This window comes from Oncorhynchus masou, chromosome 22, assembly GCF_036934945.1.
Source record: "Oncorhynchus masou masou isolate Uvic2021 chromosome 22, UVic_Omas_1.1, whole genome shotgun sequence".
Classification (NCBI taxonomy): Eukaryota; Metazoa; Chordata; class Actinopteri; order Salmoniformes; family Salmonidae; genus Oncorhynchus; species Oncorhynchus masou.
Genome location: NC_088233.1, coordinates 6,745,508 through 7,033,865, shown reverse-complemented (window position 1 = coordinate 7,033,865; position 288,358 = coordinate 6,745,508). Strand labels below are relative to the sequence as shown.

At 44.2% G+C, this 288,358-nt stretch overlaps 10 protein-coding genes and 1 long non-coding RNA gene across 24 annotated transcripts; 2 read left to right on the top strand and 9 right to left on the bottom strand.

The window, feature by feature from the left end:
* Positions 1–4,249: 4,249 nt before the first annotated feature.
* Positions 4,250–47,351, bottom strand: LOC135509785 (potassium/sodium hyperpolarization-activated cyclic nucleotide-gated channel 1-like). Its single transcript, XM_064930685.1, has 9 exons — positions 46,645–47,351; positions 32,831–33,254; positions 31,648–31,809; positions 27,777–27,995; positions 22,732–22,878; positions 15,571–15,811; positions 8,346–8,510; positions 4,888–5,898; positions 4,250–4,839 (listed from the first exon to the last, which is right to left on the bottom strand). The coding sequence occupies exons 1-9, from the start codon at positions 47,349–47,351 to the stop codon at positions 4,250–4,252; spliced, it is 3,666 nt and encodes a 1,221-aa protein (XP_064786757.1).
* Positions 47,352–50,219: 2,868 nt separating this feature from the next.
* Positions 50,220–130,706, bottom strand: LOC135509784 (neuroplastin-like). The gene is made up of 11 exons (XM_064930684.1): positions 130,454–130,706; positions 82,669–83,016; positions 75,300–75,324; positions 72,786–72,832; positions 70,323–70,360; positions 68,338–68,473; positions 62,997–63,130; positions 61,846–62,119; positions 54,972–54,993; positions 54,094–54,162; positions 50,220–51,755 (listed from the first exon to the last, which is right to left on the bottom strand). Exons 1-10 carry the CDS (start codon positions 130,542–130,544, stop codon positions 54,102–54,104), a joined length of 1,176 nt encoding a protein of 391 aa, XP_064786756.1. The 5' UTR covers positions 130,545–130,706; the 3' UTR covers positions 50,220–51,755; positions 54,094–54,101.
* Positions 130,707–150,669: 19,963 nt separating this feature from the next.
* LOC135508947 (UDP-glucuronosyltransferase 2A1-like) lies at positions 150,670–163,216 on the bottom strand. Its single transcript, XM_064929183.1, has 3 exons — positions 163,163–163,216; positions 151,577–152,612; positions 150,670–151,350 (listed from the first exon to the last, which is right to left on the bottom strand). Exons 2-3 carry the CDS (start codon positions 152,602–152,604, stop codon positions 150,777–150,779), a joined length of 1,602 nt encoding a protein of 533 aa, XP_064785255.1. The 5' UTR covers positions 152,605–152,612; positions 163,163–163,216; the 3' UTR covers positions 150,670–150,776.
* On the bottom strand, positions 157,893–163,273 carry LOC135508946 (UDP-glucuronosyltransferase 2C1-like). The gene is made up of 3 exons (XM_064929182.1): positions 163,163–163,273; positions 158,752–159,787; positions 157,893–158,573 (listed from the first exon to the last, which is right to left on the bottom strand). Exons 2-3 carry the CDS (start codon positions 159,777–159,779, stop codon positions 158,000–158,002), a joined length of 1,602 nt encoding a protein of 533 aa, XP_064785254.1. The 5' UTR covers positions 159,780–159,787; positions 163,163–163,273; the 3' UTR covers positions 157,893–157,999.
* A 6,657-nt stretch (positions 163,274–169,930) lies between these two features.
* LOC135508944 (ubiquitin-conjugating enzyme E2 Q2-like) lies at positions 169,931–188,692 on the bottom strand. Of its 5 annotated transcripts, XR_010450872.1 has the most exons (15): positions 188,509–188,692; positions 187,653–187,757; positions 186,461–186,583; positions 186,032–186,088; positions 182,648–182,734; positions 180,380–180,451; positions 180,182–180,266; positions 178,545–178,605; positions 178,340–178,430; positions 178,175–178,233; positions 177,290–177,338; positions 176,994–177,089; positions 176,819–176,885; positions 176,350–176,687; positions 169,931–176,211 (listed from the first exon to the last, which is right to left on the bottom strand). XR_010450872.1 is itself a non-coding variant. In XM_064929178.1 (14 exons), exons 1-14 carry the CDS (start codon positions 188,665–188,667, stop codon positions 176,656–176,658), a joined length of 1,143 nt encoding a protein of 380 aa, XP_064785250.1. In that variant the 5' UTR covers positions 188,668–188,692; the 3' UTR covers positions 169,931–176,655. The 5 variants fall into 5 exon arrangements, 4 of the variants coding, with proteins under 4 accessions (XP_064785250.1, XP_064785252.1, XP_064785251.1 ...); XM_064929178.1 differs by having other exon boundaries at positions 169,931–176,687; XM_064929180.1 differs by having other exon boundaries at positions 169,931–176,687; positions 180,395–180,451.
* A 10,259-nt stretch (positions 188,693–198,951) lies between these two features.
* On the bottom strand, positions 198,952–227,899 carry LOC135508942 (secretory carrier-associated membrane protein 5). Of its 5 annotated transcripts, XM_064929174.1 has the most exons (8): positions 211,697–211,912; positions 206,259–206,344; positions 205,993–206,068; positions 205,545–205,664; positions 203,336–203,492; positions 202,843–202,944; positions 201,239–201,356; positions 198,952–199,167 (listed from the first exon to the last, which is right to left on the bottom strand). In XM_064929174.1, exons 3-8 carry the CDS (start codon positions 205,997–205,999, stop codon positions 198,970–198,972), a joined length of 702 nt encoding a protein of 233 aa, XP_064785246.1. In that variant the 5' UTR covers positions 206,000–206,068; positions 206,259–206,344; positions 211,697–211,912; the 3' UTR covers positions 198,952–198,969. The 5 variants fall into 5 exon arrangements, with proteins under 5 accessions (XP_064785246.1, XP_064785248.1, XP_064785247.1 ...); XM_064929176.1 differs by lacking the exons at positions 206,259–206,344; positions 211,697–211,912 and adding an exon at positions 226,613–227,899; XM_064929175.1 differs by lacking the exon at positions 206,259–206,344 and having other exon boundaries at positions 211,690–211,912.
* On the top strand, positions 211,890–214,362 carry LOC135508943 (uncharacterized). Of its 2 annotated transcripts, XR_010450871.1 has the most exons (3): positions 211,890–212,035; positions 212,846–213,017; positions 213,299–214,362. It is a non-coding gene; the product is annotated as an uncharacterized LOC135508943 (long non-coding RNA). The 2 variants fall into 2 exon arrangements; XR_010450870.1 differs by having other exon boundaries at positions 212,846–214,362.
* Positions 217,529–223,676, top strand: LOC135508939 (protein mono-ADP-ribosyltransferase PARP16-like). Of its 3 annotated transcripts, XR_010450869.1 has the most exons (9): positions 217,534–217,632; positions 218,181–218,214; positions 218,334–218,533; positions 218,875–219,012; positions 219,111–219,317; positions 219,574–219,745; positions 219,968–220,112; positions 220,773–222,671; positions 222,717–223,676. XR_010450869.1 is itself a non-coding variant. In XM_064929168.1 (8 exons), the coding sequence occupies exons 2-8, from the start codon at positions 218,202–218,204 to the stop codon at positions 220,906–220,908; spliced, it is 1,011 nt and encodes a 336-aa protein (XP_064785240.1). In that variant the 5' UTR covers positions 217,534–217,632; positions 218,181–218,201; the 3' UTR covers positions 220,909–223,676. The 3 variants fall into 3 exon arrangements, 2 of the variants coding, with proteins under 2 accessions (XP_064785241.1, XP_064785240.1); XM_064929168.1 differs by having other exon boundaries at positions 220,773–223,676; XM_064929169.1 differs by lacking the exon at positions 218,181–218,214 and having other exon boundaries at positions 217,529–217,632; positions 220,773–223,676.
* Positions 227,900–228,741: 842 nt separating the features above from the next.
* Positions 228,742–235,891, bottom strand: LOC135508941 (eukaryotic translation initiation factor 3 subunit J-A-like). Of its 2 annotated transcripts, none has more exons than XM_064929170.1 (8): positions 235,820–235,891; positions 235,601–235,698; positions 233,787–233,841; positions 233,586–233,680; positions 233,050–233,161; positions 230,929–231,090; positions 230,732–230,805; positions 228,742–230,433 (listed from the first exon to the last, which is right to left on the bottom strand). In XM_064929170.1, the coding sequence occupies exons 1-8, from the start codon at positions 235,839–235,841 to the stop codon at positions 230,299–230,301; spliced, it is 753 nt and encodes a 250-aa protein (XP_064785242.1). In that variant the 5' UTR covers positions 235,842–235,891; the 3' UTR covers positions 228,742–230,298. The 2 variants fall into 2 exon arrangements, with proteins under 2 accessions (XP_064785242.1, XP_064785243.1); XM_064929171.1 differs by having other exon boundaries at positions 228,742–230,430.
* A 5,377-nt stretch (positions 235,892–241,268) lies between these two features.
* Positions 241,269–263,123, bottom strand: LOC135508938 (CTD small phosphatase-like protein 2-A). 2 transcript variants are annotated; one of them, XM_064929166.1, is made up of 13 exons: positions 262,856–263,123; positions 256,244–256,458; positions 251,993–252,125; positions 251,526–251,672; positions 250,919–251,161; positions 250,554–250,647; positions 250,119–250,230; positions 248,683–248,769; positions 247,249–247,311; positions 246,080–246,159; positions 245,124–245,250; positions 243,305–243,400; positions 241,269–243,024 (listed from the first exon to the last, which is right to left on the bottom strand). In XM_064929166.1, exons 2-13 carry the CDS (start codon positions 256,436–256,438, stop codon positions 242,959–242,961), a joined length of 1,443 nt encoding a protein of 480 aa, XP_064785238.1. In that variant the 5' UTR covers positions 256,439–256,458; positions 262,856–263,123; the 3' UTR covers positions 241,269–242,958. The 2 variants fall into 2 exon arrangements, with proteins under 2 accessions (XP_064785238.1, XP_064785239.1); XM_064929167.1 differs by having other exon boundaries at positions 256,244–256,439.
* Positions 263,124–264,933: 1,810 nt separating this feature from the next.
* Positions 264,934–276,091, bottom strand: LOC135508625 (sulfide:quinone oxidoreductase, mitochondrial-like). Its single transcript, XM_064928866.1, has 10 exons — positions 276,002–276,091; positions 272,945–273,187; positions 270,944–271,114; positions 270,595–270,648; positions 270,007–270,207; positions 269,343–269,552; positions 268,791–268,974; positions 266,353–266,420; positions 266,052–266,230; positions 264,934–265,787 (listed from the first exon to the last, which is right to left on the bottom strand). Exons 2-10 carry the CDS (start codon positions 273,167–273,169, stop codon positions 265,730–265,732), a joined length of 1,350 nt encoding a protein of 449 aa, XP_064784938.1. The 5' UTR covers positions 273,170–273,187; positions 276,002–276,091; the 3' UTR covers positions 264,934–265,729.
* Positions 276,092–288,358: the final 12,267 nt, after the last annotated feature.

The following is a 288,358-nucleotide window of genomic DNA, read 5'->3' as shown; positions in this document are numbered from 1 at the left end:
ATATTATTTTGTTTATCATTGGTCGTCAGGGAAACACACGGGACGGGGAAGTCAAAAGGAACAAAATAAAATACATATTTATGAAATAAAACACACATCAACACCTCCATCTTAAAGGTACAATCTGGGATCAGGATGGGAATCGTCTACGTTGGAATATAATATAATGAATTCCAGATTGCAGCTTTACTAACTAGGCTGAGGAGAGGGGTAGGATAGAGGAGAGGAGAGGAGAGGGGGAGGAGAGGAGTGGAGAGGGGTAGGACGGAGGAGAGGAGTGGAGAGGGGTAGGACGGAGGAGAGGAGTGGAGAGAGGTAGGATAGAGGAGAGGAGTGGAGAGGGGGAGGAGAGGAGTGGAGAGGGGTAGGACGGAGGAGAGGAGTGGAGAGGGGTAGGATAGAGGAGAGGAGAGGAGAGGGGGAGGAGAGGAGTGGAGAGGGGTAGGACGGAGGAGAGGAGTGGAGAGGGGTAGGACGGAGGAGAGGAGTGGAGAGGGGTAGGATAGAGGAGAGGAGAGGAGAGGGGGAGGAGAGGAGTGGAGAGGGGTAGGACGGAGGAGAGGAGTGGAGAGGGGTAGGATAGAGGAGAGGAGAGGAGAGGGGGAGGAGAGGTGGAGAGGGGAAAGGACGGAGGAGAGGAGTGGAGAGGGGAGGGACGGAGGAGAGGAGTGGAGAGGGGTAGGATAGAGGAGAGGGAGGGGGGAGGGGGAGGAGAGGAGGGAGAGGGGTAGGACGGAGGAGAGGAGTGGAGAGGGGGTAGGATAGAGGAGAGGAGAGGAGAGGGGGAGGAGAGGAGTGGAGAGGGGAGGACGGAGGAGAGGAGTGGAGAGGGGTAGGATAGAGAGGAGGAGAGGAGAGGGGGAGGAGAGGAGTGGAGAGGGGTAGGACGGAGGAGAGGAGTGGAGAGGGGTAGGATAGAGGAGAGGAGAGGAGAGGGAGGGGGAGGAGAGGAGGAGGGAGAGGGGGTAGGACGGAGGAGAGGAGTGGAAAGGGGTAGGATAGAGGAGAGGAATGAGAGGAAAGGGGTAGGATAGAGGAGAGGAATGAGAGGAAAGGGGTAGGATAGAGGAGAGGAGTGGACAGGGGTAGGATAGAGGAGTGGAGTGGACAGGGGTAGGATAGAGGAGAGGAGTGGAGAGAGGTAGGACGGAGGAGAGGAGTGGAGAGGGGTAGGACGGAGGAGAGGAGTGGAGAGGGGTAGGACGGAGGAGAGGAGTGGAGAGGGGTAGGATGGAGGAGAGGAGTGGAGAGGGGTAGGATAGAGGAGAGGAGTGGAGAGGGGTAGGATAGAGGAGAGGAGTGGAGAGGGGTAGGATGGAGGAGAGGAGTGGAGAGGGGTAGGACGGAGGAGAGGAATGAGAGGAATAGTAATGTAAGTTTGATCCACCACCAGTAGCAGGCCCAGTGACTGAGGAGTGACTGAGTAGTGACTGATGTGATTTATATCCCTGCCTATAGGGTCAGTCAGAGAGTCTCTACAGGACTGTGTGTGTACACCTGCCCTCACCTGCCAGCTCAGGCCCCAGGGACCCCCAGGGACCCCCAGGGACCCCCAGGGACCCCCAGTAACCAGGCAACTGAGGCGTTTGGACTGGATTCTCAAGGGCATGACCTTGCGATCAGTTTAATATTCGCCCAAGTCAGAGATCAGATAACAGGGTCAGAGGTCAGATAAATAAAATAGTCAAACATAAACACATGTTATTATATACACAAATAGCAGGATATATATATGGAGATACTGGGTGAAATCTAGAGGCCTTTGGTTTGAAGACCTTTTCAGAATAAAAGTAACCTTTTCAAAATAAGAGTTAGTCATTGATCAATCATGATCAATTCAATTCCTATGTCTGTGGACAACGTGATTTAGGTAACGTCGTCAAGGCGACCAGAACAATCATTTATATAACTGTACAAGGGGATAGTAAACCTTGTATAAGATAATAATAGTGACTAGATAATCTTAAATTATAAAACAACGAAAAACAAAAGGAAAATATACAGAAAAATGACACCCAGGAGTTTATTATCTTTGTTCTCAAAGTAACAACTTCTGACCCTTTTGATTTGGTGCAATATAAACACCATCGTTGTCTCTCAGACATTAAACTGTTCAGTGGTGACACCATTCACAGACCTTGGGCTCCATTCAATCCGTCAATTTTTTTATTCATTTTAAATTCAGCGTTACAGCTGTGATTGAATTTTAGATGTTCCCGCGTTAGCTGAGACTGCAAGGTAAACGCTGCATATATCGGCGCAATCGGAAAATGAACATTACATTTCTACCAGCAAAACAGACTCAATATAGAGCCCCTTGTGTATCCAAACCTGAGTCTTGTTCATTAGGCCACACAATGGAACATTAAAAAAGGAAAACATTTTTGCAACAGAAAACAAAAATGAGCCTTTCTTATTGGACAAGTCCAGATAGTCCCTCCCTGTTTCAGTCGGTTCTCTTCTGTCTGGTGCCTGAACGTCTCTGTTGCCCATCTGTCCACTGTTGTTATGGACAAAGAGCCGTAATTCAATTCACTGTTCCTCTGACTGTACTGTCTGTAAAGCCACACAAACACAAAGATTACTGTGTCGAGTCACTCCAACCAGTCCACACACAGACCTCACATGTACCTCTGTAAAATCTCTGTATCTTTATCGTCCCATAGGGGAAACAAGGTCATCATTCAGTGGCTAATGTTCAGACTACAATGGCAGAAGTGTGTGTGTGTGTGTGTGTGTGTGTGTGTGTGTGTGTGTAGTGTAGTGTAGTGTAGTGTAGTGTAGTGTAGTGTAGTGTAGTGTAGTGTAGTGTAGTGTAGTGTGGTGTGGTGTGGTGCGGTGCGGTGCGGTGCGGTGCGGTGCGGTGCGGTGCGGTGCAGTGCAGTGCAGTGCAGTGCAGTGCAGTGCAGTGTAGTGTAGTGTAGGCAGAGGAGTTACCTTGCAGGAAATATGACAGAAAGGCAATGGCCAAAGCTGAATTACTATAATTTTCTAAATGCAACTTTTTTCCTCACTGTATTCTCACTAGGCTTACTGTATTCTGACAAGGATTACTGTATTTTGACAAGGATTACTGTATTCTCACAATGCTTACTGTATTTCTTTCATCCAAAACCCAATGATTAAGTTCCAAACGGTTTACTTTAAAATCCACAGTCACTTGTCAAAAACATATATTCATGTCTTTTGATGAGATATCTAGTTAAAAATGTATACAGAATGTAGACATATATTCTTAGAAAACATACACAAGGATCCATCCAATATGGCTGAAACAAGATATTGATAGACATACCATCTACATTTTTTTTCAGTTAATCTCTGAAAATTACCAAAGTGCAGTTCAGTCATAGTCCTTTACATTGGGTGGTCTCCACACTTCCACAACAGGAAGTGAAAAGGGAACCACAATACACTGAGAAAATATCATATTATTAAAAAAGGTCAATATTTTTTGTTGTTATAATCTCTATAAGGGTCAAAGGTTAGATAAATATGCATGTTTAACAAATACTTTAAAACAGAAAAAAATTACAACGTGAGGATATAGGCTAGAATGTATATTTTATGTGATTTATGTGAAATTGGTCAATATATTTTCTTGTGGTTTTCATATTATCCACCAATCCATATTGGTATTGGTATACATATTTTATTCCACTGCAAATCTACCATTCCAGTGTTTTACTTGTTATATTGTATTTACTTTGCCACCATGGCCTTTTTTTGCCTTTACCTCCCTTATCTCACCTCACCTGCTCACATCGTATATAGACTTGTTTCTACTGTATTATTGACTGTATGTCTGTTTTACTCCATGTGTAATTCTGTGTTGTTGTTTGTGTCGAACTGCTTTGCTTTATCTTGGTTCAGGTCGCAATTGTAAATAAAGGTGAAATAAAAAATCAAAAAATTGGTACAGTACCTCCACATTCAACATAGTACAGTAGTAGTAGCATTGTACTGTAGAAAAATACTTAACCCAGTGGGCAAAGATGGCTGAAATGACATCATTACCAATTGTTTACAACCAGAACTGGTTTTGCCTGCTGGGAACTCACTCTGTTCATTCACTCTGCATAAAAAATACATCTTTCTCCTAAGTCTTTTTCCTGCAATATAGATACGTACTCCCCTCACACCCTCCTTGAATAATATAAAACCTACACTAGCAATTAAAAAAACACAATGCCAATAGCGAAGGCAGTTTCCCCATAGTTCAAGCATCGCAGGAGGGTGTTTTTAAACCTCACAAGTTGGAAGGGAGGTTGGAGACTGTGTACTCTGCCCCGGATGTAACAGGACGACTGCGGTTGGGATGCGAAGAGTTCGGTGCTTCTTGGCTCACGGCAGTTGGAGGTTCAGATCCCATGGGAGTGTAGTGACTCAGAGGAGTGGCGTGCCCTGGGCTGGGGCTGTACCATTTATTACTGCTACCACCCACCATGGGAAGAGAGGAACCAAGCCCCCCTGAAGATATGGAGAGAGGCGGTATGGAGAGAGCCCCTTCCAGGGGTAGATAGGTGTGTGAGTCCGACATAGTCCTGACATCCTGCATGGAGACAGACTCTGCCCTCTGCCCTCTGCCCTCTACCCTCTGCCCTCTGCCCTCTACCTGGGGAGGGCACGATGTCTGTGGGGTGAGGGAGCTGTGAGAGTCATTGGCGCTGTGGAGCTGAAGCACCGTCCTGCCTGTCAGCGGGCTCTGGATGGTGGGGCTGCGTGTTACCGGTGGGGTACAGGCCGGGGAGCCATCCCCTGACCCGTACTGGGACAGCGAGGCCAGGGCTAAGTGGGAAGAATGAGCAGAGTGCTCTGGGAGAACCTGAGGGAGGAGACTGGGGTGGAGGCCGGGGTGGAGGCCTGCCAGACTGTGATGCACCAGGGAGGATGGGACTCCAACACCTCCAACACCTCCAACGCTGGCCTGTTCTGGGATAGATATAGATAGAAACCCACTGGAGCTGTGGTGCTGGGTGGGGTTGCTAGGGCTTGTGGTCGTGTAGGGACAGTGGGGGAGGAGGAGGTGGCCTGCTCTCTCCTGATGACCAGGTCCCATCTTGACATGCTGCTGCTGAGCGCTGGTAGTGTGAGAGTTCTGTAGCTGGCTCAGGATGGGGCTGACAGGGCTACAGACGAGAGGGCTGGTGGAACCCGAGGGGGCTGAGTATCTCGGCGTGCCCATGGTGGGCCTCCCTGATGCCTCCTGCTGGTGGGTCCCTGGTGGGCCGTAGGGGTGGTGGTGCTGGAGCTGGGCCATGGAGGTGGAGGATGAGGAGGGTGGATACTCCCGGATGGAGGCCTGGCCCAGGGGGAAGGGAGAGGCTCTGCTGGGCTGAGCCTGGGAGTCGGTGGAGGTGATGGAGGAGGTGGGCTGGTACATGGAGGTCAGAGGTGACAGAGGATACATGGAGGAGGCTGTGGAGACTAAATGCTGCGCCCGGAGCGAGGCTAATATCGGAGTGTCCACTCCAGAACGGAACATCACAGAACCGTCCGGAGATGCAGCCTCGGAGCCACAGCCACTGGACACGCCCACAAACATGCCCCTCTGCAGACGGTGGCCTCTAGGATCCTTGAATGACTCGGAGACAGAGAGCGGACGGTGAAAGAGGATCGGAGGGAGCTGGGCGTGGAGATGGGAGTGGGAGAAGGCCAGAGCCAGAGAGGTGGTGGCTGCAGCGGTCTGGAGGGGGCCCTGGACCAAGGGAGCCCAGATGACCCCCGGGGTGGAGGTGGGAGATGGGGCGTTGGGATCCAGGGACAGGGGAGAGATGTTGCTCTGGATGGCCATGTCCCGGTCTTGCTGTACGATCCTCTGGATGATCGCGTTCTCCAGGAGGTTCACAGCTCCTGAGTTCTGGGTGACTTTGTGTTGGAGCACAGAGTTCCTCTTTCCTGTAGAGAAGAAAGTCAAAGAGAGAAAGATTAGTATGTGTATCTGTTGCAGTCATCTTTGGGTGTGGCTGTCATATTTGATTCATCATTAGAGAGAACCAGAATTAGAGTGAACCAGAATGAGAGAGAACCAGAATGAGAGAGAACCAGAATTGGAGAGAAACAGAATTGGAGAGAACCAGAATTGGAGAGAACCAGAATGAGAGGGAACCAGAATGAGAGGGAACCAGAATGAGAGAGAACCAGAATGAGAGAGAACCAGAATGAGAGAGAAACAGAATTGGAGAGAAACAGAATTGGAGAGAAACAGAATTAGAGAGAACCAGAATTAGAGAGAACCAGAATTGGAGAGAACCAGAATTGGAGAGAACCAGAATTAGAGAGAACCAGAATTAGAGAGAACCAGAATTGGAGAGAACCAGAATTGGAGAGAACCAGAATTGGAGAGAACCAGAATGAGAGGGACCCAGAATGAGAGAGAACCAGAATTGGAGAGAAACAAAATTGGAGAGAAACAGTATTGTAGAGAAACAGAATTGGAGAGAAACAATATTGTAGAGAAACAGAATTGTAACGAAACACAATTAGAGAGAAAGAGAATGAGAGAGAACCAGAATTAGAGATAAACAGAATTAGAGAGAAAAAGAATGAGAGAGAACCAGAATGAGAGAGAACCAGAATGAGAGAGAACCAGATGAGAGAGAACCAGAATGAGAGAGAAACATAATTAGGGGGAACCAGAATGAGAGAGAAACAGAATTAGAGGGAACCAGAATGAGAGAGAAACAGAATTGTAGCTAAACAGAATTAGAGAGAAACAGTATTGTAGAGAAACAGTATTGTAGAGAAACAGTATTGTAGAGAAACAGAATTAGAGAGAACCAGAATGCGAGAGAAACAGAATTGTAGCTAAACAGAATTAGAGAGAAACAGAATTGTAGCTAAACAGTATTGTAGAGAAACATAATTAGAGAGAAACAGAATGAGAGAGAAACAGTATTGTAGAGAAACAATATTGTAGAGAAACAGAATTGTAACGAAACAGAATTAGAGAGAAACAGAATGAGAGAGAACCATAATTAGAGAGAACGAGAATTAGAGAGAACGAGAATTAGAGAGAGGCCTTGGTTCTGCACACCAGAGTAGGGCTTATCAAACCCTGCCTGTCATCCATTAAACCACAGCTAAATGAGGGCCTTTTTTACACAATGCTTTCACCTCAGGGCAATGAGATATCTCTCCCCTTCTGAATTAAAACAGTCACATGTGCTGACATAAGAGACCCCCATCGGCTCGCCTGAATTTAATTCTCACACTTTCTTTTCACATATTCAGACAGTTCAAATCCTTCCAGGTTATAATTAAAATGCATTAAGAACAGTACAGAGATAACCTATAGTGCAGTAGAGCTGCTCTAGGACTGGCACAGTGACTGGCACAGTGACGGGCACAGTGACTGGCACAGTGACAGGCACAGTGAGTGGCACAGTGACAGGCACAGTGACTGGCACAGTGAGTGGCACAGTGAGTGGCACAGTGAGTGGCACAGTGACTGGCACAGTGAGTGGCACAGTGAGTGGCACAGTGAGTGGCACAGTGAGTGGCACAGTGAGTGGCACAGTGACTGGCACAGTGAGTGGCACAGTGACAGGCACAGTGACAGGCACAGTGACAGGCACAGTGAGTGGCACAGTGACTGGCACAGTGACTGGCACAGTGAGTGGCACAGTGACTGGCACAGTGACTGGCACAGTGAGTGGCACAGTGAGTGGCACAGTGACTGGCACAGTGAGTGGCACAGTGAGTGGCACAGTGACTGGCACAGTGAGTGGCACAGTGAGTGGCACAGTGAGTGGCACAGTAAGTGGCACAGTAAGTGGCACAGTGACAGGCACAGTGAGTGGCACAGTGACCGGCACAGTGACCGGCACAGTGACCGGCACAGTGAGTGGCACAGTGAGTGGCACAGTGAGTGGCACAGTGAGTGGCACAGTGAGTGGCACAGTGACAGGCACAGTGACAGGCACAGTGAGTGGCACAGTGACAGGCACAGTGACAGGCACAGTGAGTGGCACAGTGACCGGCACAGTGACAGGCACAGTGAGTGGCACAGTGAGTGGCACAGTGACTGGCACAGTGTGTGGCACAGTGTGTGGCACAGTGACAGGCACAGTGACAGGCACAGTGAGTGGCACAGTGACCGGCACAGTGAGTGGCACAGTGAGTGGCACAGTGACCGGCACAGTGAGTGGCACAGTGACAGGCACAGTGACTGGCACAGCATGTTATTTCTCTCGCTGGCACAAACTCACACTTTGGTAGAACAACAATATGCCTCATTTTTTTTACAAATTGTGTTTAGGTTGTTGAGAGGAATATCATACTACTGGAGCTACGAAGGCTCTGGTAAACCAATCCTAGGTTGATGGCCCTCTGTAAGTTGTCACCTATGCGGTCCAGCCGGTCCAGAGCCACGGTCTCGAAGGCCCGTCTCATCATGGGATACTCCTCCAGGACCTGGTTGAAGTTGTCCACAGACAGAGAGTAGAGCCGGCAGTATGTCTCAGCGCGAACGCTGGCCGTTCGCCTGCCTCGAGTCAGCAGGCAGATCTCTGCAGGGAATGGAACAATGATTCAGTTCGAGACGTCAACCGGCATTTGTTTTGTCCGCACATGGAACATGAAATATTAAACCTATTTCAGAGAATTATATGTTTTGATATTGAGGAGAGGAGCACTGCCCTATTTCTATGTAAAACACACTATTACAGTATGAATATTTGATTTCCAAAATAAACCGTTACAAAACGGCTGATATTCTCATTATGAAACAGAGCTGTTTGTGTTGGGCTCCATGTACTGTACTGTTACGCACCAGGGGACAGGGAGTCAGGATAAATGATCATATCATCAATATGAGTCGATAAAACACACAAACACGAGCAGTGTTTTCTGGACTAATTCCACCGATGGAGGACTGACTGACTGACTGACTGACTGACTGTCTCCCTCCCTCCCTCCCTCCCTCCCTCCCTCCCTCCCTCCCTCCCTCCCTCCCTCCCTCCCTCCCTCCCTCCCTGTCTGTCTGTCTGTCTGTCTGTACGTGACCTCGTCTGGTCCTTCTATTGTCAGATCAGCAAAATAAAAACAATGTAGGAATATTATCAAGGGAAGCTGTCTGTCTGTCTGTCTCCCTCCCTGTCTCCCTCCCTGTCTCCCTCCCTGTCTCCCTCCCTGACCGTCTGTCTGTCTGTCTGTCTGTCTGTCTGTCTGTCTGTCTGTCCGTCTGTCTGCCTCCCTCCCTGTCTCCCTCCCTCCCTGTCTGTCTGTCTGTCTGTCTCCCTCCCCGTCTCCCTCCCTGTCTGTCTGTACGTGACCTCGTCTGGTCCTTCTATTGTCAGATCAGCAAAATAAAAACAATGTAGGAATATTATCATGGGAAGCTGTCTGTCTGTCTCCCTGCCTGTCTGTCTGTCTGTCTGTCTGTCTGTCTGTCTGTCTGTCTGTCTGTACATGACCCTGTCTGTCTGTCTGTCTGTCTGTCTGTACATGACCCTGTCTGTCTGTCTGTCTGTCTGTCTGTCTGTCTGTCTGTCTGTCTGTCTGTCCGTCTGTCCGTCTGTCTGCCTCCCTCCCTGTCTCCCTCCCTCCCTGTCTGTCTGTCTGTCTGTCTCCCTCCCCGTCTCCCTCCCTGTCTGTCTGTACGTGACCTCGTCTGGTCCTTCTATTGTCAGATCAGCAAAATAAAAACAATGTAGGAATATTATCATGGGAAGCTGTCTGTCTGTCTCCCTGCCTGTCTGTCTGTCTGTCTGTCTGTCTGTCTGTCTGTCTGTCTGTACATGACCCTGTCTGTCTGTCTGTCTGTCTGTCTGTACATGACCCTGTCTGTCTGTCTGTCTGTCTGTCTGTCTGTCTGTCTGTCTGTCTGTCCGTCTGTCCGTCTGTCTGCCTCCCTCCCTGTCTCCCTCCCTCCCTGTCTGTCTGTCTGTCTGTCTCCCTCCCCGTCTCCCTCCCTGTCTGTCTGTACGTGACCTCGTCTGGTCCTTCTATTGTCAGATCAGCAAAATAAAAACAATGTAGGAATATTATCATGGGAAGCTGTCTGTCTGTCTCCCTGCCTGTCTGTCTGTCTGTCTGTCTGTCTGTCTGTACATGACCCTGTCTGTCTGTCTGTCTGTCTGTACATGACCCTGTCTGTCTGTCTGTCTGTACGTGAACCTGCCTGCCTGCCTAGCTGCCTTCCTGTCTGTGTGTCTCTCTCTTTATGGCCTCCTTTAGTTCTATTTAGTTTTTTAATCTATTTATTTATTAGATTTCTCAAATCTTTTGCTCATCATGAATGCATGTTCAATACAGTACACAGGCATAACACACATCTCGGGTTTGTGTTAATCTTCGTGTTGAATGGATTATACTCTCATGTTACAGTTTAATAGACACAGTGGAAACAACGGGAAAACTCCATCACAAAGCTCAACCTCAACTAAATCCAAAGCCCTTGTGAGATGATTGGTATAAATTATTGTCTTGTCTGTAACACAGAGTCATGTAAATTAATCTAATGAATCATTGGATTATGTTTGGAGAAGAACATCCCTGGGAATCTCCCCTGGAACCTCCAGCGCCCATGTGAGGTCCCCCGGGGTTACGTTTCGACAACATTCTATTTCCACTCCTCATCCCCAGGGACTATGGTCCAATTGTAGCTAAATCTGCCTATGTGGCTAACGCTGGTACATTAACATTGATATTAAGTGAACACTGAAGTATTTATTAATGGCAAATGTCTCCATAAATAAATCAAACGAATATCCCGGAACAATGTGGGGTCCCCCAGGGGTATTGACACGATGTGGGGTCCCCCAGGGGTATTGACATGATGTGGGGTCCCCCAGGGGTATTGACATGATGTGGGGTCCCCCAGGGGTATTGACATGATGTGGGGTCCCCCAGGGGTATTGACATGATGTGGGGTCCCCCAGGGGTATTGACATGATGTGGGGTCCCCCAGGGGTATTGACATGATGTGGGGTCCCCCAGGGGCGGGTGTTGACACGCCCTGTGGGGTCCCCCAGGGGTATTGACACGATGTGGGGTCCCCCAGGGGTGGGTGTTGACACGATGTGGGGTCCCCCAATGGTATTGACATGATGTGGGGTCCCCCAGGGGCGGGTGTTGACACGATGTGGGGTCCCCCAGGGGTATTGACACGATGTGGGGTCCCCCAGGGGTGGGTGTTGACACGATGTGGGGTCCCCCAAGGGTATTGACATGATGTGGGGTCCCCCAGGGGTATTGACATGATGTGGGGTCCCCAGGGGTATTGACATGATGTGGGGTCCCCCAGGGGTATTGACATGATGTGGGGTCCCCCAGGGGTGGGTGTTGACACGATGTGGGGTCCCCCAAGGGTATTGACACGATGTGGGGTCCCCCAGGGGTGGGTGTTGACACGATGTGGGGTCCCCCAAGGGTATTGGCATGATGTGGGGTCCCCCAGGGGTATTGACATGATGTGGGGTCCCCCAGGGGTATTGACATGATGTGGGGTCCCCCAGGGGTGGGTGTTGACACGATGTGGGGTCCCCCAAGGGTATTGACATGATGTGGGGTCCCCCAGGGGCGGGTGTTGACACGATGTGGGGTCCCCCAGGGGTATTGACACGATGTGGGGTCCCCCAGGGGTGGGTGTTGACACGATGTGGGGTCCCCCAAGGGTATTGACATGATGTGGGGTCCCCCAGGGGTATTGACATGATGTGGGGTCCCCAGGGGTATTGACATGATGTGGGTCCCCCAGGGGTATTGACATGATGTGGGGTCCCCAGGGGTGGGTGTTGACACGATGTGGGGTCCCCCAAGGGTATTGACACGATGTGGGGTCCCCAGGGGTGGGTGTTGACACGATGTGGGGTCCCCAAGGGTATTGGCATGATGTGGGTCCCCCAGGGGTATTGACATGATGTGGGTCCCCCAGGGGTATTGACATGATGTGGGGTCCCCCAGGGGTGGGTGTTGACACGATGTGGGGTCCCCAAGGGTATTGACATGATGTGGGGTCCCCCAGGGGCGGGTGTTGACACGATGTTGGGTCCCCCTGTGGTATGGACACTATGTGGGGACCCCCAGGGGTGGGTGTTGACACGATGTGGGGTCCCCCAAGGGTATTGACATGATGTGGGGTCCCCCAAGGGCGGGTGTTGACATGATGTGGGGTCCCCCAGGGGTATTGACACGATGTGGGGTCCCCCAGGGGTATTGACATGATGTGGGGTCCCCCAGGGGTATTGACATGATGTGGGGTCCCCCAGGGGTATTGACACGATGTGGGGTCCCCCAGGGGTATTGACACGATGTGGGGTCCCCCAGGGGTATTGACACGATGTGGGGTCCCCCAGGGGTATTGACACGATGTGGGGTCCCCCAGGGGTATTGACACGATGTGGGGTCCAACAGGGGTATTGATACGATGTGGGGTCCCCCAGGGGTGGGTGTTGACACGATGTGGGGTCCCCCAAGGGTATTGACATGATGTGGGGTCCCCCAAGGGCGGGTGTTGATATGATGTGGGGTCCCCCAGGGGTATTGACACGATGTGGGGTCCCCCAGGGGTATTGACATGATGTGGGGTCCCCCAAGGGCGGGTATTGACACGATGTGGGGTCCCCCAGGGGTATTGACATGATGTGGGGTCCCCAGGGGTATTGACACGATGTGGGGTCCCCCAGGGGTATTGACACGATGTGGGGTCCCCAGGGGTATTGACACGATGTGGGGTCCCCCAGGGGTATTGACACGATGTGGAGTCCCCCAGGGGTATTGACACGATGTGGGGTCCAACAGGGGTATTGACACGATGTGGGGTCCCCCAGGGGTATTGACACGATGTGGGGTCCAACAGGGGTATTGACACGATGTGGGGTCCAACAGGGGTATTGAAACAATGTGGGGTCCCCCAGGGGTATTGACACGATGTGGGGTCCCCCAGGGGTATTGACACGATGTGGGGTCCCCCAGGGGTATTGACATGATGTGGAATCCCCCTGGGTTGGGTATTGACATGAAGTGGGGTCCCCCAGGGGTATTGACATGATCTGGGGTCCCCCAGGGGTATTGACATTATGAGGGGTCCCCCAGGGGTATTGACATGATGTGGGGTCCCCCAGGGGTATTGACACGATGTGGGGTCCCCCAGGGGTATTGACATGATGTGGGGTCCCCCAGGGGTATTGACACGATGTGGGGTCCCCCAGGGGTATTGACACGATGTGGGGTCCCCCAGGGGTATTGACACGATGTGGGGTCCCCCAGGGGTATTGACACGATGTGGGGTCCCCCAGGGGTATTGACACGATGTGGGGTCCCCCAGGGGTATTGACATGATGTGTGGTCCCCCAGGGGTATTGACATGATGTGTGGTCCCCCAGGGGTATTGACATGATGTGGGGTCCCCCAGGGGTATTGACACGATGTGGGGTCCCCCAGGGGTATTGACACGATGTGGGGTCCCCCAGGGGTGGGTGTTGACACGATGTGGGGTCCCCCAAGGGTATTGACATGATGTGGGGTCCCCCAGGGGTATTGACATGATGTGGGGTCCCCCAGGGGTATTGACATGATGTGGGGTCCCCCAGGGGTATTGACATGATGTGGGGTCCCCCAGGGGTATTGACATGATGTGGGGTCCCCCAGGGGTGGGTGTTGACACGATGTGGGGTCCCCCAAGGGTATTGACATGATGTGGGGTCCCCCAGGGGCGGGTGTTGACACGATGTGGGGTCCCCCAGGGGTATTGACACGATGTGGGGTCCCCCAGGGGTGGGTGTTGACACGATGTGGGGTCCCCCAAGGGTATTGACATGATGTGGGGTCCCCCAAGGGCGGGTGTTGACATGATGTGGGGTCCCCCAGGGGTATTGACACGATGTGGGGTCCCCCAGGGGTATTGACATGATGTGGGGTCCCCCAAGGGCGGGTATTGACACGATGTGGGGTCCCCCAGGGGTATTGACATGATGTGGGGTCCCCAGGGGTATTGACACGATGTGGGGTCCCCAGGGGTATTGACACGATGTGGGGTCCCCCAGGGGTATTGACACGATGTGGGGTCCCCCAGGGGTATTGACACGATGTGGGGTCCCCCAGGGGTATTGACACGATGTGGGGTCCAACAGGGGTATTGACACGATGTGGGGTCCCCAGGGGTGGGTGTTGACACGATGTGGGGTCCCCCAAGGGTATTGACATGATGTGGGGTCCCCCAAGGGCGGGTGTTGACATGATGTGGGGTCCCCCAGGGGTATTGACACGATGTGGGGTCCCCCAGGGGTATTGACATGATGTGGGGTCCCCCAAGGGCGGGTATTGACACGATGTGGGGTCCCCCAGGGGTATTGACATGATGTGGGGTCCCCCAGGGGTATTGACACGATGTGGGGTCCCCCAGGGGTATTGACACGATGTGGGGTCCCCCAGGGGTATTGACACGATGTGGGGTCCCCCAGGGGTATTGACACGATGTGGGGTCCCCAGGGGTATTGACACGATGTGGGGTCCAACAGGGGTATTGACACGATGTGGGGTCCCCCAGGGGTATTGACACGATGTGGGGTCCAACAGGGGTATTGACACGATGTGGGGTCCCCCAGGGGTATTGACACGATGTGGGGTCCCCCAGGGGTATTGACACGATGTGGGGTCCCCCAGGGGTATTGACATGATGTGGAATCCCCCAGGGTTGGGTATTGACATGAAGTGGGGTCCCCCAGGGGTATTGACATGATCTGGGGTCCCCCAGGGGTATTGACATTATGAGGGGTCCCCCAGGGGTATTTACATGATGTGGGGTCCCCCAGGGGTATTGACATGATGTGGGGTCCCCCAGGGGTATTGACACGATGTGGGGTCCCCCAGGGGTATTGACATGATGTGGGGTCCCCCAGGGGTATTGACACGATGTGGGGTCCCCCAGGGTATTGACACGATGTGGGGTCCCCAGGGGTATTGACACGATGTGGGGTCCCCCAGGGGTATTGCCATGATGTGTGGTCCCCCAGGGGTATTGACATGATGTGTGGTCCCCCAGGGTATTGACATGATGTGGGGTCCCCCAGGGGTATTGACACGATGTGGGGTCCCCCAGGGGTATTGACATGATGTGGGGTCCCCCAGGGTCGGGTATTGACATGATGTGGGGTCCCCCAGGGGTATTGACATGATGTGGGGTCCCCCAGGGGTATTGACACGATGTGGGGTCCCCCAGGGGTATTGACACGATGTTGGGTCCCCCAGGGGTATTGACACGATGTGGGGTCCCCCAAGGGCAGGTATTGACACCGTCCACATTCAAACTTTTCTATTTTTTTTGCTGTTTATTTGTGTTTTTAGTTGTGTTTTAATTGTGTTTTATTGTGATTTTATCATGTTTATTTGTGTTTTTAGTTGTGTTTTATTGTGTTTTATTGTGTTTTTAATTGTGTTTTATTGTGTTTTTAATTGTGTTTTAATTGTTTTAATTGTGTTTTATTGCATTTTCTTGTGTTTTTATCATGTTTTATTGTGTTTTCAGACCCTGGTTCGATTCCAGGCTGTATCGCACAATAAGGCCCAGCGTCGTCCGCGTTTGGCCGGTGTGTGTGGATATTGTAACAGAGGCTCTGTGACATCTACCTCCAAAGTAGGACCCGTCAGACAGCTTGGTCTCTTTGTTGCCCTTGGCGATGACGCAGACCACTCCGTGTTGGATGAAGTACATCTTTCTGCCGACGGTCCCTTCCATAACCACGCTATCCATGGGCTGGAACACCTCAAAACGCAGCTTGGTCAGCATCGACGTCACAAATTTGGGGTCGGCGTTGGCGAACAGAGGCATCGAAGCCACCAGCTTACGACAGTTGAAGTTGACGATCTCCTGCAAAGACAGAAATCATGAAATAGAAGAAAACTATATTTTAAGTACACAAAAAAAAATGTGTTCCGTAAGGAGAATAAGATTCAGGGCACGAGCGAGGTGGTATCGTGATAAACATTTTGACACTTCTAAGAGACGTATGAACAGAGATCTATTGGTATATATCATATGTATAGGTTGTCAGATTTATTTTTTTAATTTTTTTAATTTTACCTTTATTTAACCAGGCAAGTCAGTTAAGAACAAATTCTTATTTTCAATGACGGCCTGGGAACAGTGGGTTAACTGCCTGTTCAGGGGCAGAACGACAGATTTGTACCTTGTCAGCTCGGGGGTTTGAGCTTGCAACCTTCCTTACTAGTCCAACGCTCTAACCACTAGGCTACCCTGCCACCCCGATCTACATTATACAATTCAATCATTGTTTACACAAGTGGTATCATGATAAACATTTTGTAGGCAGGTAGCCTAGTGGTTAGAGTGGAGGGGCGGCAGGTAGCCTAGTGGTTAGAGTGGAGGGGCGGCAGGTAGCCTAGTGGTTAGAGTGGAGGGGCGGCAGGTAGCCTAGTGGTTAGAGTGGAGGGGTGGTAGGTAGTCTAGTGGTTAGAGTGGAGGGGCGGTAGGTAGCCTAGTGGTTAGAGTGGAGGGGGAAGGTAGCCTAGTGGTTAGAGTGGAGAGGCGGTAGGTAGCCTAGTGGTTAGAGTGGAGGGGTGGCAGGTAGCCTAGTGGTTAGAGTGGAGGGGCGGTAGGTAGCCTAGTGGTTAGAGTGGAGGGGCGGCAGGTAGCCTAGTGGTTAGAGTGGAGGGGCGGCAGGTAGCCTAGTGGTTAGAGTGGAGGGGTGGCAGGTAGCCTAGTGGTTAGAGTGGAGGGGTGGGGTGGCAGGTAGCCTAGTGGTTAGAGTGGAGGGGCGGCAGGTAGCCTAGTGGTTAGAGTGAAGGGGTGGCAGGTAGCCTAGTGGTTAGAGTGGAGGGGCGGCAGGTAGCCTAGTGGTTAGAGTGGAGGGGCGGCAGGTAGCCTAGTGGTTAGAGTGGAGGGGCGGTAGGTAGCCTAGTGGTTAGAGTGGAGGGGCGGCAGGTAGCCTAGTGGTTAGAGTGGAGGGGTGGCAGGTAGCCTAGTGGTTAGAGTGGAGGGGTGGGGTGGCAGGTAGCCTAGTGGTTAGAGTGGAGGGGCGGCAGGTAGCCTAGTGGTTAGAGTGAAGGGGTGGCAGGTAGCCTAGTGGTTAGAGTGGAGGGGCGGCAGGTAGCCTAGTGGTTAGAGTGGAGGGGCGGCAGGTAGCCTAGTGGTTAGAGTGGAGGGGCAGCAGGTAGCCTAGTGGTTAGAGTGGAAGGGCGGTAGGTAGCCTAGTGGTTAGAGTGGAGGGGTGGCAGGTAGTCTAGTGGTTAGAGTGGAGGGGTGGCAGGTAGCCTAGTGGTTAGAGTGGTGGGGTGGCAGGTAGCCTAGTGGTTAGAGTGGAGGGGCGGCAGGTAGCCTAGTGGTTAGAGTGTAGGGACGGCAGGTAGCCTAGTGGTTAGAGTGGAGGGGTGGCAGGTAGCCTAGTGGTTAGAGTGGAGGGGCGGCAGGTAGTCTAGTGGTTAGAGTGGAGGGGTGGCAGGTAGCCTAGTGGTTAGAGTGGAGGGGTGGCAGGTAGCCTAGTGGTTAGAGTGTAGAGGAGGCAGGTAGCCTAGTGGTTAGAGTGTAGGGGTGGCAGGTAGCCTAGTGGTTAGAGTGTAGGGACGGCAGGTAGCCTAGTGGTTAGAGTGGAGGGTTGGGAGGGTAGCCTAGTGGTTAGAGTGGAGGGGCGGCAGGTAGACTAGTGGTTAGAGTGGAGGGGCGGCAGGTAGCCTAGTGGTTAGAGTGGAGGGGCGGCAGGGTAGCCTAGTGGTTAGAATGGAGAGGCGGCAGGTAGCCTAGTGGTTAGAGTGGAGGGGCGGCAGGTAGCCCAGTGGTTAGAGTGGAGGGTTGACAGGTAGCCTAGTGGTTAGAGTGGATGGGCGGCAGGGAGCCCTAGTGGTTAGAGTGGAGGGTTGACAGGTAGCCTAGTGGTTAGAGTGGAGGGTTGACAGGTAGCCTAGTGGTTAGAGTGGAGGGTGGTGGCAGGGTAGCCTAGTGGTTCGGGTGGAGGGGCGGCAGGTAGCCTAGTGGTTAGAGTGGAGGGTGGTGGCAGGGTAGCCTAGTGGTTCGGGTGGAGGGGTGGCAGGTAGCCTAGTGGTTAGAGTGGAGGGGCGGCAGGGTAGCCTAGTGGTTAGAATGGAGAGGCGGCAGGTAGCCTAGTGGTTAGAGTGGAGGGGCGGCAGGTAGCCTAGTGGTTAGAGTGGAGGGGGGGCAGGTAGCCCAGTGGTTAGAGTGGAGGGGCGGCAGGTAGCCTAGTGGTTAGAGTGGAGGGGCGGCAGGTAGCCTAGTGGTTAGAGTGGATGGACGGAAGGTAGCCCAGTGGTTAGAGCGGAGGGGCGGCAGGGTAGCCTAGTGGTTAGAGTGGAGGGGCGGCAGGTAGCCTAGTGGTTAGAGTGGAGGGACGGCAGGTAGCCTAGTGGTTAGAGTGGAGGGGCGGCAGGTAGCCTAGTGGTTAGAGTGGAGGGGCGGCAGGTAGCCTAGTGGTTAGAGTGGAGGGGCGGCAGGTAGACTAGTGGTTAGAGTGGAGGGGCGGCAGGTAGACTAGTGGTTAGAGTGGAGGGGCGGCAGGTAGCCTAGTGGTTAGAGTGGAGGGGTGGCAGGTAGCCTAGTGGTTAGAGTGGAGGGCGGCAGGTAGTCTAGTGGTTAGGGTGGAGGGGCGGCAGGTAGCCTAGTGGTTAGAGTGGAGGGGCGGCAGGTAGCCTAGTGGTTAGAGTGGAGGGGCGGCAGGGTAGCATAGTGGTTAGAGTGGAGGGGCGGCAGGTAGCCTAGTGGTTAGAGTGGAGGGGCGGCAGGTAGCCTAGTGGTTAGAGTGGAGGGGCGGCAGGTAGCCTAGTGGTTAGAGTGGAGGGGTGGTAGGTAGTCTAGTGGTTAGAGTGGAGGGGCGGTAGGTAGCCTAGTGGTTAGAGTGGAGGGGGGAAGGTAGCCTAGTGGTTAGAGTGGAGAGGCGGTAGGTAGCCTAGTGGTTAGAGTGGAGGGGTGGCAGGTAGCCTAGTGGTTAGAGTGGAGGGGCGGTAGGTAGCCTAGTGGTTAGAGTGGAGGGGCGGCAGGTAGCCTAGTGGTTAGAGTGGAGGGGCGGCAGGTAGCCTAGTGGTTAGAGTGGAGGGGTGGCAGGTAGCCTAGTGGTTAGAGTGGAGGGGTGGGGTGGCAGGTAGCCTAGTGGTTAGAGTGGAGGGGCGGCAGGTAGCCTAGTGGTTAGAGTGAAGGGGTGGCAGGTAGCCTAGTGGTTAGAGTGGAGGGGCGGCAGGTAGCCTAGTGGTTAGAGTGGAGGGGCGGCAGGTAGCCTAGTGGTTAGAGTGGAGGGGCGGTAGGTAGCCTAGTGGTTAGAGTGGAGGGGCGGCAGGTAGCCTAGTGGTTAGAGTGGAGGGGTGGCAGGTAGCCTAGTGGTTAGAGTGGAGGGGGTGGGGTGGCAGGTAGCCTAGTGGTTAGAGTGGAGGGGCGGCAGGTAGCCTAGTGGTTAGAGTGAAGGGGTGGCAGGTAGCCTAGTGGTTAGAGTGGAGGGGCGGCAGGTAGCCTAGTGGTTAGAGTGGAGGGGCGGCAGGTAGCCTAGTGGTTAGAGTGGAGGGGCAGCAGGTAGCCTAGTGGTTAGAGTGGAAGGGCGGTAGGTAGCCTAGTGGTTAGAGTGGAGGGGTGGCAGGTAGTCTAGTGGTTAGAGTGGAGGGGTGGCAGGTAGCCTAGTGGTTAGAGTGGTGGGGTGGCAGGTAGCCTAGTGGTTAGAGTGGAGGGGCGGCAGGTAGCCTAGTGGTTAGAGTGTAGGGACGGCAGGTAGCCTAGTGGTTAGAGTGGAGGGGTGGCAGGTAGCCTAGTGGTTAGAGTGGAGGGGCGGCAGGTAGTCTAGTGGTTAGAGTGGAGGGGGGTGGCAGGTAGCCTAGTGGTTAGAGTGGAGGGGTGGCAGGTAGCCTAGTGGTTAGAGTGTAGAGGAGGCAGGTAGCCTAGTGGTTAGAGTGTAGGGGTGGCAGGTAGCCTAGTGGTTAGAGTGTAGGGACGGCAGGTAGCCTAGTGGTTAGAGTGGAGGGTTGGGAGGGTAGCCTAGTGGTTAGAGTGGAGGGGCGGCAGGTAGACTAGTGGTTAGAGTGGAGGGGCGGCAGGTAGCCTAGTGGTTAGAGTGGAGGGGCGGCAGGGTAGCCTAGTGGTTAGAATGGAGAGGCGGCAGGTAGCCTAGTGGTTAGAGTGGAGGGGCGGCAGGTAGCCCAGTGGTTAGAGTGGAGGGTTGACAGGTAGCCTAGTGGTTAGAGTGGATGGGCGGCAGGGTAGCCTAGTGGTTAGAGTGGAGGGTTGACAGGTAGCCTAGTGGTTAGAGTGGAGGGTTGACAGGTAGCCTAGTGGTTAGAGTGGAGGGTGGTGGCAGGGTAGCCTAGTGGTTCGGGTGGAGGGGCGGCAGGTAGCCTAGTGGTTAGAGTGGAGGGTGGTGGCAGGGTAGCCTAGTGGTTCGGGTGGAGGGGTGGCAGGTAGCCTAGTGGTTAGAGTGGAGGGGCGGCAGGGTAGCCTAGTGGTTAGAATGGAGAGGCGGCAGGTAGCCTAGTGGTTAGAGTGGAGGGGCGGCAGGTAGCCTAGTGGTTAGAGTGGAGGGGGCAGGTAGCCCAGTGGTTAGAGTGGAGGGGCGGCAGGTAGCCTAGTGGTTAGAGTGGAGGGGCGGCAGGTAGCCTAGTGGTTAGAGTGGATGGACGGAAGGTAGCCCAGTGGTTAGAGTGGAGGGGCGGCAGGGTAGCCTAGTGGTTAGAGTGGAGGGGCGGCAGGTAGCCTAGTGGTTAGAGTGGAGGGACGGCAGGTAGCCTAGTGGTTAGAGTGGAGGGGCGGCAGGTAGCCTAGTGGTTAGAGTGGAGGGGCGGCAGGTAGCCTAGTGGTTAGAGTGGAGGGGCGGCAGGTAGACTAGTGGTTAGAGTGGAGGGGCGGCAGGTAGACTAGTGGTTAGAGTGGAGGGGCGGCAGGTAGCCTAGTGGTTAGAGTGGAGGGGTGGCAGGTAGCCTAGTGGTTAGAGTGGAGGGGCGGCAGGTAGTCTAGTGGTTAGGGTGGAGGGGCGGCAGGTAGCCTAGTGGTTAGAGTGGAGGGGCGGCAGGTAGCCTAGTGGTTAGAGTGGAGGGGCGGCAGGGTAGCATAGTGGTTAGAGTGGAGGGGCGGCAGGTAGCCTAGTGGTTAGAGTGGAGGGGCGGCAGGTAGCCTAGTGGTTAGAGTGGAGGGGCGGCAGGTAGCCTAGTGGTTAGAGTGGAGGGGCGGCAGGGTAGCATAGTGGTTAGAGTGGAGGGGCGGCAGGTAGCCTAGTGGTTAGAGTGGAGGGGCGGCAGGTAGCCTAGTGGTTAGAGTGGAGGGGCGGCAGGTAGCCCAGTGGTTAGAGTGGAGTGGAGGGGCGGCAGGTAGCCCAGTGGTTAGAGTGGAGGGGCGGCAGGTAGCCTAGTGGTTAGAGTGGAGGGGCGGCAGGTAGCCCAGTGGTTAGAGTGGAGTGGAGGGGCGGCAGGTAGCCTAGTGGTTAGAGTGGAGGGGCGGCAGGTAGCCTAGTGGTTAGAGTGGAGGGGCGGCAGGTAGCCCAGTGGTTAGAGTGGAGTGGAGGGGCGGCAGGTAGCCCAGTGGTTAGAGTGGAGGGGCGGCAGGTAGCCCAGTGGTTAGAGTGGAGGGGCGGCAGGTAGCCTAGTGGTTAGAGTGGAGGGGCGGCAGGTAGCCTAGTGGTTAGAGTGGAGGGGCGGCAGGTAGCCTAGTGGTTAGAGTGGAGGGGCGGCAGGTAGCCTAGTGGTTAGAGTGGAGGGGCGGCAGGTAGCCTAGTGGTTAGAGTGGAGTGGCGGTACAAATCTGTCATTCTGCCCCTGCACAGGCAGATAACCCACTGTTCCCCTGAACAGGCAGTTAACCCACTGTTCCCCTGAACAGGCAGTTAACCCACTGTTCCCCTGAACAGGCAGATAACCCACTGTTCCCCTGAACAGGCAGATAACCCACTGTTCCCCTGAACAAGGCAGTTAACCCACTGTTCCCCTGAACAGGCAGTTAACCCACTGTTCCTAGACCAGTTAACCCACTGTTCCCCTGAGCAAGGCAGTTAACCCACTGTTCCCCTGAACAAGGCAGTTAACCCACTGTTCCCCTGAACAAGGCAGTTAACCCACTGTTCCCCTGAACAGGCTGTTAACCCACTGTTCCTAGGCCGTCATTGTAAATAAGAATTTGTTCTTAACTGACTTGCCTGGTTAAATAAAGGTAAAATACACTATGTCCCTTATTTTCAGCAAACATAAACCCTGTCCCAAATGACTCCCTACGTAGTGCACTACTTTTTGACCAGAGCCTAATGGTCCCTGATCAAAAGTAGGGCACTAAATAGGGAATAGGGTGCTACACAGAATATTGAAAGGATACGTACCTCAACAAAGTCAGAATGTGTCCTATCTACTAGCCAATGAGATGTCGGCATCACGCCCTGCCATCATTAGGGTGATAAATAACTGCAGTCATAGGGATTGAGTCCCAAATGGAACCCTATCCTCTACCCTGGGGCGGCAGGGTAGCCTAGTGGTTAGAGTGTTGGACTAGTAACTGAAAGGTTGCAAGTTCAAATCCCCAAGCTGACAAGGTACAAATCTGTCGTTCTGCCCCTGAACAGGCAGTTAACCCACTGTTCCTAGGCCGTCATTGAAAATAAGAATTTGTTCTTAACTGACTTGCCTAGTAAAATAAAGGTTAAAAAAAAACATACTGTAGTGCACTACATGCCAGAGCCCTGTGGGCTCGAAAGGGAATAGTGTGACATCTGGGACTCCGTCATTGAGATTAAGGCGTGATTGAGGCAGAACCAGCGAAGGTTATTATTATCATGGTAATGTGTCTGACGTCTCTCACACACACACCTCTCTGAGTGGTTCGTTCAGCTCCCCCAGAATGCTCTCCTCGTCAAACATCTTGCCCTGGAAGCGATGTTCGTAGTAGTCATGGACCCGTTGTCGCATGCCGGCAGGAAGCTTGTGGAAGGACATGTACTGCTCCACCTGTTTATACTGTAGACACAAAGATAATTGATTAGTTGATTCATTGATTGATTAATTAAAAAGGCATGTACTGCTCCAACTGTTTATACTGTAGACAAAGATAATTGATTAGTTGATTAATTGATTGATTAATTAAAAAGGCATGTACTGCTCCACCTGTTTATACTGTCATAACGTTGGCCTGGGGGTAGGTTTATGACATTCATAAATACCTCTCCCCCCCTTGTCCTCTCTCTACCCTAGAGATTCTGGGAACATCAGAGGGTGGGGGGCAAATGAACTATATTCTGGTAATCCGACCAATTGAACATATGCAGTGGTACTTAATAACCTCTTGATGCTATGGGGGCGCTATTTCATTTTTGGATAAAAAGACGTGCCCGTTTTAAGTGCAATATTTTGTCACAAAAAGATGCTCGACTATGCATATAATTGATAGCTTTGGAAAGAAAACACTCTGACGTTTCCAGAACTGCAAAGATATTCTCTGTGGGTGCCCTAGAACGGGAGCTACAGGCAAAACCAAGATGAAACGGCATCCAGGAAACCAGCAGGATTTTTGAGGCTCCGTTTTCCATTGTCTCCTTATATGGCTGTGAATGCGAGAGGAATGAGCCTGCCCTTTCTGTCGTTTCCCCAAGGTGTCTGCAGCATTGTGACGTATTTGTAGGCATATCATTGGAAGATTGAAGAGACTACATTTTCCAGGTGTCCGCCCGGTGTCCTGAACAGAAATTGGTGCGTCTTTTTCAGCTGCTGGTATTTTTCCATACGATTCTGAGGGGAAAGCAGGCTTCCACGAACTGCATATCAATGAAGAGATATGTGAAAAAACACCTTGAGGATTGATTCAAAACAACGATTTTGCCATGTTTTCGATATTATGGAGTTAATCGGAAAAGTTTGACGTTTTGGTGACTGAATTTTCGGTTCGTTTCGGTAGCCAAATGTGATGTACAAAACGGAGCGATTTCTCCTACACAAAGATTCTTTCAGGAAAAACTGAACATTTGCTATGCAACTGAGAGTCTCCTCATTGAAAACATCTGAAGCTCTTCAAAGGTAAATGATTTTATTTATTTGGTTATCTGGTTTAGGTGAAAATGTTACTGCTCCAAATGTTTATACTCAAAATGCTAAGCTAGCTTAGCATACTCTTACACAAATTAGTGATTTGCTATGGTTCAAAAGAATATTTTGAAAATCTGAGATGACAGTGTTGTTAAGAAAAGGCTAAGCTTGAGAGCAGGTGCATTATTTTCATTTTATTTGCGATTTTCAGAAATCGTTAACGTTGCGTTATGCAAATGAGCCTGAGGCTTTATTCACGATCCCGGATCCGGGGTGGGGAGTATCAAGAGGTTAATGAATATGATGTCAGTTTGGTTGTCATCTGAGACATTCTCATCAATGATAAGATTACATAAACTCTACAGTGGAAAGTCTGCACATTGTAGTTATCGGATTCACATAGAATTTTTGTTCAATTTAAATGTTTGAATATACAATTATTGGTGAAGAGATTAAATGTAATTTTAGCTTCCAAATGAGAGATTTGGGTTTTCATAAGGTTAGGGCTCTGCTCAATCAGTGGGCCGCCCCTGTGAAGAGACATGGGTTATAAAACTTTTCAGACACACCCTTCTCGCTCCACTATATAAAGCCTTGACGAAAATTTAACCTCCTGTTCCAAGTACGTGAGGTCTGCAGCCTCTGCGTTAAAAGGGCAAATAACTTGCTGTTCCGAGGATGTGAGGACGACGGTCCGATGTCAGAATGGTTTAGATAATAACTACAGAACGAAGCCAACATCAGCGTGAGCTTTTGTTTGCAAATGGTATGAACGTTGAACTCTTATTCACTACAGAAGTGATACCTACTAGCCGTTGAGTTAGCAACAGCAGCTGCAAATGTGGGCTAGGAAAGAACAGACAGAGTATTCCGTCTACCACACAACGACGTTACTACAACGTATCCGATTTACCACCAGAGACATTCTTCAAAGGACTCGGTTGGGCAACACGGCCTTCCATCTATCACCAACCTACCGATGCGCAGCTCAGTGTAAGTATTTATTGCATTTTCCTTTTCCAAATGGGCGGTAATTTAGAATGCATAAGATACTTTATTTACGATAGCCCAGCTTCTTCCCTTTGTTCCTCAGTCTTCCCCCTCTGTCACTCAAACCCAGCCCCTTTTCTTTTGTGTAGCCAGCTGTCATATCTGTTCCGCCCACTAGGGACTGTTTTCCTTTATGACATCATTTGTAATAAATGTATGATTCATTCTGTGTATATGTAATTCTGTGTGATTAGTTAGGTATTTAGTAAATAAATAATTAAACCCAATTTTGTATTGCTGATTCAACTTGTTAGCCAGGGTTCGTGAAGAAGAATTTACAACTTTCAGATGAGACTGAAATAAGGTGACGATTAATAATTGACTGCTATTGATGTAAAATATTACGAGATCTTTAACAGTTTATTCGGAAGATAACAGCTCTATAAATATTATTTTTTGTGACTTTCTAGTTAATTACATTTACATGATTAGCTCAATCAGGTAATATTAATTACAGAGAAAGGATTTTATAGAATAGCATGTCATATCACTTAATCCGGGATAGACAAAGACACGACAATTCTCAAATCAAATCAAATGGTATTTGTCACATGATTCGTTAACAGGTGTAGACTAACAGGTGTAGACTAACAGGTAGACTAACAGTGAAATGCTGACTGACGGGCCCTTCCAAACAATGCAGAGAGAAAAATATTGAAAAATAATAGAGCAGGGAATAAACACACAATGAGAAACGATAACTTGGCTTTATACACGGGGTACCAGTACTGAGTCAATGTGTAGGGTACCAGTACTGAGTCAATGTGCAGGGTACCAGTACTGAGTCAATGTGCAGGGTACCAGTACTGAGTCAATGTGCAGGGTACCAGTACTGAGTCAATGTGCAGGGTACCAGTACTGAGTCAATGTGAGGGGTACCAGTATTGAGTCAATGTGAGGGGTACCAGTACTGAGTCAATGTGAGGGGTACCAGTACTGAGTCAATGTGAGGGGTACCAGTATTGAGTCAATGTGAGGGGTACCAGTATTGAGTCAATGTGAGGGGTACCAGTACTGAGTCAATGTGAGGGGTACCAGTACTGAGTCAATGTGCAGGGTACCAGTATTGAGTCAATGTACAGGGTACCAGTATTGAGTCAATGTGAGGGGTACCAGTATTGAGTCAATGTGAGGGGTACCAGTATTGAGTCAATGTGAGGGGTACCAGTACTGAGTCAATGTGAGGGGTACCAGTACTGAGTCAATGTGCAGGGTACCAGTATTGAGTCAATGTGCAGGGTACCAGTACTGAGTCAATGTGCAGGGTACCAGTACTGAGTCAATGTGCAAGCTACCAGTATTGAGTCAATGTGCAGGGTACCAGTACTGAGTCAATGTGCAAGCTACCAGTATTGAGTCAATGTGCAGGGTACCAGTACTGAGTCAATGTGCAAGCTACCAGTATTGAGTCAATGTGCAGGGTGCCAGTATTGAGTCAATGTGCAGGGTACCAGTATTGAGTCAATGTGCAGGGTACCAGTACTGAGTCAATGTGCAGGGTACCAGTACTGAGTCAATGTGCATGGTACCAGTACTGAGTCAATGTGCACGGTACCAGTACTGAGTCAATGTGCAGGGTACCAGTATTGAGTCAATGTGCAAGCTACCAGTATTGAGTCAATGTGCAGGGTGCCAGTATTGAGTCAATGTGCAGGGTACCAGTATTGAGTCAATGACAGGGACCAGTACTGAGTCAATGTTACCAGTATTGAGTTGTGAGGGTACCAGTACTGAGTCAATGTGCAGGGTACCAGTACTGAGTCAATGTGCAGGGTACCAGTTTGAGTCAATGTGCAGGGTACCAGTATTGAGTCAATGTGCAGGGTACCAGTACTGAGTCAATGTGCAGGGTACCAGTACTGAGTCAATTGCAGGGTACCAGTATTTTTGCATCCAGTATTAAGGGCAGGGTACCAGTACTGAGTCAATGGGCATTACCGTGGAGTCAATGTGCAGGGTACCAGTACTGAGTCAATGTGCAGGCTACCAGTACTGAGTCAATGTGCACGGTACCAGGAGTCAATGTGCAGGGTAATACATAATTGAGGTATTGGGACAGTGACCAATGTTTTGTTGTTTTGACTCAGTACTCCAGCGCTTTGGATTTTGAAATGACAATGATTTGGACAGTGCAGACTGACAGCTTTAATTTGAGGTTATTTTCATCCATATTGGGAGAGTGGGGGCATTACGTGGAGAGTGGGGGTATTTCGTGGAGAGTGAGGGTATTACGTGGAGAGTGAGGGTATTACGTAGAGAGTGAGGGTATTACGTGGAGAGTGAGGGTATTTCGTGGAGAGTGAGGGTATTACGTGGAGAGTGAGGGTATTACGTAGAGAGTGAGGGTATTACGTGGAGAGTGAGGGTATTACGTAGAGAGTGAGGGTATTACGTAGAGAGTGAGGGTATTACGTGGAGAGTGAGGGTATTACGTGGAGAGTGAGGGTATGTCCACTAGTTGCAGATAATTCAACACACCATTCATTTCCTATGGAGAGTAGAAGTGGACGATGGAAGATTTGTCTTATTCCGCCTTTCCCATCCACCTCATCTCCCTCCCTCTCCCTCCCTCCCTCCCTCCCTCCCTCCCTCCCTCATCCCTCCCTCCCTCCCTCCCTCTCTCTCTTCTTCCCTCCCTCCCTCCCTCTCTGCCTCCCTCTCTGCCCTCCCTCCCTCCCTCTCTCCCTCTCTCCCTCTCTCCCTCCCTCCCTCCCTCCCTCTCTCAGGCCCTCACTACTGAGAAGGCAAGGCCAGACCATTGGACTCGGAGTCCTGCAGTCACTCACCTTCTCCTGGTACTGACGTCGGGACGAGTCCAGTGACTGGATCAGAGCGGTAGCATGGCCTACGAACATGGCATAGCAGGTGGCTCCCACGATCATACTGAGGATGGTGAGCCAAACGTCTACCAGGCCCACAGGAGGGTACATACCGTACCCGATACACAGCATGTGACTCATAGCCTTGAAAAGGGCATAGGAATACTGCTGGCCCCATGTGTCATTCTGTAGGAGGGATGGAGAGAAGAGAAGAGAAGAGAAGGAGAGATTAAAAGAAGAGTGAGAGAAAAGAAAAGGAATGAGAGATGAGAAGACACTGGGGGGTAGACTGAACACTAGGGATAGACTGGGCACTAGAGGTAGACTGGACACTAGGGGTAGACTGGGCACTAGGGGTAGACTGGACACTAGGGGTAGACTGGACACTAGGGGTAGACTGGACACTAGGGTAGACTGGACACTAGGGTAGACTAGACACTAGGGGTAGACTGGACACTAGGGGTAGACTGGACACTAGGGGTAGACTGGACACTAGGGTAGACTGGACACTAGGGTAGACTAGACACTAGGGGTAGACTGGACACTAGGGGTAGACTGGACACTAGGGGTAGACTGGACACTAGGGGTAGACTGGACACTAGGGTAGACTGGACACTAGGGTAGACTAGACACTAGGGGTAGACTGGACACTAGGGGTAGATGGACACTAGGGGTAGATGGACACTAGGGGTAGACTGGACACTAGGGATAGACTGGACACTAGGGGTAGACTGGACACTAGGGGTAGACTGGACACTAAGGGTAGACTGGACACTAGGGGTAGACTGAACACTAGTGGTAGACTGGACACTAAGGGTAGACTGGACACTAGGGATAGACTGGACACTAGGGGTAGATGGACACATTTACATTTACATTTAACTAAGGGTAGACTGGACACTAGGGGTAGATGGACACTAGGGGTAGATGGACACTAGGGGTAGACTGGACACTAGGGATAGACTGGACACTATGGGTAGACTGGGCACTAGGGGTAGACTGGACACTAGGGATAGACTGGACACTAGGGGTAGACTGGACACTAGGGGTAGACTGGACACTAGGGATAGACTGGACACTAGGGGTAGACTGGACACTAGGGATAGACTGGACACTAGGGGTAGACTGGACACTAGGGGTAGATGGACACTAGAGGTAGACTGGACACTAGAGGTAGACTGGACACTAGAGGTAGACTGGACACTAGGGGTAGACTGGACACTAGGGGTAGACTGGGGTAGACTGGACACTAGAGGTAGACTGGACACTAGAGGTAGACTGGACACTAGAGGTAGACTGGACACTAGGGGTAGACTGGACACTAGGGGTAGACTGGGGTAGACTGGACACTAGGGGTAGACTGGGGTAGACTGGACACTAGGGGTAGACTGGACACTAGGGGTAGACTGGGGTAGACTGGACACTAGAGGTAGACTGGACACTAGGGGTAGACTGGACACTAGGGGTAGACTGGACACTAGGGGTAGACTGGACACTAGGGGTAGACTGGACACTAGAGGTAGACTGGACACTAGAGGTAGACTGGACACTAGGGGTAGACTGGACACTAGAGGTAGACTGGACACTAGGGGTAGACTGGACACTAGGGGTAGACTGGACACTAGGGGTAGACTGGACACTAGAGGTAGACTGAACACTAGGGATAGACTGGACACTAGGGGTAGACTGGACACTAGGGATAGACTGGACACTAGGGGTAGACTGGACACTAGGGTAGACTGGACACTAGGGGTAGACTGGACACTAAGGGTAGACTGGACACTAGGGGTAGACTGGACACTAGGGGTAGACTGGACACTAAGGGTAGACTGGACACTAGGGGTAGAATGGACACCAGGGATAGACTGGACACTAGGGGTAGACTGGACACTAGAGGTAGACTGAACACTAGGGATAGACTGGACACTAGGGGTAGACTGGACACTAGGAATAGACTGGACACTAGGGGTAGACTGGACACTAGGGGTAGACTGGACACTAGGGGTAGACTGGACACTAGGGATAGACTGGACACTAGAGGTAGACTGGACACTAGGGGTAGACTGGACACTAGGGGTAGACTGGACACTAGGGGTAGACTGGACACTAGGGGTAGACTGGACACTAGAGGTAGACTAGACACTAGGGGTAGACTGAACACTAGGGATAGACTGGACACAAGAGGTAGACTGGACACTAGGGGTAGACTGGACACTAGAGGTAGACTGGACACTAGGGGTAGACCAGACACTAGAGGTAGACTGGACACTATGGGTAGACTGGACACTAGGGATAGACTGGACACTAGGGGTAGACTGGGCACTAGGGGTAGACCAGACACTAGGGGTAGACCGGGCACTAGGGGTAGACTGGACACTAGGGATAGACTGAACACTAGGGGTAGACTGGACACTAGGGGTAGACTGGACACTAGGGGTAGACTGGACACTAGGGGTAGACTGGGCACTAGGGGTAGACTGGACACTAGGGGTAGACTGGACACTAGAGGTAGACTGGACACTAGAGGTAGACTGGACACTAGGGGTAGATGGACACTAGGGGTAGACTGGACACTAGAGGTAGACTGGACACTAGGGGTAGATGGACACTAGGGGTAGACTGGGCACTAGGGGTAGACTGGACACTAGGGGTAGACTGGACACTAGGGGTAGACTGGACACCAGGGATAGACTGGACACTAGAGGTAGACTGGACACTAGAGGTAGACTGGACACTAGGGGTAGATGGACACTAGGGGTAGACTGGACACTAGGGGTAGACTGGACACTAGAGGTAGACTGGACACTAGGGGTAGACTGGGCACTAGGGGTAGACTGGACACTAGGGGTAGACTGAACACTAGGGGTAGACTGGACACTAGGGGTAGACTGGACACTAGGGGTAGACTGGACACTAGGGGTAGACTGGACACTAGAGGTAGACTGGACACTAGGGGAGATGGACACTAGAGACTAGAGGTAGACTGGACACTAGGGGTAGACTGGACACTAGGGGTAGACTGGATACTAGGGGTAGACTGGACACTAGGGGTAGACTGGACACTAGGGGTAGACTGGATACTAGGGGTAGACTGGACACTAGGGGTAGACTGGACACTAGGGGAAGACCAGACACTAGGGGTAGACTGGACACTAGGGGTAGACCAGACACTAGGGGTAGACTGGACACTAGGGGTAGACTGGACACTAGGGTAGACTGGACACTAGAGGTAGACTGGACACTAGGGGAAGACTGGACACTAGGGGTAGACTGGACACTAGGGGAAGACCAGACACTAGGGGTAGACTGGACACTAGGGGTAGACTGGACACTAGGGGAAGACCAGACACTAGGGGTAGACTGGACACTAGGGGTAGACTGGACACTAAGGGTAGACTGGACACTAGGGTAGACTGGACACTAGGGGAAGGACACTAGGGGTAGATGGAAATGATGGAAAGACGGAGCAGATTGCCTAATGCTCCAGGATGAGTAAAAGGCCTGAGGGTGTAAGAATGTGACCTTTGGAACACTGGACTTTTGGAATGCTTACCACCATCTTGTTTCGGCAGTGTAGCCTAGTGGTTAGAGCGTTGGACTAGTAACCGGAAGGTTGCAAGTTCAAACCCCCGAGCTGACAAGGTACAAATCTGTTGTTCTGCCCCTGAACAGGCAGTTAACCCACTGTTCCCAGGCCGTCATTGAAAATAAGAATTTGTTCTTAACTGACTTGCCTGGTTAAATAAAGGTAAAATAAAAAATAAAAAAAATAAAAAATAACCCAACATTCAGAAGGGGAAGTCCTTGTGTGCGCGTGAGTGTGTGTGTGTCTACTCACCACCATCTTGTTTCTGGTGACCCAGCAGTCAGAGGGGAACTCTTGCAGCATGGGAACCAGGAATTGCAGACATCCATCCCAGTGACACAACAGCAGCATCATAGCTATCAGGTTCACGATCCTCACCATGGCACTGGCCAGGTCATAGGTCATATGGAAAACCTAGGAGATTAGAATTAGAATCAGAAACACTTTATTGTCCACCACGCAAGGGGGATTAACTAACATTACTGAACCTGCAGCTAGCTAAGCAACTAGACATTCTATTCTAATTTGCCAGTAGTGTAAACACCACTAAATACTAATAAATACTACTACATACTACTAAAAACCATTAAATACTACTACATACTACTAAACACCACTAAACACCACTGAATACTACTACATACTACTAAACACCACTAAATACCACTAAATAGTACTACATACTACTAAACACCACTAAACACCCCTAAACACCACTAAATACTACTAAATACTAGTACATACTACTAAACACCACTAAATACTACTACATACTACTAAACACCACTAAACACCACTAAATACTACTACATACTACTAAACACCACTAAACACCACTAAATACTACTACATACTACTAAACACCACTACATACTACTAAACACCACTAAACACCACTAAATACTACTACATACTACTAAACACCACTAAACACCACTAAATACTACTACATACCACTAAACACCACTACATACTACTAAACACCACTAAACACCACTAAATACTACTACATACTACTAAACACCACTACATACTACTAAACACCACTAAACACCACTAAATACTACTACATACTACTAAACACCACTACATACTACTAAACACCACTAAACACCACTAAATACTACTACATACTACTAAACACCACTAAACACCACTAAATACTACTACATACTACTAAACACCACTAAACACCACTAAACACCACTAAATACTACTACATACTACTAAACACCACTAAATACTACTACATACTACTAAACACCACTAAACACCACTAAATACTACTACATACTACTAAACACCACTAAATACTACTACATACTACTAAACACCACTAAACACCACTACATACTACCTCCCAGGCTCCTCCTACCTCCCTAACTCCCTAACTCCTACCTCCTCCTATCTCCCACCTACTCCACCTCCTCCTCACCTCCTCCCACTGGTGTATATATCTAATGAGTCTGGACAGCCTCAGGAGCCTCAACAAACTCAAGATCTTCGTAAACCGCACAATCCTCAGCGCCCGGGCCGTCTTGTAGAAGTCTGAGTCGATCCTGGTCTCCACGATGAGGAAGATGTAATCTACTGGTATGGACGAGATGAAGTCCACCATGAACCAGCTCTTCAGATACTTGATCTTGATGGTCTGTGGGTCCAGGATGATCTCGGTGTTGTCCTCCTTGACGATGCCCGTCCGGAAGTTGAGAACGAGGTCGATGAGGAACAAGGTGTCTGAGATGACGTTGAAGACGATCCAGGGGGGAGTGTGCTCGTCCTTGAAGAACGTGATGCCCACAGGGATGATGATGAGGTTCCCCACCATGAGGAACAGCATTATCAGATCCCAGTAGAACCTAGAGAGAACAAACAGCTTTAACAAAATAACCTAGAAAGAGGAACAGGGAGGAACCAAACAGATCTTAAAACCTAGAGAGAACAGGGAAGAACCAAACAGATCTTAGAACCTAGAGAGAACAGGGAGGAACCAAACAGATCTTAGAACCTAGAGAGAACTTGGAGGAACCAAACAGATCTTAAAACCTAGAGAGAACAGGGAGGAACCAAACAGATCTTAAAACCTAGAGAGAACAGGGAGGAACCAAACAGATCTTAGAACCTAGTAGGAACAGGGAGGAACCAAACAGATCTTAGAACCTAGTAGGGACAGGGAGGAACCAAACAGATCTTAGAACCTAGTAGGAACAGTGGGGAAACAAACAGATCTTAGAACCTAGGAGGGACAGGGAGGAACCAAACAGATCTTAGAACCTAATAGGAAGAGTGGGAAACCAAATAGATCTTAGAACCTAGTAGGAATAGGGAGGAACCAAATAGATCTTAGAACCTAGTAGGAATAGGGAGGAACATGATGAATCAGAGAAAGAGTCTATACAATCTCTACTTCCCAACAAAATATCTGTTGTCAGAAATGGGTAATACTATATAATATATAATTATAATATAGTAAGTTAAATGCTATTCTATTGTTTTGTTATATTTGATTATATTCTACCCCTAAAGGAGTCATTAGAGTTACTCGGTTTATTAGAGAACATCTCCTTTAAAATGTATGGATTCAGGTTAGAAGTCGAGGTCGACCGATTACGATTTTTTTCACGCCGATACCGATACTGATTATTGGAGGACCAAACAATAAGGCCGATACCGATTAATCAGACAATTTTTATTTTTATTTGTAATAATGACAAATTACAACAATACTGAATGAACAATTATTTTAACTTAATATAATACATCAATAAAATCAATTTAGCCTCAAATAAATAATGAAACATGTTCAATTTGGTTTAAATAATGCAAAAACAAAGTGTTGGAGAAGAAAGTAAAAGTGCAATATGTGCTATGTAAGAAAGCTAACGTTTCAGTTCCTTGCTCAGAACATGAGAACATATGAAAGCTGGTGGTTCCTTTTAACATGAGTCTTCAATATTCCCAGGTAAGAGGTTTTAGGTTGTAGTTATTATAGGAATGATAGGACTATTTCTCTATACCATTTGTATTTCATTAACCTTTGATGATTGGATGTTCTTATAGGCACTTTAGTATTGCCAGTGTAACAGTATAGCTTCCGTCCATCTCCTCGCTCCTCCCTGGGCTCGAACCAGGAGCACATCGACAACAGCCACCATCGAAGCAGTGTTACCAATGCAGAGCAAGGAGAACAACCACTCCGAGTCTCAGAGCGAATGACGTTTGAAACGCTATTAGCGCGCATCCCGCTAACTAGCTAGCCATTTCAAATTGGTTACACCAGCCTAATCTCGGGAGTTGATAGGCTTGATGTCATAAACAACGCAATGCTTGAAGCACAACGAAGAGCTCCTGGCAAAACGCACAAAAGTGCTGTTTGAATGAATGCTTACGAGCCTGCTGCTGCCTACCACTGCTCAGACTGTTCTATCAAATCATAGACTTAATTAATAATATATATAATATAATATAATAAACACACAGAAATACGAGCCTTAGGTCATTAATATTGTAGAATCCGGAAACTATCATCTCGAAAACAAGACGTTTATTCTTTCAGTGAAATACGGAACCGTTCCGTATTTTATCTAACGGGTGGCATCCCTAAGTCTAAATATCGGCTGTTACATTGCACAACCTTCAATGTTATGTCATAATTATGTAAAATTCTGGCAAATGAGTTTGCAATGAGCCAGGCAGCCCAAACTGTTGCATATACACCGACTCTGCGTGCAATGAATGCAAGAGAAGTGACACAATTTCACCTGGTTAATATTGCCTGCTAACCTGGATTTATTTTAGCTAAATATGCAGGTTTAAAAATATCTGTCTATTGATTTTAAGAAAGGCATTGATGTTTATAGTTAGGTTACACATTGGAGCAACGATACGCACCGCATCGATTATATGCAGCACAGGACATGCTAGATAAACTAGTAATATCATCAACCATGTTAGTTAAAAGTGATTATGTTAAGATGGATGTCAGAAGTTTAATTCAGCAATTTGTTACTGCATCTGGATAACAGGCAGTCTGCTAAATGACTTAAATGTAATGTAAATGGACTAGTTAACAAGTGATTATGTTAAGATTGATTGTTTTTTATAAGATACGTTTAATGCTAGCTGAACAAGGCAGTTAACCCACCATTCCCCTGAACGAGGCAGTTAACCCACTATTCCCTGAACAAGGCAGTTAACCCACAGTTGTGAGGCAGTAAACCCACTGTTCCCCTGAGAGAGGCAGTTAACCCACTGTTCCGTTGAACAAGGCAGTTAAGTTTGCAAGCAGTTAAACCACTGAACAACAGGCAGTTAACCCACTGTTCCCCTGAACGAGGCAGTTAACCCACTGTTCCCCTGAACAAGGCAGTTAACCCACTGTTCCCCTGAACGAGGCAGTTAACCCACTGTTCCCTGAACAAGGCAGTTAACCCACAGTTCCCCTGACCGAGGCAGTTAACCCACTGTTCCGCTGAACGAGGCAGTTAACCCACTGTTCCCCTGAACGAGGCAGTTAACCCACTGTTCCCCTGAACGAGGCAGTTAACCCACTGTTCCCCTGTACGAGGCAGTTAACCCACTGTTCCTAGGCCGTCATTGTAAAATAAGAATTTGTTCTTAACTGACTTGCCTAGATAAATAAAGGTAAAACAAATAAAATAAAGGTAGAATAAAAGGTGTAAAAAAAATAATAGTAATCAAAAACTTGGCAAAATCGTTGTCTAAAAATACCGATTTCAAATTGTTACGAAAACTTGAAATCAGCCCCAATTAATCAGCCATTCTGATTAATCGGTCGACCTCCTTTAACCTCCCTCCCTACCACCTTCTCCTTCCCTACCTCCTACCTCCCAACCTGCTCCTACCTCTCTACCTCCTTTCTCCCTACATCATACCTACATGTGTAACTGAAGATAGCAGAACAAAACACAGAGGTATGCACCAAGTGATGTGTTTGCTGTGTGTGTCTGGGTGTGCGTGCACATGTGTGTTTGTTGTGTATTCCAGTCCATTCTTGTGTTGTAATTATTTTACATTAAAATGTTTTTATCCCTTTTCTTCCCAATGTCCCGTAGGGCCTCGGGAGAGGCGAAGGTCGAGAGCCATGCGTCCTCCGAAACACAACCCAACCAAGCCGCACTGCTTCTTGACACAATGCCCGCTTAACCCGGAAGCCAGCCGCACCAATGTTTCGGAGGAAACACTATACACCTGGCGACCGTGTCAGCGTGCACTGCGCCACGCCCGCCACAAGAGTCGCTAGTGCGCCCTTCTTGTGCTGTAATTCACCTAAAATCAATGTAGCTGGAAGACGATACACCCTCACCACTAGTATGGATCAGAGAGAGAGAGATTGACTTCAGAGAGAGAGAGAGATTAAATTGAGAGAAAGAGAGATTGAATTGAGAGAAAGAGAGATTGAATTGAGAGAAAGATAGATTGAATTGAGACAGAGAGAGAGAGCGAGAGAGAGAGAGAGCGAGAGAGAGATTGAATTGAGAGAAAGAGAGATTGAATTGAGAGAGAGATTGAATTGAGACAGAGAGAGATAGATTGAATTGAGAGAAAGAGAGATTGAATTGAGAGAGAGATTGAATTGAGAGACAGAGACAGAGAGACAGAGAGAGATTGAATTGAGAGAGAGAGAGAGAGAGAGAGAGAGATTGAATTGAGAGAGAGAGATTGAATTGAGAGAAAGAGATTGAATTGAGAGAGAGAGATTGAATTGATTGAATTGAGAGAGAGATTGAATTGAGAGACAGAGAGAGACAGAGAGAGAGAGAGAGATTTAATTGAGAGAGATTGAATTGAGAGAGAGAGAGATTGAATTGAGAGACAGAGAGAGATAGAGAGAGATTGAATTGAGAGACAGAGAAAGAGACAGAGAGATTGAATTGAGAGAAAGAGAGATTGAATTGAGAGAGAGATTGAATTGAGAGACAGAGAGAGATAGAGAGAGATTGAATTGAGAGACAGAGAAAGAGGAACAAACACCATTGTAAATACAACCCATATCTATGCTTATTTATTTTATCTTGTGTCCTTTCAAATTTGTACCTTGTAAAAACACTGTATATATATATATAATATGACATTTGTAATGTCTTTATTGTTTTGAAACTTCTGTATGTGTGATGTCTACTGTTAATTTTTATTGTTTACCTTACTTGCTTTGGCAATGTTAACACATGTTTCCCATGCCAATAAAGCCCCTTGAATTGAATTGAATTGAAAGAGACAGAGAGATTGAATTGAGAGTAAGAGAGATTGAATTGAGAGAGAGATTGAATTGAGAGACAGAGAGAGATAGAGAGAGATTGAATTGAGAGAAAGATTGAATTGAGAGACAGAGAGAGAGAGATATTCTGAACCTGACCTATGAGGATGCATGTATTAACCCACATTCAGCTTCCACCTCCTATTGGTTAAACCCCAGCGTACGAGCAGAATATATCGTCTAAATAGGATCTACCCTTCAAATGCTGATGACCACTGGTCATGAAAACATGATTAATGTATGCATTCATTCATTCATAATAATCGACGTGGCTAAAATAGACTACATTTTAATAGTGGTGATTGGAAAGTCAACACTACTGATGTGGACAGTGACGGAATCAGAATACCAAACTTCAGCACCACATGACGGTGGACAGTGACCGCCAGAATCGTTGTGTCACACCGTCGCTTTCCATTCCAATGGTGCTGAATCCCTACAGATAAACACAGCTAGTATGCAGGGGTGCAACTTTGCACATAGCCTTTATGCTAGACTGTTCAGCCATATAAATGTTTTCAACTCAAACTTTAGAATTGTAAATAATTTGGAGTAAATCTGCAAATAATTGAAATAGAAACATCTTTCTACAGTCACCACCAGTCTAAATCCCCAGTCTCTGATCATCTTTCTAGTCACCACCAGTCTAAATCCCCAGTCTCTGATCATCTTTCTACAGTCACCACCAGTCTAAATCCCCCGTCTCTGATCATCTTTCTACAGTCACCACCAGTCTAAATCCCCAGTCTCTGATCGGATGAATGTATGTGTTACATAGTGAAAGAGAAGAAGACAGTGAGGAGACTGGTGAGGAGGAGAAGGAGAATGTAATTGATTCTATAGTAATATATTGACAGTACCACAGACAGTATACAGCTCACTGAGTCTCTTTCTCTCTCTGCCCCTCTCTCTCTCTATCCCTCTCTCTCTCTCTGCCCTCTCTCTCTGCCCTCTCTCTCTCTGTGTCCCTCTATCTCTCTGTCCCCCTCTCTCTCTCTGTCCCTCTCTCTCTGCCCTCTCTCTCTGTCCCTCTCTCTCTGTCCCTCTCTCTCTGCCCTCTCTCTCTCTGTCCCTCTCTCTCTCTGTCCCTCTCTCTCTCTGTCCCTCTCTCTCTCTGCCCTCTCTCTGTCCCTCTCTCTCGCTCTCTGTCCCTCTATCTCTCTGTCCCTCTCTCTCTCTGTTTCTCCTTCTGTCTCTGCGTCTCTCTTTCTCTCTCTGTTCCCTTTTCTCACTGTCTATCTCTTTCTCTTCCTCTTTCTCTGCCTCACCCTCACTCTCTGTCCCTCTCTCTCTCTCCCTGCCTCTCCCTCTGTTTCTTTCTCTCTCTCTGCCCATCTCTTTCTCTCTTTCTGCCTTTTCCCACTCTACCCCTCTCTATTCCACTCTCTCTATCTGTCCCTCTGCTCTTTTGCCTGTCTCTCTTTCTCCCTCTCCCTCTGTCTATAACATCTCTCTCTCTCTCTCCCTCTCTTTCTGTTCCTAACTTTTGTTTCTTTATGTTCTCCCTCTCTTTCTGTTCCTACCCCCCCCTCTCTCTCTCTGTCCCTAACACTCTCTCTCTCCCGCTCTCTCTGTTCCTAACCCCACCCCTCTCTCTCTCTCTCTCTGTCCCTAACACTCTCTCTCCCGCTCTCTGTCCCTAACCACCCCACCCCCACCCTCTCTCTCCCCCACTCCTCTCTCTCTGTCCCTAACCCCCCTCTCTCTATCTCTCTGTCCCTAACCCCCCTCCCCCCTCTCTATCTCTGTTTCTCTTTCTTTCTCTCTATCTCTCTCTGCCTTCTCTCTCTCTCTGCAGTGCTGTGACACACTGATCCTAATTGCTCTTCCCTCCTCTGGTGGATAAATCCCTGCGTTATCTCTTGGGAATCCATGTCCTCTCCAGGAGCCCGCCCTCACCAGCCAGATGTTTGAGCAATTAGCATTAAAGGGAAAATCTGGGATTTGAAAAACAACAGAGGGGTCAACCTGACCCCGGCATTTGCCAACTGTAAAGTTTTGTAGAGGAGGAATAATGGTCTGGGGTTGTTTTTCATGGTTCATTCTAGGCCCCTTACAGATAGTCTGGGTGAATGGAAATCTTAATGCTACAGCATTAATGCTACAGCATACAATGACATTCTAGATGATTCCTTGCTTCCAACTTTGTGGCAAATTTGGGGAAGGTCCTTTCCTGTTTCGGCACCACAATGCCCCGGTGCACGAAGTGGTTTGTTGAGATCGGTGTGGAAGAACTGGCCTGCACAGAGCCCTGACCTCAACCCCATCGAACACCTTTGGAATGAATAGCCAGGCCTTATCGACCAGAATCTCTGCCCGACCTCACCAATGCTCTTGTGGCTAAATGGAAGCAAGTCCCTGCAGCAATGTTCCAACATCTAGTGGAAAGCCTTCCCAGAAGAGTGGAGGCTGTTATAGCAGCAATGTTCCAACATCTAGTGCCTTCCCAGAAAGCTGTTTCCCAGTTCCAACATCTAGTGGAGGCTGTTATAGCAGCATTGTTCCAACATCTAGTGGAAAGCCTTCCCAGAATAGTGGAGGCTGTTATAGCAGCATTGTTCCAACATCTAGTGGAAAGCCTTCCCAGAATAGTGGAGGCTGTTATAGCAGCATTGTTCCAACATCTAGTGGAAAGCCTTCCCAGAAGAGTGGAGGCTGTTATAGCAGCAAATGGAATGAGATGTTCGACGAGCAGGTGTCCACATACTTTTGGTCATGTAGTGTATGTTGAATGCACCGAGCTGTATGTTTAAACTACTAGCACACAGCTAAGACACCCATGCATACCCCACAAGACATGTCACCAGAGGTCTCTTCACAGTCCCCAAGTCTAGAACAGACTACGGGAGGTGCCCAGTACTACATAGAGACATGACTACATGGAACGATTTCATATCAAGTAACTCATGCAGGCAGTAGAATCAGATTTAAAAATCTACACTTTATGGAACAATGCAGACTGTGAAGAGACAAACACACACACACAGGTACATTGTAATATTGTTGTATGGTGGTACTCAGTGGTGGAAAAAGTACCCAATTGTCATACTTGAGTAAAAGTAAAGATACCTTAATAGAAAATTGGCAGGAACTAATGGGGATCCATAAAAATCCCAGGTAGAGTAGCTGCTGCCTTGACAGGAACTAATGGGGATCCATAAAAAACCCAAGGAAGAGTAGCTGCTGTCTTGACAGGAACTAATGGGGATCCATAAAAAACCCCAGGAAGAGTAGCTGCTGCCTTGACAGGAACTAATGGGGATCCATAAAAACCCCCAGGAAGAGTAGCTGCTGCCTTGGCAGGAACTAATGGGGATCCATAAAAAAACCCAAGGAAGAGTAGCTGCTGCCTTGGCAGGAACTAATGGGGATCCATAAAAAACCCCAGGAAGAGTAGCTGCTGCCTTGGCAGGAACTAATGGGGATCCATAAAAAACCCCAGGAAGAGTAGCTGCTGCCTTGACAGGAACTAATGGGGATCATAAAAATAATAGCTGCCCTAGGAAGAGTAGCTGCTGCCATAATAAACCCTAGGAAGAGTAGCTGCTGCCTTGGCAGGAACTAATGGGGATCCATAATAAACCCCAGGAAGAGTAGCTGCTGCCTTGGCAGGAACTAATGGGGAGTCATAATAAACCCTAGGAAGAGTAGCTGCTGCCTTGGCAGGAACTAATGGGGATCCATAATAAACCCCAGGAAGAGTAGCTGCTGCCTTGACAGGAACTAATGGGGATCCTTAATAAACCCCAGGAAGAGTAGCTGCTGCCTTGACAGGAACTAATGGGGATCCTTAATAAACCCCAGGAAGAGTAGCTGCTGCCTTGGCAGGAACTAATGGGGATCCATAATAAACCCCAGGAAGAGTGGCTGCTGCCTTGGCAGGAACTAATGGGGATCCATAATAAACCCCAGGAAGAGTAGCTGCTGCCTCGGCAGGGACTAATGGGGATCCATAATAAACCCCAGGAAGAGTAGCTGCTGCCTTGGCAGGAAGTAACGAGGATCCCTAATAAACCCCAGGAAGAGTAGCTGCTGCCTTGGCAGGAACTAATGGGGATCCATAATAAACCCCAGGAAGAGTAGCTGCTGCCTTGACAGGAACTAATGGGGATCCATAATAAACCCCAGGAAGAGTAGCTGCTGCCTTGGCAGGAAGTAACGGGGATCCCTAATAAACCCCAGGAAGAGTAGCTGCTGCCTTGGCAGGAAGTAACGGGGATCCATAATAAACCCCAGGAAGAGGAGCTGCTGCCTTGGCAGGAACTAATGGGGATCCATAATAAAGCCCAGGAAGAGTAGCTGCTGCCTTAGCAGGAACTAATAGGGATCCATAATAAACCCCAGGAAGAGTAGCTGCTGCCTCGGCAGGAACTAATGGTGATCCATAATAAACCCCAGGAAGAGTAGCTGCTGCCTCGGCAGAAACTAATGGGGATCCATAATAAACCCCAGGAAGAGTAGCTGCTGCCTCGGCAGGAACTAATCTCTTTCTCTCTCTCTCTCTGTCTCTCTCTCTGTCTCTCTCTCTCCTCTCTCTCTCTCTCTATCTCTCTCTCTCTCTCTCGGAGGACCTGAGCCCTAGGACCATGCCTCAGGACTACCTGGCATGATGACTCCTTGCTGTCCCCTGTCCACCTGACTGTGCTGCTGCTCCAGTTTCAACTGTTCTGCCCGCAGCTATGGAACCCTGACCTGTTCACTGTGATTGCTATTATTTGACCATCTAATTGCTAACATTTGAACATCTTGGCCATGTTCTGTTCTAACCTCCTGTTGGCCATCTATGAACATTTGAACATCTTGGCCATGTTCTGTTCTAACCTCCTGTTGGCCATCTATGAACATTTGAACATCTCGGTCATGTTCTGTTCTAATCTCCTGTTGGCCATCTATGAACATTTGAACATCTTGGCCATGTTCTTGTCGTGGGTTCGTTTCCCAACACCCATGTTGGCCATCTACAAAACATTAAATGAACATCTTATTATTATTCTGTTATAATCTCCACCCGGCACAGCCAGAAGAGGACTGGCCACCCCCTCATAGCCTGGTTCCTCTCTAGGTTTCTTCCTAGGTTTTTGGCCTTTCTAGGGAGTTTCTCCTAGCCACCGTGCTTCTACACCTGCATTGCTTGCTGTTTGGGGTTATAGGCTGGGTTTCTGTACAGCACTTTGAGATATAAGATATTTTTTAATACGACACAAATTAGTAGCCTAGTAAAAACGACTTTGTCTTGAATGCAACAGTGAAGCCATGAAGGGGAGACAGAAATTGTACAATATGACGTCCATCTAGCCTGGGCGAGGAAATTACCCCCCCCCCCCCCAAAGTAAAACATATTCCAGAGGTACTGATCCAATGATAAAGAGGTACTGATCCAATGATAAAGACAGTGGATACGGGTGTACTGACCGGGGCTATGGCCACTGGTACAAACGTACGGTTACTGTTCCTTCCACTTGGTAGGTGAGAAATGTGAGAACCGATTAGAGTAACACACACACACACACACACACACACACACACACACACACATACACAGAAGTCAGCTCAGACTGATCCAGCTCAGACAGGCCCAGCTCATGAGCTCTATCAGCTGCAGATTTTTAATTTAGAAAATGTACGTGTTTATGTAACGAATGTTAGTGCATCGAACCGAATCGACAACATCGATTCGTTTTCAGATGAAAACGTATCGTTGATGCATGGTTTGGGAGCCCATGTATCTAGATACGTATTGAATCATCTTGAAAGGGAAAAATGCACATCTCCAGTGACATTAAAACCTCTTAGGGCTAGGGGGCAGTGTTCAGAAGTTCGGATGAATGACATGCCCAAAGTAAATTGCCTGTTACTCAGGCCCAGAAGCTAGGATATGCATATCATTTGGTAGCATTGGATAGAAAACACCCTGAAGTTTTTACAACTGTTAAAATGATGTCTGTGAGTATAACAGAACTGATATGGCAGGCAAAAACCCGAAGGAAAATCGGAAAATGTTTTTTTGAGGTCACAGTCCATTTCAATGCTTGTCCATGGGATATTCAAAGGAATTCCTCCCAGATTACAGATCCTATGGCTTCCAGATAACAAGAGTCTTTAGAAATGGTTTCAGGCTTGTTTTTTGAAAAAATGACCGAGTATTTGTAGTTTTTCCAAGATGTCTCTCATTAGAAAAGTAGTCTTGTTGGCGCGTGAATGAGGTGCGCCCTCTTCGTTATTTATCTTCCCTGTTGAACATACTATTCTCCATCTTAAATTGTATCGTTTATTTCGATATTAGAGTGCCTGGCGATTAATTAGAAACATCATTTGACTTGTTTGGACAAACTTTAATGGTAACTTTTTGGATTAGTTTGTATGCATGTTGAAAGAGTGGATTACTGAATCAAGCGTGCCAAATAAACAGACATTTTTGGGATATAAAGAAGGACTTTATCGAACAAAATAACCATTTGTTGTGTAGCTGGGACCTTTGGGATTGCAAACAGAGGAAGATCTTCAAAGGTAAGTGATTTATTTTATCACTATTTGGGATTTTGTGACACCTGTGCTGGGTTGGAAAAGTATTTTGGTGTGGGGCACTGTCCTTAGATAATCACATGGTATGCTTTCGCCGTAAAGCCTTTTTGAAATATGACAATGCGGTTGGATTAACAAGAAGTTAAGCTTTTAAACGATGTAAGACACTCGTATTTGCATGAATGTTTAGTATTACGATTTTGTCATTTGAATTTGGCATCGCTCCAGCTTCACCGGATGTTGTCGATTTTGATCCCGGTAACGGGATCCGTGCGCTTCCCTAGTAACATTAAGACAGTTCCCTAGTAACATTAAGACAGTTTCCTAGTAACATTAAGACAGTTTCCTAGTAACATTAAGACAGTTCTCTAGTAACATTAAGACAGTTCCCTAGTAACATTAAGACAGTTCCCTAGTAACATTAAGACAGTTTCCTAGTAACATTAAGACAGTTCCAAAAATCAGTATTTCAAAACGTTTTTTTAGATTATCGTCACAGTGTAGTTACAGAAACAACTTGTGCTCATATACATGTAACTTCATCACCACTGTTACTAACTACTCTTCCACATGAGAAAACACTGGTAACCTCCCTCTGTCCTCCCCTCCTCCTCTCTCTCCCCACCTTCCTCTGTCCTCCCCTCCTCCTCTCTCCCCCCACCTTCCTCTGTCCTCCCCTCCTCCTCTCTCCTCCCACCTTTTCTCTGTCCTCCCCTCCTCCTCTCTCCCCCACCTTCCCCCTACCTCCCCCCTCCTCTCTCCCCCCACCTTCCCCTGACCTCCCCTCCTCTCTCCCCCACCTTCCTCTGTCCTCCCCTCCTCCTCTCTCTCCCTACCTCCCCCCACCTTCCTCTGTCCTCCCCTCCTCCTCTCTCCCCCCCTTCCCCCTCCCCTCCTCCTCTCTCCCCCTACCTCCCCCTCCTCATCTTTCCTCCCCTTCCTCCCCCTCTCTCTCCCCCCTTCCTCTGTCCTCTCCCCTCCTCCTCTCTCCCCCCACCTTCCTCTGTCCTCCTCTCTCCCCACCTTTTCTCTGTCCTCCCCTCCTCCTCTCTCCCCCTCCCCCCACCTCCCCCCACCTTCCCCTGTCCCCCACCTTCCTCTGTCCTCCCCTCCCCTCTCTCCTCCTCCCCCCACCTTCCTCTGTCCTCCCCCCTCCTCTCTCCCCCTACCTCCCCCCCATCTTCCCCTTCCTCCCCTGTCCTCATCTTTCCCCTTCCCCCCCCTGTCCCCCTCCCCTTCTCTCTCCCCCTACCTTCCCCCCCCTGTCCTAACCCCATCCCTTCCTCATCTCCCCCCTCTCCCCCCTACCTTCCCCTGTCCTCCCCCATCCCCTCCTCCTCTTTCCCCTTCCTTCCCCTGTCCTCCCTCCTCCCCCCCTCCTCCCACACACCCTCCCATTAACCTAATTGTGAGGTCATAATCCTGCCTGATGTGTGCTTCTAATATCTTGAATGGTCATGTTACCCTATTTTAATTACCCCATTTCAAAAAGCCCTGACCTAGCTCATAGCGGTCTGGCCTGCTGCACACACTCTCTCTCTCTCTCTCTGTAATCCCATGGCCTCACTAAATGTAATTCAGATGAGTGTGTGTGTGTGTGGACACACACACACACACACACACACACACTGTAACACATCAGGATTGGAGGATAAGTCCCAACATGCCAGGACGGTGGACATATCCTGTTGATGACAGCAGAGAGAGAACTCAAGGTTAAAATGATACGTAAAAAAAACAAACATTTTATGTGCGTGGTGATGAACAGATGGCATGGTGGAATGAATGCCCTTGTTTGTGTTGGTGGTATGAAATGAATAGTTGTGGGACAGGATCTCTCTCTCTGAGCACACATGTGTACACACACACAGACATATCCATATTGAGTCAAAACAAACTGAGCCTAAAAGATCAGTACCAGCAGTATTAGTTGGATATGAATATGTCTGGAACTGCAAAATGAATAGGCATGCCAGTCAAATCTAAAAACGGTATTTAAATTGAACTGGCATCTCTGTTTGAGCTTTACTTCAGACAAGACCCAACAGCATTGAGTTCAAATTAAAAAACAGAAAGAGCCTTGACTCATATTGGTTTCATGTTGTTGATGTGTGCAGAGGGTCCCTGGTTTGCGCCCGGGTATGGGCGAGGGGACGGTCTGAAATTATACTGCTACACTGACACCATCTCAAACAGCCTAGCTTTGGACACTGTACCCTGTGAAGATAACTCCAAGGGTGACCACAAACTTTTCTTCATATGCTACTGGGAAAGCTGAACTTGGTGAGCTAGTATACTATGCTTGGCTATTATCACAACAATGAATCGGGGAGAGGGTGTGAAAACTATGAGAGGCCTTTAACTTGTCTAATCAGACACTTGTCTGGTTTCAGTCAAACTATTCAGTAACCTAATGAATTACTGCTAAAGATCCTCTGAACAATAATTACCTAAAATCACTGTATGGGTGAATGATCCAAAATCCTGCAGACTTGACGCGTTCCCTTTCGTGTTCCACTGCCCTCTCGCTCCCCAACATTCTCAGAGAGAACTTGTTGACTCCTGGTTGAAGCATCGCCCCGAACTGCCGGTGCATGAAGCCCGCCCGGTACAACTGCTCTGCTTCGTCTGACATGATCGGTTCGGTTCCTTCTAACTTGATGAAAGTGGACTGATCGAAGACAGACGATCGGCGATGTACACTAGCACTGCGACCGCCGGCATCCTGCTCTCCCAGCTCGCCCCCTCCGGGGTAACTCTCTTCGTTAGCACCGGTGTCTGCCTCGGAGATCAGCCTCCGCTGCTCAGCTGGATCTGACCCAAGAGTGTGTCGGCCAGTGATGGAGGAAAGGCGACCTCTGACCAGACGACAGTCCCCATTCAAGTTGTTCTTGATGGCAACGTCCGTTTCCAAGTCTCCGGCGGGTCCGCTCTTGGGGTCCCGGTCCCCGTTGCTCTTCCAACTGCTGGTGGGGGATGAAGGTCCAGGAGGAGGGAGAGACTTCAGCCTGATACCGGTACTTTTCTTCTTGGTGTCCTTGTCGCCACCACCGTAATCTCCTCCGTCGTCAACCATCACAGATACAGAGCCTTTTTGACCAATGTTTTGCGGCAAGCTGTACAGCCTTTTGCGCATGGATGAATGAAACTTATCCATTATGATGGTATTTAGGAACAGATGCGACAGACACGCACTAGTCTGGGCTCTAAGAAAAACGCGTTGGACAAAGAAACAAAAATATACAAGCTATGATGATTATAAAACATGTATTTCTTAAACTCAAAAGGCGCAGGGTTCCGAAAAGAGTGACGGCGCATCTGCAGCAGAACAGGGACAGTTCGAATCTTACTTGACACTTGAAATGTGTTTCTGTCTGCTCCGGGTTGCAACAGTTCGTACCGCTTTGGCGCGATGGTCATATTACGGTAGGCCTACATGCCCGGGAACTCAATGAATGACATCCAGCTATCAAGTTATTCCTAAATCAGAGTGTAGTAGCCTAGATGACGACAACACATCAGTGGTACTGATGCTGCCTGCATGCTGTCTGCGCTAATTATCGGACGTGCCAGTCGGGAGGCAGAGTGAGGAAGGATGCTGGCTGGCTTGTGTCTCTGTGGTACTTCATGACAAAGCATGATCTCCTCTCTCTCCTGATTCTCCTCCCCAAATATTAAAGCCCTGGCTAGCTGGCTGTCAATAGCAAATTACGACATGCAGCCTTCCACGGAGTCAGTCAGTCCTCACTAGCTTGCGTTCAAATACCGCTGGCTGCTGTGTGTGCTGATATCACTGATCAGGTTGCCATAGGAACGCTATTCTCAGCATCTCAGTCCAGTAGTTCTCTAATAAACTGGATATTAATGGGGCTAATCTACTAATAAACTGGATATTAATGGGGCTAATCTACCGGGTTGCCATAGGAACGCTATTCTCAGCATCCCAGTCCAGCAGGCCTCAGGCTGGATGATAAGAGGGTGTGATTTAAAAACTCCCTGACAGTCTTGATGATATACTTTGTTGTAAATGATAAACTATAGGCTGCTACACACACACACACACACACACACGAAGACACACTGGTTCACACCTGAACTTGTTATTTAGCTGGGTTAATTGATGGGTCAATGACATTCACAAATAACATTTCCGTTTTACTTCCTAAATTGAAATTAAATGTATCCAACTGTGCTGGTCATACAGAGAGTGTCACACCCTGACCATAGTTTGCTTTGTATGTTTCTATGTTTTGTTTTGTTCAGGGTGTGATCTGAGTGGGCATTCTATGTTGGATGTCTAGTTTGTCTGTTTCTGTGTTTGGGCCTGATATGGTTCTCAATCAGAGGCAGGTGTTAGTCATTGTCTCTGATTGGGAACCATATTTAGGTAGCCTGTTTTGTGTTGGGTTTTGTGGGTGATTGTCTATGTTGATTGCTTGTGTCAGCACAGTTCTCATTAGCTTCACTTTCATTTACTGGTTTTGTATAGTGTTTCAATGTTTGCTTTATTAAATATCAAGATGAACACCTACCACGCCGCATATTGGTCCTCTGATCCTTCTCGCCTCTCCTCTTCAGATGAAGAGGAGGAAGACCGTGACAGAAAGACAATGACCTCCTCCCAAATGGTTCCCTATTCCCTAATATAGATTATCGCTCCCAAATGGTTCCCTACTCCCTAATATAGATTATGGTTCCCTACTCCCTAATATAGATTACTATAAACCGAGAACACTGAAGAGACTGGTAGTGTTATCCCTGATGATCTCATTGCAGACAAAGTGACAGTCCCAAATCGCACCCTATTCCCTATATAGTGCACTACTTTAGACCAGGGCCCTACTATAGAACTCTATTTCCTATATAGTGCACTACTTTTGACCAGAGCACTATGGACCCTAGTGCACTATATAGGGACTAGGATACCATTATTTAGGGTCTAAATGGCTTTGTCTAATTGTCTTAAGGGGCAGAGAGAGAAGGGAAATTAGCTTTCCAACAACTGCTTCTGTTATTATGGTATCTCACAGTCTGATAGAGTCATTGTATTGGTGCTGTGCATGTGTCTGTGTGCGTGTGTCTGTATGTGTGGGGGGGGAGGGGGTGCATCTGTCAAATAAATGTTTATTTATTTTCTGAAAACACTAAAGTCAGTCAGTCAGTCAGTCAGTCTGTGTCTGTCTGTGTTCCGCCCGCTGTGTGACAACCTCAGTCCAGATGTTGTGCCTCATTGTATTAAATGGTTCTGTCAGATAGCTGACTCTCTATATGGGATACATGGTTCTGCCAGATAGCTGACTCTCTATATGGGATACATGGTTCTGCCAGATAGCTGACTCTCTATATGGGATACATGGTTCTGCCAGATAGCTGACTCTCTATATGGGATACATGGTTCTGCCAGATAGCTGACTCTCTATATGGGATACATGGTTCAATAGTGGTTCATTGAGACAATAGTGCCCCCTTCAGTTGTGCTTCTGCCGTTCGGGTCTGGATGGAAGAGTTCTGAACTTAAAAACAGAGAGAGAATTATGAGCCCGATGATGGAGAAATTAAAGATGCACACACACACACACACACACACACACACACACACACATTGTACACACAGCGTACACACCCCGTACACACACTATACACACAGCGTACACACCCCGTAAACAAATCTCACCTTTCTTGGGAGGTTTTAGCTTTATTTAGTTGGTAGTCTTTTCCCTGCATCAACCAGTAACTAACTACCTGTAGCTTTTCTACTCACACAGCGTTGTTGGTTCCTCATGTGACCACTAGGTGGTGCTGTTTTCACATTTAACACTAAAGAAGCCAGCACAATGTTTACAGCCCATGCCTGTGCTGGTTGTGAAGAGGTGTTTGCGTGTGTGTGTGTATGTGTGTGTGTGTATATGTGTGTGTATATATATATATATATGTGTGTGTGTGTGCGCGCGTGCATGCATGCATTAGTGTGTGTGTGCAAGCTCGGAAATGGATGAAAATCAAGTCATCAAACTGAAACAAACCATTTATTTTTAAAGTTTTTATTCTTAAAAATGACTTGTGATTGACTTTGGGATTGCTTTACAAGTGGCAATCTTGACATACATAACATAGTTCCTGTTGCCTCCTACCTAGCTCCAACTTCTAGATATACTGTATAACATTATCAACTATAGAGATCAACAAGCTGTCTGGTACGCTATCTATCAATGCTCTAAAGATCATTCTAGATCAACATAGAGAATCTAAAAGCTGCTAAGAGGGATTTGTATATATTAATATCAATATGGATTATTATTGCATAGGATAATAGCCATGCTATACACAATACACACTTTTATTTCAGTTAAACACAGCAGTCAGAATAATTAGGAGGAGTTGTTACAATTACATACTAAATTAACTTTATAGAGACCTTTTTTTATTTCCATGATTTTTCCAAAATGTAAGTGCATCTCATGAATGAATATCCTTCATATTACTACATGTATTGTTATATAAGGTGGTTGGATACATACAGTACATGTTAAATATAGGAATTTTCAATCAAATTCAAAAAGACAGGGACATTGCAAAGCCCTTACTAAAATGCGAAACCAGATGTGATCTGATAACATATGAATAAATAAGTAATCGAGCTATAAAATGGTATGCAGCAGAATGATAAACTGTACCGATCTACTGTCATACCAGATTAGAAGTGGTGGCGGGCAGGTGGGGGGGGTTCCTCCCTTTTTACATTGCAAAGTCTTTAGCTCCTCATAGTCAACACAAATAGTGATTCTCTATTATCTAAGTAAACAAAAAAAAACAAGTCTGAGTCCCAAGTGACACCCTATTCCATATCATTCCATTCACATTCAAATCTGGACTTTGAAACCATTTCCACTCCTTTGTCTTTAATCCGGGGGCCTGGTTTAGACCTGGAACACCAGGTAGGACAGATGCATTAACAGGTAGAAAAACCGAAGAAGAAAAAAAGCATCAGTTCAACAGAGGTTGTATGATGAGATTTGAATACTCCTGCCCTATAGAGTGCAGTACTTTTGACCAGAGACCTTTGGGGGGCGGGGGGACTATATAGGGAAAAAGAGTGTCATTTGGGACACAAACCCAAAAAGCCATGTCATGTCTGGACCAAACAGAAAGTTAGAGTACCTTGCATGCATGACTTCAGAATTGAGTAAAAATCGGGAAAAATGATAAGAATTTGATCAGAATAAATAATCAAATCAAAACAATCAATAAACAGCGACAATCAATAACTGCATGCAGCAAACAATGGTTATAATGCTTCCATAGACACTTCGTAAATCATTCATAATGTTATGGGATCACGTTCATTGATCACATTCTTCACCCTTGTCACACGATAGCTAGATAATCAAAATCAGAAGGCATGCCTCGTCATACAATACAGACATTTACAGTAGCTCCTCCCTCCTCTTCTTCTTCTACGTCGTTGTATTCGGTAGATAAATTCTTATTAACACATTTCTATAAATCCCTTTTCCTGGTTACCTTCATATGGTCGATACATACATGTATAATATGTTATTATCTGTGGAAGGAAAACCAGGAAGTCAGTCATTAGCGTGTTAGTTAAATTGCTTAGGTTGTAATGACACCATGATTGGGGATAATTCCATTTGAATTCAGTCCATTAAGTTCACTTCCTGGATTTATTGAAATGGAATTGACCCCACAACCCTGGCTGTTGCATTCCACTTTCAGGGGTCATTTCATGCATAATATAGAACTATCTGTCAGTGTATAATATAGAACTATCTGTCAGTGTATAATATAGAACTATCTGTCAGTGTATAATATAGAACTATCTGTCAGTGTATAATATAGAACTATCTGTCAGTGTATAATATAGAACTATCTGTCAGTCTATAATATAGAACTATCTGTCAGTGTATAATATAGAACTATCTGTCAGTGTATAATATAGAACTATCTGTCAGTGTATAATATAGAACTATCTGTCAGTGTACAATATAGAACTATCTGTCAGTGTACAATATAGAACTATCTGTCAGTGTACAATATAGAACTATCTGTCAGTGTACAATATAGAACTATCTGTCAGTGTATAATATAGAACTATCTGTCAGTGTATAATATAGAACTATCTGTCAGTGTATAATATAGAACTATCTGTCAGTGTATAATATAGAACTATCTGTCAGTGTATAATATAGAACTATCTGTCAGTCTATAATATAGAACTATCTGTCAGTGTATAATATAGAACTATCTGTCAGTCTATAATATAGAACTATCTGTCAGTGTATAATATAGAACTATCTGTCAGTGTATAATATAGAACTATCTGTCAGTGTATAATATAGAACTATCTGTCAGTGTACAATATAGAACTATCTGTCAGTGTATAATATAGAACTATCTGTCAGTTTATAATATATAACTAAGAACAGGCTCGATTTGTCGGGGCATGGACTCGACAAAGCGTTCCACACAGGGACGCTGGCCCGTGTTGACCAATACTTCTCACAGTTGTGTCAAGTTGGTTGAATGTCCTTTGGGTGGCGGACCATTCTTGATACACACAGGAAACTGTTGAGTGTGAAAAACCCAGCAGGCTTCCAGTTCTTGACTCACTCAAACCGGTGCGCCTGGAACCTACTACCATACCCCGTTTAAAGGCACTTGAATCTTTTGTCTTGCCCATTCACCCTTTGAATGGAACACAGACACAATCCATGTCTCAGTTGTCCCAAGGCTCAACAATCCTTCTTTAACCCCGTCTCCTCCCCTTCATCTACACTGATTTCATGGGATTTAACAGGTGACATCAATAAGGGATTATAGCTTTCACCTGGATTCACCTGGTCAGTCTGTTGTGGACAGAGAAGGCGTTCTTATTGTTTAGTCCACTCAGTGTTCATCTATCGGTCAGTGGTATTGATGAGATTACATCTATCTGTCAGTGGTATTGATGAGATTACATCTATCGGTCAGTGGTATTGATGAGATTACATCTATCTGTCAGTGGTATTGATGAGATTACATCTATCGGTCAGTGGTATTGATGAGATTACATCTATCGGTCAGTGGTATTGATGAGATTACATCTATCGGTCAGTGGTATTGATGAGATTACATCTATCGGTCAGTGGTATTGATGAGATTACATCTATCTGTCAGTGGTATTGATGAGATTACATCTATCTGTCAGTGGTATTGATGAGATTACATCTATCGGTCAGTGGTATTGATGAGATTACATCTATCTGTCGGTGGTATTGGTGAGATTACATCTATCTGTCAGTGGTATTGATGAGATTACATCTATCTGTCGGTGGTATTGGTGAGATTACATCTATCGGTCAGTGGTATTGGTGAGATTACATCTATCTGTCAGTGGTATTGATGAGATTACATCTATCTGTCGGTGGTATTGGTGAGATTACATCTATCGGTCAGTGGTATTGATGAGATTACATCTATCGGTCAGTGGTATTGATGAGATTACATCTATCGGTCAGTGGTATTGGTGAGATTACATCTATCTATCAGTGATATTGATGAGATGCAATGTGGTCACAGGTTTATTGATAAAGTAGACTAGCTTTGTTTTTCAATATTGATCTCCTGTACAACATGTGGCTATCTGTGGTGATTAACAGGTTATTCATAACATACTGTAGCTACATGATGCAGTAAACAACAACAACATACAACTGGGTAAACAGATCATATGTATCAAGCTTCTCAGATTAGGAGTGCTGAACTAGGATCAGCCCCCCCTCCCCCTCCCTCCATGTGTGTGATCCTATTAATTGTGTTCTGTAAGCAAAAACGATCCTGAATCAGATGCTTGATGCTTTAATTTCTTATCTTGGAATTACCAATAAAAAAATCAAACTTACCAGTGTTCTCAGTTTGTGTTCCTCTGACGAAGGTTCTTGTCTTTGTGATTGTTGGTGGAGTTAGTTTTCCTTCAATAGGATAAACACACGTTAGACTGGGATACCATCAAAATAATTCTACTGTAATGCACCTTATTGCTGATCACAAATATTACATCTACTGATCATTCAATGGGGTAGAACCCTACAACTACTGATCATTCAAAAGGGGTTAGAACCCTACATCTACTGATAATTCAAAATGGTTAGAACCCTACATCTACTGATCATTCAAAATGGTTCGAACCCTACATCTACTGATCATTCAAAATGGTTAGAACCCTACATCTACTGATCATTCAAAAGGGTTAGAACCCTACATCTACTGATCAGTCAAAAGGGTTAGAACATTACATCTACTGATCATTAAAAGGGGTTAGAACCCTACATCTATTGATCATTCAAAAGGGTTAGAACCCTACATCTACTGATCATTCAAAATTGTTAGAACCCTACATCTACTGATCATTAAAAAGGGTTAGAACCCTACATCTACTGATCATTCAAAATTGTTAGAACCCTACATCTACTGATCATTAAAAAGGGTTAGAACCCTACATCTACTGATCATTAAAAAGGGTTAGAACCTTACAACTACTGATCAGTCAAAAGTTGTTTTTCAAGCATGCCGTATGGATGACTCAGAGGCATTGTTGCTGTCAATTAGGAACATTGGAATTTGAAGATCAATTTCAGTTTACTTTCTGAATTCAAATAGAATTGAGCCTAACCCTGATTTACAGTAGTGTACAGAAACAGGTACATCACGGAAATACTAGAGTAAAACACCATACATAGACTTCTAACTAAATAAATGATTGTAACATAGATGTACTTACATTGGTCCAGCTGGTTCGTCATCTGATGCACAAAGGGAAAACATAGAGAATTGAAGACAAATTAAGAAAATGGTGCACGCTGATGGTGAAATGGCAATTTGTTATGGTAGAAAGTATGTCTAAAAATAAGCAATGTGTTTCGGTGGTAATATGACTGTAACATCTTGCCTGGTTGGAGGCTTGGTCGAACGATGTTCAAAGACAGTTCTGCGTGTTCCATAGTTCCATCATTTTGGAATTGAACTTAGTTCCATAGGTGGAATTAAAAGGGCAATTTCACATATTCACAATCTGCAGCACCACTCCAACATTAACATACAGTGTGTGAAAATGGAGCGTTTTTACGTTTTGTAGTAGTAAAAAAGAAACCTCTCCTCTCTGACTCAGAGGGGTTGGGTTAAATGCAGAAGACACATTTCAGTTGACTAGGTATCCCCCTGTCCCTTTCCCTCTCTCATTTTAGCTACAAAACATAGAAACACGCCATTTTCACATATGTTGATGTTGGGGGTGGTGCTGGAGATGATGAATATGAAGTTGAAACATTTTCTATATGTCCCTTTAAATTCCATATGTGGAATTCAGTTCAATTCCATAAGTGAATGAACTAAACTGAACCTCGTAACCATGCTGATGGAATGGAAGCTCAGATAAAGAAATTAAATAGAGAATAGAACCTATGCTGAATGGAAGCCATCTTAAAACTTAGCGTTAGGACGGACAAATCACGGTAGCAATTAACACCAAATGCAGTCAAAAAGAGCAATAAAACCAACAAGAACCATGGGATGACAAAGTGATTATGAAATTCAAGCAGAGCAGATGCAAGTTTAAAATTCACTTTTTGTTACAAACATACCGTAATCATGCATAGGCAGACAGACTACGCACAAAAGTCTATTCACGAACTGCCATTGAAATTGACCAGCACAGAGAAAACAATTGTTGTTCTGTGAGGCTAAATCGGCAGTGCATGGTGCTTGCAAAGCCAAGGAGTGTGGGTTCGATTCCTGCTGGGGCTACCAATACGAAAAAATGTACATACACATGACTGTAAGTCACTTTTTATTAAACCGTCTGCTACATGGCATGTAATTATATTATATTAACTGACTCTTTACAAAAGGTATATATGCTTCTAGCATAAACTAGAGAATACAAAACATTCAAAACTGAAGGTGACCTTGAAGGTGACCTTGGCACAATACACCATTTGGTTTGTTTATGTAAGCTCAGTCTTTGACTGAGAAACGCCATAGAGAAGTAGCCTAAGCAGCAAGTTAAGATGCATTACACTCTTAAGGTTCTAAAGAAAACCCAGTGACCAAAACGAGCGATATGACCAGATGACAACCAAAATATGACGTCTTGATGACATCTTGATGCCGTCAATAAAAAAATAACATATTTACAGAGACTGTTTAGTTGTAAACTGGTAATATGACAACCTTTCCAAAAACAAAAATCAGTTTACAACCAGAAAATTACGTCTGTTTGACATCTTGTGCCAAATTTTGCCCACTGTGGACAGATGCATGTAGATAATGTTGTGTGAATATGTCCTGGGGTCAGATTTGCTGTCTTGGCCAATATCCTATGGTACAACAACCCATAGGAGTTAGCTGAACAACACAAACAGCTCTTGGGCCAGGCATAGTATGTTATAGATGCTGATTGAAACTCAAGAGGCATGCAGGAGTCTCTCACTTACCAAACATAGGTTGGGTTATGCAATTTGGGAAAGAGGCGGGGAAAATATTACACAGTAATACCCTACTTGTATACTCTAAACTTGTCTTAGCAATGCTAATATATATTAACTAAGGATGTGTGTGTGTGTGTGTGTGTGTGTTAGGCCAGCTGGGACGATGTTAGGACAGCTGGGATGATGTTAGGACAACTGGAACGATGGTAGGCCAGCTGGGACGATGTTAGACTAGCTGGGACGATGGTAGGACAGCTGGGACGATGTTAGGCCAACTGGAACGATGGTAGGCCAACTGGGACGATGTTAGGCCAGCTGGGACGATGTTAGGCCAGCTGGGACGATGTTAGGCCAGCTGGGACGATATTAGGCCAGCTGGGACGATGTTAGGCCAGCTGGGACAATGTTAGGCCAGCTGGGACAATGTTAGGCCAGCTGGGACAATGTTAGGCCAGCTGGGACGATGTTAGACTAGCTGGGACGATGGAAAACCAGTTGGGACGATGTTAGACTAGCTGGGACGATGTATAACCAGCTGGGACGATGTTAGACTAGCTGGGACGATGTAAAACCAGCTGGGACGATGTTAGGCCAGCTGGGACGATGGTAGACTAGCTGGGACGATGTTAGGCCAGCTGGGACGATGTTAGGCCAGCTGGGACAATGTATAACCAGCTGGGACGATGTTAGGCCAGCTGGGACGATGTAAAATATGCTGGGACGATGTTAGATCACCTGGGACGATGTAAAACAAGATGAGGCAAAGGTAGGCCAGCTGGGACGATGGTAGGCCAGCTGGAACGATGGTAGGCCAGCTGGAACGATGGTAGGCCAACTGGGACGATGGTAGGCCAGCTGGGACGATGTTATGCCAGCTGGGACGATGTTAGGCAGGCTGGGACGATGTAAAATATGCTGGGATTATGTTAGATCACCTGGGACAATGTAAAACAAGATGGGACAATGTTAGGCCAGCTGGGACGATGTTATGCCAGCTGGGACGATGTTAGGCAAACTGGGACGATGTAAAACAAGCTGGGACAATGTTAGGCCAACTGGGACGATGTTATGCCAGCTGGGACGATGTTAGGCCAGCTGGGACGATGTTAGGCCAGCTGGGACGATGTTAGGCCAACTGGGACGATGTTAGGCCAACTGGGACGATGTTAGGCCAACTGGGACGATGTTAGGCCAACTGGGCCAGCTGGCCAACTGATGATTAGGCCACCTGGGACGATGTTAGGCCAGCTGGGACGATGTTAGGCCAGCTGGGACGATGTTAGGCCAGCTGGGACGATGTTAGGCCAGCTGGGACGATGTTAGGCCAGCTGGGGCGATGTTAGGCCAGCTGGGGCGATGTTAGGCCAGCTGGGGCGATGTTAGGCCAGCTGGGGTGATGTTAGGCCAGCTGGGGCGATGTTCGGCCAGCTGGGACGATGTTCGGCCAGCTGGGACGATGTTAGGCCAGCTGGGACGATGTTAGGCCAGCTGGGACGATGTTAGCAAGGTAGTAGTGGTAACAATGTGGAACACATGTCCCTGCTCACTGTGGGTTAATAGGAGGGTAAACACCTGGTCACTGTGGCTTAATAGGAGGGTAAACCCTGGACACTGTGGGTTAATAGGAGGGTAAACACCTGGTCACTGTGGCTTAATAGGAGGGTAAACCCTGGACACTGTGGCTTAATAGGAGGGTAAACCCTGGACACTGTGGGTTAATAGGAGGGTAAACACCTGGTCACTGTGGCTTAATAGGAGGGTAAACCCTGGACACTGTGGGTTAATAGGAGGGTAAACACCTGGTCACTGTGGGTTAATAGGAGGGTAAACCCTGGACACTGTGGGTTAATAGGAGGGTAAACCCTGGACACTGTGGGTTAATAGGAGGGTAAACCCTGGACACCGTGGGTTAATAGGAGGGTAAACCCTGGACACTGTGGGTTAATAGGAGGGTAAACCCTGGACACCGTGGGTTAATAGGAGGGTAAACCCTGGTGGGTTAATAGGAGGGTAAACCCTGGACACCGTGGGTTAATAGGAGGGTAAACCCTGGACACCGTGGGTTAATAGGAGGTAAACCCTAAACCCTGGACACCGTGGGTTAATAGGAGGGTAAACCCTGGACACTGTGGGTTAATAGGAGGGTAAACCCTGAACACTGTGGGTTAATAGGAGGGTAAACCCTGAACACCGTGGGTTAATAGGAGGGTAAACCCTAAACCCTGAACCTGCTGTGGGTTTATAGGAGGGTAAACCCTGGACACCGTGGGTTAATAGGAGGGTGAACCCTGAACACCGTGGGTTAATAGGAGGGTAAACCCTGAACACCGTGGGTTAATAGGAGGGTAAACCCTGAACACTGTGGGTTAATAGGAGGGTGAACCCTGGACACCGTGGGTTAATAGGAGGGTAAACCCTGGTCACCGTGGGTTAATGGGAGGGTGAACCCTGGACACCGTGGGTTAATAGGAGGGTAAACCCTGGACAAACCCTGGACACCGTGGGTTAATAGGAGGGTAAACCCTGGACACTGTGGGTTAATAGGAGGGTAAACCCTGGACACCGTGGGTTAATAGGAGGGTAAACCCTGGACACGTGGGTTAATAGGAGGGTAAACCCTGGAACACTGTGGGTTAATAGGAGGGTGAACCCTGGACACTGTGGGTTAATAGGAGGGGTAAACCCTGGACCGTGGGTTAATAGGAGGGTAAACCCTGGTCACTGTGGGTTAATAGGAGAGTAAACCCTGGTCACTGTGGGTTAATAGGAGGGTAAACCCTGGACACTGTGGGTTAATGTAAACCCTGGACACTGTGGGTTAATAGGAGGGTAAACCCTGGTCACTGTGGGTTAATAGGAGGGTAAACCCTGGTCACTGTGGGTTAATAGGAGGGTAAACCCTGGACACTGTGGGTTAATAGGAGGGTAAACCCTGGACACTGTGGGTTAATAGTGGTAAACCCTGAACACTGTGGGTTAATAACCCTGGACACTGTGGGTTAATAAACCCTGGACACTGTGGGTTAATAAACCCTGGACACTGTGGGTTAATAGGAGGGTAAACCCTGGACACCGTGGGTTAACTGTGGGTTAGTAACCCTGGAGGGTAAACCCTGGACACTGTGGGTTAATAGGTCAGGGTAAACCCTGGACACCGTGGGTTAATAGGAGGGTAAACCCTGAACACTGTGGGTTAATAGGAGGGTAAACCCTGGACACCGTGGGTTAATCACTGTGGGTTAATAGAACCCTGGACACCGTGGGTTAATAGGAGAGTAAACCCTGAACACTGTGGGTTAATAGGAGGGTAAACCCTGGACACCGTGGGTTAATAGGAGGGTAAACCCTGGACACATGGGTTAATAGGAGGGTAAACCCTGGACACCGTGGGTTAATAGGAGGGTAAACCCTGAACACCGTGGGTTAATAGGAGGGTAAACCCTGGACACCGTGGGTTAATAGGAGGGTAAACCCTGGACACTGTGGGTTAATAGGAGGGTAAACCCTGAACACCGTGGGTTAATAGGAGGGTAAACCCTGGACACCGTGGGTTAATAGTAGGGTAAACCCTAAACCCTGAACCTGCTGTGGGTTAATAGGAGGGTAAACCCTGGACACCGTGGGTTAATAGGAGGGTAAACCCTGGACACCGTGGGTTAATAGGAGGGTAAACCCTGGACACCGTGGGTTAATAGGAGGGTGAACCCTGGACACCGTGGGTTAATAGGAGGGTGAACCCTGGACACCGTGGGTTAATAGGAGGGTAAACCCTGAACACCGTGGGTTAATAGGAGGGTAAACCCTGGACACCGTGGGTTAATAGGAGGGTAAACCCTGGACACCGTGGGTTAATAGGAGGGTAAACCCTGGACACCGTGGGTTAATAGGAGGGTAAACCCTGGACCCACCGTGGGTTAATAGTAGGGTAAACCCTAAACCCTAGGAGGTAAACCCTGGACACTGTGGGAACCTGGACACTGTGGGTTAATAGGAGGGTAAACCCTGGACACCGTGGGTTAATAGGAGGGGGAACCCTGGACACCGTGGGTTAATAGGAGGGTAAACCCTGGACACTGTGGGTTAATAGGAGGGTAAACCCTGGACACCGTGGGTTAATAGGAGGGTGAACCCTGGACACCGTGGGTTAATAGGAGGGTAAACCCTGGACACCGTGGGTTAATAGGAGGGTAAACCCTGAACACCTGTGGGTTAATAGGAGGGTAAACCCTGGACACCGTGGGTTAATAGGAGGGTGAACCCTGGACACCGTGGGTTAATAGGAGGGTAAACCCTGGACACCGTGGGTTAATAGGAGGGTAAACCCTGGACACTGTGGGTTAATAGGAGGGTAAACCCTGGACACTGTGGGTTAATAGGAGGGTAAACCCTGAACACCTGTGGGTTAATAGGAGGGTAAACCCTGGACACCGTGGGTTAATAGGAGGGTAAACCCTGAACACCGTGGGTTAATAGGAGGGTAAACCCTGGACACCGTGGGTTAATAGGAGGGTAAACCCTGGACACCGTGGGTTAATAGGAGGGTAAACCCTGAACACCGTGGGTTAATAGGAGGGTAAACCCTGGACACCGTGGGTTAATAGGAGGGTAAACCCTGAACACCGTGGGTTAATAGGAGGGTAAACCCTGAACACCGTGGGTTAATAGGAGGGTAAACCCTGGACACTGTGGGTTAATAGGAGGGTAAACCCTGGACACCGTGGGTTAATAGGAGGGTAAACCCTGGACACTGTGGGTTAATAGGAGGGTAAACCCTGGACACCGTGGGTTAATAGGAGGGTAAACCCTGAACACCGTGGGTTAATAGGAGGGTAAACCCTGGACACCGTGGGTTAATAGCAGGGTAAACCCTGAGCCTGCTGTGGGTAAACTAAAATGACTTGGGTTAGCCCTCCACTACATCACTGGTTGTTAGGTCAACAGCTGGTTGGCAAAGATTCACATATACAGAGAGAACTACAGTATGTTTTCAAAATGTAGCATTGAAGAACGGCGACTATTGTTTTTCTCCACTTTGAAAACAATGAACTACTTGAAATGGCTATCTGCAAACTATACTTGACCACAAAAACAATAAAAACATCAAAATGAGAACAAACCACAAATCAAAATGGTCGCCATGACTGATATGGTCTCAGACTCCTCACTCACCGTCTTGTATGTCGTCTGGCTTCTTGCGTTTTTCATAGACCACGATGATGATGACCAGGATAATGACCTCGGCCAGGACGCCCAGCAGAGGCCAAAGCCAGGCCAGGTAGCTCCGGACCCGCAGTACAGACACCACGGACGAGGTGCCGATCATGTTGGTGGCGTTACACTGGTACTCCCCCGGGTCGGAGCCGATGTCCAGGTTGATGATGCTCAGCTCAGTGTAGTTGTCTTTGTTGTTAATGAAGAAACGGCCGGAGGAGTTTTCAATGTCCTGGGGGGCGAGGGGGGAGGGGGAGAAGAGAAAGACAAGGGTGGGAGGGCAGAGAGAAAAATAGAGAAGTGATTATGGTATGTGTGTGTGTGTGTGTGTGTGTGTGTGTGTGTGTGTGTGTGTGTGTGTGTGTGTGTGTGTGTGTGTGTGTGTGTGTGTGTGTGTGTGTGTGTGTGTGTGTGTGTGTGTGTGTGTGTGTGTGTGTGTGTGTGTGCGCGCAAGTGTGCCAATGTCTGGGGGAAGAAAAACCACAACAACACCACCACAACAACCACCACAACCACCACAACAACCACCACAACAACCACAACAACCACCACAACAACCACCACCACAACCACAACAACCACAACAACCACCACCACAACCACAACCACCACCACAACAACCACAACAACCATCACAACAACCACAACCACCACAACAACCACCACAACAACCACCACATCAACAACCACAACCACCACAACAACCACCACCACAACCACAACAACCACCACCACCACAACCACAACAACCACCACCACAACAACCACAACAACCATCACAACAACCACAACCACCACAACAACCACCACAACAACCACCACATCAACAACCACAACCACCACAACAACCACAACAACCACAACAACAACCACCACAACAACAGCCACAACCACCACCACCACCACAACAATCACCACAACAACTACCACCACTACCACAACTACCACAACTACCACCACCACAACCACAACCACAACAACCTCAACAACATCAACCACCACAACAAAAACTACAACAACCATCACCACAACAACAGACTCAACAACCACCACAAAAACATAAAAACAACCACCACAACAACCACCACCACCACCACCACAAGACGTACCGCGTAGAACCCATTGTCCAGTTTGTGCCAGGTCCAGATAGGGTAGGGGTAGCCAGTGGCCTTACAGTAGAGGAGGGCCTTCTGGCCCTCGTTCTTATTGTCACTACGCTTGTGGCCTGTGATGTCAGGAACAGCTGGAATGAGGGCACAACCAAATTAAAACAAAGTCAATCAAAAACAAGGAATTCAATGATAACTTTTACTAATAATACAATGTTATCACATAAAAAAGTCTCAGGGCTAGTGTTCCAAATGGTGTATTTATTTTGAAAAGGGCCCACCGGGCTCTCTGGTCAAATGTAGTGCAATATATAGGGAATAGGGTTCTATAGGGCTCTGGTCTAAAGTAGTGCACTATATAGGGAATAGGGTTCTATAGGGTCTAAAGTAGTATATAGGGAATAGGGTTCTATAGGGCTCTGGTCTAAAGTAGTGCACTATATAGGGAATAGGGTTCTATAGGGCTCTGGTCAAAAGTAGTGCACTATATAGGGAATAGGGTGCCACTGGGGAGGCATAGTGCACTATATAGGCTTTTCATTTTGAATTCTGTCAATACAGGAAGTAAACTGAAACTATGGAGTGCCCTATTAGATATATACATTCACAGGACAGATTATTAGGTACACCAGCCTGTTCACGAAAATCGATTCGCTCCTACAGACAGTGAGTCGCGTGGCCGTTGCTTGCTATATAAAGCAGGCAGACAGGCATCCAGGCATTCAGTTACTGTTTGATTGAACATCAGAATGGACAAAACGAGTGACCTAAGTGACGTTGAGCAGTTCCAGGCGCACCGGTTCAAGTATCTCAGAAACGGACGATCCCTCCTGGGCTTTTCACACACGACAGTGTCTAACGGTTTACTGAGAACGGTGAGACAAACAACAAACATCCAGTCGGCGGCTGTCCCGTAGCTGAAAACAGCTTGTTGATGAGAGGTCGAAGGAGAACGGCAAGAATGGTGCACGCTAACAGGCCCGCCTACAAACAGACCAATAACAGTGCAGTACAACAGTGGCGTGAAGAACGGCATCTCCTGAATGCTCAACTCGTCGGGATGGGTTGTTGCAGCAGACGACCACACCGGGTTCCACTCCTATCAGCATAAAAACAACAAGAAGTGGCTTCAGTGGGCACGAGACCACCAACACAGGGCAACTGAGGAGTGGGAAAACATTGTCTGGTCTGACGAATCATGGTTCCTGTTGCATCATGCTGATGGCAGAGTCAGGATTTGGCGTAAACAGCAAGAATCCATGGACCCATCATGCCTGGTGTCAATGGTACATACAGGCTGGTGGTGGTGGTGTACTGGTGTGGGGAACGATACCAATTGAGCTACGAATGTTTACGACACCATGTAGAATCAATGCCCCAAATAATTCAGGTTGTTCTGGAGCATCCCATTACTACGCCTACATTATTTCCTGGGTTAGTTGCCCAGATCTGATGACACAACCTTAAAATTGGTACATTCCGATTTTTACATCAACAAATAAAAACTAAGAGAAACAATGAAACTCAATAAAATTATCTTTCACAAAAATGTTGGTATAATTGTCCCATACAATAATCTGTCAATTTAATTTTCTGTTGCCAAATGTTTTTTTGCTTTGTTATATACACAATGTGATTTTCTGGATTTTTTTCCCCTCATTTTGTCTGTCATAGTTGAAGTGTACCTATGATGAAAATTACAGGCCTCTCTCATCTTTTTAAGTGGGAGAACTTGCACAATTGGTGGCTGACTAAATACTTTTTTTGCCCCACATATATATATATATATATATAAAATTTGCTGACCCCACTGCAATTCCCCCGTGACCCCACTAGGGGTTGCAACCCGACTGTGAATACCACTGCCTTTGTGTAATGATCAGCCTTTGCTCGATCTTGCAGACGTACACTCTCTGCTATCACTTTGTGTTGTATACAGACTACAGTTATTGTATACAGACTACAGTTATTGTATACAGACTATAGTTATTATATACAGACTACAGTTATTGTATACAGACTACAGTTATTGTATACAGACTACAGTTATTGTATACAGACTACAGTTATTGTATACAGACTACAGTTATTGTATACAGACTACAGTTATTGTATACAGACTACAGTTATTGTCAACAGAATACAGCTATTGTATACGACAACAGTGAGATTACAGTTATTGTATACAGACTATAGCTACACGACAACTGTTATTGTATACAGACTATAGTTATTATATAAAGAATAGTTATTATCAACAGAATATAGCTATTGTCAACAGAATACAGCTATTGTATACGACAACAGTGATTGTATAAGACTACAGTTATTGTATACAGACTACAGTGATTGTATATAGACTACAGTGATTGTATATAGACTACAGTGATTGTATATAGACTACAGTTATTGTATACAGACTACAGTGATTGTATATAGACTACAGTTATTGTATATAGACTACAGTTATTGTATATAGACTACAGTTATTGTATATACAGACTACAGTTATTGTATGCGGTCTACAGTTCAGTTTCAGTGAGAGTTAACCACCTTGATACTAGTAACATTTGTAAAGGAATTACTTCTCATCTCTGAAATCTCTGTGTGAATAAATACATACAGTGGGGAGAACAAGTATTTGATACACTGCCAGTTTGCAGGTTTTCCTACTTACAAAGCATGTAGAGGTCTGTAATTTTTTATCATAGACACATCTCAAGGTCCTGGAGTGGCCCAGCCAGTCTCCAGACCTGAACCCAATAGAACATCTTTGGAGGGAGCTGAAAGTCCGTATTGCCCAGCGACAGCCCCGAAACCTGAAGGATCTGGAGGAGGTCTGTATGGAGGAGTGGGCCAAAAGCCAAAAGCCCTGCTGCAGTGTGTGCAAACCTGGTCAAGAACTACAGGAAATGTATGATCTCTGTAATTGCAAACAAAGGTTTCTGTACCATATATTAAGTTCTGCTTTTCTGATGTATCAAATACTTATGTCATGCAATAAAATGCTAATTAATTACATTAAAAAATCATACAATGTGATTTTCTGGATTTTTGTTTTAGATTCCGTCTCTCACAGTTGAAGTGTACCTACGATAAGAAATTACAGACCTCTCCATGCTTTGTAAGTTGGAAAACCTGCAAAATCAGCAGTGTATCAAATACTTGTTCTCCCCACTGTATTGTGGCATCCATTTACCAGTTACATCGTTTTTACATTTTTGTCATTGAGCAGACACTTATCCAAAGAGACTTACGGGAGCAATTATGGTTAAGTGGCTTGCTCAAGGGCACATCGACAGATTTATCACATAGTTGGCTCGGGGATTCAAACCAATTACCTTTTGGTTACTGCCAGTGAAACAAGCTAGGGCTTCTCTGATTCTGATGCAGAGTGGATGGATAGAGCTTTACAGTAATCCTCCAATCAGACAGACCAGCCACCATCTGCTACCTCTGAGCTGTCCCTCTACTGGTTAGATAGAACCTGTAGATAGGCTGCCATTTGGAACGCAGCGACAATTCAGATCACTACAAGGCCTTCACATGACAGACCAGAGAGGTCAAAGGCTTATGTGGTAGATAGGTTAACGTGTCAACTCAAAACAACAAGTAGATATTCAACGCTGGTTGGGAGTCGTAGCCTGCTGTCGTCTACATTTAAACTTGATGGAGTCTTTGGCAGAAGGAGGTCATATCAAAAGGGCCTCTACTGTGTCATATCGAAGGGCCTCTACTGTGCCGCATCGAAGGGCCTCTACTGTGTGCCGCATCGAAGGGCCTCTACTGTGTCGCACCGAAGGGCCTCTATCGCATCGAAGGGCCTCTACTGTGTCATATCGAAGGGCCTCTACTGTGCCGCACCGAAGGGCCTCTACTGTGCCGCACCGAAGGGCCTCTACTGTGCCGCACCGAAGGGCCTCTACTGTGCCGCACCGAAGGGCCTCCACTGTGTCGCATCGAAGGGCCTCCACTGTGTCGCATCGAAGGGCCTCCACTGTGTCGCATCGAAGGGCCTCCACTGTGTCGCATCGAAGGGCCTCCACTGTGTCGCACCGAAGGGCCTCCACTGTGTCGCACCGAAGGGCCTCTACTGTGTCGCACCGAAGGGCCTCCACTGTGTCGCACCGAAGGGCCTCTACTGTGTCGCATCGAAGGGCCTCTACTGTGTCGCATCGAAGGGCCTCTACTGTGTCGCATCGAAGGGCCTCTACTGTGTCGCATCGAAGGGCCTCTACTGTGTCGCATCGAAGGGCCTCTACTGTGTCGCATCGAAGGGCCTCTACTGTGTCGCCGAAGGGCCTCTACTGTGCACCGCCTCTACTGTGTGCATCGAAGGGCACCGAAGGGCCTCTACTGTGTCGCACCGAAGGGCCTCTACTGTGTCGCACCGAAGGGCCTCTACTGTGTCGCACCCGAAGGGCCTCTACTGTGTCGCACCGAAGGGCCTCCACTGTGTCGCATCGAAGGGCCTCAACTGTGCCTCCACTGTGTCGCATTGAAGGGCCTCTACTGTGTCGCACCGAAGGGCCTCTACTGTGTCGCACCGAAGGGCCTCTACTGTGTCGCACCGAAGGGCCTCTACTGTGTCGCACCGAAGGGCCTCTACTGTGTCGCACCGAAGGGCCTCTACTGTGTCGCACCGAAGGGCCTCTACTTAGACGCACCGAAGGGCCTCTACTGTGCCGCACCGAAGGGCCTCTACTGTGTCGCACCGAAGGGCCTCTACTGTGTCGCACCGAAGGGCCTCTACTGTGTCGCACCGAAGGGCCTCTACTGTGTCGCACCGAAGGGCCTCTACTGTGTCGCACCGAAGGGCCTCTACTGTGTCGCACCGAAGGGCCTCTACTGTGTCGCACCGAAGGGCCTCTACTGTGTCGCACCGAAGGGCCTCTACTGTGTCGCACCGAAGGGCCTCTACTGTGTCGCACCGAAGGGCCTCTACTGTGTCGCATCGAAGGGCCTCTACTGTGTCGCATAGAAGGGCCTCCACTGTGTCGCACCGAAGGGCCTCTACTGTGTCGCATCGAAGGGCCTCCACTGTGTCATATCGAAGGGCCTCTACTGTAATGGAAGTCCGGATATGATACTGCTCTTTGATATGACTTTTCATCTCAGTGGTGGTGTTGGCAGGGGGGGGGGTCCTATCGAAGGTGTCATTTCTAGGATGATATGACAGTGCTGTTTAAAGATGACACATAAATGTGGCCATGGGCAGTCTATTAGGTCATCATAGCATCCTTGAACAGTTCATGTGAATGATTCATGTGAATGATTCATCAGTCTCGGATCAATCATAGTCATTGCTATTCAACACTGGTGGGTGGGAGTCGTACTGTACCTTTAATCTCGATGGTGGCGTTAGCAGGAGGAGCCATTTTAAAGGTGTAGACACACATGTACTCCCCTGCATCCTCTCCTCTGGGCTTCTTCAAGCTATATTTACACAAAACAAACACCACAAAACAATCAATCCTCTAGTTTAAACAGTGTTTAGTTTAACAGTGTTCAGTTCTACTGTGTTCTGTTCTGCTGTACAGTATTTAGTTCTACTGTGTTCTGTTCTACGGTGTTCTGTTCTATGGTGTTCTGTTCTACGGTGTTCTGTTCTACGGTATTTAGTTCTACTGTGTTCTGTTCTACGGTATTTAGTTCTACTGTGTTCTGTTCTACGGTGTTCTGTTCTACGGTGTTCTGTTCTACGGTGTTCTGTTCTACGGTGTTCTGTTCTACTGTGTTCTGTTCTACGGTGTTTTGTTCTACTGTGTTAGGTTCTACAGTATTTAGTTCTACTGTGTTCGGTTCTACAGTATTTAGTTCTACTGTGTTCGGTTCTACAGTATTTAGTTCTACTGTGTTCGGTTCTACAGTATTTAGTTCTACTGTGTTCGGTTCTACAGTATTTAGTTCTACTGTGTTCGGTTCTACAGTATTTAGTTCTACTGTGTTCGGTTCTACAGTATTTAGTTCTACAGTGTTCAGACCTACAGTATTTCGTTCTACTGTGTTGAGATATACAGTATTCAGTTCTACTGTGTTCAGATCTACAGTATTTAGTTCTACTGTGTTCGGTTCTACAGTATTTAGTTCTACTGTGTTCGGTTCTACAGTATTTAGTTCTACTGTGTTCGGTTCTACAGTATTTAGTTCTACTGTGTTCGGTTCTACAGTATTTAGTTCTACTATGTTCAGATGTACAGTATTTAGTTCTACTGTGTTCAGATCTACAGTATTTAGTTCTACTGTGTTCAGACCTAGAGTATTTAGTTCTACTGTGTTCAGACATACAGTATTTAGTTCTACTGTGTTCAGACCTAGAGTATTTAGTTCTACTGTGTTCAGACCTAGAGTATTTAGTTCTACTGTGTTCAGACCTAGAGTATTTAGTTCTACTGTGTTCAGACCTAGAGTATTTAGTTCTACTGTGTTCAGACCTACAGTATTTAGTTCTACTGTGTTCAGACCTAGAGTATTTAGTTCTACTGTGTTCAGACCTACAGTATTTAGTTCTAACTATGAAAGGCACTCTGATGTCAGAGGCATTACCTGCGTCCAATAATCGCTCGTTTTTTGGGAAATAATTATTGTCGCTGTCTGATGAAAACCTCTTATCTCCAAAACAGATCATCCATGTTTTCACATTAATGAACATACAATTATGAAACTTCAGAAGTTATTCTGAATAAATATTATTGGTCCAAGTGCCATGAAATGTACAACGTAGAGTGGAGTTACTGCTTTCAATACATGTAAACAATTAGCAGAACTCCCATTAGATCCTATTAGATCTCCCAATTTAGCCCAACACATATACAATCCAATGCTTGTATATGTGTAGGGGGCAGATTGTATATGTGTAGGGGGCAGATTGTATATGTGTAGGGGGCAGATTGTATATGTGTAGGGGGCAGATTGTATATTTGTAGGGGGCAGATTGTATATGTGTAGGGGGCAGATTGTACTGTGTTCTGTCTACGGGTTCAGATTGTATATGTGTAGGGGGCAGATTGTATATGTGTAAGGGGGCAGATTGTATATGTGTAGGGGGCAGATTGTATATGTGTAGGGGGCAGATTGTATATGTGTAGGGGGCAGATTGTATATGTGTAGGGGACAGATTGTATATGTGTAGGGGGCAGATTGTATATGTGTAGGGGGCAGAGATTGTAGGGGACAGATATATGTGTAGGGGGCAGATTGTATATGTGTAGGGGGCAGGGGCAGATTGTATATGTGTAGGGGGCAGACTGTATATGTGTAGGGGGCAGACTGTACATTGTATATGTGTAGGGGGCAGACTGTACATGTGTAGGGGGCAGACTGTACATGTGTAGGGGGCAGACTGTACATGTGTAGGGGGCAGACTGTACATGTGTAGGGGGCAGATATGTACATGTGTAGGGGGCAGACTGTATATGTGTAGGGGGCAGATTGTATATGTGTAGGGGGCAGATTGTATATGTGTAGGGGGCAGATTGTATATGTGTAGGGGGCAGATTGTATATGTGTAGGGGGCAGATTGTATATGTGTATGTGGGGGCAGATTGTATATGTGTAGGGGGCAGAATGTATATGTGTATGTGTAGGGGCAGATTGTATATAGGGGGCAGATTGAATATGTGGGGGCAGATTGTATATGTGTTGGGGGCAGATTGTATATGTGTAGGGGGCAGATTGTATATGTGTAGGGGGCAGATTGTATATGTGTAGGGGGCAGATTGTATATGTGTAGGGGGCAGATTGTATATGTGTAGGGGGCAGATTGTATATGTGTATATGATTGTAGGGGGCAGATTGTATATGTGTAGGGGGCAGATTGTATATGTGTAGGGGGCAGATTGTATATGTGTAGGGGGCAGTATATGTGTTGTATATGTGTAGGGGGCAGATTGTATATGTGTAGTGGGGCAAATTGTATATGTGTAGGGGGCAGATTGTATATGTGTAGGGGGCAGATTGTATATGTGTAGGGGGCAGATTGTATATGTGTAGGGGCAGATTGTATATGTATATGTGGGGGCAGATTGTATATGTGTAGGGGCAGATTGTATATGTGTAGGGGGCAGATTGTATATGTGTAGGGGGCAGATTGTATATGTGGGGGGCAGATTGTATATGTGTAGGGGGCAGATTGTATATGTGTAGGGGGCAGATTGTATATGTGTAGGGGGCAGATTGTATATGTGTAGGGGGCAGATTGTATATGTATATGTGTATGTGGGGGCAGATTGTATATGTGTAGGGGCAGATTGTATATGTGTAGGGGGCAGATTGTATATGTGTAGGGGGCAGATTGTATATGTGTAGGGGGCAGATTGTATATGTGTAGGGGGCAGATTGTATATGTGTAGGGGGCAGATTGTATATGTGTAGGGGGCAGATTGTATATGTGTAGGGGGCAGATTGTATATGTGTAGGGGGCAGATTGTATATGTGTAGGGGGCAGATTGTATATGTGTAGGGGGCAGATTGATTGTATATGTGTAGGGGGCAGATTGTATATGTGTAGGGGGCAGATTGTATATGTGTTGTATATGTGTAGGGGGCAGAATGTATATGTGTAGGGGCAGATTGTATATGTGTATATGTGGGGCAGATTGTATATGTGTAGGGGGCAGATTGTATATGTGTAGGGGGCAGATTGTATATGTGTAGGGGGCAGATTGTATATGTGGGGGCAGATTGTATATGTGTTGGGGCAGATTGTATATGTGTAGGGGGCAGAATGTATATGTGTAGGGGGCAGATTGTATATGTGTAGGGGGCAGATTGTATATGTGTAGGGGCAGATTGTATATGTGTAGGGGGCAGATTGTATATGTGTAGGGGGCAGATTGTATATGTGTAGGGGGCAGATTGTATATGTGTAGGGGGCAGATTGTATATGTGTAGGGGGCAGATTGTATATGTGTAGGGGCAGATACAGATCCAGCAGGTGTATCTCACTGATCATCCCTAAAGCCAACACCTCATTTGGCCGCCTTTCGTTCCAGTACTCTGCTGCCTGTGACTGGAACGAATTGCAAAAATCGCTGAAGTTGGAGACTTTTATCTCCCTCACCAACTTCAAACATCTGCTATCTGAGCAGCTAACCGATCGCTGCAGCTGTTCATAGTCTATCGGTAAATAGCCCACCCAATTTACCTACCTCATCCCCATACTGTTTATATTTATGTACTTTTCTGCTCTTTTGCACACCAATATCTCTACCTGTACATGACCATCTGATAATTTATCACTCCAGTGTTAATCTGCAAAATTTTAATTATTCGCCTCCCTCCTCATGCCTTTTCCACACAATGTATATAGACTCTTTTTTCTACTGTGTTATTGACTTGTTAATTGTTCACTCCATGTGTAACTCTGTGTTGTCTGTTCACACTGCTTTGCTTAATCTTGGCCAGGTCGCAGTTGTAAATGAGAACTTGTTCTCAACTTGCCTACCTGGTTAAATAAAGATGAAATAAAATAAAATAAAAAATACTTCAGGAGAAAGGAAGACACGGAGTGTAGACGAGGTTCGGGTTGATGGGATTGGTTAAGGTTAGGGCCAGGGTTCGGGTTGATGGGATTGGTTAAGGTTAGGGCCAGGGTTCGGGTTGATGGGATTGGTTAAGGTTAGGGCCAGGGTTCTGGGTGTTAGATGGGGTTCTGGGTGTTAGATGGGGTTAAGGTTAGGGCCAGGGTTCTGGGTGTTAGATGGGGACATGGGTGTTAGTATGGGGTTGGTGAGGGCCTTTGGGTCCTCCCCATTCTTCATAGAAATGGGGTTGTGGGCTGTTAGTTGCACTGCAGTGTTAGGGCAGGGCTGTAGTGATTAGATGGGGTGATATGGGTGTTGATTGGGGTTGAAACACCAACAAGACACTTCCAATAGTCAATTCCATTTCAATACAGTCAATTCCTTGAAAAATGAGGAGAATTTGAATTAGAATTTCAGTGGATGGAAGGTTCTGAAAGACCAATAAGACACCAGGGTTAGGGTCAGTTCCATTTCAAATCAGTTGGGGTCAATTCCACTTCAAATTGTTTCCTCATTTTTCTCCTTTTTGTTTCATTTAAATGGGTTTAAGGTTAGGGCCAGGGTCCTGGGTGTTAGATGGGGTTCATTTAAAATTACTTGAAAAGCAATGAGGACAATTTAATTGTGATTTCAGTGTACTTCCTGAATTGACTGAATTGAAATGGAATTGACCCCAACCCTGATAGAGACATCACACAGGCTTGTGTTGTGACAGTTGGGTGGTGATCTCTCTCAGTATTCTAACCTGTGTTGTGACAGCTGGGCCAGGGTCCTGGGTCTCAGATTCTAACCTGTGTTGTGACCGATGGGTGGTGTTAGGGCCAGTATTCTAACCTGTGTTGTGACAGCTGGGTGGGTTCTGGGTGTGACAGATGGGGTATTCTAACCTGTGTTGTGACAGCTGGGTGGGTTCTAGATGAGTATTCTAACCTGTGTTGTGACAGCTGGGTTGATGTTCTCTCCAGGGTTCTAACCTGTGTGTTAGCTGGGTGGTGTTCTCAGTATTCTAACCTGTGTTGTGACAGCTGGTTGGTGTTCTCTCTCAGTATTCTAACCTGTGTTGTGACAGCTGGGTGGTGTTCTCTGATGGGATTATTCTAACCTGTGTTGTGACAGCTGGGTGGTGTTCTGTTCAGTATTCTAACCTGTGTTGATGACATTGGGTAAGTTCTCTTCAGTATTCTAACCTGTGTTGTGACAGCTGGGTGGTGGCCAGTATTCTAACCTGTGTTGTGACAGCTGGGTGGTGTTCTCTGATAGTATTCTAACCTGTGTTGTGACAGCTGGGTGGTGTCTTAGTATTCTAACCTGTGTTGTGACATTGGTTGGTGTTCTCTCTCAGGGTTCTAACCTGTGTTGTGACAGCTGGGTGGTGCCAGTATTTCTGGGTGTTAGATGGGTGTTCGGGTTGATTCTAACCTGTGTTGTGACAGCTGGGTGGTGCCAGTATTCTGGGTGTTAGACAGCTGGGTGGTGTTGATCAGTATTCTAACCTGTGTTGTGACAGCTGGGTGGTGGGGTTCGGTATTTGATGGGATTGTGACAGCTGGGTGGGCTCAGGGTTCTGGGTGTTGTGACAGCTGGGTGGTGTTGATCAGTATTCTAACCTGTGTTGTGACAGCTGGGTGGGTTCTCAGTATTCTAGACCTGTGTTGTGGCTTGATGGGATTGGTCTCAGTATTCTAGGGCCAGGGTTCTCAGTATTCTAACCTGGTGTTAGATGGGGTTCGGGTTGATGGGATTGGTGACAGTTGGTGCCAGTATTCTCTGGGTGACAGCTGGGTGGTGTTCGGGTTGATAGGATTCTAACCTGTGTTGTGACAGCTGGGTTCTGGGTGTTAGTATTCTAACCTGTGTTGTGACAGCTGGGTGGTGAGGGCCAGTATTTCTGTGGTGACAGCTGGGTGGTGTTCTCTTGTATTCTAACCTGTGTTGTGACAGCTGGGTGGTGGTTCTCAGTATTTAGACCTGGGTTGTGACAGCTGAGTGGTGTTTCTTCAGTTATTTCTGTGTTGTGACAGCTGGGTGGTGTTCTCTCTCAGTATTTCTGGGTGACAGATGTGGTGTTCTCTTGTATTCTAACCTGTGTTGTGACAGCTGGGTGGGTTCTGGGTGTTAGATGGGGTAACCTGTGTTGTGACAGCTGGGATTGGTTGGTTAGGGCCAGTATTCTGGGTGTTGTGATGCTGGGTTGGTGTTGATGGTATTCTAAGTGTTGGGCCAGGGTGGGTTCTGGGTGTTAGATTCTACCCGGGTTGATGGGATTGGTTGGTTAGGGCTCAGTATTCTAACCTGTGTTGTGACAGCTGGGTGATGGGATTGGTCTCAGTATTCTAACCTGTGTTCTGACAGCTGGATGGTGTTCATACTAGTATTCTAACCTGTGTTGTGACTCGCTGGGTGGGTCTCTTTAGTATTCTAACCTGTGTTGTGACCCCATTCTTCATCTCAGTATTCTAACCTGTGTTGTGACAGCTGAGTGGTGCTCAGTATTCTACCCTGTGTTGTGACAGCTGGGTGGTGTTCTCTCAGTATTCTAACCTGTGTTGTGACAGCTGGGTGGTGTTCTCTCTCAGTATTCTAACCTGTGTTGTGACAGCTGGGTGGTGTTCCATCTCAGTATTCTAACCTTGTTTGAAGCTGGGTGGTTTGAATTAGTATTCTAACCTGTGTTGTGATGGAAGGTTCTCAGTATTCTAACCTGTGTTGTGACAGCTGGGTGGTGTTCTCCAGTATTCTAACCTGTGTTGTGACAGCTGGGTGGTGTTCTCTTCAGTATTCCTCTTTGTTTGACAGCTTTTCTCCTTTTATGTATTCTAACCTGTGTTGTGACAGCTGGGTTGTGATTTCTGTACTTCCTGTATTCTAACCTGTGTTGTGACAGCTGGGTGGTGAGATTCTAACCTGTGTTGTGACAGCTGGGTGGTGTTCTCTCTCAGTATTCTAACCTGTGTTGTGACAGCTGGGTGGTGTTCTCTCTCTTAGTATTCTAACCTGTGTTGTGACAGCTGGGTGGTGTTCTCTCTCTCAGTATTCTAACCTGTGTTGTGACAGCTGGGTGGTGTTCTCTCTCAGTATTCTAACCTGTGTTGTGTGTGGTGTTCTCTCTCTCAGTATTCTAACCTGTGTTGTGGCTGGGTGTTCTCTCTCAGTATTCTAACCTGTGTTGTGACAGCTGGGTGGTGTTCTCTCTCAGTATTCTAACCTGTGTTGTGACAGCTGGGTGGTGTTCTCTCTCAGTATTCTAACCTGTGTTGTGACAGCTGGGTGGTGTTCTCTCTCAGTATTCTAACCTGTGTTGTGACAGCTGGGTGGTGTTCTCTCTCTTAGTATTCTAACCTGTGTTGTGACAGCTGGGTGGTGTTCTCTCTCAGTATTCTAACCTGTGTTGTGACAGCTGGGTGGTGTTCTCTCTCAGTATTCTAACCTGTGTTGTGACAGCTGGGTGGTGTTCTCTCTCAGTATTCTAACCTGTGTTGTGACAGCTGGGTGGTGTTCTCTCTCAGTATTCTAACCTGTGTTGTGACAGCTGGGTGGTGTTCTCTCTCAGTATTCTAACCGGTGTGGGTTTGAGGTGGTGCATCGGGACGATATGAACAAAGACTTCATTTATTGTCATACAACGCTGATTAGAAAGAACATAGATAAGCATGGGAAATGTTACAACTGTGTGATGAGACATCTGCTGAGCTTTTCTGTATCAATATTCTTACGATTGAATACAAATGTTAGTTTTCAAACAATTATCAGTACATTATGCATGTACTGTAGCACCTACATACTTACCTCATACTACTAAATGACCCTGTAGTTCACGCTGGACACGTATAATGAGTAGGCTATAGACAGATGTAGGATCTTAATTTGAGCCAGTTTGCCACAGCAGGAAAATAATCCTGCAGCAACAGGAAATGTGAATTATTATGTGGATAATAATTATTGGACATTTTTGTAGTGGGTTAATACATTTTTTTCCGAAAGGGAAAATAAAGTTTAAAAAAAAATGTCACAATGGAAATGACAAACTGCAGAAGCCTTTTTTAAAACTCAAAAACACTACAAGTTTTAAATGTCCTGCAGTTCCGGAAAGTTCTCCTGCAACAGGGTGATCAAATTCAGATCCTAAATCTTTATTAGTACTTTCCCATAACAGATCAGTACATACACACATACACTCTGGGTGTCTATAACTGGTGCAGGCCTATACCTCCAATGATTGCAATAGGCATTCAGTAATTCAGCTTAGAAGCTTGTAGAGTTAACATTCTCAAGTAGGGGTTCGAGGTTAGCGGTCAGGGGTCTGGGTAGTGATTTAAAGCCGGGGTTTGATAGGTTTCTAACAGGAAGTAAATATACAGGACATGCCTCTCTCTCTCTACATATGTATATCTCTGTCCAAACCCATGTAGAGCGTAGTTCACTACAGCTCATACTGAAAGCTGGTGACGAATTAAAATTTAACTCAATTCAAAAGAAATCTGAAAGACAACAAAAAAAGGGAATTCAACAAGAAATACATGTGAGATGATGGGTAGATTAAAATAACTTAAAAAGTTTTAGACAAAGTAGAAAATTGAGGAAGTTAAAGATCTCTGGGTTAGTTTGAATCTACAAGAGGTGCCGGGTTCTGTGGACATGGCAGGAGGGGTCTCTGCAGAACACTGTGGGCTTATGGCACAGATTAGATTAAGGGGATGCTTTATTTCTTAATTTCCATGACTTCTGGAAGCTTCTGTGAGGAAACTGGTGGTCCTAAGGGTTTCTGGGAAGGTAACTGGGCACACAGAATACACAGGGAGAGCTAGTTCAGCTGCCTAGGGACTGAGGTACACAGAATACACAGGGAGAGCTAGTTCAGCTGCCTAGGGACTGAGGTACACAGAATACACAGGGAGAGCTAGCTGAGCTGCCTAGGGACTGAGGTACACAGAATACACAGGGAGAGCTAGTTCAGCTACCTGGGGACTGAGGTACACAGAATACACAGGGAGAGCTAGGTCAGCTGCCTAGGGACTGAGGTACACAGAATACACAGAGAGAGCTAGCTGAGCTGCCAAGGGACTGAGGTACACAGAATACACAGGGAGAGCTAGTTCAGCTACCTGGGGACTGAGGTACACAGAATACACAGGGAGAGCTAGCTGAGCTGCCTAGGGACTGAGGTACACAGAATACACAGGGAGAGCTAGCTCAGCTACCTGGGGACTGAGGTACACAGAATACAAAGGGAGAGCTCGCTGAGCGACCTAGGGACTGAGGTACACAGAATACACAGAGAGAGCTAGCTGAGCTGCCTAGGGACTGAGGTACACAGAATACACAGAGAGAGCTAGCTGAGCTGCCTAGGGACTGAGGTACACAGAATACACAGGGAGAGCTAGCTGAGCTGCCTAGGGACTGAGGTACACAGAATACACAGAGAGAGCTAGCTGAGCTGCCTAGGGACTGAGGTACACAGAATACACAGGGAGAGCTAGTTCAGCTGCCTAGGGACTGAGGTAGAGCTAGCTGAGCTGCAGGGAATACAGAATACACAGGGAGAGCTAGTTCAGCTGCCTAGGGACTGAGGTACACAGAATACACAGGGAGAGCTAGCTGGGCTGCCTAGGGACTGAGGTACACAGAATACACAGGGAGAGCTAGCTGGGCTGCCTAGGGACTGAGGTACACAGAATACACAGGGAGAGCTAGTTCAGATGCCTAGGGACTGAGGTACACAGAATACACAGGGAGAGCTAGCTGGGCTGCCTAGGGACTGAGGTACACAGAATACACAGAGAGAGCTAGTTCAGCTGCCTAGGGAGTGGGGTACACAGAATACACAGGGAGAGCTAGTTCAGATGCCTAGGGACTGAGGTACACAGAATACACAGAGAGATCTAGTTCAGCTGCCTAGGGACTGAGGTACACAGAATACACAGACAGAGCTAGTTCAGCTGCCTAGGGACTGAGGTACACAGAATACACAGAGAGAGCTAGGTCAGATGCCTAGGGACTGAGGTACACAGAATACACAGAGAGAGCTAGTTCAGCTGCCTAGGGACTGAGGTACACAGAATACACAGGGAGAGCTAGTTCAGCTGCCTAGGGAGTGGGGTACACAGAATATACAGGGAGAGCTAGTTCAGCTGCCTAGGGACTGAGGTACACAGAATACACAAAGAGAGATAGTTTAGCTACCTAGGGACTGAGGTACACAGAATAGACAGAGAGAGCTCGCTGAGCTGCCTAGGGACTGAGGTACACAGAATACACAGAGAGAGATAGTTTAGCTACCTAGGGACTGAGGTACACAGAATACACAGAGAGAGCTCGCTGAGCTGCAGAGGGACTGAGGTACACAGAATACAGAGAGAGAGAGAGCTGAGCTGCAGAGGGACTGAGGTACACAGAATACACAGAGAGAGCTAGCTGAGCTGCCTAGGGACTGAGGTACACAGAATACACAGGGAGAGCTAGTTGAGCTGCCTAGGGACTGAGGTACACAGAATACACAGGGAGAGCTAGTTCAGCTGCCTAGGGACTGAGGTACACAGAATACACAGAGAGAGCTAGCTGAGCTGCCTAGGGACTGAGGTACACAGAATACACAGGGAGAGCTAGTTCAGCTGCCTAGGGACTGAGGCACACAGAATACACAGGGAGAGCCAGCTGAGCTGCCTAGGGACTGAGGCACACAGAATACACAGGGAGAGCTAGTTCAGCTGCCTAGGGACTGAGGTACACAGAATACACAGGGAGAGCTAGTTCAGCTACCTAGGGACTGAGGTACACAGAATACACAAAGAGAGATAGTTTAGCTACCTAGGGACTGAGGTACACAGAATAGACAGAGAGAGCTAGTTCAGCTGCCTAGGGACTGAGGTACACAGAATACACAGAGAGAGATAGTTTAGCTGCCTAGGGACTGAGGTACACAGAATACACAGGGAGATCTAGTTCAGCTGCCTAGGGACTGAGGTACACAGAATACACAGGGAGAGCTAGTTCAGCTACCTGGGGACTGAGGTACACAGAATACACAGAGAGCTAGCTGAGCTGCCTAGGGACTGAGGTACACAGAATACACAGAGAGCTAGCTGAGCTGCCTAGGGACTGAGGTACACATAATACACAGAGAGAGCTAGTTCAGCTGCCTAGGGACTGAGGTACACAGAATACACAGGGAGAGCTAGCTGAGCTGCCTAGGGACTGAGGTACACAGAATACACAGGGAGAGCTAGTTGAGCTGCCTGGGGACTGAGGCACACAGAATACACAGGGAGAGCCAGCTGAGCTGCCTAGGGACTGAGGTACACAGAATACACAGGGAGAGCTAGTTCAGCTGCCTAGGGACTGAGGTACACAGAATACACAGGGAGAGCTAGTTCAGCTACCTAGGGACTGAGGTAGAGCTAGCTGAGCTGCAGAGGGACTGAGGTACACAGAATACACAGGGAGAGCTAGTTCAGCTGCCTAGGGACTGAGGTACACAGAATACACAGGGAGAGCTAGTTCAGCTGCCTGGGGACTGAGGTACACAGAATACACAGGGAGAGCTAGTTCAGCTGCCTAGGGACTGAGGCACACAGAATACACAGGGAGAGCTAGTTCAGCTGCCTAGGGACTGAGGTACACAGAATACACAGAGAGATCAAAGAAGTGTTAGTTATTCATTTTCATGACGGATGGTAGGTGATGGCTTCTACGAGGGAACTGGTGGCCCTGGAGATCTCGGAAGGGGACTGAGGTACACAGGATACACATGGACACTTAGTTGAGCTGCCTAGGAACTGAGGTACACATGGATACTTAGTTGAGCTGCCTAGGGACTGAGGTAGAGGTAGTTGAGCTGTCTAGGGACTGGAGGTAGAGGTAGTTGAGCTGTCTAGGGACTGAGGTAGAGGTAGTTGAGCTGTCTAGGGACTGAGGTAGAGGTAGTTGAGCTGTCTAGGGACTGAGGTAGAGGTAGATGAGCTGTCTAGGGACTGAGGTAGAGGTAGATGAGCTGTCTAGGGACTGAGGTAGAGGTAGTTGAGCTGTCTAGGGACTGAGGTAGAGGTAGTTGAGCTGTCTAGGGACTGAGGTAGAGGTAGTTGAGCTGTCTAGGGACTGAGGCAGAGGTAGATGAGCTGTCTAGGGACTGAGGTAGAGGTCGTTGAGCTGTCTAGGGACTGAGGTAGAGGTCGTTGAGCTGCCTAGGGACTGAAGTAGAGGTAGAGGTAGTTGAGCTGTCTAGGGACTGAGGTAGAGGTAGATGAGCTGTCTAGGGACTGAGGTAGAGGTAGAGGTAGTTGAGCTGTCTAGGGACTGGAGGTAGAGGTAGTTGAGCTGTCTAGGGACTGAGGTAGAGGTAGTTGAGCTGTCTAGGGACTGAGGTAGAGGTAGTTGAGCTGCCTAGGGACTGAAGTAGAGGTAGAGGTCGTTGAGCTGCCTAGGGACTGAAGTAGAGGTAGAGGTAGTTGAGCTGTCTAGGGACTGAGGTAGAGGTAGTTGAGCTGTCTAGGGACTGAGGTAGAGGTAGTTGAGCTGTCTAGGGACTGGAGGTAGAGGTAGATGAGCTGTCTAGGGACTGAGGTAGAGGTAGATGAGCTGTCTAGGGACTGAGGTAGAGGTAGATGAGCTGTCTAGGGACTGAGGTAGAGGTAGATGAGCTGTCTAGGGACTGGAGGTAGAGGTAGTTGAGCTGTCTAGGGACTGAGGTAGAGGTAGTTGAGCTGTCTAGGGACTGAGGTAGAGGTAGATGAGCTGTCTAGGGACTGAGGTAGAGGTAGATGAGCTGTCTAGGGACTGAGGTAGAGGTCGTTGAGCTGTCTAGGGACTGAGGTAGAGGTAGATGAGCTGTCTAGGGACTGAGGTAGAGGTAGTTGAGCTGTCTAGGGACTGAGGTAGAGGTAGTTGAGCTGTCTAGGGACTGAGGTAGAGGTAGTTGAGCTGTCTAGGGACTGAGGTAGAGGTAGATGAGCTGTCTAGGGACTGAGGTAGAGGTCGTTGAGCTGCCTAGGGACTGAAGTAGAGGTAGAGGTAGTTGAGCTGTCTAGGGACTGGAGGTAGAGGTAGTTGAGCTGTCTAGGGACTGAGGTAGAGGTAGTTGAGCTGTCTAGGGACTGAGGTAGAGGTAGTTGAGCTGTCTAGGGACTGAGGTAGAGGTAGATGAGCTGTCTAGGGACTGGAGGTAGAGGTAGTTGAGCTGTCTAGGGACTGGAGGTAGAGGTAGTTGAGCTGTCTAGGGACTGAGGTAGAGGTAGTTGAGCTGTCTAGGGACTGGAGGTAGAGGTAGTTGAGCTGTCTAGGGACTGAGGTAGAGGTAGTTGAGCTGTCTAGGGACTGAGGTAGAGGTAGAGGTAGTTGAGCTGTCTAGGGACTGAGGTAGAGGTAGTTGAGCTGTCTAGGGACTGAGGTAGAGGTAGTTGAGCTGTCTAGGGACTGAGGTAGAGGTAGTTGAGCTGTCTAGGGACTGAGGTAGAGGTAGTTGAGCTGTCTAGGGACTGGAGGTAGAGGTAGTTGAGCTGTCTAGGGACTGAGGTAGAGGTAGTTGAGCTGTCTAGGGACTGAGGTAGAGGTAGTTGAGCTGCCTAGGGACTGAAGTAGAGGTAGAGGTAGATGAGCTGTCTAGGGACTGAGGTAGAGGTAGAGGTAGTTGAGCTGTCTAGGGACTGAGGTAGAGGTAGTTGAGCTGTCTAGGGACTGAGGTAGAGGTAGAGGTAGTTGAGCTGTCTAGGGACTGAGGTAGAGGTAGTTGAGCTGTCTAGGGACTGAGGTAGAGGTAGAGGTAGTTGAGCTGTCTAGGGACTGAGGTAGAGGTAGAGGTCGTTGAGCTGTCTAGGGACTGAGGTAGAGGTAGTTGAGCTGTCTAGGGACTGAGGTAGAGGTAGTTGAGCTGTCTAGGGACTGAGGTAGAGGTAGTTGAGCTGTCTAGGGACTGGAGGTAGAGGTAGTTGAGCTGTCTAGGGACTGAGGTAGAGGTAGTTGAGCTGTCTAGGGACTGCGGTAGAGGGTTCTTAATTTTCAGGATGTATGGTAGGTAATGGCTTCTATGAATGAGCTGCCAATGCTGGGGATTGGACAGGGAATGTAGTCTCGTGGTCTGGGGTACACACAGAGAGCTAGTACAGCCACTGCCTCTCCTCCTAAGGGGTCAGGGGTCATCTACTACTCTGACCACTCACTCTGCAACACAGTAACGGTGGCCTGTGCTCTGATCCAGGTGGTGGCAGGGTTTTGGTGCAGGTCATTCCTCCTTGGATCATTACTGGCCCGGCACTCGTACGTCCCAGCATCCTCCAGGCCGAGACGAGTCACGCCCAAAACGCTCACGCCGTTGGTGCCATACGCCGTGTTGATGGAGACGCGGTGTTTACGGGCGCCGTCCCAGAGCTGGCGGAAAGAGTCGGCCCGGTTGATCTCGGAGTACCACCACTGAACCTCTGGGGTCGGGCTACCGACCACGTCACAGTACAACTCAAAGGTGTCACCTGTTAGTTTGGTCTCAGACAGGGGAGACTTCACAAAGCCAGCTGTAGAGGTGGAGTGGTGGAGTAGGATTAGCAGTGGAGTCATCCACAGGAGAGGAGGAGAGGAGTGTTTCCGGTATGGAGCGGTGTAGCGTGACCACGTTGGCAGGTGGAGAAGGGAAAACAGGGTGAGGGTGTAGAATGGATGAACAGGCAAGAGAATGAAAGGATGAATTAAAAGGAATCCGTTTGGAAAAAGAAAAAGAAAAGATTAGACGAATCATATTAAGAACAGAAGTTGACAGAGCAAATAATAAGATGGTGGAAAACAATGGTCAACAGAGTTCAATAAAAATAAGAGATTAGATGGAGAAAAGAACTCAACTGAATAACTGTATCTGTTACATGGTCCGTTAGTATAGGTCGAGGCCAAAGGTTTGAGAACAACACAAATATTAATTTCCACAAAGTTTGCTACTTCAGTGTCTTTATATATTTTTGTCAGATGTTTCTATGGAATACTGAAGTATAATTACAAGCATTTCATAAGTGTCAAAGGCTTTTATTGACAATTACATGAAGTTGATGCAAAGAGGTCAATATTTGCAGTGTTGACCCTTCTGGTTCAAGACCTCTACAATCCACCCTGGCATGCTGTCAATTAACTTCTGGGCCACATCCTGACTGATGGCAGCCCATTGTTGCATAATCAATGGTTGGAGTTTGTCAGAATTTGTGTGTTTTTGTTTGTTCACCCACCTCTTGAGGATTGACCACAAGTTCTCAATGGGATTAAGGTCTGGGGAGTTTCCTGGCCATGGACCAAAAATATTGATGTTTTGTTCCCCGAGCCACTTAGTTAACACTTTTGCCTTATGGCAAGGTGCTCCATCATGCTGGAAAAGGCATTGTTCGTCAAACAAACTGTTCCTGGATGGTTGGAAGAAGTTGCTCTCGGAGGATGTGTTGGTACCATTCTTTATTCATGGCTGTGTTCTTAGGCAAAATTGTGAGTGAGCCCACTCCCTTGGCTGAGAAGCAGACCCACACATGAATGGTCTCAGGATGCTTTACTGTTGGCATGACACAGGACTGATGGTAGTGCTCACCTTGTCTTCTCCGGACAAGCTTTTTTCCGGATGCCCCAAACAATCGGAAGGGGATTCATCTGAGACAATGACTTTACCCCAGTCCTCAGCAGTCCAATCCCTGTACCTCTTGCAGAATATCAGTCTGTCCCTGATGTTTTTCCTGGAGAGAAGTGGCTTCTTTACTGCCCTTCTTGACACCAGTCCATCCTCCAAAAGTCTTCACCTCACTGTGTGTGCAGATGCACTCACACCTGCCTGCTGCCATTCCGGAGTAAGCTCTTTACTGGTGGTGCCCCGATCCTGGAGCTTGCTGGACTTTCTTGGGCGCCCTGAATCCTTCTTCACAACAATTGAACCACTCTCCTTGAAGTTCTTGATGATCCGATAAATGGTTGATTTAGGTGCAATCTAAATTGCTGGGAGAAATATCCTTGCCTGTGAAGCCCTTTTTGTGCAAAGCAATGATGGCACGTGTTTCCTTGCAGGTAACCATGGTTGACAGAGGAAGATCAATGACTCCAAGCACCACCCTCCTTTTGAAGCTTCCAGTCTGTTATTCGAACTCAATCAGCATGACAGAGTGATCTCCAGCCTTGTCCTCGTCAACACTCACACCTGTGTTAACGAGAGAATCACTGACATGATTTCAGCTGGTCCTGTTGTGGCAGGGCTAAAACGCAGCGGAAATGTTTTTGGGGATTCAGTTCATTTGCATGGCAAAGACGGACTTTGCAATTAATTGCAATTCATCTGATCACTCTTCATAACATTCTGGAGTATATGCAAATTGCCATCATACAAACTGAGGCAGCAGACTTTGTGAAAATTAATATTTGAGTCATTCTCAAAACCTTTGGCCACGACTGTAAATGTTCAGAAGGTGGAAATATCGTCTCTGGGTTAGATTGCTGTGCAAATCTAAATCCTCTATAGTCTATTAATATTAGATTAGAGAACTTTGATGTCCTCAATGAGGCAATTCATTTCACAGCATACACACCATGTTGCATACACAGTATTTCACAGCATACACAACATTCTTAAAGCACCCAGAGGCTTCCCAGGCATATTGTATTGTGAATAGGTTCTTATTATGGCGTTTTCTATTTGTAAAGCCCTTTATAAATCCCATAGAGCAATAGCATTGGCGGCAGGTAGCCTGTCAGTTAAGAGCGTTGAGCCGACTAATAACACGAAAGGTCGCTGATTCGATTCCCCCGAGCCGACGAGGTGACAAATGTGCCCAGGTGCCATTGAGCAAGGCACTTAACCCTAATTTGTCCTGTAAGGCGTCTGCTAAAATGTAAACACTGTAGTATTAGTGAAGAACCAGAGACTCCCCCAGGCATATTGTGTAACTGCAAACATTCACTGGATGTCTATCACTTGGCACTGACCTTAGGACAATCTCTAGTTTCCATTCCTGCTATTTCTGGTAAATTGTAATCCAATATGTCCGGCAATCAATATCCTCATCCCCTGACACTGAGGATGCCTCTGCTAGAATGAGTGCGTCCCAAATAGTGCACTACTTCTTGGGAACATTACTAATATATATATATATATATATCCCTGTACCTATATATATATATATATATATTTCTCCCTCCCTCCCTCCCTCCCTCTCTCTCTCTCTCTCTCCCTCTCCCTCTCCCTCTCCCTGTGTGTGTGTGTGTGTGTGTAAGACTGTAAAATGGAACCCAATACATCTCTAATTGGCACTCAACAGGAGTGCCAAGGAGATAGATTGTGGGTAAGCGTCCTATCCAGAGGATGTACTTGTACATGAAGCTTCCTAACACTACAAGGAGACTATGAGCCGTTGTAGCTTGTGCAACGCTACTTACTTACTTACGTTTGGAAGATCGCATTGTGATACCTATAGAATTGGAATATGTTTCGGCACCTAAGTACGGAGATAATATCTTATCGTGAGGTCCCTAGGGGACAGCGTGTCATCCAGAATGTAGCCGTTGTCCTGTATGGTCACCTACGATGCTGCTCACATTTACAATACAGCAACAGAGTAATACTATTATCTAATAGTAATTAGGCGATTACAACGTGTATACAACATCAGAGACCATCTCCGCTGGCCTTATACACAAAAGCTCAATGATTTTCATAGCAAATGCCTCTTTTCTGGCCTTTGCTCATGAAAGAGAATCGGTAGTGTCATAGCGACTATAGATTTGAACTGGTGAACTTGGTCATCTTGCATTGAATCTCCTTTGGAAACTGTTTCTACATCCACAAATGACACTCTATTCCCTTTATGTCATACACTAGGTGTCATTTAGGAACGCAGTATTTGTCCTCTAATGACGTTTCTGGGCTTGTGTCTGGATCGTAATGCTGCTCACATCTACAATGCAGCCAGCCAGACAGCAATACCATTACCTAATAATAGTAATACTTTTCTCCTACTAAAGGATCTATAACATTATACACCATCTCTGGTACCTTAGTACCTAAAGGATCTATAACATTATACACCATCTCTGGTACCTTAGTACCTAAAGGATCTATAACATTATACACCATCTCTGGTAGCCTCGTACATAAAGGATCTATAACATTATACACCCTCTCTGGTACCTTAGTACCTAAAGGATCTATAACATTATACACCATCTCTGGTAGCCTCGTACATAAAGGATCTATAACATTATACACCATCTCTGGTAGCCTCGTACATAAAGGATCTATAACATTATACACCATCTCTGGTAGCCTCGTACATAAAGGATCTATAACATTATACACCATCTCTGGTAGCCTCGTACATAAAGGATCTATAACATTATACACCATCTCTGGTACCTTAGTACATAAAGGATCTATAACATTATACACCATCTCTGGTAGCCTCGTACATAAAGGATCTTTAACATTATACACCATCTCTGGTACCTTAGTACATAAAGGATCTATAACATTATACACCATCTCTGGTAGCCTCGTACATAAAGGATCTATAACATTATACACCATCTCTGGTACCTTAGTACATAAAGGATCTATAACATTATACACAATCTCTGGTAGCCTCGTACATAAAGGATCTATAACATTATACACCATCTCTGGTACCTTAGTACCTAAAGGATCTATAACATTATACACCATCTCTGGTAGCCTCGTACCTAAAGGATCTATAACATTATACACCATCTCTGGTAGCCTCGTACATAAAGGATCTATAACATTATACACCATCTCTGGTAGCCTAGTACACAAAGGATCTATCATTTACATAACAAAGGCATCTCTTTTTTTCTCTTTTTTTTTTGCTGGTGAGAGAGATTCATAGCCGACTCATTTTAACCAGTGACATTGTCATCCTACATATCTTCTCATGGATATCACCAAAACTCCTATACCTAAAATACTGCTTTAGCAAATTCACTCACCATACACCTTAGGGAAACAAAGGTGCTATCTAAAACCTTAAAGGGTTCTCCTATGGGGACAGCCCAGAAAAAGCATATGCGAGCAAGGAGGCCTACAAACCTGACTCAGTCACACCAGCTCTGTCAGGAGGAATAAAAGCTGAAATAAATCATTCTCTATTATTCTGACATTTCACATTCTTAAAATAAAGTGGTGATCCTAACAGACCTAAGACAGGGACTTTTTACTAGGAATAAATGTCAAGAATTGTAAAAACTGAGGTTAAACGTATCTGGCTAAGGTTTTTATTTTATTTCTGACTTCAACTGTATATGAAGATGTTGTGAGTTCTGGGAGAACAGTGGAGAGACGGAGAGAGAGAGACAGAGAGAGAGAGAGAGAGACAGACAGACACAGACAGAGAGAGAGAAAGAGATGTTTCCCATGCCAATACAGCCCTTAAATTGAAATTGATTTGAATTGAGAGATGGAGAAAGAGCGAGACAAAGACAGAGAGAATGAGAGCGAGACAGTAAGAGAGAATTTGTGTAAGAGATGGAGGGGAGAGAGAGAGAGAGAGAGACATACAGAGAGAGAGAGAGATGTTTCCCATGCCAATACAGCCCTTAAATTGAAATTGATTTGAATTGAGAGATGGAGAAAGAACGAGACAAAGACAGCTGCAGCTCAGTGTTCTGTGCCTCTGGGGAGAGTGTGGGCACATGGTGATAGATTCCCTCTGTTGCCATAGAAGCAACACCACGGCAACCAAGCAAGTTGCCTCTGGCATAAACAGGACAACCAATGGCCTGCAGGTAGAAGGCTTCACTACTCGTTATAATACTCGTTATATTATAATATGTCATGTATTTTATGTAAAGGAAATGTACTCTTGCTGGCTCTTATTTAGTCAAGGATCATTAGGAGATCATTATAAAACATTATAAGGGGCTCATACATGCTTATGATAAGTCTTATAATGCATTATAATCACATGATAATACAGAGGCATGTGTTACTGGGACCACTAGGGTGGAAGGGAGGATAGTGGAGGCTGGGTGGGGACTGGGACCACTAGGGTGGAAGGGAGGGTAGTGGGGGCTGGGACCACTAGGGTGGAAGGGAGGATAGTGGGGGCTGGGTGGGGACTGGGACCACTAGGGTGGGAGGGAGGGTAGTGGGGGCTGGGTGGGGACTGGGACCACTAGGGTGGAAGGGAGGGTAGTGGGGGCTGGGACCACTAGGGTGGAAGAGGGTAGTGGGGGCTGGGTGGGGACTGGGACCACGAGGGTGGAAGGGAGGGTAGTGGGGGCTGGGACCACTAGGGTGGAAGGGAGGATAGTGGGGGCTGGGTGGGGACTGGGACCACTAGGGTGGAAGGGAGGGTAGTGGGGCTGGATGGGGACTGGGACCACTAGGGTGGAAGGGAGGGTAGTGCGGCTGGGTGAGAAGTTTTTTTTTTTTGGGGGGGGGGGTTATAAGTAGTGCTGTTGTGTCTGCAAAATGTCAATAAAACATTAATCACAAAAAGGAAAATATTTCGAAAAGATAAATACGGATAGAATGCTGTTAATAAAGTCATTACAGGAAGAAGAACGACGCAAACACAATAACTTAGAGAAAAACAAAAATGCTTCGCTTCTCCAAAACATGTAGTGTATTTTTGTAAGTTTTCTCTTCTTTTTTTTGTTCCGTAACCTTATCCGGTTTAATGTTCCGGTTCCGGGTTGGAGCGAGCGGTCGCATCTACACTTCGGTCCGCAGGTAGTATAACTTTTCATTACATTTTCATTACATTTCATTATAGTACAACGGTTTGATTTGTCTAATCTTAGCAATTTCTTCTTAGCTAGCTACATAGCTGTCTTTGTATCAAAGATAATTGCGTAATTATCGTATTTCGTCGTCCTAACGTAGTCTACACTGCTATCTGCCCAGCAGCTAGCTGCTTAGCTAGCTGCTGGGCAGATAGCAGTGTAGACTACGGTAGGACGACGAAATACGATAATTACGCAATTATCTTTAACTTCAACTACCCGGTCAACATTCCGCTTCGCTCCACAGGTAGTATCACATTTTCATTTCACTTCATTACAGTACAACGGTTTGATTTGTTTGATCGTAGCTAGCTAGCTACATAGCCGTCTTTGTATCTAAGACAATTGTGTAGTCTAGAGCGATTTTTTAAGTTAGCTAGCCAGCTATTGTCGTTCTTTTAACGTAACGTAACGCAATCAACACTGCTAGCTAGCCAGCTAGCCCCCGAATAGCAGCACTGTAGAAACTATTACACTCGACGGAACGACTTGATTAGTGTAGTGTCAACAACGCAGCCACTGCCAGCTAGCCTACAAAGTCAACAACGCAGCCACTGCCAGCTAGCCTACTCCAGCAGTACTGTATCATTTCAATCATTTTAGTCAATAAGATTCTTGCTACGTAAGCTTAACTTTCTGAACATTCGAGACGTGTAGTCCACTTGTCATTCCAATCTCCTTTGCATTAGCGTAGCCTCTTCTGTAGCCTGTCAACTATGTGTCTATCTATCCCTGTTCTCTCCTCTCTGCACAGACCATACAAACGCTCCACACCGCGTGGCCGCGGCCACCCTAATCTGGTGGTCCCAGCGCGCACGACCCACGTGGAGTTCCAGGTCTCCGGTAGCCTCTGGAACTGCCGATCTGCGGCCAACAAGGCAGAGTTCATCTCAGCCTATGCCTCCCTCCAGTCCCTCGACTTCTTGGCACTGACGGAAACATGGATCACCACAGATAACACTGCTACTCCTACTGCTCTCTCTTCGTCCGCCCACGTGTTCTCGCACACCCCGAGAGCTTCTGGTCAGCGGGGTGGTGGCACCGGGATCCTCATCTCTCCCAAGTGGTCATTCTCTCTTTCTCCCCTTACCCATCTGTCTATCGCCTCCTTTGAATTCCATGCTGTCACAGTTACCAGCCCTTTCAAGCTTAACATCCTTATCATTTATCGCCCTCCAGGTTCCCTCGGAGAGTTCATCAATGAGCTTGATGCCTTGATAAGCTCCTTTCCTGAGGACGGCTCACCTCTCACAGTCCTGGGCGACTTTAACCTCCCCACGTCTACCTTTGACTCATTCCTCTCTGCCTCCTTCTTTCCACTCCTCTCCTCTTTTGACCTCACCCTCTCACCTTCCCCCTACTCACAAGGCAGGCAATACGCTCGACCTCATCTTTACTAGATGCTGTTCTCCCACTAACCTCATTGCAACTCCCCTCCAAGTCTCCGACCACTACCTTGTATCCTTTTCCCTCTCGCTCTCATCCAACACTTCCACACTGCCCCTACTCGGATGGTATCGCGCCGTCCCAACCTTCGCTCTCTCTCCCCGCTACTCTCTCCTCTTCCATCCTATCATCTCTTCCCTCTGCTCATACCTTCTCCAACCTATCTCCTGATTCTGCCTCCTCAACCCTCCTCTCTTCCCTTTCTGCATCCTTTGACTCTCTATGTCCCCTATCCTCCAGGCCGGCTCGGTCCTCCCCTCCCGCTCCGTGGCTCGACGACTCATTGCGAGCTCACAGAACAGGGCTCCGGGCAGCCGAGCGGAAATGGAGGAAAACTCGCCTCCCTGCGGACCTGGCATCCTTTCACTCCCTCCTCTCTACATTTTCCTCCTCTGTCTCTGCTGCTAAAGCCACTTTCTACCACTCTAAATTCCAAGCATCTGCCTCTAACCCTAGGAAGCTCTTTGCCACCTTCTCCTCCCTCCTGAATCCTCCTCCCCCTCCCCCCCTCCTCCCTCTCTGCAGATGACTTCGTCAACCATTTTGAAAAGAAGGTCGACGACATCCGATCCTCGTTTGCTAAGTCAAACGACACCGCTGGTTCTGCTCACACTGCCCTACCCTGTGCTCTGACCTCTTTCTCCCCTCTCTCTCCAGATGAAATCTCGCTTCTTGTGACGGCCGGCCGCCCAACAACCTGCCCGCTTGACCCTATCCCCTCCTCTCTTCTCCAGACCATTTCCGGAGACCTTCTCCCTTACCTCACCTCGATCATCAACTCATCCCTGACCGCTGGCTACGTCCCTTCCGTCGTCAAGAGAGCGAGAGTTGCACCCCTTCTGAAAAAACCTACACTCGATCTCTCCGATGTCAACAACTACAGACCAGTATCCCTTCTTTCTTTTCTCTCCAAAACTCTTGAACGTGCCGTCCTTGGCCAGCTCTCCAGAGTGACCTATCTCTCTCAGAATGACCTTCTTGATCCAAATCAGTCAGGTTTCAAGACTAGTCATTCAACTGAGACTGCTCTTCTCTGTATCACGGAGGCGCTCCGCACTGCTAAAGCTAACTCTCTCTCCTCTGCTCTCATCCTTCTAGACCTATCGGCTGCATTCGATACTGTGAACCATCAGATCCTCCTCTCCACCCTCTCCGAGTTGGGCATCTCCGGCGCGGCCCACGCTTGGATTGCGTCCTACCTGACAGGTCGCTCCTACCAGAATCTGTCTCCTCGCCACGCGCTCTCACCACTGGTGTCCCCCAGGGCTCTGTTCTAGGCCCTCTCCTATTCTCGCTATACACCAAGTCACTTGGCTCTGTCATAACCTCACATGGTCTCTCCTATCATTGCTATGCAGACGACACACAATTAATCTTCTCCTTTCCCCCTTCTGATGACCAGCTGGCGAATCGCATCTCTGCATGTCTGGCAGACATATCAGTGTGGATGACGGATCACCACCTCAAGCTGAACCTCGGCAAGACGGAGCTGCTCTTCCTCCCGGGGAAGGACTGCCCGTTCCATGATCTCGCCATCACGGTTGACAACTCCATTGTGTCCTCCTCCCAGAGCGCTAAGAACCTTGGCGTGATCCTGGACAACACCCTGTCGTTCTCAACTAACATCATGGCGGTGGCCCGTTCCTGTAGGTTCATGCTCTACAACATCCGCAGAGTACGACCCTGCCTCACACAGGAAGCGGCGCAGGTCCTAATCCAGGCACTTGTCATCTCCCGTCTGGATTACTGCAACTCGCTGTTGGCTGGGCTCCCTGCCTGTGCCATTAAACCCCTACAACTCATCCAGAACGCCGCAGCCCGTCTGGTGTTCAACCTTCCCAAGTTCTCTCACGTCACCCCGCTCCTCCGCTCTCTCCACTGGCTTCCAGTTGAAGCTCGCATCCGCTACAAGACCATGGTGCTTGCCTATGGAGCTGTGAGGGGAACGGCACCGCAGTACCTCCAGGCTCTGATCAGGCCCTACACCCAAACAAGGGCACTGCGTTCATCCACTTCTGGCCTGCTCGCCTCCCTACCACTGAGGAAGTACAGTTCCCGCTCAGCCCAGTCAAAACTGTTCGCTGCTCTGGCCCCCCAATGGTGGAACAAACTCCCTCACGACGCCAGGACAGCGGAGTCAATCACCACCTTCCGGAGACACCTGAAACCCCACCTCTTCAAGGAATACCTAGGATAGGATAAGTAATCCTTCTCACCCCCCTTAAATGATTTAGATGCACTATTGTAAAGTGGCTGTTCCACTGGATGTCAGAAGGTGAATTCACCAATTTGTAAGTCGCTCTGGATAAGAGCGTCTGCTAAATGACTTAAATGTAAATGTAATGTAATCTTATCAGGGTTTAATGTTCCGTAACCTTATCAGGGTTTAATGCTCCGTAACCTTATCAGGGTTTAATGCTCCGTAACCTTATCAGGGTTTAATGTTCCGTAACCTTATCAGGGTTTAATGTTCCGTAACCTTATCAGGGTTTAATGCTCCGTAACCTTATCAGGGTTTAATGTTCCGTAACCTTATCAGGGTTTAATGTTCCGTAACCATATCAGGGTTTAATGTTCCGTAACCATATCCGGGTTTAATGTTCCGTAACCTTATCAGGGTTTAATGTTCCGTAACCATATCCGGGTTTAATGTTCCGTAACCTTATCAGGGTTTAATGTTCCGTAACCATATCCGGGTTTAATGTTCCGTAACCTTATCAGGGTTTAATGTTCCGTAACCATATCCAGTTTAATGTTCCGTAACCTTATCAGGGTTTAATGTTCCGTAACCTTATCAGGGTTTAATGTTCCGTAACCTTATCAGGGTTTAATGTTCCGTAACCTTATCAGGGTTTAATGTTCCGTAACCTTATCAGGGTTTAATGTTCCGTAACCTTATCAGGGTTTAATGTTCCGTAACCTTATCAGGGTTTAATGTTAACCTTATCAGGGTTTAAACCTTATCAGGGTTTAATGTTCCGTAACCTTATCAGGGTTTAATGTTCCGTAACCTTATCAGGGTTTAATGTTCCGTAACCTTATCAGGGTTTAATGTTCCGTAACCTTATCAGGGTTTAATGCTCTGTAACCTTATCCGGTTTAATGTTCCGTAACCTTATCAGGGTTTAAGGTTCCGTAACCTTATCCGGGTTTAATGTTCCGTCACCTTATCAGGGTTTAATGTTCCGTAACCTTATCAGGGTTTAATGCTCCGTAACCTTATCAGGGTTTAATGTTCCGTAACCTTATCAGGGTTTAATGTTCCGTAACCTTATCAGGGTTTAATGCTCCGTAACCTTATCAGGGTTTAATGCTCCGTAACCTTATCAGGGTTTATGTAACCTTATCAGGGTTTAATGTTCCGTAACCTTATCAGGGTTTAATGTTCCGTAACCTTATCAGGGTTTAATGTTCCGTAACCTTATCAGGGTTTAATGTTCCGTAACCTTATCAGGGTTTAATGTTCCGTAACCTTATCAGGGTTTAATGCACCGTAACCATATCCAGTTTAATGTTCCGTAACCTTATCAGGGTTTAATGTTCCGTAACCTTATCAGGGTTTAATGGTTTCAGGGTTTAATGTTCCGTAACCTTATCAGGGTTTAATGTTTAATGTTCCATTAACCTTATCAGGGTTTAATGTTTAATGTTCCGTAACCTTATCAGGGTTTAATGTTCCGTAACCTTATCAGGGTTTAATGTTCCGTAACCTTATCAGGGTTTAATGTTCCGTAACCTTATCAGGGTTTAATGTTCCGTAACCTTATCAGGGTTTAATGTTTAATGTTTAATGCTCTTAACCTTATCAGGGTTTAATGTTCCGTAACCTTATCAGGGTTTTTAATGTTTAATTCCGTAACCTTATCAGGGTTTAATGCTCCGTAACCTTATCAGGGTTTAATGCTCCGTAACCTTATCAGGGTTTAATGCTCCGTAACCTTATCAGGGTTTAATGTTCCGTAACCTTATCAGGGTTTAATGTATCCGTAACCTTATCAGGGTTTAATGGGTTTAATGTTCCGTAACCTTATCAGGGTTTCCGTAACCTTATCAGGGTTTAATGTTCCGTAACCTTATCAGGGTTTAATGTTCCGTAACCTTATCAGGGTTTAATGTTCCGTAACCTTATCAGGGTTTAATGTTCCGTAACCTTATCAGGGTTTAATGTTCCGTAACCTTATCAGGGTTTAATGCACCGTAACCATATCCAGTTTAATGTTCCGTAACCTTATCAGGGTTTAATGTTCCGTAACCTTATCAGGGTTTAATGCTCCGTAACCATATCAGGGTTTAATGTTCCGTAACCTTATCAGGGTTTAATGTTGTAACCTTATCAGGGTTTAACCTTATCAGGGTTTAATGCTAACCTTATCAGGGTTTAATGTTCCGTAACCTTATCAGGGTTTAATGCTCCGTAACCATATCAGGGTTTAATGTTCCGTAACCTTATCAGGGTTTAATGTTCCGTAACCTTATCAGGGTTTAATGTTCCGTAACCATATCCAGTTTAATGTTCCGTAACCATATCCAGTTTAATGTTCCGTAACCATATCCAGTTTAATGTTCCGTAACCTTATCAGGGTTTAATGTTCCGTAACCTTATCAGGGTTTAATGTTCCGTAACCTTATCAGGGTTTAATGCTCCGTAACCTTATCAGGGTTTAATGTTCCGTAACCTTATCAGGGTTTAATGCCCGTAACCTTATCAGGGTTTAATGCTCCGTAACCTTATCAGGGTTTAATGCTCCGTAACCTTATCAGGGTTTAATGCTCCGTAACCTTATCAGGGTTTCATGTTCCGTAACCTTAATCGGTTTCATGTTCCGTAACCTTATCAGGGTTTAATGCACCGTAACCATATCCAGTTTAATGTTCCGTAACCTTATCAGGGTTTAATGTTCCGTGACCTTATCAGGGTTTAATGTTCCGTAACCTTATCAGGGTTTAATGTTCCGTAACCTTATCAGGGTTAAATGTTCCGTAACCTTATCAGGGTTTAATGCCCCGTAACCTTATCAGGGTTTAATGTTCCGTAACCTTATCAGGGTTTAATGCTCCGTAACCTTATCAGGGTTTAATGTTCCGTAACCATATCAGGGTTTAATGCTCTATAATAGAGGTTGACCGATTATGATTTTTCAACGCCGATACCGATTATTGGAGGACCAAAAAAAGCCGATACCAATTAAATCGGACGATTTTTATTTATTTATTTGTAATAATGACAATTACAACAATACTGAATGAACACTTATTTTAAATTAATATAATGCATCAATAAAATCAATTTAGCCTCAAATAAATAATGAAACATTTTCAATTTGGTTTAAATAATGCAAAAACAAAGTGTTTGAGAAGAAAGTAATATGTGCCAATATGCAATATATGTGCCATGTAAAAATATGTGCCATGTAAAAAAGCTAACGTTTAAGTTCCTTGCTCAGGACATGAGAACATATGAAAGTTGGTGGTTCCTTTTAACATGAGTCTTCAATATTCCCAGGTAAGAGGTTTTAGGTTGTAGTTAATATAGTATTTATAGGACTATTTCTCTCTACCATTTGTATTTCATATACATTTGACTATTGGGTGTTCTTATAGGCACTATAGTATTGCCAGTGTAACAGTATAGTTTCCGTCCCCCTCCTCGCCCCTACCTGGGCTCGAAGCAGGAACACAACGACAACATCCACACTCGAAGCATCGTTACCCATCGCTCCACAAAGCCGCGGCCCTTGCAGCGCAAGGGGAATAACTACTCCAAATCTAAAAGCGAGTGACGTTTGAAACAGTATTAGCGCACACCCAGCTAACTAGCTAGCCATTTCACATTGGTTACACCAGCCATTAGGCTGATAGGCTTGAAGTCATAAACAGCGCTGTGCTTGTGAAGAGCTGCTGGCAAAACGCACAAAAGTGCTATTTGAATGAATGCTTACGAGCCTGCTGCTGCCAACCATCACTCAGTCAGACTGCTCTATCAAATCATAGACTTAATTATAACATAACACACAGAAATACGAGCCTTAAATTATTAATATGGTCGAATCCGGAAACTATAATTTCGAAAACAAAACGTTTATTATTTCAATGAAATACGGAACCGTTCGGTATTTTATCTAACGGGTGGCATCCCTAAATCTAAATATTCCTGTTACATTGCACAACCTTCAATGTTATTGTCACGCCCTGGTCTATATTTATTATGTTATCTTCATTGATTGAGTCAGGCCAGGGTGTGACATGGGTTTATTTGTAGTGTGTTTCGTCTTGGGGTTGTGTGGGGTGTATAGATTAGTCCATGGCTGCCTGAGGCGGTTCTCAATCAGAGTCAGGTGATTATCGTTGTCTCTGATTGGGAACCATATTTAGGTAGCCTGGGTTTCACTGTGTGTTTGTGGGTGATTGTTCCTGTCTCTGTGTTTGTTGCACCAGTCAGGGCTGTTTCGGTTTTCGACGTTTGTTGTTTTGTATTGTTCGTGTTTCGTCATAATTAAAGATGTATCGAACGAACCATGTGTCATTTTGGTCCGATCCTTATTCCACCTCTTCGTCAGAGAAGGAGGTAGAAGAAAGCCGTTACAGAATCACCCACCACAAACGGACCAAGCAAACGTGTCAACGGGCAGGAGCCACAGGAGAAGCAACAAAGGCAGCAACAGCGATCACAGGACTTCCGGAATTGGGAGGAGAAATTGTTCGGAGAAGGACCCTGGAATCAGCCTGGAGAATATCGCCGCCCCAAAGAAGAACTGGAGGCGGCGAGAGCTGAGAGGCGCTGGTATGAGGAGGCAGAGCGGCGACGTGGATGGAAGCCCGAGAGTCAGCCCCAAAAATTTCTTGGGGGTTGGCTCAGGGAGAGTGTGGCAGAGTCAGGAGTCAGACCTGAGCTCACTCTCCCTGTTTATCGTGAGGAGCCAAGGAGGAGACCAGAACCGGTGTTGGAGGTGAGCGAAGCAGAGACTGTGAAGGAGTTAATGGGGAAATTGGAGGAGAAAGAAATGAGGGAGTTGCTGTGTTGGTGCTTTTTGCATGGAATTCGCCCGACGGAGCGTGTCGGGGATTTGATGGCACCTGGGTCAGCGCTCCATACTCATCCTGAGGTGCGTGTTAGTCGGCTGGTGAAGTTGGTGCCAGCCTCACGCACCAGGCCTCCTGTGCACATCCCTAGCCTTGCACGTCTTGTGCCAACACTGCTCTCAAGATCTCCAGTACGCCTTCACGGTCTAGCCCATCCTGTGCCACCTCCACACACCAGCCCTCCGGTGGCAGCTCCCCGCACCTGGCTTCCTGTGCGTGTCCTCGGCCCAGTACCATCAGTGCCAGCACCACGCATCAGGCCTACAGTGCGCCTCGCCTCTCCTGCGCTGCCGGAGCCTCCCGCCTGTTCAGCGCTGTTGGAGCCTTCCTCCTCTCCTGCGCTGCCGGAGTCTCCCGCCTGTTTAGCGCTGCCAGAGCCTTCCGCCTCTACAACGTTGCCGGAGTCTCCTGCCCGTTTAGCGCTGCCAGAGCTGCCAGTCTGCATGGAGCAGCCAGAGCTGCCAGTCTGAATGGAGCAGCCAGAGCTGCCAGTCTGCATGGAGCAGCCAGAGCTGCCAGTCTGCATGGAGCAGCCAGAGCTGTCAGTCTGCATGGAGCAGCCAGAGCTGTCAGTCTGCTTGGAGCAGCCAGAGCTGCCAGTCTGCTTGGAGCTGCCAGTCTGCATGGAGCTGCCAGTCTGCATGGAGCTGCCAGTCTGCAAGGAGCTGCCAGTCTGCAAGGAGCTGCCAGTCTGCAAGGAGCTGCCAGTCTGCAAGGAGCTGCCAGTCTGCAGGGAGCTGCCAGTCTGCAGGGAGCTGCCAGTCTGCAGGGAGCTGCCAGTCTGCAGGGAGCTGCCAGTCTGCAGGGAGCTGCCAGTCTGCAAGGAGCTGCCAGTCTGCAGGGAGCTGCCAGAGCTGTTAGTCTGCATGGAGCAGCCAGAGCTGTCAGTCTGCAAGAAGCCGCCAGAGCTGTCAATCTGCATGGAGCAGCCAGAGCCGTCAGTCTGCCAGGATCCGCCAGTCAGCCAGACTCTTCCAGATCTGCCAGTCAGCCAGACTCTTCCAGATCTACCAGTCAGACAGACTCTTCCAGACATTTACATTTAAGTCATTTAGCAGACGCTCTTATCCAGAGCGACTTACAAATTGGTGAATTCACCTTCTGACATCCAGTGGAACAGCCACTTTACAATAGTGCATCTAAATCATTTAAGGGGGGGTGAGAAGGATTACTTTATCCTATCCTAGGTATTCCTTGAAGAGGTGGGGTTTCAGGTGTCTCCGGAAGGTGGTGATTGACTCCGCTGTCCTGGCGTCGTGAGGGAGTTTGTTCCACCATTGGGGGGCCAGAGCAGCGAACAGTTTTGACTGGGCTGAGCGGGAACTGTACTTCCTCAGTGGTAGGGAGGCGAGCAGGCCAGAGGTGGATGAACGCAGTGCCCTTGTTTGGGTGTAGGGCCTGATCAGAGCCTGGAGGTACTGCGGTGCCGTTCCCCTCACAGCTCCGTAGGCAAGCACCATGGTCTTGTAGCGGATGCGAGCTTCAACTGGAAGCCAGTGGAGAGAGCGGAGGAGCGGGGTGACGTGAGAGAACTTGGGAAGGTTGAACACCAGACGGGCTGCGGCGTTCTGGATGAGTTGTAGGGGTTTAATGGCACAGGCAGGGAGCCCAGCCAACAGCGAGTTGCAGTAATCCAGACGGGAGATGACAAGTGCCTGGATTAGGACCTGCGCCGCTTCCTGTGTGAGGCAGGGTCGTACTCTGCGGATGTTGTAGAGCATGAACCTACAGGAACGGGCCACCGCCTTGATGTTAGTTGAGAACGACAGGGTGTTGTCCAGGCTCACGCCAAGGTTCTTAGCGCTCTGGGAGGAGGACACAATGGAGTTGTCAACCGTGATGGCGAGATCATGGAACGGGCAGTCCTTCCCCGGGAGGAAGAGCAGCTCCGTCTTGCCGAGGTTCAGCTTGAGGTGGTGATCCGTCATCCACACTGATATGTCTGCCAGACATGCAGAGATGCGATTCGCCACCTGGTCATCAGAAGGGGGAAAGGAGAAGATTAATTGTGTGTCGTCTGCATAGCAATGATAGGAGAGACCATGTGAGGTTATGACAGAGCCAAGTGACTTGGTGTATAGCGAGAATAGGAGAGGGCCTAGAACAGAGCCCTGGGGGACACCAGTGGTGAGAGCGCGTGCGAGGAGACAGACTCTTCCAGATCTGCCAGTCAGACAGACTCTTCCAGATCTGCCAGTCAGACAGACTCTTCCAGATCTGCCAGTCAGACAGACTCTTCCAGATCTGCCAGTCAGACAGACTCTTCCAGATCTGCCAGTCAGCCAGACTCTTCCAGATCTGCCAGTCAGCCAGACTCTTCCAGATCTGCCAGTCAGCCAGACTCTTCCAGATCTGCCAGTCAGCCAGACTCTTCCAGATCTGCCAGTCAGCCAGACTCTTCCAGATCTGCCAGTCAGCCAGACTCTTCCAGATCCGCTAGTCAACCAGACTCTTCCAGATCCGCTAGTCAACCAGACTCTTCCAGATCCGCTAGTCAACCAGACACTTCTAGATCCGCCAGTCAGCAAGGATCTGCCAGAACTGCCAGCCAGCCAGGATCTGCTGGATTCAACTGCCTGGATGGGCTTCCTCTCAGTGCTGGGCTTCCTCTCAGTGCTGGGCTTCCTCTCTGTCCCGAGCTGCCCCTCTGTCCCGAGCTGCCCCTCTGTCCCGAGCTGCCCCTCAGTCCAGTGGGGTTCTGGGTGAGGACTACTAGGCCATGGTCGGCGGAGAGGGTGGACAATCCTAGGACGCGAGGAGGGGGGACTAAGACATTCATAGAGTGGGTTCCACGTCCCGAGCCGGAGCCGCCGCCATGGACAGGTGCCCACCCGGACCCTCCCTATTGTTTTGATGTGCGTCCGGGAGTCCGCACCTTAGGGGGGTTCTGTCACGCCCTGGTCTATATTTATTATGTTATCTTCATTTATTGAGTCAGGCCAGGGTGTGACATGGGTTTATTTGTAGTGTGTTTCGTCTTGGGGTTGTGTGGGGTGTATAGATTAGTCCATGGCTGCCTGAGGCAGTTCTCAATCAGAGTCAGGTGATTATTGTTGTCTCTGATTGGGAACCATATTTAGGTAGCCTGGGTTTCACTGTGTGTTTGTGGGTGATTGTTCCTGTCTCTGTGTTTGTTGCACCAGTCAGGGCTGTTTCGGTTTTCGACGTTTGTTGTTTTGTATTGTTCGTGTTTCGTCATAATTAAAGATGTATCGAACGAACCACGTTGCATTTTGGTCCGATCCTTATTCCACCTCTTCGTCAGAGAAGGAGGTAGAAGAAAGCCGTTACAGTTATGTCATAATGACGTAAAATTCTGGCAAATTAGTTCACAATCAGCCAGGCGGCCCAAACTCTTGCATATACCCTGACTCTGCATGCAATTAACGCAAGAGAAATGACACAATTTCACCTGGTTAATATTGCCTGCTAACCTGGATTAGTAGTTATAACTAGTGATTATGATAAATTGTTTTTTATAAGATAAATTTAATGCAAGCTAGCAATTTACCTTGGCTTCTACTGCATTCGCGTAACAGGCAGGCTCCTCGTGGAGTGCAATGGTTAGAGCGTTGGACTAGTTAACTGTACTGTAAATCTGTCGTTCTGCCCCTGAACAAGGCATTTAACCCACCGTTCCTAGGCCGTCATTGACAATAGGAATGTGTTCTTGGCACTGACTTGCCTAGTTAAATAAAGGTAACCAAAATAAAAAATAATTACATTTTTTTTTAAATCGGAAATAAGCGCCCAAAAATACCGATTTCCGATTGTTATGAAAATTTGAAATCGGCCCTAATTACTCGGCCATTCAGATTAATCGGTTGACCTCTACTCTGTTGAATGTTCCGTAACCACATAACACTGTAGTGTCCCGTCCCCTTATTAATACAAGTGACTAGGCTGATCTTTTCAATGCTCTCATTTACCTAATTATGTCTAATCCCCCATACCTACTCTATTATATCTAATCGCCCATACCTACTCTATTACATCTAATCCCCCATACCTACTATATGACATCTAATCCCCCATACCTACTCTATGACATCTAATCCCCCATATCTGCTCTATTTCATCTAATCCCCCATACCTGCTCTATTTCATCTAATCCCCCATACCTACTCTATTACACCTAATCCCCCATACCTACTCTATTACACCTAATCCCACACAAATACTCTATTACACCTAATCCCCCATACCTACTCTATTATACCTAATCCCCCATACCTACTCTATTACACCTAATCCCCCATACCTACTCTATTACACCTAATCCCCCATATCTACTCTATTACATCTAATCCCCATACCTACTGTATTATATCTAATCCCCCATACCTACTCTATTACACCTAATCCCCATACCTACTCTATTACAGCTAATTCCCCATACATACTATATTATATCTAATCCCCCATACCTACTCTATTACACCTAATCCCCCATACCTACTCTATTACATCCAATCCCCCATATCTACTCTATTACATCTAATCCCCCATACCTACTCTATTACATCTCATCCCCCATACCTATTACATGATGTCTAATCCCCCATACCTACTCTAAAATATATAATCCCCCATACCTACTCTATTCCATCTAATCCCCCATATCTACTCTATTACATCTAATCTCCCATACCTACTACAATATGTCTAATCCCCCATACCTACTCTATTACATCTAATCCCCCATACCTACTCTATTACGTCTAATCCCCATACCTACTCTATTACATCTAATCCCCCATACCTACTCTATTACATCTAATCCCCCATATCTACTCTATTACATCTAATCTCCCATACCTACCACAATATGTCTAATCCCCCATACCTACTCTATTACAGTTTATCCCCCATACCTACTCTATTATATCTAATCCCCCATAACCAATCTATTACACCTAATCCCCCATACCTACTCTATTATATCTAATCCCCCATACCTACTCTATTACACCTAATCCCCCATACCTACTCTATTACACCTAATCCCCCATACCTACTCTATTACACCTAATCCCCTATACCTACTCTATTAAACCTAATCCCCCATATCTACTCTATTACACCTAATCCCCCATACCTGCTCTATTACATCTAATCCCCCATACCTATTACATGATGTCTAATCCCCCATATCTACTCTATTACACCTAATCCCCCATACCTACTCTATTACACCTAATCCCCCATACCTACTCTATTACACCTAATCCCCCATACCCACTCTATTACATCTAATCCCCCATACCTACTCTATTACATCTAATCCCCCATACCTATTACATGATGTCTAATCCCCCATATCTACTCTATTACACCTAATCCCCCATACCTACTCTATTACACCTAATCCCCCATACCTACTCTATTACACCTAATCCCCCATACCCACTCTATTACCTACATCTAATCATATCTACTCTACCTACATCTAATCCCCCATACCCACTCTATTACAGCTAATCCCCCATACCTACTCTATTACACCTAATCCCCCATACCTACTCTATTACACCTAATCCCCCATACCTACTCTATTACACCTAATCCCCCATACATACTCTATTACACCTAATCCCCCATATCTACTCTATTACATCTAATCCCCCATAGCTACTCTATTATGTCTAATCCCCCATACCCACTCTATTACAGCTAATCCCCCATACCTACTCTATTACACCTAATCCCCCATACCTACTCTATTACACCTAATCCCCCATACCTACTCTATTACACCTAATCCCCCATACCTACTCTATTACACCTAATCCCCCATACCTACTCTATTACACCTAATCCCCCATACCTACTCTATTACACCTAATCCCCCATACCTACTCTATTACACCTAATCCCCCATATCTACTCTATTACATCTAATCCCCCATACCTACTGTATTATATCTAATCCCCCATACCTACTGTATTATATCTAGTCCCCCATACCTACTCTATTACATATAATCCTCCATACCTACTCTATTACATATAATCCTCCATATCTGCTCTATTACATCTAATCCTCCATATCTACTCTATTACAGCTAATCCCCCATACCTACTCTATTACACCTAATCCCCCATACCTACTCTATTACACCTAATCCCCCATACCTACTCTATTACACCTAATCCCCCATACATACTCTATTACACCTAATCCCCCATATCTACTCTATTACATCTAATCCCCCATAGCTACTCTATTATGTCTAATCCCCCATACCCACTCTATTACAGCTAATCCCCCATACCTACTCTATTACACCTAATCCCCCATACCTACTCTATTACACCTAATCCCCCATACCTACTCTATTACACCTAATCCCCCATACCTACTCTATTACACCTAATCCCCCATACCTACTCTATTACACCTAATCCCCCATACCTACTCTATTACACCTAATCCCCCATACCTACTCTATTACACCTAATCCCCCATATCTACTCTATTACATCTAATCCCCCATACCTACTGTATTATATCTAATCCCCCATACCTACTGTATTATATCTAGTCCCCCATACCTACTCTATTACATATAATCCTCCATACCTACTCTATTACATATAATCCTCCATATCTGCTCTATTACATCTAATCCTCCATATCTACTCTATTACATCTAATCCCCCATATCTACTCTATTACATCTAATCCCCCATACCTACTCTATTACATCGTATCCCCCATACCTACTCTATTATATCTAATCCCCCATACCTACTCTATTACATCTAATCCCCCAAACGACTCTATTACATCTAATTCCCCATACCTACTCTATTACACCTAATCCCACATACATACTCTATTACACCTAATCCCCCATATCTACTCTATTACATCTAATCCCCAATACCTACTGTATTATATCTAATCCCCCATACCTACTGTATTATATCTAATCCCCCACACCTACTCTATTACACATAATCCCCATACCTACTCTATTACATCCAATCCCCCATATCTACTCTATTACGTCTAATCCCCCAAACCTACTCTATTACACCTAATCCCCCATACCTACTCTATTATACCTAATCCCCCATACCTACTCTATTACACCTAATCCCCCATACCTACTCTATTACACCTAATCCCCCATACCTACTCTATTACACCTAATCCCCATACCTACTCTATTACAGCTAATTCCCCATACATACTATATTATATCTAATCCCCATACCTACTCTATTACACCTAATCCCCCATACCTACTCTATTACATCCAATCCCCCATATCTACTCTATTACATCTAATCCCCCATACCTACTCTATTACATCTCTATCCCCCATACCTACTCTATTACATCCCCCATATTACATGATCTAATCCCCCATACCTACTCTAAAATATATAATCCCCCATACCTACTCTATTCCATCTAATCCCCCATATCTACTCTATTACATCTAATCTCCCATACCTACTACAATATGTCTAATCCCCCATACCTACTCTATTACATCTAATCCCCCATACCTACTCTATTACGTCTAATCCCCATACCTACTCTATTACATCTAATCCCCCATACCTACTCTATTACATCTAATCCCCCATATCTACTCTATTACATCTAATCTCCCATACCTACCACAATATGTCTAATCCCCCATACCTACTCTATTACAGTTTATCTATTACTCTATTATATCTAATCCCCCCCCATACCTACATCTATTATTCACCTAATCCCCCATACCTACTCTATTACACCTAATCCCCCATACCTACTCTATTACACCTAATCCCCCATACCTACTCTATTACACCTAATCCCCCATACCTACTCTATTACACCTAATCCCCCATACCTACTCTATTACACCTAATCCCCCATACCTACTCTATTACACCTAATCCCCCATATCTACTCTATTACATCTAATCCCCCATACCTACTGTATTATATCTAATCCCCCATACCTACTGTATTATATCTAATCCCCCATACCTACTGTATTATATCTAATCCCCCATAGCTACTCTATTACATATAATCCTCCATATCTACTCTATTACATCTAATCCCCCATATCTACTCTATTACATCTAATCCCCCATATCTACTCTATTACACCTAATCCCCCATATCTACTCTATTACACCTATTAATCCCCCATATCTACTCTATTACACCTAATCCCCCATATCTACTCTATTACACCTAACCCCATATACTACTCTATTACACCTAATCCCCATACCTACTCTATTACATCTAATCCCCCATACCTACTCTATTACATCTAATCCCCCATACCTACTCTATTATATCTAATCCCCCATACCTACTCTATTACATCTAATCCCCCAACCTACTCTATTACATCTAATCCCCATACCTACTCTATTACATCTAATCCCCATACCCATCTAATCAAACCCCATTCATCTACTATTATGTCTAATCCCCCATACCTACTCTATTACATCTAATCCCCATACATACTCTATTACATCTAATCCCCATACCTACTCTATTACATCTAATCCCCATTCATATACATATGTCTAATCCCCCATACCTACTCTATTAATCCCCCATACCTACTCTATTACATCTAATCCCCATACCTACTCTATTATATCTAATCCCCCATACCTACTCTATTTTGTCTAATCCCCCTAATACCATACTATTTTGTCTAATCCCCCATACCTACTCTATTACATCTAATCCCCCATACCTACTCTATGATGTCTCATCCCCATATATCAACTAATTACAGCTAATCCCCATACCTACTCTATTATATCTAATCCCCCATTACATATTACATGATGTCTAATCCCCCATACCTACTCTATTACATCTAATCCCCCATATCTACTCTATTACATCTAATCTCCCATACCTACTACAATATGTCTAATCCCCCATACCTACTCTATTACATCTAATCCCCCATACCTACTCTATTACGTCTAATCCCCATACCTACTCTATTACATCTAATCCCCCATACCTACTCTATTACATCTAATCCCCCATATCTACTCTATTACATCTAATCTCCCATACCTACTACAATATGTCTAATCCCCCATACCTACTCTATTACAGTTTATCCCCCATACCTACTCTATTATATCTAATCCCCCATACCTACTCTATTACATCCTAATCCCCCATACCTACTCTATTACACCTAATCCCCCATACCTACTCTATTACACCTAATCCCCCATACCTACTCTATTACACCTAATCCCCCATACCTACTCTATTACACCTAATCCCCCATACCTACTCTATTACACCTAATCCCCCATACCTAATTACACCTAATCCCCCATATACTCTACTCTATTACATATATTCCTCCATATCTACTCTATTACATCTAATCCCCCATATCTACTCTATTACATCTACTCTATTACACCTAATCCCCCATATCTACTCTATTACACCTAATCCCCCATATCTACTCTATTACACCTAATCCCCCATATCTACTCTATTACACCTAATCCCCCATATCTACTCTATTACACCTAATCCCCCATACCTACTCTATTACATCTAATCCCCCATACCTACTCTATTACATCGTATCCCCCATACCTACTCTATTATATCTAATCCCCCATACCTACTCTATTACATCTAATCCCCCAAATGACTCTATTACATCTAATCCCCATACCTACTCTATTACATCTAATCCCCATACCTACTCTATTATATCTAATCCCCCATTCATATTACATGATGTCTAATCCCCCATACCTACTCTATTACATCTAATCCCCATACATACTCTATTACATCTAATCCCCATACCTACTCTATTATATCTAATCCCCATTCATATTACATGATGTCTAATCCCCCATACCTACTCTATTACATCTAATCCCCATACCTACTCTATTACATCTAATCCCCATACCTACTCTATTATATCTAATCCCCCATACCTACTCTATTTTGTCTAATCCCCCATACCTACTCTATTACGTCTAATCCCCCATACCTATTACATGATGTCTAATCCCCCATACCTACTCTATTACATCTAATCCCCATACCTACTCTATTACATCTAATCCCCATACCTACTCTATTATATCTAATCCCCCATACCTACTCTATTTTGTCTAATCCCCCATACCTACTCTATTACACCTAATCCCCCATACCTACTCTATTACACCTAATCCCCCATATCTACTCTATTACATCTAATCCCCCATACCTACTGTATTATATCTAATCCCCCATACCTACTGTATTATATCTAATCCCCCATACCTACTGTATTATATCTAATCCCCCATAGCTACTCTATTACATATATTCCTCCATATCTACTCTATTACATCTAATCCCCCATATCTACTCTATTACATCTAATCCCCCATATCTACTCTATTACACCTAATCCCCCATATCTACTCTATTACACCTAATCCCCCATATCTACTCTATTACACCTAATCCCCCATATCTACTCTATTACACCTAATCCCCCATATCTACTCTATTACACCTAATCCCCCATACCTACTCTATTACATCTAATCCCCCATACCTACTCTATTACATCGTATCCCCCATACCTACTCTATTATATCTAATCCCCCATACCTACTCTATTACATCTAATCCCCCAAATGACTCTATTACATCTAATCCCCATACCTACTCTATTACATCTAATCCCCATACCTACTCTATTATATCTAATCCCCCATTCATATTACATGATGTCTAATCCCCCATACCTACTCTATTACATCTAATCCCCATACATACTCTATTACATCTAATCCCCATACCTACTCTATTATATCTAATCCCCCATTCATATTACATGATGTCTAATCCCCCATACCTACTCTATTACATCTAATCCCCATACCTACTCTATTACATCTAATCCCCATACCTACTCTATTATATCTAATCCCCCATACCTACTCTATTTTGTCTAATCCCCCATACCTACTCTATTTTGTCTAATCCCCCATACCTACTCTATTACGTCTAATCCCCCATACCTATTACATGATGTCTCATCCCCCATATCAACTCAATTACAGCTAATCCCCATACCTACTCTATTATATCTAATCCCCCATTCATATTACATGATGTCTAATCCCCCATACCTACTCTATTACATCTAATCCCCCATATCTACTCTATTACATCTAATCTCCCATACCTACTACAATATGTCTAATCCCCCATACCTACTCTATTACATCTAATCCCCCATACCTACTCTATTACATCTAATCCCCATACCTACTCTATTACATCTAATCCCCCATACCTACTCTATTACATCTAATCCCCCATATCTACTCTATTACATCTAATCTCCCATACCTACTACAATATGTCTAATCCCCCATACCTACTCTATTACAGTTTATCCCCCATACCTACTCTATTATATCTAATCCCCCATACCTACTCTATTACATCTAATCCCCCATACCTACTCTATTACACCTAATCCCCCATACCTACTCTATTACACCTAATCCCCCATACCTACTCTATTACACCTAATCCCCCATACCTACTCTATTACACCTAATCCCCCATACCTACTCTATTACACCTAATCCCCCATACCTACTCTATTACACCTAATCCCCCATATCTACTCTATTACATATATTCCTCCATATCTACTCTATTACATCTAATCCCCCATATCTACTCTATTACATCTAATCCCCCATATCTACTCTATTACACCTAATCCCCCATATCTACTCTATTACACCTAATCCCCCATATCTACTCTATTACACCTAATCCCCCATATCTACTCTATTACACCTAATCCCCCATATCTACTCTATTACACCTAATCCCCCATACCTACTCTATTACATCTAATCCCCCATACCTACTCTATTACATCGTATCCCCCATACCTACTCTATTATATCTAATCCCCCATACCTACTCTATTACATCTAATCCCCCAAATGACTCTATTACATCTAATCCCCATACCTACTCTATTACATCTAATCCCCATACCTACTCTATTATATCTAATCCCCCATTCATATTACATGATGTCTAATCCCCCATACCTACTCTATTACATCTAATCCCCATACATACTCTATTACATCTAATCCCCATACCTACTCTATTATATCTAATCCCCCATTCATATTACATGATGTCTAATCCCCCATACCTACTCTATTACATCTAATCCCCATACCTACTCTATTACATCTAATCCCCATACCTACTCTATTATATCTAATCCCCCATACCTACTCTATTTTGTCTAATCCCCCATACCTACTCTATTACGTCTAATCCCCCATACCTATTACATGATGTCTCATCCCCCATATCAACTCAATTACAGCTAATCCCCATACCTACTCTATTATATCTAATCCCCCATTCATATTACATGATGTCTAATCCCCCATACCTACTCTATTACATCTAATCCCCCATACCTACTCTATTACATCTAATCCCCCATACCTACTCTATTATATCTAATCCCCCATACCCACTCTCTTACATCTAATCCCCCATACCTACTCTATTACACCTAATCCCCCATACCTACTCTATTACACCTAATCCCACATACATACTCTATTACACCTAATCCCCCATATCTACTCTATTACATCTAATCCCCAATACCTACTGTATTATATCTAATCCCCCATACCTACTGTATTATATCTAATCCCCCACACCTACTCTATTACACATAATCCCCATACCTACTCTATTACATCCAATCCCCCATATCTACTCTATTACGTCTAATCCCCCAAACCTACTCTATTACACCTAATCCCCCATACCTACTCTATTACACCTAATCCCCATACCTACTCTATTACATCGTATCCCCCATACCTACTCTATTACAGCTAATTCCCCATACATACTCTATTACACCTAATCCCCCATACCTACTCTATTATACCTAATCCCCCATACCTACTCTATTACACCTAATCCCCCATACCTACTCTATTACACCTAATCCCCCATATCTACTCTATTACACCTAATCCCCCATATCTACTCTATTACATCTAATCCCCCACACCTACTCTATTACAGCTAATTCCCCATACATACTATATTATATCTAATCCACCATACCTAATCTATTACACCTAATCCCCCATACCTACTCTATTACATCCAATCCCCCATATCTACTCTATTACATCTAATCCCCCATACCTACTATATTATGTCTAATCCCCCAAACCTACTCTATTATGTCTAATCCCCCATACCTACTCTATTACATCTCATCCCCCATACCTATTACATGATGTCTAATGCCCCATACCTACTCTAAAATATATAATCCCCCATACCTACTCTATTCCATCTAATCCCCCATATCTACTCTATTACATCTAATCTCCCATACCTACTACAATATGTCTAATCCCCCATACCTACTCTATTACATCTAATCCCCCATATCTACTCTATTACATCTAATCTCCCATACTACTACAATATGTCTAATCCCCCATACCTACTCTATTACATCTAATCCCCATACCTACTCTATTACATCTAATCCCCATACCTACTCTATTACATCTAATCCCCCATACCTACTCTATTACATCTAATCCCCCATATCTACTCTATTACATCTAATCCCCCATATCTACTCTATTACATCTAATCCCCATACCTACTACAATATGTCTAATCCCCATACCTACTCTATTACATCTAATCCCCCATACCTACTCTATTACATCTAATCCCCATACCTACTCTATTACATCTAATCCCCCATACCTACTCTATTACATCTAATCCCCCATATCTACTCTATTACATCTAATCTCCCATACCTACTACAATATGTCTAATCCCCCATACCTACTCTATTACAGTTTATCCCCATACCTACTCTATTATATCTAATCCCCCATACCTACTCTATTACATCTAATCCCCCATACCTACTCTATTACACCTAATCCCCCATACCTACTCTATTACACCTAATCCCCCATATACTCTATTACACCACTCTAATCCCCCATAATCCCCCATACCTACTCTATTACACCTAATACCCTCCACCTAATCCCCCATACCTACTCTATTACACCTAATCCCCCATACCTACTCTATTACACCTAATCCCCCATATATCTACTCTAATTACATCCCCATACCTACTGTATTATATCTAATCCCCCATACCTACTGTATTATATCTAATCCCCCATACCTACTGTATTATATCTAATCCCCCATAGCTACTCTATTACATATATTCCTCCATATCTACTCTATTACATCTAATCCCCCATATCTACTCTATTACATCTAATCCCCCATATCTACTCTATTACACCTAATCCCCCATATCTACTCTATTACACCTAATCCCCCATATCTACTCTATTACACCTAATCCCCCATATCTACTCTATTACACCTAATCCCCCATATCTACTCTATTACATCTAATCCCCCACACCTACTCTATTACAGCTAATTCCCCATACATACTATATTATATCTAATCCACCATACCTAATCTATTACACCTAATCCCCCATACCTACTCTATTACATCCAATCCCCCATATCTACTCTATTACATCTAATCCCCCATACCTACTATATTATGTCTAATCCCCCAAACCTACTCTATTATGTCTAATCCCCCATACCTACTCTATTACATCTCATCCCCCATACCTATTACATGATGTCTAATGCCCCATACCTACTCTAAAATATATAATCCCCCATACCTACTCTATTCCATCTAATCCCCCATATCTACTCTATTACATCTAATCTCCCATACCTACTACAATATGTCTAATCCCCCATACCTACTCTATTACATCTAATCCCCCATATCTACTCTATTACATCTAATCTCCCATACCTACTACAATATGTCTAATCCCCCATACCTACTCTATTACATCTAATCCCCCATACCTACTCTATTACGTCTAATCCCCATACCTACTCTATTACATCTAATCCCCCATACCTACTCTATTACATCTAATCCCCCATATCTACTCTATTACATCTAATCCCCCATATCTACTCTATTACATCTAATCTCCCATACCTACTACAATATGTCTAATCCCCCATACCTACTCTATTACATCTAATCCCCCATACCTACTCTATTACGTCTAATCCCCATACCTACTCTATTACATCTAATCCCCCATACCTACTCTATTACATCTAATCCCCCATATCTACTCTATTACATCTAATCTCCCATACCTACTACAATATGTCTAATCCCCCATACCTACTCTATTACAGTTTATCCCCCATACCTACTCTATTATATCTAATCCCCCATACCTACTCTATTACATCGTATCCCCCATACCTACTCTATTACACCTAATCCCCCATACCTACTCTATTACACCTAATCCCCCATACCTACTCTATTACACCTAATCCCCCATACCTACTCTATTACACCTAATCCCCCATACCTACTCTATTACACCTAATCCCCCATACCTACTCTATTACACCTAATCCCCCATATCTACTCTATTACATCTAATTACTATCTAATCTAATCCCCCATACCTACTGTATTATATCTAATCCCCCATACCTACTGTATTATATCTAATCCCCATACCTACTCTATTACATCTAATCCCATAGCTACTCTATTACATATATTCCCCATATCTACTCTATTACATCTAATCCCCCATATCTACTCTATTACATCTAATCCCCCATATCTACTCTATTACACCTAATCCCCCATATCTACTCTATTACACCTAATCCCCCATATCTACTCTATTACACCTAATCCCCCATATCTACTCTATTACACCTAATCCCCCATACCTACTCTATTACACCTAATCCCCCATACCTACTCTATTACATCTAATCCCCCATACCTACTCTATTACATCGTATCCCCCATACCTACTCTATTATATCTAATCCCCCATACCTACTCTATTACATCTAATCCCCCAAATGACTCTATTACATCTAATCCCCATACCTACTCTATTACATCTAATCCCCATACCTACTCTATTATATCTAATCCCCCATTCATATTACATGATGTCTAATCCCCCATACCTACTCTATTACATCTAATCCCCATACCTACTCTATTACATCTAATCCCCATACCTACTCTATTATATCTAATCCCCCATACCTACTCTATTTTGTCTAATCCCCCATACCTACTCTATTACATCTAATCCCCCATATCTACTCTATTACATCTAATCCCCCATATCTACTCTATTACACCTAATCCCTCATACCTACTCTATTACACCTAATCCCCCATACCTACACTATTACACCTAATCCCCCATACCCACTCTATTACATCTAATCCCCCATACCTACTCTATTACATCTAATCCCCCATACCTACTATATTACATATAATCCTCCATATCTACTCTATTACATCTAATCCCCCATACCTACTCTATTACATCTAATCCCCCATACCTACTCTATTATATCTAATCCCCCATACCCACTCTCTTACATCTAATCCCCCATACCTACTCTATTACACCTAATCCCCCATACCTACTCTATTACACCTAATCCCACATACATACTCTATTACACCTAATCCCCCATATCTACTCTATTACATCTAATCCCCAATACCTACTGTATTATATCTAATCCCCCATACCTACTGTATTATATCTAATCCCCCACACCTACTCTATTACACATAATCCCCATACCTACTCTATTACATCCAATCCCCCATATCTACTCTATTACGTCTAATCCCCCAAACCTACTCTATTACACCTAATCCCCCATACCTACTCTATTACACCTAATCCCCATACCTACTCTATTACATCGTATCCCCCATACCTACTCTATTACAGCTAATTCCCCATACATACTCTATTACACCTAATCCCCCATACCTACTCTATTATACCTAATCCCCCATACCTACTCTATTACACCTAATCCCCCATACCTACTCTATTACACCTAATCCCCCATATCTACTCTATTACACCTAATCCCCCATATCTACTCTATTACATCTAATCCCCCACACCTACTCTATTACAGCTAATTCCCCATACATACTATATTATATCTAATCCACCATACCTAATCTATTACACCTAATCCCCCATACCTACTCTATTACATCCAATCCCCCATATCTACTCTATTACATCTAATCCCCCATACCTACTATATTATGTCTAATCCCCCAAACCTACTCTATTATGTCTAATCCCCCATACCTACTCTATTACATCTCATCCCCCATACCTATTACATGATGTCTAATGCCCCATACCTACTCTAAAATATATAATCCCCCATACCTACTCTATTCCATCTAATCCCCCATATCTACTCTATTACATCTAATCTCCCATACCTACTACAATATGTCTAATCCCCCATACCTACTCTATTACATCTAATCCCCCATATCTACTCTATTACATCTAATCTCCCATACCTACTACAATATGTCTAATCCCCCATACCTACTCTATTACATCTAATCCCCCATACCTACTCTATTACGTCTAATCCCCATACCTACTCTATTACATCTAATCCCCCATACCTACTCTATTACATCTAATCCCCCATATCTACTCTATTACATCTAATCTCCCATACCTACTACAATATGTCTAATCCCCCATACCTACTCTATTACAGTTTATCCCCCATACCTACTCTATTATATCTAATCCCCCATACCTACTCTATTACATCGTATCCCCCATACCTACTCTATTACACCTAATCCCCCATACCTACTCTATTACACCTAATCCCCCATACCTACTCTATTACACCTAATCCCCCATACCTACTCTATTACACCTAATCCCCCATACCTACTCTATTACACCTAATCCCCCATACCTACTCTATTACACCTAATCCCCCATATCTACTCTATTACATCTAATCCCCTATACCTACTGTATTATATCTAATCCCCCATACCTACTGTATTATATCTAATCCCCCATACCTACTGTATTATATCTAATCCCCCATAGCTACTCTATTACATATATTCCTCCATATCTACTCTATTACATCTAATCCCCCATATCTACTCTATTACATCTAATCCCCCATATCTACTCTATTACACCTAATCCCCCATATCTACTCTATTACACCTAATCCCCCATATCTACTCTATTACACCTAATCCCCCATATCTACTCTATTACACCTAATCCCCCATATCTACTCTATTACACCTAATCCCCCATACCTACTCTATTACATCTAATCCCCCATACCTACTCTATTACATCGTATCCCCCATACCTACTCTATTATATCTAATCCCCCATACCTACTCTATTACATCTAATCCCCCAAATGACTCTATTACATCTAATCCCCATACCTACTCTATTACATCTAATCCCCATACCTACTCTATTATATCTAATCCCCCATTCATATTACATGATGTCTAATCCCCCATACCTACTCTATTACATCTAATCCCCATACATACTCTATTACATCTAATCCCCATACCTACTCTATTATATCTAATCCCCCATTCATATTACATGATGTCTAATCCCCCATACCTACTCTATTACATCTAATCCCCATACCTACTCTATTATATCTAATCCCCCATACCTACTCTATTTTGTCTAATCCCCCATACCTACTCTATTACGTCTAATCCCCCATACCTATTACATGATGTCTCATCCCCCATATCAACTCAATTACAGCTAATCCCCATACCTACTCTATTATATCTAATCCCCCATTCATATTACATGATGTCTAATCCCCCATACCTACTCTATTACATCTAATCCCCATACCTACTCTATTATATCTAATCCCCCAATCATATTACATGATGTCTAATCCCCCATACCTACTCTATTACATCTAAATCTCCCATACCTACTACAATATGTCTAATCCCCCATACCTACTCTATTACGTCTAATCCCCCATACCTACTCTATTACATCTAATCCCCCAAGCCTACTCTATTACATCTAATCCCCCATACCTACTCTATTACAGCTAATCCCCCATACCTACCACAATATGTCTAATCCCCCATACCTACTACATGATGTCTAATCTCCCATACCTACTCTATTATGTCTAATCCCCCATACCTACTCTATTACGTCTAATTCCCCATACCTATTACATGTCTCACCCCCCATATCAACTCAATTACAGCTAATACCCATACCTAATCTATTACAGCTAATCCCCCATACCTACTGTATTATATCTAATCCCCCATACCTACTCTATTACATCTAATCCCCCATATCTACTCTATTACATCTAATCCCCCATACCTACTCTAGTATGTCTAATCCCCCATACCTACTCTAGTATGTCTAATCCCCCATACCTACTCTATTACATCTCATCCCCCATACCTATTACATGATGTCTCACCCCCCATATCAACTCAATTACAGCTAATCCCCATACCTAATCTATTACAGCTAATCCCCCATACCTACTGTATTATATCTAATCCCCCATACCTACTCTATTACATCTAATCCCCCATACCTACTCTATTATGTCTAATCCCCCATACCTACTCTATTACATCTAATCCCCATACCTACTCTATTACATCTAATCCCCATACCTACTCTATTATATCTAATCCCGCATACCTACTCTATTTTGTCTAATCCCCCATACCTACTCTATTACGTCTAATCCCCCATACCTATTACATGATGTCTCATCCCCCATATCAACTCAATTACAGCTAATCCCCATACCTACTCTATTATATCTAATCCCCCATTCATATTACATGATGTCTAATCCCCCATACCTACTCTATTACATCTAATCCCCATACCTACTCTATTACATCTAATCCCCATGCCTACTCTATTACACCTAATCCCCCATACCTACTCTATTACACCTAATCCCCCATACCTACTCTATTATATCTAATCCCCCATACCAACCACAATATGTCTAATCCCCCATACCTACTCTATTACACCTAATCCCCCATACCTACTCTATTACACCTAATCCCCCATACCTACTCTATTACACCTAATCCCCCATACCTACTCTATTACACCTAATCCCCCATACCTATTACATGATGTCTAATCCCCCATATCTACTCTATTACACCTAATCCCCCATACCTACTCTATTACACCTAATCCCCCATACCTACTCTATTACACCTAATCCCCCATACCTACTCTATTACACCTAATCCCCCATACCTACTCTATTACACCTAATCCCCCATACCTACACTATTACACCTAATCCCCTATACCTATTACATGATGTCTAATCCCCCATATCTACTCTATTACATCTAATCCCCCATACCTACTCTATTACATATAATCCCCCATACCTACTATATTACATATAATCCTCCATACCTACTCTATTACATATAATCCTCCATATCTACTCTATTACATCTAATCCCCCATATCTACTCTATTACATCTAATCCCCCATAGCTACTCTATTATGTCTAATCCCCCATACCCACTCTATTACAGCTAATCCCCCATACCTACTCTATTACAGTTTATCCCCCATACCTACTCTATTATTTAATCCCCCATACCTACTCTATTACACCTAATCCCCCATACCTACTCTATTACATCTAATCCCCCATACCTACTCTATTACATCGTATCCCCCATACCTACTCTATTATATCTAATCCCCCATACCTACTCTATTACATCTAATCCCCCAAAGGACTCTATTACATCTAATCCCCCATACCTACTCTATTACACCTAATCCCCCATACCTACTCTATTACACCTAATCCCCCATACCTACTCTATTACACCTAATCCCACATACATACTCTATTACACCTAATCCCCCATACCTACTCTATTACACCTAATCCCCCATACCTACTCTATTACACCTAATCCCCCATACCTACTCTCTAACACCTAATCCCCCATACTCTATTACATCTAATTACACTCTACATCCCCCATACCTACTCTATTACATCTAATCCCCATACCTACTCTATTATATCTAATCCCCCATTCCAATTACATGATGTCTAATCCCCCATACCTACTCTATTACAGCTAATCCCCCATACCTACTCTATTACATCTAATCCCCATACCTACTACATGATGTCTAATCTCCCATACCTACTCTATTATGTCTAATCCCCCATACCTACTCTATTACGTCTAATTCCCCATACCTATTACATGATGTCTCACCCCCCATATCAACTCAATTACAGCTAATCCCCATACCTACTCTATTACATCTAATCCCCCATATCTACTCTATTACATCTAATCCCCCATATCTACTCTATTACATCTAATCCCCCATACCTACTATATTACATATAATCCTCCATACCTACTCTATTACATATAATCCTCCATATCTACTCTATTACATCTAATCCTCCATATCTACTCTATTACATCTAATCCCCCATATCTACTCTATTACATCTAATCCCCCATAGCTACTCTATTATGTCTAATCCCCCATACCCACTCTATTACAGCTAATCCCCCATACCTACTCTATTACAGTTTATCCCCCATACCTACTCTATTATATCTAATCCCCCATACCTACTCTATTACACCTAATCCCCCATACCTACTCTATTACATCTAATCCCCCATACCTACTCTATTACATCGTATCCCCCATACCTACTCTATTATATCTAATCCCCCATACCTACTCTATTACATCTAATCCCCCAAAGGACTCTATTACATCTAATCCCCCATACCTACTCTATTACACCTAATCCCCCATACCTACTCTATTACACCTAATCCCCCATACCTACTCTATTACACCTAATCCCACATACATACTCTATTACACCTAATCCCCCATACCTACTCTATTACACCTAATCCCCCATACCTACTCTATTACACATAATCCCCCATACCTACTCTCTAACACCTAATCCCCCATATCTACTCTATTACATCTAATCCCCCATACCTACTCTATTACATCTAATCCCCATACCTACTCTATTATATCTAATCCCCCATTCCAATTACATGATGTCTAATCCCCCATACCTACTCTATTACAGCTAATCCCCCATACCTACTCTATTACATCTAATCCCCATACCTACTACATGATGTCTAATCTCCCATACCTACTCTATTATGTCTAATCCCCCATACCTACTCTATTACGTCTAATTCCCCATACCTATTACATGATGTCTCACCCCCCATATCAACTCAATTACAGCTAATCCCCATACCTAATCTATTACAGCTAATCCCCCATACCTACTCTATTACATCTAATCCCCCATATCTACTCTATTACATCTAATCCCCCATATCTACTCTATTACACCTAATCCCTCATACCTACTCTATTACACCTAATCCCCCATACCTACACTATTACACCTAATCCCCCATACCCACTCTATTACATCTAATCCCCCATACCTACTCTATTACATCTAATCCCCCATACCTACTATATTACATATAATCCTCCATATCTACTCTATTACATCTAATCCCCCATACCTACTCTATTACATCTAATCCCCCATACCTACTCTATTATATCTAATCCCCCATACCCACTCTCTTACATCTAATCCCCCATACCTACTCTATTACACCTAATCCCCCATACCTACTCTATTACACCTAATCCCCCATAACTACTCTATTACACCTAATCCCCCATATCTACTCTATTACATCTAATCCCCCATACCTACTGTATTATATCTAATCCCCCATGCCTACTCTATTACATCTAATCCCCATACCTACTCTATTACATCTAATCCCCCATTCCAATTACATGATGTCTAATCCCCCATACCCACTCTATTACAGCTAATCCCCCATACCTACTCTAGTATGTCTAATCCCCCATACCTACTCTATTACATCTCATCCCCCATACCTATTACATGATGTCTCACCCCCCATATCAACTCAATTACACCTAATCCCCCATACCTACCCATACCATACCTACTCTATTACACCTAATCCCCCATACCTACTCTATTACACCTAATCCCCCATACCTACTCTATTACACCTAATCCCCCATACCTACTCTATTACACCTAATCCCCCATACCTACGCTATTACACCTAATCCCCCATACCTACTCTATTACATCTAATCCCCCATACCTATTACATGATGTCTAATCCCCCATATCTACTCTATTACACCTAATCCCCCATACCTACTCTATTACACCTAATCCCCCATACCTACTCTATTACATCTAATCCCCCATACCTACTATATTACATATAATCCTCCATATCTACTCTATTACATCTAATCCCCCATACCTACTCTATTACATCTAATCCCCCATACCTACTCTATTATATCTAATCCCCCATACCCACTCTCTTACATCTAATCCCCCATAACCACTCTCTTACATCTAATCCCCCATACCTACTCTATTACACCAAATCCCCCATACCTACTCTATTACACCTAATCCCCCATACCTACTCTATTACACCTAATCCCCATACCTACTACATGATGTCTAATCTCCCATACCTACTCTATTACGTCTAATTCCCCATACCTATTACATGATGTCTCACCCCATATCAACTCAATTACAGCTAATACCCATACCTAATCTATTACAGCTAATACCCATACCTACTGTATTATATCTAATCCCCCATACCTACTCTATTACATCTAATCCCCCATATCTACTCTATTACGTCTAATCCCCCATATCTACTCTATTACGTCTAATCCCCCATACCTACTCTAGTATGTCTAATCCCCCATACCTACTCTATTATGTCTAATCCCCCATACCTACTCTATTATGTCTAATCCCCCATACCTACTCTATTACGTCTAATCCCCCATACTTACTCTATTATGTCTAATCCCCCATACCTACTCTATTATGTCTAATACCCCATACCTACTGTATTATGTCTAATCCCCCATACCTACTGTATTATATCTAATCCCCCATACCTACTCTATTACATCTAAACCCCCATATCTACTCTATTACATCTAATCTCCCATACCTACTACAATATGTCTAATCCCCCATACCTACTCTATTACATCTAATCCCCCATACCTACTCTATTACATCTAATCCCCCATACCTACTCTATTACATCTAATCCCCCATATCTACTCTATTACATCTAATCCCCCATATCTACTCTATTACATCTAATCCCCCATATCTACTCTATTACATCTAATCCTCCATCTAATATCTACTCTATTACATCTAATCCCCCATATCTACTCTAATATTACATCTAATCCCCCATACCTACTCTCTAATCCCCCATAATATGTCTAATACATGATGTCCCCATACCTACTCTATTACGTCTAATCCCCCATACCTACTCTATTACATCTAATCCCCATACCTACTCTATTATATCTAATCCCCCAATCATATTACATGATGTCTAATCCCCCATACCTACTCTATTACATCTAAATCTCCCATACCTACTACAATGTCTAATCCCCCATACCTACTCTATTACATCTAATCCCCCAATCATATTACATGATGTCTAATCCCCCATACCTACTCTATTACATCTAAATCTCCCATACCTACTCTACATCTAATCCCCCATACCTACTCTATTACATCTAATCCCCCATGCCTACTCTATTACATCTAATCCCCCATACCTACTCTATTACAGCTAATCCCCCATACCTACTCTATTACAGCTAATCCCCCATACCTACCACAATATGTCTAATCCCCCATACCTACTCTATTACATCTAATCCCCATACCTACTCTATTACATCTAATCCTTCATATCTACTCTATTACATCTAATCCCCCACATCTACTCTATTACATCTAATCCCCCATACCTACTCTATTTCATCTAATCCCCCATACCTACTCTATTACACCTAATCCCCCATACCTACTCTATTACATCTAATCCCCATACCTACTCTATTTCATCTAATCCCCCATACCTACTGAATTCCATCTAATACGCCATACATACTCTATTATATCTCATCCCCCATACCTACATGATGTCTAATCCACAATATCTACTCTGTTACATCTAATCCCCCATATCTACTCTATTACATCTCATCCCCCATATCTACTCTATTATATCTAATCCCCCATACCTACTAGATGTACTGTAGGTGACTTTGCTTTGTTATTTTCAAATCATATGTTATTCTCTCACCAGTGGGAAATTAATTGAAACAGTCCTGTCCTGTTGTATTAATCTATTAAAAGACAACCTGTCTCACTGACTGAAACCATCATACATTAGCGGCATTGAGGCCAAGTGAAAACACACACACACACACACAGGCAAACACACGCACAGTGGGGAGTCTTTATCTCAGCAGTAGGTTAAATCTGGCGAGGCTTCAAATATGAATAGCCATTAGTTGATATAAATGGTGTCTCCCCTGTGGTCTGTAGTTGCTCTGTTCTGCTCTGTTCTGCTCTGCACTACTATGCTCTGTTCTGCTCTACTATGCTCTGCTCTGCTCTGCTCTACTATGCTCTGCTCTACTATGCTATGCTCTGCTCTCAGGCCTTTTCTTCCCATGTGTTTTGAGACAGTTGAAGAAAAGACATCTATAAACATAGCCTTTATAGGCCTACACTATTCACTTAGAAACTTTGGAGTCCCATATGTTACTTCACAACCATACCTTACACCTACCTAAACCACTGAGGAGAGGTGACACACAGTGAATGTTCCTGAGCGTCCAAGATGCAGTTTTGACTTAAATCTGCTTGAAAATCTATGGCAAGACCTGAAAATTATGGCTGTCTAGCAATGATCAACAACCAATTTTGACAGAGCTTGAAGAATTGTAAAAAGAATAAATGGACAAATGATGCACAATCCAGGTGTGGAAAGCTCTTAGAGGTTTACCCAGAAACACTCACCTCTGTTACCGCTGCCAAAGATGATTCTAACATATATTGACTCAAGGGGTTGAATACTGATCTAATCAAGATATACAGTGCCTTGCAAAAGTATTCATCTCCCTGGGTATTTTTCCTATTCTGTTGCATTACAACCTGTAATTTAAATTGATTTTTATTTGGATTTCATGTAATGGACATACACAAAATAGTCCAAATTGGTGAAGTGAAATGAAAAAAATAACTTGTTTCAAAAAATTCTAAAAAGTAAAATATGGAAAACCTGCCAAGAGATGGCTGCCCACCAATACTCACAAACCAGGCAAGGAGGGCAACAAAGAGACCAAAGCTCCCCAGCGGAGATTGGAATATCTGTCCATAGGACCACTTTAAGCCGTACACTCTACAGAGCTGGGCTTTACGGAAGAGTTGCCAGACAAAAAACATTTTTTAGAGAAGAAAATAAGCAAACACACTTGGTGTTCGCCAAAAGGCATGTAGGAGACACCCCAAATATAATGGAAGAAGGTACTCTGGTCAGATGAGACTAAAATTGAGCTTTTTGGCAATCAAGAAAAACACTGTCTGGCGCAAACCCAACACCTCTCATCACTCCGAGAACACCATCCCCACAGTGAAGCATGGTGGTGGCAGCATCATGCTGTGGGGATGTTTTTCCATCGGCAGGGACTGGGAAACTGGTCAGAATTGAAGGAATGATGGATGGTGATAAATTCAGGGACATTCTTGAAGGAAACCTGTTTCAGTCTTCCAGAGATTATAGACTGGGATGGAGGTACTCCTTCCAGCAGGACAATGACCCTGAGGATACTGCTGAATCAACACTCAAGTGGTTTAAGGGGAAACATTTAAATGTCTTGGAATGGCGTACTCAAAGCCCAGACCTCAATCCAATTGAGAATCTGTGATATGAATTAAAGATCGCTATACACCAGCGGAATCCATCCAACTTGAAGGAGCTGGAGCAGTTTTGCCTTGAAGAATGGGCAAAAAAAAAAAAATCGCAGTGGCTAGATGTGCCAAGCTTATCGAGACATACCCCAAAAGACTTGCAGCTGTAACTTCTGATTCCATATGTGTTATTTCATAGTTGTGATGTCTTCACTATTATTATTCTACAATGTAGAAAATAGTTTAAAAACCCTTGAATGAGTAGGTGTTCTAAAAACTTTTGGCTGGCACTATATATATTTTTATTCATATATTTTGTGTAGATTTGTTGACAAAAAAAATACAATTAAATCAAATCAATTTTAATCCCCAAAAAAGACAATTAAATCCATTTTAATCCCAGTTTGTAACACAACATAATATGGGGGAAAATCAAGGCGAGTGAATGCTTTCTGAAGACAAAGTTTGTCTCCACTGTGTATTTAAAGTACCTGTCCAGTGAAAATCTCACTTATTTTTTTATTTTATCTTTATTTAACTAGGCATGTCAGTTAAGAACAAATTCTTATTTTCAATGACAGCCTAGGAACAGTGGCTTAACTGCCTAGTTCAGGAGCAGAAGGACAGATTTGTACCTTGTCAGCTCGGGGATTTGAACTTGCAACCTCCCGGTTACTAGTCCAACACTCTAACCATTAGGCCACCCTGCCACCCTGCTGCACTTACAAAAGTTCATATTCTGTTAACTCATAGCCAAATACTGTTGTTGACTCAACCTATTGTCTTATTTGTGGCCAAAGCATAAATTTAAATTTAAAAAAACGCCTTAAACTTGTATCTCAAACAGACCAATTTAAAAAATGCTTGCTATTTCCTCATAGAGTATGATGTCATACTCCTGAGGTGGATGAGCTGGCCAATCAGCGGTCAACTCGCATTAATATTTGTAACGACCGGTATAAACCCACACCCTTCTGTTATTGGGATACGCCCACACCATTATTTTGTTGGGGGTACAGCCACAGCATTCTAACACTGAAAAGCTGCTTTTTAACACCTGTTAAACTCTACCGCCCCCTTGTGGCATTTTCAAAACTTCACATAATATTGTATACTACCCTCATAAAGTACATTTTGGTTTCAAAACTATAAGTCCTACAAACACATGCTTAGTACTGCTAGAAAGGTGTGAACTACATGTGATATGAATTAAATTTATGCTGTGAACCATCAGATCCTCCTCTCCACCCTCTCCGAGTTGGGCATCTCCGGTGCGGCCCACGCTTGGATTGCGTCCTACCTGACAGGTCGCTCCTACCAGGTGGCGTGGCGAGAATCTGTCTCCTCGCCACGGCTCTCACCACTGGTGTCCCCCAGGGCTCTGTTCTAGGCCCTCTCCTATTCTCGCTATACACCAAGTCACTTGGCTCTGTCATAACTTCACATGGTCTCTCCTATCATTGCTATGCAGACGACACACAATTAATCTTCTCCTTTCCCCCTTCTGATGACCAGGTGGCAAATCGCATCTCTGCATGTCTGGCAGACATATCAGTGTGGATGACGGATCACCACCTCAAGCTGAACCTCGGCAAGACGGAGCTGCTCTTCCTCCCGGGGAAGGACTGCCCGTTCCATGATCTCGCCATCACGGTTGACAACTCCATTGTTTCCTCCTCCCAGAGCGCTAAGAACCTTGGCGTGATCCTGGACAACACCCTGTCGTTCTCAACTAACATCAAGGCGGTGGCCCGTTCCTGTAGGTTCATGCTCTACAACATCCGCAGAGTACGCCCCTGCCTCGCACAGGAAGCGGCGCAGGTCCTAATCCAGGCACTTGTCATCTCCCGTCTGGATTACTGCAACTCGCTGTTGGCTGGGCTCCCTGCCTGTGCCATTAAACCCCTACAACTCATCCAGAACGCCGCAGCCCGTCTGGTGTTCAACCTTCCCAAGTTCTCTCACGTCACCCCGCTTCTCCGCTCTCTCCACTGGCTTCCAGTTGAAGCTCGCATCCGCTACAAGACCATGGTGCTTGCCTACGGAGCTGTGAGGGGAACGGCACCGCAGTACCTCCAGGCTCTGATCAGGCCCTACACCCAAACAAGGGCACTGCGTTCATCCACCTCTGGCCTGCTCGCCTCCCTACCACTGAGGAAGTACAGTTCCCGCTCAGCCCAGTCAAAACTGTTCGCTGCTCTGGCCCCCCAATGGTGGAACAAACTCCCTCACGACGCCAGGACAGCGGAGTCAATCACCACCTTCCGGAGACACCTGAAACCCCACCTCTTCAAGGAATACCTAGGATAGGATAAAGCAATCCTTCTCACCCCCCCTTAAATGATTTAGATGCACTATTGTAAAGTGGCTGTTCCACTGATGTCAGAAGGTGAATTCACCAATTTGTAAGTCGCTCTGGATAAGAGCGTCTGCTAAATGACTTAAATGTAAATGTAAATGTACATAATTCAGATAAAGGTCTCAGAAACTACTATAGATGTTTTTTTTTTCTCGGGGGTGAGGGGGGGTAAGAGATTTAAAAGTCTTGATTGGTGACATATTTTATCTCCAATTACTGTTCTAAAATTATATTTTTGTGCAACATTTTGTTGTTTACATTTTTCCTTACCTAATGGTGGTGCTCTAAACATGCATAAATTCCCATAGGAACACAATTTTAGAAGCACAGGGCTTGTGAAAAGTTTTTTGTTTTTGTCTTACAGGAATGATAAACACAGAGTGGACAAAACATTAAGAACACCTTCCTAATATTGAGTTGCATTCTTATGACATTGCCAGCAGTAAGATTTCAGTTTGATTTCCAAAAAGACTAGGCCTGTCGTTTTCAAATGATCTGTCACTTTCTATTTAAAAAATAATAATAATTATGTGTGGGTGGGAGGGATCGGGGGGTATCCCCCCTAAACTCAAATCAACCACTCAGAGTTTAACAGAATTTATAAACATACTTAATTACCATACCATTTTTTTGGAAGGAAAACTATTTCATTGATATTGTAAGTAATTATAGGTCACACACACTGGACAGTTACTTTACATCAATAGCATTCCACAGTGCCTTGTCCTGCATCTCTCTCTGTGAAGAGTTACCCGATCCATTCTTCTCTTCCAGGAGAGGACATGAAAGGCATAGTGGTGTGTGTGTTCCAGGAGAGGACATTAAAGGCATAGTGGTGTGTGTGTTCCAGGAGGGGACATTAAAGGCATAGTGGTGTGTGTGTTCCAGGAGAGGACATTAAAGGCATAGTGATGTGTGTGTTCCAGGAGAGGACATTAAAGGCATAGTGGTGTGTGTGTTCCAGGAGAGGACATTGAAGGCATAGTGGTGTGTGTGTTCCAGGAGAGGACATTAAAGGCATAGTGGTGTGTGTGTTCCAGGAGAGGACATTAAAGGCATAGTGGTGTGTGTGTTCCAGGAGAGGACATTACATATCAAAGCTAAGGTTCCCAGTGCTGAGTGATCTACAGTCTAAAAATAGCAACATGCAGCAGAATGGACTGGTGGAGCTATTTACAGTCAGTCAGTGCCTGCCTGCTTCTCTGCCTGCCCGCCTTTCTGCCTGCTTCTCTGCACTGTTGGAGCTAGGAACACAAGCATTTCGCAACACCCGTAATAACATCTGCATGTGACCAATAAAATGTGATTAGATTTGACTGCCTGCCTGCCTCTCTGACTGCCTGCCTCGCTGACTGCCTGCCTCACTGGCTCTCTGGACTGCCTGCCTCTCTGACTGCCTGCCTCGCTGACTGCCTGCCTCGCTGGCACTCTGGACTGCCTGCCTCGCTGGCTCTCTGCCTCGCTGACTCTCTGGACTGCCTGCCTCTCTGGACTGCCTGCCTCTCTGGACTGCCTGCCTCTCTGGACTGCCTGCCTCTCTGGACTGCCTGCCTCTCTGGACTGCCTGCCTCGCTGACTCTCTGGACTGCCTGCCTCTCTGGACTGCCTGCCTCTCTGGACTGCTTGCCTCTCTGACTGCTTGCCTCTCTGACTGCTTGCCTCTCTGCTTCTCTGGACTGCCTGCCTCTCTGACTGCCTGCCTCTCTGACTGCCTGCCTCTCTGACTGCCTGCCTCTCTGGACTGCCTGCCTGCCTGCTTCTCTGGACTGCCTGCCTGCCTCTCTGACTGCCTGCCTCGCTGCCTCTCTGGACTGCCTGCTTCTCTGGACTGCCTGCCTGCCTCTCTGACTGCCTGCCTCTCTGGACTGCCTGCTTCTCTGGACTGCCTGCCTCTCTGACTGCCTGCCTGCCTCTCTGGACTGCCTGCTTCTCTGGACTGCCTGCCTCTCTGACTACCTGCCTCGCTGCCTCTCTGGACTGCCTGCATCTGCCTGCCTGCATCTGCCTGCCCGCCTTTCTGCCTGCTTCTCTGCAATGTTGGAGCTAGGAACACAAGCATTTCGCAACACCTGTAATAACATCTGCATGTGACCAATAAAATGTGATTAGATTTGACTGCCTGCCTGCCTCTCTGACTGCCTGCCTCGCTGGCTCTCTGGACTGCCTGCCTCACTGGCTCTCTGGACTGCCTGCCTCTCTGACTGCCTGCCTCGCTGGCACTCTGGACTGCCTGCCTCACTGGCTCTCTGGACTGCCTGCCTCTCTGACTGCCTGCATCTGCCTCTCTGCCTGCCTCTCTGCCTGCCTGCCTCTCTGACTGCCTGCCTGCCTCTCTGACTGCCTCTCTGACTGCCTGCCTGCCCGCCTCTCTGACTGTCTGCCTCTCTGACTGCCTGCCTCTCTGACTGCCTGCCTCTCTGCTTCTCTGACTAGCTGCATATACCAATCATCAAGCATCTTACAATTACATCTGGACACACAACATGACTGAATAGCGTTCTGTTCTCAACGTCTGTCTGTGAGGTGTTTCTCGTTCATTTCAACCTGTAGGAGTTGAAATGATGCTTTGATGTATCCACGACCAGACCAGGTCAATGCCTGAGTCATGTAGGGTTATTTGAGAGAGGACAAGGAGGGAGTACTAAAGGGTTGTTGTTGTTTGTTACATTTGAGCGGGGCCATGATTGGGTAGGACATAGACTATGTGACGATATCACAACTTACTGTACACATATAACAAGTCCTTGTTAATCAAGGAACGGCTCCTCATGGTCAAGTCCCCTTTACATTCTAATGAAGATGTAATGTCATTAGGAAATAAAAAATGGACATAGACAAACATAGATAAATATATAGGCCTAGGCTAGTTTAAAGGAATGTATAAATTCATCGTAGGTCTGTATTAATAACGAGAAACCATCCATCCAATTGACAGTGACGACCATACATGGTTTATTGGCACTTTGTAACAAATGACTCGCATGGGTGCTAATATACTAATATTCGATAATAATTCAATTAAATTCATAGCCTTAATTCTGAAATTCTATTCACCGCATTGCTTGGGTATGAACATAATTAATACAATAAAATAAATATAAGAGGGTCGAAATATGTCCTTGTAATTTGCTGCCATTTTCTACTACATCCACTGAAAATCATGTGGATAGCCTATAAATCAATATTCACCGCAAGGATTTTGACGCACAAAATGTAAATCCAGGGCCCCGATATTATGACAGAATTTGAAGCAAGATCATTGAGCGTCCAGTCAAAAACCCGCAAGGAGACATGATGTCCCGGTATTTCTACCGAGCGGCAGGGCAACCGTGCACTTCACATTCTTACCGTTCTGCGAGGAGACCGAATGCAGCATCAGTACTCCAATGAACGCCACCGAAACGGACATAATTTCGGCACTTCGTTTTCCAGGTAGCATCGACTCGGGTGGTAGATGCCGGTAATAGGGATAGTGGTGGTGTGGAGTGGGGAGAACAGGTTACCGTGTAGATACCAATCTGACAGAAGGAAGCTTCCTCTAATACTCCAATCGGGTCACGCAAAAACCGCGGCGCGCTCGCTCAACCGACGAGTGCATGACGCCACGCCACCTGTGCAGTGGCGGTGCGTGGTGATGAAATCACTCGATGGAACCACCTTTCTCGTCGGTTAGTGCTATCTGGGATCCCTGGTACGTTCATACCCCAAATCCTAACCGTAAAACCCTTACCTTAACCACAATCCCTACCAAACACTAACCATTTTACTTTTCAACTTCAATTGAGAAGGGACCCTTTCTCATCTGCGGTGGCAAATCCCGCGAGATTACATTTTGTAGGCTGCAAGGATAGAACAATATATGTTAGTTGCTGTGTACACTACAGTGTAGAATAATTATCATTTAATACATCCCTATAGGGCTTTTTCATAGAATCTGAAAGCCAGAGGACAGTTCAGATGGGAATATCATGCCTTGCAAGTTATTTAGAAGCCACCCTTATCATTATGGTCGTTCAATAAACAAATAGTAGATTTAGAATAGAATAGAATAGATTAGAAGCATATAGCCTAGAATAGAATACAATAGGTCATGTGACATGAGGTATTGGTAGGTAAGTCGCTTTGGATAGAAGCATCTGCTAAATGGCATATATGTTCAGCAGCCAGCTACCTGGTTCAATGCTACCTGGTTCAATGATACCTTGTTCAATTCTACCTGGTTCATTTCTACCTGGTTCATTTCTACCTGGTTCAATGCTACCTGGTTCAATGCCACCTGGTTCAATGCTACCTTGTTCAAATCTACCTGGTTCAATTCTACCTGGTTCAATGCTACCTGGTTCAATTATACCTGGTTCAATGCTACCTGGTTCATTACTACCTGGTTAAATGCTACCTGGTTCAATGCTACCTGGTTCAATACTTCTTGGTTCAATGTTACCTGGTTCAATGCTACCTGGTTCAATGCTACCTGGTTAAATTCTACCTGGTTCAATGCTCCCTGGTTCAATGCTACTTGGTTCAATGCTACCTGGTTCATTTCTACCTGGTTCATTGCTACCTGGTTCATTTCTACCTGGTTCAATGCTACCTGGTTCATTTCTACTTGGTTCAATGCTACCTGGTTCAATGCTACCTGGTTCAATTCTACCTGGTACAATGCTACCTGGTTCATTTCTATCTGGTTCATTGCTACCTGGTTCAATGCTACCTGGTTCATTTCTACCTGGTTCAATCTACTTGGTTCAAATCTACCTGGTTCAATGCTACCTGGTTCATTGCTACCTGGTTCAATGCTACCTGGTTCATTTCTACTTGGTTCAATTCTACCTGGTTCAATGCTACTTGGTTCAACCTACCTGTTTCAATGCTACCTGGTCCAAATCTACCTGGTTCAATTCTACCTGGTTCAATTCTACCTGGTTCATTGCTACCTGGTTCAATGCTACCTGGTTCAATTCTACCTTGTTCAATGCTACCTGGTTAAATTCTACCTGGTTCAATACTACCTGGTTCAATTCTACCTGGTTCAATGCTACTTGATTCAATTCTACCTGGTTCAAATCTACCTGGTTCAATGCTACCTGGTTCATTGCTACCTGGTTCAAATCTACCTTGTTCAATTCTACCTGGTTCAATGTTACTTGGTTCAATTCTACCTGGTTAAATGCTACCTGGTTCAATGCTACCTGGTTCAATTCTACCTGGTTCAATGCTACCTGGTTCATTTCTGCTTGGTTCATTGCTACCTGGTTCATTTCTACCTGGTTCAATGCTACCTGGTTCAATTCTACCTGGTTCAATGCTACCTGGTTCAATTCTACCTGGTTCATTGCTACCTGGTTCAATTCTCCCTGGTTCATTTCTACCTGGTTCAATGCTACCTGGTTCAATTCTACCTGGTTCAATTCTACCTGGTTCAATGCTACTTGGTTCAAATCTACCTGGTTCAATTCTACCTGGTTCAATGCTACCTGGCTATTTGCTACCTGGTTCAATGCTACCTGGTTCAATGCTACCTGGTTCATTGCTACCTGGTTCATTGCTACCTGGTTCAAATCTACCTGGTTCAATGCTACTTGGTTCAACCTACCTGGTTCAATGCTACCTGGTTCAAATCTACCTGGTTCATTTCTACCTGGTTCAATGCTACTTGGTTCAATTCTACCTGGTTCAAATCTACCTGGTTCAATGCTACCTGGTTCATTGCTACCTGGTTCAAATCTACCTGGTTCAATTCTACCTGGTTCAATGCTACCTGGTTCATTGCTACCTGGTTCAAATCTACCTGGTTTAATTCTACCTGGTTCAAATGTACCTGGTTCAATGCTACCTGGTTCAATGCTACTTGGTTCAAATGTACCTGGTTCAATTCTGCCTGGTTCAATGCTACCTGGTTCATTTCTACCTGGTTCATTGCTACCTGGTTCATTTCTACCTGGTTCAATGCTACCTGGTTCATTTCTACCTGGTTCAATTCTACCTGGTTCAATGTTACTTGGTTCAATTCTACCTGGTTCAATTCTACCTGGTTCAATTCTACCTGGTTCATTGCTACCTGGTTCAATTCTCCCTGGTTCATTGCTACCTGGTTCAATGCTACCTGGTTCAATTCTACCTGGTTCAATGCTATCTGGTTCAAATCTACTTGGTTCAATTCTACCTGGTTCAATTCTACCTGGTTCAATGCTACCTGGTTCATTGCTACCTGGTTCAATGCTACATGGTTCAATGCTACCTGGTTCATTGCTACCTGGTTCATTTCTACCTGGTTCAATTCTACCTGGTTCAATGCTACTTGGTTCAACCTACCTGGTTCAACGCTACCTGGTTCAAATCTGCCTGGTTCAATGCTACCTGGTTCAATGCTACCTTGTTCAATGCTACCTGGTTCAAATCTACCTGGTTCAATCTACCTGGTTCAAATCTACTTGGTTCAAATCTACCTGGTTCAATGCTACCTGGTTCATTGCTACCTGGTTCAATGCTACCTGGTTCATTTCTATCTGGTTCAATTCTACCTGGTTCAATGCTACTTGGTTTAACCTACCTGGTTCAATGCTACCTGGTCCAATCTACCTGGTTCAATTCTACCTGGTTCAATTCTACCTGGTTCATTGCTACCTGGTTCAATGCTACCTGGTTCAATGCTACTTGGTTCAAATGTACCTGGTTCAATGCTACCTGGTTTAATGCTACCTGGTTCATTGCTACCTGGTTCAATGCTACCTGGTTCAAATCTACCTGGTTCATTGCTACCTTGTTCAATGGGTCAAGCTGACCCCACCCCACCGACAGACACACAGACACCTGGCTAAGCCCTGACCTCAGTCTGCAGCCAGCAGCCAGGCTTTATTGGGACTTTTAATCCTATTTCACTGTCAACTCCCTCATACTACAGCAGTAGGACAGGTGGCAGTCAGACAGGCAACGCTTGCCAAGTTATCGTGTGTCTGAATGAGGCACAAAATGATCTCCCCTCCAAGGCTAAAGGATAAACCCTAATATATACTGTTGGCCTGTTTCACTGTGAACTCAAACAGCAGGAGAACATGGCAGCCTGGCAATGGAAGAACACCGACAATGAGCCACAAACTGATCTGTCCTACACTTCATGATAAACACTATTCCTACATATAAACCCTTGATGATAAACACTAGTAGGTCTACTGTAAACCCTTCATGATAAACACTAGGCCTAATGTAAACCCTTCATGATAAACACTAGGCCTACTGTAAACCCTCCATAATAAACACTAGGCCTACTGTAAACCCTCCATAATAAACACTAGGCCTACTGTACACCCTTTATGATAAACACTAGGCCTACTGTACACCCTTTCATGATAAACACTATTTCTACTGTAAACATTTAATGATAAACACTAGGCCTACTGTAAACCTTTCATGATAAACACTAGGCCTACTGTAAACCCTTCATGATAAACACCAGTAGGCCTACTGTAAACCCTCCATAATAAACACTAGGCCTACTGTAAACCTTTCATGATAAACACTAGGCCTACTGTAAACCCTTCATGATAAACACCAGTAGGCCTACTGTAAACCCTTCATGATAAACACCTTGTTATCTGGAAATTGTACTCCTAATTCTTTCAGGGAAGGTTAAAAAGCATTACAAGGTGTCATTTAATGAAAACATGTAGTGTTTACTGTAAGCCCTAGCATGATAATCATGAAGACTACTTAAACCCTTCATGATAAACACTAGTAGGCCTACTGTAAACCCTCCATGATAAACACTAGTAGGCCTACTGTAAACCCTTCATGATAAACACTAGGCCTACTGTAAACCCTTCATGATAAACACTAGTAGGCCTACTGTATACCCTCCATGATAAACACCAGGCCTACTGTAAACCATCCACTAGTAGGCCTACTGTAAACCCTTCATGATAAATGCTAGGCCTACTGTAAACCATCCACTAGTAGGCCTACTGTAAACCCTTCATGATAAATGCTAGGGCTACTGTAAACACTACATGTTTTCCTTACACGACACCTTGTAATGCTTTTTAACCTTCCCTGAAAGAATTAGGAGTACAATTTCCAGATAACAAGGTCAAGTTGAAAACGTAGGTTGAAAGGCATGCCAGAAAGCTTTCAGCACAAACGTGGCCATCTGTCAAGCATAAATCTATGCATTGCTGCCATAATTCAGGTAATCCAGCTATAAAAAAAATTAACACATTTGAAGTCTGCCTGAATGGTGTCAGATCGTTCCTCTGCTGCCCCCTACAGTACAGATACAGTAGATGACCCTGAGCATTCCTCTGCTGCCCCCTACAGTACAGATACAGTAGATGACCTGGAGCATTCCTCTGCTGCCCCATACAGTACAGATACAGTAGATGACCTGGAGCATTCCTCTGCTGCCCCCTACAGTACAGATACAGTAGATGACCTGGACATTTGAAGTCTGCCCCCTACAGTACAATACAGTAGTTGAGAGCGTTCCTCTGCTGCCCCCTACAGTACAGATACAGTAGTTGACCCTGAGCATTCCTCTGCTGCCCCCTACAGTACAGATACAGTAGATGACCTGGAGCATTCCTCTGCTGCCCCCTACAGTACAGATACAGTAGATGACCGGAGCATTCCTCGGCTGCCCCCTACAGTACAGATACAGTAGATGACCCGGAGCGTTCCTCTGCTGCCCCCTACAGTAGAGATACAGTAGATGACCCGGAGCGTTCCTCTGCTGCCCCCTACAGTAGAGATACAGTAGATGACCCGGAGCGTTCCTCTGCTGCCCCCTACAGTACAGATACAGTAGATGACCCGGAGCGTTCCTCGGCTGCCCCCTACAGTACAGATACAGTAGATGACCTGGAGCATTCCTCTGCTGCCCCCTACAGTACAGATACAGTAGATGACCCTGAGCATTCCTCTGCTGCCCCCTACAGTACAGATACAGTAGTTGACCCTGAGCATACCTCTGCTGCCCCCTACAGTACAGATACAGTAGATGACCTGAAGAATTCCTCTGCTGCCCCCTACAGTATAGATACAGTAGTTGACCCAGAGCATTCCTCTGCTGCCCCCTACAGTACAAATACAGTAGTTGACCCTGAGCGTTCCTCTGCTGCCCCCTACAGTACAGATACAGTAGATGACCTGGAGCATTCCTCTGCTGCCCCCTACAGTAGAGATACAGTAGATGACCCTGAGCGTTCCTCTGCTGCCCCCTACAGTACAGATACAGTAGATGACCCGGAGCATTCCTCTGCTGCCCCCTACAGTACAGATACAGTAGATAACCTGGAGCAATCCTCTGCTGCCCCCTAGAGTACAGATACAGTAGATGACCTGGAGCATTCCTCTGCTGCCCCCTACAGTAGAGATACAGTAGATGACCTGGAGCATTCCTCTGCTGCCCCCTACAGTACAGATACAGTAGATGACCTGGAGCATTCCTCTGCTGCCCCCTACAGTACAGATACAGTAGATGACCTGGAGCATTCCTCTGCTGCCCCCTACAGTACAGATACAGTAGATGACCTGGACACTGAGACAGTGTCATTGCATATTGGTACACCAGAATTAAATGTATTTCCAATGAAAACGCTGCATTTGCCTTGCAGCATTGCATTGCAGAGGTAGTTGCAGTGCGTTCTGGGTAGTGCATAAGTTGGATTTATCGAAAGCACGCGTCAAACTGTACGCGTAGACGGCTTGACAGAAATGGTAGCAGAAGGTGAATGTGGAACTTTTGTTGCACACATATCAAATCAAATCAAATCAAATCCAGATGACGCTGCGTACTGTTTTGCGCAATGACTCTGTCGTAGTGTTCGAAGCGTCAATATTATACGTGAAGGGGTCTAGCTGGAAGGTGACATGTTTCCATCTTATACAGGTTCAGAGATGAGATTTTCTGTGTTTTTGAATGGAACTAAAATATACTCGTTTTAATGTTATTGTAATTACTAATGTATACACATTGTAAAATATGTATTACTCAATACACGTCTATATGACAGTTATTTGGTCTACACATGTGTTTTTTTCCCACAATCCTATTTAGCCTTTCTGTAACATTAAAATACTATTTTCAGTTAGCATTACTTGAAAAATGTGTTGGATCAACAAGATACATATTTATAGCAAATCAAAGTTTACTTGTCACCTTACAGTGAAATGCTGAATACAAAATCAAATCACATCAAATTTATTTATATAGCCCTTCGTACATCAGCTGATATCTTAAAGTGCTGTACAGAAACCCAGCCTAAAACCCCAAACAGCAAGCAATGCAGGTGTAGAAGCACGGTGGCTAGGAAAAACTCCCTAGAAAGGCCAAAACCTAGGAAGAAACCTAGAGAGGAACCAGGCTATGTGGGGTGGCCAGTCCTCTTCTGGCTGTGCCGGGTGGAGTTATAACAGAACATGGCCAAGATGTTCAAATGTTCATAAATGACCAGCATGGTCGAATAATAATAAGGCAGAACAGTTGAAACTGGAGTAGCAGCACGGTCAGGTGGACTGGGGACAGCAAGGAGTCATCATGTCAGGTAGTCCTGGGGCATGGTCCTAGGGCTCAGGTCCTCCGAGAGAGAGAGAAAGAAAGAGAGAATTAGAGAGAGCATATGTGGGGTGGCCAGTCCTCTTCTGGCCACCCCACATAGTTGAACAGTTGAAACTGGAGCAGCAGGTGTAGTAGACCTTACAGTGAAATGCTGAATACAACAGGTGTAGTAGACCTCACAGTGAAATGCTGAATACAAGAGGTGTAGTAGACCTTACAGAGAAATGCTGAATACAACAGGTGTAGTAGACCTCACAGTGAAATGTTGAATACAACAGGTGTAGTAGACCTTACAGTGAAATGCTGAATACAACAGGTGTAGTAGACCTTACAGTGACATGCTGAATACAACAGGTGTAGTAGACCTTACAGTGAAATGCTGAATACAACAGGTGTAGTAGACCTTACAGTGAAATGCTGAATACAACAGGTGTAGTAGACCTTATAGTGAAATGCTGAATACAACAGGTGTAGTAGACCTTACAGTGAAATGCTGAATACAACAGGTGTAGGTAGACCTTACAGTGACATGCTGAATACAACAGGTGTAGTAGACCTTACAGTGAAATGCTGAATACAACAGGTGTAGTAGACCTTACAGTGAAATGCTGAATACAACAGGTGTAGTAGACCTCACAGTGAAATGCTGAATACAACAGGTGTAGACGTTACAGTGAAATACTTACTTACAGGCTCTAACCAATAGTGTGAAAAAGGTATTAGGTGAACAATAGGTAAGTAAAGAAATAGAAACAACAGTAAAAAGACAGGCTATATACAGTAGAGAGGCTATAGACAGTAGAGAGGCTATATACAGTAGAGAGGCTATATACAGTAGAGAGGCTACATACAGTAGAGAGGATATATACAGTAGAGAGGCTATATACAGTAGAGAGACTATATACAGTAGAGAGGCTATATACAGTAGAGAGGCTGTATACAGTAGAGAGGCTATATACAGTAGAGAGGCTATGTACAGTAGAGGGGCTATGTACAGTAGAGGGGCTATATACAGTAGAGAGGCTATATACAGTAGAGAAGCTGTATACAGTAGAGAGGCTATATACAGTAGAGAGGCTATATACAGTAGAGAGGCTATATACAGTAGAGAGGCTGTATACAGTAGAGAGGCTATATACAGTAGAGAGGCTATATACAGTAGAGAGGCTATATACAGTAGAGAGGCTATATACAGCAGAGAGGCTGTATACAGTAGAGAGGCTAGATACAGTAGAGAGGCTATATACAGTAGAGAGGCTATACACAGTAGTGAGGCTGTATACAGTAGAGAGACTATATACAGTAGAGAGGCTATATACAGTAGAGAGGCTATATACAGTAGTGAGGCTTTATACAATAGAGGCTATATACAGTAGAGAGGCTATACACAGTAGAGAGGCTATATACAGTAGAGAGGCTATATACAGTGGAGAGGCTATATACAGTAGAGGCTATATACAGTAGAGAGGCTATACACAGTAGTGAGGCTATATACAGTAGAGAGGCTATATACAGTAGCGGGTCTATAAAAGTAGCGAGGCTACATACAGACACTGGTTAGTCAGGCTGATTGAGGTAGTATGTACATGTAGATATGGTTAAAATGACAATGCATATATGATGAACAGAGAGTAGCAGTAGCGTAAAAGAGGGGTTGGTGGGTGGGACACAATGCAGATAGCCCGGTAAGCCAATGTGCGGGAGCACTGGTTGGTCAGCCCAACTGAGGTAGTATGTAAATTAATGTACAGTTAAAGTGACTATGCATATATGATAAACAGAGAGTAGCAGCAGCGTAAAAGAGGGGTTTGGGGGGGCACACAATGCAAATAGTCCAGGTAGCCATTTCATTACCTGTTCAGGAGTCTTATGGCTTGGGGGTAAAAACTGTTGAGAAGCCTTTTTGTCCTAGACTTGGCACTCCGGTACCGCTTGCCGGAGTAGAGAGAACAGTCTATGACTAGGGTGGCTGGGGTCTTTGAAACTTTTTAGGGCCTTCCTCTGACACCGCCTGGTGTAGAGGACCTGGATGGCAGGCAGCTTTGCCCCATTGATAAACTGAGCCGTACGCACTACCCTCTGTACTGCCTTGCGGCCGGAGGCCGTGCAATTGCCGTACCAGTCAGGATGCTCTCGATGTTGCAGCTGTAGAACCTTTTGAGGATAGTTGAGTTCAACCAAGGGCATAGCAGGATTGCTTGTAAGCTTCCGGGTTCGAGTCCCGCACCTTGAAAGCGGCAGCTCTACCCTTTAGCTCTGTCACGACTTCCACTGAAGGTGACTCCTCTCCCTGTTCAGGCGGCGCTCGGCAGTCATCGTCGCCGGTCTACTAGCTGCCACCGATCCCTATTCTTTTTTTCGTTCGGTTCTGTCTGTCTTATTGTTCACCTGTGTCTAGTTTAGGTTATTAGTGGGGTATTTAATCTCTCCCTACCCTTTTGGTTTTGTGCGGGTTTGTTCGCGTAGCTGTCATTTTGTTTGGGTTGCGTTTTGGTTGTTCTGTTGAACAGGTGTTTTTTTTTCAGTTTTGTGGCTACTGTTGTGGTCCTGTTCCTGTTCTTTGGACTTGTAAATAAACACCCTTTCTTGCATTCACTCTCTCCTGGGCCTGACTCCACACCCACCTCTCCTAGGGAGAACCTGACAAGCTCAGTGCGAATGTTGCCTGTAATCCATGGCTTCTGGTTGGGATATGTACGTACAGTCACTGTGTACAGTCACTCCACACCCCCCTCTTACTGCTGTTCTATCTTGCCGTATATTCCGCCAGCTAAAAATCCATGTCATCATTCAGCCACGATTCCGAGAAAGATAGGATATAGCCGTTTATGATGTCCCATTGGTAGGATATTCGTCTAGTTTATTGTCCAATGATTGCACGTTGGCGAGTAGTATTGACGGTAAAGGCAGCTTTCCCACTCGCCTTCTCCGGGTCCTCACGAGGCATCCGGCTCTTTGTCCTCTGTACCTGCTTCGCTTCCTTTTGCAATCTTTTTATTTATTTTACCTTTATTTAACCAGGCAAGTCAGTTAAGAACATATTCTTATTTTCAATGACGGCCTGGGAACAATGGGTTAACTACCTGTTCAGGGGCAGAACGACAGATTTGTACCTTGTCAGCTCGGGGGTTTGAACTCGCAACCTTCCGGTTACTAGTCCAACGCTCTAACCACTAGGCTACCCTGCCTAAATAACGGGGATGTCGGCCCTGTTGGGTGTTTGGACAATGTCCTGTGCGTCCTGCTTGTTGTAGAAAAAAGTCTTTGTCTAATCCGAGGTGAGTGATCGCTTGATTTCCAGAAGCTCTATTATGCCGTAAGATACGTTTGCAAAAACATTATGTACAAAATAAGTTACAAATAACGCGAAAAACCCTCACATGATAGTACAGTTGGTTGGGCGCCCGTCAAACTGCTGCCATTTCTTCATGCGACATTTTAAATGATATGTTTTGGGACTTATGTTTCCCTCCAGTTTCCCTATAGCACCCTTCCTCTCTCAGGGTCTCAGGGAGGGTTCATCTCCCTGGATAATAAAAATAAAAGAGAGCCGCACACTCTTGGAGCTCAGATGCAAAAATTTAATACCAACGTTTCGACAGCCAAGCTGTCTTCATCAGGGTATAACTAGCCAGCACCTCGTCTTTATAGGTGTGCGTTTCTTTTTCTTCTAGACCGATTCATCTCCCTGGATACCATGGACAACATGTCTGTCAGCCCCACAGGGTCAATAGGTCATATAGACCCAGACATAGCAGCTACACCTTCCTTTGATGTCAACTAATTAGCGTTCTCTGTGCCTTGAGGGGAAAAGCCTTCCCACAAAACCAGTGTGAACCATGCATCACTGGAACATCTGCATGTTCAAAAGTGTTCAAATACTCCTCTCTCCGACTTCTTAGTCTCTGTTCACACTTTATGCGATGTCATCTAGTATGGGAAGGAGCCATCGATGGCTCTCCTGACTGAAGAGTGAAATTGGTCTCCAATGTGGCTTTCAGCTTCGTCCTGATAGGCTTGAAGAAGCGAGAGATCGAGTGTCCCTGCGACCCCAAAATGGATTGGACTGTTTTCCTTCTTCGTGATTCCTGCCATCATGGTCTTTATGCTGATGCTAGTCATCCAGGACTGCAGGTAAGACCTGGGCGGTGGAACAAGGACGGTGTCCATCTCCAGGCTGGTTCCCCTCCATCGTCTGACTGATCCGGCTCTTCCTGGATGGACAGTACTTGACTGACTGGAGCGGCAGGTTTGTGATTGTTGACAAAGCAGCTCCTCAGAAGTGGGTTGAGCCTCTGCCATGACGACAGCATGCTGCAAGAAGAGGAGCTGCCAGCAGGAAGAGGAGCTGCCACAGGAAGACCAACTGCCAGCAAGAAGAGGAACTGCCAGCAGGAAGAGGAGCTGCCAGCAGGAAGAGGAGCTGCCAGCAGGAAGAGTAACTGCCAGCAGGAAGAGGAGCTGCCAGCAGGAAGAGGAGCTGCCAGCAGGAAGAGGAGCTGCCAGCAGGAAGAGGAGCTGCCACAGGAAGAGGAGCTGCCAGCAGGAAGAGGAGCTGCCAGCAAGAAGAGGAACTGCCAGCAGGAAGAGGACCTGCAAGCAGGAAGAGGAACTGCCAGCAGGAAGAGGAACTGCCAGCAGGAAGAGGAACTGCCAGCAGGAAGAGGAGCTGCCAGCAGGAAGAGTAACTGCCAGCAGGAAGAGGCCAGCAGGAAGAGGAACTGCCAGCAGGAAGAGGAACTGCCAGCAGGAAGACCAACTGCCAGCAGGAAGACCAACTGCCAGCAGGAAGACCAACTTCCAGCAGGAAGAGGCCAGCAGGAAGACCAACTGCCAGCAGGACGACCAACTGCCAGCAGGAAGAGGCCAGCAGGAAGACCAACTGCCAGCAGGAAGAGGCCAGCAGGAAGACCAACTGCCAGCAGGAAGAGGCCAGCAGGAAGAGGAACTGCAGGAAGTCAACAACACTTTATGAGATGCATGAGATGACATCACTTCAACAACGTCATACCTTTAACACCTGTGTGTGTATTAGGTAGTTGTTGTGAAATTGTTAGATTGCTTGTTAGATATTACTGCACGGTTGGAACTAGAAGCACAAGCATTTCGCTACACTCGCATTAACATCTGCTAACCATGTACATGTGACCAATAACATCTGCTAACCATGTACATGTGACCAATTAAATTAGATTTGATCATTATGCCAACACCTGTCTTGTGAAGCTATGTAGAGAAATTATGCATAATGTGTCCTCTCCAAGGAGTCAGTACATTGTATAATGCTATAATGATAGCCAATGAGCCAACAGCCAACTCTCCTCACAACCGGGAAAAATGGCGGACGGAAGAAAGGGTGGTGCAGCAGGTGCCGCTTCTCATTCGAATGCTGTAATTTTATCTAAACCATCAGGTGTACGCCGATCCCAGCTAAGTAACTCATGCAAAGAGTTAAAGCGCAATTATGTGTTTTATCTCCAGTACTCTGCCATGATTGTCAGTTATGTAGCTGTTCTACTGATAATCTCAGTGCGTCCTTGCTGGGATGACACAATCAGTCTACTACCGGAGAATATCAACACCAAACACATTGGTTCACCATTCCACGGGAGCGGACAGTACACAGCATACCATAATGTTCTGAATAATGGCCAAGTCTACCTCGCTCCTTATTCTACTGAACCGCTTAGGCGTAACAAACAAGTCCAACATTTATCGGAAACTGTTAAACTACCTGTTCACTACCCTCCTGCTCTCCGGGGATGTACAACTCAATCCTGGGCCCAATATCACCGAAGTGGAGAGCGGTGGATGGCCTCGTCCACTGGTCGTCGCCCCCGACTCCAGGATAGATTTTGACTCTTCAAACATACCAGAGTCGCTATATGCGATCCCTGACTCTGCTTCTGGTACGCAAGCTATTTTAATTAGTTCCCCGCATCCAGTGCAGGCGGGAGGGATTGTTAATTGCGCTACCGAACTGCCCCTAATCAAAACTAAACAAAACGGCCTAAACCCAGCCGTCAGCAACACAGAAAATTTAACTTTTTTCAGTGTGTCAATCACTCTCGAGTCATCTGGGACCCACGAGCTAAGCCCAAGGGACTACTAGGGGGGCACTTGAACATTCGTAGTGTCATTCCAAAAAGTGATCAAATTCAACATCTACTCACAGACTCCAACCTTGACTTTCTCTGCCTCTCAGAGACATGGCTCCATAAACACTCTCCATATGCTGCTTTGATTGTGCCTGGCTACAATGTTTTCAGGAGAGACAGGATTGAAGGAAGAGGAGGGGGTGTGATGATTTACATTAAAGAACATATCCGATGTAAACAAATTGAGTGGTCATGTGATAATGAACTAGAATGTATCGGCCTGAAAGTTACACTGTCTCCCCAAATGTCTTTTACCCTCATTGGAATGTATAGGCCACCTTCCACCAAAAGTGTGTTTTTTGATCAGTTTAATACCATGCTTGGGGAATGTGATTTTGGGAAAGAGGTCATCTTAATGGGAGATTTTAACATTAATTATGAAGACAAGTGTTGTAGGAAAACCCTCAAACGTATCACTAATACCTTTGACCTTACACAGCTAGTTAAAGGGCCAACCAGGGTGACTTGTTGCTCTAAAACACAGATTGATTTGGTGTTCAATAATAAACCAGAGAGAGTGACTAAATCATTCAATATGGTTACTGGGCTGTCTGATCATAATCTGACACTTATAGCCAGAAAGCTGTCTAAGAGCAGGTTTAACCTCTCTACTGTTAGAAAGCCGGATCAACTCAGAATACCTAAGAGTGAATTAAACTATTTTGAAAAAGCAATTAAGGGAATAAACTGGAATGATCTCTTGTCCTATACAGACGTGGAAGCTGATTTTTCTACCCACAATCCAGACTACAATAAATGGCTTCCAAAATCAAATCCAAACCTGGCCAAAATATCACTCTTCCTTGGCTAAATGGAGAAATCTGGAAATTGATGAAAGAACGAGATTATGCTCTAAAAATAGCCCTAAAATCTAAATTAGAGCATGACAGACGTAGGTTTACCATGTTGAGAAATAAGGTGATGAAAGAAATCAGACAGGCCAAGGCAAACTTTTTTATTAACATAATTGGGGAAGCAAAGGAAAATTCTAAATTGATATGGGAGAATCTAAAAAAGTTAACAGGGAAAGACCATAGTAACACTGCAAAAAGACTAGAAATCATGGTGAATAACAATCTAACACAGGATGCAGTCGAAATAGCAATAGCCTTCAATTCCTACTTTATTGACTCTGTCAGGGCACTGACACAGAACCCCTCCACCGGTTTCTTGGGCTCAGTGCTAGTGAATGACACTCAACCTGTCTTCATCATAAGGGAGGTTTCTGAGTCAAAGGTGAACAAGGTGATTAGCTCACTAAAGAACTCTAAAGCCAAAGATGTGTTTGGGATGGACTCTACCTTTCTTAAAAACTACAAAGAGTCACTCATTGGCCCCATTACTAAGGTCACCAACACATCTATTGGTCTCGGTGTGTTTCCAAGGGTATGGAAGTCGGCCATAATAACGGCCATCTTTAAATCAGCGACCCTGCTGACGTGAGTAACTACAGGCCCATTAGTATACTATCTGTGGTGTCAAAGGTTGTTGAAAAGTGTGTAGCAGAACAACTGATTGCCCACCTCAACAACAGCCCCTTCACATTACACTCCATGCAGTTTGGCTTCAGAGCGAAACACTCCACAGAAACGGCCAACTGCTTTCTTCTGGAAAATGTGAAGTCCAAGATGGACAAAGGGGGTGCTGTTGGGGCTGTGTTTCTGGACCTAAGGAAGGCTTTTGATACTGTTAACCATGAGATTCTCATCACAAAATTGTCAAAGTTCAACTTTTCCCCTGAGGCCTCAGTGTGTCAGAGTGAGCAATGAGCTGTCGCCCTATTGTAGCTATGATGTGGGCGTGCCCCAAGGGTCAATACTGGGGCCCCTCCTGTTCAGCCTGTACATTAATGATATGCCTTCTGTCTGTACTGGGTCTGAAGTTCAAATGTATGCAGATGATACAGTGATATATGTGCATGCAAAGAGCAAACAACAAGCTGCACAAGAACTCACCACTGTAATGGTCCAGATTACAAAGTGGCTCAGTGACTCGTGTTTGCATCTCAATGTGAAAAAAACTGTTTGCATGTTCTTCACAAAGAGGGCAACAGATGCTACTGAGCCAGATGTCTATGTGTCAGGGGAGAAGCTCCAGGTGGTATCCGATTTTAAGTACCTTGGCATCATACTTGATTCCAACCTCTCTTTTAAAAAGCATGTGAAAAAGGTAATTCAAATAACTAAATTCAACCTAGCTAATTTCCGATTTATACGAAATTGTTTGACTACAGAGGTAGCAAAACTGTACTTCAACTCTATGATACTCCCCCACTTAACATACTGCTTGACTAGTTGGGCCCAAGCTTGCTGTACAACATTAAAACCTATTCAGTCTGTCTACAAACAGGCTCTCAAAGTGCTTGATAGGAAGCCCAATAGCCATCATCATTGTCACATCCTTAGAAAGCATGAGCTCTTGAGTTGGGAAAATCTTGTGCAATACACCGACGCATGTCTTGTATTCAAGATCCTTAATGGCCTGGCTCCCCCTCCACTCAATATTTTTGTTAAACAGAAAACCCAGACATATGGCAGCAGATCCACAAGGTCTGCCATGAGAGGTGACTGTATAGTTCCCCTAAGGAAAAGCACCTTTAGTAAATCTGCATTCTCTGTGAGAGCTTCCCATGTCTGGAATACACTGCCATCAGACACACATAACTGCACCACATATCACACTTTCACAAAATGCTTGAAGACATGGCTAAAGGTCAATCAGATTTGTGAACATGGTCCCTAGCTGTGTGTTGCCGCTTTCCATGTTGTCTGTTGTCTGTAGCTTGTGAGGTGTGGAAACACTTTGTTGCTTTTATGAATTTTGTCTTGCTGCTTTTTGCTCTATGTTGCTCTGTCTGTATGCTACGTCTTGCTTGTCCTATGTTGCTATGTCTTGCTTGTTCTATGTTGCTATTGTCTATATTGTAATTGTTTTTAATAACCTGCCCAGGGACTGCTGTTGAAAATTAGCCGGCTGGCTAAAACCGGCACTTTTACTGAAACGTTGATTAATGTGCACTGTCCCTGTAAAAATAAACTCAAACTCAAACTAATGTGTCCTCTCCAAGGAGACAGGACATTGTATAATGTGTCCTCTCCAAGGAGACAGGACATTGTATAATGTTTCCTCTCCAAGGAGACAGGACATTGTATAATGTTTCCTCTCCAAGGAGACAGGACATTGTATAATGTGTCCTCTCCAAGGAGAAGTACATTGTATAATGTTTCCTCTCCAAGGAGACAGGACATTGTATAATGTGTCCTCTCCAAGGAGACAGGACATTGTATAATGTGTCCTCTCCAAGGAGACAGGACATTGTATAATGTTTCCTCTCCAAGGAGACAGGGCATTGTATAATGTGTCCTCTCCAAGGAGACAGGACATTGTATAATGTGTCCTCTCCAAGGAGACAGGACATTGTATAATGTGTCCTCTCCAAGGAGACAGGACATTGTATAATGTGTCCTCTCCAAGGAGACAGGACATTGTATAATGTGTCCTCTCCAAGGAGACAGGACATTGTATAATGTGTCCTCTCCAAGGAGACAGGACATTGTATAATGTGTCCTCTCCAAGGAGACGGTACATTGTATAATGTTCCCTCTCCAAGGAGACAGGACATTGTATAATGTTTCCTCTCCAAGGAGACAGTACATTGTATAATGTTTCCTCTCCAAGGAGACAGGACATTGTATAATGTTCCCTCTCCAAGGAGACAGTACATTGTATAATGTTTCCTCTCCAAGGAGACAGGACATTGTATAATGTTCCCTCTCCAAGGAGACAGGACATTGTATAATGTTTCCTCTCCAAGGAGACAGTACATTGTATAATGTGTCCTCTCCAAGGAGACAGGACATTGTATAATGTTTCCTCTCCAAGGAGACAGTACATTGTATAATGTTTCCTCTCCAAGGAGACAGTACATTGTATAGTGTTTTCTCTCCAAATCCCTCAAGACTGCAAATCTCTTTCCATTGACATTTGAAAAGTACAACAGCTGCGGCGACCTCCCTCTCCAACCAAGGTGTATGAACAGAGGTGCGCACTTACAAATGTACTCTTGTCACTGTCAAAATGTTACATCAAGTTTGTATGTAGTGTATAGCAACCAATAAAACAAACGCTTTGTTTGATCAGATCAGGCTTTATTGACTTCTTTAGCATAGCTATCATTTATAAATAGGAACGTTTACAAACATTGGTACAAATGATGTGTTGATTCCAATAAGTGATGCCTTGCCATGTACCTCTCTTTGCCAAACAGCAGATGGCCTCACACACCGTCTGCCCTGGTACACCTACTGAGACCCAGCAGGGGCTGCGGACAAAGACGGGATAGCAGACAGAAAATATCAGTTGTTGACCCTAAGCATTTGTGAACTTCTTATGCAGTGCTTATGTGCTACTTATAACGCGTGTTATGAAACCCTTAAAAAAGTTGCGATCTGAGATTCAGCAAACCAAAAGACTGAGGGTTGCCAGGCCTGCGTAATGATGGGTTGCCAGGCCTGCGTAATGATGGGTTGCCAGGTGTGGGTAATGATGGGTTGCCAGGTGTGGGTAATGATGGGTTGCCAGGTGTGCGTAATGATGGGTTGCCATGTGTGCGTAATGATGGGTTGCCAGGTGTGCGTAATGATGGGTTGCCAGGTATGTGTAATGATTGTTGCCAGGTGTGGGTAATGATTGTTTCCAGGTCTGCATAATGATGGGTTGCCAGGTGTGGGTACTGATGGGTTGCCAGGTGTGTGTACTGATGGGTTGCCAGGTGTGTATAATGATGGTTGCCAGGTGTGGGTACTGATGGGTTGCCAGGTGTGTATAATGATGGTTGCCAGGTGTGTGTAATGATGGTTGCCAGGTGTGGGTAATGATGGGTTGCCAGGTGTGCACAATGATGGGTTGCCAGGTGTGTAATGATGGTTGCCAGGTGTGGGTAATGATGGGTTGCCAGGTGTGGGTAATGATGGGTTGCCAGGTGTGGGTAATGATGGGTTGCCAGGTGTGGGTAATGATGGGTTGCCAGGTGTGTGTAATGATGGGTTGCCAGGTGTGTGTAATGATGTGTTGCCAGGTGTGCGTAATGATGGGTTGCCATGTGTGGCAAAGGGACAGCAAGTGGAAAGTTTTAAGTTCCTCGGCATACACATCACAGACAAAGTGAAATGGTCCACCCACATAGACAGTGTGGTGAAGAAGGCACAACAGCGCCTCTTCAACCTCTGGAGGCTGAAAAAATCTGACTTGTCACCCAAAACCCTGACAAACTTTTACAGATGCATAATCGAGAGCATCCTGTCAGGCTGTATCACTAAACCGCAAGGCTCTCCAGAGGGTGATGAGGTCTGCACAACGTATCAACAACGGGGGCAAACTACCTGCCCTCCATGACACCTACAGCACCCGATGTCACAGGAAGGCCTAAAAGATCATCAAGGACAACAACGCGAGCCACTGCCTGTTCACACCCCTCCAATCCAGAAGGCGAGGTCAGTACAGCTGCATCAAAGCTGGGACTGAGAAGAACAGCTTCTATCTCAAGGCCATCAAACTGCTAAACAGCAATCATTAACTCAAGGGAGGCTGCTGCCTACACTGAGACCCAATCACTGGCCACATTAACATATAGATGACTAGTCACTTTATACAATGGCACTTTAAATAAGGCCACTTTAATGTTGTTTAAATATCTTACATTACTCATATATGTATATATTGTATTTTATACCATCTATTGCACCTTGCCTATGCCGCTCGGACCTCGCTCATCCATATATTTACATGTACATATTCTCATTCAACCCTTTTAGATTTGTGTGTATTAGGTAGTTGTTGGGGAGTTGTTGTTAGATTACTTGTTGGTTATTACTGCACTGTCTGAACTAGAAGCACAAGCATTTCGCTACACTTGCATTAACATCTGCTAACCATGTGTTTGTGACCATTAAAATTGGATTAGATTCGATTTTTACAGGACCGACCCAACCCTGGTTAATGATTAGGATCAAAACCATAGATAGCCGGGACCCAGATCTGTTTGTCATGCCAAACAATAGCTGTAGCAGTTCTGAATGCAATTCAAAGCCAACACTGTGGTTATTAACAAAATAACTTACGAAGGACGATTGCTTTGAGGACCAAGCTTTCATCCCTCTGTGAAAATGAGCGAGGTCTTCTTCTTCTTCAAAAAAGATCTGATCATCCAAAAAATGACAACACTTACCCAGCAAGCTTTGCATGTTTCATATACACTCTGTCATGCGATCATGAAGAGAAAGAGAAGGTGAAGTATTTGATTTTTAAATAACATTAACCACTTTCAAATGACTGGAGAAATGACAACAGTTAAAAGTTGCTCTGTGATAAACCAATCACAGAGATAGAGTCAACACCGTGGCGTCTTTCATCACAATAACCGTCCCATCCATATTTCTAGGTACATATTCTAATTCATTCCTTTACGCTTGTGTGTATAAGGTCGTTGTTGTGAAATTGTTCGATTACTTGTTAGATATTACTGCGCGGTCGAAACTAGAAACACAAGCATTTCGCTACACTCGCATTAACATCTGCTAACCATGTGTATGTGACAAAATAAATGTTGATTTATTGTATTACTGATTCTACAATGTTGGGTAAAAAAAAATAATGGATTGTCCATTACCTCTGCAGCAGCCATATGATTACAATGATCCTGACAGAAGAGGACTTCCTATTTACTGGTGACAAAATTTTGGGCCAATCGTAAATGGACATGATAAAGTCATGTGATCACTTCCCCTGTCTCCTGAGTATTCTGCATAGATTATTTAAATCCATACCCATTTAAAAAACACACTTGAATGACAAAGGTATCACATACCCTAAAACAATGTTTTATTGATGAAATGTAAATGTTATTGATAAATTGATGATTGAGTAATGATAAGATATTTTAATATTCACATCTCAAAACACATTATCATTCACTTTTCACTTTGTTCCTGCACAACACCTTACGCCAAACACATCTTACGACTCCCAGGCAAACCAGCGTAACAAGCAACACACACGCCAGCAAAGTCGCCATCACATCAACCGAGTGGTATACTATCCAGGACATCTTATAGGACTCTGTCCTCAGGTGACGAGCTCCTTTATGTCTCATAACAAACTCGATCCAGAACACTGCCTTGTCCAGTGGTTTAATGGGTTGGTCTCTGTGCAGTCTGGACAACCTCTGCATGTTCTCCCTGTAGGACGGTTCATGCAGCACAGCCTTCAAAGCCTCTAGGAACACATTTCTGTCCATTGTGACGATATCCACCGTGTTAGCTGCCCCCCTCTCCTTCAACTTGGAGAGGTTGTCGGACTGGTCGAAGGCGAGAGGGAGGCCGACCACGGGGACACCGTGGTAAATGGCCTCCTGGACACCGTTGGTTCCTCCATGGGCTACAAAGGCCCGGGTCTTGGGGTGTCCGAGGAGGTCGTTCTGGGGAAGCCAGTCCACCAGTAGGGTGTTGTTACCCAGGGTAGAGGGTCTCTGTCCAGTATACCTGAGAACCACAAGAGAACCACAGTGGATATACATGAAAATCTGACACTTCTGTTTCTAAGTCTTTTGGCCCAGATAAAGTCCTGGACTAAAAGCTCAATGGAGAGTTACATTTGAAATAGTTTTTTAGTCCAGGACCAGACCTTATTGTTTTTGGAAAACTGGCTCCATTTTTACTCATAATTTGTCCAATTAATTATTTAAAGGATCTATCCATCCATCCATACCTCCAGATGACCTTCTGAGGCAGCTGAGCGAAGGCGGCAGCGATTTCATCTGCGATATCTTCAGGAAGCTCTGCCACCAAAGTCCCCAGAGTCATCATGACAACCCCATGCTCGCTGGAACTCTGAACAAACTCCTCCAGGTCCTGTGGAAGAGGCTCGGGGGGCTTACACTGGAACCCACCAATGTAGACAATATTCGGCATGGTGGGTTTCGGAAATTCAAAGACAAAATCGCTTCTCATGAGCCAGATATCTGCTTCCTGGAAGAATGCGTTGTAATCGACGTCAGGGCCAAAGAAACGCTGGACTATCGGTTTGTAGTTGGGTTCTGTGATAGATGTCAATGTGTAACTCCCGAGTATGTAAGCGAAGACGTTGGTGACTCTCTGGAGGAAGGTCATCTTGTCGGTCAACTCTGTGGGTGTGTATGGGACGTAAGAGAGAGGCGACGGGGCGATGACCAAATGAGCTTCACCTTGAATGGTCCATCTGACATTGTAAACCAGAGGAAGGTGGAGGACGCGGGCTAAGATCGTCCCTCCACCAATCCCAGGATCTGTCAGAACCAAATCAAACTTAGCATCCTGGAGAGACTGGATCAACTTTCTGTCTTCAAGGACACGAGTGATCATTTCAGCCATGTTCTTGTGGAACTCGAAAAAAGTCTCCTTCATTGATGACTGAAGCTTGAGTTCGGTCCAAAAACTTTTCCCCTGCTCCCTTTGAATCTTCAGATGTTTACTTAATATAAATTCACCAAAGAAGTTTTCATCGAAGCCACCAGTGTTGGGGATTGTAATGGTGGTGTAGTGGGGGGAATTCTCCTTGATGTACCAGCTGTTTGACGCTCGCACCACTGTGATGTCATGGCCTTTGGAATGCAACTCTTCGATGATGACTCTCATGTTGACCCAGTGGCTTCCATCCATTGGGTAGATTAATATTTTACCCCCATAGACAATATTGGACAGGGTGAAGAGCAATACGACCAATGAAATAAGGGTTGGTTGATACATCCTTCCGTCCATAGTGAAACCTTAATTAGATACAAGGAAGTAGATGTCAAACAATCAATCACAAAAAATAACTTGCTGTCAGCTATAGTTTTCAGCACATTCTGTAACATCTGACAATTGTATAGGAATCAGAGAATTGAATTGTCTCTCTGGCCCTTTTTATAAAGTTGAGAAATGGGTTGGTATTCAACGAATCTACTAGGTAACCTAGCTAATGTATACTGTCATACCAATCCAATGGGGTCATATTCAGATGGACTCATATTTGCACAAGATCATATCTGATACATCTGAATCAGATCTGGCTTCAAAAACGATTTGATATCATATTCAAATAGTTTAGCTGTGATTGAGTTTTGCTGTGACAATGGGATCAGTAGAAACGTACAAAAAGCACAAACCTGGAATTCCAGGCACTGGAATGATTTTAGCATTAAGTGAACTCTTAAATTATTTAAAAGATTTCAAATGGTGGTTGAACCCAGGTCTGATCTGGGAGAGGGTTTATGGTTATGCAACCTCATTGTTCAATGAGAATATCCTGACTGGTCGTCATTGTAAAAAAGAATGATTTCTTAACTGACTTGCCTAGTTACATAAAAAAATTAAAAGCCTTCTAGTCCCAGATCTATTTGTACAGTCTTGACAAGTCTGTTTGTTTGGTGTGACAATCACCATACAGTCTTAGAAAAAAAAAAGTGATATCTAGAACCTAAAAGGGTTCTTTGGCTGTTCCCAAAGAAGAACCCTTTGAAGAACCACTTTAGGTTCCAGGTAAAAAACCCTTTGGGTTCCATGTTGAACCCTTTCCACAGAGGTTCAGGTGTGCGTAATGATAGGTTGCCAGGTCTGCGTAATGATAGGTTGCCAGGTCTGCGTAATGATAGGTTGCCAGGTCTGCGTAATGATAGGTTGCCAGGTCTGCGTAATGATGGGTTGCCAGGTCTGCGTAATGATGGGTTGCCAGGTCTGCGTATTAAGAGTTGCCAGGTGTGCATATTAAGGTTTGCCAGGTCTGCATAATGCTGGGTCGCCAGGTGTGCGTAATGATGGGTTGCCATGTGTACGTAATGATGGGTTGCCAGGTGTGTATAATGATGGGTTGCCAGGTGTGTGTAATGATGGGAACTATGTGTGTGTAATGATGGGTTGCCAGGTGTGCGTAATGATGGGAACTATGTGTGCGTAATGATGGGTTGCCAGGTGTGCGTAATGATGGGTTGCCAGGTGTGCGTCATGATGGGTTGCCAGGTGTGCGTAATGATGGGTTGCCAGGTGTGCGTAATGATGGGTTGCCAGGTGTGCGTAATGATGGGTTGCCAGGTGTGCGTAATGATGGGTTGCCAGTTGTGTGTAAAGATAAGTTGCCAGAGCCGGTTGTTAGTCAACCAGCGACGTCGACCGTCGGAGCGGGAGTAAACGTGACAGTCAGGCTCCAAGGATCTCCCATTCTTTGTAGCACTGAATAGTTCCATCAATCACCCTGAGTCCTTCTGATCCATCAGAGGGTGTGGAGAGATGTCCACCAGACCAGAGCAGGAATGTCCACCAGAGCTGTTTCCATAAAATGTTACATTATTTTCTCTACCACAAGCCACCTCCAACGGCGTTTTAGATAATTAGTCAGTACGTCCAACTGGCCTCACAACCACGTGTAATCACGCCAGCCCAGGACCTCCACATCCAGCTCCTTCACCTGCGGGATCATCTGAGACCAGCCACCTGATAGCTGATGAAACTGTGGGTTTACACAACCAAAGAATTTCTGCACAAACTGTCAGAAACCATCTCAGGGAAGCTCATCTGCGTGCTCGTCATCCTCACCTAGATCATGACCTGACTGCAGTTCGGTGTTGATGGTATGGGCAGGCATAAGCTACGGACAACGAACATAATTCCATTTTATCGATGGCAATTTTGAATGCACAGAGATACCTTGAAGAGATTGAGACTCATTGTCGCGCAATTCATCCTCCGCCATCATCTCATGTTTCAGCATGATAATGCACTGCCCCATGTCACAAGACTCTGTACACAATTCCTGGAAGCTGAAAAGGGCCCAGTTCTTCCATGTGTAACGGATGTGAAACGGCTAGCTTAGTTAGCGGTGGTGCTGAGGTAACGGATGTGAAACGGCTAGCTTAGTTAGCGGTGGTGCGCGCTAAATAGCGTTTCAATCGGTGACGTCACTTGCTCTGAGACCTTGAAGTAGTAGTTCCCCTTGCTCTGCAAGGGCCGTGGCTTTTGTGGAGCGATGGGTAATGATGCTTCGAGGGTGACTGTTGTTGGTGTATGCAGAGGGTCCCTGGTTCGCGCCCGGGTATGGGCGAGGGGACAGTTTAAAGTTATACTGTTACACATGGCCTACATACTCACCAGACATAATGACTGTCTTTCTGATCCATGCCCCTAACTTTATTTTAAGGTACAGTATCTGTGACCAACATATGCATATCTGTATTCCCAGCCATGTGAAATCCATAGATTTATATTTCAATTGACTGATTTCCTTATATGAACTGTAACTCTTTTGAAATGCATGTTGCGTTTATATTTTTGTTTAGTGTGAAATTCCTATAGAAAATAAATGAAGTGAAACTGTTAATTCAGTTTACTTTCAGAATGGAATCAACACCAATCCTGGTTACTGGACTGACCCCAATCCTGGTTACTGGACTGACCCCAATCCTGGTTACTGGACTGACCCCAATCCTGGTTACTGGACTGACCCCAATCCTGGTTACTGGACTGACCCCAATCCTGGTTACTGGACTGACCCCAACCCTGGTTACTGGACTGACCCCAATCCTGGTTACTGGACTGACCCCAATGACCCCAACCCTGGTTACAGGACTGACCCCAATCCTGGTTACAGGACTGACCCCAATCCTGGTTACAGGACTGACCCCAATCCTGGTTACTGGACTGACCCCAATCCTGGTTACTAGACTGACCCCCCTGGTTACAGGACCCTGGTTACAGGACTGACCCCAATCCTGGTTACAGGACTGACCCCAATCCTGGTTACAGGACTGACCCCCTGGTTACTGGACTGACCCCGACTGGTTACAGGACTGACCCCCTGGTTACTGGACTGACCCCACTGACCCTGGTTACTGGACTGACAGGACTGACCCCAACCCTGGTTACAATCCTGGTTACAGGACTGACCCCAATCCTGGTTACTGGACTGACCCCAATCCTGGTTACAACCCCAACTGTTACAGGACTGACCCCCTGGTTACAGGACTGACCCCAACCCTGGTTACTGGACTGACCCCAACCCTGGTTACTGGACTGACCCCAATCCTGGTTACTGGACTGACAATCCTGGTGGACTACCCCCCTGGTTACAGGACTAACCCCAATCCTGGTTACAGGACTGACCCCAATCCTGGTTACAGGACTGACCCCAACCCTGGTTACTGGACTGACCCCAACCCTGGTTACTGGACTGACCCCAATCCTGGTTACTGGACTGACCCCAATCCTGGTTACTGGACTGACCCCAATCCTGGTTACAGGACTGACCCCAATCCTGGTTACTGGACTGACCCCAATCCTGGTTACAGGACTGACCCCAATCCTGGTTACTGGACTGACCCCCTGGTTACTGGACTGACCCCAATCCTGGTTACTGGACTGACCCCAATCCTGGTTACAGGACTGACCCCAATCCTGGTTACTGGACTGACCCCAATCCTGGTTACAGGACTGACCCCAATCCTGGTTACTGGACTGACCCCAATCCTGGTTACAGGACTGACCCCAATCCTGGTTACTGGACTGACCCCAACCCTGGTTACTGGACTGACCCCAATCCTGGTTACAGGACTGACCCCAATCCTGGTTACAGGACTGACCCCAATCCTGGTTACTGGACTGACCCTTGCCCCTGGTTACTGGACTGACCCCCTGGTGGACTGACCAATCCTGGTTACAGACTGACCCCAACCCTGGTTACTGGAACAATCCTGGTTACTGGACTGACCCCAACTGGACTGACCCCAACCCTGGTTACTGGACTGACCCCAACCCTGGTTACTGGACTGACCCAACCCTGGTTACTGGACTGACCCCCCTGGTTACTGGACTGACCCCAACCCTGGTTACTGGACTGACCCCAAGTTACTGGACTGACCCCAATCCTGGTTACTGGACTGACCCCAATCCTGGTTTGGACTGACCCCAATCCTGGTTACTGGACTGACCCCAATCCTGGTTACTGGACCCCAATCCTGGTTACTGGGACAATCCTGGTTACTGGACTGACCCCAATCCTGGTTACTGGACTGACCCCAATCCTGGTTACAGGACTGACCCCAATCCTGGTTACAGGACTGACCCCAATCCTGGTTACTGGACTGACCCCAATCCTGGTTACTGGACAATCCTGGTTACTGGACTGACCCCAATCCTGGTTACTGGACTGACCCAATCCTGGTTACAGGACTGACCCCAATCCTGGTTACTGGACTGATCCTGGTTACAGGACTGACCCCAATCCTGGTTACTGGACTGACCCCACCCTGGTTACTGGACTGACCCCAATCCTGGTTACTGGACTGACCCCAATCCTGGTTACTGGACTGACCCTGGTTACAGGACTGACCCCAATCCTGGTTACTGGACTGACCCCAATCCTGGTTACTGAACTGACCCCAATCCTGGTTACTGGACTTTATGTAAACAGGAAATCATATATCCTGAAGGTGCATTTATTGTAGCTGGGGATTTTAACAAAGCAAATTTGAGAACAAGGCTACCTTAATTCCATCATCATATTGATTGCACTAATACACTGGATCACTGCTACTATAACTTCCGTGATGCATATAAAGCCCCCCCCGCCCTCCCTTCGACAAATCCGACCACGATGCCATCTTGCCCCTACTGTTTTATAGGCATAAACTCAAACAGGATGTAGCAGTGACGAGAACCAGTCAACGCTGGTCTGACCAATCGGAAGCCAAGCATCAAGATTGTTTAGATCATGTTGGAATATGTTCCGGTCGGCCTCAGAGAATAACATCGACCTATACGCTGACTCGTGAGTGAGTTTATAAAGAGAGCATTGGAGATGTTGTACCGACACTGACTATTAAAACCTACCCTAACCAGAAACCGTGGATGGATGGCGGCATTTGCGAAAAACTGAAAGTGCGAACCACCACATTTAACAATGGAAATAGGTCTGAGAATATGGCTGAATATAAACTGTGTAGTTATTCTCCTGAGTATACTGCATAGATTATTTAAATCCATACCCATTTAAAAAACAAACTTGAAGGACAAAGGTATCACATACCCTAAAACAATGTTTTATTGATGAAATGTAAATGGTATTGATAAATTGCTGATTGAGCAATGATAAGATATTTTAATATTCACATCTCAAAACACATTATCATTCACTTTTCACTTTGTTCCTGCAAAACACCTTACGCCAAACACATCTTACGACTCCCAGGCAAACCAGCGTAACAAGCAACACACACGCCAGCAAAGTCGCCATCACATCAACCGAGTGGTATACTATCCAGGACATCTTATAGGACTCTGTCCTCAGGTGACGAGCTCCTTTATGTCTCATAACAAACTCGATCCAGAACACTGCCTTGTCCAGTGGTTTAATGGGTTGGTCTCTGTGCAGTCTGGACAACCTCTGCATGTTCTCCCTGTAGGACGGTTCATGCAGCACAGCCTTCAAAGCCTCTAGGAACACATTTCTGTCCATTGTGACGATATCCACCGTGTTAGCTGCCCCCCTCTCCTTCAACTTGGAGAGGTTGTCGGACTGGTCGAAGGCGAGAGGGAGGCCGACCACCGGGACACCGTGGTAAATGGCCTCCTGGACACCGTTGGTTCCTCCATGGGCTACAAAGGCCCGGGTCTTGGGGTGTCCGAGGAGGTCGTTCTGGGGAAGCCAGTCCACCAGTAGGGTGTTGTTACCCAGGGTAGAGGGTCTCTGTCCAGTATACCTGAGAACCACAAGAGAACCACAGTGGATATACATGAAAATCTGACACTTCTGTTTCTAAGTCTTTTGGCCCAGATAAAGTCCTGGACTAAAAGCTTATTGTTTTTGGAAAACTGGCTCCATTTTTACTCATAATTTGTCCAATTAATTATTTAAAGGATCTATCCATCCATCCATACCTCCAGATGACCTTCTGAGGCAGCTGAGCGAAGGCGGCAGCGATTTCATCTGCGATATCTTCAGGAAGCTCTGCCACCAAAGTCCCCAGAGTCATCATGACAACCCCATGCTCGCTGGAACTCTGAACAAACTCCTCCAGGTCCTGTGGAAGAGGCTCGGAGGGCTTACACTGGAACCCACCAATGTAGACTATATTCGGCATGGTGGGTTTTGGAAATTCAAAGACAAAATCGCTTCTCATGAGCCAGATATCTGCTTCCTGGAAGAATGCGTTGTAATCGACGTCAGGGCCAAAGAAACGCTGGACTATCGGTTTGTAGTTGGATTCTGTGATAGATGTCAATGTGTAAGTCCCGAGTATGTAAGCCAAGACGTTGGTGACTCTCTGGAGGAAGGTCATCTTGTCGGTCAACTCTGTGGCTGTGTATGGGACGTAAGAGAGAGGCGACGGGGCGATGACCAAATGAGCTTCACCTTGAATGGTCCATCTGACATTGTAAACCAGAGGAAGGTGGAGGACGCGGGCTAAGATCGTCCCTCCACCAATCCCAGGATCTGTCAGAACCAAATCAAACTTAGCATCCTGGAGAGACTGGATCAACTTTCTGTCTTCAAGGACACGAGTGATCATTTCAGCCATGTTCTTGTGGAACTCGAAAAAAGTCTCCTTCATTGATGACTGAAGCTTGAGTTCGGTCCAAAAACTTTTCCCCTGCTCCCTTTGAATCTTCAGATGTTTACTTAATATAAATTCACCAAAGAAGTTTTCATCGAAGCCACCAGTGTTGGGGATGGTAATGGTGGTGTAGTGGGGGGAATTCTCCTTGATGTACCAGCTGTTTGACGCTCGCACCACTGTGATGTCATGGCCTTTGGAATGCAACTCTTCGATGATGACTCTCATGTTGACCCAGTGGCTTCCATCCATTGGGTAGATTAATATTTTACCCCCATAGACAATATTGGACAGGGTGAAGAGCAATACGACCAATGAGATAAGGGTTGGTTGATACATCCTTCCGTCCATAGTGAAACCTTAATTAGATACAAGGAAGTAGATGTCAAACAATCAATCACAATAATTAACTTGCTGTCAGCTATAGTTTTCAGCACATTCTGTAACATCTGACAATTGTATAGGAATCAGAGAATTGAATCGTCTCTTTGGCCATTTTTATAAAGTTGCGAAATGGGTTGGTATTCAACGAATCTACTAGGTAACCTAGCTAATGTATACTGTCATACCAATCCAATAGGGTCATACTCAGATGGACTCAGTTGCACAAGATCATATCTGATACATCTGAATCAGATGTGGGTTCAAAAACGATTTGATATCATATTCAAATAGTTTTGCTGTGACAATGGGACCAGTAGAAAAGTACAAAAAGCACAAACTTGGCATTCCAGGTGTAACAATAGAACTTTAGTCCGTCCCCTCGCCCCTACCCGGGCTCGAACCAGGGACCCTCTGCACACATCAACAACAGTCACCCATGAAGCATCGTTACCCATCGCTCGACAAAAGCCGCGGCCCTTGCAGAGCAAGGGGAACCACTACTTCAAGGTCTCAGAGCACGTGACGTCACCGATTGAAACGCTATTTAGCACCGCTAACTAGCTAGCCATTTCACATCCGTTACCTCAGCACCACCGCTAACTAGCTAGCCATTTCACATCCGTTACCTCAGCACCACTACTAACTAGCTAGCCATTTCACATCCGTTACCTCAGCACCACCGCTCACTAGCTAGCCATTTCACATCCGTTACCTCAGCACCACCGCTCACTAGCTAGCCATTTCACATCCGTTACCTCAGCACCACCGCTAACTAGCTAGCCATTTCACATCCGTTACACAGGCACTCCAAAAGCAAACTCTTAAATTATTTAAAAGATTTCAAATGGTGGTTGAACCCAGGTATAATCTGGGAGAGGGTTTATGGTTATGCAACCTCATTGTTCAATCGGAATATTCTGACTGCTGCAGATCACATTATGAAGCATAGAATGGGTTGTGGATGGGAGGAGCAGCTAGCTGTGTTGTTACCATGCTATGTTGTCATGTGTTGCTGCCATGGTGTGTTGTCATGTGTTACTACCATGGTGTGTTGCTGCCATGGTTTGTTGTCATGTGTTGCTGCCATGGTGTGTTGTCATGTGTTGCTGCCATGCTGTGTTGTTGTCTTAGGTCTCTCTTTATGTGGTGTTGTGGTGTCTCTCTTTATGTGGTGTTGTGGTGTCTCTCTTTATGTGGTGTTGTGGTGTCTCTCCTGTTGTGTTATGTCCTATATTATTAATCCCAGCCTCCATCCCCACAGGAGGCCGTCATTGTAAATAAGAATGTTTTCTTAACTGACTTGCCTAGTTACATAAAAAATAAATAAAATAAAATAATGAAAAGCCTTCTAGTCCCAGATCTATTTGTACAGTCTTGACAAGTCTGTTTGTTTGGTGTGACAATCACCATACAGTCTTAGAAAAAAAAGGTGATATCTAGAACCTAATAGGGTTCTTTGGCTGTTCCCAAAGAAGAACCCTTTGAAGAACCACTTTAGGTTCCAGGTAAAAAAAAAACTTTGGGTTCCATGTAGAACCCTTTCCACAGAGGGTCCAAAAAGGGTTCTCCTATGAGGGCACCCGAAGAACCCTATTGGAACCCTTTTTCTAAGTGTAGGAGTTGGCAAGGCAGCACAAACAGACCTGGAACCAGGCTAAGAAGTAGCATCCATGGATAAACTCATGTTGCTTACTACATCCTTAGAAATCCAGAACCGGTTTTGTGAAAACGTTCCACTTCTTGTGCCCCTTGTCATTGTTTGGCAAGAAGGAGTGGTATCTTAGTACAAAGAGACTAGATTTCTCCAGGTTACACAGATCACATATCATTTATCTAATTTGCTTTCCATAATGAATTGCCTTTATGATGCAAACAGAATGCCCCCCCTCCCACACACACATAATAAGTACTTAAACAAGTCACATAATAAATTGGACTCACTCTGTGTGCAATAATAGTGTTTAACATGATTTATGAATAGCCACCTCATCTCTGTACCACACACACACAATTATCTGTAGTCGGACAGTGAATTTCAAACACAGATTCAACAACCAAGACCAGGGAGGTTTTCCAATGTCTCATAAAGAAGGGACCCCATTGGTAGGTGGGTTATAAAAAAATATAACTTAAACTATTTTTTTTTAGAAGCTGACATTGAATATCACGTTGAGCATGGTGAAGTTATTAATTACACTTTGGATGGTGTATCAATACACCCAGTCACGACAAAGATACAGCCGTCCTTCCTAACTCAGTTGCCGAAGAGGAAGGAAACCACTCAGGGATTTCATCATGAGGCCAATGGTGACCATAAAACAGTTATAGTTTAATGGCTGTGATAGGATAGAAAACTGAGGATGGAAACTGAGGATAGATCAACAACATTGTAGTTACTCCACAATACAACCTAAATGACAGAATGAAAAGAAGGAAGCCTGTATATAATAAACACCTTCTAAAACATGCATCCTGTTTGCAACAAGACACTAAAGTAAAACCGCAAGAAATGTGGCAAAGAAATTCACTTTATGTCCTGAATACAAAGCGTTATGTTTGGGGCAAATCCAACACAACCTATCACTGAGTTCCACTCTTCATATTTTCAAGCATGGTGGTGGCTGCATCATGTTATGGGTATGCTTGTCATCGGCAAGGACTAGGGAGTTTTTAAGGATAAAAAGAAACGGAAAAGAACTAAGCACAGGCAGAATCCTAAAGGAAAACCTGGTTCAGTCAGTTTTCCAACAAACATTGAGAGACAAATTCCCCTTTCAGCAGGACAATAACCCAAAACACTAGACCAAATCTACACTGCATTGCTTACCAAGAAACCAATGAATGTTCCTGGGTGGCCGAGATACAGTTTTGACTTAAATCTGCTTGAAAATCTATGGTAAGACCTGAAAATGGTAATCTGGCAATGATCAACAAGAAAGTTGACAGAGCTTGAAGAATTTAGAAAATAGATAATGGGCAAATTTTGCACCGTCCAGGCATGGAAAGCTCTTAGAGATGTACCCAGAAAGACTCACAGCTGTAATCGCTGCAAAAGGTGCTTCTACAAAGTACTGACTCAGGGGTGTGAATACTTATGTAAATTAGATATTTCTGCATTTAATTTTCAATAAATGTGCAAACATTTCAAAAAACATGTTCAGGCTGTAACACACTGTGGAATAAGTCAAGGGGTATGAATACTTTCTGAAGGCCCTGTAACTTACTAACTAACCACTAACTATCAAAAAACTATCTGAATGAATTAAACTAAATGTTTAAATAACCATTGTTAACCTAAAAAAAATAAAGCCTTTATAAATGTACAGTGTTCTCACTGATAGATTACCTACCAAAACCAGCCAAGTCCACAAGCAGTTTTAAAATCCAAATCAGTGTTAGTTTGTCCAACTGCCCAGACAACTACGTTACATTCATTCACATCTCACTGAAAGGCAGTCCTGTAGGGTTGTGTCCTCTGATTGTTGGTATCAGACATGTGACATAAAGGTAAGTTAGGTTCCTCCTCACTACTACAACAGTGCCTTGTTAAACGCAAAACTACTTGGGGAGTCTGGAGGTTACACAATCTCTGTGTGACCAGTGGCAAATCACACCATATTCCCTACAAAGTGGACTGTTTTTAACCATCGTCTTACACAAAAAAATAATAATACATTAGGTGTGTGTAACAATGCATTCCAGAACTTGTTTGAACTTTAGAAATGGTTGTGTCCCAAATTGTACCCTTTTCCCTATATAGCGCACTACTTCTGACCAAGGCTCTGGTTAAAAGCTGTACACTACATAGGGGAAAGGGTGCCATTTGGAACACAAACCATGTTCAAAGTTCAAACGAGTTCTGCAACCGTTTTTTTTTTGTGTGACTCATACGCACAAGTGAAAATGTTCAGTCTCACAATTTGCAACAAACATGCATATATGCATATCAGTTCCATACATTAAGAAACGTCTCTTCGCCATTGGTAGCAATTGTAAGGTGGCAGATAGCCAAGCGGTTAGAGAGGCAAACCAGCAACTGGAAACTTGCCCGTTTGAATCCAGGATCCGATGAGAAAAAAAAAATCTGTTGCGCGTCTTGGCTTAAAAGCGAAAGTAGTAACATTTGGGTTGACCTTGTGTTGCAATTGACCAATAAAATAATCTTAATCTGTTAGATAACATAGCCAAGGGGCATTGCACGCACCATGTTAAACACATAGTTGAACTTGGTTGAAACACAAGAGTAGTAGAGGAAAGGTGAGTGCCCGGGAAAAATGATTATGACACGTGACCATGACTGTGCTGTGCCTTGTATTACCATGTGACGGTCTCAATGACGCCTTAGAGAGGGTACAGAATGCAGTGCACACACACTTTGCATTACTGTATACTTCATTGCAAATAGTGTAAGACAAAGGATTGTGAAGGCGATCCAAATAAAAAGTCAGAATAGTTGACCATTATTTAATAGTGAAAAGAGGGGCATTGTTAATAGTGAGTGGCGCCTTTAAAACAATAGCATAGCACGTAAACTCTCAAATTCTCTCTCTCTTTCTCTGATTAGCTATGAATCATTTTACTGTGTGTGTCTCATTCTCAGAACTCACCCACAGAGGATAAATTGATGGATGAGATCTCTGAAGTCTACATGAAAATGGTTAAAAAGCAACAAAATTGAAGTTTTGGAATGGCCTAGTCAATGTCCAGACCCCCGTAATAATGGCGCCGAATGGAATGGCCTAGTCAATGTCCAGACCCCTGTAATAACGGCGCCGAATGGAATGGCCTAGTCAATGTCCAGACCCCCGTAATAATGGCGCCGAATGGAATGGCCTAGTCAATGTCCAGACCCCCGTAATAACGGCGCCGAATGGAATGGCCTAGTCAATGTCCAGACCCCCGTAATAACGGCGCCGAATGGAATGGCCTAGTCAATGTCCAGACCCCCGTAATAACGGCGCCGAATGGAATGGCCTAGTCAATGTCCAGACCCCCGTAATAACGGCGCCGAATGGAATGGCCTAGTCGATGTCCAGAACCCCGTAATAACGGCGCCGAATGGAATGGCCTAGTCAATGTCCAGACCCCGTAATAACGGCGCCGAATGGAATGGCCTAGTCGATGTCCAGACCCCGTAATAACGGCGCCGAATGGAATGGCCTAGTCAATGTCCAGACCCCGTAATAACGGCGCCGAATGGAATGGCCTAGTCAATGTCCAGACCCCGTAATAACGGCGCCGAATGGAATGGCCTAGTCGATGTCCAGAACCCCGTAATAACGGCCGAATGGAATGGCCTAGTCAATGTCCAGACCCCGTAATAACGGCGCCGAATGGAATGGCCTAGTCGATGTCCAGACCCCCGTAATAACGGCGCCGAATGGAATGGCCTAGTCGATGTCCAGACCCCGTAATAACGGCGCCGAATGGAATGGCCTAGTCAATGTCCAGACCCCCGTAATAACGGCGCCGAATGGAATGGCCTAGTCAATGTCCAGACCCCCGTAATAACGGCGCCGAATGGAATGGCCTAGTCAATGTCCAGACCACCGTAATAACGGCGCCGAATGGAATGGCCTAGTCAATGTCCAGACCCCCGTAATAACGGCGCCGAAGGGAATGGCTGCCGTTTTACGGGCTCCTAACCAACTGTGCTATTTTGTTTGTTTTTACACATTGTTTGTAACTTATTTTGTACATAATGTTGCTGCTACCGTCTCTTATGACGGAAAAGAGCTTCTGGACATCAGAACAGAGATTACTCGCCTCGAACTGGACATTTCTTTAATGAGTCCGATGCAAAGGATATACTGCTTCTGTGACACGGCCCAAATCCCCGTCATTCGCGTGAAGAAAATACGGAAATATAGGGGGGGGCCGTAGATCGGGGTGCCTTGTGAAAATTTGTCGGCAAGTGGGTAACCCGCCTCTACCACCCCTTCTATTAGGCAACGTGCAATCACTGGAAAAATAAACTGCATGATCTCCGTTCGAGATTATCCTACCAACAGGACATTGAAAAATGTAGGATCTTATGTTTCACCGAGACACGGATAATATAGAGCTGGCTTGGTTTTCCGTGCATCGGCAGGACAGAACAGCTACGTCTGGTGAGACGAGGGCTGGGGGTATGTGTCTATTTGTCAATAAAAGCTGGTGAGCGATGTCTAATATTAAAGAAGTCTTGAGGTATTGCTGTAAACCACACTATCTACCAAGAGACTCCATCCACTACCGACATACACAAATTACCTCGACTAACCTGTATCCCCGTACCGGTACCCTCTGTATATAACCTTGTTATTATTTTTACTTTAGTTAATTTAGTATATATTTTCTTAACTCTATTTTCTTAAAACTGCATTGTTAAGGGATTATAAGTAAGCATTTCATGGTAAGGTCTACACCGGATTTTGATTTGATCCCAAGTTGTGGCAGGACTTGAAAACCCACAAATGTTGCTGAGTTACAACAGTTCTGCATGGAAGAATGGACCAAAAATTCCTCCACAGCGACGTGAGACTGATCGACATACACCCCCCGACCGTGACCCCCAATTCACATGACTATGGAGGGACTTAATGGAGAAGCTCAGCCTCACTTCCAGGTACCAGCCTCAGTCCAACGGGCAGGTGGAGAGGATGAACCAGGAGCTGGGGAGGTTCCTGAGGAGTCACTGTCAGGACTTGCAGAGTGACTGGGCACGATTCCTACCATGGGCCGAGTCCGCCCAGAACTTGCTGCGTCACTCTTCTCCTGCATTAACACCCTGCTCTGGGTTTTCAGCCTGCAGTTGATGAGTGGTTCCGGCACGCAGAAGAAGTGTGGAGCGACGCTCATGAGAGACCGCCCATCGTCAAAAGGAACAGGCAGACCGCCACGCAGTATTCCACCCGGGGGATTGAGTCTGGCTCTCTTCCAGCAACCTCCCACTCCGCCTGTCCTGCAAGAATCTGAGCCCCCGGTTTGTGGGGCCGTTCAAGTGGGGCCGTTGAATTTTACCCCTTTTTCTCCCCAATTTTGTGGTATCCAATTGTTTTTAGTAGCTACTATCTTGTCTCATCGCTACAACTCCCGTACGGGCTCGGGAGAGACAAAGGTTGAAAGTCATGCATCCTCCGATACACAACCCAACCAAGCCGCACTCTTAACACAGCGCGCATCCAACCTGGAAGCCAGCCGCACCAATGTGTCGGAGGAAACACCGTGCACCTGGCAACCTTGGTTAGCGCGCACTGCGCCTGGCCCGCCACAGGAGTCGCTGGTGCACGATGAGACAAGGACATCCCTAGCGGCCAAGCCCCCCCTAACCCGGACGACGCTAGGTCAATTATGCATCGCCCCACGGACCTCCCGGTCGCGGCCGGTTACGATAGAGCCTGGGCGCGAACCTCAGAGTCTCTGATGGCACAGCTGGCGCTGCAGTACAGCGCCCTTAACCACTGCGCCACCTGGATTCCAGGACATTCTGGATTCCAACATCATCTGTGATTTCCACCTTCGCCGCCCGGACCGACCCGCTCCTTGTCCTCAGGGTCACCTCCCTGGTCGGCGTCGTCCTGCAGCAGGAGCCGTGCATCCATGAGGGGGGACGGGTGTGCCTACTGTCACACCTCCCCTCTGGCGCATGACGTCGCCGGTCCTGGGATTCATCATTACACACACTTGGCATCCTTCCTTACTCTCACCTGCAGATCATCATGATTCACACCTGGACTCCATTACCTTCATCATTACCTCCCCTCTATATGTCCCTTATGTTTATTCCTCAGTCGGTATTGTTTCCTGTCTTCATGCTCTCGTCCACTGTTACGCCGTCTTGTTTCAAGTTCGTTGTTTTATTAAACATTTCACCTGCACCCGTTTCTCGACTCACAGCGTCATCTTTACAAACTCACCCCCCCCCCCCGAGAAGCAGGGCATTAGACCTCTCACTTAAACTTAAATCCAAACTGGTTGGGGTCAAATCAATTCCAGTAAATTCAGAAAATGAATTCCAAATTTTCCTCATCGAAAAACATTGTGGAGAATTGGAATTTCAGTGAACTTCCTTAATTGACTGAACTTTAAATGGAATTGACTCCAACCCTGCTGGGAAGATAATATTCAACCAGACACTGCATTTCCCATCGGACAATATTCAAGTTGGATCAATTCTAGCCTGGTTTCAGAACTGCTTCTGCTGTCCTGCCAATTCCTATCGTAAATGACAAAAGAAGCTAACAGATCTGGGACCAGGCTAGATCAACTACAACATGTTAAATGAAACATCAACAAAAAAATGTAAAATAGAAGAAATTACATCAGGATACAAAAGCAGAGGCAGACAGTCCGGTAATCATAACGACGACATAGACGATCCTCACACAAGTGTTGTAAAGGTTCAATGGACCATCGAAATCAACAAATCAGAATTGACTGAAACAGTTATTCTGAAGAATAAGGCTAGACTTAAAGAGTTAAAAGCGAAAATGAAAAAAGTTAAGTACCAACAATAAAAAGGTAACGGATTCTGAATCACAGGCCCCAGGAACCTGATGTGTTCAGAGACACTTATAGATGGGTTATATAGATGGGTGGTTTATAGTCACTAACCTGATGTGTTCAGAGACACTTATAGATGGGTTATATAGATGGGTGGTTTATAGTCACTAACCTGATGCGTTCAGAGACACTTATAGATGGGTTATATAGATGGGTGGTTTATATTCACTAACCTGATGTGTTCAGAGACACTTATAGATGGGTTATATAGATGGGTGGTTCATATTCACTAACCTGATGTGTTCAGAGACACTTATAGATGGGTTATATATATGGGTGGTTTAAATATTCACTAACCTGATGTGTTCAGAGACACTTATAGATGGGTGGTTTAAATATTCACTAACCTGATGTGTTCAGAGACACTTATAGATGGGTTATATAGATGGGTGGTTTAAATATTCACTAACCTGACAGTTCTGGGTCACTTCGGAATGTGAGAAATCGGGCATTCTTAACCCTGCAGAGTAATAGGTTTTGGTTGACATTATCACTTACAAATTAAACAAAACATTTTTTTTTTTTTTTTTTTAAATGCAAACCTCAAATTATACTAGCTACATACTAAATAAAATAGACATTGTCATTACTTGGCCATTGATAATGAGGCTAGAATGAGAAGGAACATGGCAGAAACCTAACAATGAGGCGTCACACAACCGACCAATGGATCATATGGTGTTCAATCTAGTAGCATAAATGACAAAACACAGCATTTATTACGATACAATTTATTATTATTTTTTTTTTTACTTTTGCAACCAAAGCAAATGATCTGCTCCTACTTTCGTACAGAGTTAGTATGCATCATACAGGAAGTCCCTTTTAGGGTCATATTTGGATTATACTTGCTAGTACTACACACACACACATACACACATACACACATACATACATACATACATACATACATACATACATACACACACACATACACAGTAGTATACTGCCTAGTAAAGAAAAATAGCCTTTACTCCAGCGAGATTCTCCCACAATTGGCCTGGTCGCAGATCAATTTGTGCTCTTGCATATTCTAAGATCAGTTTGGCACGACAATGAGCTGGTATGATAGAAGACTGGCAGTCCCAGAGGTCTGAGTGCTACAGCCACTCAGAGCCAATGAATTGACAACTAGCAAGCTATCCCTTGTTCCTTTTAGTTTTTAACCATTTACTTTCAATAGATGTACTCATTGTCGTTGCTTTTGCCCAGCACTCATTGTTGTGTTGGGATGTTAAATCCATCTCTGTGTTTCTGGGTCCTGGGGACCAAAGCGGGTGAACAATTTAGTTTTCACCCTATCAGAGAAGATTGGGAAACATTTGCATCTATCCCAAATGGCATTTGTGTGTTAATCTATAGCCCTCATTTACAAAGTACAAAACTGTATTATTGTGAGCAGCTGCTCGAGCACAAGCTGTAAAACGTTACAGTGCCCCCTGGTGGCTGGGAAGGAATACTATAATCAACCCCAAAATTATTTTTGGTCATGATGACATCAAGCCCCAATCTCCAACCCTGACTGAAGCTTTTCGGTTGCCAAGTAACAAATCAAGTAATAAATCACCGACAAATAATCTTAAAATTCTTTATTCATAAACTTGATGCAAGTTTACAAATTACTGTACATGGTCAAAATGTCCCTTGAAAACAACAAAACAAAGCATGCCAACCAACAGGTGCAAAACTTGACAATCTGTCCCAACCATTTGTTGACGTCCAGAAAATGATTTTACAAATTAGTCTAGATAGAGAAGACAGATTAACATTTTATCAAAAACACTGTCCAAGTACAGAGGAACGTGCAAACCTATTTAAAATTACAGAATGAATGACTGAACTGACTCTGCCCAAAGTGAATGAGCACCTATACCCCGCCCTCCGCCTCCGTCCAGAGATTTTGGGTCCTGTCCAGAATCAACCCCTAGCCACTCTACCGACCCCCTCCCACAGACACTTGTGGAGATCTGAGAAGGTTGGACACGTGTAATAAATGTGGCAATATATTCACCTAGCCCCTATCAGAGCATATGGCTTAAACCTATGGCTTATGGCTTAAACCATATGGCTTAAGTCCGTCAGTATCAAGCGTCTCAAGAGTATGGGGATCTGATCTAGGATCCTCCTTGTCCGTGTCGTCATTTTCATAATTATCTGTGAAGAGAAATCCTCCTAGATCAAGACTCCCACTCTGAGACACTTGATACATACAGCCTCAGATCCCACCGGCGTCTGGGGGTAGGTGAGGGGGGGGGCTTGTTTTCTAGACAGAGCCTGGGTATCAAGTGGGAAGCAGCTACCTAAACGTGAGAGAAGAAAAGTTCTACTGAGCTGAACTAAGTTACTCAAAAAAAAAAAAAAAAGGGAATCACAAGACATAAATTCTGTGCAGAAGTAACGGACCAATGCTTTGGCTACCGGATTCCCTATGTAGTGGCACTACTTTAGCACACAGCCCTATGGGTCCTGGTCAAAAGTAAAGCACTATTTAGGGAATGAAAAAAGGGTACCATTTGGGACATAAATCTTGGGTCATACGGAGCCAAGTAGATGTACTACTAAACGACCATCCACTTTCTTCCCTCTCGACCCCTAGAAATTCAAACAGCCCGTCGCCATTCTCCACCTTTCTCCATAAGTGGGAGCCTGTATGATTCAGACTGGTATGAATTGAACGATTGAAAAAAAAGGGACATAATAGTTACCTCTCGAAAGACAGATTTTCCTCCGATTCAGAAAAAGGTGAGATCCGAAAAACTTGATTTGTTAGTTCAGGTGTATTGACTTCTGAAGCACATCCTTGCCATTTTGTGCAACAAATATACTTACCCATTACAGACGAGATATATTTAAAGACCTCCTCTCACACTCAGAAATAAAAACCCATAGTAGCCTAGATATATGTATTAGGGACTAAAGACAACACAGACCAGCAGATACCCACGTTTCTGATACAAGCCAAAAGCATGGAGGTAGACATGCAGATAAGACCCGAGCAGTGTTTTAGATGGCACCCTATTCCCTATATAGTGGACTATGGAGCCTTGGACAAAAGTAGTGAACTATATAGGGACTAGGGTGCCAATTGGGAGAGACATATTATAGTAGCACTGAAGTTGTATCACATTGCATGTTGAAAACACTAAACAAAACAGGGTAAATATCATCGTTACAAAACTTCCACATTTCAGTTCATGAGAGCAATTTATACTTTCATAATGCCGTAATCCTTATTAGTACACCTCAAAAATAGATCTTTAGCCAAAACATATTCTTGGTTTAACAAGGTGGAAAAACGCAGAAACACTATTCAGTATGTATAGACAAACGGTCAACCAGGTCTGGTATTCTAGGGTAGCATCCCAAATAGAACCCTATTCCTTATATAGTGCACTACTTTAGACCAGAACCCTATGGAACCCTATTCCCTATATAGTGCACTACTTTAGACCAGAGCCCTATAGAACCCTATTCCCTATATAGTGCACTACATTAGACCAGGGCCCTATAGAACCCTATTACCTATATAGTGCACTACATTAGACCAGAGCCCTATAGAACCCTATTCCCTATATAGTGCACTACTTTAGACCAGAGCCCTATAGAACCCTATTCCCTATATAGTGAACTGCTTTAGACCAGAGCCCTATTCCCTATATAGTGCACTACATTAGACCAGGGCCCTATAGAACCCTATTCCCTATATAGTGCACTACTTTAGACCAGAGCCCTATAGAACCCTATTCCCTATATAGTGAACTGCTTTAGACCAGAGCCCTATTCCCTATATAGTGCACTACATTAGACCAGGGCCCTACAGAACCCTATTCCCTATATAGTGCACTACATTAGACCAGAGCTCTATAGAAACCTATTCCCTATATAGTGCACTACTTTAGACCAGGGCCCTATAGAACCCTATTACCTATATAGTGCACTACATTAGACCAGGGCCCTATAGAACCCTATTCCCTATATAGTGCACTACATTAGACCAGAGCCCTATAGAACCCTATTCCCTATATAGTGCACTGCTTTAGACCAGAGCCCTATTCCCTATATAGTGCACTACATTAGACCAGGGCCCTATAGAACCCTATTCCCTATATAGTGCACTACTTTAGACCAGAGCCCTATAGAACCCTATTCCCTATATAGTGTACTACTTTAGACCAGAGCCCTACAGAACCCTATTCCCTATATAGTGCACTACATTAGACCAGAGCCCTATAGAACCCTATTACCTATATAGTGCACTACATTAGACCAGAGCCCTATAGAACCCTATTCCCTATATAGTGCACTAATTTAGACCGGAGCCCTATAGAACCCTATTCCCTATATAGTGCACTGCTTTAGACCAGAGCCCTATTCCCTATATAGTGCACTACATTAGACCAGGGCCCTATAGAACCCTATATAGTGCACTACTTTAGACCAGAGCCCTATAGAACCCTATTCCCTATATAGTGTACTACTTTAGACCAGAGCCCTACAGAACCCTATTCCCTATATAGTGCACTACATTAGACCAGAGCCCTATAGAACCCTATTACCTATATAGTGCACTACATTAGACCAGAGCCCTATAGAACCCTATTCCCTATATAGTGCACTAATTTAGACCGGAGCCCTATAGAACCCTATTCCCTATATAGTGCACTACTTTAGACCAGAGCCCTATAGAACCCTATTACCTATATAGTGCACTACTTTAGACCAGAGCCCTATAGAACCCTATTACCTATATAGTACACTACTTTAGACCAGAGCCCTATAGAACCCTATTCCCTATATAGTACACTACTTTAGACCAGAGCCCTATAGAACCCTATTCCCTATATAGTGCACTACTTTAGACCAGAGCCCTATAGAACCCTATTCCCTATATAGTGCACTACTTTAGACCAGGGCCCTATAGAACCCTATTCCCTATATAGTGCACTACTTTAGACCGGAGCCATATGAGGAGCGTTAGGGTCCAATTTAGGACGCATCTTAAGATGTTATTATTTTACCAGGTCAGGAGAGCTCCCCTCCAAATACGCTGAACAAAAACATAAAACGCAACTTGTAAAGTGTTGGTCCCATGTTTCATGAGCTGAAATTAAAGATCCACGGAATTTTCCATATGCGCAAAAAGCTTATTTCTCTCATATTTTGTTCACAGATTTGATTACATCTCTCTTAGTGAGCATTTCTCCTTTGACAAAATAATTCATCCACCTGACAGGTGTGGCATATCAAGAAGTTAATTACATGGCATGATCGTTACACAGGTGCACCTTGTACGAGGGACAATAAAAGGCCACTAAAATGTGCAGTTTTTTCACAACACTATGCCACAGATATCTCAAGTAGAGGGAGTGTGCAATTGGCATGGCGACAGCAAGGATTGTCCACCTGAGCTTTTGGCAAGCCGCCTCCAACTTCGTTTTAGAGAATTTGGCAGTACGTCCAACCGGCCTCACAACCGCAGACCATGTGTGACCACGCTAGCCCCCCTCTGCATCTGACTTCTTCACCTGCGGGATCGTCTGAGACCAGCCACCAGACAGCTGATGGAACTGAGGAGTATTTCTGTCTGTAATAAAACACTCCCTGGGGGAAAAACTCATTCTGATTGGCTGGGGGTGGGCCTGGTTCCCAAGTGGGTGGGCCTATGCCCTCCCAGGCCCTTTCTATGGCTGTGCCCCTGCCAAGTCAATTGAAATCCATAGATTAGGGACTAATTAATGTATTTCAATCGACTGATTTCCATATATCCTTATATAATAAAATCATTTAAAGTGTTGCATTTATATTTTTGTTCAGTATAGCTAACAGTGTTTCAATTTAGGTAGCTATAGAATATATCACCCAATAAAACTCACTACTGGTATACTAGTATAATTGCTCAATGAAAACTCTGTCCTTCAATAACACAAAATATGATCTATTGAAAACATACAACTTATGCAAGACTCACAATGCACCAGTCTCCAGTTAAAGCCGACTAAGTTAACTAACTGGTGATTTAGTTATGATAACTAGATGGTAATGCAACTATGGTAACTAACTGGAGATGAAGCTGCCTATGGTAACTAACAGGTAATGCAACTATGGTAACTAACAGGTGATGTAACCGACTATGGTAACTAGCTGGTAATGTAGCTATGATAACTGTGTTGTGCCGTGGTAGCCTTGCATGCTATGCTCCAGCCTGGTTGGTCCCAGGTCCACTTGTGCCGTCTTGTCCTATGGTCATTTGAGGACAAGAGGCTATACCGGGGTAATATGAATGGTGGGATTTAGAATTTAGTTTTTTTTTGGGGGGGGGGGGGGGGGGTTGTTATGGGAGTGAGTGCTACGCCACTGCCTATAAACTTTTAAATTGAGTATAGCTATAAGAAATCTAAGATGTGTTGAATAAATGATATCCGGCTCAGGGCTCCAGCTATGCTTGTTGACTTGCTAGCACAGTGTTTAGACGTCAAGATCAAGCTGCTTGGTTACAGCAGAGACGTTCAATCCCTTCCTGGATCAAGAGCCCCCGTTACCTAAATTGTTTTGTGCATAAAAAAAAAATAGAGCCAACAACTTCTGTGCACATTCGGTAATACCGCATACCCCGGTATGGGAGAGGAACGGTATGAACTTCTGGGTACAGACCAAACCCCATGAGATCTGGAACCAGGCCATCCCCTACGCGATCCCCTTAAATAGAAAACATGACAGACGGCTTAGTGGAGCGAGCTCACTTAACCATTCTAAAAAAAAATATATGTTCTGGTGTGATGTTGTCACTGAGGATCAACAACCGCATCCTACAGGACAGCAGGGAGATGGTACGCAGTGATAGATTTCATCCCAAAATGGCAACTCGTTTACGACATCGTGCAGTATTTTTTTTGACCGACACATTTATCAGAAGAAAAAAAAATGATCCAGAGTTACTTTGCTTTCCTAAGAATGTTTTCCATATCCTGCTTTTTCATTCCCATAGGTCAAAGGTCAAAATAAGTGCACTATCGAGATACTAGGGTGTCCTTTGGGAGACCACTTCCTGCATCCTAGTCACACACCATTTTGTCACCAATCTGGCACATGATGTTACTGCTGGGACATAAAAAATAAAATTTAAAAAAGCAACAAAAAAAAGCCAGCAAGCAGAATAACAATACATTTAAGCATATACTATTTCTTTTAAACAACGTCTGTAATTTGGTACCAGTAAATATTACACAAAGTCAGGGGAGAAAAAGGAGCAGCGTCACTAAAGATGACATCACTGAAACATCTTAAGTGATCCTCCATCTTCCTTCATATTCGCTTTAAAATCCAACTGTCAGCACAGAGAGGTTTCAGTTCAAATCCAACTGTCACCATAGAGAGGTGTCAGTTCAAATCCAACTGTCACCATAGAGAGGTTTCAGTTCAAATCCAACTGTCACCACAGAGAGGTTTCAGTTTAAATCCAACTGTCACCACAGAGAGGTTTCAGTTTAAATCCAACTGTGAACACAGAGAGGTGTCAGTTCAAATCCAACTGTCACCAAAGAGAGGTTTCAGTTCAAATCCAACTGTCACCACAGAGAGGTTTCAGTTCAAATCCCACTGCCAATGCTGTGGCTGGCTGTAAGAGCGTACAGCTTCACACTAAAAACAGGTGGTGGTGGATACGAACAAACCAGCTCTAGTCAGACCTGTCTGCTGTACAGTAGGTAGGTTCTCTCACCGAGGAGGAACTAATCACGATGATCCGTTAGTTGAGCCCACGTCGTCAAAACCAGCGCATGTATGGAAGGAGAAAAGGCTGTTCTCCACATCGAGAGAGAGATAAGGGAAAACAAAATGTGAAAAGATGCAACAGGACCTCCGAGCCCCTCAGTTATAACACACATTCTCCTCAGGTGAAGGGGACTGTGGAGTGATGCAACAGGACCTCCGAGCCCCTCAGTTATAACACACATTCTCCTCAGGTGAAGGGGGCTGTGGAGTGATGCAACAGGACCTCCGAGCCCCTCAGTTATAACACACATTCTCAGGTGAAGGGGGCTGTGGAGTGATGCAGCAGGGAGTAGACAGTCTAGCCCGTTATTGGGCCAGGCAGAGAAGAGATACTGGTCTACTGAGCTGACGACAGGCCAGACGGAAGAATTTGCCAGTTGGTTTCCACAAGAAAGATGATATAACTCCCAAATAAGTCAGAAGGGAGAAAATAGCTCCAAAAGAAAAGAAAATATATTGTTGTTGTTTTTTTGTTTGTTTTTTTACCCAAAAGACATTATGTTCCCAGGGAGAATGAGGAGTGGACTCTTTACCCATCTTCTTTAGGAGGTGTGTACCAGCCTGAAAAAAAAAAAAAAAATAGAAAAAATAAAAACACACAAGGTTGCCATAACAACCACAGATTTGTATCATCATCGTCTATTTTTTCATTCGTGTTTATATGGATCGATAGTTCAATAAGGATCATTTACCATTCTTTTCGTGAATCTGCACCAGGGATTTGTATGACTGTTGTGCCCTGGCCAGACTGTACTGATTCTAGAAGTAAATTAGTGAAAATACGGATTAGATTCATCTTCAACAACCTCACGTTGTGACAAAAAAAAAAAAAAATCTAAATGTTTACCAAAAGTTACAGTTGTTTACCTTATTGGCTCCGAACTGAACCCTGGCTTTTCCTTTGACAAGGGTGGCGTTGATCTGCATGATGACAGACTCAATGGAATAGGCACTGCTCCAACCCTGGAACAACACAAAGAAATACTAATTGGTCGGTCTGAAAACCTCATCGGATCAGTGGCAATGAAGGAGAGGAGGAGAACAGATTAAAAAAAAACAGTTCTTTGTTTTGTTTTAAAGACAATTGAGCAAAGAGAAAAAGACAGCATCTTCAGGAACATCTTGAGGGATAAACAAGGTATGAGTCATATTAAAATCCAGACCTGTTTTGTGAGAAGCTCCATACATAAGGCCCCTCCGCCAAGAACGTACCTGAAATAGAGGACAGAGAAGTACCAAGGCTGGTTCACGAACCAGAAAATAATTTGGCCCATCTAATTTTAGTCATTTAGCAGAAGCTAAAGTATTATGAAAAGACCACTCTAGATCACATTCAGGGACATGATGAAAAGGACAGACGGAATACTCTAGATCACGTTCAGGGACATGAGAACAAGGACAGACGGACTACTCTAGATCACGTTCAGGGACATGAGGACAAGGACAGACGGACTACTCTAGATCACGTTCAGGGACATGATGAAAAGGACAGACGGAATACTCTAGATCACGTTCAGGGACATGAGAACAAGGACAGACGGACTACTCTAGATCACGTTCAGGGACATGATGAAAAGGACAGACGGACTACTCTAGATCACGTTCAGGGACATGAGGAAAAAGACAGAGACTACTCTAGATCACGTTCAGGGACATGATGAAAAGGACAGAATGAATACTCTAGATCACGTTCAGGGACATGAGGAAAAAGACAGAGACCACTCTAGATCACGTTCAGGGACATGATGAAAAGGACAGACTGACTACTCTAGATCACGTTCAGGGACATGAGGAAAAAGACAGAGACTACTCTAGATCACGTTCAGGGACATGATGAAAAGGACAGACTGACTACTCTAGATCACGTTCAGGGACATGAGGACAAGGACAGAGACTACTCTAGATCACGTTCAGGGACATGATGAAAAGGACAGACGGAATACTCTAGATCACGTTCAGGGACATGATGAAAAGGACAGAGACTACTCTAGGGTAAAACAGAAGCGTAGGACAATAAGACCATCCAGACGTCACTGAGCAGCACTCACCCTCCGGACAGCACAGGAGAGACGACCCGTACGAACGGTGGATCAAAAGGAAAGTTATCCTGAAAGAGTCAAACAAGAAAACACATTTATCATCGCAAAACCTCTATCCCGCCTCATAATTTTTTTTTTTAAATGAATAAAAAAAATCAAATGAATAAAACTCACTTTATATGAGAAACTGAGCAGAATGTAGTCTACCCCTTCCTTTTCCTTCAGAACCTGCAAGTCACTATGCAATGGACTATCTGGGTCTACCCTGTTAAAATAACGACACAATGATTACACTATATTATCCAGACTTAAGACACAGCTCGGGAACAGGGGAACCTACCACAGCTCTATGAAATTACACCCGGCTCTGAAAACTTACGTTCTTATTTTAACGTGCCATTCATAAAGGCTGTCATTGACGAGCTCCACCGAATAAATACCTGGAAATGAATAACAAGATATATACAGGTGAACATCACTGTTAAATCAACGTGCTGTCATCATCAGACCTACAATCACTGGAGGGTTAGGACCAATGGGGTGCTGAGTCAGGCCAGAACTCAGCTGTCTTGTAACCCCGACCTGTCGATCTCTCACCTGTCTTGTAACCCCGACCTGTCGATCTCTCACCTGTCTTGTAACCCCGACCTGTCGATCTCTCACCTGTCTTGTAACCCCGACCTGTCGATCTCTCACCTGTCTTGTAACCCCGACCTGTCGATCTCTCACCTGTCTTGTAACCCCGACCTGTCGATCTCTCACCTGTCTTGTAACCCCGACCTGTCGATCTCTCACCTGTCTTGTAACCCCGACCTGTCGATCTCTCACCTGTCTTGTAACCCCGACCTGTCGATCTCTCACCTGTCTTGTAACCCCGACCTGTCGATCTCTCACCTGTCTTGTAACCCCGACCTGTCGATCTCTCACCTGTCTTGTAACTCTCACCTGTCGATCTCTCACCTGTCGATCTCTCACCTGTCGATCTCTCACCTGTCGATCTCTCACCTGTCGATCTCTCACCTGTCGATCTCTCACCTGTCGATCTCTCACCTATCTTGTAACCCTGACCTGTCGATCTCTCACCTGTCGATCTCTCACCGGTCTTGTAACCCTGACCTGTCGATCTCTCACCTGTCTTGTAACCCTGACCCGTCGATCTCTCACCTGTCTTGTAACCCTGACCCGTCGATCTCTCACCTGTCTTGTAACCCTGACCTGTCGATCTCTCACCTGTCTTGTAACCCTGACCTGTCGATCTCTCACCTGTCGATCTCTCACCTGTCTTGTAACCCCGACCTGTCCATCTCTCACCTGTCTTGTAACCCTGACCTGTCGATCTCTCACCTGTCGATCTCTCACCTGTCTTGTAACCCCGACCTGTCGATCTCTCACCTGTCGATCTCTCACCTGTCGATCTCTCACCTGTCGATCTCTCACCTATCTTGTAACCCTGACCTGTCGATCTCTCACCTGTCGATCTCTCACCTGTCTTGTAACCCTGACCTGTCGATCTCTCACCTGTCTTGTAACCCTGACCTGTCGATCTCTCACCTATCTTGTAACCCTGACCTGTCGATCTCTCACCTGTCGATCTCTCACCTGTCTTGTAACCCCGACCTGTCCATCTCTCACCTGTCTTGTAACCCTGACCTGTCGATCTCTCACCTGTCGATCTCTCACCTGTCTTGTAACCCTGACCTGTCGATCTCTCACCTGTCGATCTCTCACCTGTCGATCTCTCACCTGTCGATCTCTCACTTGTCGATCTCTCACCTGTCGATCTCTCACCTATCTTGTAACCCTGACCTGTCGATCTCTCACCTGTCGATCTCTCACCTGTCTTGTAACCCTGACCCGTCGATCTCTCACCTGTCTTGTAACCCCGACCTGTCCATCTCTCACCTGTCTTGTAACCCTGACCTGTCGATCTCTCACCTGTCGATCTCTCACCTGTCTTGTAACCCCGACCTGTCGATCTCTCACCTGTCTTGTAACTCCGATCTGTCCATCTCTCACCTGTCTTGTAACTCTGTGATCTGTAGATCTCCCTGAGTTCCTTCATGAGACGATCAGACGCCTGAACCGAACCAGAAACGGCCCCCTGAAACAGGCACCACAACACGGATCAGAACCAGGGTGCCTTAGAGCAAGACAAGAGACTATAAAAACAGTGGAAATGCCCCCCCCCCTGAAAAAAAGAAAAAGACGCCTTACCGAATGAGCACTTACGTTCAAGTGGTCCTGCCTCTGGTTCTTACGGACCTTCTCAAGGATGGCCAGGTTCTCCTTCAAATCAAATCACATTCAATCAACTTTATTAATGCAGTAGGAAGTGCTTCATTAAAATAATTTTAAAAAAGTTAGAGAAGATAGAAACTAAATGTTGACAAATAGCTCAATTAAAGATAGCAAAAAGTAATAATATAACAGCAACGTGTACACAGTACAATGTTACGCTGACTTTCACAATTACAAGAAGCTATTTTCAAAACACATGCAAGGAAAAGACAGTCTGGGAAACCAGTCTTCTTGGGTCATATTGCCATAGAAAATTTCTTGTGTTTCAGAAATCTCAGCATTCAATATGATTTCCAGGAGGAGTTGCTCATTGGTTTTTTATTTTATTTATATATTGTTTTAATATTTTACCTTTATTTAACTAGGCAAGTCAGTTAAGAACAAATTCTAATTTTCAATGACTGCCTGGGAACAGTGGGTTAACTGCCTGTTCAGGGGCAGAGCGTCAGATTTGTACATTGTCAGCCTCGGGGATTTGAACTTGCATCACTTTCGGTTGCTAGTCCAACGCTCTAACCACTAGGCTACCCTGGAAATAATATTTATATTTTTCCATGACAACATGCGGAGGAGCCTTGAAAGTAGAATACGATTTATAACAAAGTAAAAAAACAAAAAAAACATTTAGCTGTTAGGTAGGAAAGTTGTTGTATTTTGAGCATTAACATGTTTTGTGGTTGGAATTGCCATATTTTAGAGGTGAAAATGTAGTTTGACAGAATGGTTTTGTCTGGAAAAACAACAAAAAATGGTTGCTTAGTAACCAGACACCAACACGATCTGTGGAGAAAGAAAAGTTCCAATATTTACCTTTGTGATTGGAGGATATATCTGTGGTAAAGCGTCTCAGGGTTACATCCTAAACCTAACCTTATTTTCATTTATTCTTTACTATATAGCCAATTTTGACTGTGGTAACTGTCACAAACTGTCAGATACTGACTGGTTTTCTGATCCATGTCCCTGTTTTTTTTTTTAAAGGTATCTGTGACCAACAAGATGCATATCTGTATTACCAGTCATGTAAAATCCATAGATGAGGGCCTAATTAATTTATTTCAATTGACTGATTTCCTTATATGAACTGTAACAGTAAAATCTTTGAAATTGTTGCATGTTGCATTTATATTTTCTCTCAGTGTAGATAGACATAGAGAGAGAGACCGATGGAGAGCGAGGGAGGGAGGGAGGGAGGGAGACCAACAGAGAGCGAGGGAGGGAGGGAGGAGGGAGGGAGGGAGGGAGGGAGGGAGGGAGGGAGGGAGGGAGGGGGAGGGAGACCAACAGAGAGCGAGGGAGGGAAGGAGGGAGGGAGGGAAGGAGGGAGGGAGGGAGGGGGAGACCAACAGAGAGGAGGGAGGGAGAGAGACCAACAGAGAGCGAGCGAGGGAGGGAGGGAGAGAGACCACAGAGAGCGAGCGAGGGAGGGAGGAGACCAACAGAGAGCGAGGGAGGGGGAGGGAGGGAGGGAGGGAGGGAGGGAGGGAGGGAGGGAGGGAGGGAGGGAGGGAGGGAGGGAGGGAGGGAGGGAGGGAGGGAGGGAGGGGAGGGGACCAACAGAGAGCGAGGGTGGGAGGGAGGGAGGGACCAACAGAGAGCGAGGGAGGGAGGGAGGGAGAGAGACCAACAGAGAGCAAGGGAGGGAGGGAGGGAGAGAGACCAACAGAGAGCGAGGGTGGGAGGGAGGGGGAGGGAGAGAGACCAACAGAGAGCGAGGGGAGGGAGGGAGGGAGAGAGACCAACAGAGGAGGCGAGGGAGGGAGGGAGAGAGACCAACAGAGAGCGAGGGAGGGAGGGAGGGAGACCAACAGAGAGCGAGGGAGGGAGGGAGGGAGGGAGAGAGACCAACAGAGAGCGAGCGAGGGAGGGAGAGAGACCAACAGAGAGCGAGCGAGGGAGGGAGGGAGAGAGACCAACAGAGAGCAAAGGAGGGAGGGAGGGAGAGAGACCAACAGAGAGCGAGGGAGGGAGGGAGAGAGACCAACAGAGAGCGAGGGAGGAGAGAGACCAACAGAGAGCGAGGGAGGGAGGGAGGGAGGGAGGGAGGGAGGGAGGGAGAGGGAGGGAGGGAGGGAGGGAGGGAGGGAGGGAGGGAGGGAGGGAGGGAGAGAGACCAACAGAGAGCAAAGGAGGGAGAGAGACCGACCGACAGAGCGAGAAAGAGGTGTGTATCGCAGTAATCACCTTCTCAATCCCGTCGTCCTCTGACTTCTTCCCATGTACAGGCTCCTCCTCCTTCATCTCATAGTGGTCCAGGTCTTCAATGTCCTGCTGAACACAAACACCGTTATCACATATAGAGTTATGCATACACACAAGCAGGGTTCCAGACTAACATTCCTCATCACCCTCCAAGAATCCAACCTTAGTGCAATTTCAACCGTCCCAACCTGAAGATATACCGTCCCAAATTAAGAAAAATATTTGTTTACGTTTTGATATTTATTTATTTATTTTATTTTACCTTTATTTTACTAGGCAAGTCAGTTAAGAACAAATTCTTATTTTCAATGACGGCCTAGGAACAGTGGGTTAACTGCCTGTTCAGGGGCAGAACGACAGATGTTTGTACCTTTTCAGCTCGGGGATTTGAACTTGCAACCTTTCGGTTACTAGTCCAACGCTCTAATCACTAGGCTACACTGCCAACATGGGTCTACTCTAGAACATTCAAATAGACATGTGCCTCGAAAAAAGGCAACGAAAAACAAACTCAACATGTAAAATGTTGGTCCCATTTTTCATGAATTGAAATAAAAGATCCAACAAAATCTATACGCACAAAAAAAAAAAAAAAAAAAATATTTCTGTCAGATATTGTGAAAAAAATTGTTTTACATCCCTGTTAGTGAACATTTCTCCTTTGCTAAAATAATCCATTTACCTGACAGGTTCAGCATATCAAGAAGCTGATTAAACAGCATGATCATTACACAGGTGCACCTTGTGCTGGAGCCACTCTAAAATGTGCCGTTTTGTCACACAACGCCACAGATGTCTCAAGTTTTGAGGGAACGTGCAATGGGCATGCTGAGTGAACCAATGTCCACCAGAGCTGTTGCCAGAAAATGTAAATGTTAATTTCTCTACCATAAGTAGTTTGAGAATTTGGCAGTACATCCAACCGGACTCACAACCGGAAGACCACGTGCAACCACGACAGCCCAGGACCTCCACATCCTGCTTCTTCAACTGAAGGATCGTCCGAGACCAGCCACCCAGGCAGCTGATGAAACTGTGGGTTTAGACAACCAAAGAAGTTCTGCACAAACTGTCAGAAACCGTCTCAGGGAAGCTCATCTGTATACTCGTCTTCCTCACCAAGGTCTTGACCTGACTGCAGTTTGGTGTCGAAACTTCAGTGGGCAAATGCTCAACTTCAATAGCCACTGGCACACTGGAGAAGTGTGCTCTTCACGGATGAATCCCGGTTTCAACTGTATGGAGCCGTGTGGGCGAGTGGTTTGCTGATGTCAAAGTTTTGAACAGAGATGGTGGCGGTGGGGCTATGGTTTGGGCAGGCATAAGCTACGGACAATGAACACAATTGCATATTATCGATGGCAATGTGAATGCACAGAGATACCGTGACGAGATCCTGAGGCCCATTGTCGTGCCTTCATCTGCAGCCATCACCTCATGTTTCTGTTTCAGCATCATAATGCACTGTCCCATGTCGCAAAAATCTGTAAACAATTCCTGGAAGCTGAAAAGGTCCAACTTGTTCCATGGCCTGCATACACAGGCCACAATCAACAGCCTGATCAACTCTATGTGAAGGAAATGTGCCGCGCTGCATGAGGCAAATGGTGGTCACATCAGATACTGACTGGTTTTCTGATCCAAACCTCCACCTTTTTATTAAAGGTATCTGTGACCAACAGATGCATATCTGTATTCCCAATTATGTGAAATCCATGGATTAGGGCCTAATAAATGTATTTAAATTGCCTGATTTCCTTAAGCGAACTGTAACTCAGTAAAATATTTGACATTTTTACATGTTGTGTTTATGTTTTTTGTTCAGTATAAATAATTAGCATTTTTGTCAAAGTGTAGGTGATAGCCTATGCGTATTGGCTACAGCCTGTCATGTCCAGACAGATGCTTACATGAGGAGACAGAAACGTAGGCAATCTGTAACGATACTTTTAATTACATAAATAAAACGCCGGTCATGTTCGACAAATATATAGTAGGATAATTAACATTAACGTCTACGGCCTTGATACTTTGGACATAGGTCACTCAAGGCACAGTTTGTTCAGATCGAATGGTCACAAGAGCGGAAAGTGCCTGTCACGCAACGCACACCATCTGAGCGGAGGAAGTCAGTAGTTTGTAACTATTTAACCATAAACGTAATTGTTTAAAACCTGGAGGTTTTAATGTCATTTCATGGGGCATGTCTTACCGTGTTTTAAAGGTAGCCTAACCAAAATCGGACCATAGAAACGTCGAGGGAATTATTTTATAAACATTGAAAACAGCTTTTCTCTCGTGTTCTATTTGTTTTCAAAAATAAACTTTCTTTCATTGTGTCTTTGGCTGCTGGACAATCTTACTCATATTAGCGATAATCCTAGTCATTTTAGCAACCCCATGCTAGTTGACGATAATCCTAGTCATTTTACCTATCCATGCTAGTTGACGATAATCCTAGTCATTTTACCTATCCATGCTAGTTGACGATAATCCTAGTTATATTAGCAATCCATGCTAGTCGACGATAATCCTAGTTATATTAGCAATCCATGCTAGTTGACGATAATCCTAGTTATATTAGCAATCCATGCTAGTTGATGATAATCCTAGTCATTTTAGCAATCCATGCTAGTTGACGATAATCCTAGTTATATTAGCAATCCATGCGAGTTGTTACATCTTTAGATCTCCCCTCATTTTTTGGGGCGGCAGGGTAGCCAAGTGGTTAGAGCGTTGGACTAGTAACCGAAAGGTTGCAAATTCAAACCCCCGAGCTGACAAGGTACAAAACTGTTGTTCTGCCCCTGAACAGGCAGTTAACCCACTGTTCCTAAAGGCCGTCATTGAAAATAAGAATTTGTTCTTAATAAACTGACTTGCCTAGTTAAATAAAGGTAAAATAAAATAAATACATTTTTAAATGTCAAACTTTCATTTACAGTCACATGAAACCGCTTGGATGTGCAGTGGGGGTTTTAGAACGGTCCATCTGCACGTAGCCTACTGCCGTGTGAATATATTGTTTATCAACATTTTAAACTAAACGTTCAGATCAATTGCATCCGCCTCATTACTGGTTAACATTGTAATTATGTTCAGTGGTTGTATGAATTTAGGATCTATCGTCCCAGAACTGTCCCCGAGTTTGTATTGAACCATTCCAGACATATGTTTCCCATTATCCCAGGGATGACAGGAAGCCCTTAAATTCAAGGCCTGCACACAAGAGAGGTTTTATATAGTACACACACAAGATATGTTATATACAGCACACGCACAATACGTTTAAGATGAATGTGGATATTATCTCTATATGTAATGTTCGTTGTACACAGGTAGGTAAACATGCACACACACACACACCTCGCCCATTTCTTCCTCCTCCTCCTCCTCGGATGTCACTTCATCTGCTGGTCCATGCTATAAAGAGAGCGGGAAAGGAAAGACAAAAAATGGATTGTGAGTTTAAAGACGAGGCATGCCTTCTCTGACTATCAATTTTGGTATGGAATGTTACTCAGGCCCAGAATACGATTATTGCCTTGCGATAGGGCTGTCCCCATCCTTGTGTCACAATATTTAGATAAGTCTGAAACATAATTTGAGGCTAAAATTATTTCCACTTACAATGTGATTCAAACCAACTGAATATTTGTTGACTTCAAACTGTGTGGGGGGGGGGGTCAGCCTACAAACATGATTCAAATCAGAGTCCACCAGTTCTAGATTCTATTTATATGGGGTTGTCAGGCCTACCAAATAAATAGAATTTCATCCTAGAATGAGCCCTACCTTGCGCTCTGGGTTGATGGGCCCAGCAGGGAGGGGCTGATCTAGCATCTCAACATCTGGGTGCTGGGGCAGGTTGTACAGTCGACACAGGTCACAGATGAGACGCTTCAGCTGCTGCAGGAGCTGGGGAAACAAAACACACAACAGGTCAACTGTCATTCAACAGTATCTCTTTGGAGCCGGGGTCAATTACAGACGACCCCGAACGACTAAAAACACAAGGAATTCAATCAAAAATGAGTTTCATGTAGAACATCTGTTGACCAAGTATTCCCAGGAATAACAAAGAAAAGAGAAAAGCATTGGGACAGTACATGTTTTTGTTGTTTTAGCTCTGTACTCCAGCATTTTGAATATGACATGATACAATGACTATGGAGGTTAAAGTGCAATCTGTTTGCTTTAATTTGAGGGTATTTTCATCCATATCAGGTGAACTGTGTATTGTGCAATTTTTGGAGTTACTTTTATTGTAAATAAGAATATAATGTTTCTAAAAAAACTTCTACATTAATGTGGACGCAACAATGATTACGGATAATCCCGATTGACTTGTGAATAATTGTGAGTGAGAAAGTTACAGAGGCATAAATATCTAACAGAGGCCCAAAACACTAACCTCCAATACTATCGTAATGGCCAGAGGTTAGCATGTCTTGATGGTATGATATTTGTGTGGCACAGCAATTTAAGGCACGGCATCTCAGTGCTAGCGGCGTCACTACAGACCCTGGTTCGATTCCAGGCTGTAGCACAACCCCAACGTGATTGGGAGTCCCCATAGGGCGGCGAACAATTGGCCCAGCGTCGTCCGGGTTTGGCCGGGGTATTAAATAAGAATTTCTTCTTAACTGAATTGCCTAGATAAATAAAGGTTAACATTATTTTTTTTAAATGCCACTAACAACTGCAAGGGTAGTAGGTTCAATTCCCGCTGGGGTCAACCATTCGTAAAAATGCACGCACGTATTGACTAATTCAGTTCGGGTAAAAGGCATATATAGTGTGATGGACCCTTTAAAAAAATTATTATTATTTTTACAATCAAACAATTTTGTAGGTGATATTAGGGCCTATGCCTTCTGTGAGAGCCGGTAACGACATCCTACAGCACATAGTGTTGAAGATGAAGGAAGAAAACTCCACAATCTATACACACACACACACACACACACACAGGTAAGAGACTTACCAAAGAGGTGCCCTTTCTGACATCTTCCAAGCGCTCCAACACCTCTGTCAGACTTGGATCATCAGAGTCAACAAACCAGATTGGGGGTGTAGAGGGGTATGACTCCTGGGAGGGGAGGGATGATCAATTGATCACATCATTACTTGGTAAAGCTCTAATGGAACAGCATTGAACTGTAGCTAGTAGGTGGAGCTACTTCAGTATAAAGGAATGACATTTTACATATAGAAAGATGCATCGATAAATATGCAACCTACCTACCTATAGTAGCGCTGACTTATAACGTTATGTCCTGGTTTTTAGTTAGCTAGCTAATGAGAACAACCCTTATTCATTATTTTACCCAGGACTATTCATTATCTCCATTAGTCAGCAATTGTGTTCGCAGGTCACGTTACCTTTTGACAAGTTATTGTAGAAATAAAATTTTAAAAAAAAGGTACAAATATCAAGACATATTTTTATAGATTGGCCTTGTGGCAAAAAGGCATTGTGAGTTTAAAAAATAAAACATTTAAAGACGCATTAGCCTACTAGCTAACATTAGCTTAATAACAACCCCCCAAAAAAGGGGTAACGTTTACAAATAGGATCTTATTTCTTGTTTTCTAACGAGTTAGCTAGCATAGCTAACTATACCTGGACATATGACCCCCTTTTTTAAAAACATTTTTTTTATTAGGAGTATAAAGTAACTGAAAAGTCTTAGCACATTTATATATTATGTGGTTAGCTAATGATCTCCAACAACAACAAAAAAACAAAACAAAGCATAGCTATCCAAATTCGTCATGTTTATCGCCCTGTGTGTGTCTGTCTGTACTAGCTACGTTAGCTACGCTAGTTTCTTTCTTACCGTGATGTTGCAATGTATTATCAACAGTTTTTCACCGGTTACATTAAACTGACAACTAAGCTCATCGGGCTTCCAATCGATAATTCTGAAACGTTCGTGGTTTGGGTCAAAAATTGACTCCAAAAACTTCAATTCGGCCTTCAGACCCGAAACCGACATCTTCCACTCACATCTCAAACCAGGCAGTCCGCGGGGGAGGGGAGGGGAAGTTGGGGTGTATTGAGACCGCGTAGTCGGTGCTTGGTAGAAATATCATATAGTCCAATGTTTCTGAATACATAACAGGTGAACTAGATATATATGTATGATTAATATGGATTGAGATCAAATTCTGTCCAAAAATATATACATAAAAAAAAATTAATGTAAAATGTATTTATTTATTTTTTGCACAATGCTGAGCCAGTGCAGGGCACTCTTATTGAGATGAGATCTCATCACCATCCTGAAAGGGCATGAGGCTCACAGTCCTGTCAGATAAACCAAATTCCTCTGCTAGGTATTGTCATCATACTGGCCGCTATTTGTGATTATTCAGCAAGGTAGAACCTAGATGGAATCTGAAATATAGGCGACCTATGTACACTGAACAAAAATATAAATTCAACATGTAATGCGTTGGTTTCACATCCCAGAGATGTGTTCACAAATGTTTTTACATCCCTGTTAGTGGGCATTTCTCCTTTGCTAAAATAATCAAATCACCTGACAGGTGTGGCATATCAAGAAGCTGATGAAACAGCATGATATGTACACAGATGCACCTTGCGCTGGGGACAATAAAAGGCCACTTTAAAATGTGCAGTTTTGTCACAAAATACTATGCCACAGATGTCTCAAGTTTTGCGGGAGCGTGCAATTGGCATGCTGAATGCAGGAATGTCCACCAGACCTGTTGCCAGATAATTGAATGTTCATTTCTCTATCATAAGCCGCCTCCAGTGTTATTTTAGAGAATTTGGCAGTACCTCCAACCGGACTCACAACCACAGACCACGTGTAACCACGCCACCCCAGAACCGCCACAACAGGCGGGATAGTCTGAGGCCAACCACCCGGACAGCGGATGAAACTGGGTTTGCACAACCTTTCAGAAACTGTCTCAGGGAAGTTCAACTGCGGGCTCATCGTCCTCACCAGGGTCTTGACTTGACTGCAGTTTGGAGTCGTAACCGACTTCAGTGGGCAAATGCTCACCTTTGATGGCCACTGGCACGCTAGAGAAGTGTGCTCCTCACGGATGAATCCAGGGTTCTACTGTACCCGGCAGATGGCAGACAGCGTGTAGGGAGTCATGTGGGTGAGCAGTTTGCTGATGTCAACGTTGTGAACAGAGTGTCCCATGGTGGCAGTGGGGTTGTAGTATGGGCAGGCATAATCTACGGACAACGAACACAATTGCATTTTATTGATGGCAATTTGAATGCACAGATATACTGTGACGAGATCTTGAGTCCCGTTGTTGTGCCGTTCATCCGCTGCCATCACCTCATGTTTCAGCATGATAATGCACGGCCCCGTATCACAAGAATCTGTAAACAATTCCTGGAAGCTGAAAAGGTCCAACTTGTTCCATGGCCTGCATACACAGGCCACAATCAACAGCCTGATCAACTCTATGTGAAGGAAATGTGCCATGCTGCATGAGGCAAATGGTGGCAACACCAGATACTGACTGGGTTTCTGATCCACACCAGACACTGACTGGTTTTCTGATCCACACCCCTACTATTTTTTATAAGGTATCTGTATTCCCAGTCATGTGAAATCAATAGATTAGGACCTAATTTATATATTTAAATTGAATGATTTCCTTATATGAACTGTAACTCAGTAAAATCTTTGAAATTGTTGCATGTTGCATTTATAGTTTTGTTCAGTGTAGAATTATTATTATAGGCCTACAGTAATTCTCATGATGGAGGATTGTTGTCATTATTTTAATGAACAATAAAATAAAATAAATCTATATTTCTCTTTATTTAACCTTTGTCTTCCAAAGACCTGAAACATAGCAACATAACAAATTATAATTAATTCTATGCTATGAACAAGCATGCAAGTCAACACTTTGCATCCATTCTAAACGGGTCAGTGTAGACCTACTGAACACTGAGTGTACAAAACATTAAGAACACCTTCCCCCTAAGAACAACCCTCTGAATTGCACAAGCATTTACAAGCATTTCGCTACACCTGCAATAACCTAATCTGCTAAACATGTGTATACGACCAATAACATTTGATTTGGGCACACACTCCTTATATTCAATTAAACAATTTCCTTCCAACCAGTCTCTCAACATGTTCTTTCACTAGTGTGGTGGGTTTGACAATCATAGCAACCGACCTTAATGAACAAATTAATAGGTATAAGTCAGGTCTCTTCACACCCCCTCAACTACAGTGAGAATTTGGGTTGAGTGATTAACTGATTTGCCGGTTATTTTTTTGTTTTTAAACAACTAATTGACCAAGGTCCGTTCATTTATTTGAATTGCATTTTGTTTGATCAAGCCCAAACTGTGCGATGTAGTAGGGATTTGTAGTTTCTAACAGGCCAATATTCGACAAAGTTCAGCATTAGAAAACATGGTAATTAACTACATTGACCATAATCCATTGCGTGCCTACTTGTCCAGTCTGAGATGGAGAGAAGAGACTGAAGAACATACAATCAAGAGGGTCTCTACCTGAAAATACATGACCTAAGATAGTGGTATTCAGCATTCATAAAAGTGTGCCTTATTTACCTTGAAGAACTACTAAAATATAGATTTTGTCATGTGTAGATGACTTGGAATTAAATAATATTTATTGAATAAGCCTAAAACAAATGTAATATATACAACTTAAATATTTTATTAAAATTAAGTGAATAGGAGGAATGGTCAGTCACTACCATCATGGGACTTTGATTGATTGTTTTATTCTGTATTGTTACAGCCTTCAACCCACATAATGCATAGTGCATTTAATGACTAAAAAACATTATCGAAATCGAAAACCAGGATAACAAAAATCATAATAAATAACCTTAGAGCTGAAATATCATTAGGTGTCAGTCATTTTATCTGATATTCCACTCTATAATGAACAGTCCTATATCAAAAGAAAGCTGTTGTCAATCAATGCAGTTGTTCAGTCTTGTCAAGAGATGTTAGTAAACCCATTTATTCTTCCTATACATGGAACAAAAAATATAAACGCAACATGCAACAATTTCATTATTTTTTTTACTGATTTACAGTTCATGTAAGGAAATCAGTCAATTGAAATAAATAAATTAGGCCCTAATATATGGATTTTACATGACTGGGCAGGGGAGCAGCCATGGGTGGGCCTGGAAGAGCATAGACCCACACACTGGGGAGCCAGGTCCAGCCAATCAGAATGAGCCAGGCCCAGCCAATCAGAATGAGCCAGGTCCAGCCAATCAGAATTAGTTTTTCCCCAAAAAGGGCTTTATTACAGACAGAAATACTCCTCAGTTTCATCAGCTGTCCAGGTGGCTGGTCTCAGACGATCCCACAGGTGAAGAAGCTGGATGTGGAGGTCCTGGGCTGGCGTGGTCACACATGGTCTGCGGTTGCGAGGCCGTTTGGACGTAATGACAAATTCTCTAAATTGATGTTGGAGGCGGCTTATGGTAAAGAAATGTTCTGGTAACAGCTCTGGTGGACACTCCTGCATTCAGCATGCAGATTGCACGTTCCCTCAAAACTTGAGACGTCTGTGATATTGTGTTGTGTGACCAAACTGCATATTTTAGAGTGTCCTTTCATTATCTCAGCATCAGGTGCCCCTGTGTAATGATCATGCTGTTTAATCATCAGCTTCTTGATAATCCATCCACCTGACAGGTGTGGCATATCTTGGCAAAGGAGAAATGTTCACTAACAGGGATGTAAACAAATGTGTGCACAACATTTGAGAGAAATAAGCTTTTTGTGTTGATAGACAAATTCTGGGATCTTTTATTTCAGCTCATGAAACACTTGACATGCTGCATGTATATTTCTGTTCAGTATAATAAGCCAAAGGTGTAATCATTGGAGACTGCGTGCCTCTCTCTCTCTCTCTCTCTGTTATCCAATCATTGACATAACTGCCCACGCCCTCAGGAGAAAAAGGTTCTAGAAGTTCAAGGCAGGACAGCCAATGCGATTGCAATCTCACTCTCTCTCGCCTTTGAGCAAGGCACTGAACCCTAATTGCTCCTGTAAGTCACAATGGGTAACAGTGTTTGCTAAATGACTCAAATGTAATAAACAGTTGGACGTTCTTCAAATAACAGCTAATGAACAATTTAAGAGATTCCTCCGCTACACTACTACCTTTAACTTAATTTGACAAGTATTCCTGTCAGAGCTTAAGGTTCAACTCAAAAGCTCATTCACTCGAGAAAGGAAAATGGACTGTGTTTATCAGACATCCTTGAGACCAACTAGGAGTCAGAGTCACATGTAGTTTAAATAACTTTTCCCAGACTCTCCCACTCGCTCCTTGATACTCTGAATTTTCGTCTGTGACGGAACGTCTCGGGAATTGTCTCATGAAGTCTACATCAACGGTTGGTAGCTCTAATAGGTATAATATAAAGTCTTGACTGAAATGCAAATACGGTTAGCACACAAGAAAGTAGCTATGACCGCTACACTCAATATATTAATCCACCAGTCAGAAAAGTAAAAAAATGCTGAATATTCAGAACATGAGGAATATTTAAAAAAAATGGGGAATATATATATTTAAAAAAAACGACTCAGACACAAGATGCAACAAAAACTGTTTATCCATCAGTGAAAGATAAACTAATAATATATAAAACACACAAAAAAAATTCCCTAAAACTCATTACTTATCACGGAGACACAGTTTCCTGAACGATCATATAACATTACTATCCATCTGCTCATAGCATGTACATATAGACTGTATACAGTGCCTCTGGAAAGTATTCAGACCCCTTGACTTTTCTCACATTTTGTTAAGTTACAGCCTTATTCTAAAATGGATTAAATAAATACAAATCCACAAATCACACAATTTCCCATAATGACAAAGTGAAAACAGTTTTTATTTATTTAAATGTTTGCAAATGTGTATATGTAAAAGCAAGCTGAAATACATTCACATAAGAATTCAGACACTTTGCTATGAGACTCGAAATTGAGCTCAGGTGCATCCTGTTTCCATTGATCATCATTGAGATGTTTCTACAACTTGATTGGAGTCCACCTGCGGTAAATTCAATTGATTGGACATGATTTGGAAAAGCACACACCTGTCTATATAAAAGGTCCCACAGTTGACAGTGCATCAGAGCAAAACAAAAAACCATGAGGTGAAAGGAATTGGCCGTAGAGCTCTAAGATAGAATTATGTCAAGGCACAGATCTGGGGAAGGGTACCAAAACATTTCTGCAATATTGAAGGTCCCAAGAACACAGTGGCCTCCATCATTCATAAATGGAAGAAGTTTGGAACCACCAAGACTCTTGCTCGAGCTGGGCGCCTGGCCAAACTCAGCAATCGGGGGAGAAGGGCCTTGGTCAGGGAAGTGACCAAGAACCCGATGGTCACTCTGACAGAGCTCCAGAGTTCTTCTGTAGAGATAGGAGAACCTTCCAGAAAGACAAGCATCTCTGCAGCACTCCACCAATCAGGCCTTTATGGTAGAGTGGCCAGACGAAAGCCACACCTCAGTAAAAGGCACATGCCAGCCCTCTTAGAGTTTGCCAAAAGGACCTTCAGACCATGAGAAACAAGATTCTCTGATCTTATGAAACCAAGATTGAACTCTTTGGCCTGAATGCCAAGCGTCACATCTGTAGGAAACCTGGCACCATCCCTACGGTGAAGCATGGTGGTGGCAGCATCATGCTGTGGGGATGTTTTTCAGCAGCAGGGACTGGGAGACAACGACCCTAAGCACACAGACAAGGCAAATCAAGAGTGGCTTCTGGGACAAGTCTCTGAATGTCGAGTGGCCCAGCCAGAGCCCTGGTTTGAACCCGATCTAACATCTCTGGAGAGACCTGAAAGTAGCTGTGCAGCAACGCTCCCCATCCAACCTGACAGAGCATGAGAGGATCTGCAGAGAACAATGGGAGAAACTCCCCAAATACAGGTGTGACAAGCTTGTAGCGTCAAACCCAAGAAGACTTGACGCTGTAATCACTGACAAAGGTGCTTCAACAAAAGTACAGAGTAAAGGGTCTGAATATTAATGTAAATGTGATATTTCAGTTTATTTTAATAAATATGCAAACATTCCTAATTACCTGTTTTTTATAGTTTTTTTTGCTTTGTCATTACAGGCTATTGTGAGTATATGAGATTTTTTATTTTTGTAATCCACACAAATGCACTGTATACCTGTGTTTTATTTATCCATGGCAATGTTATTCATATTTACCTCCATTTCAAGTCATTGATATCTGTTATTGTGTTACCATGTTATTTATAGTACAGGGTACATATTAAAACACATACAGAAAGGATCATGGGACATGGGACATGGCTTTCAGAAGCTGCGGAACAACACATGACCCAACAACAATATGGAAGATTGAATATAGCCGACTGTCAAAAGGACTGCAGTTCTGGTCACAGGATGTGGCCCCAAAATGGAACCCTATTGTCTATATAGTGCATTACTTCAGACCAGGTCTGCATTTGAAATGGCACCCAATATCGTGCACTGAGAAGTAGTTCACTATCGGGAATGGGCTTTGGTTAAAAGTAGCGCACTAGATAGGGAATAGGTGCCATTTGAGAGATAAATCTACAGAGCATTGTAAAAGGTTAAGCTCGGACACATTTTGTATTTAAACATCAATTACCACACATACCGCTATGTGACTTTGTACACAACATGACACACAGGTCTGATCTTGACTCACGAATTCACCAAAACCACACCTATTGACTTACGACACACAGAAACGTTTTGTTCTGTTGCACGTACTAGAATACACAGTAAAGAACCAAGGCTTCCGTCAACCATGTTACTACAGATTGACATGGTTAAGGATTGTAGCCTGGTTAAACCAGACACTCACCACGAACACTGGTGAAAAGTAATGACATCCGTTCAGATGCCAGACAAAAAGAGATTATAGTCTACTTGATAGGTTATACTATGCCATTTTTCTGGTGCAATATTAATTCATTACAGCACAATCTCATCTGGGTGGCACCTAAATATCAATTTACAAACATACATGGGCTCCACTGATGTTCATCATTTAATGATTACAAGTTGATCTGTAAATTCACGTTTTCGTTTGCTCCAGTGCATGTGAATACAGCCACCATCGAGGTTGAAATTCCAGGTTTAGTGTGCCTCAAATAAAACACAGAAGCCTTTACAAACATATAATACCAACAACCAGAAGGACAAAGAACTGAGCTGCATTCACACACATCATAGAAAATATACAGGGGAAAGGCAGGTCTGTACAAACCCCCCCCCAACCCCCCCAAAAAAATGTGAGATTTTTTTTTAAAGAAAATCATATTGAATATCACCACACAATCAGACAAGACAATTCACAGGATTTTTAAATAACTGTCGTTCATGTACACATTCACATTTGTTTCAAGTCTAATACTGTATACACATTTTTGTAATATCTATCTATTCATTAAAGAATTCTTCATTTAAGAGTTATTTTGAAGACTAAAGACAAAGGCGAGATAGTTATTTTCTTCCAGTTTCAGTTCATTAAAATGAGATATTTGTATTAACAATATTATATTTTCATATACCATTTCACCTCTACACTCATGGGTTCTGACTGGAGGAAGTACACCTACGACCCGGAAGTTACTTTTTCGTAGCAGGTTAGGTTAATTTACACAGCAGGTTAGGAGACTTAGGTTATGGTAAGGAAAAGGGTTCGGGCTTTAGCTAAAATGCTCTCCTAACCTGCAACGAAGTCACTTCCGGGTCGCAGTTGTACCCCCTCTAGTCATAACCACACTCATGTACTAACTTTGACAACTACATTTTGCTTTCACTCGTCAAGGTTAAAAATCCACCATTACCCAGAGCAATACTGATTGTTATGACGTTACCAAGGACACCATTTACAACCAGCTTTGCCCCCTGGGTAATATGGTAATTTTTGTTGTTGTTGTTGCATTCGCTTCACAGGATTCACTTTAGGATTAGTAAGAGGATTGACCAATGGGAATAAACGTTCATAACATACTAACAGCAAATACAATATCTTCAAATGCGGGAACGAAGACTACATTTACAACTTAAATTCTTAACTGTGTTACAGTTGCCATACTTGGAATGTTCCATCCTATGCGAACACTGTACGTGTGTGTTTTAAATTACTAGTTATTATTAAACACCTATTCTTTGTTTCACTGATAATCAATATCATAATGACTGTTCAAAAAAAAAAACACTCCCCGTAACTTGAAACGTAAAATGGTAAGAAACTAGTAGACACTTGACATGACTTTGTGACTGGAGATTTTTTAAATGTATTTTACTAGGCAAGTGAGTTAAGAACAAATTCTTATTTTCAATGACAGGCTAGGAACAGTGGGTTAACTGCCTGTTTAGGGGCAGAACAACAGATTTGTACCTTGTCATCTCGGGGATTTGAACTTGCAACCTTCCGGTTACTAGTCCAACACTCTAACCACTAGGCTACCATGCCACCCCAGAGATGAAGCCAACAGCAGTCTGGTATTTCCACTCGAGCCAATGCTAGCCAAAGACTGACATGTAGCTATCCATTAGCTATCCAGCAACGAGGTAAGATCTAAACACACAGACTAGAAATAGACTTCTATTGTATTTCTATCCATTTCTATGTCTAAAACAAGGTAGATGGATATCACACCTTTGCTGAGAATCCAAATAAAAATTCAACATGGACAAAATTGCTCTAATCCTTTTTTAAATACGATTCAAATAAGATTTTCCTGCATTTTTTGTTGTTGTCGTGTCCACGTTTATCCTTTATAATGATACAGCACTGAAAAAAAAAAACAACCCCAAGTATAAACTGTTTCTCAAAGACAAGACATCACAATCCTACTAGTTCCTACTAAGCTCCTTCCATAAAATAAAAACATTCTTCCAAAAGCTATAACCCATAATATTTTCTGAAACATGGCATTGGCTCTCGTAAGACTGTATTGTATGTTCTTCTATTCAAAGCGAATCAGAATTACGGGGCAATGCAAGTGTCTGTCTGGCACATGGAAGCAGAGAAATTCAGCGTGCGTGGAAAAATGTGTAATAACAACAACTATGTGCATGGTTGGAGTGTTGGTCCACGCTAAAGGATAGATGTGCAAGTTCAGTAAAACATATTATTCCTATGCTCAGGGGAACCTTTGGGAGCAAAATCAAAACATTACATCATCCTATTCTGAATTGAACCCTAAATTGTGAATTTTGTTCTCATTTGATGATCATCCCTTTTCATTTCGGTCTGTCCCTCACCTACCCTGTGTGGCTCCGTTTTATCTCTCATGCCAACTGACAATTCCATAAGGAGTTGACGAGAAACAGACTGGCACCCTGGCTATAGCTCACCTCCCTCTCACCCTCACCTCCACCCTGGCTATATCTCACCCTCTCCTCCACCCTGGCTATATATCTCACCCTCTCCTCCACCCTGGCTATATATCTCACCCTCTCCTCCACCCTGGCTATATCTCACCCTCTCCTCCACCCTGGCTATATCTCACCCTCTCCTCCACCCTGGCTATATCTCACCCTCTCCTCCACCCTGGCTATATCTCACCCTCTCCTCCACCCTGGCTATATCTCACCCTCTCCTCCACCCTGCTATATCTCACCCTCCCCTCCACCCTGGCTATATCTCCTCACCCCTCCTCCACCCTGGCTATATATCTCACCCTCTCCTCCACCCTGGCTATATCTCACCCTCTCCTCCACCCTGGCTATATCTCACCTCCCTCTCACCCTCCCCTCCACCCTGGCTCCTCCACCCTGGCTATATCTCACCTCCCTCCACCCCCCCTCCACCCTGGCTATATCTCACCCTCTCCTCCACCCTGGCTATAGCTCACCTCCCTCTCACCCTCCCCTCCACCCTGGCTATATCTCACCCTCTCCTCCACCCTGGCTATATCTCACCCTCTCCTCCACCCTGGCTATATATCTCACCCTCTCCTCCACCCTGGCTATATCTCACCCTCTCCTCCACCCTGGCTATATCTCCTCACCCTCCCCTCCACCCTGGCTATATCTCCTCACCCTCCCCTCCACCCTGGCTATATCTCCTCACCCTCCCCTCCACTCTTGACTATATCTCCTCCCCCTCTCACCCTGGCTATATCTCCTCCCCCTCTCGCCCACCCTGGCTATATCTCCTCACCCTCCCCCTGACTATATCTCACCCTCCCCTCCACCCTGGCTATATCTCCCCCCACCCTGACACTCTCCTCCGCCCTGCCCTACATGCCCGGGTCGTCGTAGTTGTAGGTGGGTGCCTGGGAGTACTGGGGTTGTTGCTGCTGCATGGCTCCCTGCGCCACCCCTACAGCGGCCTGCTGCGCTGCCTGCTGGACGTGAGGGTTCTTCCAGGCCCCGGTGGTCCACTCCTCCTGGGCTTTACTCATACTGCCCCCAGTGCCACGGTACATGTTGTGCACCTGGAGAGAGTCAGAGAGATGGTATTAGAGTGAGTTATATTACTGTAGCTAGTGTGTGAGAGTGACGTACAGAATACTGGGCCGGTGCCACGGTACATGTTGTCAGGGAGACATGGTGTGCGAGTTATATTACTGTAGCTAGTGTGTGAGAGAGACGTACAGAATACTGGCCCGGTGCCAAGGATACATGTTGTCAGGGAGACATGGTGCTTGAGTTATATTACTGCAAGTAATACAGAGGTCTTGTGAATGAATACGGTCTTTTCTCTCCTAGAGAAAAACATATTTTTTGTTGATGTTTTGTGTCTTCTCACTTTTGTTTATTTCACTTGTTTTGGCAATGTAAACACGTTTTCCATGCCAATAAAGCCCTTTCAATTGAACTGAATAGAGAGAGAGAGAGAAAGTCAAACAGAGGACAGAGAGAAAGAGTACTGTCCTTCAGTGCAGCGGTACATGTTTTGCGCGTGGAGAGAGAGAAAGAACAAAATAGTGTGAGAGACATACAGACATACAGTCAGGTCCAAAATTATTGGCACCCTTGATAAAGATAAGCAAAAACACTATAAAATAAATAATTAAAATACTGAGCTACATTGTGTATGCTAAAAAAAAAGAAGAGGAAACTCATACTTTATACAATTGCTCAGAAAAATAGATTTTAACAAGGGCAAAACAATTATTGCCACCCCTGTACCCCAGAACCCTCCCCTTGGTAGAATAACGACACAGAGCTTTTTTTTCTAAAATCTTTAATGAGTTGGAGAACACAATGGGAGGAATCTTTGGACTGCCTTCTTTAATTCAAACCACCGGTTTTCAATGGGGTTCGATCATGGCTGGAAACTGAGATGGTTATTGCAAAATTTCGATTTTTGTGGTCAATTAACCATTTCTTTGTGGATTTTGATGTGTCCTTGGGGGTTATTGTCTTACTGGAAGATACACTTGTGGCCAAGTTTCAACCTTCTAGCAGAGGCAACCAGGGTTTATAAATGTCCTGGTACTGTGTAAAGTTCATGATGCCGTTGACCTTAACAAGAGCCCTAGGACGGAAGCAAAATAGCCCCATAACATCAAAGATATATTACCATATTTTACAGTAGATAGAGGGTATTTTCTTCCCCATTTTCATATCATTTGACCATATAAATGCCAATACTTTTGGACCAGACTGTATATAATACTGGCCCCGGTGTCACGGTACATGTTGTGGACCTGGAGAGAGTCAGGGAGAGATTGAGATGATGTTAGAGATTCATATTACCGCTTGTCAAACAACAAAGGTAAAAAGTCAGACCAGGCCAAAACAAAAAATTATCCAACGTCCCCATCAACTCTGGTGTGGACCTGCACGAGTCAGAGATATTATATAAAAAAAAAATTAAACTGGGGCATTAACTAACATTTCAGTGTTCAAACATCAATGAGGGGTTAAATGTGCCCCGAGTTAGCAAAAGGGATTATTTGTATTATTTTTATTGAGATTTTGTGAGTCATATTACAGCCAAGTCAAACTAAAGTCGCAATAAATAAATACTGTCTTTGCTCTAAATAAGATCTGATCTCCTGTTACTATAGCAACCCATCAGGTAGTTGTCCTCCGCAGGTCATAGACTTACAGATTTTTTTTCTAGAACGCATGGTCAGAGGGCCCGGAACATAATTGCAAATAATTAGTAGACTGCAAATTGACCACAAGAAGCCCAAACAGATATAATATTTGACTAAAACATAATCATTACTTAGATATGTATACAATCAAATACTGTACATCTCTATTTGTGGGAATAATTTGTTACAGATTTCCTACATTTTAAAATCACTTGGAACAGATTTTGCTGGTGTTTTTAGTCTTATGTCCAACGACAATAAAAATAAACTTTTAAAAAACTTGGAGGACCAATAAAATTACTCGCAGGCAAAATTCGTCCCGCAAGGCCGCCAGTTGGGGACCCCTGACATACAGTAACACAAACCACACAGTTCACATAGTTACTAGAGTTGCCTTATAGTGAGTCAGAGTGAGAAAAGTGATCGGTACTGCTGAAGTGTAAAGTGTATATTGTACCTTGGTAAGCCCGGTGAAGGAGAGGACAGCCATGGCAGTGAACATGATGGTGGGGATCAGCATGACAACAGCAGAGCCTATATTGGTGCTAAAGAAGGTGATGGTAGCCAGCCAGCCACTGGAGGAAGGAAGGAGAAGAAGAAACAAGTGGAGGACTGTTCTAAGGCAGGGTTCCCTAATGGTAACAATACAATTAAACAGTAGGCCAATGGCCAACAATCAGGTCAATCAATAAAATAGTTTAGCCCATTTTACATCAACTGTTGTCACAAAATGGTTAACCCGGCCAAGACCCCATTAAAGAGCACCGACATTGGCAAGGAAAAGCTCCCTCAAAGGAAGAAACCTTAAGAGGGACCAGACTCAGAGGCCATTCCTTTTACAGCCAATAGGCACGACTTTCGTCAACAATTTAAAAAAAAAAAATTTTTAAACTGACGTTTTGGCCATCAGTGTAGGGCTAGGCGGTATACTGTATTTTACTACATAAACCGGTATTGATGCATGGACCGGTTTGGGTTTTACTTTAACTTCTATGGCGGTATTTGAATGTTTGGTTTGTTAAATGTGATACGCAGTGTGTAACGTCCATTGTTAAAGTTTACTCCGCTACTTCGAGTCATCCCTCTTGTCACTCAAGGAGCGCATTTGTTGTTGCTTGACCACGAGACACTTTTGTTCAGTCTACATGGTCAATGCAGCACACACTACATCAATGTTGTTACCAATTTGATCTGAATATAAATCCACAAGCGTTCTATAATTACAATATTAGTTTATGTTTCTTACATCTACAAATTGCTAGTTTTTATTTTCTTAGCAAGGTAAGCTAAATCTAGTTAGCCACTAATGCTAATCGCTAGTTAACTGGCTAACTAGCTAATAAAAGTACTGAGTCAGCAAACGTAGCTAGCTAATACAGCCTGATACCAGTGCTGGTGGATGCCTAAATCAGCATGTTGTTTGTGCAACAGTATCTTCTAAATCAAAGAGGGATAGGCAAAGCATGAATATGTTGGCTATATGAATTTAGATTTAATGTAGCCAAAGATTATAGGGTCCCCTAGGAAACTCTGAACATCACTTTGGTTCCTAACCTGTCACAATAACACATCCATGGCATTTTCCTTCGTTGTCATGTCAACCACTGTATTCAAAGTACCCACTATTATTTATATTCTAACTATAGAATTATAATAAACATTCCAAAAGATCACCCAAGTGTTTTGATCTAAATCGCAATTTCAACATTTGGTTAAATATAAAAGGCCTAGTTATTTTGTCCATATCATGGCAGTGTGGAAATGATCTCAAATGAGTGCAGGAAAGGCAAAATTTTATGGAAATGCAGGAAATTATATTAGGTTGAAGTTGAATTGAACTGTATAAACCAATGGAGAAAGACCCATTGAAATAATTTAGAATATGTGTGGCCACCGTAGGGTCACGCACTAATAAAGCAAATTTAGAACTTTTATTAATCAAAAACATAAAATATCATCAATTTAAAAAACCTAAAAACCATATATGATATGATATTTAGGCAATATCGCCCAGCCCTATGTCAATGGCCTTCATCAGACTGAACCAGGCTCCATCCTTACCAGACGCCCCAGCCTGGGATGCCTATACACTGAATGATGCTGATCACCACCTGGGCCATGAACACGAAGAAGAACGCCATGAAGTTGAACGAGCTGTCAGTCCTAAAAAGGGGGGAGAAGAGAAGTAAATCTGGTCAGAAATCCAGGATTTTAACCGACTGTGGAAAGGGTTTACTGTAACTTGACTGACGCCCTCTCTGCCTCATGAGAACTGAACACACGGTGTCAGAAGTGGACTCCAGATGTATGAGCTACGTTGTTGCCCCATCACCTTCTCATTAAACATGTACTGTACGTTAACTTTAAAAATCACTTCTCTCTGCCTCATCCATGACAGTATAACGTAACATAAGGGTGCGTGCGTTGAGAAAGACAGAACGGTGTTAAACATTTATTTCAATGGAATCAGTACTGTTACTGAACGACCAAACTTTGGCAAAATGTTGAACCGAAATGAACGCACCCCAGGTGTCAGAAAGAAGGATGTACTTACTTGAAGGCCTTGTAGATGGGTCTGAACCAGCACACGTAGGAACAGGGGGTGAACAGGATGAGCCACAGAATGGCCATGCCAAAGTTAGTGGCTCCACCCCCGCCGCACATCCACGCCAGGCAGCCAATCAGATTGACCGCCAAGGTGGCACTGTTAACTGTAACAATAACCGGTGGGAGGGGGGTTAAATAACTAGATTAATGGTCGACTTTGCATTATTTGAACTGCTGCAGCATTGGTCATGTTCATTAGGGCATGCAATGGAAATGGAAAAACGAACAACACGGCCTGTTATTGGATGATTCATCTAGCAAAGTAAAGTTTAATTGGTTACTTCAGATTTTTATAGGAGCCTGCAGAGACAGTAAAGGTAGCTTTATGTATGGGAGTCTACAGAGACAGTAACGGTAGCTTTATGTATGGGAGTCTACAGAGCCAGTAGCTTTATGTATGAGAGTCTACAGAGCCAGTAGCTTTATGTATGGGAGTCTACAGAGCCAGTAGCTTTATGTATGGGAGTCTACAGAGCCAGTAGCTTTATGTATGGGAGTCTACAGAGCCAGTAGCTTTATGTATGGGAGTCTACAGAGCCAGTAGCTTTATGTATGGGAGTCTACAGAGCCAGTAGCTTTATGTATGGGAGTCTAAAGAGCCAGTAGCTTTATGTATGGGAGTCTAAAGAGCCAGTAGCTTTATGTATGAGAGTCTACAGAGACAGTAGCTTTATGTATGGGAGTCTACAGAGCCAGTAGCTTTATGTATGAGAGTCTACAGAGACAGTAGCTTTATGTATGGGAGTCTACAGAGACAGTAGCTTTATGTATGAGGGTCTACAGAGACAGTAACGGTAGCTTTATGTATGGGAGTCTACAGAGCCAGTAACGGTAGCTTTATGGTTTAGAATCTGAGATATAAAGGAAAGGTCTCTATGACCAAGTTATGGTCTGCTTCTTTTTTTTGTATATATTTTTTTAACCTTTATTTAACGAGGCAAGCCAATAAATAAAAATAACACTATAGAGGGCATCATTTGGGACTTTCTAAAACTAAAGCAATCAGCTATCCATTCAACACACAATACACTGCCTAGTAGGCTAAGAGGCACAAACTAAACATGACCTATTTCTGTATTTAAACTTACTTTTATATTCCCCCCGGCCTGAGTGATAATGAAATGAAAATTACAAATGAAAAAGGTATACAAATCATCCATATATAAAGCTTACGATTTAACTATTAGCTTCATGTTCAGTTATTGTTGTCAGGTTAATGGTATAGAGATGGGAGGCTTTAAACTAGTGGAAGATGATTGTGATGAAAAAAAAGACAAAACATTATTATTGGATGGATGCCTAGTAGCCTTCCTGCTACTGTATACCTGTGTTTCCTCATATTATTTTGGGTTAAAAAAAACACACACAGGTGATAAAAGGAAGGCCAAACAGTAGCGGATGAGGCACTTAACAGTTTACCGGTATGTCGTCCACTTTAGTGATCTAAACATTAAATACAGTATGTAAATGGATTTGTTAAGAGTGAGCCAGTGGTGCCAGCATCTCTTTGAAGAATATTAGCTGTGATACATGATGGCATTTGAAATATAAAGAGTACCTTTGGAACATTTGAAGCTGGTTTACCCACACACCCAAATTTAGCCAAGTTCAGGACCGGACCTAAAAGCATTCTCAACGGAAAATGCCATATAAGAACTAGCTTTGATTATATCTATCTATCTATATCTGGGAAACCAGTCCAGATGCCTCAGTCTCTAATCACAGGGTGTCTTCCAAATGTCACCCTGTTCCCTATACATGTACACTACTTAGTTTGGACCAGAAACCCTTATATTTGGTATATATATACATACACACATATCTGGACCAGAAACGTGTCTGGACCAGAAACATATATGTATGGATAATCAAACTAGTTTATCCAGAAACCCAGTCCAGATGCCTCAGTCTCTAATCACAGGGTGTCTTCCAAATGTCACCCTGTTCCCTATACATGTACACTACTTAGTTTGGACCAGAAACCCTTAGTTTGGACCAGAAACACTTAGTTTGGACCAGAAACACTTAGTTTGGACCAGAAACACTTAGTTTGGACCAGAAACACTTAGTTTGGACCAGAAACCCTATGTGCCCTGGTTAAAAGCAGTGCACGACAAAAACAATAAAAGGTGGCATTTGAGATCAGCCACACTCACAGATCCATAGGTAGTACAGCTTCTTGCACATGGAACGGTGTACATCTGGGATCTCGTTAAAATCCTGATAGAAACATGGCCTCAGAGGGATGAAGCGAGGCAGGGGAGGGAAATTGTTTTCTGCGAAAAAAAAGAAGAAGAAATGACAAAGCTATCATGTTGATGTTACTGGTGATTCCCTTTTAATAGTCAGATCTTGAATGAAAACAATATATTATTTTTGGGTTGAAGTACAGGCCATTGAACCTCTGATCAAGACAGCATTTGTACTTGATTAATAAAATATTACTGTTAAGCAATGTGCAGTCATACTATGATTATATGATAATAACATGCTTATAACTATACCTTTAAAAAAAAAGTAATAATTCAATACACACAGAAGTCACACTAACAAAATCTCTACTATGATGATATTCTTGTATGAATAAAATCAGTTATAACCTACCTGCCATTACAACTGGATCTGTCCCTCCAGTTGAAAGTAAATATGATCCAACACCCAATTGCCTTGGAAATTAAAACTGAAAAGAATATGAAGTTGTATTAATCAAAGTATAATATCATGTGTTTTTGGCTATCTATCATAAAAAGCTATAAATTACCTTCATATTCAATCCAGAAACAAATTGGCTATACAATATTTTGCCTAAGTCATATGAAATGTCGATAGGACTATGAAAAACATTGAGTGGCCAATGCATGAGGAGGTACCTGTGAAATGACACCAAAACTGGCTGTCCCAGTGTCCCTCCCAGTGTGCTTTGCGCTCATATATAGCTAGCCCACCAGCTCCACTGCTACAATATGAGATTACAATGTAATTAATGTGCAGCACTGCATGAAATGCAACATTTCTGGGTGAAATCGGATCTGCTATATTCCTGTGAAATTTAAGGTGCCCGGCGTGGGTGGGAATTTCCCAATTTGATTGTGGACTCCTGTAGACTTTCGCGCATCCGTGATATGGTAATTGTGTTATAGTCAATTCCCAATTATGCATTAATATGTTTCTGGAAATATCCGGACCGTGCACGTAAAGTAAAGTAAAGTAAATTCCCAAATGCCACAGGCACGTACCTCTCAAACTCATGTGTTGGAAGAGAAGCACCCCTGTGAAAAGAAGCCAACTCTCCATGTATCCATTGTTTATCTAACCTGTGATGAGTTTTTAGTATTTTTTATGTATAATAAGGGTTTTGACCGAGTGAAAAACAAGTGAGATTCTCATTCATAAGAGTGTAGCCAAACTAAACTGGCTAACTTTGTATGTAAATTAATGAGAACAAGATGGCGTCTCAGATTATTATAAATTTCTGTTATAATGTATTTATATACAAAACAACACTAATGATATTTTCTAAATTGACTTTTTATGAAATTTGTATCTAACTGTTGCATGCTAATTGCTAAGTGCTAACATTAGCTAGCTCAGCGCTAGGCTTTTAGCTTATATTGTAGTTGGCTAGCTGTTCTGAGGATTTTGTTACATTTAACGTAATGCATGGGTGTATATATAGTGGTTTTGCACATTTATTGATAAATTAGCTAACACTAGCTAGCCCGGTTCAAACCCTGATGGATCATACATATGTAACAGTATAACTTTAGTCCGTCCCCTCGCCCATACCCGGGCTCGAACCAGGGACCCTCTGCACACATCAACAACTGGCACACATCAACAACTGACACCCACGAAGCATCGTTACCCATCGCTCCACAAAAGCCACGGCCCTTGCAGAGCAAGGGGAACCACTACTTCAAGGTCTCAAAGCAAGTGACGTCACCGATTGAAATGCTACCAGCGCGCACCACCACTAACTAACTATCTAGCCATTTCACATCCATTACACTCACCCCCCTTTTGACCTCCTCCTTTTCCGCAGCAACCAGTGATACGGGTCACGGCACCAATGTAACAGTATAACTTTAGTCCGTCCCCTCGCCCATACCCGGGCTCGAACCAGGGACCCTCTGCACACATCAACAACTGACACCCACGAAGCATCGTTACCCATCGCTCCACAAAAGCCACAACCCTTGCAGAGCAAGGAGAACCACTACTTCAAGGTCTCAGAACAAGTGACGTCACAGATTGAAACACTACCAGCGCGCACCACCGCTAACTAGCTAGCCATTTCACATCCGTTACACATACACACCTAGTAAGACATATCTTTTTGCAAAGGCAATTAGCTAATAAAGTAGATTCTTCTAGAGATTGTGTAAATGTTTCAACTCAATTCAACAAAGATAACACTTTTGCATTCTCTCTGAAGAGTGGGAATATGAATATGCACGACTTGAGATTTATGCGTTTGTTTACTGTGCTCTATTGGGTCTAGACGCACGGTGGAGAGTGCTTGCAGAGGATGAGAGACATTTGGAGAGACGTTAATGTGGACCGGATGAGCGATGAGGAAGATGGCCTGCAAAACAGCAAACCAGTGTGGTTCGTCAAGCCCCCCTACTTCCAGAGTGAGGTGCTCATTGAACGTAGTCAAGAACAACAGAGCCCCTTGGAGAAGGACCAGAGCTACTTGGCGAGCCACACCGCACGGATCATGTCTGGGGAGTTTTCAACAAGGCAACCTATATCCCACGGACCCCTCAAATATCAACACTATAGCTACCCCAATGGAGGCTCACACTGGACCAAACTGGATGACTCCTGTCAGTAGTGTGTTAAAAAATATATATTTTAACACTTTTGTTGATCTTTGAATAGGCTCGTTCATATTCCTCTGAATGAGGTATACCCCCTTTAACTCATGTAAGCAGATAAGAACATCATTCAAAATTCAAAGATGAATATAATTTAAAGTGTTTTCAAAAGAATCGAGCAGAGTACTGGCAGGAGTCATCCAGCTTAGCCTAGGGCTAGTCTCCATGGATCTTACTTTAGTTTCAGGCCCGTGTCACGCCCTGGTCTTAGTATTTTGTGTTTTTTTATCTATTTGGTCAGTCCAGGGTGTGGCATGGGTTTTTGTATGTGGTGTGTTTTGTCTTGGGTTTTTTTTCATAGGTTTTGGGATTGTAGCTTAGTGGGGTGTTCTAGGTTAGTCTATGGCTGTCTGAAGTGGTTCTCAATCAGAGGCAGGTGTTTATCGTTGTCTCTGATTGGGAACCATATTTAGGCAGACATATTCTTTGAGTGTTTCGTAGGTGATTGTCCTTTTCCTGTCCTTATTCCTGTTCTGTGTTAGTTTACACCAGTATAGGCTGTTTTCGTGTTACGTTTGTTGTTTTGTATTTGATTCGTGTTTACTTTTGTTTATTAAACATGGATCGCAATCTACACGCCGCATTTTGGTCTGACTCTCCTTCGCAAATAGAAAACCGTAACACCCTGTTTAGCCTATGCAGATGCTATTACCCACTTTCTTCGAGTCAACTGAAACAAATTGTCATCCTTCAAGAAGTGTATTTGTGTGTTTTATTCAAGGAACTAAAGAGTTGTTTTAGTATAGCGATGTCATGAGGTGCTGGGAAAAACCTTGATAGTGGTGCTTGAATTATATTTCTGAAAAGGTGTCGGAACTCTGTGATAAATTATGAAAAGTAATTTAATTAAATCCTATTTGACTCATTCTTTAAATAATGAATAGTTTATTTTTATTTATACCAGTGACAGCTACTAAGGCAAGCTACCAACGACTAGCATAAGCTTTCAGTGTGTGTGAGGGGGGGGGGTAAGCATGTGCAACCTTAAGCAAGTGCACGGCCATTTACTGACATTTATGGGAGAGACGTGGGCGTACGTGGACAGAGATGTATTGCAACTGATGTCAAAGGCGTGCACTGGAATTTCAAGATGTGTCCTGGTAAGTGGGTGAGTGTTCCTGGACCGATTCACTGAACCGTTTGACGGTGTTATCAGAGATTTACGGGACCAAACAATGTTGGACACGTGCTCTGCTAATTTTCAGAAAGTTTTTACAGACTTGTGCACTGGATGGTTTGACCCGTGAATGTGCATTTTCATGCAGTGACATGTTACTTCAATGATGCATCAGACAAGCCTTTTACAATATGACCCATACTTTAATGGAGAGATACAGGGCATTTGGAAAGTATTCAGATCCCTGGACTTTTTTCACATTTTGTTACGTTACAGCCTTATTCTAAAATGGATGAAATAGTTTTTCCCCCATCAATCTATACACAATACCACATAATGAAAAGGAAAAACAATATCACATTTACATTAGTATTCAGACCTTTTACTCTGTACTTTGTTGAAGCATCGTTGCTCAGAGATTACAACCTCGAGACTTCTTGGGTATGACGCTACAAGCTTGGCACACCTGTATCTGGGGAGTTTCTCCCATTCTTCTCTGCAGATCCTCTCAAGCTCTGTCAGGTTGGATGAGGAGCATCGCTGCACAGCTATTTTTAGGTCTCTCCAGAGATGTTCGATCGAGTTCAAGTCCGGGCTCTGGCTGGGCCACTCAAGGACATTCAGAGACTTGTCCCGAAGCTACTCCTGCGTTGTCTTGGCTGTGTGCTTATGCTGTACTGTTGGAAGATGAACCTTCGCCCCAGTCTGAGGTCCTGAGCGCTCTGGAGCAGGTTTTCATCAAGGATCTCTTTACTTTGCTCCGTTCATCTTTCCCTCGATCCTGACTAGTCTCCCAGTCCCTGCTGCTGAAAAACATCCCCACAGCTTGACGCTGCCACCACCATGCTTCACCGTAGGGATGGTACCAGGTTTCCCACAGACGTGACACTTGGCATTCAGGCCAAAGAGTTCAATCTTGGTTTCATCAGACCAGAGAATCTTGTGTCTCATGGTCTGAGAATCTTTAGGTGTCTTTTGGCAAACTCCAAGCGGGCTGTCATGTACTTTTTACGGAGGAGTGGCTTCCATCTGGCCATACCATAAAGGCCTGATTGGTGGAGTGCTACAGAGATTTGTCTTTTTGGAAGGTTCTCCCATCTCCACAAAGGAACGCTAGAGCTCTGTGACCATCGGGTTCTTGGTCACTTCCCTGACCAAGGCACTTCTCCCCCGATTACTCGGTTTGGCCGGGCAGCCAGCTCTAGGAAGAGTCTTGGTGGTTCCAAACTTTTTCCATTTCAGAATGATGGAGGCCACGGTGTTCTTGGGGACCTTCAATGCTGCACAAATGTTTTGATGCCTTTCCCCCAGATCTGTGCCTCAACACAATCCTGTCTCGGAGCTCTACAGACAATTCCTTTGAACCTAATGGCTTGGTTTTTACTCTGACATGTGAGACCTTCTATAGACAGGTGTGTGCCTTTCCAAATCATGTCCAATCAAATGAATTTACCACAGGTGGATTCCAAGTTGTAGAAACATCTCAAGGATGATTCATGGAAACAGGATGCATCTGAGCTCAAGTCTCATAGCAAAAGGTCTGAATACTTATGTAAATAAGGTATTAACAAAAACCGGTTTTCGCTTTGTCATTATTTGGGTAGTGTGTAGACTGATGAGGAAAACAATTTATTTAAATCCTAAATCAGAAACATAACAAAATGTGAAAAGTGTAAAGGGGGTCTGAATAATTTCCGAATGCACTGTACATTGTAGCCTACATAAGATTATTTAAAACCATTTTAATAAAGCTTGACAGTGTGATGAAGAATATTTGCAGCGATCTCAATCATATTTTGACGACTGAAATAATAACCTTTTGTCCCATTCAAAGTGTGTCCATCAGAGGTTGAGTCTGTGTGGATGAAGGGCATTTTCCCAGCATATATTCTCGCACCAAATAATACCATCATACTGATAATTAAACGATGTTTTGAGACCACGAATCTATGCAATATGATGTGTTTTTTTCTCTCTTCCAATTCAGATTTGTTTTTCAGTTTAAAGGATGGGCAGGATACAAGATGCCGCTGTTTGTATGCTACAATTGCATCGTGATGAGCACAACTGTCAATGGAGAAGCAGCGCCCTTCAGAGGAGTAGAGCCTAGCCTACGACATGATAAGGTATTTTTCAGCTGGACTCAATAAAACAAGTCTGACGTTTGTACCTTTCTTGCCGCATTGACATTCTATTTATGCACAGATCATTCTCTAAATCTGTAATTTGCTCAATCGTGTTACTAAACAGAATGAATGAATGGAATGGAAATAACACGGTATGGATTCGTTAGAATGGTCTTACTTCTTACCTCCTTTTGTTTCCCCCACAAACCAGCAGTGCTGATACTATGCAACGTCTGTCAATTGCATTCTATGACGATATTCTTCACGAAACACAATAATACGCGCTTGTGAAATTAATCGAGAGACAGAAATTCCAAATTCGACTAAAATCATAAATGTCTTCACCCACCGACAGCTTGGGAGTAGAACGCAATCACGTGACGTCACGTTTCTCCCCTCTCTCTCTTTTTACGCACGTACCGGTTGCACGAGGAACGGTTTGAGGAAACGGATTTGTTGCCAGAACCGAACAAACCACTTACTAGCAAGTACAGAATGTCTTTATAAACCACTCCAATAAAAGTGTAGGTACCCAGTAAAATACTACTTGAGTGAAAGTCAAAAAGTATATTAAATGTTTTAAATGTAGTTAAGTAGCAAGTGTGGAAAAAGTCCATTCGCAGGAACGCGAAACATCAGCAGTTCTACACTTGAGCGAGGCAATTAACCCCTAATACCAACTGCCCTTTCCCTTACATTGTAAAATAATTGTAATAATGTGCAATATTTTAGATTAAAATTGATGTGTAATGTGTAGATGTTTGATAGCAGCCTCTCTTTATGAACTTGGCGGAGGTGTTGCTAACATTTACAATAGCAAATTTCAATTTACAAAAAGCCCCCCACCATTTTCATCTATTGAGCTTTTATTTTTTTTAACGCAAGTCAGTTAAGAACAAATTCTTATTTTCAATGACGGTTTAGGAACAGTGGATTAACTGCCTTGTTCAGGGGCAGAAGGACAGATTTGTACCTTGTCAGCTCGGGGGTTTGATCTTGCAACCTTTCGGTTACGAGTCCAACGTTCTAACCACTAGGCTACCCTGCCGCCCCATGACTGTTTTACTCCATGTAATGTGTTGAACTGCTTTGCTTTATCTTGGCCAGGTCGCAATTGGAAATGAGAACTTGTTCTCAACTTGCCTACCTGGTTAAATAAAGGTCAAATAAAATTGAAGACTCATCTCTTCAGTAGGTCCTATGATTGAGTGTAGTCTGGCCCAGGAGTGTGACAGTGAACGGAAAGGCTCTGGAGCAACGAACCACCCTTGCTGTCTCTGCCTGGCCGGTTCCCCTCTCACCACTGGGATTCTCTGCCTCTAACCCTATTACAGGGGCCGAGTCACTGGCTTACTGGTGCTCTTTCATAACGTCCCTAGGAGGGGTGCGTCACTTGAGTGGGTTGAGTCACTGATGTGGTCTTCCTGTCTGGGCTGGCGACCCCCCCCCCCGGGTTGTGCCGTGGCGGAGATCTTTGTGGGCTATACCCGGCCTTGTCTCAGGATGGTAAGTTGGAGGTTGAAGATGTCCCTCTAGTGGTGTGGGGGCTGTGCTTTGGCAAAGTGGGTGGGGTTATATCTTGCCTGTTTGGCCCTGTCCGGGGGTATCATCGGATGGGGCCCTCCGGTCTCCCGACCCCTCCTGTCTCAGCCTCCAGTATTTATGCTGCAGTAGTTTGTGTTTGGGTGGCTAGGGTCAGTCTGTTTATGTGTCTTATCTGGTGTCGTGTGAATTTAAGTATGCTCTCTCTAATTCTTTCTTTCTTTCTCTCTCTCTATCTCTCGGAGGACCTGAGCCCTAGGACCATGCCTCAGGACTACCTAGCATGATGACTCCTTGTTGTCCCCAGTCCACCTGACCGTGCTGCTGCTCCAGTTTCAACTGTTCTGCCTGCGGCTATGGAACCCTGACATATTCACTGTGATTACTATTATTTGACCCTGCTGGTCATTTATGAACATCTGAACATCTTGGCCATGTTCTGTTATAATCTCCACCCGGCACAGCCAGAAGAGGACTGGCCACCCCTCATAGCCTGGTTTCACTCTAGGTTTCTTCCTAGGTTTTGGCCTTTTTAGGGAGTTTTTCCTAGCCATTGTGCTTCTACACCTGCATTGCTTGCTGTTTGGGTTTCTGTACAGCACTTTGAGATATCTTACATCAGTAAGAAGGGCTTTTATAAATACATTTGATTTGATTTATCAAAGCTGTGAGGAAGTGATGTAGTAAATACACCCTCAGCCCTCAAATTAAGTGGACACTTCTGATGACGTCTGACGGGTATATGCACTTGCAGGGCAACGGGCGAGGGAGGAAGGAATTCATTTTAAATGGACAGCCCTTGCCCAGAAATTCGTCACTCGTTCATCCTGCAGACTTTCGTGTTTTCAGCCACCGGTAGCTTGTGGGTGCTTTATATGCGCTACAGTCAATTATGACTGCATGTCTACTTATATTAACTATATAATTATTAATTATACGCCTACTGTATGATAGCTAATAACTTTTCTAGCTAACTAACGTTAGCCTGCCTAGTTGGAACTTCTGAAGGAATATTTTTTTATTTCTACAATTTCCAAAAGCTAACCTAACAAAAACATTATTACTTTTACAAGACGTGTTTGTGCATTAGGGGCACAATTTCTAACTTATTTACATTTTGTTTTTACTTACACTTGTATGTTGACTCCATATTGAAGTTGAGGTTTTACGTTTTAGCTGACTTTTCTTAGCGGATATACAATACTCTCGAATTGAATTATGGGACGTTTCAGGCCCCAAAGTAAACATAATTGTACACTCGCAAACTCCCATTAAAAATGAGGGCTGAGGTGCTTATGTTGCAAACTTCCCTTGCTTGGCTAATCATTTGGATCAAAGACAAATATGGCCACCAGGATTCCCCCCAAGGGCATAAGGTGAGGGTGTATCTTTGAGTTTAAAACGCAGCCACTGTCTACAGGTGAGGGTAAGTGGACGAGGGATTGTATTGGCGATAATGCACCATAACCAGTGTTGCCAACAAATGTTCAGGCTAAGTTGCTAGAGGCAGGCTGATTTGTTTCTAAAATATGTTGTGATGTCATTGCGTGATAATGTAAAACTGCGTCAATACGTATAATAACGTTACTCAAATTGACTGGCCATCTCTGCAAAAAATATTTGACATTTGTTCAGGTACAGAATTCCACTCTTTTCTTTCCAATTTGATTGAGACATGTTGAATTATGGTGTAAGTTCTGCTCAAGATCAAACATTCGTGACCAACTATATTCATTGGGTTTGGCTTATCCAACCCGTACTGCTGCTGCAGTCAGCCAACAATGATTTGCAATTTGCTGAAATTGCTGCTGGCCTGCTGCTGCCTGTGCACGAGCTGAGCACCTGCTGCTGACGTCACTCATAATGCACGTTTGCAGCCAGGCACGTCGGTTGTGACTGAGTGTGACAGAAAATAGTTGTCTGTATCATTTTGTGGGAAAATGCGTGCATTTTAGCGTTTGAGTCACTTTTCAAAAGTTGCTAAAAGTTCCAAATACATTTTTGAAAGTAGCTCAATTTGTTGCTAGGTGCTGTTTGGAAAAAAAGTTGCTAAATCTAGCAACAAAATTGCTAAGTTCGCATCACTGACCATAACACGTTGGATGCCAACCGCCGACATGAAGCAACACAGGTAGCTAGCTAGCCAGGACACCAATAGACAGTGGCTGCCTAAAAAAAAGTAACCAATATAAATATAAAGAGGGGCCCAGAATTGCGGGCCTCAATTCCACCATAAAGATCTGGACCTCTGAGCAGATCACTCAATAAACTGACATCCACTCTCTCTTATATATTTTTTATTTCACCTTTATTTAACCAGGTAGGCTAGTTGAGAACTTGTTCTCATTTTCAACTGCGACCTCTCAATTATATTTCAATTACTTGATTGTCATGACGTAACAATGTACATATTGCCAAATAATAGTTTGGAAATGGAATGATTTCAATATGGATAATATCAACAATCATATTTATCAACAATCTATCTCAAGAAACAGCCCATGCAAAAACAGACATTTCCTGTCAAATACACCGTGGGACTGTTCCAACTGTCAAAGCTAAAATACCACTTCTGCGTGATTAACCACTCAACTCGAGCCTACCTACCCATTTGCAGTTCAGTAATTCCTTGTCATTAACCCCTACAGATCTGATAGATGCCACTCTGCATTACCACTGAGCTCGTCTACAGCTAGGGACTGTGCCTCAGACTCAACAGTAAACAGTAAAGTGGGCTATCCTCAGAGCCTAGTGCCTGTGCTGCCTTGCACTTTGTTGTAGGGTACTTTTCCATTGGTATTTACACTCCCCCAACCCAAAATAAAAATACATTATTTTTTGGTGTGCTTTTTTTGCCATGGGGCAGAGGGAGAAAAATGTAGTTTAATAGCTAATTTAAGGCTATTTTACACATTTGCCATGAGACTGAAAGAAAATGTTGCTGTTTTAATGCTCAGTGATTCTTGTAAGATGAGGCAATCAACTGTTCCCCAAAATATATTCGTCTTAACAAAAGTGTAATATATATTTTGATAGTATCAGCCATCACACCATGTAAAGGAACAAACTCCTAATTATTATTATTTTCTTCATAAAATACAAATAAAATGTTTTGTAAAAAGCGCAAATAACAATAGCAGGGCTATATAAAGGGTCCCAGCAGGGGTCCTTGGCACTCCTATCGGGCACGTTATTCTCCCGTACACAACCGGCAGGAGACACGGTCTCACAAGCGATGTCGCTAGCGAGGTAGTTATCACATGGTGTCGCCCCAAGCCTCCCGTCTGCTGTGCTTGCGGGGGGCGACCGGTAGACAGTGTCCTTATCCCCCCTTGTCGTGCACTGTTTTTCCGCAGGTATGTTAACGACTGTGAGGGCAGGCGGGAGTGAAAAAACTCCGGTAATACTTTTATTTCCCTTTTGACCCACATTCAAAAGAGTGCAAAAACGCCCCGAATTATATGCTGCAGTTGCACACTATTGGAATCGGTTAGCTACTGCCACTGGTTCTGACTAGAGGAAGTACGGCCAGAGATAATAGAAAAGCAGGAGATAAGAATTCCAGCGGAAATGGAATGCAAAAACACACAGTATAACGCTCCGCCCAGCAGGCTGTCAATCAATCGCGTTCAAGTTGTCATGTTGCGTCACGCAATCCATTCTAAAAATTAAAGAGTAATTCTATGATTTCCAAATTTGTGGCTATTGATGATATCTGCGTTTTCTGTGAACAAGAAGAATCTGTCTCCCTTATTCTTTGAATGTACATTTGTGTCAGAATTTTGGGAAAACCTTGCAAAGTACTTATTTACCATTATGAACACTGCCTATAATTTTAACATAAAATATATGCGACTATTGCAATGATTGTTAATTTTTTAATTATTGTTGCCAAATACTTTATACACAAACAAAAATTCTATACCAACAATTTTTTTTTTCTGATTGAATTTAATTATCTTATTAGAACACTAACCCTAGTGAATAACAACAAGAATAACATCTTCATTAATCATTATAATAAGATATTTTCAGAGTGAATATAATTGCACTTAAATTGTTTCTTTTTTGTATTTTATTTGTATTTATATTTTTTTGTATGTTTGAGCATTGTTAATACCTGTGTTTTGTTTGCTAGACATGTTTGATGTAGCAATGTAAGTTGATTTTTGTATTATGAATAAAATAAATCTATAATAAAAAATAAAATATATATTTTTTAAAGAGTATGAGTCGAGAAACTTGCCTATTTTATTCGGAAGTACGTTATGTGACGATTTCAAAGTCAAAAAGACATTACAGAGGACAAGTTACGTATCTTAAATGTTGGATTTTTTTGTTTGTTGCAATATTTAGCTTCTTGTTCACGCAATTCGTGCTAATAAAGGGTTTTGGTGCTTGGCGCCCAATTGACTCCCATTGAAGAAGATAATTTCTTGCCCAGAATCCACCGCGTGGCACATTAACAACGTACAGTAGGCGTTAATACGAGTCCAATGGAGTTTCCCATCTCCTTTAAAAGTATCTATGTGACGGCTAGTCACAACCTAGCTAGCTTGGCTACTTGTGTCTCAGTCAGGTATGTTTTTCTAGTACTCAGTGTTTTTAATTTTCATGGAAAGTATAGTTATTACTTGTTAGTTGACAAGTGTATATACATATGGTTTGGTATTGTTTGCTGAGACAGATTTTTTGTTGTTGTTGCTGTCCGTCGGATATGCTAATTAACTTGTGCTAAGCTAACGGTAGCTATTCAGCTAGCTACCTAGCTTCATCTAGTTTGCTAACGTTAGCTAGCTAACTCTTTCGTCTTCACTCTTTGTTATTGAGTTTTTGACTGACCCAAGTGTTTTTAAGGGAAAGCCTAAGATACGTTTTGTAAAGTAAAATGTTGTCTCTTCAAACGAAGCGTATTGATAGTTCATTACGACAATGTTAAACAAACAGCTTTTGTTGACATATGTGGGCACAACTATGTAAACATCACTCGCTAACTAACTATAGCCTGTGGCTGGCGTGCAAGTTTTCATGCTATTTGCACTCAACCTTTACCACCAAATACTTTTATTATATTAAGTTAACAAGACAACTAGGTCAATAATCCTTTTCTGAATCATTTCTGATTAGAAGGATACAGGCACATTTTGAATGGTTTCATACAGTAAGTAGCACTGTTCTCTCAATCAATAACCTGTTTATTCAGGTATATTATCTGTCTATGATGTTGTGTCCCATGCCTAAGACCAGAAACACAATGTCTCTTATCTCCTGTGTCTACAGTGTTAGGAATGCAGCCACCACTCTCACCGGATGCAGTCAGAGAGCTGGTGTGTTCCTGTCTTCACAGGGACCCAGTAGCCGCTGATCTGAGATGCAGCCTGTTTGTGGCAGCTGCTCAGAACTACAAGCGGGACTCAGTTCTCAGACCCTATCCCCCCAGATACATCAGAGACAGAGACACCAAGGAGTTTGATGAGCTGGTGAGGAATTGGACAGGACAGAAAACACTGATATTTTCCATATCAAAGATAAGTCTTGACTAATAATTCAAACCTTTAGGTACAGGCTCTCTGCCAAAAAGTCAAGCATATTATTCACCATCACTGTGCACCTGTCCTACACCTGTTCTGTGTTATAGCTGAGTCTACTGGTTATTGTCTGGGTCGTGTTCATTAGGGCATACAACAGAAAATGTTTTACAACTTTTTGCAGTGAAAAATTAAATGTAGCATTTCTTAAGTCCAGTTAGTGCCTCTGTTTCAGTCAGTTTTCTTACGTTTTGTGCCTAATGAACATGACACTGCTCTTGTGTTCCTTCCAGCTGTCAGATGTCAGCAGTTTGCCTGGTGTGAGGGAGCTGGTGAGACTGAGACCTGGTGAAGCTGACCATCATCTGGCCCTCACACACTGGGTTCTCTCCTCCAAGAGCTTCGCTGTGAAAACACTACAGAAAGACGAGGTAAAGGCAATAATATCTCAAAAGAAAAGAAGTGTGCAGGATACACACTGCACTTGACAGATGTCCTTTCCACTGCCGCCTTCTCTGCCCTCCAATAGTATGCCAAGCTGTGTAACCTGACGGAGAGTGAGGGGATCTCCACGCCTGTTCCAGACTTCCTGTTTGAGCTGGAGTACTGCGACCAGATGAACGCTAAGTTTGAGAAGACACGGGCAGGACGCGACCTCTTCTATGCATTCCACGGCAGCCGACTGGAGAACTTCCATTCTATCATCCACAACGGACTACACTGCCACCTCAACAAGGTCAGTTAATGTGACAGTAAGATGGCGGCTTCACCAGTCCTTTGATGACTGTAATGATCCTTATATTTCTTTGGGGTTCCCAGTAGCCCTGCTACAATATTTTCAGATTGATGATTTTTTTTTTGGTTTGTTGGTTGATGGATAATTGTTATGTTTAGACAAAAGCCAGTATTTGCTACACAAAAGGAATGGACTTGCATGGATGAAGTTGCATTTCTGACAGACTTGTCTTTGGGGGGGGGGGGTTTCTTGACAGACGTCGTTGTTCGGAGAGGGCACCTACCTCACCAGTGACCTCAGCATGGCGGTCCTCTACAGTCCCCATGGCAACGGTTGGCGTGACAGTCTCCTGGGACCGTTGCTAAGCTGTGTCGCCGTGTGTGAAGTCATCGACCACCCAGACGTTAAGTGTCAGGTGAAGAGGAAAGGTCAGAGCTTTGTCCAGAACGTTTACACAACACTCTTTATTTACCTAGGCACCCTGAGTCTCCTCTAGTCCCCTCTACCCATGTCAGTTCTCTTGGTGTTTGCCTCTTGCACAACATCGACCTCATAACAAATGAGTGGACCGTGCAACAATATCATGTCAAGGATGGCTGCCTCTCAAAGTCCAGTAAATGTCAGTAATAATTTCCCTAAACCGGTTTCAGACTCGGAGACCATTGACCGGCAGCGCTCCAGAGCCAGGAACAGTGAAGGAGGAGAGGTCCCTCAGAAGTACTTTGTGGTCACCAACAATCAGCTGCTCCGAGTCAAATACCTGCTAGTGTACTCTCAGAGAAGACACCTGTCCAGGTTAGTACCTGCTAGTGGACTCTCCGAGAAGACTGCTGCAGCTTCCCTTACTCGGATCGGACCGGGTATGGATCCAACTAGGTCCTCGGGTCCATTTGGAACGGGTTTCTATATTTAAAAAAGCAATCAAGCAGATGTCACAAAGTGCTGTACAGAAACCCAGCCTAAAACCCCAAACGGCAAGCAATGCAGGTGTAGAAGCACGGTGGCTTGGAAAAACTCCCCAGAAAGGCCAGAACTTAGGAAGAAACCTGGAGAGGAACCAGGCTCTCAGGGGTGGCCAGTGCTCTTCTGGCCGAGCCGGGTGGAGATTATAACGGTACATGGCCAAGATGTTAAAAAGTGAATAGATGACCAGCAGGGTCAAATAATACATCTAATGCATATGGGATCCGGATGGGAAAGCCCCAGGTCCATTTGGGAACGGACCTGTGAAGGCTTAGGCTGTTGTATTATCTTTGCTAGCCTCTATTGGCGTTGTGGTGAGTTGCCAGTACATTAGTTGAACTGATAAACATTTCAACCGGATGACAGTTCTGTCACTGCTTCAGATTTTCTCTCGAATAGAACCATTTGACTTCTGTTGTGATTTTTAGACGTTTTTAGAGACGATAACTTGTGTGACTTGATTGTAATGTGATTTTTCTGATGTGTTTCCAGACATTCCCGGGGCAGGTCATGGCTGGTCAGACATCACTTTGCCATTATGATGAGTCTCTATCTGCTGCTACTCGTCTTTATCGGTGCCTTCAACTCCACCACATTCCTCTCCTTCTGGAACAGGCTTTTCCGCTGACGTCACAATCGCAAGACGGTCTTGTCCGGTGACCTCACAATCGCAGGACCACACTCTTCTGGTGACGTCACAATGAAATCACCGGACCTCACTAATCACAGGACATGGTCTTCCGTTGCTATCACACGAGTCTCTGGTGCTTTCCTACTGCAGCCCCCGTTGGTCCAGCCTGAGGCTCTCTATAGGCTTATACCCCAGTGTTTCCTGGGGAAATTGTTTCTCTTTTCCATCCTTAGGGCTGACATTAAGGACTTGGGAAGAGCAGTGTGTCAAGTTCAACATTTGAATATTCAAACTGTTTCTTATGAGAAGGAATAGTTCATATATACATGGACCATTCTTGTCATTCATAGTGCCTTCCATAACAGAGAGAGAGACAGAAAGACAATCAGACAGATGGGCAAATAGGACATCCATATTATACACTATTTCCCTTTAATCTCTTTCCTGTCTTCCACCTCTTTGTATGTACAGTATACATGGCTATTACCACTAGAGGTCGACCGATTTAATCGGAATGGCTGATTTCATGTTTTCATAACAATCGTAAATCTTTTTTTTTTTTGGACACCGATTTTGTTTGAATTATTATAATATTTTTTTTACACCTTTTATTTAACTAGGCAAGTCAGTTAAGAACACATTCTTACTTTCAACGACGGCCTAGGAACGGTGGGTTAACTGCCTCGTTCAGGGGCAGAACGACAGATTTTTCACCTTGTCAGCTCGGGGAATCCATTCTTGCAAGCTTACAGTTAACTAGTCCAACGCAATAACGACCTGCCTCTCGTTACACTCCACGAGCAGCCTGCCTGTTACGCAAATGCAGTAAGCCAAGGTAAGTTGCTAGCTACCATTAAACTTATAAAAAACAATCAATCATTCATAATCACTAGTTTACTACACATGGTTGATATTACTAGATATTATCTAGTGTGTCCTGCGTTGTGTATAATCTGACTGAGCATACATACAAGTATCTGACTGAGCGGTGGTAGGCAGAAGCAGGCGTGTAAACATTCATTCAAACAGCACTTTAGTGTGTTTTGCCAGCAGCTCTTCATTGTGCCTCAAGCATTGCGCTGTTTATGACTTCAAGCCTATCAACTCCCGAGATTAGGCTGGTGTAACCGAAGTGAAATGGCTGGCTAGTTAGCGCGCGCTAATAGCGTTTCAAACGTCACTCGCTCTGAGCCTTCTAGTAGTTGTTCCCCTTGCTCTGCATGGATAACGCTGCTTCGAGGGTGGCTGTTGTCGTTTTGTTCCTGGTTCGAGCCCAGGTAGGAGCGAGGAGAGGGACGGAAGCTATACTGTTACACTGGCAATACTAAAGTGCCTATAAGAACATCCAATAGTCAAAGGTTAATGAAATACAAATGGTATAGAGGGAAATAGTTCTATAATAACTACAATTTAAAACTTCTTACCTGGGAATATTGAAGACTCATATTAAAAGGAACCACCAGCTTTCATATGTTCTCATGTTCTGAGCAAAGAACTGAAACCTTAGCTTTCTTACATGGCACATATTGCACTTTTACTTTCTTCTCCAACACTTTGTTTTTGCATTATTTAAACCAAATTGAACATGTTTCATTATTTATTTGAGGCTAAATTGATTTTATTGATGTATTATATTAAGTTAGAACAAGTGTTAATTCAGTATTGTTATTGTCATTATTACAAATAAATAATCGGTATCGGCGTTGAAAAATCATAATCGGTCGATCTCTAATTACCACCACTGGTTATAACACCCTAAGGCTGTTTCTACATGGTTATTATCAATATGGTTATAACACACTAAGGCTGTTTCTACATGGTTATTATCACTGCTATGGTTATTATCATCGCTATGGTTATTACCACCACTATGGTTATAACACCCTAAGGCTGTTTCCACATGGTTATTACCACCACTATGGTTATAACACCTTAAGGCTGTTTCCACATGGTCATTGAACCACACGATGAAATCGGGGAGGGGACTGCAGATCTGTCTCTGTACGTTACTTATGTTAGTCACAATATCTCAGACAGCACTGGGACGATTAAGACGAAACTTGGATGAATGACACATCTTGCCATAAAGATTCGGCATTTTACAAAATTACACTGATTGGCCAGATGGTGGCGCTATAACAAGAGATTGAAAATGCTGACTTTAAAAGGTCATGCCCCTCACCGTGTTTGACCTAAAGCCATGAAATTCGGTCCCTCTCCTCACAAGGAGCACATTTGCCCCAGGGACTCATAAGCAATGTTCCCTCTAATCTGCGTGCGGGCGCGCAGTAGCCCTTAGACTGCCGCATGACTCAGCCCTTACTCTACACAGACCGGTGCGGCATAACCAATTAGAGCTGCAGTAGGCCTATAAGCAAATACACCGTTGCCATATATGGATCGGTGTCATTTACTTTGAACTACACTGTGTTTACAGCTTTGGTCATTAGTAGCTGTGCTTGTTTTGAGATCAAAGCGAAAGCTGCAGGTAACCACGTGTGCACATTTTGTTTATATTCTTTGCTAGTTAGTTATTAGCCCAGTTATAGATCATTTGTAGTCAGCAATAGGGGAGTGAATTGCTTCCTATAAGAGCACAAATCATGTACATTTCTAGTCCTCTTTTTTTTAACAAGTAAGGTAAAGAATTTATTCTTTATTTTCTTACAGGGGTGGTGTTGTATTTTGAGCCGGGCTTGAATAAGCTAATTAGATTATCTGTAATAATGGTATGAGAATAATAATAATAAATTTTATTTTGTAAAGTGGCTTATTCCATCAAACACAACATTTTCAGTCACATTCTTGTCTGAAGGACAAGTTGATAACCAGTTTCATGTTTAAGCCCTGCATGTTTTTCTCTCTCAATAGGCTCATAGAATGTAGGCTTACATTGAACACCACACATTGGCTGCTACTGTAGGCTGAATAGAACAGCTGTTTCCATGTTCAAATATTGTGGCATGGATTTTCTCCATGGATTGAAGGGAAAAAAACTAGTTTAGTCAGTAAGGATGGAATTACGTAAATCAACATGTTTTTTGAGTCATAGTATATGGACATTTGTAGTGCACTCTTGTATCAATATTTGACTTACAAACTGAAAACATTTAGCAAATGGTCAGTTTGCAAAATGCAATTTGTTGTTTAGCATTTTATGATGATAAACAATTCCAATTCTTAACGGATATTTTAATCAAGAAATATCCCTCTCGAACCAGATGCATTAGAACATTAGTTGTTTCCAGGAGAGTTAACAGCAATTGCAAATCACTTTTTGGCAGCTATTTTCTGTCAATTTGATACCATTCTTTTAATCTATTCTCAACCTTTTTATAAGTATAATTTCTCTTGTATTCCATCTGGAAAATAACAGCTGCAAAGTTGGAATTTTGCCCTGAACATCCAAACATAAAAGTGAATAATAGATGTTGTGCTTTCAGACAGGCTGTGGCCTGCAAAACTGTGCTTTTATATCTGATTTATCTCTGTCTTACTAATAACCTTTTTAGAGTTCTATTTGAATGGAGAAAGCAGCCTACATCCTCTTGATTTTTATCATCTTCGTTGTATCTCGTGTGAAGTTTCAGAAGCATGTGATTGTAACTGAGATATCCAAGATGTCTGTAGATGGACAGAATGCACAGACAGACATTGTTTTACTGTACCATGATTACCACCAGTGCTTGTGAATCTTTTTCTTTTCTTTCTTGAGGAACTATGTCTTCACTTTTACATTTGATTTATTTTTTACAAATATTAACCAGGCATCAGAAGGATGTTCAGAGAACAACCAGCCCATTGTTGGACCAGGCTTTATTCTCACTTTCTACTGGTTCTCTTATGATGGGCTCATAAAACCTGTTATTTAGGAATTGGCAGGTGTAGCAGACTGTCTCAGAGGAGAGTACCGCGTTGCAGGTGTAGCAGACTGTCACAGTGGCGTGCTGAAGTATTCACCCTTGGCATTTCTCCTATTTTGTTGCCTCACAACCTGGATGATCAGTGGAAACAGGAGGCACTTGAGCTTAATTTTGAGTCTCATTTAACATTTAAGTCATTTAGTCTCAGACGTTGCAGGTGTAGCAGACTGTTATTCAGGTGTAGCAGACTGTCTACAAACTGTCTTGTGTGAACTGTTCACCTTCTGACATCTCAGTCTCATAGCAAAGGATCTGAATACTGTTATGTTTTTTATACACTGTCTCAGAAAAAATAAAGAGGGAACAACAACACAATGTAACTGTCCAAGTCAATCACACTTCTGTCTGAAATCAAACTGTCCACTTAGGAAGCAACACTGTCTGATTGACAATAAATTTCACATGATGTTGTGCAAACAGTTGGAAATTCATAGCAAAGGGTCTGAATAGCAGGCAATTAGCAAGACACCCCCAATAAAGGAGTGGTTCTGCAGGTGGTGACCACAGACCACTTCTCAGTTCCTATGCTTCCTGGCTGATGTTTTGGTCACTTTTGAATGCTGGCTGTTCTTTCACTCTAGTGCTAGCATGAGATGGAGTCTACAACCCACACAAGTGGCTCAGGTAGTGCGGGTAATTGCAACCCAGAGGAGCGGGTCACTGCAGCCCAGCGGGTCCAATCACTAAATACAGTGCTTAGCGGAAGTATTCATCCCCCTTGCTGTTTTTCCTATTTTGTTACATTACAACTTGTAATTTAAATAGATTTGGATTTATGTAATGGACAGACACAAAATAGTCCAAATTAGTGAAGTGAAACTTAAAAAATAACTTGGTTCAGAATTTTTACAAATAAATATAAACACAAGTGGTGCTTCCATATGTATATTCACCCCCTTTGCTGTGAAGCCCTCCCCTTTGTTATGAAGCCCCTCCCTTTTGTTGTAAAGCCCCTCCCCTTTGCTATGAAGCCCCTGTCGCGAAACGAAACCTTCAGCCCCGCCCCTTGGCCGGCAGCGGGGTGCTAGAGGTGGTTAGTGTCCCGTTCCCTGGATTGGACAGGGCACTATAGATACTTCAGGTTATCTCGGTATAACCAGGACCGCTCGCGTAGCCCTGCCTCTCTTTCTGTATCGATACGTTGTCCGCGTAGAGAGGTCTTTTGCCTTGTCACTCTCAACGGTCTCGCTCTAGCTGGGATGTGTGAACCCCACGTTTATCCGCTAGACTCTTTGTTTCACCACTAATTGATCCTTGAGTTGTTATTAAGCACTAGTCCTACCAGTCTCTATATGATCTCCCTGTGGTTGAGTGTTTCCCCTCTGTGATGTATCTAGTTTAAAGTGTGAAGACTTTTAGTCAACTTTGTCTCACTACACTGCCCGTCGGCTATGTATCGCTTGTAAAATAAAACTTAGATGGATCGATAAGACAATTAAATTAATCACTACTGGACACACCTTCCTCCTTGTCTTTTAATGGTAACTCGTTCTGTCATAGAGCATTGATCCCCGTTTCCAGTGTCCCGGTAGCGGGGAGTTGTTAACTGTCTTTGAGAGAACCTTTTACTCGAGACAAAACAAGAATACCGTTTATTTTTGAAAACACTCTGTTTTTTGTCTTTTACAATCAAACACACTTCAAAATACACAATTGGTTACTCGGTCACACACAGCGTTAATCAAAAACATGCAAATGACTTAATGCTCTTATAAAATGCCTGGTACAATGATAACACTTATCTCCATATTAAATACTTGTAATAGTTATTTAATTACCTTTGAGAGATGACGAGGAGACCCACAAGATCAGGAGCAGAGTTTCAATCGGTCAGAGTTCTGTTAAGAATTTAGGTAGGTAGCGACTCCCCTCTACTGGCTGAATTGGAGTCGGTGCTTTACTAAATTGAGAGATTCAAGTTTGGCCTGGATGGGAGAACCCGCTGGTGATTCCCTGCCCCAAATGGAATATCAAAAAGTCTGTGTCCGCAACGAGGTCGAGATGCTGAGCTCAATCGAGAGGTTCCGGAGAACTCTTCTGGATATATTTGCATCAGCACCCACGCGCCTGGCACAAAACAACTGTGCAATAGTTAAACGGTATTTCGGAGAGTCACTTCTCAGATCCAACAAGTTAGAATCTTTTAAGTAATTTGAGTCAGGTGTCAATTTACCCGAAGTCAAATGGTTGTCTAAATGAATTCAGAATTCAAGAAGTCAGCGCCAAAGTAATGGCAAATGTCTCTTTATATACCTTTTGATTCTCTGCACCCGATCCGCTGCCCCTCCCATTCCCTCAGAGCAGAGAGGGTGATGACACGTCTTACAACAGGAAATACTTTTCTTACAGTGCAAATATGGGCCTCTGTTCATGACAGTGCCCTTACTCTATCAGCAATGAGTCTATCAGCTGTTCCCATTCAGAGGTGTTTGAGGCAGAGGGTGATTCTTCCTGACACCAGTCAGGTCCAATAATTGGTTGGCTTGAGTCGTCTTCTGGTGGCTTTGCCCAATCCGGTATTTCGGTAGGCGAGGTCATCTCTGTCTCTACCCTTGGTGGGAGAGGCAGGGGAAGAGCACCAGGAGGTAGATCCATTTGGTGTTTTACTACACCCCTAAAGATCTGAAGGTAATTGGTTGCACCGGAAGTCTGCAAAGCTCCACAGCGGAGATTGTGAATACTGTATCAATACATTTTAAATCTAACAGAACCTGAAACCATTGTATTGTCTATTTTTTTGGTTGAATCGAAACAATAGTTGTTGACGACTTGGCAAATGATATATACACATACAAAACCTGCTCTTTCCATGACATAGACTGACCAGGTGAATCCAGGTGAAAGCTAACCCTAACCCTTATTGATGTCTCTTGTTAAATCCACTTCGATCAGTGTAGATGAAGAGGAGGAGACAGGTTAAAGGATTTTAAAGCTTTGAGACAATGGAGACATGGATTGGGTTTGTATTTCATTCAGAGGATGAATGGGCAAGATAAAAAATATTTACGTGCCTTTGAACAGGGGTAAGGTGGTAGGTGCCAAGCGCACCAGTTTGTGTCAAGAACTGCAACGCTGGTGGGTTTTTCACGCTCAACAGTTTCCCGTGTGTATCAAGAATGGTCCACCACCCAAAGGACATCCAGCCAACATGACACAACTGTCGGGAAGCATTGGAGTCAGCATGGGCCAGTATCCCTGTGGAACGCCTTCGACACCTTGTAGAGTCCAACACCCTGTAGAATTGAGTCTGTTCTGAGGGCAAAAGGGAGTGCAACTCAAAATTAGGAAGGTGTTCCTAATGTTTTGTACACTCAATTTACAGGCCTAAATAGTGATAAAGCATGATCATTTGCATCTGTTAAAACTACCCTTCAGAATGACTTCGATAGCAACAGTGAATCTATTTAGTTAAGTGGAGACCTTTCGACAATCTTTCTCACGATAGCTCATTGGTAATAGTCAGTGACAACTATCATAGCTATTTTTTTCCAGTAGGATGTGCTGCCAAGCCTATTGTTTTCTTTCTTCTGATCGTGGACATGACATCGATGATCTGACACTGTTTTAAAGGAACATGTTCAACTTGCATTGCATGGTTTGTTTTAGTTCAAATTTGGTTACCATGACGACAATAATATTGTGGTTTGAAATTTCACCCTCGAAACACATGGTTTCCATGTCACAATACGTTGACAAAAACACTGATTCAACTCCTCTGATGAACGAGATTAATTCCCCCAATGGAGACTTATTTGTTTTGAAGGTAGTTATTTGGTAACTCGTTCACCACTCTTCCCCGTTATGCTCTGGGCACAATTAGCAGATCAACCCATAAATAACATTTAAAATACGTCATATTTGTTTAGCCAAAATGATCTTAATTCTAAAATGCATTAAAAAAAATATACTTTTTTAAAACAATGATTTTATTAAATTAGGTGGATAAAAATAAGACAACTTTAATCTTTAATATTGTTTATATTTCCATTAACAATCCTGAACATGTGCTGTGAAAAATAAAAACAAGTGATATTAACCCAGTAAAACCTTCTTTCCTAAATACATTTGGTCTGTTTCTCACCTCACTTGATACAAGCCGTGCAAAGTTATGCCAAGGAGACCTGGAGTGATTGTTGCTTCAACTCAGTGGAAGAGATTATACTGGGTTTCTCAGCGTAGCAGTGCTGCTCTCGGATCAGTTTAGCCTTTTCTGATCATCATGAATAAGAAGGGGGGGAGGGGGGGACATCTGATTCTAGATCAGCATATCTACTCAGATGTTTTGTGAACCATAGGCCCAGGATGAAATGGTCAGCGCCGTGTTTTCTACTTGACCCTACGGCTATTTATTGAAATGCTACACAAGATTATTCTCAGCGCCATCATTCCTCCATTAAAATACACCAGCGGTTAAGACTATGGTTACATCATATTCGTTTCAGCAGTATATAGGCCTATGTTCACACATTGACCTGTGTGGCTTCAATACTTCCTAGCCTTAAATTACTCTATCGTAACATTTTGTATTATTTTCCTAGAAAATGTAAATAATGTAGGGGGAAGAAGGTTCAGGGCAATATTACCCTCCTTACAACTAGAAGTAATCATTCTATAAACACGGAATTTAGGAATTCACCCCCCAACAAAATATTTGTAGACTGTGACCATGCAAACCGAGTCCTGAATTTATCTAACATGTCAATCAATGTTGTTTTTCTCAACGGGTCCTAAACTCCTTGACTTATCTGGACATTTTCTCCTGAAAAATACTGTATGATGTCAAGGATCAATATATTCCCAAGTGTAATATGTGATGAGCATTGAACTGACATTTGGAGAACTATATTCTTTACATAACAATGTGGTATTATATTTCAGAATGCCAATAGCCATCCTTTGAGTAAAAAAATAAATAAATAATTTATACTTGAGAAAAATCGTAATAATCTGATTTGCACGGAACACAAAATGTATTTTCCTTCGTCAAACAGTAACAATTAAATTTTGTTGACAGATCATTTCTTTTAAAAGTTCTAATTAAATTCATTCTAGGATTGGGAGAAGAAAAAAAAAAAAGAGTTTGCTGCTGGGTTTTCGCATCTCATTATGGGAGGTGAAACATTTTCCAGAACACTGTCTTATTGGTCAGTCAGTTTTGAGGAATCGTTGAAGGAGTTTCTAAACGAGGAGAAACAACCCTGTTGAAATCAGACGTTCCTCGTCAAACCATTCAGCACTTCTTTCACAATCTGGCGGCGGGCGACAGAAGGGTGGTTATCATTGGATGGCTCTGGGCAGTAGAATAGGTCATAGGTCATGCTCTGAGGGGGCTGGGTGGAGCAGAGCGGAGGAGGAATGGGGACAGACAGTGGAAGCCTACGAAATGCCACCCTGTCCCCTATATAAGGGTTCTACATCGGGAACAGGGTGTCGTTTGGGACGCAGAAATCGGGTTGGTGTCACGTCACATGAAGTCCTCGTAGTCTTGTACGTAACCTCCATCGAACTCTCCGTAGTCCGATAGGTCATCCTTCATCTTGGCCTTCATTCCTCCGGCAGGAACCACGCCTTTATTTTTCTTCTTTCCTTTATTCAGCTGCTGTTAGAAATAAAGACAGATTCCTTTTGTCTTGTGACAGTAATTCATTTTATCATCATTTCCATTCGGGCCTCACTGTTTCAGTCTGTTTTCTTCCGTTTGATGCCTAATGAACATGACTGAATGCCGGTCTAAGTAGACCATGTATACTGGTGATAAATGTCTCTGTATGTAACAATTTTAAAAGCTTGCTTTTGTTTTTTTTTTTGTAAATAAAGCATGTCAGTTGTGTCACTTTTTTTAAAACATCTTTCGTCTGTCATTTTGAAAAAAAAAATGAAAAAAAAAAACCACTAACCTTTTCCTGTTTCTGTTTTTCACTTAGTAATACTGTGAGGGAGTTGCTGACTTTTTTCAAGTCTTCCACCTCCACTGTAACATAAGAGATGCACAGTTAAAACAGTATTTCATATAATACAGGAACATACTGACCGTCGAGATGCACCAATAACATTGGTTACTTTTAAAACGGTATATTATTAAATCAATACTTACATGAGAGACAGAGGTCTCGAAACAAGGACTCTAGGAAGCCGGAATAGTGTATCGAAGTCTCAAAAGGTGATATCTTGTCTTTTAACAACTTTTCAAACTCTGTGAACTCATCTTTAGAAGACGGGCTTGTAGCATCAATTCCTTTTACGTTGTTGACGACACCTGATTTGAGAAGGGAAAAAAATGATTTGAGCACCAATGATATGAAGCTTTCCACAGGCAACTGGTGTTGACAATGTCTAAAACTCTTGATACTTAAACCGGACATTTTGCAATATAAATCACAGATTCTCTGTAAAACTTTCTATTAATCTGTAATACGAGTAGATTGTCAGCCTTAAATATATATCATTCAACATACACTACATGACCAAAAGTATGTGGACACCTGCTTGTCGAACATCTCATTCTAAAATCATGGACATTAATATGGAGTTGGTCCCCCTTTTGCTGCCACAGCAGCCTCCACTCTTCTGGGAAGGCTTTCCACTAGATGTTGGAACATTGCTGCTATAACAGCCTCCACTCTTCTGGGAAGGCTTTCCACTAGATGTTGGAACATTGCTGCTATAACAGCCTCCACTCTTCTGGGAAGGCTTTCCACTAGATGTTGGAACATTGCTGCTATAACAGCCTCCACTCTTCTGGGAAGGCTTTCCACTAGATGGTGGAACATTGCTGCTATAACAGCCTCCACTCTTCTGGGAAGGCTTTCCACTAGATGTTGGAACATTGCTGCGGGGACTTGCTTCCATTCAGCCACAAGAGCATTAGTGAGGTCGGCCACTGATGTTGGGCGATTCGGCCTGCAGTCAGCATTCCAATTCATCCCGAAGGCTTTCGATGGGATTGAGGTCAGATCTCTGTGAAGGCAGTCAAGTTCTTAACACACTGATCGACAAACCATTTCTGCATGGACCTCGCTTTGTTCACGGGGGTATTCATGCTGAAAGAGCCTTCCCCAAACTGTTTCCACAAATTTGAAAGCACAGAATCGTCAAGAAAGTCATTGTATGCTGTAGTGTTGAAATTTCCCTTCACTGAAACTAAGAGCCCTAGCCCGAACCATGAAAAACAGCCCCTGACCATTATTCCTCCTCCACCAAACTTTACAGTTGGCACTATGCAGTCGGGCAGGTAGCGTTCTCCTGGCATCCGCCAAACGCAGATTATTTTTGTTGGACTGCCAGATGGTGAAGTGTGATTCAACACTTCAGAGAATTCATTTCTACTTCTCCAGAGTTCAATGGCGGCGAGCTCTACACCATTCCAGCTGACACTTGGCATTGCGCATGGTGATCTTAGGCTTATGTGCGGATGCTCGGCCATGGAAACCCATTTCATGAAGCTCCCGACTAACAGTTCTTGTGCTGACGTTGCTTCCAGAGGAAGTTTGGAACTCGGTAGTGGAGTGTTGCAACCAAGGACATTCCAGTTGACTACCTCGTGAAACTGGTTGAGAGAATGCCAAGAGTGTGCAAAGCTGTCATTAAGGCAAAGGGTGACTACTTTGAAGAATCTAAAATATATTTTGATTTGTTTAACACTGTTTTGGTTACTACACGATTCCATGTGTGTTATTTCATAGTTTTGATGGTCTTCACTATTAATCTACAATGTAGAAAATATAATTTTTCTAATGAAGAAGGACCCTTGAATGAGTAGGTGTCCAAACTTAGGACCGGTACTTTATTTGACCAAATTGAACCATGTACTTATTTGCTTACTGACCATATCATTAAGCAAAAGTTCATTTTTTCTGTACATTGAGTCATTTAGCAGACGCTCTTATTCAGAGACGTACACCTCCTCCTGTAATACAGGTCTCTTACCGAAAGCCTCCCGAGCCAATAGAAGATCAGCGTCCTCCTGTAATACAGGTCTCTTACCGAAAGCCTCCCGAGCCAATAGAAGATCAGCGTCCTCCTGTAATACAGGTCTCTTACCGAAAGCCTCATGAGCCAATAGAAGATCAGCGTCCTCCTGTAATACATGTCTCTTACCGAAAGCCTCCTGAGCCAATAGAAGATCAGCGTCCTCCTGTATGTAATACAGGTCTCTTACCGAAACCCTCCTGAGCCAATAGAAGATCAGCGTCCTCCTGTAATACAGGTCTCTTACCGAAAGCCTCCTGAGCCAATAGAAGATCAGCGTCCTCCTGTAGCTTCTTCACTCTGAGTTTCTCTGCTAGCTCATCCTCCGGCGAGAGTTCTGTTTCCTGTGATTCCTCTAACTAACAAACAAACACAAAGAAATATACTTTCAGATACAGCAGCCAATGACTTTGTTTTTCATGGACAGTGTGTGAAACCCCTTAAGGCTGATTTTAGAGGCTTAATCTGGGCCTGGAAAACCAGATGAAATACAGTTTGTTTCCTAATATGGGCCCAAACCAAAATTAAAAAGTCTCTTCTAGTGATTTAAAATTAAACATAAACTCAATTTTGATAAATACAACTCAAATAAAACAGGGAAATTAGCTTAAAGCAAAAAAGATCAAGTTTCTGCTGAATTTTGATAAGCAAACTAGCAGTGACTGTTGCAGTAGCTGGGTTGGTTATGGTGACGACCAGCCATAACGAATGTACTCCATAGCAACGACAAGAACAAAATACCCCTGTATGCAAAACACCTACTTTAACAAAACAAAAACCTACCCGCTTTCTCAGCTCTTCTTGTTTTTTCATTTGTAAACTTTCCCTTTCCTTGATTTTTTCAGCTAATTTCTTCTTTTCAGAAAGTTTTGTCTCTGCTACAAAGACAAGAGAAAAAAGAGAAGAAAAAAAATAACTATTGAGCTTGTATTCAATTAATACAGTCAGATCTCAGTGGTTCAATTCAAGTGGTTGAAAAAATACCTGCTTTTTTCTCTTCTGTCTTTTTAAATTCCTCCTCGTCATCATCCCAGTTGTCCTTCAAAACAGGAAACAGGAGAAAACAAGGTTAGGGACAAATGGACGTAAGCTTCAGAAATTCTTATTTTCATTGACGGCCTACCGGGGAACAGTTGCAACCTTTCGGTTCCGAGCCCAACGCTCTAACCACTACCTGCCGCCCCTCCACTCTAACCACTAGGCTACCCTGCCGCCCCTCCACTCTAACCACGAGGCTACCCTGCCGCCCCTCCACTCTAACCACGAGGCTACCCTGCCGCCCCTCCACTCTAACCATGAGGCTACCCTGCCGCCCCTCCACTCTAACCACGAGGCTACCCTGCCGCCCCTCCACTCTAACCACGAGGCTACCCTGCCGCCCCTCCACTCTAACCACGAGGCTACCCTGCCGCCCCTCCACTCTAACCACGAGGCTACCCTGCCGCCCCTCCACTCTAACCACGAGGCTACCCTGCCGCCCCTCCACTCTAACCACGAGGCTACCCTGCCGCCCCTCCACTCTAACCACGAGGCTACCCTGCCGCCCCTCCACTCTAACCACGAGGCTACCCTGCTGCCCCTCCACTCTAACCACTAGGCTACCCTGCCGCCCCTCCACTCTAGCCACTAGGCTACCCTGCCGCCCCTCCACCCTAACCACTAGGCTACCCTGCCGCCCCTCCACTCTAACCACTAGGCTACCCTGCCGCAACATAATCACTGGATGTTATTTGTTTACTAATGTGGTCACTAGTAAACAAAAGTCAACGTGACTAATAAGCATGGAGGTGGAAACATCATTCTTTGGAGATGCTTTTCTGCAAAGGGGACAGGACGACTGCACCGTATTGAGGGGAGGATGGATTGGGCCATGTATCGCGAGATCTTGGCCAACAACCTCCTTCCCTCAGTAAGGGCATTGAAGATGGGTCGTGGCTGGGTCTTGCAGCATAACAATGACCCGAAACACACAGCCAGGGCAACTAAGGAGCGGCTCCGTAAGAAGCATCTCAAGGTCCTGGAGTGGCCCAGCCAGTCTCCAGACCTGAACCCAATAGAACATCTTTGGAGGGAGCTGAAAGTCCGTATTGCCCAGTGACAGCCCTGAAACCTGAAGGATCTGGAGAAGGTCTGTATGGAGGAGTGGGCCAAAATCCCTGCTGCAGTGTGTGCACACCTGGTCAAGAACTACAGGGAACGTATGATCTCTGTAATTGCAAACAAAGGTTTCTGTAGCAAATATTAAATTCTGCTTTTCTGATGTATCAAATACTTATGTCATGCAATAAAATGCAAATTAATTACTTAAAAATCATACAATGTGATTTTCTGAATTTTTGTTTTAGATTCCGTCTCTCACAGTTGAAGTGTACCTATGATAAAAAATTACAGACCTCTACATGCTTTGTAAGTTGGAAAACCTGCAAAATCGGCAGTGTATCAAATACTTGTTCTCCCCACTGTATGTATGTATGTATGTATGTATGTATGTATGTATGTATGTATGTACTACTATATATAAAAATAACAATTGTCATCCTATGAGTCCCGACTGGTCCTCGCTGGACTGGGGACCACTCGGCTAAACTTCAGCTAACTGGCTAACACTGTGCACATCATCTGGGTTCTGGGTGATCTAACGTTAGTTAGCTAGGATGCGAAGAGAGGACCTCGAAATCAATTTAAGGTTAAGGTGATATTCAGAGTAAAATACAAGTTCTCGATAAATGATCTAGTGTTGTTTTGGTTGATCACTCGTCAACTGTGATGTTAGCCAGCTAATTAAGTTCGCTGGTTACCTTGATATCGTCATCCTCGTCCTCGCCTTCCCATTTATCCGCTACAACAGCCTTCTTGGTCCCGATAACAAGCTCATCCGGATCAAAAGTGTCAGCATCTAAGACCAACAATACACACATATTTTTACATACTTAAACTATCCTCTCTGATATGTGTAATTGTCAACGATTAGGTATAACTTGAATAATACGCCATTCCACACACAGGTGGATTCTTACCCCACGAATCTTCCTCCGCCATCTTGCCTGTGTGTCTGATCGTAATGAATTCCGTGTGTGTACAATCGGTAACTGGCTCTTTGGTTCCGAGAGAAAATTCACGTACATATAGGTCTGGGCTGTCGTGTGCATGCTCCCATTATTCTTGTCTGTCCAGTCATTGCTGCTTCCTATTTAGTGACAACATAGAATTAGATCAAGCCAAAAAAAATAAAAAAAATACTGTCAGTTACACATGTACAGAATATCTAAAATTATGGAAAATAAAAATGAATATCTTTCTTCATTTCACTGAATATAAGGTGATTTCATAGTCATTTTTGTGACTGGTCAGTAAAATAGACTATTGTGGGGTGCAGCTTCAGCAGTCAATTATATTGGTGTACCCGATCTACACTGAACAAAAATATAAACGCAACATGTAAAGTGTTGGTACCATGTTTCATGAAGTGAAATAAAAGATCCCAGAAATCTTCCACAAGCACAAAAGCTTATTTCTCTCTTTGTGCACACATTTATTTACATATTGTGACAATCTCTGAAACTCACTTAGATAATAACTTTGATGATACAGTGGTAGCAATACAAGGTTATAACACTTACAGAGAAGACAGAAATGCCAAAGGTGGAGGTGTGGCTGTTTTATATTCAGAACCACATTCCTGTAAAGCTTAGAGAGGATCTCATGTTAAATACTGTTGAAGTAATATGGCTACAGGTTCATCTGCCTCACCTAAAGCCCCTTCTGGTGGGACGCTGCTATAGACCACCAAGTGCTAACAGTCAGTATCTGGAAAATGAGTGTGAAATGCTTGATAATGTCTTTGATACTAACAGAAAGGTATATTTTCTGGGTGATTTAAATATTGACTGGCTTTCATCAGGCTACCCACTCAAGAGAAAGCTTCAAACTGTAACTAGTGGCTGCAACCTGGTTCAGGTTATCAATCAACCTATCAGGGTAGCTATAAACAGCACATGACTCGAATTGTCAACATGTATTGCTTTTGTCACTTCTAGGTTAGACTACTGCAATGCTCTACTTTCCGGCTACCCGGATAAAGCACTAAATAAACTTCAGTTAGTGCTAAATATGGCTGCTAGAATCCTGACTAGAACCAAAAAATTTGATCATATTACTCCAGTGCTAGCCTCCCTACACTGGCTTCCTGTCAAAGCAAGGGCTGATTTCAAGGTTTTACTGCTAACCTACAAAGCATTACATGGGCTTGCTCCTACCTATCTCTCTGATTTGGTCATGCCGTACATACCTACACGTATGCTACGGTCACAAGACGCAGGCCTCCTAATTGTCCCTAGAATTTCTAAGCAAACAGCTGGAGGCAGGGCTTTATCCTATAGAGCTCCATTTTTATGGAACGGTCTGCCTACCCATGTCAGAGACGCAAACTCGGTCTCAACCTTTAAGTCTTTACTGAAGACTCATCTCTTCAGTGGGTCATATGATTGAGTGTAGTCTGGCCCAGGAGTGGGGAGGTGAACGGAAAGGCTCTGGAGCAACGAACCACCCTTGCTGTCTCTGCCTGGCCGGTTCCCCTCTTTCCACTGGGATTCTCTGCCTCTAACCCTATTACAGGGGCTGAGTCACCGGCTTACTGGGGCTCTCTCATGCCGTCGCTGGAGGGGGTGCGTCACCTGAGTGGGTTGATTCACTGATGTGGTCATCCTGTCTGGGTTGGCACCCCCCCTTGGGTTGTGCCATGGCGGAGATCTTTGAGGGCTATACTCAGCTTTGTCTCAGGATGGTAAGTTGGTGGTTGAAGATATCCCTCTAGTGGTGTGGGGGCTGTGCTTTGGCAAAGTGGGTGGGGTTATATCCTTCCTGTTTGGCCCTGTCCGGGGGTGTCCTCGGATGGGGCCACAGTGTCTCCTGACCCCTCCTGTCTCAGCCTCCAGTATTTATGCTGCAGTAGTTTATGTGTCGAGGGGCTGGGGTCAGTTTGTTATATCTGGAGTACTTCTCCTGTCCAATTCGGTGTCCTGTGTGAATCTAAGTGTGCGTTCTCTAATTCTCTCCTTCTCTCTCGGAGGAGGACCTGAGCCCTAGGACCATGCCCCAGGATTACCTGACATGATGACTCCTTGCTGTCCCCAGTCCACCTGGCCGTGCTGCTGCTCCAGTTTCAACTGTTCTACCTTATTATTATTCGACCATGCTGGTCATTTATGAACATTTGAACATCTTGGCCATGTTCTGTTATAATCTCCACCCGGCACAGCCGGAAGAGGACTGGCCACCCCACATATGCTCTCTCTAATTCTCTTTCTGTCTCTCTCTCGGAGGACCTGAGCCCTAGGACCATGCCCCAGGACTACCTGACATGATGACTCCTTGCTGTCCCCAGTCCACCTGGCCGTGCTGCTGCTCCAGTTTCAACTGTTCTACCTTATTATTATTCGACCATGCTGGTCATTTATGAACATTTGAACATCTTGGCCATGTTCTGTTATAATCTCCACCCGGCACAGCCAGAAGAGGACTGGCCACCCCACATGGCCTGGTTCCTCTCTAGGTTTCTTCCTAGGTTTTGGCCTTTCTAGGGAGTTTTTCCTGCCCACCGTGCTTCTACACCTGCATTGCTTGCTGTTTGGGGTTTTAGGCTGGGTTTCTGTACAGCACTTTGAGATATCAGCTGATGTACAAAGGGCTATATAAATAAATTTGATGTGATTTGATTTGATGTTTTGATCACATCTTTACTAAAGCTGCAGAAAAATGCTTTAAAGCAGTATCCAAATCCATCGGATGTAGTGATCACAATATAGAAGCCACTTCTAGAAAAACCAAAGTTCCAAAGGCTGGGCCTAATACAGTGTGTAAGAGGTCATACAATACGTTTTGTAGTGATTCCTATGTTGTTGATGTAAATCACATTTGTTGGTCCGTGGTATGTAATGAGGAACAACCAGACGCTGCACATGACACATTTATGAAATTGCTTATTCCAGTTACTAATAAGCATGCACCCATTAAGAAAATGACTGTAGGCACTGTTAAATCTCCGTGGATTGATGTGAAATTGAAAAATTATATGGTTGAAAGAGATGAAGCAAAAGAAATGACAAACAGGTCTGGCTGCACAACAGATTGGCAAACGTACAGCAAATTGAGAAATCAGGTGACTAAACTGAATTTTAAAAAGAAAAAAACTACACTATGAAACAAAGATAAATGACATAAAGAATGATAGTTAAAAGCTTTGGAGTACCATAAATGAAATTTTGGGCATAAAGGCAAACTCAGCTCCATCATTCATTGAATCAGATGATTCAGTCATCACAAAACCCATTGATATGGCCAACTTCTTTAATGATTTTTTTCATTGGTAAGATTAGCAATACAGGTAGGCATAACATGCAAACAACAAACGCTGACACTACACATCCAAGTATATTTGACCAAATTATGAAAGACAAACATTGTCATTTTGAATTCCGAAAGGTAAGTTTGGAAGAGGTGAAAACATTATTGTCTAACTAAAAGCATTGTATTTGGGACACATATTTCACTAAACCTCAACTACATCTAGTAATGAATATTGTGAAAATTGAGCAAGTTGAGGAGACTAAACTTCTTGGAGTAACCCTGGATTGTAAACTGTCATGGTCAAAACATATTGATACAACAGTAGCTAAGATAGGGAGAAGTCTGTCCCTAATAAGGTGTTGTTCTGCCTTCTTAACAACACTATCAACAAGGCAGGTCCTACAGGTCCTAGTTTCTACCTTCTTAACAACACTATCAACAAGGCAGGTCCTAGTTTCTACCTTCTTAACAACACTATCAACAGGGCAGGTCCTACAGGTCCTAGTTTTGTCACACCTGGACTACTGTTCAGTCGTGTGGTCAGGTGCCACAGAGGGACTTAGGAAAATTGCAATTGGCTCAGAAAAGGGCAGCACGGCTGGCCCTTGGATCTACACAAACAGCTAACATTAATGATATGCATGTCAATCTCTCCTAGCTCAAAGTGGATGAGAGATTAACGTGATCACTACTTGTATTTGTGAGAGGTATTGACATGTTGAATGCCCCGAGCTGTGTGTTTGAACTGCTGGCACACAGCTCAGACACCCATCCATACCCCACAAGACATGCCACCAGAGGTCTGTTTAAACTACTAACACACAGCTCAAACACCCCTGCATACCCCCCAAGACATGCCACCAGAGGTCTGTTTAAACTACTAACACACAGCTCAGACACCCCTGCATACCCCCCAAGACATGCCACCAGAGGTCTGTTTAAACTACCAACACACAGCTAAGACACCCATTCCTACAATACAAGACATGCCACCAGAGGTCTCTTCACAGTCCCCAAAGACAGAATAGACTTTGGGAAGCTCACAGTACTACATAGAGCCATGACTACATGGAACTCTATTCCACATCAAGTAACTGATGCAAGCAGTAAAATTAGACTTAAAAAAACAGATTCAAAAACATCTTATGGAACAGTGCAATAATAACTGCAATACAAATACCGGGCAGATGACGAACACAATTGCATTTTATCAATGGCAATTTGAATGCGGACAGATACAGTGACGAGATCCTGAGGCCCATTGTTGTTCGATTCATCCGCCGCCATAGTGTTTCAGTATGATAATGTTCGGCCCCAAGTCGCAAGGATCTGGACAGTTCCTGGAAGCTGAAAATGTCCCAGTTCTTCCACGGCCTGCACTTAACAGAAATGTCACCCGTTTGGGATGCTCTGGATCGACAGCGTGTTCCAGTTCCTGCCAATATCCAGCAACATTCCACAGCCACTGAAGGAGTGGGACAACATTCCACATGCCACAATCAACACGATGTGAAGGAGATGCCACGCTGCATGAGGCAAATGGTGGTCACACCAGATACTGACTGGCTTTCTGATTGAAGGACCTACCTTTTCATGAATGGTATCTGTGACCAACAGATCCATATCTGTATTCCCAGTCATGTGAAATGAATAGATTCGGGCCTAATGAATGTATTCAAATGGACTGATTTCCTTATATAAACAGTAACTCTGTAAAATCTTTGAAATTGTTGCATGTAGCATTTATATTTTTGGTTTGTGTAGTTTATCATTCCTTTTATGGTCAAAAGGTGTCAAAAACACATTCAGTGTACCATTTTTACCATTGAATATAGGTGTAATTGGTGGCTGACTAAGTACTTTTTTTGCCCCACTGTAGGTGTAAGATAGCATACGTTGTAGTTTGTGGGTTCAGTTCAGCGTCTCGAAAAGCAAGATTACATTACCAGATGACATGCCAAGTTCATTTAATTTAAATGGTGTGTGTGAGACTAAAGTGACTCTGGATAAGAGCATTTTGATAAATAAATAAACGTATACTGTCATGCCTACCTGGCATATACGTTACACACTCATTAATGTCTCAACTTACACAGTTCAGTAAAAATCCCAAATCACACATTTTCATTATTTGTATAAAAATGTATTTATGATCAAGGAAACCATGAAGTAACACTGAGTACAACAGGTGTGACCGTCCAAGACGGTCAATGACAACAGAGTCTTTTTTTATTTATTTCTTTAAAAATGTGTGACTCCTACATAAAAGATATTTCACAGACAAGACTATGAACAGCATTGAAAACAAGATTTAAAAAATAAAACAAAATGTTGGCCATTTTGCTGGTGCTACAATTTCAAAATTGTACGGGCATTCACAATTTAGAGGTGATAACGTGTGTACAAAATTGACAAGATTTTACATAGGGCTGGATGCTAAAGTTTTTTTTTCTTTTAAACAAAAAGTGCAGGAGAGCTCTGAAGCCTTCCATCCCATCACCACCCAGACACAGAGCAGCTAAGGATCATTTCAACATCTTTCAGGGGTGAAATCTCAAATATACATGATCTAAATTAATATCCAGGCCAGCTTGTTGAAGGGTCTTCAAGTTAAAACACTATAATACATTTACATAACCTTAAAAAACCCATCATGATTTCATAAACATTTCCTCCCAAAGATATTTTTTAAAAACCTGTTACAGAGACCACATAACAGTAGTTAATGGGACTAAAAAGCAGACTAGAAAATAAAGAATGCTCCTTATTCCCTATATAGTGCACTACTTTAGACCAGTGCTCATAGGGCTCTGCTCAAAAGAAGGGCACTTTATACAGTAGGGAATAAGGTGCCATTTGGGATGCATATATTGCAGGAAGACAACAGCAGCTGTGTAGCGTCAACTTCAAAAACAAACAACAAAAAATATATATTTTTTTAAAAAGGTGAAAACATTTTTTTTTTTTTACTAAAATAGTAAAAGAAAACAGTCAGCTAAAAGAAAATCAGAAGCAAAAAAAAAAAAAAAAAATGTTTTTAAAAACCATGAAAAAAAAGAAAAGATATATACATGTCATATATACACATGTAATTACGTTTGTATATTATACAGGTTTGACTGCCATTCCTGTTAAAATGAGTCTTGAGCAGTCAGGTCCTCACACAATCAAATACCGCCATTCAGTTCCGTCAGTCCAAAACTGAAGCTGCGGATGAGAAAACATCTCACAGAAAGTCGCCAGGATCGTGTTCATTAGGCACCAAAACCCAAGAAAACGTTCCTGAAATGGAGGATGTTCTACCTGGAGTTGTCCAATGAGAAAAGCACATTTTCGTTCGCCGTTGCTAAATGTTTTGTAACGTTCGCACCCTAATGAACACAACCCTGCTTTTGAGCATAGACTTGAGGTCTGTCCAGACAGATGCCTTTCGTAATACAAGGGGACTGCTATACTCTTGGGGGGGGGGGGTGTACAGTTTAGTTGAGTTGCAATATAACAGCTTAGTTTGAGTATACAAAACATATACATAGCTTCAAAATATTTGTTTTGTAGTTGTTTAAATACAAATTTCCCTCTGTAAAATGTTATTTTGTTGAACAAATTCTCGTTGGTAACGGCAATGCTGTAGACAGATCTCCACTTGGACGACATCCTCAGAATCAGTTGAAGTTGATTCTCGTCATCTCCAACCGCGTTGAACGGAAGGCATCCCTCTCCGTGTGCTGGGAGGTTTAGCCCGTAGAATCAGAATGAATAATGTACACATTCTACTTCTATGGGTTAGCCTGCTGGGTCAGCCAATCACGGATCAGTCTGGAGGAAGTAGGTCGTGAAGACGAAACTGCTGTCTGACGTAAGGCCTTACGTCCTCATTCTGTGGAGGAGAGAGAACAGTAAATAAAGACAAAATGACTGAGGTGACTTGAAGACAAAAAAATATTTATTTTTTGAAAAAGCAGAAGACAGACCTGTCTCTAACAATAAACAATTTTACAGGCCCCACAGAGACCCATTCTACAGAGGCCCATTCTACAGAGGCCCATTCTACAGAGACCCATTCTACAGGCTCTACAGAGAGACAAGGAACATGTTTGAGTGAATATATAAGGTAGGAGGTTGAGTTGGAACACATTTGTTTCACAATGACTACATACCATCTCCACCAGCTTCTCTAAGAAAGGAACCAGCTTGAGGAGCTCGGTATCATTCCTGTCCATGAACCAGCTCTCGATGGGAATCCCATTGGAAAGCTGTGATTGAGAACAAAAAGGAGGTTTTGAATTGCGATATCCCACGAATTGTAATTATAAGACACTTTGCAGACACTTTTATCCAACGACTTACTGTGCACACACACACACACACACACACACACACACACACACACAGTGGGGCAAAAAAGTATTTAGTCAGCCACCAATTGTGCAAGTTCTCCCACTTAAAAAGATGAGAGAGGCCTGTAATTAGGACTATGACTCAGGACTACCTGACATGATGACTCCTTGCTGTCCCCAGTCCACCTGGCCGTGCTGCTGCTCCAGTTTCAACTGTTCTGCCTTATTATTATTCGACCATGCTGGTCATTTATGAACATTTGAACATTTTGGCCTTGTTCTGTTATAATCTCCACCCGGCACAGCCAGAAGAGGACTGGCCACCCCACATAGCCTGGTTCCTCTCTAGGTTTCTTACTAGGTTTTGGCCTTTCTAGGGAGTTTTTCCTAACCAACGTGCTTCTACACCTGCATTGCTTGCTGTTTGGGGTTTTAGGCTGGGTTTCTGTACAGCACTTTGAGATATCAGCTGATGTACGAAGGGCTATATAAATACATTTGATTTGATTTATCATCATAGGTACACTTCAACTATGACAGACAAAATGAGAAGAAAAAAAAAGATCTCACCCCGTGGGGTCAAAATGATCACAAGAACGGTGAGCAAAAACCCCAGAACCACACGGGGGGACCTAGTGAATGACCTGCAGAGAGCTGGGACCAAAGTAACAAAGCCTACCATCAGTAACACACTACGCCGCCAGGGACTCAAATCCTGCAGTGCCAGACGTGTCCCCCTGCTTAAGCCAGTACATGTCCAGGGCCGTCTGAAGTTTGCTGGAGAGCATTTAGATGATCCAGAAGAAGATTGGGAGAATGTCAGATGGTCAGATGAAACCAAAATATAACTTTTTGGTAAAAACTCAACTCGTCGTGTTTGGAGGACAAAGAATGCTGAGTTGCATCCAAAGAACACTATACCTGCTGTGAAGCATGGGGGTGGAAGCATCATGCTTTGTGGCTGTTTTTCTACAAAGGGACCAGGACGACTGATCCGTGTAATAGAAAGAATGAATGGGGCCATGTATCGTGAGATTTTGAGTGAAAACCTCTTTCCATCAGCAAGGGCATTGAAGATGAAACATGGCTGGGTCTTTCAGCATGACAATGATCCCAAACACACCACCCGGGCAACAAATGAGTGGCTTCGTAAGATGCATTTCAAGGTCCTGGAGTGGCCTAGCCAGTCTCCAGATCTCAACCCCATAGAAAATCTTGAGGGAGTTGAAAGTCCGTGTTGCCCAGCAACAGCCCCAAAACGTCACTGGTCTAGAGGAGATCTGCATTGAGGAATGGGTCAAAATACCAGCAACAGTGTGTGAAAACCATGTGAAGACTTAGAGAAAACCTTTGACCCCTGTTGTCATTGCCAACAAAGGGTATATAACAAAGTATTGAGATAAACTTTTGTTATTGACCAAATACTTATTTTCCACCATAATTTGCAAATAAATTCATAAAAAAATCCTACAATGTGATTTTCTGGATTCTTTCTCACATTTTGTCTGTCATAGTTGAAGTGTACCCATGATGAAAATTACAGGCCTCATCTTTATAAGTGGGAGAACTTGCACAATTGATGGCTGATTCCTGTGGGCTATATGTAGTAGCTGTACTGTAAAAGGTATGACCGGCGTACCTGATAGGCGAAGGCTTGAGGTGAATTGTCTATTATTACAGTCTTAGAAAGATCTCTTCCCAGAATGTTTAAGTCCTTGATGTAGTTTCCTTGAACACATACACAGTGCTCACGGAACAACCGATGTCTGTAGGAGAGGTAGAAGGAAAAAAAAAAAAAAAAAAAAAATTAAAAGTCTAGTGTAGCCGGTTAATTGGAAGTTAGTGGTAGAGAAAGGTTGTGCTGTGTTCCCAAAATGGCACCTTATTCCCTACGTTAGGGCTCTGATCTGATCACCTTATTCCCTACGTTAGGGCTCTGATCTGATCACCTTATTCCCTACGTTAGGGCTCTGATCTGATCACCTTATTCCCTACGTTAGGGCTCTGATCTGATCACCTTATTCCCTACGTTAGGGCTCTGATCTGATCACCTTATTCCCTACGTTAGGGCTCTGATCTGATCACCTTATTCCCTACGTTAGGGCTCTGATCTGATCACCTTATTCCCTACGTTAGGGCTCTGATCTGATCACCTTATTCCCTACGTTAGGGCTCTGATCTGATCACCTTATTCCCTACGTTAGGGCTCTGATCTGATCACCTTATTCCCTACGTTAGGGCTCTGATCTGATCACCTTACTCCCTACGTTAGGGCTCTGATCTGATCACCTTATTCCCTACGTTAGGGCTCTGATCTGATCACCTTATTCCCTACGTTAGGGCTCTGATCTGATCACCTTATTCCCTACGTTAGGGCTCTGATCTGATCACCTTATTCCCTACGTTAGGGCTCTGATCTGATCACCTTATTCCCTACGTTAGGGCTCTGATCTGATCACCTTATTCCCTACGTTAGGGCTCTGATCTAAAAAAAAAAGTTGTGCGCTACGTAGGGTTCCATTTGGGACGTAATCCACGGTGAAACTTGGTCGGTCGTAATCATTCAATAAGCGATAAGGTTGTTCCTTCACTGACCTGACCAACTGTTTCTTGGGGTCCAGGATGTTGAGCAGCTTGTCTGCATACACCTTCTTAGAGGCAGTGAACAGAATGATCTGTGAACGAATAGAAGGGGGAGAAAAATGAAACAAAACAAACAGCATAACACTTTTATGATCTAAAATGGCATTTCCCGATTCTTTGGCCCGGTGAAGTCTACAGAGATCAGTGGTCCCGGTTAGCTCAGTTGGTAGAAGATGGTGCTTGTAACACCAGGGTTGTGGGTTCGATTCCAGTATGAAAATGTATGCACTCACTACTGCAGTGACTCTGGATCAGAGAGTCTGCTAAATGACTCACTACTGTAGTGACTCTGGATCAGAGAGTCTGCTAAATGACTCACTACTGTAGTGGCTCTCTGGATCAGAGAGTCTGCTAAATGACTCACTACTGTAGTGACTCTGGATCAGAGTCTGTTAAATGACTCACTACTGTAGTGGCTCTCTGGATAAGAGAGTATGTTAAATGACTCACTACTGTAAGTCTCTCTGGATAAGAGAGTCTGCTAAATGACTCACTACTGTAGTGGCTCTGGATCAGAGAGTCTGCTAAATGACTCACTACTGTAGTGACTCTGGATCAGAGAGTCTGCTAAATGACTCAGGGTCAGAGAGTGGCTCTGGATCAGAGAGTCTGCTAAATGACTCACTACTGTAGTGACTGGATCAGAGAGTCTGCTAAATGACTCACTACTGTAGTGACTCTGGATCAGAGAGTCTGCTAAATGACTCACTACTGTAGTGACTCTGGATCAGAGAGTCTGCTAAATGACTCACTACTGTAGTGGCTCTCTGGATCAGAGAGTCTGCTAAATGACTCACTACTGTAGTGACTCTGGATCAGAGAGTCTGCTAAATGACTCACTACTGTAGTGACTCTGGATCAGAGAGTCTGCTAAATGACTCACTACTGTAGTGGCTCTGGATCAGAGAGTCTGCTAAATGACTCACTACTGTAGTGGATCAGAGAGTCTGCTAAATGACTCACTACTGCAGTGACTCTGGATCAGAGAGTCTGCTAAATGACTCACTACTGTAGTGGATCAGAGAGTCTGCTAAATGACTCACTACTGCAGTGACTCTGGATCAGAGAGTCTGCTAAATGACTAACATGTATTTTTTTTTTAAAGACACGTCAAACCTCACCTCGTAAATTTGAGACATGCGCTCCAGGAACTCTCTGAAAAACGGCCTCAACCGCACGTACACCTGCAGAGAAGAGGGAAAAATAACACGAAATGGAAACATATCCAACTCCTCTTCACGGACTACGGTTACACACGCACACAATAATGCATATATTGTGGATAGTCAGATTAATATAACAGTTTGATTTTAAAAACCATGAATTTCCCCTAGTAATCCTGTTAAAATGAACACATCTGAAAATCAGGGCTACCTGATGGGGACTCTTGATAAATTGTAAGTTAGAACATTTTATCACAGCGACCATGTTTTTTTTTTTGGGGGGGGGGGGGGGAATCAGCATATTTGATTCCGAGTATCGGCCATATGAAGTTATGTGAAAACAACTTCCGAGACGTATTCATTCAGTTGATTGCGAACCCACTTCACCTCGCGCTATAGAGCGAGGCTCTCGGCCGGTGCTAGCACACGTACAGATCAAATACCTTTATTTTTATTTAACGAGGCAAGTCAGTTAAGAACAAATTCTTATTTTCAATGACGGCCTGGGAACAGTGGGTTAACTGCCTGTTCAGGGGCAGAACGACAGATTTGTACCTTGTCAGCTCGGGGATTCGAACTTACTTTGATTTGGATTTGGACTTTACGCCGATTAAGATAAACAAAGTAAGGTGTTTTACATGACTATTGCATCATCTGCCTACTGTCATAAACAGTTTAATATCGAATTATTCCTATGCATGAAACATACTCACTGAAAAGAGAGACGTTTTCCATGACAAGCACATAAAACCTACGGCTTTTTCTAAAATGTCTTTTCTTGAGTCCTCATGTCCACTCTAAATACCGTACATACAAGAGCACATCCACAGGAAAAGACGTTGGATATTCTCTTCCAATAAGGTTCGAGAAGAAAGTGAGGACACAAGGAATCAAGGAAAGACGTAATTGAGAAAGAGCCCTTTCTCAATCACCTTGACGATTACGGACTTCTGAACTTGAAATAGCCTTATTCACGTCACCGAGGGAAAGAGAGAAATAAAATAAACAAGTTCCCATTCTGTCTGAACGTGTTAGAGAGAAAGGGCCACAGTCTGGTTCAAGTCGACAAGACAGCCGTGAGTTGGGGGGGAGGAGTTGGGGCCGAGGTCAGGTCAGATAAAGCGAACAGGCGTCATTAAATTCTGCCTAGCAACAGATATCTATTGGCTGTCCAGATGTGTAAAGATGAGACTGAGCAGAGGAGGAAGGTATAAATATACGGGCGAGGATAAATATGTCTGTCGTATGCAGCGGTGTGTGACCCAGTGGGTGGATGAACTTGGTTCGAGCTTCACTAGTTGTCCCGGTGAGTTTTACTCTGTCAGAACCTAACAAATTATTTTATTTTTTAAACCTGTGTGTTTCTGTGCCGTCACAGCCGGTTGTACCCACCTGATAGATGACGTCTTGGAAAAGGACAGGGAAGGTCAGGCCTGCGTCGTCCAACTCATTCAGACTACAGTGCACCAACGTCTCGTCCTGATCAATACACAAACACCTTCTGGTTTAGTGGTTGTTGTTTGTTTTTTTAACCTACTTTAGTTGAATGTTTCTGATTTGTACTTCGATCTGAACGAGAGCGTTTTGAACAAAATAAATTAACACATTTTAGAACATTCTGTAGATTTGTAAACTCAAAATGCATCTTGGGTCTGGACATTCAGGACGACTACAGGTAATCTCCCAAAATAATAAAAGAAATCTGTTGATGGCACTCGGTTGTTCAGGAACATATGGGACTGTAATCTCACCAGATCTAGAACCAGGGAGAACATATAGGACTGTAATCTCACCAGATCTAGAACCAGGGAGAACATATAGGAACCAGGGAGAACATATAGGACTGTAATCTCACTAGAACCAGGGAGAACATATAGGACTGTAATCTGACTAGAACCAGGGAGAACATATGGGACTGTAATCTCACTAGAACCAGAGAGAACATATAGGACTGTAATCTCACTAGAACCAGGGGAACATATAGGACTGTAATCTCACTAGAACCAGGGAGAACATATAGGACTGTAATCTCACTAGAACCAGGGAGAACATATAGGACTGTAATCTGACTAGAACATATAGGACTGTAATCTCACTAGAACCAGGGGGAACATATAGGACTGTAATCTCACTAGAACCAGGGGGAACATATAGGACTGTAATCTGACTAGTACCAGGGAGAACATATAGGACTGTAATCTGACTAGTACCAGGGAGAACATATAGGACTGTAATCTGACTAGTACCAGAGAGAACATATGGGACTGTAATCTGAACCAGGACTGTAATCTGACTAGAACATATAGGACTGTAATCTCACTAGAACCAGAGAGAACATTTAGGACTGTAATCTGACTAGTAACCAGGGAGAACATATAGGACTGTAATCTAATCTAGGACTGTAATTAGAACCAGAGAGAACATTTAGGAGAATCTGATAGTACCAGAAAGAACATATGGGGACTGTCATCTCTAGAACCAGGGAGAACAGATCTAGAACTAGAACATAGGAGAACTCTGGAACATATGACTGTAATCTGACGTGTAATTTAGAACCAGAGGGGCTGTAAGTAGAACTGGTTTCACTAGAACCAGGGGAACTATAGGATCTGGGACTGTAATCTCACTAGAACCAGAGAACATATCTGTCACTAGAACAAGAGGAGAACATATAGGACTGTAATCTCATGAAGAGGACTGTACCTGTAATCTCAAAACAGAGGAGGAACCAGGGAGAACAGGACTGTAATCTCACTAGAACCAGGGAGAACATATAGGACTGTAATCTCATTAGAACCAGGGAGAACATATTAGGACTGTCATCTCACCAGATCTAGAACTAGGGAGAACTCTGGTGTGCTGCGTGTTTTAAGGGGCAGTGCTGGTTTCCTGGCTATCTGCTCCTCTGTCAACGGAGGCACGTGCTTGATGAAGAAGTACCTGAAAACAGAGGAGGCACAGATATCTTTGGTCTTTGGTCCTTGCACACTATTACTAAGTAACTCAATTTTATTTGTCACATACACATGGTTAGCAGATGTTAATGATAGTGTAGCGAAATGCTTGTAGGTTAGATGGTGCGATAAGACAGGTGGGGTTTTTTAAAATGGAATAAAATGTTTCCTTTTTAGATTTTTTTTTTTTTTACTTCAAATCCCCAAATTTTGCCGAGCTCTTTCTACTACCTATTATTTAAAGAAAGAGGCACAAACTGTGATTGGTTGGTGAATTTGATTTTAAAAAATTAACTACGCAGTACTCACGGATCAAAGACTTCCCAGTCTTCCTCGTAGGTGCCCTCTGCAGGGGCCGTGGGAGAGACGTGGGGGTAACAGCTGACTGGAATGCAGCCCGGAGCTAATTCAGGGACAACGGCATATTCAAACATCTAGGATCTAATCTTTTTATTTTTATTAAATAGAGAAATTCACATTTTATTGAATCACATTTACTTTTTTTCCCCCCCAGCAAAATCATCATTGATATAAAGCACAGCAAGTAAAACAATTCCACAATAGTCCAGATCACGTCAAAACATTTATTTTTAAATCACACAATCTACAAGTCTCACTCGCAAGTTCTAAATTGACCCATAACATAACCTAGGAGCAACCAACGTCATGGTTACCTGTTAGAGGGGGAATATCTGTAGCCATCTCCCCTCCTTCGACGGATGGTTCTGGGGTAGCCAGAGGAGCCTGTGGTGGTGGCGGTACTAATGGAGCTGGGGCAACAGAGGACAGGACGACGCCCCCTGTAGATGCAGGGGTACTGGTGGGCATCTCCTCCACCACCGTCTCCTTCTCCGGCTGCTTCTTCATCTCCTCAGCCTCCGACCCCCCCTGCCCGGGGGAGCCAGACTCAGGAGTGGCTGGACACAGAAGGGAACACAGGAGAGAAATTGAGCGAATCTCAATTTTTGCCACGTGTGAGTCTACGATGTTTTTTTGTCCTCCATTCGTGGCGTCCTCTCCTTCTCAAAATGACAGAGGGAAGAGAAGAGCCCATTGGACAAGATCTTCTCCTCGGATCTTCTGTCCAATGCTCTCCTCGCTCCTCTGACTTCTTGATAGGGAGGTGAGATGAGGACGGGGAAAATCAAGGAAAATACATTTTAGATTCAACCACGGAGCACAAGGTTAAATAACCAATTTCCTTTAGGATAGTTTAAAAAAACAATTTTTTTTTAAAAAAGAGACTAAAATGATAAAACACTTTAGGGCAGATTGTGTTACCCGTCTTGGTAGCAGGAGAGAAGAAGTTGAAGACGGGAGAGAAGATGGTCCCCAGGAGAGTGGTGCGAGGTGGACTGCTCGCCACCTCCACGGGGACCTCCAGTTTACCGTTGGGCTTCAGGGGCTTACTGTCACACGTCATTGGTTCTGAGAGAAAGTAGGAACTTATTTCAAACTGTTATTTGAACTGACACTACTTAAGACTGACATGATAAAACATACATTTAAAAAAAAGAGCACTACAGAGACATCTACAGTAAATTAAGACATTCTGAAAACATATTAATTAATTGACTTGCTGCAACGTTTCCAATTAAACAGATGTGCACGAAGAGGGTGTGGCTAAAGTGTGATGTCATCAAGCAGAACTATAAATGACGCCTCTGTTTCTCCACACTCGTATTATTATAATAATAATAATGTAGATGACAGATTACCCCGTGTCATGTCTGGACTCTCTAACTCACCAGGTTTGTTAGCACCTCTTCTGCAGCCCCTGGCGATGGCTTTGGTTGGTGGGTGAGGAGAAGACGTGATCAGGTTGCTGTTGTCCACTTTACAATCAATACGACTCCTCTTAGCTGGGATGTCTTGCTCTACCTGGGAGAGAAGAAGAGAGGGAGGGATGAGCTGGGATGTCTTGCTCTACCTGGGAGAGAAGAAGAGAGGGAGGGATGAGCTGGGATGTCTTGCTCTACCTGGGAGAGAAGAAGAGAGGGAGGGATGAGCTGGGATGTCTTGCTCTACCTGGGAGAGAAGAAGAGAGGGAGGGATGAGCTGGGATGTCTTGCTCTACCTGGGAGAGAAGAAGAGAGGGAGGGATGAGCTGGGATGTCTTGCTCTACCTGGGAGAGAAGAAGAGAGGGAGGGATGAGCTGGGATGTCTTGCTCTACCTGGGAGAGAAGAAGAGAGGGAGGGATGAGCTGGGATGTCTTGCTCTACCTGGGAGAGAAGAAGAGAGGGAGGGATGAGCTGGGATGTCTTGCTCTACCTGGGAGAGAAGAAGAGAGGGAGGGATGAGCTGGGATGTCTTGCTCTACCTGGGAGAGAAGAAGAGAGGGAGGGATGAGCTGGGATGTCTTGCTCTACCTGGGAGAGAAGAAGAGAAGGAGGGATGAGCTGGGATGTCTTGCTCTACCTGGGAGAGAAAGAAGAGAGGGAGGGATGAGCTGGGATGTCTTGCTCTACCTGGGAGAGAAGAAGAGAAGGAGGGATGAGCTGGGATGTCTTGCTCTACCTGGGAGAGAAGAAGAGAGGGAGGGATGAGCTGGGATGTCTTGCTCTACCTGGGAGAGAAGAAGAGAGGGAGGGATGAGCTGGGATGTCTTGCTCTACCTGGGAGAGAAGAAGAGAGGGAGGGATGAGCTGGGATGTCTTGCTCTACCTGGGAGAGAAGAAGAGAGGGAGGGATGAGCTGGGATGTCTTGCTCTACCTGGGAGAGAAGAAGAGAGGGAGGGATGAGCTGGGATGTCTTGCTCTACCTGGGAGAGAAGAAGAGAAGGAGGGATGAGCTGGGATGTCTTGCTCTACCTGGGAGAGAAGAAGAGAGGGAGGGATGAGCTGGGATGTCTTGCTCTACCTGGGAGAGAAGAAGAGAGGGAGGGATGAGCTGGGATGTCTTGCTCTACCTGGGAGAGAAGAAGAGAGGAGAGGGATGAGCTGGGATGTCTTGCTCTACCTGGGAGAGAAGAAGAGAGGGAGGGATGAGCCTGGGATGTTTTGCCCGCACCTGGGATTGATGAATTAAAATCACTACAGGGAGGAAATCCCCCCATCTGGTTGTTTACATCTTTATTGAAAGGAAAAAACAAAAACCTGCAGACACTAGGCTCTCAATGGAATGAGTTTAACACCCCTGCTTTAAGCCCATGCATGTATTAAAAATGGGCTGGGTTTATTTAACAGTAAAATAAAGACTAAATGCATTGACAAAATGTCCGCTGTAAATGGTTGAGATTTATCATCTTGTTACGGGAGTTGTGTTGATTTGATTTGACTGGGATGTCTTGCTCTACCTGGCATGGAAAACCCATCTTTTCAATTAGCAAGAAATGGTCATAACACATCCATGTGGTGTGAATATATCAACACATTAATCTAAAAGATATATATATATTACATGAAGTATGATCACTTATCTGAGAAGGTAATAGAAATAACTGAAAGATTGTGTTTCTCAGGTCACCTCCACACCAAAGTTTATTTTATGCAGCTTTGAAATTGCCTACCAGTAGCAACTCACACATAATTGTCAATAACTTAAATGAAACATCCGATTGTCTTAAAATAACACATTTATGGATATAACCAGATTATTTTTTTTTTTTTTTAAACAGCAGGATTGGTTTTGGGTTGGGATGATATTTATCTCCATGTCCTGCTTTAGAATTGTGAATGAGAGCACTCAGGAGATTGCCACCATTGCAGGATATCGCGGCAGGTACCTGGGAGTGGAGGGGCGGCAGAAGTGGTTAGAGGGAGGGATGAGCTAGTGGGAGTGGAGGGGCTCAGGTAGCCTAGTGGTTAGAGTGGGGGCGGCAGGTAGAGTGGAGTGTGGAGGGGCGGCAGGTAGCCTAGTGGTTAGAGTGGAGGGCGGCAGGTAGCCTAGTGGTTAGAGTGGAGGGGCGGCAGGTAGCCTAGTGGTTAGAGTGGAGGGCTAGCCTAGTGGTTAGAGTGGAGGGGCCTAGCCTAGGGAGAGAAGGAGTGGAGAGGGAGGGATGAGCCGAGTGCCTGCAGGTTTTTCCCGCACCTCCCGTGAACTTGATTGATGAATTAAAATCACTAAATTTTAAGGAAATCCCTCCCCCCCCCCATCTGGTTGTTGACATCTTTATTGAAAGGAAAAAACAAAAACCTGCAGACACTAGGCTCTCCACGGAATGAGTTTAACACCCCTGCTTTAAGCCCATGCATGTATTAAAAATGGGCTGGGTTCATTTAACAGTAAAATAAAGACTAAATGCATTGACAAAATGTCCGCTGTAAATGGTTGAGATTTATCATCTTGTTACGGGTCACCAAGTTGTGTTGCTATTTGATTTGACTGACGTGTGTGTGTGTTGGTACGACTGCTAGCATGGAAAACCCATCTTTTCAATTAGCAAGAAATGGTCATAACACATCCATGTGGTGTGAATATATCAACACATTAATCTAAAAGATATATATATGGTTACATGGAAGTATGATACTTATCTGAGTGGAGGCGGCAGGGTAGCCTAGTGGTTAGAATGGAGGGGCGGCAGGGTAGCCTAGTGTTAGAGTGGAGGAGCAGGTAGCCTAGTGGTTAGAGTGGAGGGGTAGCCTAGTGGTTAGAGTGGAGGGGCGGCAGGGTAAGTGGTTAGAGTGGAATAGCCTGAGTGGTTAGAGTGGAGGGGCGGCAGGGTAGCCTGGAGGGGCGGCAGGGTCAGCCTAGTCCAGTGGAGGGGCGGCAGGGTAGCAAAGTGGTTTATTTTATGCAGCTTTGAATTGCCTACCAGTAGCAACTCACACATAATTGTCAATAGTGGACTTAAATGAAACATAGTGTCTTAAAATAACACATTTATGGATATAAACAGATTAGTGGTTTTTTTAGTTTTTAAACAGCGGTTTTTTTGGAGGGGGGCAGGGCAAAGCCTACAATTAGATATTTATCTCCATGTCCTGCTTTAGCAGGGTAGCCTAGTGGTTAGAGTGGAGGGGCGGCAGGGTAGCCTAGGTGGTTAGAGTGGAGCCTAGTGGTTAGAGTGGAGGGGCGGCAGGTAGCCTAGTGGTTAGAGTGGAGGGGCGGCAGGTAGCCTAGTGGTTAGAGTGGAGGGGCGGCAGGTAGCCTAGTGGTTAGAGTGGAGGGGCGGCAGGTAGCCTAGTGGTTAGAGTGGGAGTGGAGGGGCGGCAGGTAGCCTAGTGGTTAGAGTGGAGGGGCGGCAGGTAGCCTAGTGGTTAGAGTGGAGGGGCGGCAGGTAGCCTAGTGGTTAGAGTGGAGGGGCGGCAGGTAGCCTAGTGGTTAGAGTGGAGGGGCGGCAGGTAGCCTAGTGGTTAGAGTGGAGGGGCGGCAGGGTAGCCTAGTGGTTAGTGTGGAGGGGCGGCAGGGTAGCCTAGTGGTTAGAGTGGAGGAGGGGCGGCAGGTAGCCTAGTGGTTAGAGTGGAGGGGCGGCAGCCTAGTGGTTAGAGTGTAGGGGGTAGCCTAGTGGTTAGAGTGGAGGGGCGGCAGGTAGCCTAGTGGTTAGGGTGTTGGACTTGTAACCGAGGGTCAACCGGTTATTAAATCCAAGGGTTCACATACTTTTTCCAACCTGCACTGTGAATGTTTACATGATGTGTTCAATAAAGACATGAAATCATATAATTGTTTGTGTTTTATTAGACAAGCAGACTGTGTTTGTCTATTGTTGTGACCTAGATGAAGATCAGATTTCATGACCAACTTGTCACGACTCCTCCCCTTCCTGTTCGGGTGGCGCTCGGCGGTTGTCGTCACCGGCCTACTAAACCCCCGAGCTGATAAGGTAAAAATCAGCCCTTCTGACCCCCGAACAAGGCATTTAACCCACTGATCCGAGACCATCATTGAAAATAAGAATTTGTTCTTAACTGACTTGCCTAGATAAAAAAAAAAAAAAAAAAAAAAAAAATGTTATCTTCATTTAAATCACTGCCTTCCCCTTTGCCCAAACACTGATGTTTGCAGAGGGGTGGGGGGGTACCGGGCCAGTTATATGAAGATGGCTCACCCACCTTGACAGCATTTCCTCTGATGAACTTCTTGATGGTGGAGAACAGGCCAGTCTTCTGCATCCTGAGGCCTCTCCTGGACGGGGACGCCACCTCGCAGTGTTTTCTCTTGGCCTGAGCTGGGCGGGGTTCTGAGGCTGGACGGCCGGGGCTGGGTTTGGGCTGCTGAGAAGCCTTCCGTACTCTCAGCCTCATCATCCTACACGTTACATGGAAGACTGGTGTAGCAGCACGGCAGGCAGGGCAATATATATATATATATTACAGGTACAACACAAAGAGAGAACACAGGAAACCAGTGACATGCCATGTAGCTACATTTGTTTGTTTGTTTGTTTGTTTGTTTGTTTGTTTGTTTGTTTGTTTGTTTGTTATATATATATATATATATATATATATATATATATATATATATATATATATATATACATACACATATATATACACACACACATATATATACACACACAGAGTTGAAGTCAGACGTTTACATACACTTAGGTTGGAGTCAATAAAACTCATTTTTCAACCACTCCACAAATTTCTTGTTAACAAACTATAGTTTTGGCCAGTTGGTTAGGACATCTACTCCGTGCATGACACGTCATTTTTCCCAACAATTGTTTACAGACCGTATCACAATTCCAGTGGGTCAGAAGTTTACATACACTAAGTTGACTGTGCCTTTAAACAGCTTGGAAAATTCCAGAAAATGATGTCATGGCTTTAGAAGCTTCTGATAGGCTAATTGACATCATTTGAGTCAATTGGAGGTGTACCTGTGGATGTATTTCAAGGCCTACCTTCAAACTCAGTGCCTCTTTGCTTGACATCATGGGAAAATCAAAAGAAATCAGCCAAGACCTCAGAAAAATAATTGTAGACCTCCACAAGTCTGGTTCATCCTTGGGAGCAATTTCCAAACGCCTGAAGGTACCACGTTCATCTGTACAAACAATAGTATGCAAGTATAAACACCATGGGACCACACAGCCGTCATAACGCTCAGGAAGGAGACGTGTTCTGTCTTCTAGAGATGAATGTACTTTGGTGCGAAAAGTGCAAATAAATCCCAGAACAACAGCAAAGTACCTTGTGAAGATGCTGGAGGAAACAGGTACAAAAGTATCTATATCCACAGTAAACCGGGTCCTATATCGACATAACCTGAAAGGCTTCTCAGCAAGGAAGAAGCCACTGCGCCAAAACCGCCATAAAAAAGCCAGACTATGGTTTGCAACTGCACATGAGGACAAAGATTGTGCTTTTTGGAGAAATGTCCTCTGGTCTGATGAAACAAAAATAGAACTGTTTGGCCATAATGAACAACGTTATGTTTGTAGGAAAAAGGGGGAGACTTGCAAGCTGAAGAACAACATCCCAACCGTGAAGCACGGGGGTGGCAGCATCATGTTGTGGTGGTGGTTTGCTGCTGGAGGGACTGGTGCACTTCACAAAATAGATTGCATCATGAGGGAGGAAAATTATGTGGATATATTGAAGGAACATCAAGACATCAGTCAGGAAGTTAAAGCTTGGTCGCAAATGGGTCTTCCAATGGAACAATGACCCCAAGCATACTTCCAAAATGTGGTAAAATGTCTTAAGGACAACAAGGTCCAGGTATTGGAGTGGCCATCACAAAGCCCTGATCTCAATCCTATAGAACATTTGTGGGCAGAACTGAAAAAGCGTTTGTGAGTAAGGGGGCCTACAAACCTGACTCAGTTACACCAGCTCTGTCAGGAGGAATGGGACAAAATTCACCCAACTTATTGTGGGAAGCTTGTGGAAGGCTTCCCAAAACGTTTGACCCAAGTTAAACAATTTAAAGGCAATGCTACCAACTACTAATTGAGTGTATGTAAACTTCTGACCCACTGGGAATGTGATGAAAGAAACACAAGCTTAAATAAATCATTCTCTACTATTATTCTGACATTTCACATTCTTAAAATAAAGTAGTGATCCAAACTGACCTGAAACAGGGAATATTTACTAGGATTAACCATGTCAAGAATTGTGAAAAACTGAGTTTAAATGTATTTGGCTAAGGTGTATGTAAACTTCCGACTTCAACTGTATGTATGTATGTATGTATGTATGTATGTATGTATGTATACATACACACAAAAGTATGTGGACAGTGGAAACCCCTTCAAATAATGGATTCGGCTATTTCAGCCACAAGTGTATAAAATCGAGCGCACAGCCATGCAATCTCCATAGACAAACATTGGCAAAAGAATTATCTGTAGAGCTCCGAGACAGGATTGTGTCGAGGCAGGGACTGGGAGACAAGCAAGGATAGAGGGAAAGATGAACGGAGCAAAGTGCAGAGAGATCCTTTATGAAAACCTGCTCCAGAGTGCTCAGGACCTCAGACTGGGGCGAAGGTTCACCTTCCAACAGGACAACGACCCTAAGCGCACAGCCAAGACAACACAGGAGAGGCTTTGTGACAAGTCTCTGAATGTCCTTGAGTGGCCCACCCAGAGCCCGGACTAGAACCCGGTCAAACATTGCTGGAGAGACCTGGGAGACACTCCCCAAATACTGGTGCCAAGCTTATAGGGTCATATCCAAGAAGACTCGACGCTGTAATCGCTGCCAAAGGCGCATCAACAAAGTACAGAGTAAAGGGTCTGAATATTTATGTAAATGTGATATTTCACAGGAAACCAGTGAGGTGCAATGTAGCTCTGAGCTTCACAGCCACAACTTATTTTTTTCATAATATTTATTTATTTATTTTTAAATCTATAGCCCTAACAATACTTGACATTTATATCCCAAAAAGTATTATATCTACAAATGAGTATTTAATTTTTAATTGTACCTTTATTTAACCAGGCAAGTCAGTTAAGAACACATTCTTATTTTCAATGACGGCCTGGGAACAATGGGTTAACTACCTGTTCAGGGGCAGAACGACAGATTTGTACCTTGTCAGCTCGGGGGTTTGAACTCGCAACCTTCCGGTTACTAGTCCAACGCTCTAACCACTAGGCTACCTTGCCGCCCCTCCACTCTAACCACTAGGCTACCTTGCCGCCCCTCCACTCTAACCACTAGGCTACCTTGCCGCCCCTCCACTCTAACCACTAGGCTACCTTGCCGCCCCTCCACTCTAACCACTAGGCTACTCTAACCCTGCTACACGCCCCTCCACTCTAACCACTAGGCTACCTGGCTAACCACTAGGCACTGCCGCCCCTCCACTCTAACCACGAGGCTACCCTGCCGCCCCTCCACTCTAACCACTAGGCTACACTGCCGCCCCTCCACTCTAACCACTAGGCTACACTGCCGCCCCTCCACTCTAACCACTAGTCTACACTGCCGCCCCTCCACTCTAACCACTAGTCTACCTGCCGCCCCTCCACTCTAACCACTAGGCTACACTGCCGCCCCTAGAGAGGTGCTTGTTTCAACCAGATTGTCTGAAAGCAATAAACAACATCCGAGATTAGCATTTAGCCACTTGCATGGTGGGGGAAAATGGTGTTTCATAAGGAAAGTAAACATTTTCCCCAACTTATCGCCATTAATGTTTGTACCATGTTTTGAGCTGCTACCATGTTGTGTTGCTGTCTTTGGTCTCTCGTCGTGATGCGTGTTTTGTCCTGTTCATTTATATATAAAATTTAACCCTTGCCGCCATCCCCGGCAGGAGGCCTTCTGCTAGGTCTTCATTGTAAATACGATTTTGTTCTTAATAACCGACTTGCACAGTTAAATAAAAGGTCAAGTTGAGAAGGAAATCGAAGACAATGCAGCCTGATGGAGAATGTTTTTTGGTAGTGGTCGACCGATTAATCGGAATGGACGATTAATTAGGGCCGATTTCAAGTTCATAACAATCGGTAATCTGCATTTTTGGATGCCGATTATGGCCGATTATATTGCAATCCGCAAGGAGACTGCGTGGCAGGCTGACCACTTTTTACACGAGTGCAGGCAGCAAGGAGCTATGGTAAATTGCTAGCTAGTATTAAACTTAACTTGTAAAAAACAATATTAAGATAATCACTAGTTAACTACACATGGTTGATGATATTACTAGTTTAACTAGCTTGTCCTGCGTTAGATGTAATCAATGCGTTGCCTGAAATTGTGTTGTCACTTCTCTTGCGTTCAGTGTAAGAAGAGTCAGGGTATATGCACAAGTTTGGGTCCTCTGGCTCATTGCAAACGGTGTGAAGACCATTTCTTCCTAACAAAGACCGTAATTAATTTGCCAGAATTTTACATAATTATGACATAACATTGAAGGTTGTGTAATGTAACAGCAATATTTAGACTTAGGGTTGCCATCCATTCAATAAAATACGAAACGGTTCTGTATTTCACTGAAAGAATAAACGTTTTGTTTTCAAAATGATCGTTTCTGGATTTGACCATATTAATGACCAAAGGCTCGTATTTCTGTGCGTTTATTATATTATAATTAAGTCTATGATTTGATAGAGCAGTCTGAGCGGTGGTGGGCAGCAGCAGGCTCGTAAGCATTCATTCAAACAGCACATTCCTCCATTTGCCAGCAGCTTTTCGCAATGCTTGAAGCACAGCGCTGTTTATGACAGGGTCCTGTGTGGCTCAGTCGGTAGAGCATGGCGCTTGCAACGCCAAGCGTCGTGGGTTCGATTCCCGCTGGGGCCACCCATATGCAAAAGTAGTGGCCCCAGCCGACTTGTAAGTCGCTTTGGACAAAAGCGTCTGCTAAATGGGATATATATATTATATTATATTATTATGACTTCAAACCTATCAACTCCCGAGATTAGGCTGGCAATACTATAGTACCTATAAGAACAACCAATAGTCAAAAGGTCTATGAAATACAAATTGTATAGAGAAATAGTTCCATAATTCCTATAATAACTACAACTTAAAACTTCTTAACTGGGAATATTGAATACTCATGTTAAAAGGAACCACCAGCTTTCATATGTTCACATGTTCTGAACAAGGAACTTAAACATGAGCTTTTTTACATGGCACATATTGCACTTTTACTTTCTTCTCCAACACTGTTTTTGCATTATTTAAACCAAAAATGTTTCATTATTTATTTGAGACTAAATATATTTTAATTATGTATTATAGAAGTTAAAATAAGTGTTCATTTAGTATTGTTGTAATTGTCATTATTACAAATATATATTAAAAATTGTCCAATTAATCGGTATCGGCTTTTTTTGGTGCTCCAATAATCGGTATTGAAAAATCTTAAATCAGTCGACCTCTAGTTTTTGGTATGAACCGGTCCATGAGGGATACGAATTTATCTAATGTGCCGGCTTCATAGACGGTAAGATACGACTCAATACCGCCACCTGTTGGGCCCTTGGGCTACATCACTGGCGGCTGTTGCCCTCTGTGTGAAGGCATTAGCTGCTTTGACTCCACGCCTACTTCTAGAACTTCTCTTAAACCAATTTCGGGTTAATGTTTCAAAACAGATTTTTATCTGAACTCTATGCCTAACCTTAAATTAAGACAAAAGCAAATGTTTATTTTCATAAATATTTTTCCAGTTATAACCAATTGAGTTTGTGGCTGTGGTAACTAGTAAAAACCGATGTGTAGAACAACTTCCATTATGTTACATGTGAAACTCATTCAACCGAGTGCCGCTCCTCTCTCGTAATTGATTGATGAATTAAGGTTACTACATAGCCAGGTACTTCCCTCACCTGGTTGTCTAGGGCAACCTGTGGGATCAGTTTGACACCCCTTTACATTATGTGGACACAATAATATGAATTGCTATTATGATCAGATTTTAAAATTCAGCTCGTTAATAGATAACTACTCATCGTGTACACAAAAAAAAACTAGTGGGATCTAATATACTACAGTGCCTATGGAGTTATGATCCATTTTATGAACAGTAGCAACTGGGAAAAGTGGGTTGTGTTTCTCTACCTTGCTGCTATTAGTCGAAGAGGCCTCACTAGCTACCTAACTTTGTAAGAATACAAAAGATAATTCCCCTGACACACACGACAGAAATAAAAACACATGACGTTAACTAGCCAACTATATATTTTTTTAAATCTAACATTTGCTACTAAGTACAAGACAGTACAGAACACAGAAGCATGAACCTTGTATTAGCTAGCTAGTTGTGTTATGTAACCGCTTGCTAACTAATGATTTAATTACGGCCGTTATAAACGATCTAGTTAGTTGTTCACGACATTACTAGATAGTTAGCCAATAGAAATATGAACTAAGTACTAAGATAATAACAAAAGTAGCAGAGAATAGCTGTTATTAACAACGTTACAGAGCTAGTTAGCTAAAGTTAGCCAGCTAGCTAGCCATGTTGATTTCCACTAAAAACAAGGAATATGGGGGGGGGGGGGGGGCGGCGGGCGTTAACCTATTAAATTAAAAAAAAAATGGCTAAACAACTATTATTGCAAAAAAACAATATCGCTAGATAGTTATTAGTCAGCTAACTGGTTATCAAAGGAACTAACATTAGCTACACCAAGTTGGCCATCTAGCTAACATTAGCTAGCTCACAGCTAACTGGTGATACGGCAGTCGTTTTAAAATCAAAAACATATTGACACAAACCATAACCAATTAACGTTTACTTACCAAATGGTCCAAGAAACTCGTAACTAAAGTCGGCCGCTCGCCCTGTCCACTGGTAGCCCGCAACTGTGCGGCCACCGAGAGAGCCGTGTGGCTGTCCGTTGTGTTTAGGACCACATACCACCGACGGGCTCTGTGGACGCCATTTCTCGCCTCATCATAAACAGTGGACGCATTCGATTGAACGACACTGATATATATATATATATAAATAGCGCTACTAGTGTGATGTCTAGGAATGTGAATTATATTGCCAGAAGACACCGACCCTACAAATTACCCTTGTTAACACAAAACTGCACTGGGGTCAGAACGTTATAGTCAAGACACCACTGAGCCAGGGCTGAGATATCAGAAAACATGCCTCAATGCAGGGATGGGATATGACACTGTACTTCACATTTTACCTTTATCCACACCGATACGTTGAGAAGATTGAAATAGTTCGTTTTTGTCCCGTAAAACTGCACTTTTCATCCTCATGCTAGCTAGCAGTAGCCACTTTGGAATGGGAGTGTCAGCCAATCAGCTCCTTTGTTGTTCAATGTGTCACACCATTCCATAATGGCTGCTGCTAGCTAGCACGAGGAAGAAAAGGGCAATTTTCTGGAAAAACTAGCAGTATTTCAAATCTTCAACGGAGCAGTGTGGATGAAGGTAACATTGAGTACAGTGGCATAACCCATCCCTACATTGAAGTATGTTTTCCGACCCATATCTCGCTCCAGCTCAAATGGTGTCTTAACGTAACCATGAGTGTAGTACCACAGTGCAGTTCAGTGTAAACCAGCATAATGGCTGGGTAGATATCTTCTGCCAAGTCGATTACAGTACATGCAATGAATTTACAGTGTACCACCACCACTGAAAAAACAGCTGAAAGCAATCGCTGAATGACATCATAGGTATGCAGTAAGACATGTGTCATTTTTTCTCATATCTGTTTCAATACGGAGCACATGTGGCTGCACTGGAGTAAAACGAGTGCACCCACTGTAATTAGAAACCTACCTCATCAGAAACCCCTGGATAATTCATACATTTTACCTATGCAAGTGCACATAAGGTAGCCAGCATTATACTGGTATGAAAGGTGTCTCCAAAACAGTTCAGCAGTTTTCAAAAAAAAAGGTTTTGGAAAGCAAAGTCAGATCACATTCTTCCTGAATCATATAGGCTACATCTACACAGGTAGCCACAATTCAAATGGTATTGTTTTTTTTCACTAATTGGTATTTTGACCAATCAAATCAGCTCTGAAAAATATCTCAATTTGAAATATCTCATGTGATTGGTCAAAATACCAATTAGAGGAAAAATATCAGACTTGGGCTGCCTGTGTAAACGCAGCCATATGCTTCTTTCTTAACCAAGTCGTAGGAGGTGGGAACTTACCAATTGGATGCATTCATGTGCTTTAAACGTGTTGAAAAATGCTGATTAGCTAATGGCTAACAAGCTGCGTAAACAAAACTAAAACTTAATCGATCATGCTTGTAAACAAATTATAGTATAAAAAAAAACAAATCAAGTTTATTTAAAAAAAATAATGTTTGTTGTTGGATTGCTGTTATGGAGGTCATTTCCTTAGTAGGTGACGTCAGATTGTGGGAGAAGTGAGTTTCTCAGGATAATAGACGAGTTTCGCACTAGTAATACCTAGGATAGGATAAAGTAATCCTTCTCACCCCCCCCCCCTTAAATGATTTAGATGCACTATTGTAAAGTGGCTGTTCCACTGGATGTCAGAAGGTGAATTCACCAATTTGTAAGTCGCTCTGGATAAGAGCGTCTGCTAAATGACTTAAATGTAAATGTAATGTAATTACCAGTTGGAAGGCCATTCAAGTGGATTGTTCCCTGTCGTTATGTGGTAAATAACCACTTGGTTAGGAACACAGCATTAGTCTACGAAGCAGAGTACTAGTATGTGTGGACGCCTTGTATGGTATGGTCATTGTAAGCAGAGAAGGCTATTATATTACAGTGTTTGACTACCCCTTGTTGTTGGACATAGGAGCAGCCCTTCAGTATAGGTTATCAGCAAAATAGAATACTGGAAGAAATGCAAGGACAAGCTATGACATGTTTGTGATTTATTGAAATTACACATCTTTATAATATATAGCACATATTCTTCATGAAATGACAGAAGGACGATCCTATGTAATAGAAGCCTACAGATGTGATGCTGATGGTCACATTAGCTGTAGACATCTAATGTTGGCTTTGGAAATTAGTATTCAATGCATTGAAGTATAAATCTGGTAAATTCTCCCCTAATTATCCTTATGAGTTGTGAGAATCTCTGTATATCACATTTATAAGATATTCACTGATATACATTCCATTATCAGATTGACATTTTATAAATATAGGCCTATAGCCTATATGTGAAACAAATCCTGCCTGGTAGCACATTTAAGCAATAAGGCCCGAGAAGGTGTGGTATATGGCCAATATACCACGGCTAAGGGTTGTTCTTATGCATGACGCAACGCGGAGTGCCTGGACACAGCCCTTAGCCATGGTATATGGGCCATATACCACAAACCCCCGAGGTGCCTTATTGCTATTATGAACTGGTTACGAACATAATTAGAGCACTAAAAATACATGTTTTGTCATACGCTTTGTATACGGTCTGATATACCACGTCTTTCAGCCAATCAAGCATTCAGACCGCGAACCACCCAGTTTATAATGAACGATATAGTATGTCATGGAATGCTGCAATATTACTTTTGTCATCGATTTACTTTGAGATTCCAATTGATTGTCAATGACTTGTTTAAATTGTATTATGAAACGATCACGCTTATCGTAAAGATTACAGTGTAGCAGTCTGGAACAGCACATCTTAACAGGTTATAACGTCTATTTCATCCCAAGGTGCATGATTTTCCTGATTGGTCCTGGTCCGCCCCAGAATCCCCTTTAGGGAAAAAGATCAGATGTACGTTTAAGACTGACATTCCCCAACAAAAATATCCACATAGACTTTATTTCCTGCCACTATAGTCTACATACAGGGTTGTGTTTATTAGGGCATACAACAGAAAACATTTGAAAACGTTTTTTTTTTTGCAACAGAAAATGAAAATAACGGTGTCCTATTGGTTAAACGCTCCATGTTTGTCAGTTTTTCCATTTTGGTGCCTAATGAACACAACCCAGGAATTCTCTGACAGCTACTTACTTGAGAAGACCATGCCAGTACAGATGAGGCATCACGTCAGCTTTCAAGTGGTACATGGTCCATCTCTCCTTGCTTTGGTCAATGGGGAATGTCTCCAAGGGCTGCCCACTGTAGTCAAACTCAGCCAGAATGACTTTACTGTAACTCGTCACCAAAGGGCAGGAAGTGTAGCCGTCGTACTGTAAAAACACAAGTATTTTAGCACATCTTGTAGTTTATGAAAAAAACTAAATGCGTAATTTGTAAAATTTCAAAAAGGGAGGTTAGGTTTAGTTGATTTCGTGTTAGTTATGTAACGTACCTTCGTATCCAGCTTTTCATTCTTCAAGACTTTTGAAATAGTTCTGTCCAGAATACTAGACTGAGCAGCTGGAAATAAAATACACCATGTTATCTTTCCCATGCTCAATAGAAAATATACTACATGTAGCCAGGTCCATAATTATTGGCACCCTTGATAAAAATGGTAAAAAAAAAAAAAACTATAAAAAAAATATTTAAAATACTGAGCTATATTGTATGCTTAAAACAATTGGGAAATTATATTGTTTTATACCAATACAATTGTTCAGAGAAGTAGTACGAAAAATCTGAGGAAGATAGAGGTCCCAATCATTTTGACCCCTGTTTTCAATAATCCAGGATAACACTGAGCCTTTTTCTAAAAATGTTTTATGAGATTGGATAACACTTTGGGAGGGATCTTAGACCAGTGGTTCCCGCAAAGAGAAACGACAGTCCATCATTACTTTAAGACATGAAGGTCAGTTAATCCGGAAATATTTCAAGAACTTTAAAAGTTTCTTCAATTGCAGTCGCAAAAAACCATCAAGCACTATGATGAAACTGTCTCTCATGAGGACCACCACAGGAAAGGAAGACCCACAGTTACCTCTGCTGCAGAGGATACATTTATTAGAGTTAACTGCACCTCAGATTGCAGCCCAAATAAATACTTCAAATAACAGACACATCAACTGTTCAGAGGAGACTGTGTGAATCAGGCCTTCATGGTCGAATTGCTGCAAAGAAACCACTACTAAAGGACACCAAAAATAAAAAGTCTTGCTTGGGTCAAGAAACACAAGCAATGGACATTAGACCGGTGAACATTTGTCCTTTGGTCTGGAGTCCAAATTGGAGATTTTTGGTTTCAACCGCCGTGTCTTTGTGAGACGTCGTGTGGGTGAACACATTCTTTGCATGTGTATTTCCCACCGTGAAGCATGGAAGAGGAGGTGTTATTGTGTGGGGGTGCTTTGCTGGTGACACTGTCTGATTTATTTAGAATTCAAGGCACAATTAACCAGCATTCTGCAGCGATTTGCCATCCCATCTGGTTTGGCCTTAGTGGGACTATAATTTGTTTTTCAACAGGACAAAGACCCAACACACCTCCAGGCTGTGTAAGGGCTATTTGACCAAGAATCAAAGTGATAGAGTGCTGCATCAGATGACCTGGTCTCCACAGTCCCCCAACCAAATTGAGATGGTTTGGGATGAGTCAGGCCACAGAGTGAAGGAAAAGCAGGCAACAAGAGCTCAGCATATGTAGGAACTCCTTCAAGCCTGTTGGAAAAGCATTCCAGGTGATGCTGGTTGAGAGAATGCCAAGTGTGCAAAGCTGTCATCAAGTCAAGGGTGGCTATTTGAAGAATCTCATATATAAAATACATTTGTTTCAAACTTTTTTGGTTACTACATGATTCCATGTGTTATTTCATAGTTTTGATATCTTCACTATTATTCTACAATGTAGAAAATAGTAAAAATAAAGAAAAACCCTTGAATGAGTAGGTGTTCTACAACTTTTGACAGATAGTTTTTTCCCAATGCTGGAAGGAGAGCCTGAGTGATAAAGTTTAGGAACCCCTGTCTTAGTCCAGTCCACCATACAACTTGATATCCTTCAATGTTATGGGGCCATTTTGCCTCCACTGGTCCTGTGGCCCTTGTTAAGGTCAAAGGCATCATGAACTTTACCCAGTACCAGGATATTTTAGCCCAAAACCTGGTTGCCTCTGCCAGGAGGTTGACACTTGGCCGCAACTAGATCTTCCAGCAAGAAAATAACCCCAAGCATTAATCAAACTCCACTAAGAAATTGTTAATTGAAATATCAACATTTTACAATGTCTATTTTAGTCTTTGGACTTGAACCCCATTGAAAACCTGTGGTTTCAAATCAAATCTTGACTTGATTTGAAACAGAGCAGATGAAGGATGTGTGGAAGAATGGTCCAAGATCCCTCCGAACGTGGCCTCCAACTCATAAAACATTTTGGAAAAAGGCTCAGTGTCGTTGTCATTACAAGGGGAGGGTTCCGGAGTAAAACGGGGAGGGTTCCGGAGTAAAACGGGGAGGGTTCCGGAGTAAAACGGGGGAGGGTTCCGGAGTAAAACAATTTTAAACCCTATCTTTTTTTAGATATATTTTATGTATAACTTGTTAAACAAAATCTCTTTTTCTGAGCAATTGTATTGGTATATAATAATATAATTCCCCAACTGTTTAAAGCATACAATATAGCTCAGTTATTTTAATTACTTATTTTATACAGTCTTTTTCACTCATCTTTATCAAGGGTGCCTATAATTATGGACCTGACTGTAGGTACAGGTTTTCAACCTGGCAGATAAATACCATTAAACAAGTTTTGCACGAGCCGTTTCCCCTAACTTGGTGTTTTGTGGTGTTGTTTTTTGTAGTGGGAAAATAGAAGAACTGAAACCACATACCCACCGCGGCAGCTGTTTTGGCGGTTGGCAGGTTGGTGCAGTCTCCGATCCCAAACACCTCGGGATACTTGTTATGTTGAAGGGTCTCTTTGTTGACGTCCAGCCAGCCACCCTCATCAGCCAATGAGGATCCTTTAATCACCGGGTTGGGTCCCATTGGAGGAGTGACGTGAAGCATCTCATACTGACAGAAAGAAAAGATTCATTGACTGAAAATGAGCAAAAACAAAAATGAAATTATACAACCATGACTGTCTTGTTGTTGCCCAGTGAATGTTCCGATATGAATAATTCTGGATTGTTTGTTTCTTAGCATCAAGCTTCTATGTCATCTTAGATAATCTATTGCAGATGTGTAAACAAACCCCTCTGAACTACCATTCAGTGTTCTCCATGTGTACATCATAGCTGCCTGGAACTTAGCCTGGTCCCAGATATGTCTGTGTTGTCTTGCCAACTCCTACGGTCTTTGTGACACATGATAATGACCATAGGCATAGGACTTGGCAACATAACACAAACAGATCAGGGGCCAGGCTACCTGGAACTTACCTCAAACACTTCAGTTTCTCCAGGATTGTCAAGGTTTTCAAACACGGCCTCCTGCTTGTTGGCCCGGACCTCTACGAGGTTGTGTCTGAGATTCACCTGGATGTCGCGATTCTTCACTATCTCCCACAATGCATCTGCATATTTCTTGATCCCAAACAGCACTGGCAGTGACGTGTTGTAGATGATGTTGGCAGTTGCTCTTTTCCCGGTCTTTGAGAAGGATCAGATCAGAATAACTTTTTATACTGGGTTGTGTTCAGTAGGTAGGAAATGGAAGAAAAATACTTTAAAAACGGAGTGAAACAGGAAGATATCTGAACACGTCAAATAAGAAACACTTCCGTTGCAAAATGTTTCGGTAAAATGTCCACTAACACGACCCAGATCATACGCGGCAGCGTAGCCTAGTGGTTAGAGTGTTGGACTAGTAACCGGAAGGTTGCAAGTTCAAACCCCCGAGCTGACAAGGTACAAATCTGGCGTTCTGCCCCTGAACAGACAGTTAACCCACTAGGATGTCATTGAAAATAAGAATTTGTTCTTAACTGACTTGCCTAGTTAAATAAAGGTTAAATAAATAAAAATTTGACGAATGGAGATTCATCATAACACTTGTTTTATGAAGCTTTATCTGATGTATTTTGTATCAGTAGTATTACAATACCTTTCTGAGATAAGCATCGGTCAGGTACATGATCTTCTGTGGTGCTCCAGCACACTTCACCAGAGTGTTGGGGAAAGAGAATATAGCATTTCCCTCCTTGAAGTTCTGCAGGGCACTCCAAGTCTTCTCCACGGTTTGTACGGAGTAGTTTGAACCAATCTTAAATTCCTCCCAATCATCAATCTCAGGCAGGCCTTTGATCTAGAAAGTCATTGTAAAAAAAAGACCAAAAGATTATATCATTGGCAGAGACTGACGCATACAATTGTAACGACCTCGATATATCATAAATAAAAGAATGTCCACAACAGAGGAACGAATTCTCTAATTGGACGGTTTATTAAACAGAAATCACACAGGCTACTGTTTGGCCATAGCCTGCACCAAATAACAAATGGATAACAACAGAACACAGGCAACAGAACACAGGCAACAGAACACAGGCAACAGAACACAGGAACAACAGAACACAGGTAACAGAACACAGGCACATGTAACTGTCCAAACGTGTCTCTACACTATTATACAGTAAGTCTTATGTTGAAACAATATTGAGGAAGTGAAACTAACAATCTATGGTATTATCACCTTCTCGTAGTGTAGTTGTAGACCTAGAGCCACTATCAGATACTGGTAGGAGATCTGTTACAGGGGAGACAATAAGTTTCAGTTGTCCTATCCAAGGATAGCGACAAGTAAAGCTGAAATTGACTTCATTGACATTTGGTTAGTTAGCATTTCAAGACCCATTTCATATTAAGAGAATCTCTAGAGCATCTGATGTTGCCAGGAAAGGAGGGGGGAAAAAATAGATTATGACAACACTCGACTGAAGTTTTGCCTCGCTCATGTCAATACTGCCGTTTGGTCAAGTCAATCAACATGTCTTAAATCAAATTAACGATAGGGAAAGTTTTTTTTTAAAAGCCCTTCCTACCTCCATGCCATTGTCTGTGCGCACAGTGTTTGTGTCTGGGTCGATCTCCCGTACATTCGATTTCACCCACTTGACTCCAGGAGGTATGACACTGGCTGTAGGGCGACCAGAGGAGGCCACACTTTGGACCCCAGCTCCAACCAATGTCCAGATGGGTTGATAGTAGTGCATCTATAAAACACAGGGAAGAACGATGCTCAATAAATGTTGTCCCTCTCTAGACTACAAGTTCATCCTCAATAGCCTGTGGATGTCCCAAATGGTACCCTCTTTCCCGAAATAATGCACTATGGACTCTGGTCTAGTAGTGGACTACAGAGCCTTCAGAAAGTATTCACACCATGGACTTTTCCAACATTTTTGTTGTTCCAGCCTTAATTTAAATTTGATTTAAAAAAAAATATAAAAATAGTCACGAGCCTTCACTTAATATCCAATAATGTCAAAGTGTAATTGTGTTTAGAATATATATATATATATTTTTTAAACAAATTCATTTAAAAAAATGAAAAACTGAAATGTCTTGAGTTCAATAAGTATTCAACCCCTTTGTTAGGGTAAGCCTGAATAAGTTCAGGAGTAAAACTTTGCTTAACAAGTTACATGGAATAGTGTTCAATATGATTTTTGAATGACTACCTCATCTCTGTAACCCACACACAAACACAATTATCAGTAAGGTCCCTCAGTCGAGCAGTGAATTTGAAACACAAAGACCAGGGAGGTTTTCCCATGCCTCGAAAAGAAGGGAACCTATTGTTAAATGGTCCAAATAAAATAAATAGCAGACATTGAATATCCCTTTGAGCATGGTGAAGTTAATAATTACACTTTGGATGGTGTATCAATACACAAAGTCACTACAAAGATAGAGGCGTCCTTCCTAACTCAGTTGCAGGAGAGGAAGGAAACTGCTCAGGGAATTCACCATGTTGCCAATGGTGACTTTAAAACAGTTAGAGTTTAATGGCTGTGATAGGAGAAAACAGAGGATGGATAAAAACATTGTAGTTACTCCACAATACTAATCTAAATGACAGAGTGAAAAGAAGGAAGCCTATACAGAATATAAATATTCCAAAACATGCATCCTGTTTGCAACAAGGCACTAAAGTAAAACTGCAAAAAATGTGACAAAGCAATTGACTTTTTGTCCTGAAAACAAATTGTCATGCTTGGGGCAAATCCAATACAACACATTACTGAGAACCATTCTCCATATTTCCAAGCGTAGTGGTGGCTGCATCATGTTATGGGTATGCTTGTAATCGTTAAGGACTGGGGAGTTTTTCAGGATAAAAAAGAAACTCAATGGAGCTAAGCACAGGCAAAATCCTAGAGGAAAACCTGGTTCAGTCTGCTTTCCACCAGACAATGGGAGAATAATTCACCTTTCAGCAGGACAATAACCTAATTTTACAAGGCCAAATTCTACATTGGAGTTGCTTACCAAGAAGACAGCGAATGTTCCTGAGTGGCCGAGTTACAGTTTTGACTTAAATCTACTTAAAAATCTATGGCAATGGTTGTCTAAAATGGTTGTCTAGCAATGAGAACCAATTTGACAGATCTTGAAGAATTTTAAAAACAATAACGGACAAATGTTGCACAATCCAGGTGTGGAAAGCTCTTAGAGGCTTACCCAGAAAGATTTGCAGCTGTAATCTAAAAAGTATTGACTCGAGGATGTGAATACTTTTGTAAATCAATACTATATTTCATTCTGTGTGTGTAGATGGGTATGAATTATAATTGTTTTAATCTATTTTGAATAAAGGCTGTATAAACAAAATGTGGAATAAATCAAGGGGTGTGAATACTTTCTGAAGGCACATTGGATTGACTGTAGACTGTAGGCCTCTGAGGGGTTGGGTTATATGCGGAAGACACATTTCAATTTAAGTCATTTGGTTGTACAACTGACTAGGTATCCCCTCTTCCCTAGCACCGATGCTATAGTGAATAGGGCGCACTTTAGCAGTCAACAACTGTCTTTAATACCTCACTGGATTCCACTACGGCCACATTTTCCGCCCCTAGCTTCCTCTTCATCCGAGCACTCATTGCGATGCCCCCAGTTCCTCCTCCCAGCACTAGGACCTTGTAATGCTCTTTGGAGGAGGCACTGCTGCTGCTGGTGTGGAGACGACAGACGCCAATACCAGCCGTCCTATGGCACTGCCTCCACAGGGCTGGCTGCCGGTACATGACTGTCACTGTTGCCATGTGTTCCCTTCTGTATCTCTAGAATGTATTAAAAAGTCAGAATTCAGTTACAATGACTACACAGGCTTAAAGTGACAGATTGACAGGCAGTGTAGTCAAAGGAATGAACAGCAGAGGGCGCATGTCTGCAAACATAAAAACAAGCACCTTGTTTATTTAGTAAATATTTTCTTAACTCTATTTTCTTAAAAGTGCATTGTTGGTTAAGGGCTTGTATAAGTAAGCATTTCACCTTAAGGTCGTATTCGGTGCAAGTGACAAATGCTATTTTATAGTAGGCTTCCCTAGTAAGTTCAATTATGTTAAAAATAACTTTCTGGACATTAAAATCAGGTAAATTTTCCAGATTTTGAATATACATATTTTCCGGGCGTTAAAAATAGCTACATTTTCGGTTCTGAATGAAAGTTAAAAAGTGCTCATTAGAGACATTGGGCAAAATTTCAACTGCCACATACATTCTTAATAAAATAAACATTATAACACAATAAGTATTTGTTTATCCATTTAATATAGGAAAGAGGAGCCAAATGAAGATTACAACATATAATTTAGACTAGGTGAGTATCTGGAGCATCAGCATTTGTGGGTTCGATTACAGGCTCAAAATGGACAGAAACAAATAACTTTCTTCTGAAACTTGTCAGTCTTCTTGTTCTGAGAAATGAAGGCTATTCAATGAGAGAAATTGCCAAGAAACTGAAGATCTCGTACAACGCTGTGTACTATTCCATTCACAGAATGCAAACTGGCACTAACCAGAATAGAAAGAGGAGTGGGAGGCCCAGGTGCACAACTGAGCAAGAGGACAAGTACATTAGAGTGTCTAGTTTGAGAAACAGACGCCTCACAAGTCCTCAACTGGCAGCTTCATTAAATAGTTCCCCCAAAACACCTGTCTCAACGTTAACAGTGAAGAGGTGAATCCGGGATGCTGGCCTTCTAGGCAGAGTTCCTCTGTCCAGTGTCTGTGTTATTTTGCCCATGTTAATCTTTTCGTTTGATTGGACAGTCTGAGATATGGCGCTCTCTTTACAACTCTGCCTAGAAGGCCAGCATCCCGGAGTCGCCTCTTCACTGTTGACGTTTAGACTGGTGTTTTGGGGGAACTATTTAATTTAGACTTGCGTGGGCTAACATTTTCCCAGCCTAATTGTAACCAAATATTCAAACGGAAATTCGATGAAAACAAAAATCCGACATTGATTGATAATCAAGACGAGTCCCCACGCTTGTCTCAAAGCAGCGCGATAACCACTGCCCCATTAACGGTGCTGTAAAGCAACAATATAATACATTCCTTCAGTGGCACTAGCCTACTTTATTCCAATATTTTCATAATTCAGTGATATTCATTCCCACAATAATTATTAGTGGATTCATCCACTTGTGGTTAATAAAACGTGCATACATAGTGGTGGGATTTGCGAAGTAATGAGGACACGTCTTGCAAAGTTTATTACTGCCATGAAGACCGTAACAGCCTAGTAACGGGTACTGCCTAGCAACCATTAAATCTCATGAACGAATATTGCTTACGCCGGATTTAGCTAAAACCAGTCTTATTTTTGGTTTGTGCAACAGGTGTAAATTGTGATCCCAAAGTCGGACGTATATACGCCGATTGAGCATTTAAAACCAACTTGTTTATGCCCAACTGGTGCAACAGGCTGGCCGGTGTACTGTACTGAAACCAGGTTACTGATGGGACTTTGATAAATGCAGAAACTCAATCCAAATTAACGTTCTGCCACAGTGACCATGTTATTTTTGCAAAGACTATTTGATTCCGAGTTCGTACAAATAAAGTTTGTATGTGAAAACGAATTATAAGATGCATACTTTCAATTTTTCCCGAACTCACTTCAATCGCGTATTAAAGAGGGAGGTTGAGCTGATGAAGCGAGCAGACGTTTTAATCGGCGCATTCTTACTTTGAATATGACCTTTCACCGATCAATATCAGAAGAATAGGGTGCATGTTTACATGACTAAAGCCATACTCCGCCTTCTGTCATAATCACTTTAATATCAAATTAGTAGTGTGCGTGTAAACGTACTCTATGATTGGCTCAGATTTGGTCCGGACCCCAATCAGATGCCTATGTTTTGGCCTGGGCCAAATCATGGCTGGTCTGACTAAATCTGAACCAAGCGTAGATTTCTACATTTGGGCCAAATCCGGACCAACAATCGGTATCAGTGGAAGTTGGAAATCATTGTTGGCCCAAAAGACGTCGGTCCATGCTTATCGTGGATTGATGCTACAGTATATTGCCCCGACATCAAATTGTGTTGTCGCATAGTGCGTAGCTGTCTCACGACCAATTTTACTTATTCAAACGTACTTCATAGCCGATGCACATAGTAGGCTACATCTATGTGTTTTTTTAAAAATAATTGTGTACAGAAAGGTTATTTGAAGTCAACAACAGCTTATTCTAAGAAGTTATTAGCAATCAAAGTTATCCAGGCTGTATCACAACCGGCCGTAATTGGAAGTGCCAAAGGGCGGCGCAGAATTGGCCCAACGTCGTCCGGGTTTGGCCGTGGTAGTTCCGTCATTGTAAATACGAATTTGTTCTGACTTGCAGATAAATAAATAAAAATTAGTTATAACTCATGCAGAGAAACCCTATTCATATTGCCGCGTTCAAGAAAAATCGGAACTCGGAAACTCCGACATTTTCTACTTGGAAACTCGTAGAAAGAAACTCAGTCCCCACTTGGAAAGTATCAGAATCAACCAAAAGGATGCTCACCGCAAAAAAAAACGTATTACATTTTTTGTCTTGAAAAAACACAAAAAAATCTGTCATGGTAGAAACCTACCTTATTTAATGAAGGAAATTGCGAAAACGGGATGTGATCCTTGCAAGCTGGCGATCTACCCACAGACTTCTATTAAAAACTGGTCTATCTTTTTGAACACACGCCTCGAGAGTGTCACGGATTGCATAATACCCAGAATGACCTGGGTCGCGTTCAGTATGGCACATCGTTTTAAAACGTACTGGACACGAATTATTCCACCTTTACCCTATTGACTCTCCACAGCACCTTAACTTACCGGTTTCAAAAAAGTTCCAGGTAAAGTCACACGGAAAAGAAAAAGAGAGAACTTTCTATAGTTTTCAAACGCACCACTTGTCGCTGCAGAGCCAATTAGGGCCGTCAAGGCTACAGTAACCTCGCCCCAGGCTATTGCGCACAACGGAAGTTTGAAGAAGTGTCTGGGGACCAGATTAAGGCTACGGTAAATACAAATTGGCCTCATTTCACAAAACCCAGACTCAAACAGCAGCTGGGTCATTCTATTAAACCTGTATTTTTTTTAGTTCCTCCGACCTTTTTTACGTTTATTGGGTCACCGACATCTAATTTAAAAAGCTTACATTTACATTACATTTAAGTCATTTAGCAGACGCTCTTATCCAGAGCGACTTACAAATGAATTCACCTTCTGACATCCAGTGGAAAGCCACTTTACAATAGTGCATCTAAATTTAATGAGAAGATTTTAATTTATATACATTGAAATGTCCCCTGTAATGAAGTGTAAGAAACATGACATTTATTTAATAACAAGCATTTCCCTATACTACAAGCATTTCCCTATACTACAAGCATTTCCCTATACTACAAGCATTTCCCTACACTACAAGCATTTCCCTACACTACAAGCATTTCCCTACACTACAAGCATTTCCCTACACTACAAGCATTTCCCTATACTACAAGCATTTCCCTATACTACAAGCATTTCCCTATACTACAAGCATTTCCCTATACTACAAGCATTTCCCTATACTACAAGCATTTCCCTACACTACAAGCATTTCCCTATACTACAAGCATTTCCCTATACTACAAGCATTTCCCTACACTACAAGCATTTCCCTACACTACAAGCATTTCGCTACACTGGCAATAACATCTGCTAACCATGTGTATGTGACAAATACAATTTGATTTGATTTGATTTGAAATATCAGAAAATATGTTGTTTTTAACTGAAACAATTAATTTTGTCTGCGGCCTTCACTGAATTTCTACTTAGGATATGGCGAATACAATTTGCACATCGATGTAAACATCTATTTGTGCACTTTTGTTGAGTATGTATTTTTCCAAATAAATGCATGATTATTGATTAAAATTACAATATTTATTTGCGTACCTCATTCTACCCTGTTAAGCCAACCAATCTCGCCCCATAAAAATTGTGAATTTATCCTTATATGCAACCTGGTCTTCATACCAAATGTAACATATCGTGCTAAATGGAGTGTTTTGCTAGCACAGACTGGAATATGTTCCGGGATTCTTCCGATGGCATTGAGGAGTACACCACATCAGTCAATGGCTTCATCAATCAGTGCATCGATGACGTCGTCCCCACAGTGACCCTATGTACATTCCCCAACCAGAAGCCATGGATTACAGGCAACATCCGCACCGAGCTAAAGGCTTGAGCTGCCGCTTTCAAGGAGCTGGACTCTAACCCGAAAGCTTATAAGAAATCCCGCACTATGCCCTCCTATGAACCATCAAACAGGCAAAGCGTCAATACAGGACTAAGATTGAATCGTACTACACTGGCTCTGACGCTCGTTGGATGTGGCAGGACTTGCAAACCATTACAGACAACAAAGGGAAGCACAGCCGAGAGCTGCCCAGTGACAAGAGTCTACCAGACGAGCTAAACTATTTCTATGCTCGCTTCGAGGCAAATAACACTGAACCATGCATGAGAGCACCAGCTGTTTCCAGAAGACTGTGTGATCACGCTTGCCGCAGCTGATGTGAGTAAGACCTTTAAATAGGTCAACAGTCACAAGGCCGCAGGGCCAGACGGATTACCAGGATGTGTACTGCGAGCATGCGCTGACCAACTGGCAAGTGTCTTCACTGACATTTTCAACCTTTCCCTGTCCGAGTCTGCAATTCCAACATATTTTAAGCAGACCAGCATAGTGCCTGTGCCCAATAACACTAAGGCAACCTGCCTAAATGACTACCGACCCATAGCACTCACGTCTGTAGCCATGAAGTGCTTTGAAAGGCTGGTCATGGCTCACATCAACACCATTATCCCAGAAACCCTAGTCCCACTCCAATTTGCATACTGCCCCAACAGATCCACAGATGATGCAATCTCTATTGCACTCCACACTGCTCTTTCCCACCTGGACAAAAGGAACATCTATGTGAGAATGCTATTCATTGACTACAGCTTAGCATTCAACACCATAGTGCCCTCAAAGCTCATCAATATGTTAAGGACCCTGGGACTAAACACCTCCCTCTGCAACTGGATCCTGGACTTCCTGACGGGCTGCCCCCAGGTGGCAAGGGTAGGTAACAACACATCTGCCACGCTGATCCTTGACACAGAGGCCCCTCAGGGGTGCGTGCTCAGTCCCATTCTGTACTCTCCCATTACCCGGATGATGCTGGGCCAATTGTGCACCGCCCCATGGGTGTCCCAGTCGCGGCTGGCTGCGACAGATCCTTGACTCGGACCAGGATCTCTAGTGGCACAGCTAGCACTGCGATGCAGTGTCTTAGACCACTGCGCTACTCGGGAGGCCCCGGTGTCAGCATTCTGTAAGGATCGACGCTGGTAGATGAGAAGCAGGTACAGGAAGTGAACATTTAAGGAGCAACGGACATGGAACAGGACAGGACAGTGTCTGAACACTAACCTATAATGACATTAACATTAACACTTATCTCCCTCACAAGCTTTAAGCACCAGCTGTCAGAGCAGCTCACAGATCACTGCACCTGTACATACCCCATCTATAATCTATCCCAAACAACTACCTCTCCCCCTACTGTATTTATTTATTTATTTTGCTCCTTTGCATCCCATTATTTCTATCTCTACTTTGCACATTCCTCCACTGCAAATCTACCATTCCAGTGTTTTACTTGCTATATTGTATTTACTTTGCCACCATGGCCTTTTTTTTGCCTTTAACTCCCTTATCTCACCTCATTTGCTCACATTGTACATAGACTTATTTTTCTACTGTATTATTGATTGTATGTTAGTTTTACTCCATGTGTAACTCTGTGTTTTTGTATGTGTCGAACTGCTTTGCTTTATCATGGCCAGGTCGCAATTATAAATGAGAACTTGTTCTCAACTTGCCTACCTGGTTAAATAATGGTGAAATAAAAAATAAAAAAATAAACAAATTAATGCTGACACAGGGAACAAATGGGGGAGCAGACAGTTATAGACGGGACAATCAACAAAGTGAAGGACTCCAGATGAGTCCAGTGATCGCTAATGCACGTAATGATGGTGACAGGTGTGTGTAATGAATGGCAGCTTGGAGCTGTGTTCGTTGTTCGCGGCACGCATGACCAGAATGACACATCGATGAACCACCCAAGGCACACCCAATTTCAGTTTGAAAATTGAGAAAGAGGCAGTGTTGGACCATTTTCCGTGTACAAAGTTGACATTTAAGAATATATGCAATAGTCTGTAGGCCATGTGCCACTGGAGAGAGTCAATCAACATTTCTGCTTAGATGTTTACAATCTAAATATGATACAAGACTGTGAAGATCTGTGTCATTCTGGTCATGAACACCTCGACCAACGTAGCTAGTTCATTAGCTAAGCTAGTTCATTAGCTAAGCTAGTTCATTAGCTAAGCTAGTTCATTAGCTAAGCTAGTTCATTATCGTGATGTCAGTTGCTCAACACAGAAGAACCTCAACAGTAAGTGCTTCAACACACAGCATTTCAGTTACAGCAACAAGGTGCCAACTGCTGTGATTCAGACAGCTAGTGAGGCGGCAGGTTAAGGGCATTGGGGCCAGTAACTGAAATGTCACTGGTTCAAATCCCCATGCTGATTAGGTGGAAAATCTCAAATGTGCCCTTGAGCAGGGCACTTAACCCTACTTGTTCCTGTAACTCACTCTGGATAAGAGTGCCTGGTAAATTATGTAAATGTCCAGTGGGGAAGTCCAGAGCTGATTGGGCATTGGAGTACTATAGACTCAGTACTATAGGCTCAGACACGTTGAAGACCTACACTGAGTGTACAAAACAGTTGGAACATCAATTCGTCACAAATTGAGACTGTTATGAAGGCTAAAGGGGGGTGCAACTAATAAAATGTAGGAAGGTGTTCAACATGTTATGTACACTCAGTATCTGTGCCTATGCCACTGCCTCTGCAAGGAGTGGAAAGTGTTCCACGGGGATGCTTGACTCTAAATCTTACCATAGTTGTGTCAAGTTGACTGAATGTCCTTTGGGTGATGGACCATTCTTGACACACAAGAAAACTGTTGAGCGTGAAAAACCCAGCAGGGTTGCAGTTCTTGAATATTTTGTCTTGCCCATTCACCCTCTGAACGGCACACATACACAGTCCATGTCTCAATTGTCTCTAGGCTTAACAACTATTCTTTAAACAGTCTGTGATTGATGTGGATTCAACAGGTGACATCAATAAGAGATTATAGTTTCACCTGGTCAGTTTCTCTCATGAAAATAACATGTTGTGTCCACAGATCAAATCAAATCAAATTTGTTTATAAAGCTCTTCGTACATCAGCTGATATCTCCAAGTGCTGTACAGAAACCCAGCCTAAAACCCCAAACAGCAAGCAATGCAGGTGTAGAAGCGCGGTGGCTATGAGAAAACTCCCTAGAAAGGCCAGAACCTAGGAAGAAACCTAGAGAGGAACCAGGCTATGAGGGGTGGCCAGTCCTCTTCTGGCCAGGTGGTTGTCGAGGGTGCAACAGGTCAGCACCTCAGGAGTAAATGTCAGTTGGCTTTACATAGCCGATCATTAAGAGTATCTCTACCACTCCTGCTGTCTCTAGAGAGTTGAAAACAGCAGGTCTGGGACAGGTAGCACGTCCGGTGAACAGGTCAGAATACCATAGCCGCAGGCAGAACAGTTGAAACTGGAGCAGCAGCATGGCCAGGTGGACTGGGGACAGCAAGGAGTCATCATGCCAGGTAGTCCCGAGGCATGGTCCTAGGGCTCAGGTCCACCGAGAGAGAGAAAGAAAGAAAAAAAGAGAGAGAGAAAGAAAGAGAAAATTAGAGAGAGCATACTTAAATTCACACAGGACACCGGATGAGACAGGAGAAATACTCCAGACATAACAGACTGACCCTAGCCCACCGACACATAAACTACTGCAGCATAAATACTGGAGGCTGAGACTAAGGGGTCGGGAGACACTGTGGCCCCATCTGACGATACCCCCGGACAGGGCCAAACATGCATGATATAGCCCCACCCACTTTGCCAAAGCACAGCCCCCACAAAACTAAACGGATATCTTCAGCCACCAACTTACCTGAGACAAGGCCGAGTATAGCCCACAAAGATCTTCGCCTCGGTACAACCCAAGGGGGGTGGATCACATCAGTGACTCAAACCACTCAAGTGACGCACTGCTCCTAGGGATGGCATGGAAGAGCACCAGTAAGCCAGTGACTCAGCCCCTGTAATAGGGTTAGAGGCAGAGAATCCCAGTGGAGTGAGGGGAACCGGCCAGGCAGAGACAGCAAGGGCAGTTCATTGCTCCAGTGCCTTTCCGTTCATCTTCACACTCCTGGGCCAGACTACACTCAATCATAGGACCTACTGAAGAGATGTCTTCAGTAAAGACTTAAAGGTTGAGACCGAGTCTGCGTCTCTCACATGGGTAGGCAGACCATTCCATAAAAATTGAGCTCTATAGGAGAAAGCCCTGCCTCCAGCTGTTTGCTTAGAAATTCTAGGGACAGTTAGGAGGCCTGCGTCTGGTGACCGTAGCGTACGTGTAGGTATGTTCGGCAGTACCAAATCGGAAAGATAGGTAGGAGCAAGCCCATGTAATGCTTTGTAGGTTAGCAGTAAAGCCTTGAAATCCACCCTTGCCTTAACATGAACCAGTGTAGAGAGGCTAGCACTGGAGTAATATGATCACATTTTTTGGTTCTAGTCAAGATTCTATCAGCTGTGTTTAGCACTAACTGAAGTTTATTTAGTGCTTTATTGATTTTTGCAATGTTACGTAGATGGAAAAAAGCTGTCCTTGAAACAGTCTTGATATGTTCTTCAAAAGAGAGATCAGGGTCTAGAGTAACGCCGAGGTCCTTCACAGTTTATTTGAGACGACTGTACAACCATCAAGATTAATTGTCAGATTCAACAGAAAATATCTTTGTTTCTTGAGACCTAGAACAAGCATCTCTGTTTTGTCCAAGTTTAAAAGTAGAACATTTGCAGCCATCCACTTCCTTATGTCTGAAACACAGGCCTCCAGTGAGGGCAATTTTGGGGCTTCACCATGTTTCATCGAAATGTACAGCTGTGTGTCATCCGCATAGCAGTGAAAGTTAACATTATGTTTCCGAATGACATCACCAAGAGGACAAATATATAGTGAAAACAATAGTGGTCCTAAAACAGAACCTTGAGGAACACCAAAATGTACAGTTGATTTGTCAGAGGACAAACTATCCACAGAGACAAACTGATATCTTTCCGACAGATAAGATCTAAACCAGGCCAGAACTTGTCCATGTAGACCAATTTGGGTTTCCAATCTCTCCAAAAGAATGTGGTGATCGATGGTATCAAAAGCAGCACTAAGGTCTAGGAGCACGAGGACAGATGCAGAGCCTTGGTCTGACACCATTAAAAGGTAATTTACCACCTTTAACCACCTGAGTGCAGTCTCAGTGCTATGATGGGGTCTAAAACCAGACTGAAGCGTTTCGTATACATTGTCTGTCTTCAGGAAGGCAGTGAGTTGTTGCGCAACAGCTTTTTCAATTTTTTTGAGAGGAATGGGAGATGCGATATAGGCTGATAGTTTAAAAAAATATTTTCTGGGTCAAGGTTTGGCATTTTCAAGAGAGGCTTTATTACTGCCACTTTTAGTGAGTTTGGTACACATCCTGTGGATAGAGAGCCGTTTATTATGTTCAACATAGGAGGGCCAAGCACAGGAACAGCTCTTTCAGTAGTTTAGTTGGAATATGGTCCAGTATGCAGCTTGAAGGTTTAGAGGCCATGATTATTTTCATCATTGTGTCAAGAGATATAGTACTAAAACACTTAAGTGTCTCTCTTGATCCTAGGTCCTGGCAGAGTTGTGCAGACTCAGGACAACTGAGCTTTGGAGGAATACACAGATTTAAAGAGGAGTCCGTAATTTGCTTTCTAATGAACATGATCTTTTGCTCCAAGAAGTTCATGAATTTATCACTGCTGAAGTGAAAGCCACTCTTGGGAAATGCTGCTTTTTAGTTAGCTTTGTGACAGTACCAAAAATACATTTAGGATTGTTCGTATTTTCCTCAGTTAAGTTGGAAAAATAGGATGATCGACCAGCAGTGAGGGCTCTTCAATACTGCACGGTACTGTCTTTTTTATTTTCTGTTTACCAGGGACCTAGTTTCTAATGACAAATGTTTTTGGTTTTTAGGAGTGCAACTGCATCTAGGGTAATTAATGCGCAAGGTGAAATTGAGTTCCTCAGTTAGGTGGTTAATTGATTTTTGTCCTCTGACGTCCTTGGGTAGGCAGAGGGAGTCTGGAAGAGCATCAAGGAATCTTTGGGTTGTCCGAGAATTTATAGCACAACTTTTGATGAATGAAAACACATGTCCAGGTAAAGTGTTTACATCACGTTGGATCAAACAGATTCTTCTGGACTGCTCACATCCACTGGTACCTGTTTGATGATGTCCTTCCAGCCCCACAGACTTATTCATAATCAAGATATTCATTGTGTTTTGTGGTCATGATTGTAACATACCGCCGAAGCCTCAGCCTGCCAATAGGAAGTGTATCCAGTGGGAACCCAGCCTGTGATGTTTCAACAGACAGGCTCAGGTCTCTTCAGGTCTTTCAATTCGTCCAGTAGCTGTTGAGGAGTATAGAGGACGGTCTCGCTGACGTTTCTGTAGTAACTGGGAGCCTACATAAAGGGATTTATGATTCTGATGACATTTCTGTGAGTAACCTGTTGGGAGTTCTGATGACATAAAGGGATTTATGATTCTGATGACCTGTTCAGTAAGATGATTGGTTCTGACCTGTTGACCTGTTCTGATGACCTGTTCAGTAAGATGATGACCTGTTGACCTGTTCTGATGACCTGTTCAGTAAGATGATCGGTTCTGACCTGTTGACCTGATGACCTGTTCTGATGACCTGTTCAGTAAGATGACTTGTTGATATGTTCTGATGACCTGTTCAGTAAGATGACCTGTTGATATGTTCTGATGACCTGTTCTATGTTGTTAATGTCTGCTATGGTTTGTTTAGTTAAGATACTGCAGTTGGGTTAATACAATTTAATTCAAATTTATATAAATTGCAATCATCACATGGTTACATCTATGAAATACAATGTTTATAGAAAATCTCGGAGTGAATTTGAGAATAAACTAAACCAATTTATATGGAAGCTGTATTTGTGTCACGCCTGCTCCCTCTCCCCCTCTCTGGCGCTCAAGGGCACCAGGCTGGCCTTCATTATGTACACCTGTCACCATCATTACGCGCATCAGCTCTCATTAGACTCACCTGGACTCCTTCACGTTGTTGATTGCCCCCTCTATATGTAACATTATAACTTTAGACCGTCCCCTCGCCCATACCCGGGCACGAACCAGGGACCCTCTGCACACAACAACAGTCACCCACGACCATCGTTACCCATCGCTCCACAAAAGCCGCGGCCCTTGCAGGGCAAGGGGAACTACTACTTCAAGGTCTCAGAGCAAGTGACGTCACCGATTGAAACGCTATTTAGCGCGCACCAGCGCTAACTAAGCTAGCCATTTCACATCCGTTACATATATCTGTCTGTTCCTCAGTTTTGTTCCCCATGTCAGCATTATTGTCGTAATGTAGTTTTATTCCCCCCGTCCAGACGCTGTTCTTGTTTTGTTTGATGTCCGTTTTCCATTAAATGTTAATTTGGTTGTAACAGAGAAGAAAATACAGGCTCGTCAGCACAACAACGCCCGTCAGCTGAGTAGTACACAGGAAGGCACCACTGTCAAAGGGAGATCCCTGGAAATGGGTCACTACTATCAAAGGTCACTACATTCACACATTATACTGCTGCTATGCAACCTGCAGCCTAAATGACGCTTGCACAACCAACAGCTGAGCTGTTTGCCTCAGAGGTACTTACATCGCATGGGATTATCTCACCTTCATTGATCTGTTCCGGCTTTGCATCTGGAGACTCGTGCCATCAACAAGGTGAGGGACACTACGTCCAGCCAGTACTTTGGTTCATTAGGCGAAGGTGAGGAGGGCGAGGATTGAAATCAAATCAAACTTTATTTGTCACATGCTTCCTTAATACAACAAGTGTAGACTTTACCGTGAAATGCTTTACTCATTTTCTCCTCCACGGATCCTGCTGAAGAAGGTCTGATGGGTGTTCCCAGAAGTTGCCTGCAGTGGTGGTGCAGGCAGCCTAACGTCATCCCCGCAAAGGAGAAGGTGGACGACAAACAAATCAACCTGGGGAAGTGCCAGACCAGTATGGAGAAATTTGTCGTACGTACCTGGACCGACCCTAACCTCTAGCCCACCACTGCTGTCAAATACTGTATATGTCTGAACAACGTAGTGTCAGGGCAAATTCATATAAATCTGTGACACTCCATTTAGTATGATATGTTGCGTTACATGAATGGAACAGCGGTCGTACAATATCATACGAATTGGACGAAGTAAATTATCCTACATCTTGTAGCATGAGTAGCATTATACGTCTTTCTCTCTGACCAGGTTAACTGATGCGTCATGACAACAAAGGACAAATTACAGGGAGAGTCTACGTTAGGTGGTTAGGTGAATTAAAGACAAAGGTTAGGAGAATTTACGTAGAAGGTTAGATGAATTAAAGACAAAGGTTAGGATAATTTACGTAGAAGGTTAGGTTAATTAGGTTAAGTTCAGAATAAGGTTGAGGGACCCACTGTTAGAACTGCTGCTGCAGTGGGTCCGTTTGTTTGAGCACTAGCCTGGTTGCGAGACTCTTTCTGCTCTCTCATCAACTCCATATGGAATTCATGCTTATTAACAGGGAAACACCACGATCTGTCATGTCTTGTCATATTATGTCTTGGTTTCTGCTGGTCGTATTAGGTTACCTTCTCTTTCTCTCCTCCTCCAGCTGTTCCTCATCTCCTCTAACTACCTCGTTCACCCTTTTCCCACCTGTTCCCCTTTTCCCTCTGATTAGGTCTCTATTTCTCTCTCTGTTCCTGCTTCTTTCTGTGTCAGATTCTCGTTTGAGTTTCTTATGCCAGAAACAAACTATCGTCTCGTTTGCGTCATCCTTGTCCTGTCGGAATCTGCCTGGCAAGTGCATCCTGTACTCAGCTAACTGTCTTATCGTTTGCACTGTGTCCAGTTCATCTGATGCTACGTGAGATCAGGTACCACTGTTCCTCTATGACCCACGCCTACCCAGAGCGACCTGCAGCCTGTCGCCGCTAACCCAGCTATTCTCCTCTGCTGCTAAGAAGGGGGCTCTTTTGTAATTATCAGAAGGACTTTTTGTTTCATTTGTCGCCCTCTCTGCGGGTTGTCTATTTTTCCATTATCTACATCTGAAGAGGATCTATGTCTTCCCTGTGTTTACATTAAAGGACTCTGTTTTTGTTAAACCGCTTTTGGGTCCTCACTCAAGTGCATAACACAGATCCTGGTCGTTGTGGATCGTTTCTCTAAGTCCTGCCGTCTCCTTCCTCTGCCCGGTCTCCCAACGGCCCTACAGACTGCGGAGGCCTTGTTTACGCACGTCTTCCGGCACTACGGGGTTATAGGATATAGTGTGTGATCGGGGTCCCCAGTTCACTTCAAGGGTCTGTTCATGGAACACCTGGGGGTCTCGGTCAGCCTTACTTCAGGTTTCCACCCTGAGAGTAACGGGCAGGTGGAGAGAGTTAACCAGGATGTGGGTAGGTTTCTACGGTCTTATTGCCAGGACCGGCCAGGGGAGTGGGCGTCGTTCGTGCCCTGGGCAGAGATGGCCCAGAACTCGCTTCACCACTCATCCACTAACCTCTCCCCCTTCCAGTGTGTACTGGGGTACCAGCTGGTTCTGGCTCCTTGGTATCAGAGTCAGATCAGAGCTCCTGCGGTGGACGACTGGTTCTGGCGTGTGACGCCGCCCATGTTCACCTTCAGCTCGCCGTGCTGCGCCTGAAAGCCAGTGCAAACCGTCACCGCAGTGAGGCCCCAGTGTTCTCACCGGGGGACCGGGTCTGGCTCTCGACCCGAATTCTGCCCCTCCGCCTGACCTGCCAGAAGCTGGGTCCGAGGTTTGTGGGGCCGTTCAAAGTCCTGAGGAAACTGAATAAGATGTGTTACAGGTTACAGCTCCCCCCGATTACCGTATTAACCCTTCGTTCCATGTGTCTCTCCTCAGGCCGGTGGTGGCTGGTCCGCTCCAGGAGTCTGAGGTGCGGGAGGTTCCTCCACCCCCTCGAGGGGTTCCTCCGCCCCCTCGAGGGGTCCTGGTGTACGCCTTTCGCTACTACTTTAGACCACTACTTTAGAACAGAGCCCTATAGAACCCTATTCCCTATATAGTGTACTACTTTACACCAGAGTCCTACAGAACCCTATTCCCTATATAGTGCACTACTTTAGACCAGAGCCCTATAGAATCCCATTCCCTATATAGTGCACTACTTTAGACCAGAGCCCTATAGAATCCCATTCCCTATATAGTGCACTACTTTAGACCAGAGTCCTACAGAACCCTATTCCCTATATTGTGCACTACTTTACACCAGAGTCCTACAGAACCCTATTCCCTATATAGTGCACTACTTTAGACCAGGACCCTATAGAACCCTATTCCCTATATAGTGCACTACTTTAGACCAGAGCCCTATAGAACCCTATTCCCTATATAGTGCACTACTGTTGCCAGGAACCCTATAGTACTCAGTGGGCCCTGGTCAAAGGTAGTGCTCTATAAAAGGAATATGATGCTATATTTGGGAGACGGTAAACAAATATTCAAAGAATACAATAACGTAAGTTTTTCCCTCAGAGGTCTGTGGGGTGGACCAGGACCATACAGGGGTCTGTGGGGTTTACTAGAACCATACAGGGGTCTGTGGGGTGGACCAGGACCATACAGGGGTCTGTGGGGTGGACCAGG

Coding starts and splice junctions, on each gene's coding strand:
- LOC135508625 (XM_064928866.1), bottom strand. CDS start 273,169: ATGGCAACAGTGACAGTCATGTACCGGCAGCCAGCCCTGTGGAGGCAG. Junction 268,975..269,342: donor GAGAAACTGAAGTGTTTGAG/GTAAGTTCCAGG, acceptor TCTTTCTGTCAG/TATGAGATGCTTCACGTCAC. Junction 266,421..268,790: donor CAAAACAGCTGCCGCGGTGG/GTATGTGGTTTC, acceptor TTTTATTTCCAG/CTGCTCAGTCTAGTATTCTG.
- LOC135508939 (XM_064929168.1), top strand. Junction 218,534..218,874: donor CCAAGGAGTTTGATGAGCTG/GTGAGGAATTGG, acceptor TGTTCCTTCCAG/CTGTCAGATGTCAGCAGTTT. Junction 220,113..220,772: donor CAGAGAAGACACCTGTCCAG/GTTAGTACCTGC, acceptor ATGTGTTTCCAG/ACATTCCCGGGGCAGGTCAT.
- LOC135508946 (XM_064929182.1), bottom strand. CDS start 159,779: ATGGACGGAAGGATGTATCAACCAACCCTTATCTCATTGGTCGTATTG. Junction 158,574..158,751: donor CCTCAGAAGGTCATCTGGAG/GTATGGATGGAT, acceptor TGTGGTTCTCAG/GTATACTGGACAGAGACCCT.
- LOC135508944 (XM_064929178.1), bottom strand. CDS start 188,667: ATGTCGGTTTCGGGTCTGAAGGCCGAATTGAAGTTTTTGGAGTCAATT. Junction 186,089..186,460: donor CCATCAACCCAGAGCGCAAG/GTAGGGCTCATT, acceptor CTCTCTTTATAG/CATGGACCAGCAGATGAAGT. Junction 176,688..176,818: donor GCAGATTCACGAAAAGAATG/GTAAATGATCCT, acceptor TTTTTTTTTCAG/GCTGGTACACACCTCCTAAA.
- LOC135508947 (XM_064929183.1), bottom strand. CDS start 152,604: ATGGACGGAAGGATGTATCAACCAACCCTTATTTCATTGGTCGTATTG. Junction 151,351..151,576: donor CCTCAGAAGGTCATCTGGAG/GTATGGATGGAT, acceptor TGTGGTTCTCAG/GTATACTGGACAGAGACCCT.
- LOC135509785 (XM_064930685.1), bottom strand. CDS start 47,351: ATGGATAAGTTTCATTCATCCATGCGCAAAAGGCTGTACAGCTTGCCG. Junction 15,812..22,731: donor TGAACGAACCACTCAGAGAG/GTGTGTGTGTGA, acceptor CTGTCTTTGCAG/GAGATCGTCAACTTCAACTG. Junction 5,899..8,345: donor GGACCGGCTGGACCGCATAG/GTGACAACTTAC, acceptor TCTTCTCTACAG/GAAAGAGGAACTCTGTGCTC.
- LOC135508942 (XM_064929176.1), bottom strand. Junction 202,945..203,335: donor CCCATCTACAAGGCCTTCAA/GTAAGTACATCC, acceptor CCCCCTTTTTAG/GACTGACAGCTCGTTCAACT. Junction 201,357..202,842: donor ATCCCAGGCTGGGGCGTCTG/GTAAGGATGGAG, acceptor TCCTTCCTCCAG/TGGCTGGCTGGCTACCATCA.
- LOC135508941 (XM_064929170.1), bottom strand. CDS start 235,841: ATGGCGGAGGAAGATTCGTGGG. Junction 235,699..235,819: donor GGCGGAGGAAGATTCGTGGG/GTAAGAATCCAC, acceptor TGTTGGTCTTAG/ATGCTGACACTTTTGATCCG. Junction 230,434..230,731: donor AAAAACAGAAACAGGAAAAG/GTTAGTGGTTTT, acceptor TATTTCTAACAG/CAGCTGAATAAAGGAAAGAA.
- LOC135508938 (XM_064929166.1), bottom strand. CDS start 256,438: ATGATGAGGCTGAGAGTACGGAAGGCTTCTCAGCAGCCCAAACCCAGC. Junction 245,251..246,079: donor CCCAAGAAACAGTTGGTCAG/GTCAGTGAAGGA, acceptor CCTCTCCTACAG/ACATCGGTTGTTCCGTGAGC. Junction 243,401..245,123: donor CTCAAGCCTTCGCCTATCAG/GTACGCCGGTCA, acceptor TCTCAATCACAG/CTTTCCAATGGGATTCCCAT.
- LOC135509784 (XM_064930684.1), bottom strand. CDS start 130,544: ATGCTACCTGGAAAACGAAGTGCCGAAATTATGTCCGTTTCGGTGGCG. Junction 83,017..130,453: donor TTCGGTCTCCTCGCAGAACG/GTAAGAATGTGA, acceptor CCACCTCTACAG/CTGGCTTTGTGAAGTCTCCC. Junction 68,474..70,322: donor ACAGTCTGCCCCCTACACAT/GTACAGTCTGCC, acceptor TGTTTAAACTAG/AGGATTGATTGTTTTGTGGT.